Source organism: Hypomesus nipponensis, chromosome 18 (genome assembly GCF_054491055.1).
Source record: "Hypomesus nipponensis isolate SF chromosome 18, ASM5449105v1, whole genome shotgun sequence".
Taxonomy (NCBI): Eukaryota; Metazoa; Chordata; class Actinopteri; order Osmeriformes; family Osmeridae; genus Hypomesus; species Hypomesus nipponensis.
The window spans coordinates 8,710,422-8,967,798 of NC_140378.1; the positions used below are offsets into that span (position 1 = coordinate 8,710,422).

At 42.7% G+C, this 257,377-nt stretch overlaps 27 protein-coding genes and 2 long non-coding RNA genes across 54 annotated transcripts; 14 read left to right on the forward strand and 15 right to left on the reverse strand.

The window, feature by feature from the left end:
* Window positions 1-709: 709 nt before the first annotated feature.
* On the forward strand, window positions 710-4,575 carry tmdd1 (transmembrane and death domain 1). Of its 4 annotated transcripts, XR_014732121.1 has the most exons (6): window positions 710-842; window positions 1,273-1,496; window positions 1,747-1,866; window positions 2,897-3,043; window positions 3,470-3,819; window positions 4,259-4,575. XR_014732121.1 is itself a non-coding variant. In XM_084680826.1 (5 exons), the coding sequence occupies exons 1-5, from the start codon at window positions 757-759 to the stop codon at window positions 3,760-3,762; spliced, it is 870 nt and encodes a 289-aa protein (XP_084536952.1). In that variant the 5' UTR covers window positions 710-756; the 3' UTR covers window positions 3,763-3,934. The 4 variants fall into 4 exon arrangements, 3 of the variants coding, with proteins under 3 accessions (XP_084536952.1, XP_084536955.1, XP_084536953.1); XM_084680826.1 differs by lacking the exon at window positions 4,259-4,575 and having other exon boundaries at window positions 3,470-3,934; XM_084680827.1 differs by lacking the exon at window positions 4,259-4,575 and having other exon boundaries at window positions 723-842; window positions 1,317-1,496; window positions 3,470-3,916.
* Window positions 4,576-7,405: 2,830 nt separating this feature from the next.
* LOC146251886 (chitotriosidase-1) lies at window positions 7,406-11,702 on the reverse strand. Its single transcript, XM_084680242.1, has 9 exons — window positions 11,190-11,702; window positions 10,830-10,886; window positions 10,458-10,608; window positions 10,208-10,332; window positions 10,013-10,079; window positions 9,763-9,900; window positions 9,527-9,613; window positions 7,954-9,443; window positions 7,406-7,545 (listed from the first exon to the last, which is right to left on the reverse strand). The coding sequence occupies exons 1-8, from the start codon at window positions 11,441-11,443 to the stop codon at window positions 9,144-9,146; spliced, it is 1,179 nt and encodes a 392-aa protein (XP_084536368.1). The 5' UTR covers window positions 11,444-11,702; the 3' UTR covers window positions 7,406-7,545; window positions 7,954-9,143.
* Window positions 11,703-12,806: 1,104 nt separating this feature from the next.
* On the reverse strand, window positions 12,807-18,008 carry LOC146251887 (solute carrier family 26 member 9-like). The gene is made up of 20 exons (XM_084680240.1): window positions 17,884-18,008; window positions 17,559-17,698; window positions 17,294-17,404; window positions 17,026-17,201; window positions 16,743-16,907; window positions 16,444-16,596; window positions 16,239-16,321; window positions 16,011-16,158; window positions 15,806-15,919; window positions 15,600-15,677; window positions 15,421-15,516; window positions 15,233-15,339; window positions 15,026-15,095; window positions 14,831-14,923; window positions 14,585-14,731; window positions 14,152-14,406; window positions 13,891-13,945; window positions 13,281-13,417; window positions 13,061-13,123; window positions 12,807-12,909 (listed from the first exon to the last, which is right to left on the reverse strand). Exons 1-20 carry the CDS (start codon window positions 18,006-18,008, stop codon window positions 12,898-12,900), a joined length of 2,328 nt encoding a protein of 775 aa, XP_084536366.1. The 3' UTR covers window positions 12,807-12,897.
* A 1,138-nt stretch (window positions 18,009-19,146) lies between these two features.
* On the reverse strand, window positions 19,147-21,372 carry slc48a1a (solute carrier family 48 member 1a). Its single transcript, XM_084680371.1, has 3 exons — window positions 20,965-21,372; window positions 20,401-20,568; window positions 19,147-20,278 (listed from the first exon to the last, which is right to left on the reverse strand). Exons 1-3 carry the CDS (start codon window positions 21,092-21,094, stop codon window positions 20,142-20,144), a joined length of 435 nt encoding a protein of 144 aa, XP_084536497.1. The 5' UTR covers window positions 21,095-21,372; the 3' UTR covers window positions 19,147-20,141.
* An 822-nt stretch (window positions 21,373-22,194) lies between these two features.
* Window positions 22,195-41,957, forward strand: rapgef3 (Rap guanine nucleotide exchange factor (GEF) 3). 2 transcript variants are annotated; one of them, XM_084679394.1, is made up of 28 exons: window positions 22,195-22,228; window positions 24,724-24,809; window positions 29,347-29,391; window positions 33,925-34,031; window positions 34,143-34,264; window positions 34,419-34,596; window positions 34,720-34,804; window positions 34,956-35,016; window positions 35,285-35,361; window positions 35,489-35,635; window positions 35,856-35,962; window positions 36,466-36,554; window positions 36,941-37,019; window positions 37,327-37,477; window positions 37,598-37,680; window positions 37,781-37,811; window positions 37,905-37,983; window positions 38,074-38,211; window positions 38,361-38,458; window positions 38,770-38,895; window positions 39,530-39,711; window positions 40,047-40,137; window positions 40,235-40,285; window positions 40,481-40,568; window positions 40,686-40,750; window positions 40,908-40,962; window positions 41,203-41,274; window positions 41,375-41,957. In XM_084679394.1, exons 1-28 carry the CDS (start codon window positions 22,210-22,212, stop codon window positions 41,491-41,493), a joined length of 2,631 nt encoding a protein of 876 aa, XP_084535520.1. In that variant the 5' UTR covers window positions 22,195-22,209; the 3' UTR covers window positions 41,494-41,957. The 2 variants fall into 2 exon arrangements, with proteins under 2 accessions (XP_084535520.1, XP_084535519.1); XM_084679393.1 differs by lacking the exons at window positions 22,195-22,228; window positions 24,724-24,809 and adding an exon at window positions 25,307-26,006.
* A 36-nt stretch (window positions 41,958-41,993) lies between these two features.
* itga5 (integrin, alpha 5 (fibronectin receptor, alpha polypeptide)) lies at window positions 41,994-76,130 on the reverse strand. 2 transcript variants are annotated; one of them, XM_084679390.1, is made up of 30 exons: window positions 75,726-76,130; window positions 66,334-66,464; window positions 62,618-62,718; window positions 61,958-62,081; window positions 61,396-61,457; window positions 61,242-61,287; window positions 61,009-61,134; window positions 60,800-60,844; window positions 60,507-60,550; window positions 60,213-60,269; window positions 59,425-59,477; window positions 59,061-59,269; window positions 58,685-58,876; window positions 58,535-58,580; window positions 58,287-58,400; window positions 56,946-57,001; window positions 56,352-56,509; window positions 56,108-56,245; window positions 53,762-53,829; window positions 52,132-52,282; window positions 51,833-51,925; window positions 50,412-50,491; window positions 50,187-50,267; window positions 49,898-50,003; window positions 49,324-49,482; window positions 48,417-48,524; window positions 46,275-46,388; window positions 45,247-45,348; window positions 44,968-45,090; window positions 41,994-44,845 (listed from the first exon to the last, which is right to left on the reverse strand). In XM_084679390.1, the coding sequence occupies exons 1-30, from the start codon at window positions 75,932-75,934 to the stop codon at window positions 44,762-44,764; spliced, it is 3,180 nt and encodes a 1,059-aa protein (XP_084535516.1). In that variant the 5' UTR covers window positions 75,935-76,130; the 3' UTR covers window positions 41,994-44,761. The 2 variants fall into 2 exon arrangements, with proteins under 2 accessions (XP_084535516.1, XP_084535517.1); XM_084679391.1 differs by lacking the exon at window positions 75,726-76,130 and adding an exon at window positions 67,274-67,347.
* An 11,256-nt stretch (window positions 76,131-87,386) lies between these two features.
* Window positions 87,387-89,544, forward strand: LOC146251891 (uncharacterized). 2 transcript variants are annotated; one of them, XR_014732151.1, is made up of 5 exons: window positions 87,387-87,421; window positions 87,649-87,722; window positions 88,158-88,298; window positions 88,635-88,763; window positions 88,872-89,544. It is a non-coding gene; the product is annotated as an uncharacterized LOC146251891 (long non-coding RNA). The 2 variants fall into 2 exon arrangements; XR_014732150.1 differs by having other exon boundaries at window positions 87,399-87,722.
* A 4,755-nt stretch (window positions 89,545-94,299) lies between these two features.
* On the reverse strand, window positions 94,300-101,104 carry csrnp2 (cysteine-serine-rich nuclear protein 2). The gene is made up of 5 exons (XM_084679959.1): window positions 100,070-101,104; window positions 98,524-98,696; window positions 98,127-98,389; window positions 97,707-98,003; window positions 94,300-97,612 (listed from the first exon to the last, which is right to left on the reverse strand). Exons 2-5 carry the CDS (start codon window positions 98,681-98,683, stop codon window positions 96,632-96,634), a joined length of 1,701 nt encoding a protein of 566 aa, XP_084536085.1. The 5' UTR covers window positions 98,684-98,696; window positions 100,070-101,104; the 3' UTR covers window positions 94,300-96,631.
* Window positions 101,105-101,248: 144 nt separating this feature from the next.
* Window positions 101,249-109,113, reverse strand: tfcp2 (transcription factor CP2). Of its 2 annotated transcripts, XM_084679960.1 has the most exons (18): window positions 108,781-109,113; window positions 107,930-108,114; window positions 106,718-106,869; window positions 106,514-106,590; window positions 106,298-106,403; window positions 105,999-106,105; window positions 105,665-105,817; window positions 105,432-105,542; window positions 105,189-105,277; window positions 104,971-105,019; window positions 104,447-104,509; window positions 104,098-104,139; window positions 103,708-103,804; window positions 103,466-103,556; window positions 103,255-103,361; window positions 102,899-103,041; window positions 102,748-102,799; window positions 101,249-102,521 (listed from the first exon to the last, which is right to left on the reverse strand). In XM_084679960.1, the coding sequence occupies exons 2-18, from the start codon at window positions 108,049-108,051 to the stop codon at window positions 102,484-102,486; spliced, it is 1,599 nt and encodes a 532-aa protein (XP_084536086.1). In that variant the 5' UTR covers window positions 108,052-108,114; window positions 108,781-109,113; the 3' UTR covers window positions 101,249-102,483. The 2 variants fall into 2 exon arrangements, with proteins under 2 accessions (XP_084536086.1, XP_084536087.1); XM_084679961.1 differs by lacking the exon at window positions 104,447-104,509.
* A 759-nt stretch (window positions 109,114-109,872) lies between these two features.
* On the reverse strand, window positions 109,873-116,212 carry pou6f1 (POU class 6 homeobox 1). Of its 9 annotated transcripts, XM_084681153.1 has the most exons (14): window positions 115,852-116,210; window positions 115,444-115,525; window positions 115,066-115,189; window positions 114,511-114,590; window positions 114,187-114,301; window positions 113,826-114,012; window positions 113,527-113,660; window positions 113,160-113,385; window positions 112,676-112,920; window positions 112,110-112,229; window positions 111,684-111,914; window positions 111,325-111,451; window positions 111,064-111,232; window positions 109,873-110,931 (listed from the first exon to the last, which is right to left on the reverse strand). In XM_084681153.1, exons 6-14 carry the CDS (start codon window positions 114,001-114,003, stop codon window positions 110,583-110,585), a joined length of 1,779 nt encoding a protein of 592 aa, XP_084537279.1. In that variant the 5' UTR covers window positions 114,004-114,012; window positions 114,187-114,301; window positions 114,511-114,590; window positions 115,066-115,189; window positions 115,444-115,525; window positions 115,852-116,210; the 3' UTR covers window positions 109,873-110,582. The 9 variants fall into 9 exon arrangements, with proteins under 9 accessions (XP_084537279.1, XP_084537274.1, XP_084537277.1 ...); XM_084681148.1 differs by lacking the exon at window positions 114,187-114,301 and having other exon boundaries at window positions 114,511-114,555; window positions 115,852-116,211; XM_084681151.1 differs by lacking the exon at window positions 114,187-114,301 and having other exon boundaries at window positions 115,852-116,209.
* A 767-nt stretch (window positions 116,213-116,979) lies between these two features.
* Window positions 116,980-120,521, forward strand: dazap2 (DAZ associated protein 2). The gene is made up of 4 exons (XM_084679690.1): window positions 116,980-117,138; window positions 117,808-117,926; window positions 117,999-118,247; window positions 118,376-120,521. Exons 1-4 carry the CDS (start codon window positions 117,126-117,128, stop codon window positions 118,502-118,504), a joined length of 510 nt encoding a protein of 169 aa, XP_084535816.1. The 5' UTR covers window positions 116,980-117,125; the 3' UTR covers window positions 118,505-120,521.
* Window positions 120,522-120,857: 336 nt separating this feature from the next.
* On the reverse strand, window positions 120,858-123,003 carry LOC146251896 (uncharacterized). Its single transcript, XR_014732037.1, has 4 exons — window positions 122,913-123,003; window positions 122,402-122,450; window positions 121,839-121,898; window positions 120,858-121,627 (listed from the first exon to the last, which is right to left on the reverse strand). It is a non-coding gene; the product is annotated as an uncharacterized LOC146251896 (long non-coding RNA).
* A 224-nt stretch (window positions 123,004-123,227) lies between these two features.
* On the reverse strand, window positions 123,228-128,040 carry bin2a (bridging integrator 2a). The gene is made up of 12 exons (XM_084679685.1): window positions 127,951-128,040; window positions 126,584-126,699; window positions 126,346-126,426; window positions 126,031-126,085; window positions 125,796-125,890; window positions 125,619-125,714; window positions 125,386-125,493; window positions 125,224-125,309; window positions 124,989-125,064; window positions 124,759-124,841; window positions 123,997-124,651; window positions 123,228-123,876 (listed from the first exon to the last, which is right to left on the reverse strand). The coding sequence occupies exons 2-12, from the start codon at window positions 126,665-126,667 to the stop codon at window positions 123,853-123,855; spliced, it is 1,443 nt and encodes a 480-aa protein (XP_084535811.1). The 5' UTR covers window positions 126,668-126,699; window positions 127,951-128,040; the 3' UTR covers window positions 123,228-123,852.
* Window positions 126,944-129,796, forward strand: LOC146251898 (uncharacterized). Of its 3 annotated transcripts, none has more exons than XM_084679687.1 (6): window positions 126,944-127,051; window positions 127,238-127,361; window positions 128,256-128,361; window positions 128,620-128,726; window positions 128,953-129,125; window positions 129,228-129,796. In XM_084679687.1, the coding sequence occupies exons 2-6, from the start codon at window positions 127,250-127,252 to the stop codon at window positions 129,504-129,506; spliced, it is 777 nt and encodes a 258-aa protein (XP_084535813.1). In that variant the 5' UTR covers window positions 126,944-127,051; window positions 127,238-127,249; the 3' UTR covers window positions 129,507-129,796. The 3 variants fall into 3 exon arrangements, with proteins under 3 accessions (XP_084535813.1, XP_084535812.1, XP_084535814.1); XM_084679688.1 differs by lacking the exon at window positions 126,944-127,051 and adding an exon at window positions 127,089-127,107; XM_084679686.1 differs by lacking the exon at window positions 126,944-127,051 and having other exon boundaries at window positions 127,067-127,361.
* Window positions 129,797-130,447: 651 nt separating this feature from the next.
* racgap1 (Rac GTPase activating protein 1) lies at window positions 130,448-136,548 on the reverse strand. The gene is made up of 17 exons (XM_084679684.1): window positions 136,359-136,548; window positions 135,921-136,011; window positions 135,568-135,770; window positions 135,289-135,431; window positions 135,027-135,096; window positions 134,841-134,894; window positions 134,678-134,755; window positions 134,468-134,585; window positions 134,203-134,342; window positions 133,825-133,989; window positions 133,626-133,721; window positions 133,347-133,545; window positions 132,989-133,094; window positions 132,776-132,908; window positions 132,415-132,544; window positions 132,173-132,278; window positions 130,448-131,550 (listed from the first exon to the last, which is right to left on the reverse strand). Exons 2-17 carry the CDS (start codon window positions 136,003-136,005, stop codon window positions 131,475-131,477), a joined length of 1,902 nt encoding a protein of 633 aa, XP_084535810.1. The 5' UTR covers window positions 136,006-136,011; window positions 136,359-136,548; the 3' UTR covers window positions 130,448-131,474.
* Window positions 136,549-137,242: 694 nt separating this feature from the next.
* LOC146251900 (inactive dipeptidyl peptidase 10) lies at window positions 137,243-155,863 on the forward strand. The gene is made up of 25 exons (XM_084680752.1): window positions 137,243-137,382; window positions 142,171-142,285; window positions 142,676-142,771; window positions 142,908-143,002; window positions 143,630-143,701; window positions 147,232-147,284; window positions 147,853-147,928; window positions 148,456-148,576; window positions 148,749-148,903; window positions 148,991-149,088; window positions 149,209-149,332; window positions 149,642-149,683; window positions 149,795-149,899; window positions 150,244-150,335; window positions 151,115-151,162; window positions 151,796-151,914; window positions 152,009-152,056; window positions 152,935-153,033; window positions 153,463-153,529; window positions 153,731-153,925; window positions 154,013-154,067; window positions 154,170-154,269; window positions 154,375-154,433; window positions 154,601-154,673; window positions 154,771-155,863. Exons 1-25 carry the CDS (start codon window positions 137,344-137,346, stop codon window positions 154,986-154,988), a joined length of 2,364 nt encoding a protein of 787 aa, XP_084536878.1. The 5' UTR covers window positions 137,243-137,343; the 3' UTR covers window positions 154,989-155,863.
* A 1,262-nt stretch (window positions 155,864-157,125) lies between these two features.
* Window positions 157,126-164,650, forward strand: cs (citrate synthase). The gene is made up of 11 exons (XM_084680323.1): window positions 157,126-157,285; window positions 159,565-159,612; window positions 159,761-159,868; window positions 160,364-160,429; window positions 160,767-160,898; window positions 160,984-161,172; window positions 161,357-161,556; window positions 161,885-162,014; window positions 162,134-162,235; window positions 162,434-162,643; window positions 162,778-164,650. Exons 1-11 carry the CDS (start codon window positions 157,235-157,237, stop codon window positions 162,946-162,948), a joined length of 1,407 nt encoding a protein of 468 aa, XP_084536449.1. The 5' UTR covers window positions 157,126-157,234; the 3' UTR covers window positions 162,949-164,650.
* A 905-nt stretch (window positions 164,651-165,555) lies between these two features.
* Window positions 165,556-170,236, reverse strand: coq10a (coenzyme Q10A). Its single transcript, XM_084680326.1, has 6 exons — window positions 169,966-170,236; window positions 168,986-169,161; window positions 168,306-168,455; window positions 168,037-168,229; window positions 167,828-167,929; window positions 165,556-167,652 (listed from the first exon to the last, which is right to left on the reverse strand). Exons 2-6 carry the CDS (start codon window positions 169,120-169,122, stop codon window positions 167,485-167,487), a joined length of 750 nt encoding a protein of 249 aa, XP_084536452.1. The 5' UTR covers window positions 169,123-169,161; window positions 169,966-170,236; the 3' UTR covers window positions 165,556-167,484.
* Window positions 169,372-186,770, forward strand: ankrd52a (ankyrin repeat domain 52a). The gene is given in 29 exon segments (XM_084680320.1): window positions 169,372-170,050; window positions 170,845-170,928; window positions 171,158-171,236; window positions 171,431-171,501; window positions 171,672-171,872; window positions 172,058-172,145; window positions 172,253-172,395; window positions 172,740-172,952; window positions 173,194-173,272; window positions 173,355-173,469; window positions 173,580-173,662; window positions 173,776-173,893; window positions 174,037-174,105; window positions 174,215-174,355; window positions 174,449-174,511; window positions 174,605-174,716; window positions 174,819-174,890; window positions 174,983-175,184; window positions 175,323-175,410; window positions 175,515-175,632; window positions 175,807-176,026; window positions 176,965-177,052; window positions 177,140-177,223; window positions 177,422-177,567; window positions 177,661-177,743; window positions 177,858-177,940; window positions 178,122-178,213; window positions 178,327-178,406; window positions 178,409-186,770. Coding segments are annotated over 29 exon segments (3,231 nt in total). The 5' UTR covers window positions 169,372-170,023; the 3' UTR covers window positions 178,598-186,770.
* slc39a5 (solute carrier family 39 member 5) lies at window positions 186,762-191,047 on the reverse strand. 2 transcript variants are annotated; one of them, XM_084680322.1, is made up of 12 exons: window positions 190,654-191,047; window positions 190,325-190,505; window positions 189,944-190,179; window positions 189,655-189,820; window positions 189,224-189,401; window positions 188,943-189,112; window positions 188,660-188,779; window positions 188,515-188,581; window positions 188,234-188,389; window positions 188,038-188,118; window positions 187,748-187,926; window positions 186,762-187,468 (listed from the first exon to the last, which is right to left on the reverse strand). In XM_084680322.1, coding segments are annotated over exons 1-12 (1,686 nt in total). In that variant the 5' UTR covers window positions 190,656-191,047; the 3' UTR covers window positions 186,762-187,318. The 2 variants fall into 2 exon arrangements, with proteins under 2 accessions (XP_084536448.1, XP_084536447.1); XM_084680321.1 differs by having other exon boundaries at window positions 189,655-189,823.
* A 201-nt stretch (window positions 191,048-191,248) lies between these two features.
* Window positions 191,249-196,209, forward strand: rnf41 (ring finger protein 41). Of its 2 annotated transcripts, none has more exons than XM_084680325.1 (7): window positions 191,249-191,438; window positions 192,609-192,692; window positions 192,825-192,956; window positions 193,069-193,340; window positions 193,494-193,629; window positions 194,392-194,495; window positions 194,628-196,209. In XM_084680325.1, the coding sequence occupies exons 3-7, from the start codon at window positions 192,867-192,869 to the stop codon at window positions 194,980-194,982; spliced, it is 957 nt and encodes a 318-aa protein (XP_084536451.1). In that variant the 5' UTR covers window positions 191,249-191,438; window positions 192,609-192,692; window positions 192,825-192,866; the 3' UTR covers window positions 194,983-196,209. The 2 variants fall into 2 exon arrangements, with proteins under 2 accessions (XP_084536451.1, XP_084536450.1); XM_084680324.1 differs by having other exon boundaries at window positions 191,251-191,438; window positions 192,842-192,956.
* An 832-nt stretch (window positions 196,210-197,041) lies between these two features.
* Window positions 197,042-210,571, forward strand: dgkaa (diacylglycerol kinase, alpha a). Of its 2 annotated transcripts, XM_084680232.1 has the most exons (24): window positions 197,042-197,258; window positions 201,636-201,735; window positions 202,099-202,175; window positions 203,432-203,561; window positions 203,699-203,773; window positions 203,880-203,929; window positions 204,031-204,105; window positions 204,317-204,433; window positions 205,610-205,727; window positions 205,915-206,003; window positions 206,087-206,206; window positions 206,380-206,478; window positions 206,745-206,831; window positions 206,934-207,007; window positions 207,104-207,178; window positions 207,278-207,363; window positions 207,456-207,545; window positions 207,666-207,826; window positions 207,928-207,992; window positions 208,083-208,173; window positions 208,334-208,520; window positions 208,657-208,774; window positions 209,099-209,159; window positions 209,288-210,571. In XM_084680232.1, the coding sequence occupies exons 2-24, from the start codon at window positions 201,660-201,662 to the stop codon at window positions 209,366-209,368; spliced, it is 2,202 nt and encodes a 733-aa protein (XP_084536358.1). In that variant the 5' UTR covers window positions 197,042-197,258; window positions 201,636-201,659; the 3' UTR covers window positions 209,369-210,571. The 2 variants fall into 2 exon arrangements, with proteins under 2 accessions (XP_084536358.1, XP_084536359.1); XM_084680233.1 differs by lacking the exons at window positions 208,657-208,774; window positions 209,099-209,159; window positions 209,288-210,571 and having other exon boundaries at window positions 208,339-208,489.
* A 583-nt stretch (window positions 210,572-211,154) lies between these two features.
* tamalin (trafficking regulator and scaffold protein tamalin) lies at window positions 211,155-219,946 on the forward strand. The gene is made up of 8 exons (XM_084680234.1): window positions 211,155-211,479; window positions 212,969-213,024; window positions 213,606-213,660; window positions 216,312-216,414; window positions 217,341-217,434; window positions 218,262-218,328; window positions 218,804-218,870; window positions 218,990-219,946. Exons 1-8 carry the CDS (start codon window positions 211,279-211,281, stop codon window positions 219,499-219,501), a joined length of 1,155 nt encoding a protein of 384 aa, XP_084536360.1. The 5' UTR covers window positions 211,155-211,278; the 3' UTR covers window positions 219,502-219,946.
* An 8,847-nt stretch (window positions 219,947-228,793) lies between these two features.
* nr4a1 (nuclear receptor subfamily 4, group A, member 1) lies at window positions 228,794-233,990 on the forward strand. 4 transcript variants are annotated; one of them, XM_084681024.1, is made up of 7 exons: window positions 228,794-228,908; window positions 229,680-230,449; window positions 230,576-230,705; window positions 230,798-230,961; window positions 231,091-231,293; window positions 231,489-231,667; window positions 231,941-233,990. In XM_084681024.1, the coding sequence occupies exons 2-7, from the start codon at window positions 229,682-229,684 to the stop codon at window positions 232,180-232,182; spliced, it is 1,686 nt and encodes a 561-aa protein (XP_084537150.1). In that variant the 5' UTR covers window positions 228,794-228,908; window positions 229,680-229,681; the 3' UTR covers window positions 232,183-233,990. The 4 variants fall into 4 exon arrangements, with proteins under 4 accessions (XP_084537150.1, XP_084537147.1, XP_084537151.1 ...); XM_084681021.1 differs by having other exon boundaries at window positions 229,680-230,705; XM_084681025.1 differs by having other exon boundaries at window positions 229,680-230,705; window positions 231,229-231,293.
* Window positions 233,991-236,151: 2,161 nt separating this feature from the next.
* On the reverse strand, window positions 236,152-238,025 carry gtsf1 (gametocyte specific factor 1). Of its 2 annotated transcripts, none has more exons than XM_084681030.1 (7): window positions 237,886-238,025; window positions 237,340-237,457; window positions 237,138-237,244; window positions 236,911-237,037; window positions 236,729-236,809; window positions 236,498-236,555; window positions 236,152-236,405 (listed from the first exon to the last, which is right to left on the reverse strand). In XM_084681030.1, exons 2-7 carry the CDS (start codon window positions 237,422-237,424, stop codon window positions 236,336-236,338), a joined length of 528 nt encoding a protein of 175 aa, XP_084537156.1. In that variant the 5' UTR covers window positions 237,425-237,457; window positions 237,886-238,025; the 3' UTR covers window positions 236,152-236,335. The 2 variants fall into 2 exon arrangements, with proteins under 2 accessions (XP_084537156.1, XP_084537157.1); XM_084681031.1 differs by having other exon boundaries at window positions 237,872-237,896.
* Window positions 238,026-238,101: 76 nt separating this feature from the next.
* On the forward strand, window positions 238,102-242,581 carry letmd1 (LETM1 domain containing 1). Of its 2 annotated transcripts, XM_084681027.1 has the most exons (9): window positions 238,102-238,462; window positions 239,379-239,533; window positions 239,718-239,833; window positions 239,933-240,015; window positions 240,265-240,451; window positions 240,599-240,700; window positions 240,844-240,996; window positions 241,266-241,362; window positions 241,543-242,581. In XM_084681027.1, the coding sequence occupies exons 1-9, from the start codon at window positions 238,344-238,346 to the stop codon at window positions 241,614-241,616; spliced, it is 1,086 nt and encodes a 361-aa protein (XP_084537153.1). In that variant the 5' UTR covers window positions 238,102-238,343; the 3' UTR covers window positions 241,617-242,581. The 2 variants fall into 2 exon arrangements, with proteins under 2 accessions (XP_084537153.1, XP_084537154.1); XM_084681028.1 differs by lacking the exons at window positions 239,718-239,833; window positions 239,933-240,015 and adding an exon at window positions 240,078-240,108 and having other exon boundaries at window positions 238,106-238,462.
* A 398-nt stretch (window positions 242,582-242,979) lies between these two features.
* Window positions 242,980-247,964, reverse strand: cd63 (CD63 molecule). Its single transcript, XM_084681029.1, has 8 exons — window positions 247,844-247,964; window positions 247,144-247,229; window positions 244,711-244,899; window positions 244,498-244,572; window positions 244,312-244,410; window positions 243,628-243,771; window positions 243,451-243,534; window positions 242,980-243,302 (listed from the first exon to the last, which is right to left on the reverse strand). The coding sequence occupies exons 2-8, from the start codon at window positions 247,207-247,209 to the stop codon at window positions 243,237-243,239; spliced, it is 723 nt and encodes a 240-aa protein (XP_084537155.1). The 5' UTR covers window positions 247,210-247,229; window positions 247,844-247,964; the 3' UTR covers window positions 242,980-243,236.
* A 245-nt stretch (window positions 247,965-248,209) lies between these two features.
* nemp1 (nuclear envelope integral membrane protein 1) lies at window positions 248,210-251,532 on the forward strand. Its single transcript, XM_084681026.1, has 9 exons — window positions 248,210-248,369; window positions 248,660-248,781; window positions 248,945-249,164; window positions 249,279-249,351; window positions 249,448-249,541; window positions 249,631-249,745; window positions 249,910-250,135; window positions 250,217-250,393; window positions 250,588-251,532. Exons 1-9 carry the CDS (start codon window positions 248,264-248,266, stop codon window positions 250,778-250,780), a joined length of 1,326 nt encoding a protein of 441 aa, XP_084537152.1. The 5' UTR covers window positions 248,210-248,263; the 3' UTR covers window positions 250,781-251,532.
* A 1,346-nt stretch (window positions 251,533-252,878) lies between these two features.
* ormdl2 (ORMDL sphingolipid biosynthesis regulator 2) lies at window positions 252,879-255,214 on the reverse strand. The gene is made up of 4 exons (XM_084681032.1): window positions 255,114-255,214; window positions 254,030-254,204; window positions 253,783-253,934; window positions 252,879-253,525 (listed from the first exon to the last, which is right to left on the reverse strand). The coding sequence occupies exons 2-4, from the start codon at window positions 254,201-254,203 to the stop codon at window positions 253,390-253,392; spliced, it is 462 nt and encodes a 153-aa protein (XP_084537158.1). The 5' UTR covers window position 254,204; window positions 255,114-255,214; the 3' UTR covers window positions 252,879-253,389.
* Between the last annotated feature and the right edge of the window lie 2,163 nt (window positions 255,215-257,377).

Here is a 257,377-nt window from a genome sequence, read left to right on the forward strand (position 1 = left end):
AGCTTTTTTGAGTTCAATAGCTTTAAAGCCGAGCAGAGCACAGCACAGCAGAGCATTGAATCAAGGGTTTTGAACGTGCCCCTTACCATTTGGGCTGTTTTTTTTGGTCTTCTTCAATCAATTGTCCTCTCTGAGGACCTTATTTAAAAACCAGAACTGAAATGAACACCAAAGTGAAAATCAGGTTTTTGGCCCACAGTTATACCTGTGGGTCCTCACAGACAAGCATAAATGCATCTTCTTGCTCTCATTAGCATCTAATCATATTTGTCCACAGGCTCAAACAGTGTTTGAGCAGTGAATGAATGACAGGCTTTTAGGTGCACTGTTATCCTACACAGAGGCAGCATTTCTAGCTTGTCAAGAAACACACAAACAGTGACAGTGAACAGAAATTGTTATAGCAGGGATATGATTAGGGAAGAGCCCTGGCTTCTGTTTCCTGTCAGAAGGAAAAGTACTTCATCCATTAACAATATGAGATGGACATAAAAGCACAACATTGTTGTCAGAATAGATTGGGATGAATCATAGCAGCCAATATGTTTTTTTTGGAAGGGAATTCCAAACGTGTTCCAAATCTAATGATAAATGATAGAGAAATTATGGTATGGACATGAGAAAAAATGTATTGAGTTTGAAGACTATGGAACATTACCTCCACTGTTCTACTACTCTGTGACACCATGAGTTCCGGATCATTGTCTAAGTTTGAATGTAAAGCGTCCAGGGAGGGTTGGGCCTGCTGCTTTGTGAATGGACACAAACAACAATCATGAGAGTCAGGGAAGTCCTCTCCATTCTCCTGCTCCTCCTCAGGACCAGCTTGGAGGAAGACACAGGTGAGATCCTGCTTTCTACAGCTGTCAGCTGTGCTAAATGGATCTGATCTGGAAAACCAAGATTTAGCTGTAATTAGTCTGAATTCTGGGGATACCCCACCTGTTGTGAGATGTTTTGTTATTCAGGGTTTAATTGTCACAGTTGGGGAGAGTGATATGACAGCTTTGTATCACACAGTGGTGTCAGTACTTGGTAATTGATTGGGTCTACTCTACCTCGGCTGCTCATTGCATCACAGAGCAATTGCATGACCTTGCATGATAGTCCAACCTTTACCTGTGACTGTGTGTCACAGTCATAACCTGCATCAACGCCAATCCCACATTTTTGATTCTGACAGTGAAGGTTTCTCACAAATGTACTGTTTGCTCTGGCAAGTCTGGCAAGAGTAGATTACTCCTACTAGATTCCATCCACTGTGAAACCCAGGTGTGATGTTAACCTGACCTATTCTTCGCTGCGGTGGCCCACAGTGGCAAAGGACCTAGGGGCTCACCAGCTGGAGCGTCTGGTGGAGCTGCTGACCAGCCAGGAGTGTGAAGACCTCCTGTCAGCCCTCTCTCACCCTGAGGAGGACATCTTCCAGAAGCTGGATCACCTTTCTCCGGAGAACAATCAGTTTGATTTGCAGGCCCGAGTCAGACGAGACACAGGTACGGATGCACTAACGTCACAGTTATAACGCCCCGTTCAGATTGGTTTGAATGAATTTGAATGCCTGTCCTGTCTGTCTGTCCTATCTCTATGTCCTGTCTGTCTGTCCTATCTCTATGTCCTGTCTGTCTGTCCTATCTCTATGTCCTGTCTGTCTGTCCTATCTCTATGTCCTGTCTGTCTGTCCTATCTCTATGTCCTGTCTGTCTGTCCTTGACCACGTGTGTGTGACTATGTGCTGACAACCAGACAAGGAGGCTCAGTGTAGGACATCTCTGACAGAATGGCTGCAGAAGCACGGAAAACAGACTTACTATGACAGGCTGGCCCGAGCCCTGCAGCAAATTGGCAGGACAGACATTGCCATAGGTCAGACATAAACACACACACACACACACACACACACACACTACATGACATCCACGAACTGTGTGAACACATGACTACTGTTCTTGAAATGCACATCTCAAAAATAAGAAAGATTATAAATTATTGTTAGGGTAGAAAGTTCTTCCTAAGCTGGTTCTGGCTTTGTTTCAGTCCATAACATAATTGCTTCATTAGTAAAAAATAAATAAGATCCAATTTAATTGGACTTTCAAAGCTGGCATATTTTGCACAATGCCAGTGTCTGGCATGTGTTGGGGTCCAGTGTGCAGGCAGTTCCACAGTCGAGTGGCGTCGGATATGAGGAGGTGTAAATGATCTGACAGAAGACTCTGTGGAGCTGACACCAGTCACAGTACAAACCATCTGCTGCCTCCATCATCTGACTTGGAGCGAGAGAAAGAGAGATGGAGAACGGGCTGAAAGAGGGAGGAGGAGGGGTGAATTGAAGGGGGAAAGAGAGAAAAGGACAGAGTGACAAGAGATGGAGAAGAGAGGCTAAGGGAGAGATTAAGAGAGAGAGAGAGAGAGAGCGAGAGAGAGAGAGAGAGAGAGAGAGAGAGAGAGAGAGAGAGAGAGAGAGAGAGAGAGAGAGAGAGAGAGAGAGAGAGAGAGAGAAAGAGAGAGGAAAGAGAGAGGAAAGAGAGAGGAGAGAGGAAATAGCAGAGTGGACTTCAAAACATTCCTTAGTCAATATTGCACACAAAAGCAATTCATGCTTGGATCAAAAAAAATGTACAAATAAAAAAAGCCCAATAACCAAAAACATGATTGCAATTATGAAAGAATCAACTTGCGCATGAAATATTGGCAGGTAATTGTTTAGTTAGAAAAGAGAGAGCAGTTGCTGAACAAATAAAAAAGAACACTGATTGACCAAAGCCTTTTGTAATCTTAGTCAAGAGGTACTCAGCTCTCAGTGAATAGCAATGACATCAAAAATGACTTTAGACCCACAGTAAAGTCAACAGTGTGACTAGCCATTCACAACACCAGTGATCTGTATTTACAGAGGTAGGGAAGAATATCAACCAGGACAAAAGCCTGAACATGAAGCGATATGTGGAGGACTACCACAAGCATGTCAACAACTTGGAGTTACCCATGGTCCAGACTGAGGATCACCCCCAAGCTGACCAGCAGCCCCAGGCCAGACAAGGTGAGCTTAACACCCCCAGAGGATGTCCTGTCATCCATGTAACCACATATTCACCATGAGAAGGGCTTGCATGTAGCTGTTTGGGTTGAACAGTCTCATCATATACTGTAGGTTAAGTAATCAAACACAACACTGTCGGCTACACTTGTGTTTTCCAATGTGTTTAGATTAAATGAGATTGGAAACGGTTGCCGTGGGCAGCCATCCAATTCATAACTAATCAACATCAACCTCATTTTATCAGCCAACATTTTCTCTAAGGATAACTGCAAATTCCCAAATTTAATTATCACCTGTCAATTCTTCTTTATATTATTCTCATGAGTGTTTTGATGACTCGGAAGTTTCTGTGTGGTTGACTGTTTGAACCTGCTGCTGGATTGTCACAGTGTGTTGTTGACTGCTTGTTGACTGGTTGCTTGGCAGTGAGGGACCTGAGATGGAGTGACCTGGAGCTGTTGGTGGAGAGGGCTCCAGTCCCTCCGTACCAGTGGCGCCCTCTGCAGGGGGCCTGGCCTCTCGTGTACGGCCTCCTGGCGGGCTTCGGTGGAGCCTTCCTCATCAGCGTGCCCCTTGTCCTCTTCCTGCTCCGTATCTCCCGTGGAGACCTGCTCAGCCTGTCCTGTAGCAGAGGAAGGTCCTCGTCCCAGAGACGCCATCGCCAGCCTAGCCAGAGACTGTGGACCAGAGAAGCTGGAAGCTGTGGAGATGGATCCTGAAACGTCCGGTGGAAAGGTCAGAGGTCGGCCCAGGTGACACCAGTTTCTGAACTGAGGGTAAGCTACAGCTGACGAGCAAATCAAATCAAATAAAACCATGCGTGCTCTAAATGCACATAGTCTTTATTGCTAATCTTTTTTTCAAATCCATCCAACATTTTCATCAACCAGTTTGAAACAGTTAAAAACCGAACATGCATTCTACACGACCTATCATGACCTTGGTCCCCCTCCCGTCAGAAGTGGCAAGAACCACAAGTGCCCAAGTAACTAAACAAGATGGCTACCGCACCACATTTGGGAAACGATGACGATAATTTGCTTTGTGATAATGCAGCAGTACTGCATGCCGTGTCTGCTGGAGTGATGCACAATTTTGTCCTGCCAGTGGCTGGAGGACGGGTGGTGTGGCAGATGCACTGGAACACGACTGTCGCGACCAAGGTTGTTCTGGTACTACTGTGACAGTGATGCCACTTTCCATTTCTCCTCCCAGTGATGGCGGCGTGCCCGTCTGGCGTTAAAGAACAACTAATTATCCAGGCTGGCGCCTGCTCTCCCGAGCCCAGCCGTACCTCCAGGGGCTATCCAACAGGCTAATAACAATGACAACGCTCCCAGACAATGGCATACTCTGGGCTGGGATGGTAGAGAGTTGGCAACACTGTGTCTTGTCCAAATTGAAAATAAGGAACTTTAATGGAGAATTGGAAATTGTGTGTTGGGATGTCTGTGTATTTTGTCTGAAACGACAGGGTTGAAGGAAGCTCTCTGAACGTCAGCGTGCCAACACAAGCATGCAGCAGCAGCCTACCGTAGGATTCTGTAACATGAAAAGTTACAAATACATGAACTGAAATGTCATTTTAAATGAAGACTTTGTGTACCATTGTGTTATTGTTACTTATTAATAAGACTTTCACAACACCAAAACTGAAAATATCCGAGCAGCTCTGGAGTGATTTCTATATTTTTGTATGCACATTTCCCTCATTCATAATTCCTGTTCCTTATAATTGAACTAATTACTTCATTATAAGCCTGGCCTAATGTGCTTCAGGAGCTATACAGTTTGGACTAACAAGTGGTACTAAGCAGCAATTAGAGGCAATTAGGTTATAAATCAACATCTAAATAAATTAGAATGCAAAGCGTTAAGGCTTCTACTCTGTGTGCAGAGGGCGTGTACCTGAGAATGTCAATACAAACATGGAGTCAGGCAACAGCCTCTCAGGTACATGAATACTAAACCTAGAATATCAAATGGATCGTTTGTGTCCTGCCAAAACAACGTTTTTTAACATTAAGCTTTTCTAAACTTTTGCTGTGTGTCAACTTGCCTGGTACACCAGTTAGTGCGTAACTTTCTGATTTGACTTTCAAAACATTCAAGTTGATTCAAAGGAAAAGGGGCACTGACTGGGACACTGACAGCTCCCTGTGACAACACAGAACTTCTTTCTCTTCATCTTTCCCCCAGGTGGCTGTTCATCCCCTGCTTCCACGGCTATGACAGGCTCACCTGCTGTGGGCTCACCTGGACGACAGTGAGCACGGGAGCCCAGAGCCAGCACTCTGTATGCCTGAGTGACTCCCACAGACAACATCCCACATGGGGCCTGTCTGTCTCAGGAGAGGCTCCCCCACCACAGTACAGGCTTGCCCCTTCAGGATCATGAAGAGCTGTGTGATACAAACACCACGTTCAGGCCCGACGAAGCACGGCACACACACTTTTGAAATGGAGATTTTCTTTTTTTAAAGCACTTCCACAAGATTGTTCAACGCTCTGCAGCATTGCTTATTCAGCAAGCTGGTGCCCGGTCAAACGTTTGACTGCTATTTTGTCCCCCTGGTCTATTTGGAGGCATTCCACTGTCCCTGTGAACGACGTACAGGCCTCTGAATGGGAGGCCCGCCTTCATTTCCATTCAAAGGGATGAAGAAATAGCAGAAGTCACGGCTGGAGAGAGAAATACTCCGACACCAAATTGACATTTGCAGCTCCAGCACAACGAATGAGCGGGGTGACGCTTTTCAGGCACATCCATTCTCATGTAGAACGGCTTTCTTTTATCCTGATGGTTTTCTATGGTTATTTAACAGCGTGCGGAGCCAGGACTTATCAAAAGAGGGCTGTCTCTAAAGATAGCACATCTGCCTCTTGTCATGGGGCTGCCTCAGCAGAAGGAGTCAGGAGTGCTGGCTGGATGGAGGTACAGACGGCCTGGGTGTGAGGGGTACCGAGGGGCTGCTCCGACAGGCTTCGTCCTTGATGTGCCCAGGCTGGGAGCGTCAAGCCCCGGAGCGGTGCTTACAGTCATTAAGAGCTCTAACTTCCCTGGGCCTACATTTGCATCTTCATTCATGGGTGGCAGGCCACAGAGGCTCAGCCATGAGTCTTCGCCCGTTCAATACATATGGAATCAGAGGAAACCAAATCGCCACATCTGCTCCTCATAGACACACAGGTTTTATTGTTTCACACCGTCTCAGCTTTTGGAACTTTCCCTCTAATGGTTTCCTTTGGGGGAATTTCAGTTTTTATCACTTATTAGAAGGACCTTCTGGCTGAGATCACAGATGTAGCCACAGTGCCATCCAGTGGAGATGGTTCCTCACTGCAGGCATTGGGTGAACGGGGAGATATTTCGCCACGCTGTGGGTGTTCTGTCTGTGTATTATGACACAGATGCTGTGCGATCTCACCTTGGCTAAGAGAATATATGAGACAGACAGTGTTAAGATCAATATTTCTTTCTTCCTTGTATGCCTACCAAGTAAGCCTAAGGCAGAAGAAACGCACCTGTTCATGGAACAGCAGCACCTTAATGGTGTTTCAAATACACGCATGCGTTCTCTTGTTTCTTTCTGGTGTACTGTATGAAAATAAATCCTTCCCTCCAATGACCCGTTTCCTCATTCTTTAATCACAACATGGTGTCTTCTTTTGATTTCCCTCATCCACTCTGAGTTTAATTAAACCTAAACAACAGTTAAACCCCCTTTATGACTGAGCTGTTGTGAGCGAGGAGAGAGGAGAGAGGAGCGAGGAGAGAGGAGCGAGGAGAGAGGTGTAAATAGAGAGAATGGAGGGTATTCGTGGACACCTGCGTGGGTTGTTAAATGAGATAGAAACTGGGCTCCCTCATGCCAAGTGTGACTGGCACAATCCTGCTCTGGCTGGACTGAAGTTTGATTGTGTTCCTCTGATATGGCACGAATGTGCACTCCACCAACCAAAGTTTGTGTAGCGCACTGAATGAACCCTGCAATTTCCAGCATGCCTTTTTGCATTACTATTCATCTAGGCCTTCAGCATTACCATGCATGATTTATAACATTAATGAAGTAATTGTGCACAAGTGATTGGATTAAGGCCATGTAATAACACACACAACACCCATGATGACATGTTGTCGCGCATTATCATGTGGCTTCCTGTTTGTACTCTGGTTTATAATGAGCTCCCCAGACATGCTCCACATTGCGCTGCTTTACATTGTCTACTCTAATTTCCCTGCCGAGGCTGAGAAGCCCTATAGGGAGGCTGCATCCGTATTAATCAGACCCATCCTTAGTCTTATGAGGTTCAAGCAACACACCTGTCACTCTGTAATGAGCTGATTGGACGATAAGAGCAGGGATCACCAGGGCATCAAGATGGCCCCTCTCCACAGTGGGGTCCAGGACTCATCTGCCGCAGATGCCCAGACACCTTCCTTCACTCACTCACTCACTCACTCACTCACTCATTTCATTTAGTCATTGTTGATGTTCTACCTAGAAATGTTGAAAAAAAAAAAAAAGATCAGTAGTCTATGTGATGTTGCGTGTGATGTTCTCATGAATCCACAGTTCAAAAAGATCACTTTGTGTCTGATGTCAGCAAATTATTTTCATCAATATCCATTTGAAAAGACCCAGACCAAAAAACACGCAAAAAGCATCTGAGATAACAGTGTTAACATCTATCTGAGAACCAACACATGGCCAGTTACTCTTATCTCCAAACTGCTTTGTGTCATCAATTTACAGGAAATTTTATCAAAGGAATTTTACAACAAACACTGTCATAACACTGAAAGTGTATGTTTTTTGTTACTCAGGCAAAAAGAGATTGAGTAGCAAATTATACCAAGCTTGGGCCAATGGCATAATTGGACATTAGATAATTAAGCGTCCTCTTACGAGAAGCAGTCTTTCTCATGTTATGTCTCAATTAATCACCCGGGAACGTTCAATTCTTGGGGCCTTTAATTGCCATTGGCCCTGTGGGGTGAGACAACAGACAACATTCATTTATATTAGATATGAGTGGTCAAATTTGCTCCCAGCGAGTCTGTTAATGAACCCTGTCCAAAGGCGACCCATTTTGCTGATACGGCACAATGAAGATTTATGATCTCTCTGCCAGTAAACGTGGCTTGTTAACAAAGCCTAATCGATCTTCCACACAGTCTTCCCAACGCATGTACATATGATAAATTGATGTGTGTTGATGAACGCCAAACAAACAGTAACTTGAAATTGAGAAGTGGATTATAGGAGGTGCTCTGAGAAACTCAAATGACTCCCACACATTTCTAAGATAGCTTTCATACTCTACCCAGACCTGCTCATATCCCATTGAGCAGATATTAATGATGCAATTTCTTTATTTATGTGCAGGACATGTCAACAAGTTCTAATGAAAGGTCAAAGTCTGATATTGTTGAAATGGTGCTCAATATATAGACAGATGAAGAACCTAATAAAGACTACTCATGCTGCACTGTATGTTTTGACCAAACATGCAACACAAAATTTGGATAGAACTAAAAACAACAGAGTAGAACTACAGTGACAATACATCACAAATGGTGCTTTTCAAGATATTACACCAGCTTTGACGTGTCCAAGTGTCAGATCCTGAGCGCTGGCTGGCTCATAGTATCTCAATATTACAGGGTTGTTTAGGGGCTTATGCACAGAGAAAAAGTCAGCAGTATAGAGAGGAAGCTATTAAAAGCAAAGGGGCTCTCCCACTGCTCCAAATGAAAGCTGATGGCCGCAGGAACCCTGTAATTACCTGTGGTGCCAATTTGCTGGAGAGTAGAGGGGGACCAGAGGACCAGGTGTGTGCCAGAATTCCTTAGGATGATTTCTTAATAGGCTCATAAATCTATTCATGCGCAGAGAACACAGTATCTATCTGCTATCACTACCTGCCGTTAGGCTGGTATAGGAAAGTGTGTGTGCGTATGTGTGTGTGTGTGTGCGTGTGTGCGCGTGCGTGCGCGCGTGTGCGAGTGTGTGCGAGTGTGCGCGTGATTGTTTTCCACATAAGCAAGAAGGAACGCTCATTAACAGACACTGAGTACACAAACAGATCTGAGCACTCAGACCGAGGTGGTGTGTTGCCTATGTGACACCATGTCATGGCGGACGCGATGACGGTGACAATGGTGGTGGCCAAGGTGACGGTCCCGGGTAGAGGAACCGTGGCGATGGTGGTGCCTCTGCTGATAGTGGTGTGGCGAGCGGTGATGAGGTGTGTGGTGATTCCTCCGCCTGAGAGAGGACCTCAGCAGCCTGGTGAAGGGGGAGGAGCCACGGCCACATAGGGTCCCAGTAGGGTCGTCGAGGCCCAGGGACCACACTGAGGCTGCCCGCACACCCACTCTCCTCAGCTGCCGGAGCTAGGAGGCAACGGGAGGGACTTGAGCATATGGACGGACACAACACAGTACAGGATTGAGGCACTGTGCTTGTAGGCATGTACCTTTCCCCACAGGCTGGTTCCATGTCTCTCAGAGCTGAGCATGTGGTCATCAGGATGAGCATGGGAGGTCCTCAGAAAGTGGCACATCTGAGGAGAAGAGCAGACAAGAGCCAGCAGGTCCAAACCCAGGACCGCCCAGTAGGCAGCGTCAACCCTACTGGAGCCAAACCCCTTAGTTCATCAACAAACAGATGCTATTTTGTCAACACTTTATCAACATTTTGATAAGTGTTTACCTGCGTGTGATTCTCTGAGTTCCACTGTAAGCTGGTCTCATGCTCCAGGGTCCACAGCCCCGGAGCTGAGACATGGAATCCCAGGGTCAGCTTCTGAGACTCCACTCCCTGTGACAGCCAGTATGTCACCAGATGGTTCTGAGAAAATGATGGCAAATACGAATCTGTAAATGAGGGGTGCAAACTAAGGCAAATATCCTACAAACAAGGAATGGATAGAGGTGGTGCAGTGCACTATGTAAGGTCTGACCACATCTGGTGCTGCCTGCAGTGGCCGCTGAAGGTCATAAGTCAGAAAGGAAATGAAGTCCACATATCTGAGGGATACAATGAAGTATAGTTAGGACATCCCGTTTACTTGAGGTGAGGTCACCTCCTAAGGGTGCCAGACTGTGTAGCACAAACAATATGATGTCAAAATGGGGTGGTGGTGTGTTGAGCTGACTGGGAGAAGGAGCGTGCATCAGAGCCCTGGAGGTCAGGGTCCTCCAGCCCTGGTACAGCTGTGGAGAGGAGCAGGGTCTCTCTACCAGACACACCGGCCTCCTCCTGGAACGCCCCCTGCAACTCCTACACCGACACACACACACACACACAAACGAGAACAGACCCAGATGTAAAAAATAAGGCTGTTACGAAACAGAAAACACACATGACAAGTGACATCAAGTGACAACGTGCATGGAATGTCTTGCCTTGAGAAACAGAGTGAGGAGAGTGTCATTATTCTGGGCTCCAGGCAGCCACACCAGGTCCAGACCATCAGCGCCCTCCTGCCTCAGGCACTGCACCGCTGACTGCACAAATGTCTTTCGCCTGGGGAAGTCTGAGGCTATCTCCAGAAGCCTGTGATGGGGAAGTTACAAGATGCCACTGTTGAAGAGAAAACTTTTCAAACTTATTTTTATATGGTCTTTTTCTAATAGTTTTACTTTGCTTCCATGCTTGGAAATCCTGAAGGCAATAAACTGTCTGTGTGACACTGGCTCACTAAAACACAGTGTTTACGAGGATTCTTAGATGAAAGATCTGTACTTTGTTGTCCTGATACTTTGTTGTCCACTGACCTTGTGGTAATGGAGGTCCATCTGCCTATGGCTAGCAGCATCTTTAGGTCAGGATTACTTTGGAGGCAGAGATTTTAAAACAGATTTGCATATAGCCATAGCACAAGTCAGTCAATTAGAAACACCAACACATGCATGTTCACAGTACTCTTAGCTATACTCATGAATAAACACACAGACCTTGGCCGGGTTTCCCAGGTTTGTTAAGAAGCCATTAACGCTAAGATCTTCTTAAGAACGTTCTAAGAGCGTTCTAGAGCGTTCTTAAGACGCTCTTAGCGTTAAGAGCTTCTTAATGAATCTGGGAAACCCGGCCCTTGACTGTAGACCCTAGAGTAAGGTCTACACCATGCTACACACCTGTCTTTGAGACTGCTGAGCGAATTCCAGGCTGCCTGATCTTGGTCGGAGAAGGGCAGGATGTGGTCATCAGGAGCCAGGTCCAGGGAGGCGTAGATGATGTGTGTGCAGAGTAAAGGGTCCACTTGGTCCAGGTGGAAAGAGGGGACATCAGGATGGGGTTGTGTCTGACTGGTCACATAGCACACCAGCCTGTGTTCTGTCTGTTGACAGAGGGCTTCACACAGAGAAGCAACAACCAACACTGTAACCATTCTGGAGAGGACTGCTATTAGAACACAGGAGGAAGCAGGGGTGGAACCACAGCTCTCTACACATCAGTGGGTACCCCATGGAGAGGGTGGACAACTTAGAACACCCTGGTGTTTTAGAATGCCATGGACCTGGTCCTGTAACACAGACCCTGTGGTGAGGTAGTCACAGAGAGAGAGTATCCCCAGATACTCTGGAGTCTGTACGCCAGCACCATGGAGAGCATCCTGACAGGGAACAACACTGCCTGGTATGGGAGCAGCACCAGACATCACTGCAAGGCCCTGCAGAGAGTGTTACGGTCAGCAGAACGTGTAAACTGATGTTAACCTTCAGAGTTGTACTTACCCATATAGACCAACAGACTGAAGGAAGCAAGTACTTCTGGGAAAAACAGAAACGTTTTATTGTTGAGGAGCTAGATGAATTATTTAGCAGGACAACATTTCACAGTGTGTCACTGGTGTGGTGTGTCATACCTGCTGTCACATTCATGTCAGTCCAACTCCAGAGTGCAAACAATCCCGTTGATACACGGCTGAGATTTAGACAATCGCTGTGTTTAGCAAGACAAATACCATAAATCCACAGTTTCCTACCAGGGTGAGGCTTGTTCTGGAGGCTCAACCTGTAGTTCACATTCTATTACACCAGAGGGAGCCAGAATCCATTAGCCTAGTTGTGTTGACATGGTGGTAGTTGTAATAATACACTGTTAAAGTACTTTACTTTAACAGAGACAGATTGAAAAGTCAACTGCAATACAGATGCCTAAGATGTCTAACTACTCTAATCAAATCAAAATAGTGCAGTTAGGCTTCTAATAAGTTGCCTGCATGGCTCAGACTGACCAGGTAAAGTGAGGTAAAGTGAGCTTTGTGGTGTTTTTATTTCCACACTGAAATTAAGAATTACAGTACAATATACTGTATTGTATATCAATAACACAATAAAACTTTATACAAATCAGCTTGTCGCCAGTAAGCTGTCTATGGTCAACATAAACCTTCAAAATCCCCAACACCCTACTCTTATTCTATCCATGATCCTACTGCATGAAAAAACAACATTGGTTCCCATCCAACAACAGAAAAGCTATATATAAGCTAATATTAAATCACAGAACAGACAAAGAACACTACCTGTCTGACCATCAGTGTGTAATAGCTTGACCTACTTCTCTTATTGACAGTTGGATTAGCGTTGTGACGTCAAGGCAACATCTTAGCCGGCCTAAACAACACAACTAGACAAACTGCTACTTCAAATTCTTGTAAAAGTGTTCAGTGGGAGATAAGTCTTTGTGATCCGTGATTTATTCAGTATTATCTGCTTTCGATATTAGGAATAGTAGTCAAGTCAATATTTATACAAAAAAATTTTTATTACAAATTATCAATGTGTAATCAATGTAATTAGTTAATTTGTTCATTTCTTCCACTAAAACTTCATGCAGTCAAAACATCTCCTGTTGATGATAAAATAATATTTTAGAAACATTTTAGGCTTTGTGGTAATAAAAACGTAGTGTAAGAGAAGTCACCTTTAATTTGCATTATCCAGTATATCCAGATTAAATATTGTACAGAACATCTAGTGTATTCCCAGGACCTCCATACCTGTTCCAGATCCATGTCCTCCTCATGAATGTCAAGGGCAAGTTCTTTCCTCTCCTGTTCTTCCTGGAAAGTGCATAGAGAAGAACACTTGATTCATGCCTGAGTTGTGTGAGTTTTCTGTTTACTTCCAGATAAGATGGTGAAGGCTGGAGAGAAAGGGGGTAAACAGAGAAGGAGGGTATCAACCAGCAACACAGATAAGAAAACTAGCAGGACATGCCTTGGTAGAGGCTCCTGAGCCTGTCGACCTTTCCTGAGCGAAGAGGACGGCGTCATGGACGGAGATGAAGAAGTGACTGTGAGCGATACTGCCCTCTTCAAATACCCCTCCCCCTACCAGTTCTTCATACACCTGGGCTGCAAACAACGCAAGTAACAGATACGGGGGGGGGGGGGGGGGGGGGGGGGGGGGATGGTTAAACCACAGAGCAGAAGTCCATGACCTTGAAAACCCTCTGTGATGCTGGGATTGACTCATGAGAACATGTAGACAAGAAGGAAGGAACCCCCTTAACTATTCTTTGGTTGTGTGTTTTATTTAAAAGGTACAACAGTGAATAGTTTTCTAATCACATTCAAATAAATGCCAACCTTCTCTTTTCATTTAATGAATCATTTGTTTATCAACCGTGTGTCCTCTCTTCCAGGAAAGGATTGATCATTAACTGACCAAGAAGTCAAAACTCTGTTGTCTTGTATTTGTCTTTTCCAGTAAAAAATATTACTCAATATTACTGCTATCCTGTTTCCCAGACAACTGCTTTATCAGTGCTGCATCAGGTCATCTGTTTGATGGAGTAGCTGCTACTGTGCGTCAGAGCAGAGCTTACCTTGAACATTAGCCAGGTAGAGACTGATCCCCAGCTTCTCATAGCTTGAACTCATCTGTGGAGAAAACATTACAAATCCTAAAGTTTGTCAATACAAGTTTACCTGTGTATTTCACAGTTTCACACAGACAAAGCCAACTTTGTTTCAACTTCAACTTTCAACTTCAACTGACACAATTCCTATGTACTGTGTAGACCTGATCAATGTGATATGTCACTTCTCTTAATCTTTCTGTGTCTTGAGACCAACCAGGACCTGACCTTGGTGAGGACTTTGATACCCATCAGATCAATAAAGCAGACCCCTGCCAGGTCCAAGATGAGGGTGTGGAAGGGTTGAGGCTGGGTCTCCAGGGTGGCAGGGGAGGGGTGGGCCTGGTCAGGGTCAGGTTTCTGCTCCTCCTGCTCAATGTCACTGCAGTGGAAGTTGACATAGCATGTGGGCGGGTCAGGCTTGTTGGCGCTGCTGTCACCGGCCATGTCAAAGTCATTCTGCAGCTCCAACTGTGAAATGGTCTGGAGCACCCCAGAAAAGTTAAACACTTCTAAAGCAAGAATAACATAGTCCTAAAATTGTGACCAAAATGAATCCTTAATTTGAAATGTATATTTTTACATTTACACTACATATCAAAATCCGATGACCATAATTTTTTCTCCTGACAATAAAACAGCCTTGACCCTGACCTCTCACCTGAGACTTCATGGTGACCAAAGAGCTGAGCTTCCTACTCCTGGTCTCCTCAGCCTGCTCCTGTTTGGCTTGTTGCTGTATCTTCTTCTGCTGCTCTTTCAAGAACTTCCTCCGAGCCAGGAGAAGCTTGCCTGGGTCCAGCCCGGTCTTTACACAAATAGCCATACATACTTTAATTATTTAAAACCCTGGATGTGGAAGCACCATTCTAAACATGACTGGCCTCACCCTGCGGACATACCATACCTTTTTAATGACCTTCCTTCGAAATATTTCCACATTGGCAAAGTAGAGAGGAGAGCAGTAGTTTACTATTTTCACTCCCTTTACAGACTGCAACTGTGGAATAGCAATACAAAACAGACATAAAACATATCTCAAACCACCAGAACAACACACAGTACTGTAAGCATAGAGTATCCAGTGTGGGGTGTGCAGTACCTTGCTGTAGACCTTGGGGTTTCTGTAGATGTCTGTCTCTGTGACCTGAGCCACCTCTGAACCGTTACGACTGGGAGGAACACAACCCAAGTGGAAAAGTCTCATTCACTGTTCTACTACTGGATGTTATGATCTTTCTTTCTATGATTGATTGGTCACATGTAACATTTCCAATCTGTGATACTGTTTCAAACCAAAAAGACTTACAACTGTGTCTGGAAAATTACCACAAGGATTGAGAAGCCTACTCCAATGGCAACTCCGTAAGGCAAGCTCAAGAAGAAAGTGGCAAGGAACGACACCACCCACACACACTGGATAAGAGAGAGGATGAGATGTACAGGACAAAAAATGACAGCAAAATCTTGCTTTTTATTGGGTTTGCTTTCACTTACACAGTCCAGCTTGCTCTTCTTCCACAGGAAATATGGGTCAGATAGTTGCAATAGAGTGTTCTTTAGGTTGACTGCTATCAGGGCTCCAAGAACCGACTGGGATTAGACATAGACACACTCACCATGATGAGCTCAGCAATGATGAATCAAATATGAAGTATAATGTTGTTTGTGAATACCTTTGGGAGAGGTTTCAGGAAGGCCCCCAAGGCTAGCATGGTGACCATGACCACCAGCATCACACATAAACTGGCAAACTGGAAAAGCCGGTTAAACAGCCAGTGGATTAGTGACATACAGAGACAAGAATTAAACCTACTGTATAGAAACATTGCTTTGTCCTATATACCAGCAAATCATCCAGCCCCCCTGAACGTGAACTGACCTGTGATGTCCCTCCAGCACTGTCCACTGCCAAGGTGACGGACAGGGCACAGCAGATGACGTGGATCTTGAAGAAGGACCCCAGGAAGTTACTGCAGCCCAGAGCCAGCATCTCCTGCATGGAGATACACACTTGTTCCAGAAAGCTTGTGGAAAGGGCCCTCCAGATGGGTTTCACGTCCTGACTTGTGCTTGCATGTGAGTACCTGGTTGGGATCCACATCATAGCCATGCTTGGCTCCCAGTGTCCTGCCCATGGCTAAGTTGATGACGTAGCCCACGATGGCCAGGGAGAAGGCTGTGCTCAGCATGTCCTCCCACTGACTCACTGTGGGAAGGATCGGGGCGGGGAACCTAGAAGATGCGGAGAGCATTTCTTTGATTAATGTTTAGATGGCATCGCTGAACTATTATTAGTGTTTGGTAGCACTTACCCAAGTGGTATTTCTCCAACTATATCCATGTGATATATCTCAGGAAGATGCAGGGGTCCAGAGATAGCTGTGGCACCCACCACCTTTGAACAAAGGAACATAATGTATGTGGATTTCTCATGTGTTTCCTTTCTAGTAGGTTGTTTAGCAAGAGTCCTATCAACTAATTTCTTAAGTTATCAAGTTTCTAGTGGGCGTCACTCACTATGATGATCTCCATAGGGATGGGGAAGGGAAGCTTGTGGCGGTAACGTGCCCCCAGCTCCTTCACCACTATGAGAACCACACAGCTGACCAAGGCAAAGACAAGCGAAGCAACATTGGTCTGGGGAAGTCCACAGATGATGTCCACCAAAGTCTTGGATGCAAACAGATCATTGTAGAAAAATATGGTTAATGCATTCAGTCATTGTCAAATACCAATCTATATTCAGTGTATCCCAGTCCCATACCAGTCTACACTGAGGTGTAGTATACATAATATACACCAATCCTCCCACTTACATAAATGGTTGCCAGCGGTCCACTGTAGGGTGGCACACTGATATCAAAGATGTACTTGAGGACAGAGATGAGAATCTGAAGTCCTGCAGCAGTCATGAAGCCTCTGACAAAGGACTCCGACAGGTAGATGGCCACAAAGCCAAACTGCATCAAGCCCAGGCCCATCTGCTCCCACAGGATTGGTGAACATGACATGAACATGAACAAGGATAAACTGTTCCTTATAAGCTGTGACAGCAAACTAGAAGTAGTAAAGACAGTGACAGGCTGAACCTCTGGGTACCTGTATTACAGCTGTGAGGCAGGCCAAGGTCCCAGAGATGCCGAGTCGAACCTGGTTCATCTGCTCCTCGTCCACCACGGTGGCATTGATAGTGGAGTTGAAATGGCTAAAGTCAGACTCCGGCGCCAGCCTCAAGCACACCATGCCTACCATGATGCTCAGCACAGCAAAGGTACCTGAGGAATGTGGACGCAGAGGGCAGAGAAGACACTTTACGCCTGTGTTGAAAGATGGAGACAATGTCTAACTTAAGTTGTCCAGGATTTACCTGGGACCATTTGATGAGCGGTTCCCATAAAGAAATAAGGAATGAGGGGGAAGAAGGAGGAGTAGAGGCCGTTGACAGGAGGCAGGCTGGCCAGGAGGGCAAACGCCATGCCTATATAGAGAAAAAAAATATGAGTCAGCATTTTAACAATGCCAAGACATCAGAGAAACCAACTCTATTGATTTCTGTGAGAATCATGTTCAACATACAACCAGTTATGCAGCTCAATGCAATTTTGGTGAGAGAAGAAGAAAGAGAGACAGACCCTGGGGGACCTGGATGGTGCCTGCGCTGACCCCACTGATGACATCACACAGCAGGTTCTGCTTCACTTTGTATTTGGGCAGCCAGCTCAGCACAGGCATGTGTCTGTATAGCAGAGCCTTGAGTCGATACCCAGAGCACCTAGCACACAGCAAGTTCCAGAGCTGGTTAAAACATTCTTTGATGTTCCATAACTGATCCCCCTTCCATTCAGTAGTACTGTGCACAGAGTTACAGAAGAAGGTATGGTTTCAAACAGAAAGTTTGATGTTCACTGCTTATGGAGGAGCGCAAGGTCCTTCATGGTCCGGATGGAGATCCAGTACCTGAAGAGTTTCCGAACTTTCTCCTTTATGGGGAAGGTTCGTGTCTTCTTCTCAAACTCTTCATCGAGGTCTGGGAGAGTGTAGGCAGGTCTGTTGATGACATAGCGGGGGCGGACCTTTTGCATGGCTGCAGCCTATCAGGGGAAAACTAGGTAACATTCATATCCATGAATGGTGAATGAGAGAACCACAGTGCACATATTATTCCACTGGGGAAGAAATGCTACTGACCCTGGGTGGAGAAGAGTAAATACAGTAGCTTCATAACACTTTTGTAATTTACCAATGATCTTTACACAAACATTCCATCCGCACACCCTTGGTGACCAATTGTGGCCTTACAGCAGAATAAAGATAGATAACTTTCTTGTGTTGCCTCTAGGTTTCTAATATGACCTTGGTGCAGCTGGCAGGCCCAGAACCATTGCTCATGAGCAGATAACCATTTACACCTTCCAGTCTTTCTAGCTATGACCTGGTAGCAGGGAGCTTGAGAATCATGCAAAAACATTAAAATCATATACTCTTGTCAGTTACTTAAATTAAAATACCCAGCAAAAAGCACATTTGGAGATCAAAGTAATATAAAAATACAACAGAGTCATTTAAAATATATTTGTCACAAGGACTGCTTAAAACACTCCATGAATATCTCCACAATCTTGCAAACTAGCAGGGCTATATTTATGTGTTTGCTGCGTACCTTAGAGTTGGAGCGAATTGCGTGATTGGCATTGATTGCTGATGTGATAGTTATCCTCAAGTAAACCTGTGGGGTGGATGCTTGATCTTATACTGGTGCTACTGTACGCCCTCACCTGACCACCCATCTCAAAGGGGAGGAGTCATGGCAGGCACACTCTATACTTATCTGAGAGGGAAACTGCTCAGATTTACTTTAAAAATATTGATTTTTTTAAAGGTCAAACAGGAACGAGACAATACTTCAGGCATATTTACTAAAGTTGTAAAGAAAGCTTGGATGAGGTTTCTTAAAATTAGAACTAAAAAGATTTTTTCGATTTAGAAAATTCGTTATTTTGTTGACTGAGAAATATCATGACATTTATGACATGTTTAGGTCATGTTTTTGCCTGATGCTAATTCCAAACATAATTTAAGAACATCTCTTTCTCACAGTAAATGCTAGATCTACTTCAATAAAAAAATTAAGGACGGCATTCAAAATTATGTAAGGTCAAATTTACATAGTTCACAGTTTGGCACTCCATGGCTCAAAAAAACACACACCTCTCAACGTAATACATGTTATATTACACTTTATTATTGGTCATTTCAATAGTGAAGTTCTGGTGTAAAATCATAAATACAAAGATTAAAATATGGCTACTGTTGACATACACCACACATCAATTTGATATTATAAGAGTGCAAATATATAAACAATGATTAACAATAGTAATCTAAAGATGGGAAACATCAAGTAATGGAAACAAGCCTTTAACATTCAAATCTCTTCCATTACATTCATAAAACTTTCACTTCCAACATCTTCTATTTTAATATGGTAATCAACATCAGAATACCAGCTTTGAGAGTGCAAATTAGTTTAGCAATAGCATTGTTTAAAGTGCAATAATTTACCACAACCAGACGGTAAAAGAGTTATCTTGGAAATAAAAACAATAACATGAAAAAGTAAGGGTGGCTGAGAAAGTGTACTTCCCTCTAGTGGCAAAATAAAGAACAACAGGGAGATCAGAAGAGCATCTCTTCACCTTGCTAACTGTAACATTTGCTCCTAAATTATCCTCTTAAAATGAAGCAATACATTAAAAACAACATTTAAGATAAAATAACACTTGTGTCATTTTGAACAGTTGAAGCTATCCAAAAGAGACAGAACCTCTTGTAGCCTCTGTAGCCCAATCTGTATCCAGCTAAGCCACTCCACAAATAGGCTTGTAAGTCTTAGAGACATAAGCCTCTAGTCATGTCATTGATGCAATTGTTAATGGCTCCTGACACTAATAAATCAAGTAATGTGTTAAGTAGGCTACATATGGGAATATTTGGTGATATAAAATAGGGCTTATCCGGAGCGTGCAACAAGGTGGGGATAAAAGGTACAATGATTTTGCATCCAGTCACATCAGCTTGTAATCTTCTATATTTCTTCCTTGTTTGTCTTTGACTAGATTCTTACAACCCTTCTTTGACCAGATCACAGAACTCACTGCTGTTAGCCAGCCAAACACCAAACAGTCTGTCCCAGTCGGATGGCTGTGTGGTTAAGATCAAAAGTCACTGAGAATGCTTATGTCAGCAAACTCCTGCCGGTACCGATGTGAGTACAGGGCCAGGAGAAAGGACCACTTGAGGGTCAGGAAGCTACAGGCACAAGTCAGATAGAGGCTCCGTGGGTCAGTCAGAGCTGCAGGACAGGAAGAAACATTTAGACTCTGTCAGACTAATCTGTATAGGGGGAATCCTCATTCCGTAGTGACAAAGTGTGTGTAGATGTTTTAGTAGTCTAAGCTAGAGAGAGAGACTTACATTGCTTCTGTGTGATGGCTAGGGTCAGGAAGGTGGCAAAGCCCACCAAAGCTAAAACAAAGAACAGAACACCAACAACGATGAAGAACTTGAGTCCCTTCAGCCAGGTGCGCCAGTAGTCTTGCAGGTACATGATGTGAGTGACCAGGGCCCAGAACGCCAGAACTCCTGTTAGAGGACATACATAAATAGATAGTATCCATCATATCCAGCTCCTAACCCCCAGAGAGACTAGGCTACTGGGGCGTATCCAGATAGCCCATGTTTAAGTCATGTCTAAACCAATTATTTGTGATGAAGATGGGAAGACAAGGATTCTTTGGAAGAATAGCATTGCTGTACAGTATTAATTCAGTTTCGACATGAGGTTTGCCGGAGTGTACTAATGATTATCTCCTCGTGTGATGCCTAAGCCTATTCATCCACACAATACCTATTTTACATTGTATAACCAATGAAGGTTGCACTTGAAACATCAAATGACAGAATATTACAATCGGCAAAACGTCAACTGTAATGTAATCAAGGTGTGGTGTGGACCAACTTGTTCCAGCTTGAACCTACCAGACAAGCCGCCCATAGCCGCCGTCCATGGTTGTTTGTATGCAATGTTCCAAACAAGGAACGCCGAAAAGCCAACCAGCATACCTAAGGTAGCATATCCTATACTGATGTACGTTCTTATGTTCGCCATTAAATCACCGATTCAAAATAGCCTTCGAGAATCAAATAGAAAATGGTTTTGACCCACCAACAGATTACCACATAGCTAGCGGGTGATTGTCATTTTTGGTTCAGTACTGTAGACTACTTTCAAAAGACGCTCATCTAGAACAATTCAGTGGGTCCAATAATAATCGGTCATTTCTCGGTTATTTGTGTAACAATATGTCTAGCTACACTAATCCCTTTTTACACTAATGATTGCATGGCAATAAACCGACCGCGACGTACAGTAGCAACAAAATATCTATGTCGTCAACACAGGATGACCCAAGATATTTTTCAATAGATATCAAACTTTCGTTATTTTATCGTCTGTTTCCAGTCAACACAGGTTATATTTAGGTGGTTTTGGAAGATTAAATGTTGTTAAATATAAACTACGTTGATATAAACTCGTTTTTACTGCTAATAGGGATGTCTATTAGGACTTTTTCAAAGCAAGCAACTGCAGTTAACGATCGCTGTTCACAAAACATCTTTGCTCTGAAGAAAGCCCCAAGTGACGGGAGCAACGCCACCAATGGAAACAATTACAACTGCGGGCTACAAGAGGAACCACATGGTTCCATGCTACATGATCACGTTTAGATTACAGTTCTGTTGGCTGTTGTCTTGTCATTTAGGTGATTTGGATGTGTTTCCATACATTATCCCATTATGTTTTCGTTTTGCACTGCTTTCCTGTGTGGTTATATGTCAGTACAAACCACATCCTTTTCTTCAGTACTGAAAGTTTGACTCAACAAAGCCGTTATTATTTAAATAGCTTCCTTTCTCTCTTCAACCCTTGAGTATTATTTGTACAAAGACCATGTGTTAGGTAGACCTGTGACAGTATGCAGCAGACCTTCTCTCACTTCTAGGTCAGCTGCCACATTCTCTGCCCCCTCTCACTGCTCTCAACACACCCCCTAAGGCACAATTTCCATAGCCAATCAGAGAAATACAGGAAGCCCTTGTGAAAAAAATACTTGCACAGAGCTCAGACAGAGACCAATTTGATAAACTGGCATTGGTGATACCCAGAGAATATAGAGGTATATAGAGGCAGCTCAGAGGATCTATAAACATCAACGCTGAATCATGGCAGAGGACCCACCAGGTAGGAGAATAATTATAACAAATATGAGTCATAAGAAAAAGGGACAATTATATGATCTTACGACCTATCCTGTTATATGAATGATTACCTGGGAAGATGACACATTTGATATAAAGAATGCAACTTTAGATTTTCAGGATATTGTTGTTAGCAATATGTGAGTTCCATATGTATACATAAGTATGTTTGTGCATTTCAGAGAGAGAAAGAGAGTGGGATAGAGAAAGAGAAATCGAGAAAGATAGAAATCAAAAAGAGAGCTCGGTAAATTCTGAGAAATGTTATTGTCTAGCTCTCCATGGACAATTCTGTACATATGTATCTGTCACTCAACATGAGCAGTCCTCCCATCCTCTAAGACCCCAAGGTCAGGTGAATTAATACATTGCCAGTCTCATGCACTCTCTTGCTGGCCATGACAGTAGGAAGGAAAGGGTGAGAGGGAGGCTGGTGAAAGAGGTAGCACACTGTACTGCATGTGCACACCTTCAGGAAGAGGGACTATATCAGAACATTTTTTGCAAGACCAGCATAAGTTTATAACAGCATTATGGAGAGAAAAAAAGCCCTAACAGAATAGGAACAGTGATGTGACTGTAGATGTTATGGTCCATAGACAGGGGAAAGGTCCCAAGTATCTATTGAGCAGCTTGTCTATGTTTCATGATGTGTTTATGTGTGATCTGTTGGCAGAGGCAACTGGCAAAGGGCACATTCCAAATGGGCGTCGATGTGTTGTAGGAAATCCCACTCCCTTTCCCAAAGGAGCCAAACACAAACACACACACACACACACACCTGCACACCCCCACACACGCACACACACACTGCCCAATGATGAGGACAAACACCTAAAATATCAATAATCTAAATGATTTACTAATCTACACACAATAGACTATCAAACTGAAAACTTCCCACATACAGTGTCCATCATTAATCTAATCACGTTATGGTACCCAATGTGTCAGTGTACTGTTCAGCATGACCACTAGATGGAAGCCTTTCTACTCTCAAAATAATCAGAGGTTAAGAATAGAGAGATCACCCACCATGATAATATATGTTTATACTGGGGGAAAGGGACATCCATTTAACTAGGAGTGAGTAGTTAATTGACAACTATGCTTATTTGAAGTATGATTATGGTTATTTTGAAAATATCTCCAACACCTACCCTGCTGTTGTGGAACAGTTTGAGGAAAACTGTTCGAACTATGGAGCTGATGTAGCTTATCAAGACACTGAGCATCTTCAAGTCTTGTCAGTGAGGTTTAACCTGTTTGTGTCTTTCAGCAACAGAATTAACATACACGATAGCAATCATACTATAGATAGCCCAGCTATGTGCTTTTCGTTATCAAACAAAATGTTGTGTTTACATTCCTTCAGGAGGTCAGAAAAAGGGAAACTGGATTCCTTCATAGTGAGCATTCTTTTACTGGTATCATGGAGCCCCTGGAAGGAGGAGAGAGAGAGAGAGAGAGAGAGAGAGAGAGAGAGAGAGAACGAGAATCTAGAGTGCAGACACAACAAGCATTGTCTGTCCGACTGCTTTCTAAGGGACTTTCTACATTTTGTTTATTCCTATTTTTATTATTATTAGTAGTTGTAGTATGTGTATGTTAGTACCATGAGTTGGCATAGAAAGACAAAACATCATTTGAAAACGGAAGGGTGTCGATATGGTAAGAAGTTGTTTTGTGCTTGCTTTCAGCTGTTGGGTGGCTAATTTCATCATTATTGAGAGGTTTTAGGATGCTGATGACAAGGTTGACTGGAAGGATGCTATTTTAAGTTCAGCTGTTTACTTTACTGGGTGGCCGGCACAGTTTAGTGTGACCTCTATTCCCCACTTTGTGGAGACAAAAGAGCTGGGTAGTTAGAGGAGAGATGATTTAAAAACAACAAGGTAGGGATAGGTGTGAGTTTAGATCAGGAAGACTCGAGGGACAACTTCAGATTCTCTCTGTGTCCTTACTAGGGGGCAAGTGGAGTTTGTTGTCAGTGTCCTTGGCCTTTGTCTTAATGTAAGTAAGGAAGAGTGTGCTGGACCCAGAGAAGTGAGGGGTGGAAGGGCCGAGGCTGGGAGATAGGATCAGTGGGGGTCAGTTCAGGAAGGGCACTTCTGGGCTGGAACAATGGCTCAGGCGAAAACAAACGTGCCGTAACATGTCCATCCCCCTGGTCACAGATGACCACATCACTGCTGGAGGTGGGAGACCAAGTCAATGGTCCTGTCTGACAGCCCACTGATTTACATTTATTTGCCCCACAGCTGAACTTTAACGGCAGTTGCTAATCTACCCTCTGGGTTAGAGTATGACATCTAAACATGACTGGTGTCTCTACTAAACATGCCTGGAGGACATTAACTTAGCCCCCACCATCTCACTCTTTCTCTCTTTCTCTTTTTCTCTCTCTTTCTCTCTTTCCCTCTTTCTCTCTCTGTCTCTCTCTGTCCATCATTTCCTTTGTCACTATGGTTTCTACAGGTACATCTGCATCCGTGTTCTCCATGGATAGCCTCATCAAATCCATCCTGTCACCCACTAGACGGATCACACCAGCTGAGGGGGAAGTGAGTTATCGGATTATAAATCAAGTCCCTCTTTCTTTGCTACACGCATACATGAGAACAGTATCATACAAACTCTGGACAAAATACCCTATCAGCGATGTAACATGCTGCATCAGGACGCCTCTCACCTCTTCACAGTCACTTTATGACAGTATGCTTGTTTGAAAAGAGACAGAACGGATGTTCTGAACATTGTAGTGATGTTTGTCTGAGGGATTGACAGTAGTTCTTGGTAAAGGGTTTTTTGTCTGCCCACCTAATGCCTTGACTGCCTGTCCTCGAAGCCGTTCAGTTTATCACCTTGTCCATCTGTCTGCACTGCAGGGCAAGCCAGACAGCTGGAAAACCTGATAAGTGTTGATGCAGATGATGGCACACAAGCAAACAGACAGTCTCTCATACTTTTTAAAAGACTTCTCTCTCTCTCTCCCTCAGTTCAGCCAACACGCTGTTAGACAGGACCACGATGTACTTAATGAGTTGGCCTGGAACATGATGCATCTTTATGAATTTAACCTTGAATATTCTCAATCTTATCTAGTTCAGGTGAAACTCCAAGGGCTGGAAGGGAACAATAATTTATAGTTTGAACAAGATGAGAAGAGCCTATAACCATTGCCAAGTGTGGGACACACTGCTCACTGAGAAGAGCAGAAGAAGCTTGATTAATATGGCGTACAGTAATTAATTCATAACAGCATCCAAAGTTCAGAAGAATCTGCCGCGTTTTAATGACTCCGAAACGACTTGTCCAACCACAGTTGGAGCGAAAGCAAGTTAACAATGTGCGCCTGTGCTGAGGGATGAGCGCAGCTTGTGTGAGTTGGCGTGTTCTCAGAACCAGTAGTTACGTCGTGCCGGGTGGATAGAATAGTGGTTCACATAAAGCAAAAAGAGACTCTCAATTATGAACGACACAGATAATGTGATGTAATGCAAACGGAGAAAGAATTTGTTATAACATTGTTTTGCGTCGCGCACTTTTGGTATGCAATGTGGATTCAGCGGTGGGTATTTTTGAACTGTTAGGTATGTTTGGAGGAACCGTTTTTGTCATGCGTTACGATCGCCAAACTACTAACCGGGAAAGTTGTTCTGTTTGATCTGGAGAAGATGCATTTATTCCGGAGTCACAATTACCGAGTGTTCCCGAATCGTTTCTCTTTGGAAACACCGACCATACGAGGCATCAGTTGGGTATGTTAATGCCCAATCACGATCAACTGTAATGGATTATGTATTAATATTATGATCATAAGCCTTCTACCTCTCATCATCATCATCGACATCATCATTTTATGCTGTCGGAAACACATCACGTTCTCATCATTATTATCATCATCATCCTTTTGATGCATCCAAAGCTTACATTCACTTAAGGTCCTTACTGGTAGCACCTCTCGTAGTTTTTATGAACTGAGGTGAAAATGTTGGTTACATTGAGTGTCCTGTGCATAATCTGGTGGATTTTATGGCAAGCATTCTGAATATACAGAAGGTCTGCTGACAAAGGTGTAACCCCCACCACCATCATCCACAACTTCACTAGTATCCGAATGTAAAGTCCGAGAGTATTCATGAGAAATTGTCGAAGGCATGATGGAAAATAGCTACAACTATTACGTATAGTATGCCTATTCTTTCAGTACAGTCAGGTTTTTTTTCCAGACTACACTTTAATCTTTGCATGGATCTCATTTGCTCAACACTTCAGTCATTGTGACAGGTATTCAGCATGTGATGCTTATACTGTAACTGTGTGGGTGAAGTGTTGCTCCTGGTGGAGAGAGCGGGGGCTTTTACAGTCAAAAACTGGGTTGGGGGGCGTGGGATGAAGAGTAAGCTAACCACATCCACTAAGACACAGTACGCACATCCTCAAAACAAATTGTCAAGTTTAGTTGTGGGAACATCTTGAGAATGCTTCGAGTTTGAGTGGAAGATTTGTCTATTGTCTCACTGAAGTGCGGGAACAGAGGAAGGTAGTTGAGCCAGGCCAATGTTTTTATTGAACTCTGGTTATTAATAGTGTATTGTTTATTGTTCACTTTATCCCCCTACTTAGTCCTGCACAGAGGAATGTGCAAAAAAGGGAGTTTCAAAGCTGCAGGAAGAGTATAGAAAAGGCTTCTTCAAGGAGTATCCAAATTTACCTGACTCTCAAGGACAATGTTGCACAACAAGTCTGACCTAGAGTAACAAATATTCACTCTGCTTGCTGTGAAAAGGTTTTATGGAATGATATATGTATGATTGATTATGAGACATATTTCTCATTCTCATGACATATGAGAAAGGGTGCAATTGCAATCCCTTTTATGGGATGTTTGGTAAAACCCATTGAACAGCCTTGCCCAACAAAGTGAGACACAGTAGAATGACAGTTATGTGATAAAGATTTACTGTATCAATATTGTCTGTCAGTTATGACTAATGGCTATTTAATTTGCTGTGATGCAATAATCATATTAGCATGAAATGGGAAATAACACAACAATACATCAAGGATTGTTTATAAATTGACCATATAATCCTTCACCAGAATTTATCACTATAATCATTCATATTTACATCTTTGCTTTAGGAACTTCAAACTCACTCAATAGGTAACAGGCTATTATGAAATACAGTTTAAGCCACAATATACTAGCTTAGAAGACAGCAGCTAGTCCTTCCCTTGCTTTCTGTATGCCAGTGGTGTAGCACTGACTCCAGGAGAGGAAGCAAAACAGAATGCCACACAATTGTAGAAGTCCCATAAGGACTGATACAAGCCCGGTGAAGACTGGATAAGGGACATGGCATCTGGAGTTTCTCCACTACTTGACCAAAGTTGGCCCTGAACCATATGATCCTCATGGACCATAACTCAGGAATCAAGGGGACTCCAATGGAGTGCAAATCATCCTGTGTGTGATGCAACTTTTGCCTAAAACTTAGACTAACTATTCTAGCATGAGAAACTGTATGTGGGACAATTTAAAAGCTTATTTTGAAAGGATCTGGTCAACGCATGGAGGGCGCTATGTGGCAGGCTATGGTCATGTCTGGTCAACGCATGGAGGGCACTATGTCGCAGGCTATGGTCATGTATGGTCAACGCATGGAGGGCACTATGTGGCAGGCTATGGTCATGTCTGGTCAACGCATGGAGGGCACTATGTGGCAGGCTATGGTCATGACTGGCAGGTCATGACTGACCCGACTGGCTATACGACAGCCTCAGAATAGTACATTTACTCTGTCAACAAAGGACTGGGGTGGAGAGATGCCATATGAACTGTTGTATTGTACACAAATGAACAAAACAATCCGTAAGATGAATGAGGAATATAGATGAACCAGTGAGCTGTATGTGGCGCCCAAAGGATACTGTCACATCAATACAGCTCCAATACAATGAGCAGATATGCAAGTATCCCCTGCCCATTGTCCTCATCACCTGAGCTTGAAACCCCACACTGTGACACAGTACAAAACGTGAGATCTGCAGATCAGCTGGATTTTATTGTGATCTGCCCTCAGGCAAAACATAAAACACACCGGTCAGCAATACCTGCTAAGATACTGGTGCAACTGGTCTCAGTATAGACCTTGTTCACGACTGTGTTCTCGTCTGATACCTCAGCTGGGACTCACCTGCTAAGGAGTGGCAGCTGGCTTGGGAAGGCAGCAAGTATGTATGGGTTGTCAGTGGATCATAAAACAGGGGTAAATAAAGACCTTGCAACAAAGAGGAAGTGCAAGTTACTTTACAAGACAGCCATAACATCAGCTCAAAGGAGGTTTACAGCACGTTGGAGATGAAACTGAGTTTGTTAGAGGTGGTTGTGAGTGAGTTTTGAATGAAAGAGTTCACCTGAAGCCTTTGGAGTAAGGTGAAAGTTACTCTATAGTTGTACCTATTGATTATCGCTGATCACTGAATATGCACTCCTGAGTCTCACAAACAAGCCCTTTTATCGTGGAAAGATCTGCCCACCATTCATGGCTGGTTGTCCAATTGGACAGTTGGTGACAGATATTGAAATAATCTGTAGTAGAATGTGATTGTGTAAAGGGGACCTTACAGCAGCACTTAAACTTGGCAGCAAGTTCAAATACTTTGCTGAGATGGTTCAACCTCCTCACTCATCAAACGCATGGCAACATGCTCTTTGTTCCCACACACAAACATTAGACAAGCTGACACCACGCAATGGCAATACACATACAGTATGTTCACACACTCACACACATACACATAATAGATAAAACACTTACATCTAACTATATATCTGAAAACAAACTATTAATTAATTACATTACTGCTCGCATATAAGAAGCATCCAATAATTCTCTGTTAGTTCTCTGTTAATAGTTCTGTTGAAATACTGCTCAGTAAGAGATGGTGTATAGAAAGAGATATGTAAAGAGATATTGAACAAGGGCCTGAAAGTACTGACCTTACTCTTTTGTGATGTAATGTTGGTCTCTCTTTCTGTCCCCGTCTCTCTCTCCTTCTTTCTCTCCTTCTCTCTATCTCTCTCACTTCCAGACCCCACTGCCAGAGGCCCTTGATACCCAGGACACCATGAAGCAGGTATGTATGCCAGCCAGTCAACCAGCCAGCCATTCAGTCAGCCATTTAGCCAGCCATTCACCCAACCAGCCAGCCTGTCAGCAGAGGACAGTGATCTGCACTGACCCCTGCTGTACTACATCACCCCAATCAGCCAGCTAGTTGTAATCATCATGACCCAATCTCCCAAGGCAGATCAACAGCATTTTTCAGAGAACAGAGTTCTCAAGGTCATCTAAAGAACTGAGTTACCAAGGTCATAGAGGTGAAACAATGAAGTATTTTTCATGTCAGCCATTTTCCCACCCGAGACACTACAGTACAAGAATTCTAGAGTTTTGGGGTTAACGATGAACGTTACGAGGAACGTTACGATGAATGATGAACATCACATCAAACATCATATGATGCAGCCCATTCCTGGCTCTCTCTTATACCTTACAGGGTCATGTGACAATTATCTATGCACACTGTAAGGCACCTGCACCAGTAACTGTAGGGCTCCTATAATTAAATAACACATTGTTAGCTATGATTTGAACAGGCTGAAAGGGAAACAAATCCCGGACTGGTTAGCCCTGATAAGTCACGATTGTGAATTGACCACCACTGTTGACATATGCAGACACAGCACTGCCTGGAGGCTGCTGGGGCTGCCTTTGTTTACATCCAGAGCTGCAGTGTTTGCATCCTCAGGAACTGCTGAATGTGGTTGATTTTTTGTTTTTATGTCCTCCATCACTGCTTCAGCGAGCCTTCAAAAACACAGTCAGTGCCAGAAAGGCAGGCAGGCCTGCATGAGGAGTGTAAAGGGTACTCTAAGATTCACAGCTAACCCCCCTCCCCTCTCACCCAACCCTACCTAACCCAGCCCTCTCACAGTCCTTTATCTAGACTGCCTTAACAGCTCCTTAGGGTTCAAACTCTGATAAGAGGGGTTTGACATGGAAAACCTGACAGCGTTAATGAAACCTAGACTTCCTCCATCATGCACACGCGCAAGCTCACGCGCAGTCACACACACACAAACACATGCACCGAACTGAGAGCTCAGGCCCATACTGCCTTTGAGCCTATGAACGTCTAGGGAGTATCTGTCCAGTTGTGAGGAATGTTCTAGACCTCTTCAGAATTGTTTGTGTTGTGAGTGTTCTGGAGAGGGGAGAGCAAAGATGAAGACCTGTAGCTAATAAGAGAATAGTAGGGAGGCTGAGATCACTTGTTAGTACACTTTTTGATGGACATTTTGTAATACTTTGTTTTGTTGCCTAGCAAGTTCTTCTGACGTGTCCAATTCACCCAGTTACAGTTTCGCATAACCAACTTACATCCTGATAAGTTTCTGTTAGACAGATTGCTTTAGTAACAGCTGTATTCTTCTTCAGTAATTTCTGTTTGCTTTGTTAACAATATTAGATGTCAGTGGTAAACCATCGTATTCCTTTTGGATAGATTGGCAAACATGAAAGATCACAAAGGTAAACAGTAGGCTAGTTCTGCATTCATGGTTTCATTTTAACTGCATTGGTTTAGCACGCCATTTGACCATACCCACACACATAGAGGCTTATGATGTCATAGATGATCACTATAGCTATTATACAGGATAAGTTCATTTCAGTAGCTGGAAGAATTTGGGGTCGTACATTATTTGGATAGTCCTCTCTATATGGCAAACAGACACAATTACCTATCAGCACTCACCTCACTCAACATACTGGGGTGTTATCTTGTAGACAACGATTGCTTGTCTGCTTTGCATGAGCAAAATGATGTCTTGTTATTTCTAACACTTTCAAAACTTTCAAACTCATCTCTTTCAAAACGAGTTTGGTACTGTCCAGAATGTGAAGTGATGATGTGAACTTTGGGCTGGAAAAGGCCCCCCTTGACTGTCTGATGTGTGGTAGTCCTGCTTGGAGACAGAGAGGTGTGTGTTACCCACTGTTCCACTGTCCTCCTCCGTAGCTCTCCATTCCTCCATCCGCAGTGAGTCGTGTTCCACTGTTCTACAGCCCACCAAGGTTACACTACCTCAGAGTGAGAGACACAGAGAGAGAGTGAGAGAGGCTCACATACAGCAGGAAACTCCTCCATACAGGGAGTGCTGTATTTATCACCCACGTAAAAGCGCAGTACAGTAGACCAAACCACACACTGCACACCTCACTGGCTGACACCTTTTAGAAAGTCAAGATTGCAGATGGAAGACATTGACTTTGTGCAGTGTCAGGGAAAAGTAAAAACACAAGAAGGATGTAGCTGTCGGAGACAACCCAAAAGGCAAACACTTTTTATGTGGAAGAGCAAAATGGCAGTCAGAGATGACATTTAGAGATGGATTCCCTTCGTGAAAATGTAGGTCAACATTGCATGTCAGCCAGTGAGGGTGGGTATAACTAGCGTCACTGCCCTTTGAGGGCTGGTAATGGTGTGTGTTCTTCAGTACAGTACAGTATGTCATTGACTGGCACACCTGTGGGAAAACTGTTTACTCTGTAACCTGAGGCAGGCAGAACAATCCATTCTCTAACACATGAGCCATAGTCTCAGATAGAACGATTGGATGGCCTACATGCTATTCTCAACAGGCAGACAATGACAGACAGTCTGTCCCTCCAGTGTAATTCTCCATGGTGTTCTCAAATGAACAAACTCTCTGTGTTGTGTCACACACACTAGCATGGTTCAGCTTAGGCTTTACGCACCGTACCCTGAGTGAACTGAGGGGAGTGCAGCATTTTTAGCTGGACAGGAAGCTGGTCATGTAAACCCCTGGTCGCAGTGATAACGGGTGAATTACTGTAGCTGGAGATCTATATCTAAAGTTCAGACGGGAGTGGCCTGAGAATGGGCCGCAGGTTTCCCACAGGGCACCGGAGCCCATGGGAACAGTGACGACTTCCAGCCGAGCCAGCCTGATCCGTCCCCAGAGAAAGGGGCACAGCAGGTCAGGGGACCTGTCCACACACACACACACATGCACACACAGACACACACATGCACACACACAGACACACAAACATACATATGCGCACACAAATAAATACAGACCTTACAGACATGAGGCCTGGGAACCGCCATAAGGAAAACAGGGTGCGTGTGTAGTTATTGGGGTGGGAAGTTTTACTGGGTCACTCACATATTGGATATACAGGACATCTGTCCTTTTCCTCAATATGTCTGTCTGAACTCTGACCAAACGTGCAGGTGTCCTGTTTTGTTTGATCCACCATTAGAAAAGACTCATTGGTTTGAAGCCCTACTGAGCTCTTTAATAATCGAGCCGGGCTCTATGGGAACCCTGGGTTCTGTCAGGTTCTGTTGTCATCGGCCAGTCAGGGGTCACCAGATCAGTCACGGTTCAGGGGCCAATCACTTCATCATGACAGGCTGGCAGAGCAGGGGGCTGGAGCCTGGAAGATGGGGGCAAGGGAACAGACTAGTGCTGGAGGATGGGGAGGAGCGGAGGAAGGGGTAAAGGTTAGGGTTAGGGTGTGTGGGGGTTCCCTTCAGAAACACCACGTCGAGAAAACATAAATAGGAAATAGTCTTTGTTGAGTTCCATAACTCAAGACCACTACCTTGGACAAACTCCACCCTGAAGGAAACCCAAGAACAAAGACGCTCCTGTGTGAGTCACTCGTGGGATCACAAGACAGAAAGCGAGAGACATCATGGAGGGAGAGGAAAAACAAAGAGAGCCGCTTTCAATTCATTAATCAAATCTGTAATTATCTCATTGTGTCGTGGTTTGCAATGTTGGCCTCCGTTACAGGCGACGCTTCTGAACAGAAAGTAGAACAGACAGGGACTGTGTAGCAACACAACCCCAGCATGTTCTCTCTTTGTTACGTGAGCATCAAAGACAGCTCTTGACTCTCTCGTGTCTTCTGTTTGGCCGATAGACCAGGACAGACCCAGCCATGTGGGGTAAGAAACAAGGGAAATACGGAGGGATGGGGAGAGTAAATAAAGGCTGAAGAAAGTAAAAAAAAAAAAAAAAAGAGGCATAGTATGGTGGTGGTGCTGAGAGGAAGCAGAAAGAGGGATATCTGAAGGTGAACGTTGTCGTTGGCCGAGTTCGTTAGTGTGGAGCTGTGTTTGGGGAGGTGTGGGAGAGGCACAGCCTCTCACAGTCTTGCCGTTTACTCTGACGGGCCCACGCCAAACACTGCCCTCCCACTGCTGACGTATGTGTCATCACATGATGCCTGTGTGTTCCTCCCAGAAAAACACACAGACCTGGCCTTTACACAGTCAGCTACTTCAGTCCAACACAGGCGGTTGGTGTTTGTCTCCATTAACAAGACGCTCTACTTGTGTTCTCATTGCACTCTGGAGTACTCATACATCATTTTACTCGGTCATGAAACATGAAAGACAGGGCTGGGGCATGTTCCCTGCATGTGTTTGATAGATAGATAGATAGATAGATAGATAGATAGATAGATAGATAGATAGATAGATAGATAGATAGATAGTCTGTTGCTCCTGTATTTGATGATCTCACTCAAAAATATGAACAGTACAAATGTCTCTGTCTCTCTCCAGTTTCTGACAGATCGTATTCTAAAGGCAGCGAGGGTGGTGTACAGTGCCTTGGTGGAACGGAACCCTGGTCTGATCAGAGACAGGAAATATCACCTCAAAACCCACAGGTGCAACTAACTGTACCATAGATGAGGTCTTTGTTATCATTAGTTTGAACCATATATGGGATGTCAGTCTGACAATCAAGGGCCCTCTCTTTTTTTCTGTTGAACTCACAGACAGTGTTGCTCAGGAAAGGAGCTGGTTGATTGGTTGATGAAACTCAGTGAATGTTTCCAGTCACGGAGCCAAGCAGTTGGGATGTGGCAAGTTCTGGTGGATGAAGGGATTGTAGTTCACGGTATGGCATCATTAAATCCATCTTATCATCAATGATCCAATTCCGATCTAAATAAATAAATATATAAATAAGTGTTTAGAGAATATGCTGTATTGTTATGTAGAAATCAATTACTTTTGACCTAACCTTACATGTTATCTTACTTGACCAATAGTGAAGCAAGAATTAAACTTCCATGACAAGGACACTCAATTTTACCGCTTCCTGGAGGCGGACCATGCCCTGAACCACACGAGCGATGAGAAGGACTGGGAGGACGAGCTGCAGGAGGGCCTGTCGCTGCTCCTTCAGATGGGCCCTGACGCTCTCCTCACCATGATCCTGCGCAAATGGTGAGCTGCACAACAATGGGTGTTTAGGGCATGTAGGATTTTTCTCTAGACACAGCTTTGATTTTTTGGGGAAGTTGTCCCAACGTGTCCCTTGTGTGTTTGTGTGCGTGTGCATGTGTGTAGCCCCAGTCAAAGGAGTTCCGAGGACCTGGAAGTCATCTATGAGGAGTTGCTCCACGTCAAAGCTGTGACCCACCTATCCACCTCGGTGAGTGAACACCTTTTCTCACTGACCACCCCACCCTGTGAACGAGTTTCAGAGGTCCATTGAATATCATATGTGACCAGGCATGGTTGAACAGACCAAAGCCATCTGGTCTCTGTGGTCTCATCTCCTCTCCTCTGTTCGGTCCCTGTAGGTGCGCAAGGAGCTGGCAGCCGTGCTGGTGTTTGAGTCTCATGCCAAGGCAGGAACAGTGTGTGAGTGTGACAGCCGTGCTTACGTTTGAACAGGGCTGGGCGAGAGCCTGTGGTCTCGACTCACATGATCAGAATGCTACAGATGCTCTGTTATCTCAATAGACATACATATATGCTATACACACACAGGAGCACACACAAACACGTCAACTGTGAATGAAGATGAGCAGGTTGGATGAGGCACATGCTGATTAGAGTTAGAGATAACAATTAATTGGAAATCTCGATGATTTGTGTGTTTGTACGTGTATGTGTCTGTGTGTTGCAGTGTTCAGTCAGGGAGACAAAGGCACATCCTGGTACATCATTTGGAAGGGCTCGGTCAATGTCATCACACACGGCAAGGTAGAATTCACAGCAAAACTGTCACAGCATAGCTGTCCTCATAGACAGCTAGAGACAAACCTATAGTGGTGTACACATTTACACTGCTCCAGTGGCAGTGGTGTGAACACTGTGTGACTGACTGCAGGGTCTGGTGACAACGCTCCATGAGGGGGAGGACTTTGGCCAGTTGGCTCTGGTGAACGATGCCCCCCGTGCTGCCACCATCATCCTGAGAGAAGACAACTGCCACTTCCTCAGAGTGGACAAACAGGACTTCATACGCATCCTGAAGGTAGACCTCCACACTGCCTGGCTCTGGTACATATGACACACTTAGAAGGGACTCTACTAGGGCCAGTAGGTTTACCTGGTCAGGTCATGTGGTCAGATGTTATGTGTTTATTCTATTCATAACAAGGTTAGATTCCTGTACAATTAAACAGCACAAATGTCAGGCACACCTGAGTGTGTCTCTTCATCGTTGTGTGTGTGTGTGTGTGTGTGTGTTCCAGGATGTTGAGGCTAACACAGTCCGTCTTGAGGAACATGGAAAATCTGTGCTAGTGCTGGAGAAGAGCTGTGACTCTGGTAGCCAGGGAGGGTCAGGGAACAACAGCAAGTAGGAATCCACACCACCCACACCTTACACACCACCCACACTTTCCACACCACCCTCCACACCACGCACACTCTGCAGTTACTAACTTAATTCATTATATTCTCTATATAAGTCCATGCTGAGGGGATGTTAGACATATTTTTTTTCTATTACTGGCTGTAGTTATCTGACAGTGTTGGTTAATTCAATAGAGGAATGGACTTCAGACTTTGTTTGATGTTCTGCACTGTGTAATCTTTCCTCAAGTGTTTTAGCAAACTATGAGTTTAATTAACATGTTTCTGACTGCCTCTTTACTCTGGTAACCTCTACACTCCTGTGGTTTTCTCATTCATCAATCATAAATACACTAACAAACTTCTCTCTCTCTCTCTCTTTCTCTCTTTCTTTCTTTCTTTCTTTCTTTCTTTCTTTCTCTCTCTCTCTCTCTCTCTCTCTCTCTCTCTCTCTCTCTCTCTCTCTCTCTCTCTCTCTTTCTCTCTCTCTCCCTTGCACACACACAGGTATACAGTGATGTCTGGAACACCAGAGAAGATTCTGGAACACCTGTTGGAGACAATCAAGCTGGACACGAATGGCAATGAAGCTATAGGTGAGAACCCAAACCTGCTTTGCTTCCCTTGTTTACTCCACAGGGTTTCCTGTCTGCCTCTTCTTTGATATGGCCACAGAAATCTACTGATGCTGTTGAACAAATACGGTAATTGGTGTGCTGTACCCATTGTATTCACTAAGGAACTGACCATACCTTGAATACATGTGCGTTGTCTTTTTTCATGAGAACTTGGGTCAGTCACATTACATAGCCTGCGAGGACACCAAAACAACAAGACACAATCAAGCCAAACACATTCCTGCATTTTCCAAAGCAGTCAGATGACTCAAATAGTTCTGGTATGTTTCGGGAAGCAGAGGGTTATGGCTTGCCATTACTACTAGTTAGTGAGCTGTGTGTCTCTCTCTCTGTTGTCCCCACAGATCCCAGTGTGAGTGACTTCCTACTGACTCACAGAGTCTTCATGTCCTCCAGCCAGCTCTGCACAGCCCTGCAACAACAATATCCTGCCTGTCACCATCGCCATGCAGATGATGATCGCAAACCTATGCAAATGAGGATCACAATGACAGTGTTTCTGAACTGCCACATTTCTAGATTCCCTCTGTCTCTCTGTGTCTCATACCTAAAATACTTGGAGATATTTTCAATCCCTCTAATGAGCCCACCACTCATTAGGCATGCAGCTAGCTGAAAACACCCAGCAGTGTCTGTGGTGTCGAACAGCCTGGGTGGTCAGCCAGTCTGTTAGCTGCAGATCAGTAGTAGTTCAGTGCTTGTACTGTGTTGGCCTTAACCCTGAGCGTACCTACCATGCCGAGCTCTCGGAGGGCTCTGAACTGGAGAAGGCAGCCTATACACTCAACACCAAGCAGAAGATAGTGAAGCTGGTCGGCCAATGGGTCGCTCTCTTTGGCGTGCTGCTTAAAGACGACCCCATCGCCATGGACTTCCTGGAGGTAAGACGCTCAGAAGCTGAGTGAGGTTGAATTTCAACGATAATTATCGACTAAATCTATAGATGGTATTGTTTTTGACTGGCTGTGTGTTTCTGTGTTGCTGTGTTGCTGTGTGGTCAGGGGCTGAAGGAGGAGGTGGCAGAAGACTCCCGTTTGTCCTGTATGCTGAAGGACCAACTGAGGGACCGCAGGAGAACCAGGCTGTGAGTAGCTGGTTCTAACCAGGAGGAAGGGATCGTTGTGGTAGATGGATTTTGGTTGAATGTACTGTATGTCTCTCATAATGTCATGAAAACTTTACAGGCTTGAGAACGGTTACCAGTCGCTAATTAAGGTAAATACAAATAAAAACATGATATATGACACACTACCAGAACATTTGAGGATACATTTAAACAGAAAACTTAAAATGGTTTGATTCTATTAGGCCAACCATCAATTTGATTGGTTCTCCAGTTGTGAGGAGCCAATAGGAAAGTGCCAGCCAATCAGAGCACAGGACAAAGGTTAGTTAGATTTGACCACAAATAACAGCAGGCATACAGAACCCCATGTGTGCAGTGAATACATCTTTAAGTACATATCTCCCCTTCTAGTGTTGTATGAGATTTTCCGGTTGGACCATAAACCAGTCACACTGATGCTGCCAGTCAACACATCTGTACAGGATGTGATGTCATCAGTGGTTAACCCCGGAGGTGACCACGTCCTGGTGAAAATGAACTCTGTGGGAGGTAAAGCTCTTCTGTCACTCACTTGAGTTATATATGAATGTTATATACATTCAAAGACATTTATTGAAATGTCTTAATTATGAAATAATGGGATTTGAGAGTTAGTCCTACTGAGCGAGTGGCTGATGTGTGAATCCTGCATGTTTCAGACCGTGCTCAGCTGAAGCAGGATGCCACTGCAGTCTACACCTCTCTAGGCTTCAATGAGAGGCTCTTCCTCTGCACCGCCAGCCAGGTGGAACTACTGGTGAGATTACCTCAGCCACCCTTGTCCCTTGAACTGGCCTCCTGCCTGCAAGCTATAAAACAACCCCACCATGTCGTCTAGTGAAAATAAACATTACATAATGCTTGTTTTGAATGGTTACAATTGATTAATGTACCTACAAAAACACCATAAAACACACCCACAGTATATTGACCGGACTACACCTCACCAGACCACATGTCAGACCAATATATCCCCAGATAGTCATCTGTCAGCCAGAGTTCCTCTCTGGGGAGCTGCAGTGTGCTGTGATACTAAGTGTCTGGCTATATTCTGGGCCTGGTTGACAGACGCCCCTGAAGGAGCAGCTGGGTCCAGAGAAGGGCACCATGGACAAGTTGGAGCAGATGTGCTCCAAGGACATCGCCAGCCAGCTCACCAACTACGACTGGGAGCTGTTCACGGCCATGCATGAGGTACGAACGTGTCTGAGCAGAAGGACAAGAGGAGGAGCAGAGTGGCTGCATGTTGACAGGAAGGGTACTGGTTGTGACGTACTGTGTTGTTCTGGTATTCCCATGTATAAAGGGAGGTAGAGGCTCATTACGGGAATCAGGAATAATTAGTATCCCTTATGCAGCTCTGAACAATGCCTTGATCATAGTAAACCTGTTGTTTTGGCATCACACAATACATGTGTCTCACACTGAGGTAGCCTTTAGATGAAAGACTATTGTAGGTAGCGCTAGGAGCCAAGTTCAAAGCGAGCCAGGCACAAGCAGTTTCCAGGTGTCTTATATCAAAGGAGACAGATGTCTGTCAGGAAGGCATGTCTATGACTCATCTGCCTGTCTGTCACAAGACCGATCTCTATCGGATCACCTGCCTACCCAACCCAGTATCACATACTTTTGTGGCTTACCTGACATTCTACTGCATATTCCAATGAGGATGAATAAGGCAAACTAAGTGCATCAATTAAGGCAAATACTATTCTAGAGTTCTTAAACAGATGAGTGTATTGAATTTAAGCCTACATAAGAATGCTATATAAGAATGGGATGAGCGTTGGATGTAGAGAACCTAGTTGATCAGACTGTCTCTCCACAGGTAGAGCTGGTCTACTACATATTTGGTCGTCATAAATTCCCTGGCAGCACCACGGCTAACCTGGAGCGTTTTGTGCGACGCTTCAACGAGGTGCAGTACTGGGTGGTTACTGAACTGTGTCTCTGTGAGGACCTGATGAAGCGTGCAATGCTGCTCAAGAAATTCATCAAGATAGCTGTTGTGTAAGTGGCCCTCAGAGAGCTATGCACACTGTGCTCAGCACAGACTGGACATTAGGTCAAGCATACCAAGACAGCACTCTATACAAATAGCGAGTGCTGACAAATCCAATACAAGCCAAACAATGCACTATACTTTACATTTTACATTACAGTTACATTTGTATTCATTTGCCATATTTTTAAAACATCCAAAGCAACAAACAAATAGTGCATGTAGGAAATACAGCTGATGTAGTAATAACAGAGTCCCTTCACACTGCTCATACTGTTCCGTGGCTCAGTTCAGTTCGCAAACTGGTTCAGTTTGGACATGATTGACAGGGTTTCTGTTTCAGTTTGAAGGAGCAGAAGAATCTCAACTCATTCTTTGCTGTGATGTTTGGTCTGAGCAACAGTGCAGTGCAAAGACTTTACAAGACCTGGGAGGTGAGAGACAGCCTCTTCAAACAATAAATGGCAAAAAATAAAATACAATAGAAATACAAATGTTAATCATTGTTATTAATGGTATTGTGTATTGCAGAGAGTGCCGAGTAAAACCAAAAGGGTTTACTGTGCCTATGAGAGATTATTGGTAAGTGTATGATGCTGACTGTACAACAACAATATTGTGACGATTATATTGATATTTGTCAAGTAGTCATAATACCACTTCACTTCATTATCTGTCCACCTCAATTCCCACAGGCCCACTGCAACAACATGTGTGTGCTCTACTTAGACCTGATGAGTATTGAGTGTCTGATGGGTTTTATTGTTTGTCCCTCAGGATCCCTCTCGCAACCACAGAGCCTACAGACTAGCTGTGGCCAAACTCGGCCCTCCCTACATTCCCTTCATGCCTCTCCTGCTCAAAGGTAAACGTTGTGTATCATACCTATTCGGTACTGTGGTATACTGTGTACTGGTAAGGTGAAAAACATGACCTTATATTTAAATAACTCAGTCTTGTTTTGGTTTTCATCCATAACCAGACATGACATTCATCCACGAGGGAAACAAAAACTACACAGAAAAACTTGTCAATTTCGAAAAAATGGTAGGTTGGGTAACCTTGTTGTCTAATGTCTGAATGTCCCATTTAGACATTCTCTCACTCCATGTTTGGGTACTGTAGCCATAGATCAGGTCTTGTATCCTGTGTGTTACAACGTTGGCTCCAAGAGCTTCCCTTTCCTCTCATTGTTTCCTCTCAGCGCATGATTGCCAAGACAGTGAAGATTGTGCGAAGCTGCAGAAGCCAGCCTTACGGTAAGAATACTCTAGAACTGGTCCTCTCAAACTACTGTAGATATAAGTTTTCTTAAACGTTGAATCCTTGAACTTTTGAATGCCGTTTGAAAATAACCAGTGTGAAGGATTTTGACTGGTGCAGGGGTTGAGGACTCCAGATAGATAATGACCGGTTTTGTCAAACTTCTAAGAACTGGATTGGTTCAGTTAAACTGTTCTGGTTTGATGTCGACCTCACCCCTGTGCTCTTTTCTCCAGTGCCATCATCCCCACAGAAAGGTCTGGCAGACCGCATGTTTCTGGAGGCACCTTCCATTCGCATATCCACATGTATGTATCAACTCTCACACTTACCACCTACAGAACATATCGGTGCTGAGCTGATAGGCTAATAAGTTGCTGTAATGTGTCATTTCTCTATTTCCTCCAGATTCAGACCATTCCCTCTCTCTGCGGACAAACAGCAGTATCTGCCACTATGTTCAAAACTTCAGTGTAATCGACAACCAGAAGAAGCTGACACAGCTGTCCAGATCAGTGGAACGCTAAGGCCTGAGCAAGCCTGTAACCCCCGTTTAATTAGCTTAGCCCATCTCTGAATCAGAGGGTGGCTGGGCTACTAAGGAACATTCTCTGTGCAGTGATATTGATTGGACATCAATAGAGACCAAAGAGGAAGCAGTTAGCGAGAACAGCAGTGACCTCTAGTGCCTTAGCAGAGAAGACAGTCCTCCTCCCTCACTGTTACTGATGGCACTGCTGGGATAATATTCCACTCACTACACTCCTATGGAATATGAATATCCTTGGCATTAGCTGTTGTGCTTTATTGTGTAGTCCTTTTTTTGTAATATTATTTAACTTCAATAGAATAACATACAAGCATCTATGTAAGCTATAGAACATATTGAGTTCAAATAATGGACATCATACAAATTAGTTTTGTTTCCAGAAAAGAAGTGTTAAGTACAAGTTGTCACCATTATTTTTATAAATAAATTATTTGGAAGTCATGTACAGTATCTAATAAAATCACAAGCGACAAACAATTGTAAAAGGGAAAACTTTATTGGAAATGCAAACCATAAAATCAGGTAAAATATCAATAAAATACTAAAATATCCCCCTGCAATTCTCCCCAATATGGGGAGAAGACAATTCACAAAAACAAAATTTCCGAAACATATGTACAACCTCTTTATAAAGCTCAGGAGAAAGAATAGGGGGCTTGAAAAGACAGACCATCGAGTCTGAGTGTCTTCACCTGCGGCAACCATGGAGGAACATGTAGAACTATCCCCTTGTTTTTATAAATAATGGGTTGACATGTTCAGGCAGTACATTACTGGTAAAACGATACAATACAGATTCAAAACAAAAACATTGACCGTTTCAAATCAATTCACTAATGTCTTTAGCAGTCTTTTGCACCATTTTTGTTGTTAAAGTTCTCCCATGAGATTAGCCAAATAGAAAAAATTCCGGTGATTAAGGGGGGCATGAAATTCTAATGAAAGCCACAACAAACACAAGATATGGATTGTAATACTAGCATTGTGTGGACAGGTGACAGAAACTGCACATAAATTATCACTCTAGTTTATCATTCCCGAGTTCAATGCAGAGGTGTTCAGGAGGCCATACATGCCTTTTATATAAAGGTATCAACCAGTGGTGGTGAAGTACTAGTCCAGTACCAGTCACAGAACTAGAGTGGTCACTATTAAAAGTGGTCCTTCCTCCCATCCATCCCTAGATGTGAACTCCTTAACACAGTACTGCCCATGCGGGCATGTGGATAAGGGATGCTACAAGGAAGGAAGCGAGGTTCCTCTACTTGAGACACCTTCTCTTTGGGTATTCAGTGAAGAGATCTGCATTACTGTCTAACGCACATCATTACCACGTAGTTGAACATCAACACACAACTAAATAAAAATAACATTAAATGAAAAGAAAATGTACTGATATTAACCCGAGCGAATACTGATATTGCACTTCCAACCACATTTGTAGGACTCCCCAATGCCCAGTCGCTATCCCTTTACAAGAGGCACAAACGGATGTGCTGCACTGCACGCACTGGACATGCATTTGCATTGCAGTCTCTCTCTGCACTACATGTGATTAATAGCCCCTGGCTGGCCTCAGTACAGTCAGGCGGTCTGCCTATACTGAGCACTGACTGGATTGGTCCTGTGGTGAGCCTGAACAACCTTTCCTCCTGTCAGCCCAGGAGTATGGACAACTCAGCATCTCGAAAGATCCCTCTTCTTCATACAAGACAGACACGGGTACATACACACACACACACACACACACACACACACACACACAACATCCTCTCAAGACAAAGATTATGTACATACATCAAACCTTTTTACATTACAAATAGATAACCCCACATTATGCATTGTTATGTTTAGTCCCTGGGTGTAACCATAGCCCATTATGCATAGCAGTAGTGGGGTGTGATGGCTTCTAAAACTCCTTGTTAGTACTCTGTCAACCAGACAGGCTCCAACCCAGACATTAAAAACAAAGCCTCCTATGAAGCGTACTACACTAGGTGGTGCTAGCACCCCCGATGACATCACTACTTCCCTCTCCTAAGGCTACGGCAAATGATGGATGCGTACAAATTCACTTCCACACACCATGACTCAGCGGCCTACTGGCTCCATATAGAATACAGGTTCAGTTGCATGGTGCATGCCGCAGCCTCATCTCCACATGGCTCCACACCAGCCTAAAAACACGCTAACCTGACCCATTCTACCCTGCCTGGGCTATCAGGTGAGAAGCAGTATCCGGTTAAGGATCCTTGCCTGGAGAGTCCAGTCATGTCCCAGATGACTATGAGGTGATACTGTGATGGTAACACTGAACATGAACGTAAAGGATCAGAACGTAGGGATCAGTAGGACTCAAAGGATGATCAGCTCGTCTCCTGTCTTTGGCATCTTGATAGTCATCAGTAGATTTCCTTTGAGTGCAAATAAACAGGCCCCAAGTGCGTGTCCACCAACCTGAGGCTTCATTACGCTCCAAAGGACAGGGATAATACCTGCTGGACACTACCAGAGTCTTTGGCTGCATTTACAACAACTTCAAACAATACAATATGATAGGCTTTTGCTGAATGGGAAAGAACCCACCTCGAAGACATATTCTGGGGCTTTTGTCAGTCTGACCTTTGGGGCCTTGGTACTTTACCACACAGCCTGTTTGAAGGCTTTTGACTGAGAATGTATCAAATAGTTCCTTTAATGCTACACAAAGCAGGGCAGTGGCACCCTCTCCCCCTCCACATGTAACATGTGTCCAGCACCCGTCTGAAGATGTGTACACACACTGTTAGCACCAAAAACAAGGCAATAAAAACAGGGTATAACTGACTTCTCGTTCAGGAGAGTCCACAAAATAAATCAGTATCGAAAGACTGCAGGGAGACGACAAGCATCGTCATTAAGCTAAGATAAATCAATGGCTTCAATATGGTTTCTTCTCTTCTTGCTATGGGGTCATTAGCCTAGAAATCAGACTCATGTATGTCTGCAGACAGTCTGACTGGGTTGTGTTTGGTGACCAACCATCTCCAGCAACAAACAAGACACATTCAATTAAAACACATTCATTTGGTTTGGAGTTCCAAGGTTTTTTTTTTCTCCCTCTAGTGCAGTCCAGTGGAGTTCCAGTGGTTGCTCCTCCTAACCCTTCAACTGCAGTCTGATCCTCCCTGGACGTCTAGCCAGCGTGTCTCTGTTGCAATCATATGGGTAGCTAGATTCTTTGGTTTCGGATCCCTTTGTGGCTTTTAGGCCTCAGATGCGGCCTGGGGCTTGAGTTGGGCCTTCTCCATAGCCGTTCCGTAGGGTAGAGATCTTTTGAAGAAACCGAGCTGTTGGGGGGGACAAAAGACACAAGAGGAGTCAGAACAGGTCTCAGCAAAGTTCTATGGGGGGGTTTTCAAATAGAAATTGGAGCGTTGTATGAGAGGGAAGTGGCTGGGCTGACCCTGACCTTGTAGAGGACGTAGATGAGCAGAGCCAGCAGGAGCAGGCCTGCCAGGATGGCCAGGATGATGATCCACAGAGGGACAAAGTACTGGCTGTCCGGCTTGTTCCAAACCACCGTGGTCACCACCTTACCAGGGGAATCAACATCAGTCATGACCTCCTCCTGATACGACAATCGAACAGCAGCTTTGTAACACGTGGTCACAAAACTGAATACTCTAGCATGCAGTGGGGAAAAATAAAACAATATTTGGCGATAAACTTGATGAAAAACTGTACATACCTTTTTGGATCCACTGGGAACTTGTTTGGGTAGGATGGCATAAGGCATCTTCATGACGCTGAAACGAGCTAGGCACTCCAGAACATACTGTTTATATGCCCTCTGAAAACAAACACAACAAGAGGCTGGGTCAGATGGGGAACCTCTGATTCAGAGGAGCGGTTCTTCTGTCAGCACTTCACAACAATGCCAATCCGTATTATCACAAACTCTAGATAGGAGTTCAGCTCCTAACCAGGAGGTGGCAATACTATCCTACACAGAGAAGCCTGCCGTTTGTTCAGAATTGCTGGCTCTACCCCCATTGACATTCCAATCCTATGAGAAGCCGCAACCGCCACTTAATGAATTTTCAATGCAGTCACACAATATGCCTTGTCCTACAGCAGATGAGAGCATGTAAGATCCTTTTTAAGAATGGCCCATGTGCAGACATACCTGTAAACTCAATGCAATACTCAATACACTGCATGATACACAAACTCCTTCAAAGGGCTGTTTAAATTGCACACCCAGTTTGCTACCGTTTACCCCAAATATTTGAGCACTGTGCACACTGGCAGACTCCAGCCCTCTCCTAATATCACTCCTGACATCCAGTCAATACAACGAACTGGGAAAGACACTCATTATTTGTATCTTACAGTCTCAAATTTGAGGTTTTAATTCTTGGTGTTTTCTTTGTAGCTGTTTAAAATCAGGGCTCAGCAGCATTCTCTCTTGCCAAAACCCTGACATGAAAAAATAGACAGCACTGTGAATGAGCAGAAAGGAAACATACAGTATAGTCTACTCCCGTGCCATGCCACATGTCATCTGGGGCGCAAATGTGTCTAACTCCCTGCACATGTAGAGCCTAAACCACATACAACCCCCAGCCCCATGTCCCGAGACACCCAGAGGACTGGCAGCTTCTCTTTTCTGCTTTGTCTCATTTTTATGTTCTTGTTAGATGGTATTTGCCCCTTGCGATTTAGGCAGGTGTTTTGATGCGTGGGGGTTGTCGAGTCTGGTTGTCATCTTCATACCTCCATAAAGGTCTCAGCCCAGATCCGGGAGCGGACCTTGAGGATGGCACTGGTCCCCTTCTCAAGAAGACCCACGTTACACTGAAGCATCCAGCACTCAGAGTTGGAACAGGACTTATAAAATAAAAGGAGAAAGAGAAAGCATTACATTGAGAGCACTGTAGTGCCAACTCATTTTCCTCAACATGGATTTCCAGGACAGACCAAATAAACAATATATCCTAACATTCTGTGAGGCGTAACTCTAAAAATGTTGAAAACATAAATTACAGGCTAACTGTAGAAGGTCAAACAAGACAGGAAGGACAGGGATGGGATAGGAGGAAGGGCAATATTGTGTAATAATGTCAAATGTTTTTGCCAAATAAATAAAACAAAGAGCCCAATGTTATGATCTTCATCCAGGCCTGCTTCGAATTAGTAAAAGATTGAGGGAATGTCATGAGACTGTAAAAATGCAGCATGCAGTCACCGCTCTTCACATTATTGCCCAACCGCTGAAACCAGACTAGTTTTCACAAGGCTTTAGAGTATGCAATCTTAATTAGACCCTCATAATGGGCACTCTGCATTCTCCACCTCCACTAAGTGAGTTGTAGAGTCTGAGTTGCAGACGGACCACCCTGGACTGAGAGGTGTCAGTGGGCAGACTTGGACTACGGACAGCAGACGCTGGGTCATAGAGGGACCGCCCCCGGTCTTCTACCCCAGCACCAGGCTTCGACAAGCTTAATAAGGTCACCTAGACAGGGAGGGAGGGAGAGTTTCACTGCACTCCCTCCTCCCAGACATCCCTGGTGCCCTCGAGCACCAAGGCCGGGAGAGGCTTGTTGGATGCTGGGAGGATTGATGGAGGCTAGGGGAGACTAGGGGAAGACAATGCGCCTGGGGAAACAGGTTGGACATGGTCCAGTGGCATAAACACCAAGGCCCCCCTCCCTTCACTGACCTTCCCTGGTGGGGAGGGGGACATCAAGGTCAGTGTCATTGGGCGCTGCAGGCGAGTTCCCACAGACAGAATGAACATAACGCCTGGCTACAGCTTGCGTTTGGTGAATGAAGGCCATGTGTACATATGAACAATGACATTTTAATGCTTTATCACTTTTGAAATAACTCGACATGATCAGTTCTTGTTTCTCATTTGCAGCTCTGCAGCGACAGAGACGAACAGTCATCCCCTTCATTTCAGTCCAGACCTCTAGAAACAGAGCCAGTCCACAGACTACCAACACACTTCTTTCAACAAGAGACACTTTGAACACAGACGCCTGTCTTCCCATGCACTAAAAACAAAAGTGCAGAGAGAGAAAAAAATGAAAAGAATGGGCGCCTTCATAGAAACGTGTCATCAGGCAGGCTTGATAAACGAGTGCACTTAGAAGCGACAGTCAGCAGGACAATGAGGCCTTTCACGTTGCCAGGTAGTGTCAGACAGAGGGAGAACTACCTGCAGCTGGCTGCTTCAATAGGGCCAGTGTATGCCAGGGGGCAGGGGAGCCTGGTCTAACAACACCCTGAGTGGAAAATTAGAGGCCAGCCAGCGAACTACGCAGGGCATCACAACCCCCCACCTCACTCTGTCCCCCAGACCAAACTCCATCCCCACTAACTACCCAGCCTTTAAAGTTAATCACCACAGCAGGACCACCCCATCACCCTCTGACCCCTCCCTCTTAATTACATCATAACCTGGTAAGCCAATCCCAGGGGGCCGGTTACAGCGCAGGGACACCAGCTCAGAGACCCATGGCCTGAGGACATTTAGAGGAGCACAGCTCCAGCTCTCCATCTACAGTCTGATGTACAGGCCTGGGCCTCGACTCTCCTCTCGTATGTTTGTCTCATTTCTCTTCACTGTTTGACAATATGGGATGACCCTTCACCTTAACAGTAAACACATGCCTGTCAGCCTGTCACTCACTGTTTGAGCAACCTCGCTTTTATGTCCCCCACTGCAAAGTCATCACCTTACAGCCTGGACCTTTTCTTCAACACATAAACAAAAGCCAACTCCATCTACATCTCAGTCAGTGTATAGTGTACTGTAGTGGTAACCCACAACTCCACCCTCCCTGGGAGACTCCATAGACTGAGTGCTTGTGCGTGTGTGTGTGTGTGTGTGTGTGTGAGAGGTCTCACCAGGTTAGCAAGCTCAGCCAGCTGGTCTCTGTGGACCTCCCTCCTCTCGATGACATGCTCATGGCCTTGCGTCAGTATGGGCGGCTGCTCTGTTGACGCCTGCTGGAGCTGAGGAGGGAACACACACACACACACACACACACACAATGAGGTCAACACGGACACTGACCTCACCAGCGAGAAAGGCAAACCACCCCATTCTGTCAATATGAGGCCTAATGGTAGTGGGTCAGGCTTTTGTATCCTATCTCATTAATCTAAAGCATGTGAGCTTTCCTCTGCTAGGAATCCCATGAAAACACTTTGCTGTACACTTTGCTGAGAGAGGGGGGATAGAACATTGCTAAATAGACAACCCTTCTGAGTGCTGTTCAGCATCTGGACAGCTTCATATTCAAACTGAAACAACAAGCTAGATGAAGACCTGAGGCTAGAGCCCAGTATAAGGGGGCACATCCTCAGATCTGGGAGATCAGGGAGAGGATGGGTTCAGAAGTGGTTCTTTAGACTAAGGGAGGAGATGGAACATCAAAGGGCTGCTGTGGAGTGTCCTGGGTGGGGCAGAGAGGAAGGAGGGAGGGAGGGACCAGGGTGAGAGAGAGAAGGAGGGAGGAGGAGGATGGGTGTGGGCCTGAGAGAGAGAGACCAGTCTTAATCACACGCTGAATTAGAACCTGTGGGACATCTTCACAGTGCTTGCTCTCTCTGAAGTGTGCTCCTTCACACACAAATCTGACGTCTTCTCATCCTCATTTGACCCTCACAAATAGGAGTGGGCACACTCACACACCCAAAACCGAGCTCCTAACCAAACCCACTTTGGAATTACAGCGAACATTACAAATTACAGTTGCATCTCTACACCTTCTGAGACCAAATAATTCCACCGCAGTGGCTGGGAGCTGACCTTGAGCTGAAGGTGGTTCATAGTGTGGTTGGTGGTGCAGTTGAGAGGCCCCTCTGTGGAGAACTCCAGGGGGTAGACAAGACTGTGGCCCTGCACACTGAGAGGACAGCGCAGCTGGAGCAGGGTGTGGCTGATGTGGCTGGGGCCGTTGTTCACCAGCTACAGAACACCAACCAGAGAGAGGCATTATGAAGACAACCCCTCCACCCCATCCTTTAGACACAGTACATTCACCTCTGTGGGAAGCTCAAAATATAATGACAATTTAACATGCTGAGTCATTTCGTCTTCAGAGCTGTCGACTGCTCTGTGAGAGGTAGCCCTCGCAAAGGAAGAAAAAGTGAAGTGAGGAAATCCAGGTCCCCAGTGCGTGTTTGGTTATCACTCTTCTCTCATTCTACCTTGTTCACTGCCCTGGGGAATCATGTTTTACACACAAAGGCCAGTGTCTGCTTTCTACACCGCTCCTCTACTGCTTCCTGTTGATTCTGCCAGGCTAGCAGAGCTGGCTAGCATGCTAAGCCTCTGTCTCCTGTCTAGCCAGCAGGCTCCTGGAAGGATTTGGTCTGTTTACCTCATAGACATGCTGCACTGCAGGACCGATGTCCGCCTCCACCTGGCGGCTTTTGGTAACCTTCCAGTTACTTGGAGGGAAGAAGACCTTGTCTGGCCGTGACACTCTGCAAACACAGAGAAAGAGACACAGAGTATGTGTGTTTAGAGAGCGGGTGGCTGTGTTGAGGGGGACAGTGAGTAAGTGTAAGGAGAGAATGAGACTGTTTGAGTTCCAGAGGTTCTCTCTCTGCTCCGGGAGGAAAGGGGGAAACCTAAGCCTGGCAGAGCTTCCTCGCCCCTGAACTCACCCCTGTAGAATAACATCAGCCTGGACCACCACCTCCAGCTTGTAGGGAACCATCTCACTGTGGGAATTGTTCTCATTTTTACTGTTCAGAGAGAGAAAGAGAGACAAGGGTTGAATGAAGACATATCATTTTTACTTTCAAGCAACATGATTTGCATGATCTGAAGAAAGGCTGATTCATGGGTTCATCGGGTCTGAAAACACGTGAACCGAGATGAGGCCCCACCTGCGAATCTGCAGCTCAAACTGAACAGTCTTGCGAGTGTCCTTCAGCCGGGGCACTGTGAACCTCAGACCTGCCCACAGCTGCAGGGGAGAGGAATCATGATCATCATCAGTCATCATCATCAGTCATCATCAGTCATCATCACCATTCCAAAAAAAAGTCTATAAACCTTAACCCAGCATGGACAGTCAACACATAGACATGGCTTGGACATGAGGCCTGTCAGACTGGCAGGGATGAATGTCAGGCTGCTGCAGCTGACAGACGTGGAGCTGAGACTGGGTGAAACCCCTGTGCATCAACGCTACAGGATGACCCACATCCAGACATCAGAGAGAGCTGCAGTGAGGAGGCTCCCCTTCTTTAATACATTAATGCTCCAGCATACCAGGGGATCCAGAGTTCCCAGGCTGCCAACACTCTCCTCCTCCCCTCCCCGGTCTGCTCTGCTCTGGGGTCAGTCCCTCTCTGATCTCCCTGCCTGGCTGCCTGGCTGGCTGGCTGGCACACAGCTGCTCTACACCTGGACAGGTCCAGACGACTCAGGAGCTGTGCTCCCATTCCACTGCCCGCATTATTTAATCTGAACCTCTTAGATTTTCCACCCCAACTGCACGCATGTACAGCACAGTAATTGCAATCAGGAGGCTTGTGAGTGTGTGTGTGTGTGTGTGTGTGTGGCAATAACATCAGTCTGATATGAGAAAATCCGTTTGACAGACAGCATCTGCTGCTGCTGACTAGGATAGTCAGACATCCTGATATATAGCTGATCTACTCCAGGGATAACATTCAAACTAGCTCTCTGGAACACACACACACACACTTGTGCAGTAGGGGCTTTGGCTGAAAGTTTGAATATAATTTACATATTTTAATTCCCACTGCTCCAGCTAGTATTTCGAACTGTGAGAACCTGTCTATCAGACAGGTCTGCCTAACCCTCGCCTATTATGTTTGCCTCAGTCCTACAATGTTCCTCTGCAGACACAGAGCAGTGTCTGTGGTCTGTCACCAGTCACCAGGCAATTAGACAGGGAAACTAACCAAATCCCCAGCATGGGAGCAGAGCATGGATGGAGATAAACATCCTTCTTGAACGGGAACTTCCTGTTACACTGCTGCCTGATGCATGAAAAGACTGGCCCTTCCTGTGCAGCCCTCATCCACCCCCCCAGATGACACACTATCCTGCTGTGAGCAGGAAGCCAGGAAGCCATGTAACTTGTGTGGATGACTGCTTCCTGTCACATTAAACTGCCTTGAATACCACCTTCCATCAACACTTCAGTGGCAGTTTTTTCCTAATAAATTGACCGGAACAGGAAAAACCGTTTAGTCCTAGTTTTATGGTCCTTGTCAACATGGCCAGGATATATCCCTGACCCCCATCATAACCATGACAGCATCCATGTTCTTACACTGGTGCCAGCCTTCATGGGGTTGCCCAGGTCACAGCTCAGGTAACGGGTCTGGTTCTCAGTCTCATAGCTGCAGGTCAGCTGGGTCAGGCTCTGGGAGGGAAAACACCAAGAGATGGGCTGTGACACATGAGAATCATCTACTACTAAATACCTCTTAATACTAGCTCCACATAAGATTTCTCTGATGAGCCATTTTGTGAGGAAAGCCTAGACATGCAACTAATATAGGACAGGACCTCTTCTGTAGGTAATGGTTCCGGCGAGTATTGGGTTGTATGTTTAGTACATCTACTCACCTCATTATTGCGGGCTATACCACTGTAGTCTGCTTCAGGGGGCAGCACCACATACAACTCAGCTTCATAGGCCCCGCCCTCCCCCTCGTTCCTGGCGTTGAACGTCAAGGTCAACGAGTTGTCGTCACCTAGGTAGACTTCCTTCCTGTCCCTGAGGACCCAACAAAACAGAAATTGATTAGAAATAGGGTCAGGGGTTAGGTCACAAGGTGTCAGGTCTCCTTGGGTAAATAAGCATTCAAATGGGTGTAAGAGGGTGCCATTATACTAACAAAAACACAAATGTTGTAAGCACAAAAACATTTAGATCTGTGAAAAGTCTAGACCTTCACATTAGCACATTGCTGTTGCCTTATTGCTTTTTTCTGCTTAGTCCCTTCCTGTTCCACCTTAGGCTTTGTGCTCTACATATCAGTTAGATTTAGAGCCGGGAGAAAACCCAAAACACATCAGTTAGATTCATCTCCGGAAACCCACTCTCCCCCCCCCCCACCCGAATGAAAAACATTTCCAATGTAGCTATAAAGTCATACATGCAATAGAGCATAGTCTGGGACTGTTAAACACCTCCCCCTTCCCCTGGTCTTTCTCTCCTTCTCCCTCTAGATCCATCTCTCCATCTCCCTCCCCCTGCCCCTCCACAGCTCTGAACAATGAGGAACCCCATATGAGGGCCACACAGACGATTCTAATTACACCCTGGCCTCAGAACGCAGTCAGAGGAAGCAACACGGAGCACATTTCTGAAGTTGATCCACTGCTGGTCGGGGAGCCAGCTAGTCAGACTCCAACAGGCATCACACTTTTTAAACCAAACAATGGCTAAAACGAGAAAACACCACAAAACCTTAAACCCTCCCTCTGGGACATAGATTTCACAGGTTATGTGACTTGGCAGAGAAAATATGACTTGTACGTAAACTCCTAAGGCAAGCTAATGCAGGAATGTCATTATCCTCAAATGAACTCTGTCAAAATATATGTATTTATTTTGAATTAAACTTTAGGAACCAATAGATTAATTACCGTACATGTGCTGTATGGGTTACGCAATGCATTGAAAATAGTGCTGGGGAGTAAATAAATATAGAAATCAAAACTCTAAATGAGAGGGCAAGAGAGAGGGAGGGAGGAATTAGGGGGCATGTTATTTTTGAGGAAAACGCTCCCAGATCAAATCAAAGTGGAACGTCGAACATTGCTGCAGCTTCTGAGACCAGAGAGGCAGGGAGGCTGGGGCTCTCTGGCACACCACTCCCCAGACTTTCCAAACACAGCCCTTTCATCTCTCCTGTCTTTTTCCCCTTACAGTCTGTCAGCCAATCACAGCACCTGTAGAGCAGTGCTCCTTCCTGTTTTCACAGGAGAGTATCCCCCTGCTCTGCTGCAGCATTGTGACTGTTAACAGCATTCTCTGGCAATGCTAAACCAAACAAAGCAGGCGAGTACGACAACAGCTGTATTTATCCTTCAGTAAAGTAACAAGTTCCATTTCTCATTAGCAAAGCAGGGGTGAAGAGTTCATGTGGTTCTGTACACAGTTTAGCATCCATAATCCACGTCTGGTGCGTTTCCTATGGTGCATATGCCTCTGGATGCCAAAGGACTAAGAGGAAATCAAGGTACTCACCCGTGTACAGCCAGCTTCAGGTCAGGGACACAGATGTTGTCTTCTCCACAGTCAAGCAGAATCTGGGCCTAGAAAAAAAACAATAGGGGAGGTTAAGGGTCTAAGAAGACCTCGACAGATGCATGATTATCTTAACTACAGAGACAAGAGTTTGGAATGACGACAACAGGAAGGGACATGTAACAAAATGACTAATGCATTCCACTCCACCTCCCACCTAAACATCTACCCTGTCAGCAGCTGGCTCAGTCTGATGACTCATGCCGCTATATGTATCCAGGTGTATAAGGGCCTGTTCCCCTAACCCAGACAGGAAGTGGAGAGACATAGCCTGAGGGAGATGTACCCAAAGACGCAGCCCTGCCAGAAGACCATCCCAGCTCTCCTACGTCCACATGACTCCGCTCAGCGGCAGACCGCACGTGCACCACAGGCTACGCCACCCCAGTGCACCACACGACACACACGACCAGCGGAGGGAGGGGCCGGGAGTTGGGGGGGCCTAGGTTGGCATAGACACCAGATATTCCACAAGACCATGGGGTGAAGGTCTGATCCAGAGATTACTGATAAAGGGAGAAGAAAGACAGGATGGGGCCAGACATGGTGCAGTGTGGCGGGGTGCTCTCTCTGAACATGGAGAGAGGAGCAGTGAAAGCCCTACGGAGGGTAATTGCTTCCCTGTGTGATTGGGACGCAGCATGATGATGTTGTGGATGAGGATGAGGATAATAAATAGAAGTGGATGGAGATTAGAGAGCGCCCAGCGCCTCCCCTGTCATTAGCCAGTCAGGGGTTCTAATCAGGGACACTGGGGGAACCACCAGGCCTCCACAGCCCATAGGCTGGCTGGCCCACTGTCAGCCTGTCAGTCAGGAACCAATCCATGCAGTTAAAAACAACAACAACAACAGAGAGCAGAGAGCTAAAGGGCATGTCGTTCACTACAGGCACCATGTCAAGTGCATAAGAAACAACATTTGAACGTCAGTGGAAATGACACTGCAGGTCCTTGAGACAAGGACATGTTCAGGGCCTCAAAAACCAACGTCAACAACTACTTCAAAATTCTATCAACACCAAAAGGGTCTCTACTCTCTCGTGGACTTGTGGAATCCTGTGAAGCTCCGTATTCAGAGACGCACTGTGTAGCATCCACTCTCGTGCCCCGCCTTACGGCAACATATGGACTGCATTACCGCATGAAGCTGCGCTGGGACTGAGCGGCAGCAGTGATCTCTCACTCAGCACCAGAGGGTGTGAGGACAACGCTGGCCCGACACACACACTGCAACACACACATCCTGCCCAACACACAAATCCATATGGACAAATCAATAAGGCCCAGACTGTGGTGGAGAGTCACTCAACCCTACTCTGTTTACATGCTGTTACATTCACACAGGGTAGCTATGATTAATGAAGTATGTTAGCAGTTTTTCACTGCTCCCCTCCCCCAACATGCCCGGGCATTCCCTCCTGTGAGGACGAAAATAAGAAAGGATTTTTCAAGCCTTAGTCTGAGCACAGGGCCTTGGTGTCTTTGTTCTGGTGTAGTAATAACAACAAACCACTTTGGTTGGAGGCCCTGCAGCTTCAAAACAGAGGAGACACCAATGGCAGAGCTTACAGCACAGGAAATAGAAACAGAAATACAGAGGGGAGAGAGGAGAGAAAGAGAGCAAGAGATCGAACAGCAACCTTTTTCCCCAAAATTCCCCAGTCCAGCGGTTATTGCTGAGCTCACATATGGTGCGCGCCGCCCCACAGCACAAGGCAGTAAGCCCACACGTTGAGCCAAGCGCGCTCTCTGCCAGGGGAAAACTGGCAAAACTCAGACAAATCTCAACCAGATGGGCACATGGCCTGCAAGCACTCCACCCAGAAATATCTATTAACCCTGTGTGTCTGTGCAGCACTGGAACACACCGGCTCTGAACCGTTACACAGCCAACAGGGCCCGCTGCTATTCCTGGTGGGGTCATCAAGCACCACCGTCGGTCTACACATGCCTCACATTTTCTGGTCAAAAACGGCTTTCCAGACCCTCTGGACACCTTCCCAGCAGAGCAGTTTAGGAATAACAGGGGAAGCAGACCGAGGCATTTTAGAGAGGGGGTTGGAGGGCTGTTGGGGGTGTGAGGTTGTGTGTGTGTGTGTGTGGGGCTGGCTGCTGCAGGTGATGTCATCACCATCAACTCTGAGAGGAAGAGGCTTTCCATTGGGTCTCATTCATTACCACAGAGCAGTGGTCCACATTCAGAGCTTACAGGCTTTCCCCCTCACTATCCCCGGGCTTAGTGGAGCTGTGCTCCGTGTCAGGAGGGAGCTGGGAGTTAAAGGTACCTTCTGCTCGATGAGCTCAGTGGTCTGGTAGTTGAGGATGGGCCTGAGGCCGTGGGAGTCAGCAGCTGCTTGGGGGTCCAGGCTGAAGTTCAGGGCGATGTAGATGGAGGATAGCTTGTCCCTGAACTCTTTCTCATCCTGCAAAAACACACCTCATCAGAATGGGGTTCCGTTTCCCTGGCACGAGGCAAGGAGAACGTCGCAGCTGTTTATGGGAAGGGGTGTTTTTACTGGAGGAGCTCACCCGTAGGTAGATCTTGGTGTCCTGACACACCCGCTCTCCGCTCCGCAGCCTGACGCGCTTCTGAAGCACGGCCTGCTGGGAGTCCAGGAACAGAGCCCTCTTCACGGCTCCCTTCTGCTTGTGCTTCAGTCGGTCCAGCTGCACCTCCACCTGGAAGTCTGGATTCATTACACACACACACAGAGATGAGCATTCACGGCATCATGAATGTTCCATTGCTTTGCACCAACATAAAAAAGACTGCAGGTATGCACACCCCGCAGCTCAGTCCAGCCAGACAATGCAGGCAATGTAGCTGGAGACATATGGCTAACAGAGCAGAGTAAACTGTGTATATATGTGAGGGAGTCATTAAAGGAATAATTGCGAAGGGTTGATAGGGTTGTGAATGAACACAGAAAGAGGCGTTTGGAATGTGGTTCATGTGGATTGGAGCACAAATCTGGAGTTAGACACTGCTCTTCATCATTTGTCATAATACAAGTTGAATGCAAGAATGACTGCCAAGGTAATTCAGCTGACACAATGCTGTGGATTCAGATAGATGGATCTGAGGATTGTGTGTGATACAAAGCAGATGCACAGTTGACTCACCGAGGCTGTCTGGTAGGTACTTCCCATTAGCGGACAGGCAAAAACTGAGGTTGACACTAGAAGACAGAAGATAGAAACAAGGCATCAATATACAAACACTTATGCACAAAGACAGATGGGAACCCCCCCCCCACTTTCATTCACCATCCTCCTAAAGCTACCTCCTGCTCTCTCTCTCTACCTCTCTCTGGCTGAACACTGGCTCATATTGCTAGGTTGCAACACAATGGAACAATACTTAACTAGGGATATACTGTTGAATAATGATGTTTGGGAAAGTGGTGGCACCTGACTTCTCTCACCAACCAAGTGTACAACATGGTGTGTCCACTGTATATCTACCCCCTCCCTCCAAACACTGTGGAATGGCTGAGCTCAGGAGGGTGAAATTGAGTTGTGTCTCATGCGTCCGTCTCTGCCAGTGAACAGGGAGCTTCTGTGGGAGCCTGCAACTCTCTCCCATGACATCAGCCCCAGCTGACGCCATCCAGGAGTCAGCAACACTAACCCTGATCCATGCACTAGCACAGCCACACTGGAAACAGTCAGCGGAGGAAGGTAACAAAGAATGAAGGAAGACATTTGAGGAAGAAACAGAGTTGGAGTGGAGAGGTAGGAAAACAGGGCAGCGAGAGCTGTGGCTGTGTGTGTGTGTGTGTGTGCTCCAGCGCCTGCTTACGTACGAGCGTGTGCGTGCACACCAGCGACCCTGCCCCTTGATGTTTCCCAGCTGTGTTCCACCACCAAACAATCTCTCATTCAGAGCAACAGCCAAACCTGCTGACCCCTCCCGCAATGTGCCCCCCTCCCCCACTCTCTCTCTCCACCCCTTTTCCTTTCCCTCTCCCACCCTCCATCCGTCAATCCACTCCTCTCTCCCATATCACTAGGCAACACAACATAATCACGACGCATGTGTAAACAAGCGTTTCCTTTATGGATGTGAAGTAGGAGAGCCACAGACAGGAACATGGGCGCTGGCCACGTGGAGTTGCGTGCAGCCCTCTCCTGCCTCCTATTTCGACACGAGCAGCATCTCACAACGCTGCTATACAACAAGCTGTTATTCTACTGCTCCTCTGCACAATGCGGCCTGCTAGGAAGTTACTATGAACAGAGGTCACCCGTTAAGACTTGACCGTCCCCAAATGAATAACATGATTGTTGCTGAGAGCGATATTGTTCTCTGAGACTTCCTGTCTGAGCAGTGTGTGAGCTGGGTAACTCCCCCTGGAGAGTGGAGGGCTGTGTGTGTATGTGTGTGTGTGTGTGTGTGTGTATAGCCAGCGGTTAGACACAACAAGCTGGGTTAATGGAGGCTGGGAACCAGACCGCACTTACCAAGAGACAGATATGCTGGTGTTGTCGCTCTGCACAATGCAGTTCTTCTCCTCAGGGTTGATCATGGTGGGGTACACAATCAGGGAGGCACTGGTGTTGACTATGGGACGCGACCTGAAGAAGGAACATGGAACTGGTAACTGCTGATCAGGGTCATGACTGGACAAATCTCACATCGATAGAATAATTACATTCAACACTATGAATGAATGGACAGACTAACAGTAGTTCAAAGTGGTGTGCATTACCTGTAGAGAATGGCCTTGTCCACACCAAAAGCACCAACGATAAGATCTGTGGGATATCACAAGACCTTATTAGTTAAAAGGCAATACGTGAATAACCATATCCAAGTTCTCATCGATGTTCACAATCACCAGCATTGGTCCTTCGCTTACCCGGGTAGCCATTCGTGTCCAGGTCTATGGCTCCCCTCAGAGCAAATCCAAAGCTGGCAGGAACCGTCCCTGAAGCCCATTGGCCAGTTATCACCTGAGAGGGCATGTCCCTGAGTCCACCGGCAAATCCGTTGTAGATGAGCACCAACCCCTGCTTCTCCTCCCCACCAAACGGACAGCTGATGGCCACATCTAGACACACAGGAGACAGCTGGGAGTGAGGGGAGGTTACAGTCCTGACCAGGTTAAGAGCTCATCTGACCAAAACCCTAAAAACAACAGATACCACTGATCTGCTTTGAGGAACAATACCAATGTGGCTCAAAGACAGTCAGACAGCCTGACACAACCTCCAGTGCTGCCCCAGTCCTCTCACCGTTGTATCCGTCTTGGTTGAGATCTCCCAGAGGGGCAATGGTGCTGCCAAATCTCCCAAACACCTGGTTGCCTGTCAGGTGTGGAAGGGCTGGCTGCAGGTTCAGGACTCCTTGCTGCAGGTAGACATAGACACGGCCCACCTCCTCCAGTCGCCCATCTGAATCTCGCACCATGAACATGGGTGCTCCCACCAGCAGGTCAATCAGCCTGGGGGAGGAGGGAGGGGGGGGGGGGGGAGGGTGTCACTCAGACCACCCTGACATCTGAAGTTTCTCATTTCATAAATTGTTGGATCAAGTCCGATCCAGCACCGTACAGCTCCTCAACATGGGCTGTGAGTGAGATCGCTGACTCCTACTTACCCATCATTGTTGACGTCCATTGTCGCCACGGCATAGCCAAAATAAGAACCCATCTGTGAAAACAAGCATGCGTCACCTTTCCATCACATCCATGCACTAGATTTCTCCCACTGCTGCCTTCAGGCACACTAATAGTAATTCAATGTAATTTGATCCAGTTAAATGACAAAATAGACAAACTACTAGATGTAAGCTAATTTAGGTTTGACTGTTGACTGTATTCATTCATTCAAAGAATCGTGGTTTTGGTTAACTCCATGTGAATTGAAACCAGACATCAGACTTTCCATAGCAGGCATTAAGGGGAGTATCTGGTAAATGATTCACAAAGTGTGGCTTCTGGCTAAATCTAATTGGATGCTGCTACTGTAGCAGTGCTCCTCACCTCATCCACACAAAGGATCTGTATTAACGTGAGTCTAGAGTTTAGAGAACACAGCCTGCTTTCCCAGACTCTGAAGGTAAGCAAATACAGGCCGGGGATTTTATTTATTCAGCTGAGCCAATCAGCATCATTTAAAATAGGATCACGCTCTCTTTCCATTGCCACAACCATGCTACTCGTTTGCGAAAATTACTTCTGCACTTTACTGCAACAAATGGGCTTTGCAGGAAACCACAAAAAGGGTTCAAACCCTTGAGCAGAAACTTGTAAAGGAAAATATTTGCTAATATCATCATAGTCTCAATTATACTCTGATTCTAGAGATTAGTCACTGCCATAAGAAACAACAGATGCAACCATACAGAAAATGAGATGTAGACATTGCATAAAGGGTATAACTCACCTGTTCACCAGTGTAATTCATCATGGACTGCAGATCACTGCCGTTAAAAATAGACACCTGCACGAACACACATGGTGAAAATCACAGTCAAATGAAAGTTTCAGGTTTTTATCATGGAATTCAATTAAACAACAGTTCTTTTTCTGCCAAGCAGCACTATGCCTGCTTTCCTTCCCTCATGCACCCCCACCACCACCACTCTCTGAACTCCCCAAACTCTGGGTCCTGAGCCAACAGCCCAGTCCTCCCTAACAATCTCTTTTTAAAATGAGAGTAGTGATGAGGACTTCTTACCAAACCATAAAGCATGATTCCTTTTGGGACGCCAGCCACAAAATCTGAGAGGTGCACAGACAGAAATGGAGCAACGATTTAGGAGGGGAAATATCATGCAGGTCAGACCATTCCGGAACTGAAAGAATTCCAGAAATCATAACCAGCTCAATAACAAGATAAATATTTTAGATTAGTTCAGTTCAAGTTCACTTCAGGTGTAGAAAACTGTGTGTGTCTGTTTCTATGTCTGCAAGTGTATTAACCATGTGGGCCTAAAGTCTGCAGAAGTACACTTCATGGCCAAGTCTTACCTTCCTCCTGGTCTCCACTGAATTCTCCAACAGCAACAGAGTATCCTGCAGGCAGCAGGGGAGGACAGGAATTAGCCTTACTCAGCAGCCCACTGAAAGCTCATATACCTCTGATAGAGTATCTGGGTTTCATCCAATCACACTTGCATCTCAGTGCTCTTCCACCAATCCCAGCCAGCCAAGTGCATAGAGCAGGAAGACGGTCTTACCTCTGTAGCTGTCGTCATATTTGATCTGAGCCTGTCTGGTCTGGATCTGGCCATCCACAGACTGCATGAAGTAGCCTGGGTAGTAGGCCTTGATGATCTCCTCTTTGGCAGCACTGATCACCTGGCCTAGGGAGGGGGTAACATGCACAGTGGTAACATGACCTTGAGTTTTCTGTGGAGAAGGTTCATGGCTGAAGGGTCAGAGGGTGTGGAAGGGTTGTCAGGCCACATACCTTGCCAGAAGAAGCTGCCGGGCCCTCCCAGCACTACCTTTCCATCCTGGGGAACACATCAATGCAGTTTTACACTCAATATGGTCATAAATAGTATAGGGTACTGAATATACCTGAATCACCTTTTGGGTCAAGTGATTAAGATTCATCCTACCTTAGTGAAGTCAGCACTGAATCCACCCTGGCAGTAGCCCTGGCCTCCCTCTCCAATGAACTCTGAACCAACCAGAAAGTGGTCATAGATCAGAATAACTTAGCCACATTACAACATGTTGCTCCTCCCCCATAAGAGCAATTCTACCCAATACCAAAGGGATGGTCATTGTCCCAATAGGCACACACGGTGTATGCCCTTAACAGGCGTGCGTGTGTCTCTGAGCACTTTTACTTGAGCCCAACCCCATCCTCTCTCTCTGCTGACCCCACAGAGCTCAGCACTTAACCTCCTGTCTAGCCCCCAGCTGTGTGGACAGCTGCATTATCAGAGTCAGGGCTCATCAGTCACCTGTGGGGGTGCTTTCAGTACCAAGAGCAGTGGCCACCAGCTCTGACTGTGACCTTCACTGTTCCTCCAATACATCTATCACTTTGGTGTCATTTCACATACAGTAAAGTTAGTAGTAGCTGTTTAAGTGTGGGCAATGTTTGATTGGTGAAGTGTCGTCTATCTAGATGCACCGATGCTGGAGAGGAAGCCGAGCCAGGGATAAGCCTACCTGTGCGACAGGGAGAGTACTCGACAAACTTGGTGAAGTTGTGGACGGAGAGGTAGCAGGTTCCTGTGGTGTCAGAATGAGGGATGTCTTCTTTGGTGCGAAAGGAGTAGAGAGGGGCACAAGCCTGTGGGAGGGGAGGAGAGAGGGGAGGAAGGACGGGGAGGTAGGGAGGGGCGAGGTAAGAAGGGAAAAGGGATGAGATGCCTTCCAGTTGCAACAACACCCTCCTGAACTTGGAGAAGACTAGGAGAGAGGTCAGTGGTACATCTGGAGCAGAGTAGCCATGTAACTCAACCCAGGTCAACCCATACAATCAGCACTCCACAACAGATGGATCTGCTTTGATGTCACGGAGGGCACAAATAACACTTTCTCCTCGGAGCAGCAGACTGGAAGTGAAAGTTGAAGCAGAATCACAACAAATCACTTGACGACGCCCTTAGAGACGAACCTTGAACAAAGAGGATCCCCAACCCTCCATGACATTAAAGCACCTCATCAGAACGTCGGCCAGACGTTTCTCATGGCCGTGTGACCCAGCCCAGACATACTCCCTTGCTGAACTACTGAGAACCTCAGAGCCACAGAGAGAAGTTGAAAGACAAACTGCTGCTCTGCCTCACCTCCCATCTCCATGCCTGGCTGGAGGGGTCATCTTACCAGAATGGTGTCGCCGTGGGAACGCACGGTGGCGCCGAACCACTGGTGGGACTTGACTTCAGCCTGGTAGTCTGTGTTGTTGAGAGAGACTGTGCGATCCCCTGGAGAATAAAAAAAAAACACGAGTGAGTGATGGCTCTTTAACATAACATAACATGCATGTCTCCTCCTGGATCCTAATGCATCACTGACACTCAGTCTCCTGGTCTCTTCAACGCATCTGGACTGTCGGCTTCGTAAAAGACTAATTTAAATGAAATGCTGCATGACAAAAATATGGGGGAAAAAAAAAAGTGTGGAATAATACAATATGTCAACAAGGGTCAGCCCTCCATAGCCTGGCATGCCTGGCTAGGCCTGGCCTGGAATGGCCAGGCGTGGCCTGGTATGGTTTGGCCTCGTTGACCCTGGATCTGTTTAGCCACCTGGTCAGTAAAGCGGATCTCCCTCCTCAACACTGTGACAGCAACAGGTGACAAGACAGATGGCTAGTAGAGTCAGGTTCAAAAGGAGCTTTATTGGCAAGACGTACGTAACATCTGTGTTGCCATGGTTGGGGGTAAATGTTTCAAATCGATTCGATAGCGATGTAGACAATAGAGATCGGCAATCGATGCCCGTAATACAAGTCATATTCAAAGGAAACGAGAGAGCACATTGCAAATGTACTGTGAGGAAGAATTATGAAATCCGTTATATTACTGCACTAATATCCATCTCCCTACTTTCCCTGGCCACCCCACCCAGCACAGCTGAATCACAAGTGTGTTGCAATCTCTCCGGGCTCTGGTGGAGACACAGAGATCCTGACCTGTGTGGATGTGAGGAAATCAGGCTATGCGTCAGCCCCCTCCACTCCAGCCCCTTGTTTCCCATCTCTCCTTTCCCCTACTCAACCCAGCCAGCCAGGCAGCATAGCAGCCTTGGGCCCTGGATGAGGGCCTGTTCCATGTCTTGGTTGGGAAGAAACAGAGGGGGAGGCCTGTGTCCAAGGAAAACAAACGTTCTGGCCCTGCTTCCTCCTAGCAACCTCTTAGTCATCCCTGTTTAAGCACTATTTTTCACTCCCCTCTCTCTTCAAGTTCCCTTCTGCCTCACAGTCTTTTTATTTCTTGCTATTCTTTTCCCTTTTTACAATCTCTTCACTCTTCAGCCCACCTAACTTTCCTCCCTCTCTTCCAGTGACCTCTCTCCCTCACTCAGGGAGCCAAGACTCCCACAGACCTGGTGTGAATCTAAGGGGGGGATTAGACCTTCAATAGCCTTTCAATGACATCACGGAAGTTCTGCACCATCTCCATCAGCAGACTTTCCCTCCAACATTACTCTTCATGGCCCGCAGTCTGGTCACCCTGGACCTGGTACATGCGAGTGGCAGACCATGTGAAGACAGACATGCTTTAACCATCAAAACGAACTAGCAGGAATGTTGCTTTAACTAATCTAGAATAGCTACACAGTGCCTCTTCCTGAAGCATAGCTTCTTTATATTTTCACAACTTAGAGGCCTGTGTTATTATAACATGAGCAGCGGTGGCGAGAGGAAGTTGATTGGGCCAGAGAGCAGTGTGAAGGTTAGCGTGTCTTTCGGAACACACTAGCCCAGCAACCAGGAGCTATGGCAGGTAAAGCCATCTCTATTGAACAAAACTATTCTCTACAGGTCCTGTTTATGGTCAGACAAAAGAAGCTTCTCTGTCAGTGTTAGAGAGATGAGATGTGGGCTCTTCCATGACCAGACACACAACATTGACATTCATACAGCGTGACAGAGAGATGCTGGTGAGGGGCTCCATATGGCCACACAAGCGTCATGTGAAATGGCCAAAGCCCAACACAGGGTTTGATTCAAGCATGAGATATGGAGAGATCTAGAGGCATGTTGCCTTAGCATGTCGTCTGAAGCCCTTCCAGGGAATGTGGGAGGAGTAACTGTTAACGTAATGGACTGGTGCCCAGCCAGTCTGGCCCGGGTCAGACTCTCCTGGGACAGCAGGAACGGGTGGGGGTCTGGAGTGTGTCCATACACACTCTAGTCTTTGAAATGTGTGAGAGCAGATCCATTAGTTGGGTGGAACTGTGTGTGTGTGTGTGTGTGTGTGTGTGTGTGTGTGTGTGTGTGTGTGTTTGTGTGTGTGTGTGCGCGTGTCGATAGGGTCGGAGACAAATGGCCAAATTCACTCACCACATCAGCTACCCCCAGGGGAGTTTGGGAGAGAAGAGAAGAGGGAGACAAGCGACCAGGGCTCTGGTTTCTTCCTCTTTCCTGCTCCCCTTCATCTACCCTTTTACCCCCTCCCTCTCCCTCTCCACCCTGCCCCCTCTCCCATGCTGCCTCTTCCTCAGATCCCTGGGCAGTCTCTTATCTCAATAGAGGAGGAAGCGGGATGGGAGGAGGGGCCCGGGAGTGTCTGCTCCAACCACTTTGACCCAATTAGAACAGTTCATTAAATGGGTCACTAGCCTGGGTCTCTGACCCTGGGTCAGACCTCACCCACACTCAGGGAGGGCCAAATACACACTCTTGTTAAATGTTGCTCATACACATTACATAAATGAATGACCAGTTTAAGTCATGGAGGACTTGACAACAAACACTCACAGATAAATGTAGACGGGACTGCACAGTGTGGTCATATCTTGTCCAAAGCTTCCATTTCCTGATTCCAGATGGTTGCATCTGCTTCATGCACTCAAATATGCGTCTTCAAAGTCCATCAGTGAAATGAAGGACATATACTGACAGCCCCCCCCAGCACAATCCTTCACCCCCAGCCCTTCTGCCCGCTGTTACATCACTGCCAGTGGCCTCCAGCCAAAACCCAAGGATCTGCAACACATTTTCTGTTGCAAGAATAAAGGCTAGAAGAAAAATAACAGAAATGAGCAAAGGCTAGAAGCATCGGAGGCCTCCTACAGAGAGCTGTTAAAGGGAGCTTGTGTGAGACTCAGTGGAATATTCCTGTCCTAATGTGCATTAGAGATAGTAAATCACAGCTGGCTCAGAGCTCAGCACGCCGCCTTTGATTTCCCAGGAAAGAAGCCAACCGTCCCCTGCTGACTAGGGCGCGCGCACACACACACACACACACCACTGTCCTGTTCCATGTGTGATACACACCATGCTGCTGTGTGTGTGTGTGTGTGTGTTTGGTCCTGATCATTAGCTCATCTACGGTACCTCCCTACAGCCACTGGAACAACAGCCGGGCAGGACATACCAAAACACACGGAGAGGTACCTGAGTACCTCAAACAAAAACAATCTCTCTTTTCATCCATGAGAAAGCACACAAACAGGAAGCTGGAAAGGGATCATGAAGCTTCCCAGCATCATCCAAAGAGCGGTGAGGTGGAACACTGTGACGCCTGATCCAGACCTGTTACATCAGGGTCATGGACCAGTGGGCCAGGAGAAAGGACAACCTGACCAGCTTTACAGTCCTCAAATATCTTCTTAACTTGCCTCAACCTCTCCAGTCTCCAGTCAGGACAATAAACAGGAGGGATGGGGGAGTGGTGTGTGTTACTGGAAAACAGGGAGGCTCTGAGAACAGCTGTCACGCTGCTGTGTAATTATGACATCAAGTGTTATGTCAGACACAACCTGGCTGTGTCTACCATACAACATGGTATCCATCTATGTAGCTCATACACGTCTGTGACTTCATGAGCAAACACTGGGGGAGGGGGCCTTCTTCCAATAGGAAGGCTTACCTTGAGGGTCAAACTCAATGCTGTGGCATTCTGATTGGCTGAGACTCCATGGGCAGTAGTAGACAGACCCGCCCTCTGTGATGTTCAGCTGGCTGGTATTGGCCTTCGGAGCGCCGATCACCACACTCACACTGTAGCAAGAGAGGAAGAACACAGTTATGCTCACTGTAAACATCTAGAGTGTAACCAACCCTCCACTCCAATAATATATAAGTCGAAAATAAAGGAGAACACAAATTGCAAAGCAGAGCTGGTTATCCGATGCAATATTTTTCAGACGAGTTGGTGAAATGCGGCTCTTTGTCAGGCATCAATTAAACACATGCATTCCAGACCTCCCATTCAACAGTTTGAACATGAGGTAGTACACAAGTGCTGCTGCTTACTAAGCCATCCCCTCCACATTAAACACTTTAACAGGTTTTAGAGCAGAACATAGGTTATGTAACAAGTGTAGTTGTTGGTGTACAGTATGTGCATGTCTCTTCTTTGGCACGCAAACTCAAAACTCTCTCTCACACACACAGATCCCAGTGGGGCAAATTCAATGGGAAAACAAGAGAGCAGACGGCCTAAGTGGAGTCACACTGTTGTTTCCACAGCTGTGTGTCCCTCTCCCAGCGGAGGTGAGGCCTGAACATCTATCTGACTGCAGCTCTACTGTAAACGTCAGGCCAGGCCTGGGAACCTCGTCTCCAGCTCTCCCTGCTCTGCACAAGCGGGCCTGCAGGTGAGGTTGGAGGGCAGGGAGGAGGACAGGCACTTCTGAGGCACAGCAGACCAAGGACAGGGAGGAAGGGAAGGAAGGAAGGGGGGAAAGTAGACAGTGGAAGCACCTTGAAAGAAACCATGGTTTGAGACATGGGTACTGTAAAAAAAAAACTCATTTTTTCTAGAACTGTCTGGTCTTGCTGACCGGCTGCTCCATTGTAGCCATTACCTCACTGCGGAACCCATTATACGATCATCATCACTGGCATGGTTGTGGGTAGTGAGGATGGCGGAAGAGCGATGGGGGCATGGAGGGCAGAGGGAGAGCCTGGGGGGTCCAAACACAGGAAGAGAACACCCTTCCTGCTCCAGGTCTCCCCATGGTCCATGGACGTTTACGTTGTTTGGTCTATTTTTAGCCTCCTGCCCTGGGGGAGACCCAGCTGGCACAACCCCAGCTGAGGAGAGCCAGCCTGGGCCTCTGACTCACAATGGAAAAGCATCATGTAGGAAACATTTTTATTTTCTTTTGTGCATCACAATCAACAGATCAGCTAGTGCACCATTATCTGTTCATGTATTATGTTCTAATAATCAAAGGTGTTTTGGATTCCTACTGAGATCAATACCATGTAAATTGTGTATCGATGACAGCCCTGTATATGTCCAATATGTATGAGTGTGTGTGGGTAGTGGTGTTTGAGGTTCTGAAAACACACAGCTTTGTGGCAGACCCAGTAAGGCAGGTTAGAAGGGGATTTAATGTCTCACCACAACCTGGGACCATAGTCTCCACCTCACCAGAAACTTGGTACAAACTAAACTACACTAAACTAAACAGGGGAGGGGGATCAAAGTTTGTTTTGGAAGAACCAAATGAAAACACGGCCCCCCGGCTAACAGAAAGAGAGAGAAAGAGAGAAAGAGAGAAAGAGAGAAAGAGAGAAAGAGAGAAAGAGAGAGAGAGAGAGAGAGAGAGAGAGAGAGAGAGAGAGAGAGAGAGAGAGAGAGAGAGAGAGAGAGAGAGAGAGAGAGAGAGAGAGAGAGAGAGAGAGAGAGAGAGAGAGAGAGAGAGAGAGAGAGAGAGAGAGAGAGAGAGAGAGAGAGAGAGAGAGAGAGAGAGAGAGAGAGAGAGAGAGAGAGAGAGAGAGAGAGAGAGAGAGAGAGAGAGAGAGAGAGAGAGAGAGAGAGAGAGAGAGAGAGAGAGAGAGAGAGAGAGAGAGAGAATCCCTTCTAGTGCCAAGTGTGTGTGGACGGAGGGATCCTCCCAGAGGAGTAGTGTAGAGCTCCTGGTGTAGAATAATGTAAATCCCAGAGAAGCCTCCTGGTCACGGATTCCCACGATGAGACAGCTGAAACAGAGGCTCCCTCTCTCTGTCTCTACATCTCTCTTCACACTCTCGTGCATGGAACAGACAATGAACAGGCCCAGGGAAAAGTAGACACATGACCCCGGTGTGCCCTGTGGTCACACTCATAACAGACCACACTGCTGAGGGCAGTATGTTATGGTTCTCCTCAGTGAAGACAGGATGGACAGTTGGAAGGCTACAAAACAGTCAGCGCCTTTGAGAAAAATGATTCTGTTTCTCGAGAGATAAGCAGAAATGCCACTAAGTTGTGTTCTTGAAGATGTTGAAAAGCTTTCTGTTTTCAAACGAGTAATCAAAATTACAAAAAGGTGGGGCATTATTCATTATTCAAGCTAATGGTTGCTAAGCACTACTACAGATATCTGATTTGAACACTGGCCAGCTGTATTAAAAACTGGGGGAAAAAACAGGAAACAACAAAACAGGAACATGCTTTCATCAGCAAACTGGAAACAGACTGAGGTGTAATTTTACAACCTTTCACACACACATACAAACACACACACACCTTGATAGCAATCTAATCGTTCTGTAAATAAGGAATGATTAACATTTAATAGGGCCTTTGTTTGGCAGAATATCAGTACTTCAGACTGGAATATCACCCCTTCCTCCTTGCTACATACTTAAATGAGGGCCCATTGTTAGCATTAATAAAGACTTGTTTTACCTACCTATAATTTGGTGTTTGTATCAATAGGACCCTTCGAATTAAATGCTATGTCAAATGATGGTTCTTAGCTGTAGTAGGATGACTTAGTTTAGTTAAGTTAGATTTAGTAGCAATCTCAAATGTGTGTGTGTGATGGTAGGTCTTTATGCAAGCATTTTCACATGAAGGGGCTCACTGAAAGTCCACGGAAGAAGTAATTGTAGCTCTCAAGAAGAAAACTAGAAGACGTTTTTTAACCTTTTTCAGAACCAGCCACTGGTCAATGTCTGGTTCAGAGCCAGCTTGAGCAGTCTGAAGTGTGGGCGGATAAAATATATGCATGGATTCTCAATTTCTCCAAAAGGCAAGAAGACCCACCTACCAAATAAGCTGCCAGACATCGGCCATTAAAAGAGTCCACCACCCTTCAGAGTTACAGTGTTAATTAAACTAAATGATTTAGGCTTCAAATGTGGGGCACAAAAACAGCAGCTCCCCTCTCAGATTGACTGAGGGTTCCACCCTATTTGAGGCTTCTGAAAACAGCAAAAGCTCTAAACAATATCTAACCACGTCATAATGGCTCAGCAACCCCTATTTATATGGGGTGGAGACTTTAAGAGTAATGAAAAAAGCTGGGAATTGCTGATTTGACACCTTCTTTCACCAGGCCTAGGTTACGGTGAGGTTGGGGGGAGTCCCAGGCCAAATTCCTCTCTTCCTCCCCTGCAAACGTTTCCCCCCACTCTACATTTAATTGTCTTCTTCCCAGCTGCAACGCTTATGTCACTTGAACACTATTATAATTGGTTTAAGCCAGCAGGGGGAAAAAAAGGGCTTTGACTAAATAGCAAGAAATTACAATCACGTTGGTTGGCCTACCAGCAACGGCTGCTGTCACCATCTGTAGCTATAAAAGAGCTAGCGGTGGGAATGGTAACAGTATGCCAAAGTCACCAACACTGATGTCATCTCATGCTGGTGGGACTGGTGAAGGGCAGGAGGGCTCCATACTGATGTACTGACCCCAGCTGAACCAGAATATGTTCTTGACCTCCCTTGCTCTGGAGGGACAGCCTCAGATATGCCATGTGCCCAACACAACCAGTAAACACAAGCATCCCCATCCCTTTCTCTCCCTCTCTACACCAGCTCGCTGACAACAACAGAAGAAGGCATTCATTTAATCCATGCAAAATCACTGGACAAAAAGACAGTTACTTAATTTCTCAATTAGAAGTCCAGTACTGGCACCATATTAGATATATTGTATGACTTCAGCTTCGTATGTGTTGCTGGCCACTCAGCATGCACACACAGTGCTGCTGTCTAGGAGGCCTCTGCTCCTGGGGGACCGACAGAGATGATGAGAGTAGCAGTGTCAGCCTCTGGGGTGACTGGTGCTGATTGAGAGTGCAGTGTACTAAACACCAACAGCCCTGTACACAGGGACAGTATCAAGCAACACTTGAGGACATCTACAGTATACTCAGGATGGGATATATGGTAAGAATCTAAAACAATCCGTTTTGCAAATCGACCCATTACACATGATCACAGAATCTCCAGATGAACTTCAAAAGCAGCAGTTAGAATGCAGCCCCACCCATTACTGTTGATTTGATCAACAGTTCAGACACTCTTGGAGCGGATCTGACCATCACCACACAAACATTTCCTCTCAGGAGATGAGGGCTCTACAGCAGGAGGTCAGTGAATCACTGGGTCAGGAACACACACACACACACACACACACACACACAGCTGTACATCTCAGAGTGCCAGGACATGCTGAGTGAATCCCTCGCCAGCTGAGGGGATGAGCTTATAATTGGCACCCTGCTGCTGCATAACTATAATACCTATATAGACCACTGGCTGGATCCTGTATGAGCAGCTTGCCTCCGTTTTCTCTATGGTCATTAAGGGGAAAGTGAGACACAGGGGAACTGTGGAAAGCAAAACCACCAACCATGTCATTTCACCGTAACAAGGGTTTCACAAGTGGCGAGTTGGTAATTTAAAACAAACTACTCCTGAATCAACATGGACTGTGGTTTCAGCCCCCATGTTTTCTGTTGCCATATTGTGGCCCATCCCCCATCCCCCAACTGCCCAGACCGCTGTAATCTCCCCCACAGAGCCCGGGACCCCTGTGAGAAGAGTGGAACAGCAGGGTGTTCACACCTCTCCACAGAGCTCCAGAGCTCCAGCCCTTCACACCTCCAGACAGGACTGGGGGGATAACAGGAGGGGCGGCCCCCACAGACACTTCTCTGATCCCAGCTGACATACCACTCCTGTCACCCCAAATTCCTGCTACACATTGGCGGCCATAGTCCAAAACAGAGTCCAATCCATTTCAATGGCTTGAATCTGAATTGAAAACCAAAGTAACCACTCAACCGTTGTACACGGCTTTTTCCTTAAGTTACAGAAGCTGCCTTCTAATGCACGTACAGGCCTGAGTCGTCTGTTTGATAAAACTGGGGCGTCAGGACTGCATGATGGACCTAGGGCCTTTGTCCATCTCTACATAAGGCCACCAAACCCATTCAAGCCATCATCACCTTACACAGATGTCGTTTTCCATTGACATACACACAGAGGCTTATTATACCCATTACCACGCAAGCAGTAAAAGCAAGGACGTCAGGCAAACTGCTCCATGGCCCCTGCCACCAGGCTAAGCATGTATCTATTAACCTTTCAAACAAACGTTTCTAATGTTACCACTCCCTGCCTGAATCTCACAGGCCTGCAGCTCGATCAGTGGAGGACCAAAAAGCCCTTTAAAAAGTGAAGAAAGAAAGAAAGAAATGAGTCACATGGAAAGTGTCTCCAACAAAAAACAGCAAACCTTTTCTGCAGCACAACAATGGGCCCCATTGTCCACAGGGTATGAAATATACTGATTGCAGAGCTGAGAAGCCTGGAGAAGAATAGCCTGACAGCACACATACACATGTCCAACAACACACACACACACACCCACACAAACATAGATGGTAATGTGATTCATAAACAGGCCGATACCCCAAAAAAACTGCAATGAAAGCAATAATAGAAATGTGTGCAATCATATATGGAGATGGAGCCTCAGTGTAGACACAGAGAAAACAGAGCTGTTTTAGTACTAAGAGACCTCGGCCCAGTATCAATATTGGTTTAGCAGCAACCGCATTTAAGAGGGCAAGCTCCAGGAGGGTGACCAACATGGACAGGATGACCTCAGTCTGTTGGTCACAGCTAAACTATCCATGATCTAAGAAGGAACGCCACACCTCACAATCAACACATGTTGCAGGGATGGGCTGAATGGAACAGCTCAATATCAGACCGCTGGAGTGTGCTTCCAATCCAACTCAGACCAGTAAGGGTGGAGAGAACAGGCAGTTCCACCTCTTGAACAGTGCCTGTTCAGCTTTAGAACAGTTCTAGAACCGAGGCCAGGACTAGTATTGACATGCTGGAGATATGGAGAGGACTGCCAGCAACCACAGCTCAGACTCTCCAGAGCAAGTCCGGTATCTGCAGACAGACCGTTAACCTATCCCATCCCTCTGGTCTAGTATATCCTGTCCCCTGGTACCAGGCACAGGGAAGCAGCAGGGCTTCTGCTCCTCTCAGCCTCCAACATGATGGATGAACACCCCCTTTGTTGCCTCAGAGATTCATTGACCAATGTCAACTTGAGCTCATCTCCTTCTCTCTCTTTTCTCCTTCTCTCTCTTTTTCTCCTTGTGTCCAACGCACACACATTCACAGGACCATAAATAACCTCTTGCTTTGCCTGTGTATATCTGACAAGAGCCCTCACATATAGTTCATGAACCCTGTCCTCAGGCAGTCTCACACGGTGGTCTGTGTTAAGGCCTGGATCCCTAATTTCATTAGAGCAGGCCACGGGGCATGACAGGAATCAGACACACATTCACTCCTGGACATGGAACCGTCAGCATTAGTGACAAAGAACGTGTTTGGTGTGCGTCTGTGTGTGTGTGTGGTCAATGTAGAAGGTGCAGCATTCTTGTTTCTCCTGTTCTCTCTCACTCCACCCATGCTGCTCCAACATGGTCTGCAGACAGACCACCAGCTGGCCCAAGTCAGCCATCATGCGTGTTTTCCAGATCAAAGCATGATGGCTCCAGACAGACAGGTCGGAGCTGTGCGTCTTGCAACATCTGTACTGATGTTGAGCAGCAGGAAACCCCCCAGGCCGACATCACCTCAGGGTCCCAGCTACTCCCCAACCCCCAGACAGACCTCACCTCAGGGTCCCAGCTACTCCCCAACCCCCAGACCGACCTCACCTCAGGGTCCCAGCTACTCCCCAGCCCCCAGACAGACCTCAACTCAGGGTCCCAGCTACTCCCCAGCTCCCAGGCTGACCTCACCTCAGGGTCCCAGCTACTCTCCAGCCCCCAGACAGACCTCACCTCAGGGTCCCAGCTACTCCCCAGCTCCCACGCGTCTCCACGACCTGGAAGATAAGCTGACCGCGGACCCCACAAGAGATAAGGGGTAGCTGGTTACGTATTCAATTTTCTGTTGATGTGCAGTGACAGGTTGTGAAATGCACAGACGAGGCAAAGTGGCCATAAATAAAAGCCTGATATACATGGCTTACATGTCTTTCAAACACAGCCGTATCATCACACACGGGCCAGAGCCAGGAGACCCACATGGGAGGATGCTTCGGGCATAAACTCTCCCATGATGCTTACACATGTTGTGCTAACTGATCCACTCCCATCTCCTCCTCCAGAACAATGACGTCCAAGTCTTTTAAAGTTCAGATGAAGTCATCACAGAGATGACTAGCAGTGACTTCATACTCCATGAAACCTGAAGGGGAGGGAGTGTGGGGGGGCGGGGGGGTGGGGGGGGGGGCACTAGACAGTGGGGGAGGGGGGACTAATAGGGGATTACAGAGCCCAGAAGAATGACATCAGCAGAGGAGGAGGTGAGGCAGAGGTAGAGTAGAGAGGGGCATTTCCACTCTACTCTGACTCAGTGTCTGCTAGCATCACACTCTAAATCATCCAGCTTTCTGCTGGAGCCCCGGTAGGCCTGCCAGAATAATATAGACCAATAGAAACAGCCCTGTAAGAACGGGAAAGAAATAGAGAGAGGGAGGGACAGAGAGAGAGAAAGAGGGAGAGAGGGAGAGAAGGAAAAGGAGGGGGAATCCCCCTTGTCTGGAGACTAGGGGTGTGGGGAGGAGAACACGGGGAAACTAGAGCTGCTGGCGGCCCACTCGGCACAAAGCCTTCAGTAAAACCCTGGCTGGCTGGCTGGGACCCTGCTGGGCAGACAGACACTGACGCAGCCAGGACGTCTGATTCTGTCTGGGCCCCGGCCTGGCTGGACTGGGCCCGGCCGCCTTGGTTAATGATCATTACAATTATAGAGCAGGCAGGTCCAGACTGCCAATCTGTATTACTGAGTTAGAAGCAGTGGCATCAGACTCCACTGACTTGACAGCACCGGGCCTGGAGACACAGCTCCAGCTCAGACACCATGCCTCTACCTCTCTCTGCTGCCTTCATTTCTGATGCTGCCAATATTTCTGATACAAGGACCAGATGTTGTTATCTGCTGGATATGTCATTGGGGCAGTCAGGGCGCCTTGCATCATCTTACTGCCAGGTCTCCGGCCAGACTGTCAGCCCATGTGAGTCTGCTTCAGGATCCTGTGATAGGTATGACAGGGGTCTGGAGCCACTCTTAATGACGGCCCTCGGCTCTTTAGGGGTCTGACCAAGAGTCACTGCGTGCCATGCTACTGAGATAGTCACAGCATGTTAGGGACACTCACACAGCTGGCTCACATGCCCACAAGGCCAGGCATGTAGAAAAGTGCACAGGAGTGGTTCACACCAAAATATGTATGGATGATGTGACTGAAACAAGGCAGCAAAAGTGAAGTGAAGAAAGGGAGGCTTTTAAGAGGCTCTGTTTTGGCTTTTAGAGATGGTAAATGAAATTTCAGCACATTAGAGGTCAGAGTGGAATCCAATTTTTGGGTCAATGGGATTTCCATTTACGGATGATTATATGAAAAGGTTTCCTGTAATTGGATTGCACCACAAATTGAACCTTTCATAAATGTTTGTTTATGTATGATACTACCTATGGTCCATATTCAGTAATAGGGTAGCCAGATCAAGAGATGACTGTATATTGAGATGGCATTTCTGCTAGAGCCCAATCAGTCTACACAGACGAATATTTGTGACATTTGGTAGCTTGCATGATTCGAATACAATTAATGTTTGATGCATGGTTGCCTGTAGAATTTATTTTAAGTTAATTTAAGTTTTTTTTTAAAATGTGTGTTTGGATTTAGATGTCTTTGTCACGATACCAGTCCTAATACACTTCCATTGTCTGGCGGTGTGCTTGTGTTGCATGTTTCAGGTAGACAGTAGAAATCAGGCTTGCTCAGACAGTTTCTGAAAGACCTTACCGATACGCACTTCAAGTGAAGTTCAATTGTTCCATTGTTCACTAAACGGTCCACCACAAAATGCATTAGCCATGTCAAGGTTTTATTCAGATGCTAAACTGCACTAGGACCAGGATGCTCAAATGTAACCACAACCATCCTATTTAGAAACAATCCACCACATTGCTTTAGGGGGTGAACTCACCTAGCAGAATTTGTCAAGTAAAATTCCACGGAATATCCGAAGTAGCTCCCGTTAGGTCCGCTGTAGACAGTAGGATTCTCCACGTCCAGGTTGAAAGCAGAGCCGAATGGGTCTAAAAGTGTGAATAAAACCCAAACTGTACAAAGGAGCGTATGGTTGAGAGAGAGTGTTTTCCCAAACGTCTTCGACCGATATCTTTTAGAACCCATTTTTTAAATAAATTAGTCCACTAAGCGTTGGTTCGAGTCAAGACTTCACCAAATTATTTTTTTGATTTAAAGTCCGTAGTGTCTGGAACAAGGGAATCAGTCTCGTTGTCTTGTCTGCATGCCTGTAACTCAAACTCCTCAGTATCTTATTAACGCTCTGTCAGCTTCCTTCGACGTCCTCACCCCTCGCTCTCTCTCACTCACTATGGTTTCCCTGCTCACCTAATTGAGAGTAGGCTATATTGGAAGGAGGGAGTTCTGTTCATGACAAACTTTTGGAGAGGTGGAGCTTTTGATTCACAAAAAAGCAATCGGAGCAAGCAGTGCAGAGAAAAGTCCCCAGTACCCTCAACGGCGAAAAAGCGATTGTCTGTGCGCTTTACTGTGCGCAAATATTTATAATCAACATCACTTAGGTAGAGGTAGCTCACCGTACCTTCAAGCTTGAACGCAGATAGGCTTTTATCATTCTTGATAGCAGACAAATGATTAACTCCAGACAGAGGGGTTTCTGTCGTTGATATCCTTCAACAATTAACTTAATACAACTGACCTTTTCAACCTGGACTCGGGTAGGTGGGCTTTAGTGCCTGATAAGTATTGAGATGTGTTGAAATGACCAATCGAAGGACACTGCATATGTGAAATTAGCTATTCAAAAAATCTATCTTGCCCAGAAAGATTGATATTTAGAATTCCCCTTTCATATGAACGTAGTTATTTGATCTTATCTTTAGACATGTGTAAACCTGTCTTCGAAAAGCACATTTTGATGGAGATACCCCTCTGCATGCTCTTGAAAATAACCAACCCTGTCTTTACCTGAGCCTCTTGAGAATGAGGAGCCATGACAAAAGAATTTGCTAACAGAAATGTCAAAAGGATAAACACTTAATTGGAGGTTTGATAGTGCTCTAACAGAGGTGAGGTAGCCTACTCTCAGAGTGTGGGAACACTTCTTATTTGTGTTCTAGAGTCACACCAGACCCAAACAGTTGGAAAGTGGAATCGCTGAAATGAAATCTGTAATATAGTCACCAGGCTGACCAGAATTAGTGACTGTTGGTCTTGCTGATGCACTTTAAACCAGCCACCCCTAGGGATTGAACAGGGGGGGACACATTTTGCTGTGTGTCAGTAAGGACCATTCTCCTCAGGCTAATATTTAGAACCACTGATAGGGGCAGGGGGGCAGAGGCCCAGTCCCATAGGCTAAGGGGAGAAATGTGTGCTGTCTGAAGCCCAGTTCACAGCTGTTGGCGCTACGTGACGGTTCAAAGCCCTAATCCTGGAGTGCTCTCATTCTCTCACTCTGTTTTTAGGTCCGCCACATGATGAGCTTGCAGATGGATGGAACCCAGAGTATATGTGAAGTGGTTACTACCCCAACTAGATCATGTCACGTTCACATGATTTAGTTTTCTGTGCAGACACACCCCATACGAATTGGGGAACCACATGGCCACTACTCTACAAACCCATCACTGCACTAAAAACAAACACTGAAAAACATGATACTATGCCACGCCCTTTGGAATACATCATGTTTTGTAGTAACATTATTGTAAATGTGTCCATTATGCATAGATGGAGGAACCATGTTGTTGGTTTGGCCTTTCTAAGGCTTAACGATGACCCCCTAGCATCTACAGACTCACAAGGCATGACAGAGCAAGGTCAAAAGTTTGAGGTCAAACAGAATTGCTGGGTAAAGGAATACTTTAGAGGCAGATAAGATTGGCTCAATTTCGTCTTGTGTCCAAATGTTCTGCACAGTCACTTAGAAATGTGGGGTCATATGGTCATCAAAGAGGATTCCTAATGATGAAGTGCATTGTTATTCAGTAGGTTGTACACTATTTTGTCACTAACTAAAATAGAATAGTATGTTCTTTTATAATACACATTTGAGATTAAACGAGCAAATGCATGTATTTCCAATATTGTGTCTGCTTTTTGGAGTTGTTTTTCTTTCTGAAAGATATCCAGTCCAGAATAGGGGGTGGAACTTAAAATGCCTCTTATGTGACCTCATCACTGGGCTGTCATGGCAACACATTAAGGGTACAACAAAACACTTATAGCACAATTTACAGTACTCCAAACAGCTGGGAAACAAGTTTAAATATAGACACACACAGTCAGTTACACACTTACTGGACACGTGTCTTTTCCTACTCTTGGGGAAATTATTTATAGAATTTCCAGAAGGCCAGTGAACCATTTGATCCTGGCAATTTTTTTCTAATTCTATACTCTTAAATATTATGAGTGGTTTGTAACACATAACTCTTAGTTTCCAAATCAACAAAGAATCTTCATTGGATGCCGATGTAGCAACCAGTGGCACATTCACCAAGTCGCATATTTCAAAGTCTCAGGTCCCCTCCCTCCCTGCCCCACTCATCTCTCTTCGCTACATAAACATGGTCTGACAGAGACTGACGCTGTGGGGGGTGGGGAGGAGAGTCATTCGAACGGCTGTTAAGGCCACTGTTACCCTTTTAACTTCCAGAGTAAACGCTATTTTACCACTCTGCAACAGACAGCAAACAGGCTGTATGGGATGTGCACACACTTAAGCATGCTACCACAAGTAGAACAGGATCTGTAGCTTGTTTGTTCCTCTGCTTTTCTGCAAATCCGTTTATTTAAGGCCTTGTTTTGTGATTTGTTTAACTACGGTAAAATAAAGGAAATGATATGCCATAATGATTGATTGATAAAGGACTTGTGTTGCAATTGAAAACTGAATCCACAAGTGGAAAAGAAGAAAAGAGCTACTGTAGCTTAGTTTCCGAATGGCAAAGGCCTTTCTTGATCCAAACCTTAAGCCTTAAACCTTTCTCAAAATACCTTTAAAACATTCACTGCTGGTCCCCTTCCTCTGCCACCCTTTCTCTCCCTTCACTCCCCTGTACTGTCGTGATATTCATCTAACAGGCAGGAAATTCCTCCAATGTAAAGTCCTGCCTGCACTTCCTGCTCCTACTACGTCCTCCTAGATCCCCTCAGTCTTACACACACACATACACATACCGGAATGCCTTCAACGGTTTTCTCTCTAACCTTTCCATTCTGAGCGAGGAAGGGTGGGGAGGTGTGGCTGATTATTCAGGCCAGCCTGAGACTTTGTGGACTGGTCGACAGATTGGTCATAAGGACCTGAGATGAGAGTTCGACATGGTTGCCAAAGAAGGTTGTCCACTGTTTTTGTGAGTCTTAGCAACAGACTGAATCATTTCCTCATTTTAGATCAACTGCTCATCAGCCATTCCTTCCCCCTTCACCATCTAGCAGCATCCGTGCAGGACCTGGTTCTCTCCCCTCTCCATAGGAGCCAGCTTTACTGTGAACCCAGACCCACTGAGACGATGTGTGTGGGAGAAAGACGAGCCAGAAAGTGTCCATTGTACAATTATCTTGTTAAAACAGCCACAAAATGTCTGAAAATGAGCACTTGGGTTTAATGCACGTCCGTTAATCAGTCTCAGTGAGCAGTAAAGCAGTGTGAGCGTCTGATGAAGCCCTGCTCACCCTCCCCTCGGTTCTGAGGGCCACTCTGGCCACTCCATGAGGCACAGAAGTGTCCCCCAGCAGCAGCTGTGACCTGTCTGCCAGTTACAGACCGTGACCCAGTACCCAGCACCACATGGCCTGCCTGGACCCTGCTACCTCACTTCACGCTTGTTTGCCTAAAAAATATACTCGTAAAGATGGCATAAAACGGGTCACGTCACCTGATGGGAGGTTACTGAGGCTGGGTGAACGTGTTGAAACAGACCAGGAAAACCCCAGGAGAATGCCAGAAAAAGGCTGTCTGACCCTGACAGAACAGCAAGAATGCATATTCTTGCACAAGATGATGTTCATTCCCTTCATGATGTTTCAACAGTGATACCTTTAGCATGGACCTTTCATGGACCACAGACACAACTTCAACTGTGCCTGTTGAGAGGATGAAACATGGGTTGTAAATATGAGTTCGACCCAGTTTACAAAAGAGGTCAAAAGACTTCCATGGTGAAAACCTGAGCAATAATGTTTAGTAAGAATGTTTGCATCGATAGTAAAGACCATGTTGAACTCAAAGAGTTGTCCTGATGACCCACTGTGGTTGTCCTGCATTCAAACCCTGTGTTCAGGGTGTCATGTTTTATTTGTATGGCCTATTTGTCTTTCAGAAAAAGTGTGGCTCCCTGACCCCCTCCTGTGTTTTCTTATTGGGACGAGCGTGCTGTGGGGCTGGCGTGAGGCCCTGGAGGGAAGGAATGTGGCTATAAAGTGTGTGTGGATGTGGGGGTACGGGGGGAGAGGGCAGTGAATCAGTGTGACCACTGGGGTGCCTGAGGGGACTCCTGCTCCCCCCATCTCTCTCTCTCTCTCTCTCTCTCTCTCTCTCTCTCTCTCTCTCTCTCTCACACACACACACACACACACATGTACACATGGTATGCGAACACACACATGTAAACATACTTCACTGTGGCTTTCTCATGCTTGCTCCCTCAGCCATACATGTCTGACACAAAGCATATGGAAGCATATTCTAACCTCATGCACCAAAACAAGGTCAACCTATTGTCCAGAACAACTCAATAATGTTTAGACTAAAAGATACCAATATGATTCTATTTAGTTTTTTTTTTTTTTTTGGAGGCTTGAACGGATTTAGTCTAATTGGGGTTAAACACAGGAAAACAAATCATTTATCCACCAGATTCTGAGATAACTCAAGATGGAAGTAGTTTCTTCAATCAACCAACAACCACTAGTCTGTTTCCTGGAGTGATTGCCCTGTGTTCCTGCAACAAATGGTTAATGGCCCCAGAAGAGACAACACTGATGTGAGGACTCATCACTTCATTTAAAAAACGTGAGGTATTTTTTCTCCTGTGACAGGAAAAGCTTGAGAAGAGATGGATGATGAGACTGGAACAATGAGCCACCTCAGATCCACTGGTCAAATGGAAAACTAAATCCCTGAGTGGAACACTGTCAACTCTTACCCTCAGGCTCAAACTGGAGCAGACTGAATAAATTGTTGAACGGCACAGCCCCAGAAACTCTGTAATTGGAAAGGTTTTTTAAATCAGGAAGTGGTTACAACTGCCTATATACATCTGATTAAGTCCCACCATCTTTAGAGATAGGGTGGGTCTGACATGTCAGACCACAGTAACCGTCCTTCCTGTTCATGTCGCCTGCTGCTAGTGTGTTTGTTGACCAAACTGTTGTTCCACCCTGAGGCTGACACTGCAGTTGAGAGATGTTTGAGACCTCATCTAGTTTGTAAAGATGCAATTGGTCAATGAGACCATTACTGGAACCATTTTAACATTCTTAGTGTATAAAAGCAAATTTCTGCTCTTCCTTAGGCATCTGTTGGTTCATGCTGAAGCAATGGGTTACTCATTGTTTTCAAATATCTCCCCTATCAAGCATCTGACCATATCCTGCAGCATTGTTTTCTGCGTCCTGTCCAGACTGTGCTGAAGCATGGCTGACCACCAGTGTGGTGCTGAGAATGTGTTCTAGACATTTCATAAGAATTTACCTCACCATCTGAGTGAACGTCACAATGTCCTCCTCTAATGAATAACAGTGTTTGGGATTGTGAGTCACGCTTAGTCCCATTGAAACGCTGTGTACCCCCCTCTAATCTGACATGGTCCTCCTTATAAGCCTATGTTGATGTTAATGCTGTCCAGCACACCAAGGTGTCCCACAGCCCTGCAAGTCCTTATATAGAAGCCGTTTACTCTGAGATGTATGTATTAAACTATCACCCAAATTGAAAAGAACTGCGTGAACTTAAGTTGAGTGAATATTCAGATATCCTGTCCCACTAATGTTTGAATTACAGGGCGGTCATATCCTTTGACAGATTGAAGATGTTTGGAAATCTTGAATACCCCTGTGTAATTCATTCCCAAAGGAGTTACAAGAGTGGGGCAAGAGAGTGATTGGCGTGGGGATGTCTGTTTGTTTGGTGCAGGCTGGGAGAGGCTCAGGAGAGAGCTGGCACGTTGCATGTCCTGTGCAGGGCTAGAGTTACATATCAAACAAACCAGAGGAGAGGCTCACAAGCAGACAGCCCAAAGGATGAAGAGTTCTAATGAAGAGGTCCAGGGTCAGAAGAACTATTATGGTTCAACTCTGGGCTTTTTCCTCCACTTGAAATCTGACACATCCTGGCCCCTAATAACGTTTATCCTGCCTCCCATATCCCGGGCCCACACAAACTCCCCACCTGCTGCCTGGGGTGGGCCTGGCCAGCCTGCTCACCCCGGACATCCAGAGTAAGAACGTCAGAGCTCTGCTGGATCAGGTTCTAGTTCTATCATCTATGGCGACAGGTGATTCTGGGATTCTGAAGTTCTAACGCTGAGGCAGTTCAAACTGGCTCTGTGTGAGACAAGCAGTTATTCATGTTTTTAACTAGAGCAGTGATTGGCTCTGGTACATGGAAAATGTTTCAGCAGGCTTTTTTGGGGCTATTCTTAATACTGAGGCTGCTACAGCCTGTAAGGATATTCTGCTGGCTATAAGAACACCATAATTCAAAAGGTCTGTTCCAAACGTAAAACATCGTTTTCAGTCTTTCAGTTTTTCAGGAAAAGCAGGTTTATATATCAAACACACCAGACACCATTATATTAGACTGAAGGCATGTGGACATAAACAGAAACGGATACAAGCTATAAACAAATGTCTGTGTGACGCGATAAACACATAATACTACTGTCACTATTGCCAAATCAACATTTTGTGGTTTTTGTCTGGAAATTAATGTTTGTAGGATATATCTATCACTCCCCAAAATGGTACAGATTTTTGTTCTATTGATGACTCTCACACTCTAACAGCAGCATGTGCCATGTCCACAGCCAGTGTTGTATTCTGTAGGCCTGTGTTAACACTCAGAACAGGCAACAACAATCCCTGTCTTCCTGCCTTTGTGTCCTGGAATGTTGTGTGTGGTTACTGATGCATCGATAGTCCTCAGAGAATCAAGGATCCCGAATTCACTGTCAACTTACCACGCAACACAAGTCCATGCTATTGTTTGACAGTTATGCCTGGAATCACAGGCAGTACACAGTACAGTATCCATGCTATCAAAACATGCTTTAGAATCTCTCAGTGAAGAAACAGTCAGTCATAACAATAGTTTGACACTGTACAGGGACAGCTACTGTAAGAAGGTAACCTTGTTTATCCAATAGAAGGAAGCTGTTTCTCTCGCAAGTGTTCCAAAAAAACTTTTTGGACCAATGGAGTTGCAGTTCCATTGGTTCACTGGAATTAGGTTATAGTGGAACACCCAGGTTGAAAAAAAATAAAGCATATTTGTTGTTTTCCAGTATCTAACCATAAAACCACTCTGGGATGTGCATGGGCTGTGGACCACACATCTAGCAGACAGGCAGTCCTTCACTGACACCTGAGCACTACTGTTTCTGTTTGTTCACCTGACCTCTAAGTCTTTCTGTGCATAGAGTAAGATAGAGAGAGAGAGAGAGAGAGAGAGAGAGAGAGAGAGAGAGTGAGTGAGTGAGTGAAAGGAGTGAAGTAGAGAGACAGAGGGAGGGAAAGGGGGAGAGAGAGATATCTTGTATTGTTGGTCAGCGATATTTTAATTCCCTGTCAACCACAAGATGTAGCACTAACAAAAACATTGCTGTGTGAATCAGATGTGCAAACATACTTTTAACTGTACACATATGGTAAATTAAGACTTTGTTTAATATTCCTAAGACTCATAATGAATGTTCGGGAAGTGATGCACCTTTGTGCCACGACTGATTTGTCACTCCCCGATATACTAACATCTTTGGCACAACATGTCCTCATAGTTCCTCACTCTAAGCTAGAGGCAGACTGACCATGCAAGGCTGTACCTGTCATGACTACCTCCCCAAAGCATAAACAGTTATATTGGTCTGTTGGTACCAAGATCCTGATTCATTCCCCTAATAACATTCTCCCGCAGAGAAGGAGAGGGTGAGTGTGTGTGTCTGTGTGTGCGTGTGCATGTTGGTTCTGAATCATGACTCAGTCCCTCCCTGACAGCAACTCTAAAAAAGGCTGTGTGTTTCACTGCATGGTTTATCAGTGCCCTTCCCAGTCAGTCACTAGCACTCACTGTTCCTGCTGTCTCGTGCTCCATTCTGGCACACACATACACACAGCCCGGATACTAACGGCTGAAGAGGGCCCTCTGTTCCCTAGCCGGATGCCTCACACATGACCACCATGGAAGTTTCTCTGAGAAAGAACGGGAGAGCAACGGGTGGAGGGGAGGAGGGGAGAGAAGGTCTCTAGGAAACATCTGAGTCACAGAATTATGATTATGAATCATCTGATCCAAAATCCCAAGGTCCCAAATTACACTGAGACACTCCCTCCCTCCACTTCACACACACACAGACAGACACACACACACTGGCTCACACACACGCACACACACTGGCTCTCACTTCTCTTCTCCGTGTTCATGTTTCTCTGCTATTTTCCAACAGTTTCTGTGTAGTCAGGGAGTGGCTTTGAATGTAGTAGAGACACTCAAGTGTGTGTATATAGCATGTGTGTGTATGTGTGTGTGCGTTTGTCTGCATATGTGTGTGTCTGGGCATATGTGTGTGTCTGTGAGTGAGTGTGAGTGTGCGTGTGTGTGCATATGTGTGTGCATATGTGTCTGGGTAAATGGGTCCATAAGAGGGATGCAGTGTATCTACCAGTCCAGAGCGATAAGGTCTGAAGTGTGCTCCATCATACACACACAGGCAGTGGGAGCAGATCCAAACTGATACCTCACTGAAGTGTAATGTTGGCTGGAATTCTATCAGTCTGCTTACACTCATCCAGGAAGGACTATCTCCTCCAACACCTTCCTGGACCCACTCAGGCAACTCCAGGTCAGAGGCACACATGGACACTAGAGATACAGGGAACCGCTCTAGTCCAGTCATACCAGCCGACCTGGATTAGTAAACAACAGCCACCAAGAAGTTGTGTTTCCTTTGACCCTGTGACCTTGGATATAGTCAGTTATTGGGATCCTGCACATTTTGTTAAGCAGACATTTTTCTCCCCTCTACAGTATCCATCCTTTACTGTTTCTCCCCCATAGATCCCATTGGAGCAGAGCTGTTCCCTATGAAAACCTCACTCCTCATGCATTTGCTGTCTGCTTTTGATTTAGAAATTTGGCACGGGCCTCTGCATGCGTGCTGCCTCCCCGCAGGGGCTGTCAATGGAGACCCCATCTTTACAGCACAGCCCCATGGGCCTGCACCTCTTTCCCCAGTCCTCCCCGCCCCCCTCCTGGTCCTCTCAACCCCCTCTACCATTCTCCAACCCTTCCACCAGGGGACTGCAACAGCCTGGAACATACGCGTCCACCAAGAAGCTGCTGTGAGTGAGCAATCTGGTAACCAGGGGTAACAGGGCAGGAGAGACTCTCCGAGGAGCTGTCGTCATGGGCGTGTCTGGCTGTGCTGCTGACCCAGCTCGTCATGCTCTGGCTCTGTGGACTGTATCAGACCAGTACCTCGGGAGTTGGGAAACTCAAGGAAGAACTAGTGATCTCAGCCTGAAAGCAAGGCCACATGAAGAGCATGTCTGAAATGGGAGGATCAGAACATGGAGAACGGGCAGGAGTCAGGACTCACCCTCTGGTGAGCTGTCACAATCAGCATGACATGACCCACGCACAAAACCGTCACATAGAGGACCTGTACTGCACTCTGGAAGCTAAGATTCTTATCCTTACTGACATAGTACCAAAGAGCTTTGGTTTTCAGTGATTTGACATTAGCCTCCTTAAATGCTCTGTTGCCTATACTTGGCTGTAATTGCTTCCATGTCTCTTGGCTGTGGTGCAGGCCACACTGACGATACTGAGATGAGAGTGGATGAAGCTCTGGATGACGGCAGGGTGGAGAGAAAGGTGGGTGGGGTCATCTCTTCTCTCTTTGGATACTGCATTTTCCCAGAGTGCGGCTCATTGATGACCCCACTCTGGAGATTTCTTAGCGAGAACTATACACACCCACACATCATCTGAGCAAGGCTTTCCCTTGGGTTCTTTTCACTTCTCTGTTTCCATAGCAATAATCATGGGATGTCCCAGAACTGTTTACCAGAACCCTCATCTAGGCTGTCAAATTCTCCACCAAGTTTTGAGGTCAACAAAAGAAAGGAAGACAAAGTAAACTTGACGCACATGTGAAGGGAAAACAGGTTCCTCTGTTTACTGAGAGGGCCCCAAGTTGTGAAAGGGAGGCTGTGATTGGAAACATATGAGTAATGTTTCATATGCATGATACACTCAGTTCAACAAAGTATGTGGGGTGCTTCCTTTTTTGATTCTGACAACATTCTTTGAAATGTTGTGTAAGGCTGAAAAATTAGCTTTCACTTTCAAGTCATTAACACTTGCGGATGTGAACCCCAGCTGAGATCAAGTTATCACTTGCTTGAACTGCTAAAAAATAAAAATAAAAAGGTTGGGACAGACTGGGACCGAGAGAAAAGAACGAGAGAGAAGGAGAGGTGTCGGCTGTCTCCAGGTGCTGCTGGGCTCTGCCAGCAGGTGGGCTGGCTGGACTGCACAGGTGCACTGACCTCTGGGAGCCAGGTGCTCCCAGCATCCCTGGGATCCCTTTGATATAGGAAAGAGTAGGTGATACCAGGACAGATGGGAGTAGGAATCCATGTGGAGTAAAGTGATTTACTCATGTCCTCTCCTCTCATCAGTTAGACAACCCCCAGCCTGACTGGGCGGATAATCCAGACGTTGACTGAGTTTCATCTGTTGACTAATGAATTTCACCAAGATAAAGAACAGACGCATTGTTGGTTACTACCAGCTCATTTGCTGCGGTTCAGAGGGCCTTTGTAAGGTTCTCTGGAAGAAATCAGAGGGAATGTGAGTCATTAAAGTGATGTGTCTTGATCTGTCATCTTGAAAGTTTGTATTGTATGTTTAAAAAGACAATAATAAATATTTGAAATTGAGAGAGATCTGAGTTCAATAAGGTGGTTGACTATAGTGTCAGAGGGTTTTTATCTCAGAATCAGACAGACGTTCATCCAGCTCCCCCATTGTCTGTGAGTCCTCTCCCACTCATCCCTCCTTCAGTATGGGGTCAGAGACTGTCTGGCTGTCTGGTTGGGGAAACAGACACCAACTGATGAGGTGGTCCAATGAGGGATAATACACACGTGAGTAAGTTCAGACAGACAGTGAGACTGTGTCCTTTCAGAGCTAATTGTGTGTGTGTTTGAATGTGTGTAAGTGCGTGTGAATTCAAGACAGATAGGACTTCATGTATTCTAGCTACTTGGAACACATAGTAACAATGACCAAACAAAACAAAACCGTTTCCATGTGTGTGTCCTTTTCATAATCTGCAGCCAGATGTTCTAGAATGCTGTCTAAAGCATTTCAGCCAGCTCTTAGGGACTCCTGAATGTTTGGTGAGATACATAAAACATTATTTAATGTCACTGTATTGCTTATCCCTCAGAGTGTAAAGCCAAATAATGTAAACAGAAAAGCAATTCCAACGGAATTGAGTTAGGTTCACACTTTTGTAGAGGATGGAGGATGGATGGTTGGATGGTTAACTCTGGATCATAAATACACCTAACCTTCTGGGACATTAACTTCTTTACATCTTTAATGGAGAACTGTTTGCTACCAGATCAAGCCAACTCCCATTCTAAGTCATCAACTGTTCCCTCCACCTCGTCCCCAGGAGAGCGTCACCATGTTAGGGTGAGGTTGCTTCCAAGCCCCTCTGTTTAACTCAGCATGGTTATTACCCTAATAAGGCACACCCTGCCTTTACAATGCCTCAGGTTCTACCACTCCTCCCTCCCCTTTTCTTTCTAATGCTGCCTCTTCTGTTTATTTACCTCACCTTTTAATGATGTACTCAATCAACCATGGACCAACATTAGGCTAGAAATGTTTACTATTAACAGTAGGTTGCACAACGGTCCAAGAAAATACATTTTTATTGTATAAGTATAAAAGGTTATACTCCACAAGTAAAAACATACTTGAACAGATATCAGACCTCCCTCTGTAGAGGTCTTTTGTATGATCACAAAGCAAGTAGCAAGGTAATAACGGAAAGGCAGCTGCTTCTGCAATCTCCAACAAAGACCCTCTGACTCATTGCCTTCTTTCCTGAAACCCACTAATCAGCAAACAAAGATTCCTGCAGGGAAAAGACCTTGAGGTGGCCAAACAAAGACAGCGTTGATTCACCTGTCTGCCGCTGGGTATAGAGTGTGTTAGAGCGAGGCAGCGATTAGAGAGGTCCGGGAGATGACCTCTTGTCCCTGGGTGAGTGGACACACTTTACAGGGGCCTAATAATGGGGTGGACACACAAGAGAATGCCCTGAGGGTTAGAGACTTATGTTAAAGAGGGACTGAGTCCTCTAATCTTTGTGTTGGACACGTGTGCAAAAGTGTGTGCATGTGTGAGTCAGTGTATGTATGGATGTGTGCCTTAGTGATGTAGGGGGTAGATTTTAAAGAAAAAAATTGGAAAACACAGGCATATTTCTATGACATCATTATTTTACTCGAAGGCCAACTGATGGGCTGAGGAATGGAGAATGTACACATGGAAAATTTGAAAAAGTATATTTGTGTTGAAGAAAGTCCGCGGTTACAGGGATTACCCATGAGCTCATTGGGCCCTGTGCCACTGAGACTACTGAGAGAGAAGGGTGGAAGTGAGGCGAATGAACTTCAGCCCTCCCAGCCAGAACATCCCAGATTGGTCCGTGCCCACCTTCTAAAGGTAGCTGGAGACTCCAAAATAGACTGACTGGACCCAGATCCAGAAGATAAAGCTGTGTCAGACTGGGAGGAGGTTCTTAATTAGATCCATTTGACTTGCTGTGCCTAGAACAAGAACAATGGTTTTCAACGCAAGCCTCTTTAGGAATCAAGCTGGGATTTCCTGACAGAAAGAAGGTTGAAGAAAGAGAGGGATACAGGCAACAGGAGAAAGCAGGACGAGCCAGTTCAGGTCAAGTCTTAATCATTAACCAACTGTTGGACCTCCAGTTCACATCATTGAACAAGAATTTATGGCAGCTTGAATCACCAGTCTATCCCCCTCTGGAGCTCAATCCCAGGGAGTGGGTGTAGAGTTACTCCTAAAATTATTTTATCCTCACCCTGGATCCAGTCCAACAAGGGAGTCATGTAAACCTGTGGGGAGATTCGAGCTGTGTTCTCTGATGTTTCCCAGGAATTCCCTGTCAGACGCACATCTTCAAATCAAGATGAATGAAGACCCCGGGTTGCCCTCTGCTACGTGATCCTTGTGAGGCTCGTTGGGGAAGAAACGTCCCACCTCACGGGGAAGCTCTGAGCCGGAACGTTCTCTTCAAAACAGCTGGGAGTGTTCGGCCGTTAAATGAAGTCAAGGGAGATCAAGATGGACCTTCAGCAGCGTAACACCCTAAACATCTCCTGGAGAGGGGCTGTTAACCCCCCTCCACCTGCCAATGCTCTCAGGTGACTCCCGGCACCAGCACAGGACTTTAAAAACAAACGCTGCAAAGCCATGGGGTGGAGGGTATCAGAATAGAATAAAATGCTAAGTCTACATTCCAGAAGGTTTTTGAAATGTACCTCTCTTCTGTAGCTGAGCTGATGATTTATTGATAAAGGACACATCTCACAAACTCACACACCCACACACAGACGCATAGATGCTGAAGATTCTGTTTTATTTTTAGAGCAAAGCCTTGGTTATTTCTCTTCTTTCTGAGGGGTTTCCCCCTTCACCCCCACTGCCCCCCCCCTCTCCAAATCCACCCCCTGAGCACACCCCTGAACCTTCCACCCCCCCTGCCCCCCATCCCTAAGTCTGAAGAGAACCTATAAATAACCCTATGAGGTCATGACAAAACGGTAATTAATTTCAGCTTGTAATTTCCCAGTGTAAAGAGGGCTGGGATGTTATGATAATTCCCCTCCATGAGCTCCTACAGCAGTCCACACACCATCGCCTGTTGGTCTCATGGTAGGCCTGTTGTCCCAGCGGTGATGTGAGATGTTCTTACTATCCCAGTGTGGTTGAAAGCAAGCAGTGCATCAGAGGGCAAAATATCCAGTATGTAGACCCACACTGTTACACTTCTCTACTCCTCCTCTATTCCTCCAAACGATCTAGATCATTCCAAAACAGGAACCATCGTAATTGTGAACTAGTCCTTTCTGTGGAGATTTCACCTGCACATCCATCAGTTGAGCTGACCACAATGGTCTACCTACCCTAACATAATGAAATGATTCATATGCTACAGACAGAATACAGAGAATGAAATTATTCAAATGCTGCAAGCTCCCAGAAAGATTGAGTTCTAATGAAATACCCAGTTAGTTTCCATATCTATGTACATTATCCCATGTTGTAGTCTAGCAGAAGCAGAATCTTTCCAAAGAGTAATCAATTCACGGACAACAGGACACCATCTCTCTCTTATCAGCTTCAACCTTCTTCTGTGTTTTTCCTGACCAGGCCCTACTATAACAGTTTATTCCACTCATGGAAACAACCCCCCTCTCCTACCCCCCAAAGGTCTGTATCTGGCTATGCACTCCAGGACAGGAACAGAAATAATTCCTTGCCCAGCACAGTAGGTGGAAACTTAGCGGTGGAGAGGACATGGCCAGGCATTGTTTTCACAGGTAGAGTCCTGTACACCAGTGTAAGAGGAAATGAGGTCATTTGGAAACATGAATCAATAAATGTGACTCGTGCTACCGAAATCTTAGCCTGCATAAACATGAGATCTGTTCTCTGGTGGAGGCTTCACTGTTCTAGTTTTACTAGCCGGGGGGTACCAAATAAGAGTTGGGAACAACAGTGCATGGCTTTAATTAACTTGTGTCAGCTGAGCCACAAGGTTTGATATTTGCCATGAACAGGGGTTTTTACATGATTCACTTACTTCTACAGGGAATGATATGACACATTTCAGACAGGAAGTGACCCAACTTCCTTTCCCAGTTTCACAAACACATTTGCCCCTCTTGTTCCCACCACTTGTAAAATTCCAAACAACCCTGTCTACACTCATCCTCTCAAGATCCCCACTTGACCATATGACCAGGATGAGGTCAGGCCAAACATAAAATGATGGAAGATGCAGATAGACAGACAAAGCTTTGTTTTGGGGCAGGGAAGATGCAGTGTAAGAGAGAAAGAGAACGTGAAGGACAGCAGCACCACATGGCAGCAGCAAGCGTAGGACGAAGGGAACCTTTCTGTCTGGAGATGTGTATTTCGAGTCAGTATCCACGTGAATGAATGTGTTGTTGGCAACAGGCCCAACAAGAATGTATGGGATGATCTGGCAGCTCCCTCCATCTGTCACAACACTCACCTTTAAATAACGTACGGTGATGGCTTCCAAAAGTAAAGTACTTTTTCAAAATGAGAATTGGCATGTCCAGATTGTTGAATGTTGAAGTGTAACAAACGTGACGGCCAACAAAAGTGTACGATTGCAAAATAATTGCCTCAATTTACACAGCAATGCAATAATGTACCACCAGTAAAATGATGACATAATGCTGCAACATTATAGAGGTGATTTCACTTGCTATCCTTCAGCATTACAGCTGAACCCCTCCATCACAAGCCCTCAAAGTGCTTCACTGCTCTCAGAACAGGCCCCTGACCCTGAGCAGAATGAGGGAATCATGGGATCTTTCCAAAACAAGTAAAGCGTGAAAGTAAAGTAAACCACAATTGCAGATAGCTTGGGCCAAAGCAAATACACAGCCATTCCAAATACACATCCATTTTGTTTGCGTTGATCAAAAGCATCATCAGAAACGGTTTAAGTCATGAACATGTACCGCATCTGTCCCCTCTCCCTAGATGTCAGAGTGATGAAGTCATTCATTTTCTTGAATAAGATTGAGAGTATTCAGATGAGGTTATCCCCTGCTTGTTGTGAAGAGACTATGTAAGCTCATCGGCATCCCAACTTCCGCCTCTAGAGGAGAGCTGGGCCTGAAGCCAACGTTTTGAGCAAACTAACCAGCTCTGTTACAAACACCGCAGCTGGATGGGAAACAGGACAGAGGAGTAACAATGTGTGCAAGAAAGATTGGAAATCACATAAAAACTGTTTTTGTGCATATTCCTGATTGTGTTGTATTTGAGACATGTTGTTAAGGAACCTGCAAGTAAGCCTTGACAAAGGTTTCCTTGGGGATAGACCAGAACAGGGAAGTAGAGGGGAACTATATTTCAGAGGACACATGGTTGTTTTCCTCGTCTCCAGGGCATAGCTTGGCAATGCCATATTTTACTTTTCTTTTGTTCTTTTTTATGCTTGTTTTGGCAGAGTTGTGTCCTTAAATAAATGACAAAATCAGTCGTCTGGTTTTCGCCCCAGTGTGCCCCTGTTGAAGCCTGCAACTGTCACTGAAGAATGATGGACAAAATAGAAACAGATACACAGTCAAGTCCTCATACTGGAAGACTACATTTGGAGGAAGTTTGAATGAAATACAAATAACTTATAACAGAACATCTTCATGAATAATGTAATGATAGATTACATTTTAAGGAGAGGGGTTCCTTGAAGTGCATGAGTGCTCTGTTTTTGTATTTGGGATTTTTCTGTAAAGAAGGCATTCTCATCTCTTGTATTATATACTAAGTTCTTCAGAAACTACCAAGTAAGCTGTCTGGCAGTGGACCCCGACTGTGAGTACTATGGAAAAGACACCTCACCAGATTTCTTAGCTCATGTCACATACTCTCTTATCTATTTGTGTGTGCTGTGCTGCTCAATGTTTTTCCCTCCCATGTCCTCTTGGGATTGATTTGGTTGTGCTCTTCAGTGATCTTCCAGACTTAAAGTAATGGTGTAGGCTGCGGGTCTGACTCTCAGTCAAACCAACACTCGAAGAACAGAATAGAGGAACAGTGAGAGTTGTTGGCCAATTTCATGAATGGTACCATTTAATGGGGATTGGGGGTCTATGAAACCGTAATGATGGCATAGCACTGGCGTCACAGGGAGCACATTCTTTCCAGACCGGGAGCAGAGCTCACAGACTGGTGGACTGGTGGACTTGAGCAGTTTGGCTCCATGTGGTGTGGTGAGGCCCAACTCCACTCAACCATCTTGCCTGTTCTCTCTCAGACTCAACACCAGCAAGGGGAGAGAAGAAGAGTGAGCCAGTGTGTTCCCTGATGAAGTTATGATAGCCAATTTACTTTACAAAAGGTCCCTAAACATTTCCCCTAAAGCTCTTAAACAAATTTGCTCCACGCTCCATCATCAACCCTGATGCTATCAGTTCTGACTAAGAGTTCCGCCCATTGGAATGGCTACACAATACAGAGAGAACTGCAGGAAAAGCCAAAGAGGTAGTACATGATTCTCAGTGTCATGGACTTCCACCACAATTGTTCCAGAGCTCCAGTGTTTGTGCACACGATTGTTCATGGTACATACTCAAAGAAATGTTTCTTTTGTGAGAATAGATGGCACTTCTCGTTCTTTTTGTGGCAGGTCTAAAAGAAGCACATTTCACGTCACCATGTGTGCATCCTGTTACTTTCTAGACTTCAAAATCTCAGAGACAGCCTGTGTGGGTAATTTGGCAACACTGGCAAAGAGCACCTCATAAGAATCTGCTCCCAGCTAGCTCATATGGAATAGAGAGTAGACATTGTGTCACTTTACTCAGAAAGCAGCTTCCTGCTATTGAAGTGAAAAGGGAAAATATTGAGTTCACCAAGAAATGAGTATGGTCTGAGCCTTTAGGATGTGTCAGAGATTTTGCCGATATGTGAAGAAACGGTACAGGACTTAGCTGGCTAGATATGAAGAGATGGTGAATTGCATTCTGAAAACTTTAGTCTTTAAAGATACAGAAGATCGTGGAGTGGAGATATCGTTTTCATGCACTCAACTGGTTAAAAATAAATATTATTCTATCAGGAGTATTGAGCAAGTAGACTGGCAAACAATTCCATCCTATAAAACCTGAGTGAATACTGCTCTCTAGTGGATGATGTGTAGGTAGAGTACCTCAATGATAACTCATTCTATAAAACCTGTCGTATCGGCTCTATAGAAACCAATCTCCCTTTCAAACACGCACTCACAATTTTTCTTGATTTGATCGCCCCCCTTTTCTCATTTACCCTTTTTGGAGGATGACCTATAAGTCAAACATTAACCAGTAACAACAGAAAATGTTCTACATATTTTCTGATTCTAACATGAGGAATTGTTTACAGCAGCATAAAATAAAACAGCAATTTCATTTTTTAAATGACTTTATTTTATTTTATCATACATTTTTGTATAAAACCTTTTGTCCTCTTTAGGCAACAGTTATCATCATATTAGTTCTCACAGCTTTGAGATGAAGTCCAAACCAAGCATAAATCAGTCTTCTCATTCACACGTACACACATACACACACACAAACAATCCTACACACACAATTACATGGGTTGGATTTCGTTTAGTACAGTGGTCCCAAACCTAAACTCAGAGGAAGCCAAAGCAAACAACAGCCAACTATTCAATGACCAGTTACTTCACAGGTACAAAGGTCTTTTAAACATCTTCTAAATCTGTGTCTCCTGGCAACAGTAAACGTAGTGCGCAGAATTCACAGTAAGATGAGATCTTCCAATAAGGTTTGGAACCACTGCTTTGGTGCAACTCATAAGCGTGTTCATATTAAGACAATGAAAAGGCAGAACAACATATCAGACATCTCATGCACAGCGCCTCATCCGGTGGTGAGCCTGTTACACTGGGCATGATGGAGACAGGCGGAGGCATATCGAACCTACTGTCACATAGTGGGCTGCAGCAGAGAGGATAGAGAGTTTATACATGAAGAGTCGGCACACTCACATTGGTCAGTACAAATAGACAGGCCATAAAAATACATTTAAAAGACAAAAAAAGGATTATAGGATTGCATTTACACAGTATATACCTAACATATGTCATTCTTTATATCATTATCACAATTACTGAATTGCAGTGCAATAGCCATCGCTTTCCTGCAATAGGCTCCCCCTATACATCAGCAACGTGCTTAAACACAGAAATGAATGATTACAGTTCTATTATTGAAGAATTCTGGTTAAACTTTGAGGATCCACCATACATCCACACACATTATTTCTTGAAAAGATCTGTTTTTTGACAATAGAAAAAATTATTTGTAAACCTATGATGACAGCACCTTTCTGGGGATAACACAACTAGCTAATCTTATGCAACCCCATAACCCCAAACACACGTGAAAACACATAGCCATACACACTGAACTAAACACAACATGCACACACAATTTGCAAATAAGCACATGAACAATCCCATACACACCAAACATAAATACAATTCATGTTTTGTCATATCCTCTTTCTATAATTTATTATATATGTTTTAACTACTTCAAACAACATAGGCATGTCATTTTCTTATGACTCTTAAAATGCTATTGTCTGTATAGTAAGGGCATATTGACCTCTGATTTGAACAGATGACACTTCATTATTAAGACATACATAAAGTGAAAACATAGATATGGGGAGTTGTGTTCTGTGCCTGTGTGTATTATGATCTCACATGCTAACAAAACCAGTGAAAAGACGCACACATTTCCTTTCATTCATGAAACAAAGACCCCTAGGTGCTCTGTTGCTGAGTATCAAGATTTATCTCATTTACAAAAAGACATATTGTTAAAAGAAGTCTAATAACATAAGTATTGAAATGGTCAATAAGACAGGTAAGACTGTCCTTTGATAAATAAAGTGAGTCTGCATGACAGGTCCCAGGTAGACCAGGAGCACAACTATGTAGTAACAGAAGCCTGTGTCCAACCCCTGCATAGCAGGCTTACCTTCATGCCCCAATAACGCAGGGCCACGACACCCTGTGCCCTCTGGTTCACAACGGGCATACAGATTAGAGAAGCAGCTACTTCAGCTGTGCCTTGCCTGTTGCAAACACTTATACAGTACACATAAAAACAAGTATTTCCAGGATTGTTAGGTCTATTGTCACAGGGGAATTCTATTAGTGGCCAATATTTGGCTTAAATGTTTACAGCACAATCCAGCTGTAAGGATGTGAGTACAAGCATGACGTTTACAATGCTAGCTTGAGGACTTTTCATAACAATTTGTGTTCAGTGTACATAGTTCAATACAACACACAATAATCTAAGGGCACATTCTCCTCATCCCTGGTTGGATCACTAGAATCCAATGGAGGAAGAAGCTGCTCCCTGAACAGGCCCACAAACCTCCAGGAGCAAATGTTTACGCTCACACCACTACGTTTTATTCTGAGGTGGTATGGAACTAAACAAGACAATTTATACTTTGCTATCAATTACAAACAGACCGAAAAGTTCTTTCATTAAGGCCAAGATCCTCATTACTGCACTGCTGGGGAAAGATGTGTGTGCATTTCCCCTCCTTCACTTATCAAATGCTCATGCTCATTTCTACATGTATTTATGTTCAATGACAGTTGCTACGATGTATTCTAACATCATTACGGAAAACAACAAAACTATACCATGTAGAGTACGCTTTATTTAGCTTGGGTGAAGCTATTGTGCAAAACATCGTCAGAGGTGCTAGTACTAAACCTCTGGAGGCAGTGTATAGATCTCTCCCTCTGTGGCCAAGCAGGCTTCTCCCTGGCATTGCCCATTAGGAGGGCTCTGCCACTGCCCATTAGGTGGGCTCTCCTCCTCCACCTCACTCTTCTCTGAGCACAGAGCCACCTTTGGCAAAATCTCGTCCTCGTCCTGCCTGCAGGTAATGCCTCTATGCTCAACCTCTCCTCGCTCCTCTCCTCCTCCTTGTTCTCTCTCTATCTTACCCACCTCCTTCTCCTCCTTCTCCTCCTTCTCCTCCTTCTCCTCCTTCTCCTCCTCCTTCTCTTCTTCCTCCTCCTCCTCCTCCTCCTCTCGGGGCAGAGAGTTAAATTCCCTTGCCTCAATGGGGCTTAGCTGGTAGTAGAGCAGAGAGGTTGGGTCTTTCAGGAGGCCAGGAGGGTTCTCCTCCTGGTTGTCACTGATGCAGACCACAGCAGTCCCAGACGGGAACGGGCCCTGTAGGAGCATCCTCCCTACCCCCTCTACCCCAGCCTCTGCTGACAGCTCCCCCTGCAGGCCTCCAGGCATAAGGCACAGAGCCTGCTCCCCCAGGCCTCTCTGAGCCTCCTCCGCCTCCTCTCTCTCCCTCCTCTCTTGCTCCTCGGCACTCTGCAGGTGGAGGACAGCTGTCTCGTTCTCCCGCTCCAGACTGTCCTGCACTGTGAGCAGGTCCTGCATCTCCAGGACCGCCTGGACCTCCCTCTCCTCCAGCTCAGAGTCCAGCCCAGCACCCGAGTACAGGTCTGGGGATGGAGGACTGGTGGAGGATAGGGAGGACACGCAGTCAGATTCAGCATGCTGCTCCCCGGCCCTCTGGCCCAGCAGCTTCCTCTTCTCCAGGTCAAGCTTCATGATGGTGTGCAGGTAGTGCGTTCGCACGCGGAGGGGATTGAACTCAATGCGGCCTACTGAGTTTCCACAGCCATCACGAGAGCAGCCACATGGGAAGGACATCCTATCCACCTGGGCGGAGAATAAATATGGAGAGAGATAAAGAGAGACACTCGCTATTTCCCTCATACTCCCAAACACACACACATTCAAAAATAGTCCTCACCTGACACTTGATGCCCGCCTGGCTACAGCCACAGTGGCGGGGATCACAGTAGAAGCGGCAGTCGCAGCCACACTCCTCCCGGGACAGTCGGATGGTCCGCAGCTCAGCCTTCTCCCTGGCATCTATACGGGCGATGCCAGAAGCCCGCAGCAGCGCCCGTCGCCGCTTGGTGGGCAGTGGCTGCAAGAAGAAACAGTCATCCACCTCCACACTGTCCATATCCAGGTCATCGTCTGATACATCGTCCAGGGTCAGCAGCTCTGCCTGGGCGCACTCCACAGTACCATTCCTCGTCAGCTGAAGAGATGGAACGGAAGCACTTTTAGCTTTTATAAATGATTCAACGGTCCTCACTTAAAACTGAAACTGGAGTGTGTTAAACCCTAATACCTAATAAAAACAATTGAGACTTGGGCTTACTTTCATCTTGCGGGCATTGAGCTTCTCCTGGCGTAGGTGCTGGCGTAGGGTGTGACGGTGGCTGGTCTCCTGCTCGCGGGCAAACTCCCCCAGGGTGTAGCGGCGGATGGAGCAGTGGTGGCGGGCCATGCCCAGGGAGCTGCCTCCCTGGCTGGGCACACTGGTGAAACCCTGCCTCCGGGGGAAGTAATATACCGTCACCACATCAAACCGAACCCGTTTCCTCCCAGGGGAGGGCTTGTGTCTTCTGAGAATGGAGGTTGCTGGTGAGGAAGGTGGAAGAGAAAGAGTGTAAGTACAACAATATTTATGAAAAGGGTCAATTTTGTGTGTGTGTGTGTGTGTGTGTGAGGGGTGTGGGGGGGTAGCTCTGCTCTATAGTCACTATTGGTCTCACGTTTGAGGGAGGTGCTCGAAGGAGGGTTGAGGCTGTCACAGCTGTCAGCACTGTCGCTGCTGGAGATGTCATCGTCAGAGTCCTTTGGCGTGGAGTACGGAGAACCACTGTCCACCTCCTCAAATCTTCGCTTGAGGCTGAGAGATGAAACGGCCTCCATGGAAACTTGGCGTCTGAAGGGATGAATGGCAGACAGTATGTCAAGTGAGAGACAGATTGTGGTTGCACACAAACACAGAAAACCAGTCTGTTATTTACACAAGGACTTTTTGTATCCTTGACTTTCAAACTAAGATATTTTGTTGACAATTAATCACTATAATGACGCATAATAAAAGGGGGTCAGTATTGGATCAAATGATTACTTTGGCATTTCTATAACCACTATTTCTTTTATATAGCACTGCATCCATAAACCACAATTGAAATGATTTAGCAAGATTGAGCCTTCGTTAGCATAGCAGAGTGCCTTGAGTACATCTCGTTTTCTGTGGGTTGTTCCATGATAACACAGTGGGTGACATCAGTTTTTGGTCCAAGTCTCCTTTCATCTGTATTCCTGCCCCTCTCCCTTCGTCTTGCATGAAATCCTGCTCCAAAAATCATCAAGTCTGAAAAACATCACCATGGCAACTACAAAAGCAGGGTTTTCTAAAACCGCCTTAGAGCAGCTAATCTCGATTGACTTTACGTCTTTTTAGTCCTAGTGGTTGTCACTAGCAGGGGATTTCAAACACATCAGATGCATTTCACTACTGGGGTCAAACAAGGTCTGGCTAATAGATCAGAATGGACACAAGGCAAATTGGTGCAACTGAGATATGCCATCCTTGTGCTTTTCAATGTCATTGTTTATATGGCTCAGACTCACTAATGCCTCATGCACTAAATACCATCCATAGATGTGAAATCTGATCCAGTACAACCATGTTAAATGTCTGTAAGAGTTACAGGGCACTGGGCAGGGGGCTCCAGTATTCTTTGCTTATGATCATGTATTGTACAGTGGAACTGCTGGAACACATTTACACCACTACATATTAATGCAGGACACTCAAAATTATTGCAATGGATGTACATTGTATTCAATGAATTACAAATGATAATAATGTCATCTTACAGTTAAGCACAAATATGCATCACAGATTCACGCATGAAATTCACAAACCATTTCAAAAGAATACAAATAGATAACCATCATGGCCAATAGTATTCGACCATACATCTTGAGAACAATGTAGAAATATATTTCACAGATAAATATTTTCGAACGATTTTCTGGCTGCAAAGTGTAAATGAATTGGAAGAACATCTGCCACATGCACAGGGCGTGCAGGCAATAAACCTTTCAACAACTGCAGCAGCAAATGACAACAAACATTTTACCGGTAAAGGGAAGACAATGAACAGGGTCGCGATAGCACAGCTTAATGTAAACCTAATAGACACAGGCCTGGTTCGGGCCAGTCAATTCACTATATCACCCCCTCACCAAGTAACACAATGACAGTCTTCCCAGTTAGTGTGAAACGCTAGACCCTCTTACCTGAGGCAGAAACAAGGACAGTCTTTCCGATGAACCCGTTCACCGTTCTTTTTACCCTGGACCGACAACTCATTAATCTTACGCCCGATTGGCCTTTTTTCTGATGTTTAATCGAATGAAAGGGAGCTATATTTCTTTATAATTAACAAATGCACAAAGAGAAGCTGCTTAAGGCCTAGCTTTTAATAAGATAGGCAATGATTGTCAGTTTGTAGGCTAAAGCTATTTCTGCATTAGGTTACAGTAGCTCCAATCTCGTTGTTCTACATATCTTAGAAGGTCGCTCCCATGAGTGTAAATTCCATTTAACTTAGACGTTGAAAACCTATAGCCATTTTTACAGCAGGGCAGACGGTGGGAAAGAAGGACGTCATACAGTTTAGTTGAAATTTATTGTAGGTATAATCGCTTTCAAAGAGAATGAAAAAAATTGCCCAATTTAATCGAAGAATGCTTTATCTTCCTGGTAAAAGCCTTTAAATGTTTGTACTGGAGAAGCAATCCGCTGACATCTGGGTTCGTTTATCCTTTTTCTACAAGGACGGTTTCAGTGGGCTCGATGTAGCTTGCTGTCTTCAAGTATGATATGGCAATGCGGTTAGGTCCTTGTTTATTGGTAGTGCCAGATTGTTACAAATTTTGTGCCGTATTGACGTCCTCCTTCCTTTCCTCTGCCCCGGTTTGTTACAATGTAACAATAGAGTTAAGAATGCTACACAGTAGCCATATATACTCATTGTGACATCACAAACATCCCATGCGCCACGTAGGCTGGGAAATGTAGTCATAAGGAGCTCTTTGTCCATGATTTGCAACTTTTCATTGCGATGAAACGTTAAATTTAGTTAAGTTAAAATTCTACTCACGTCCAAAATATATATTTAAGCAACAGAATTATTCGAAAAAAGTATCCCCTTTTTAATATTTGTCCATTAGCTTTGTAGCATCTCCCAGATCCCAATCCACCATTCCAAGGTGTTCCTTGTCCATCACAAAGACAAATTTACCATAGAAACCAAGGAAATTACCTTAAATATTCTGCTGTTATCTTAAAGTGTATCATCATATAACTTAATGTGTGACAGACATATTTGCCCTGATCTGAAAATACCTTAAAACCAATTAAAATTAGATGGGACATGAACATGAGATGGGTAAACACAAACACCAGGCAATAAATTGGTAGGCCTTATTAGTTTAATTATTCTTAAAACATGGGCAAGGATCAAAGATGGGTAGCATCTAATGTCAGTCCATCCATACTGTGTAAGCATTTAGTAAAATAGATAGATTCAACAGAACTAAATCTGTCAACATGCGGTTTGGGCATAACAACCCACTACATGTATTAGTATTCCCAAGTGGTAATATCCAAAATGATATTGCAAAAAAAATGCATATTTAACTTTTTAAAAAGCAGGAAAACATAAAAATAAAAAAGGGCTATAAAACATAAAAACATGATTCACAATTAATATTCTTTAGACAATCTATCAAATTGAGGGATTTCATTTATAATCCCTAATTCATAAATTGTTGAACATAAACCCCATTCTAAGGGTACCGTTGGGTGATATCACGTAGGAAGAGAGGGCAGGGGGAGGCTGGTTGCTGGTGTTGCCACTATGGTAACTAACAGACAGGATCTGATCATCACTCAGCTTAGCGAGTACAAGTCCTTGGGATGATGAGTACACAACACTAGGTCTCAAAAGTTTTCAGAGGTCTTGGAAAGCTTCACAGAGGTTCTCTCACAAGGAAAAGGCTCACAGGAACAAACTTGACAGACTCTTGGTTTTCCCAAGAGTGTCATGGAAAGACATTACTGTTGTTGGGGTTGTTATGGCTGCCAATGTCTGCTCACTGCCTGACCAGGGACATCTCTTGAACCTACCGCCCTGTGCAAGTGCTGTCATAGCAGATGTCAAACCATGGCCACTCTCTTATCAGACTAACTACTCGCTGTAGACTAGAGGAAGGGACAACCTTCCAGTACCTTGTTGTTAGGATGTCCGGTGTCAGATAATACTAAATTGATACATGGGAACAAAAAACTCTTGATTCAGAAGCAGGGGCGCTTTGGCACACCAGATACCATCCATTCTCTTCTTTTGACGAGATAAGGGCCAGGGCAGTACAACAACACCATGTCACGTCAGTGGCCGAGGCAAAGAAAGTGTTTCCTTCAACATGGCAAACGAAACAGTCACTCCTTTCAAAGTAAGACAATAAGGTGTTGGGCAGGGTCAGACGCTTCAGTCATACGTTCCCATAGCTGCCTCGTCGAGAGTGCTCCAGGAGAAGCCACGGAAAGTCTCCAGCACAGTCCAGGAACATCAGGTCAGGGGGCTGAGGCTGTGGAGGGGCTGGGTGAGAAGCAGAGAGAGAGGGCTACACCATTCCCCTGTCATTCTTCATTTTAAAATGATGTGGTAGCCATCGTTTGTCTCAGCTGTCAACAAAGAAACACATTGTTTGATGGTGAGATAAAAATCAATGCAAAGTTTGAATAAATACATCATCTTTTGATACAACACTCTCTTTCTCTCTCTGTGTATATACATACAGCACATACAGTATTAAAATGAGCATCATCTTAATAGGACAAAAAAAAAAAGTTTAAATAGGAAAAAACGCTATTACGTCAGAGCAGGTAATCTTTTCTATTTTAGTCATACCTTTCATGGTATCCAGAACAAAACAGACCTCATCCTGGAAGTTCTGAATCATCTGTGAGGAGAGAGTGGCACGTCAAACACACATACATCACAAAAAAAATGACATAGCCAAATAAAAGGTGAGATGTAAGAATGCACCACTGGGTCTAACCTCATCGCTAACGAGAACGTGGATGCCTGTGGGGCCCTGTTTAAAGATCTGGCTGATCTGTCTGGGTGAGATGTTGAACAGCTGAGCGATCTTCTCCGTCAGCTCTGTGGCCGTCAGCTCCTCCAAATAGATGGCATGATACACTGCACACACACAGACAACTAGAATTAGTGTAATCCGCCATGTTCACTCTGTGTAGCAGTCACGTATGCGCTATGCTAGAGATGTTTACACTGTGGCAGTTGTGCAAGTATGACAATATTCCAGGTCTCCATGAGCACAGCTACACAGCTTCCGGTCCTGTTTGGTATTTTGACATCAAGTTCTAATAGATAAGCACGCAGACCCATACGGACCAAAGAAGGTGTTGCTGGCAGCATCTCCATTCTCATGTTTCTGCTGCTGTTCCCTTGCTTGCTGAGATTCCTGGCACACGTAGACAGTCAGCCTGGGGCGCACCACCCTGCACACAGACACACATCAACAAACAGAGCTCATTGGAAGAAGCCACACTCAGCAGGATTTTCCATACTGCAGTAGGCATAGACAGGAAGGAGGCGTTCCTACCTTCCTTTCAGTGCGTTGAAGAGCCTAATGCCATCTGCTGGCCCGCAGATCTGAATGACGTCCTCCCTGGTCAGCTTCAACAGGTCCGCCCCTGGACCACAACAGCTGTTCATTATTTCAGTGCTGACAGGGCATTTTCAACAAAACAACAGATACCTGTGTAATGAAGGCTGCTTACAAACACAACAGGTTCAAACAGCATGTTTACCAACAAATGTGAAATGTGTCAGCAAGCATCTTACCTGAGAAATTGGTAAACAGCCGACAGAAAGGTGAGAAACGGTTTCTATGTAGCCACTGTTGTGCTTCTTGGGGTGTTGCCGTGGGTAACAGATTCTGCTGCATAAGAGAGAGACACAGAAGCAGAGGAAAAAAAAGAGAGAAGGTGGCAGAAGAAAAGAATAAAGAGAAATATGATCACCAAGACCTTTACCTCCAATGGTAGTTAGCGCAAGCACAGAGAGAAACACAGAATGAACACCAAAGATTGTTGTTCAGTTTAATTGCTATTTACAGAGGAAGACTGAAATGATGGGAGCCAGGCTTGAGATCGTCTGACCTCATCTTTGCTCCTGAAAAGGTAAAAACATTCAACATTCACACAAGAAGTCAGCAAATAAATTCATATATACCTGATGGCTTTCACTTTCTCCTCTAAGAAGATGGGACGACAACTGAAAGGCAGAATGTCTCTCAATTTTACAATTTTATAACATACTTTTAAAACGTATGGGGATGCAATTTATAAGGGGACATGTGACAACAGGAAAAGCAGTGCCTTTGTTACCAGGCCATATTTTATCACAACAAACAAAATCCAGGCAGTATTTCTCCTGACATCAAGACTGCATAGTGCACATTCTGGCATTCACAAAGGGTTGACAGGAGATTCTATGAAGCATTTATTGAACCTTTACATAAAAATGCAGGCATACCAATGGAGCGTTATGCAGTTTTAAAAAGTACTAAATATTAGCCTACATTTTCTCCACCATCACTGTGTCCTGGAAGTTCATATATTGTGGTATCTTGAATCTGTAGTATCTTGAAACACAAAACTAAAGTATATATCTCCTCTCTTTTGTTGCCAGTTTAATTTAACACAGACAGAAAACATACAGTAGGGCAAATTACAAAAAACAGTAAAGTCATCATTATCATTTAGAGGGCACTTTCACCCTATTGCTACATGCCAATAATTGTTTTATACAAAAATGATAAAACATAATGCATGCCTTTAAAGAAGAATTATTATGCAAACTGTATTAGTCTCATGTGCTTTGAGTACCTATATTAAGGTGTCGTTCAAATCTTACATCCACATACTTTCCTACAGTATTTCAGTAAAAGTGAAACCCAAACTACACCAACCACAGTGTTTTAGAAAAAACTCTATAAATGCAGCATTACATATATGAAAATAAGAGAGATTGATGAGGAATGATGTATTAGGTAGAAAACAGCAAGGATCTAAAACACACAAGAGCAAGGAAGTAGATACTTACATCTGCCACCTGAACAACTGGCTCTGGCTGGTGATTGGGTGATCCATTTCTGAGGAGGAGGGAGGGGAGGTTCTGAGAGAGGCACATACTATACAGAGGTTTCTTCTCGTCATATAGTTAAATCTACAAACAGCATAATGTTACAGGCCAATGAACAACTAAATGAACCCAGATAGCTCCAGCCAATAGTAAGTAGCTGTGGGCTCCATGTTCCCTACCCCTCAGCCACCGGGAAACTGTTGTGTGTGCTGTTGAAGCCAGGCGATGGAGAGTTGTTGACATAGGTGATTTCAGGCCATGGAGAGCACTGCAACAGAAAAAGTCAATTAATCCCAGGCCACTGGACTTTGAAGTCTCACGCATAACCTTGTCAGGAAATGGAATGCAGTGAAAACTGAATTATTATAGGTAGAAGTGTCTAGTCCACCTAGTATCACTTCATCGTCAGAAATGATTCTAACCTCTGTCAGGATGGTGGTTTCATAGGAAGGCTGGTACTTTTCCTTCTCTTGCGGAGCCCTTTTCTCCATCTTCTCTCTGTCTGTCTTCTGCTTCCTGTCTGCACCTTTAGGCTGTTAACATGTGAAGAACGGGGAGAGTATTCACTGGAGATAACAGAACACTGTCACATGAAGCTGAGCATCTTCTTCCCAACGACAAGAGCCTTGTCTGTGGTTCCAGTCATTCATCTCACCTTGAAGACTTTGACCTGGCAGCTGGCAGAGTGCAGGTGTTCTGTGTATTCTCCACCTTCGTTCTCTTTAAATGTGTCAATCTGAATGCGGAAAGGCACGCCCTTCTCCCCCCCGTGCTTTCTCATGGTGAACTCTGTGCTGATGCAGTGGACCTAAAACCAAGGTATTGCATATCTAATTGAAACATACACAGAATTACAAAATTATAACTACTACAATTCAGCACTGAAACTAAGCACTGAAACATTCCGTCACCTTTTCAACAAGGTTTCTGATGGAAAATGAAGCTATAGTACAAAAATGTGGCCATTTGTGTGTTCCTTATCATGCTACCTGGATAAAAACTGAGGTTCTTTTCGACGGGTCCCAGAGGAACTCCACAGTGTTTAGCTGAGTAGGGTTAGCCCTGGGGTCGACCATGCCAACTGACATAGGTATATCTGCAATGTGAAATAAGCGGTGATCAAAAGTGTTATGTGGTTAGCTGTAAATGTTCACTTATGAATGGTGCCCTTCATTTACTGATAATCTACTTACTACATATCAAGTCTTAAATATCCATCAATTCCATCCATCCAATTTCCCAGTTCATACTGCAATGCAATCAATCCCATTGAGAGCTCTGTGCTTACCCAGGTCAAGGATGCGGTCCCCAGGCCGGTTCCAGCGCCAGCCCTCCAGCTGCTGGTGCTCTGTGTACTGGAGGCGTCGGTCATGGAACACCACACGGATGATACTCTAAAGATACACACACAAATGCACTCTGAACCACAATACACTACTTGTCAAAGGTCCTGATTCAACAGCTCATAAGGTTTCATGAGTGGACTTGGTCATGTCTGCCTTACCTTCACCATTTTGCCAGTGATCTCCGGAAGTTCTCCCATTTTTCGATTATCAAGCATTCGAATTTCATAGGACTGCCCTGAAATTTTAAATATCAAGCTTTTTCTATTGACTGAATACCATTCCGGAACATCATTTTACAGTATTGCCATGATCTGGTATGCTTATTTTCTTGCCTGTAGATTGAGATAAATCAAAGGGCTGACCTTGGTTGAGGTAGGTGAGTGTTTCATCATGCAGTTTGACGGCAGGCGAGGTAGCTGCACACAGAACATACTGGAAAGGAAGTATCTTGTTGTCACTGTCAGGGGGTAGGTTGGACTCTTCCTGCTTAAAGATGGGAAGGGCCAGCACATCACTGTTGGGAGAAAAGGTTCAGACAAAATGGTTCATAAATTTGACAGGTTTCTTCTCGTAAGTCATGTATCGTTATTGTAAATCACATAAATGCAATTGGCATATTGAAACAATTACTTTCATAATGCCAGATCTTTCAATGTAAAACTCTTACAACAGCACACTTTTCTAAGACTTCAGCATCTTGCTACTGAATGGCCCTGCTTATCAGCAAAACAATTAAGATATTTTAAAGATGAGAGGTGATTTATGATGTTCACTCACTTTTATTAGTAGCAGTGGAAAATAACAGGGCAATATCATAAACTGTCAGTCTAGCCTGTGTAGCTTATAATACCCCTCAACAGAGGAATTCTGTTAACAAAAAGGCACTCTGCTTTGGTATCATGCAACTGAGCACTACATTAACTATCAAAAGAAGTCTGAGAGAGCTACTCCTAACCCCAGCCAGGAACAAACAATGTATGAGTCAGCAAACTCCAAACTAAGACTGCGCTAAGAATTTCCTTCAACACACTAGTGTAAATGATGAGTAAAAGTTATTCATGCTTCAGTGTAGTTTACATCAAAGGAATCGGGTGACTACAACATGTAGGCTATAAACAAATGAAAAGCTTAAATTCCAAGTTCAAAGCCCCTCCAAAATATTGATGCTATGTGGTTGTCATAGTGAAAGCACTAAGCACAATGAGACTACTACGAGAAAATTACTACTCCCCAAAAAGATGTGTTTATGCTTGATATGGCTTGGTTTTGATTAAGACACATGGACATGTCCTGACCTGGTTGCATAACACCACCAGGTCTACATAGCAGGCTGACTAGGCCAACATAAAACACACACAACTGCTGCCAATATATCAAAGCAAAATAACACATTTATTGGAGAGACACAAATGTAAAACGTATACGTATACATAGGTCCATTAAATACGTTGCCATCAGGCAAAATGAAATGAAATGCAAGATAACGATATAGGAAGCCAGTATTATACCTGCAATTTAGACCTGAAATCAATCTAAATTATATAAGTAGTGTGAATAGCAAAGTATTCACTTACCTCATGCTGTATGCCCCTGCTCCGAGCTCTTGTCCGATGCCAGAGAGACTGGCATCGAAATCCTGGACCAGACCCGATTCAATAACTTCATCAGTAAGCGGCAACTTCAGCGCCCAAGCCATGACGACAACGACGATTTGAGCTTTGTGGGTCCAATTCCAATCAAACGTGGATTTAACACGGGCCTGGAAAGTCCATATGGAAAAAAAGAAAAGGAAAAAAAGACAATTTAGTGACTGGAGGGAAAACGTGACACATGCAGTTCGTGTATATAACGTCTACTAAGAAATTAGATGGAGCTGTCAAATTGAATTTGCCATCTAAGGAGTTTGTACTATGAGTTTGTCTATGTTGATCAAAGTATCAGTCCCGCTAGACATGACTCCCAGTGCGTCTATCTGCCTAAAGAAAGTAGCTAGGCTACTAAAGAAAGTCTAAACCCAGCAAAAAGAAGCCTGAGCCGGGATTTCACTTCGCCTGTTATGTTGTTAGAACGGAACCAACACCGCCTGTCCGTGTCTACTACTACAGTACGTAGTAACCTAGGGTTGGTTAACGCTACACTACAAAAACAAAATAACGTCAGTCTAAAATTCGCTCTTGATAGAGACCTGGGCGCCAACACGTTTAGTCCACATGTCACTCGCTAGCCTGTCATTATGGAGCATGTAGCTACGTAACTCAGACACACTTGATGCTATTTAAACTAGCTCTACCTATATTTCGGCTACCCATAGCCTTTACAGGCTACCGAGCAAGTGTACTGCTGTAGCTTTCTAATAAGTAGGTTAACTTGTTGGCTACCGTTAGCCACAATATAAACTACTATTGAATATTATTGATAAACGTACCGTTACAAGCGGGGACGTTAGTTAGCTAGCTAACAATGTAGCTAACCGTTTCATGCCATGTCCACTCTTAGTTGCTTCCTTGTTCCAGCAGCACTAAAATAAACATGTCGAGCTTTGCTATATAAAAAAGCAGCTGGCTGATTGAGAACTCAAGTTGATGGTGAATAGTGAGGCTTTGCCTGATTATGTGAATAGTAAGAACACTAATAAGTCCTTGAGGGGAATTTGTGAATTCGAATGAATATAATTGCTCTAGATTGTAATAAACCGAAATATACAAAAATTACAAGGTTTGTTTATTTCTTCGTCAAGAAAGAAGCAGTGCTTCCGTAATATCCGTAATTTTCTTCTATGGTGTTTTGTGCGCACACGTATTGTATTGGACCAAAGCCACCTGCTGTATTGGAATGGAATTACAATTTTCACACAACGGTAAAGGAGGCAAATGGATAAGTACACACTTTATTGTGTTATACAGTTGTTAATATACAAAATTATTGGATTATATGCAGTTATTCACTAATTTATGTACCTGTATACCATATTATTGCACTAAAAACAAGTAAACCTAATTGCAGATACATATTTTCTTTAGAGGCAGTTTAAAAAAATGATTAGAAGTGTATGCATGATATTCTTGTGTACATGATTTCTACAGTCAGCATATGCATTTGCTACATTTTTCAAAGCTGTAGGTTACAAAACATAAGAATAAAAACTGAGAGGGACTCAAACAATCTCAATCAATGTCATATTTTCACCATGTGATCATTGTGTAAAATCATCACCCAGAAAAACAGGCCCTGGTAGCTCCAGAGGGCTGGCTGTGTTCTTGTATGACAGAACTCTAGCAATACACTTAACTCCATAAGGAACCAGGCCTCAAACGTCCCTTTAGAGTGGACAATTCAAATGTAACATAGACAGCTGAAATGTTTTTAAGTGCTCAGATTTTGTTTGTCAATCTGTCAGTTTGAGATGATCAATTGTGCAAAAACATATCTTAAACGTAAACTTGTCTTGCAAATTAACTTCCAAAATACTAGTAATTATAACCTCATATTGACCCATCAATTAATTCAAACACACACATTTATAATCAATTAATCAATTTGATTAAGTTTGATTAGTTTTTATTTTAAGAACCTTCAATACAGAGGTGAAGCTGCAGTCTTTTGAAGCAGCCAATTTGTTAAATGGACAAAGGGGCTGTACTCAATCTTTACCATGGTAAACAAAGGGGCAATGTTCTTTTCTGACACAGAATACTCCCTTTAAGTAGAACACTCACACATTACATAAGCACAAAATATAGAAACATAACTGAATAAGCATATACAAATTTTAAACCTACTGTAAGGTGGCACCAGCATAATTGTAACAATGTTACAATGCAATGAGTAACAATGGGACCTAATATTAAAGAATATTTGGACCCAAATTCTATATACAGTCACTTACAAACCTGTATTGCAAGTGTATAAAAACACTTATATCAAATTCAATTCACTGTCATACAGAATGGTATGATACTGTATATTTACTGATTAAACAAAAAGTTAGAAATTATGCTAAAGGATAGTTAATCTCTCGTTTACATGCAATTTCTTTTTTTTTCTCTTTATCCTCTCTCACTCACACAGACAAGCACATCCCAAATATGGTGATGAATTCTGAGCACTTAATGTTCACACGGCAAGATTAAATTTAAGTGCTACTTCCTTCATCCTGTCTGCTAACTTTAACAGTTTCCAACTTAGCATTTCTCCAACTCTACTAAACCATGGCGGCCTCAGATAGTCTTAATGCTGAACCTGAAATACGTTGATCTTGCTTGTGTTTTTCAGTGTTTGCCGACGATTGCAGAACCACACACGGACCACCTCACGGTCATAGTTGAGCTCCTTGGCAATCTCTGTGATCTCCTGGCCGGTGGGTAGGGCATTCTTCTCAAAATAGGTGTTCAGTACCTCGATAGCCTGTGGGGTAAAGCTAGTGCGACGTTTGCGTTTCTTGGAAGGCTCACCACCCACAAACTCCATCAGATTCTGCTGGCCCTTTTGGTTCCAAAGCTCTGCTTCAGCCAACCACCTCTCCAACACAGGCTTCAACTTCTGAGCACTCTTAGGTGTGATGTCTAACTTCTCAAACCTGCAGTAGAGAACAGACGGGAAGACAAAAAAATAAGCATGCACAAACCAGCATGGATATCATTTTAGAATGGATCAATCCATCTACTGTATTACTCGGCCAACTGTCACCACTCAATGACAGAGATTTTACCTGCAGATAGCAGACTGGCTGTAAGCTGGCCCTTCAGTTGCAGTGAGAGCCTGTCCCACTTGTGTCTGTGTCAGCCCTAGGGAGAGCCTGCGGATCTTAAAGTTCTTGGCAAACTCTCGAATCTCTTCCAGATTAATACCCTCTTCATCACCGACTGCTTGTTGTGGCTCTAAAGACATGAGGGGGCCAGTTATTAATATCCACCTACTTTAAAAACTCTCTATTTGGAGAAGGGGTGCATGTGCAAGGTGATGTACTTACTGCTGACGAGCTGACCAACTGTGGCGGTGTCTCCACAGGCGATGGGAACAGAGGAGAGGGAGGTAACAGTTTTCATCACGGACGGTTGTGGGGCGATGACCACAGGTGACTGAGAGACAACTGCTGCCTGGTGGGGAACACGATGATGTGGGTCAATGAAGGTGGTAGTGATAGATTAGGCCTGATTCACATTTTCAAAAACATTATTCTGTGGAAACATTCCAGGAGCAGGACCTACTGGAACATCTAGGCAGTTTAATATCATGTACAGTGAAGCTATACTTGACTGTTGGTAACACAAGTTTACAAAAAACTATTCTGAAAATCTCATCTGTGAAAATATGACCCAAGAACTGTACCTGAGTGCTGGGCTTGGAGAGTGTCAGCGTGGCAGCTGGCTTGGGCAGAACAGCTGCAGAGGTGGGGACTGCAGGTCCATTCCCTATGGTGGCTATGATCTGGCCCTGAGTGTTGAGGATCAGCTGTGGGGCGACAGTCTGGACCTGCAGGCCCTGGAGAGGCAGAGCTTGAGTGGCAGCACCTCCCGTCAGAGAGGCTGGATTCACCAGCAGAGGGAGAGTTCCAATCACCTGCAGAACAAAAGGAATCACTGAACTTTTAACGGATATGAACAGACATACTTCTGAAATACACATGTTATGAACAGGTTATGGATGATTGCTTTTACCACTGTTAATGTTTATCTATACAGTATGTGGATGCTTTGTAAAAAGGTAAACTGTGATTTGTTTTCACCAAACCTGATGATTTTGTAAATAACCTACCTGTCCTTGTGCATTGGTGATGATCTGACTGGTGAGACCTGACATGGCGTTGGCAAAGATGGGGGTGGAAGCAAGGGAGCTTATAAACTGGGTCTGGGCTCCCAAAGACGCAGCACTGATCTGAGAATGAAGAAACAGTACTCTCAATATTTGCTGTACAATGATAATGACAAGATCTACAGTATATTCATAAGGGGATGGAGAAATCAATTCACATTTGATTTGCGATTCAGTCTGCGAGCGATTCACAAATGTATGTGAATCGATTTTTTGGGGGTGATATATATACAATTATTTCATTTTGCATATATATGTTTAATTGTTATTATTTGTTATTTATTTTTATCTCTGAAAAATCGTGAATCGATTTTTAATCAAATTGTGACCCCAAGAATCGATTTGAATCAAATTGTGAGGTACCAAAAGATTCCCACCCCTAATATTCATGACCATATACACAGCCAACTAATTAAACAGCTTCTCAGCCGGCTGTCATCGATTACATGTATAGGACAAAATACAAGCAGTACAGTACAAACACACTGAATTTAAAAAGGTGTTCTTACAATGGCAGGGTTGATGGAGAGTCCTGCAGTCTGAAGTGTTGCCACTGACACATTGGGCTGAGAGATCGTTGTCATGGCTGAAGCCATCTGGGCTGCAGTAACCTGGGCATTGGTTACCTGCGTAGGCTGAGATGTCACCTGCTGTACAGCTGCCTGCATTGACTGCAGAGAGGCTGTCTGAGGCTGAAAGACTGTCTGGGCAGGATTCTGCAGCTGAGGCTGGACGGAGTTTAGCACTGTGGCAGCTGAGGTGAAAAAGTAAACAAAGAGGCTTTAGTGTCGACGTTAACATATGGAGTCATTCACTCTCATACATAAACATCCCCAACCACAGACACATACAAGGCAAGGGCAAGACACTTCACCCTACTTGCCTCGGGGGGAATGTCCCTGTCTTTACTGTAAGTCGCTCTGGATAAGAGCAACTGCTAAATGACTAAATGTAAATGTAACATACAGACTGAGTTCATCTAAAATGTCCTACCTTGCAGGCCAGCAAAGGGCAGTTTGAGGAGGCCTCCTGCAGGGTTGGGGGCTGCGAGCCCAGGGAGGGTGGCTACGTTGGTGGTGGGAAAGGTTAGCACAGCCAGGCCTCCCTGGCCCCCCATTGACCCTGCCATGCTGAAGGGGATGAGCAGGGGCTGGCCCAGGGACCCGGTCTGGGCCATCATTCCTGTCATCAGAGTGGCCAAGCCATCCTGGGTCAAGACCTGCAGTGCAAAAGGGATTGGTGAAGAGGGCAAGTTCAATTAGATCTAGGAGACAGAAAGGAAGGAAATATCCAGTGTGATGCATATTAGGTGAGGGAATCGGAAAACAAAAACACAAATAAATACGGGTCATGCTCTCACCTGTGGACAGCCCTGCACAGTTATGGGCATGGTGGCCTGGGTCTGTGCCAGCGCCACACTGATGGGAGCTGCTGAAGCCAGGTTCTGAACAGCGGAGACTGCTGCCTCGACAGACACCACCTGGTCACCTAGCACTGACAGTGAGAAACACTGCTTCTGTTGTTTGGAAGACAAATGTCATGTTCCTAACAAGTAAAATACATTGACAACATACCACATGCGTTACTCTTGTAATCTATGCATTATTACTTTTAAAATTAAACATAACTAGAGTCAAACCAACTCTGCTAAGGGCTCACCAACTCCCCCAGTGGTGTGGGGGGCAATCGGGCTGTCTTGAGTGCTGGCCTCAGACTGCTCTGGGGCCAGACCACCTCCATCCTCAGGCCCAGAGTCAGTCCTCCCATCAGAGACAGAGGATGGAAGAGCAGCATCCACCTCCACCTCTAGCACACGGATTGTCTCATGGCCAGACATCACAATCACCTGAACAGCAGTAAGTGGGGACAGGATAATACCAAGTCATGTAAAAATGTTACTTTACTGATACTTTTACATTGTGTGGTCTGTGGTAGATATGCTGTCATTTAGTTATTTTAAGGAAAAAAAATATGAGTCTAGATATACAAAACAGTTGGTAACTGACACAATGTATCATACCTAGGGTCAGTACAAGTCCCCAAGATTATGGAATTTATGATCCGTCATATAGAGACTCATCTGTAAGCATTGGTGCCCCCCCTGGGAGTGTGGAATCAGCTCTGCAGTGGTTTACCTTTCAGAGGAACCACACAATGTCTGTGCCTACACAGTAGCAGACCATGCAGCAGACCTCTACATGTACTTCTTTACATTTGCATCTTCAAAGCAGTGAGAGATTTAGGAGTAAATGCAGCAGTCAGAGACTGGAGGAAAGGCAGACAGATGACTGGAGCTGGAGGCTGAGATGGAGAAGGACAACGCAGGAGAGGAGAAGATGCATACCTGGTTGTCTTTGGCAGGGAATTTCAAAGTGCAGGAACCTAATTGCTGAAAAAAGACCTCTGCAGTCAGACAGTGAATGGCTAAAGAAAACAGAGAAGCCGAGCACATGTTAGGACAGAATGAACCAAAACAAAAGGACACAAATGACATGACCACATCAACACAACAGACAGCATCAGCCAACAAGCGGTTACAGCAATGCTTTATGAAAGTTCCCTTGTCATCCATGAAATACATTGCTTTGTTTGCTGACTATGAGTATGTGGGACATAGTCAGCTGAGTAGTTAAAACTATATTGATCAATAAGGATAAGAGACTGTGCTTAAATCTATTGGACACAAAGAAAGAGATATCAGCTAAAGACATATCATGTGATTGTCAGCCTTGTATTTCTTTGTTTGTAGTGAGGCATTCCAAATATGATATGGTGACATATGGAGGTTGTGACAACTTATGACATGATGTCAGGCTAGGAAGCAGAGGCAACACAGGAGTTTCTGGAATGTTAGATGGGGTATATCAGGTAGGGTTGACAAAGAGAGGGAAAGTGATACCTGTTCATTGACAGTAAGGGGTGCATCATTTGCAGGCAGTCCCTGGGAGTCCATGGTTCACTGCTCACACCACCAAGTGGTTCACTGCTCACACCACCAAGTGGTTCACTTTCCTCCTTGCATTCTATGAAAACAGAAATATCTTTATAAACAGGTTTTCTACATCAGTAAATGCTTCGTTACACGTGTGAGCTGATGCTATTCTACTAAATAGGAAACTGTAAAGGCCGTTGGATGTCATCATTTGACTGACTTCATCATGAAAGATGATCAAAACGAGTTAAATATACGTGACTTCCGCACAAAATAAGGAATATAATAGCCAACATTTAATTGAACTGTAAGGCCCTTTGGAACTGTATGACTAAATGCACACACACGAATAACTGTTTGTGTAGACCCAGGTCTCTTGTGTTTCACACGTCTTGAGTATGAGATCTGCCAATCGTCATCGTTGTCCCTAAATTCCCAATAGAACGTCACAAAACATCAGTAACGTGGCACACCATATAGAAATAAACAGCTATATGCCAAAACTTCAGAATCGGCACCCCACCCCCATCCTATTTCAATAAAGTATTGCCGTGAGACTGCGGCGACAAAACCCATACCCTGGTCCATTTCCTAAGTCCAAATGTTATGTATTTCCCTCTCTTTATCATAAATATATAAATTATGCTAATTAAGAGCATTGCATATTAACCAAAATCTCATTTCCTCTCGCCATTTCGTCGTGGTAGGCGAATGGCAATTTTGAAATAGAACCAGAATGTCTTGACAACTTACCGTTAATAGGTGTTCTATTTTCAGTGATTCTCCCCTTTAGAGAAGGTTTGCCACAGTTTGTTTTAGTCACCCATCATTAAAAATTCATCTCACAGCTTCCAGACAGGCGCTATGGCAGCACACAAAAGAAGTATTTGCATTGTTAAGCAGGCTTGACAACGTTAGGATCTGTCTTTCTCAATATTTTATGATGGTCTCTTTTCTACTGCTGTCCAGATCACCAAACAATGGCAGAAGTGTCGCGTAAAACCATACTTCTGATGCAAAGTCCACCTAAATTACCACAAAATTGGCCTTTTGCACTACGTCATGAACATAATTTATGCAAGAAAAATCTTGCATTGAAAAATGTCTGCCTCGACTTGAGAGGAGCCATGGCTGCCTTAAAGGGAACGTACTCGTTATACGCACTTGGAGCCTGACCATGTTAGGTGCGGGGACACAATGTGCTATTAGCTTGCACATAAGTGAAACCGAAGATAAACAAATGAGTCTCAACCTTTTCATTGTTTTGGATGTAAACTGAATAAATAAAACTACATACAATTTAAAGATTTCTTTGTTTCAAATGTGGCATTTTTTATTTTATAGCCTACACTTTTATAAACAGACTGTTCGAAGAATATTAGCCTATGTATCCATATAACGTAGCTCTTATCAAACCAGTTAATTGTCTTATATGGTCTTCGTTGCTTTCCATCTTTTTACAGCCAGCTGGCAGCGAGTGGCATTTGCATGCATTTGTACTCTATTGCCATGGAGCTCGAAGGAAGAGCTAAGATTTTTTTTTACCTTTAGAGCTCTATAATACTGGTGTATATGTACATCCAATAATTGTATGATTTAATCAATATGCAATTACTGAATATGGTTGTAGAAGTTTTTTTTTGTATCTCACTCGGGTGTGTATGGGTGAGGGTTGGAGGGGTAGCACATATGCTGCATAAAAAACTCCTAGATGACTAGCTTGATTCAGTAGCTAGCTCTCTCTAATCTCTTTAATAATGTCTATTTTGTATTAAGTAACCACTGTATTGTATTAAAATGCAGGCACAGGCTTGTAAGTTCATGTAAAAACCATGCACTTTCACCCTTAGAAATGGGAGTGGCGAACATGAAATGACGTAACTACAGCCACCCACCATAACAACATTCGCTAGCTGAAAACCCGTGGAAAACAAGGAAGTGAACTGTCATCTAGTCTGAAGGCCCAGCTGTTGTATAACTATATTCCGTTTTCTTCGACTAAAAGGCCTACAAATCTTTTCAGAACAATGAACAACAAAGGTAGCTAAAATATTCAGATATTGTAAACGGTCTAGCTGCAAGGTCCAGACATTTCAGATAGCTTGTATCTGCAGCTTTGTCCAAGATCAATTTGTTTATGTTACGAGTGCGGCCGCCAGTGTGCTAAATGATTAATTTATTGTATATGAATCTAATGGTTCGGCGTGAAAAGTATCGTCCACGACTGCCTTAAAATGTATATTGTACGATTTATTGTCCACGAAATATAATTGTTATCTATCAACACAATTAGACCTTGGCACACGATTTCAGCAAGACGCTCTGCCTTTATGATTTTTCGTGCGTCCACGTGACCTGACACTACCTAGGTTGTACAAAACGAATTGACACCACCATGGTAGCTTGTTAGCTTAGCTGCAGCTGTGGGTTATTATAAAACCGATAGCTATTGTTTGTGGTCGCCAACGCACCGTTTGTTTCCGAAACTGTTATTATAACTCTACCAAGCTTCGGCATATTACCATAACGGTTACTTGTACAGCTCACAGTAGATAAGCTATCCGCTCCAATCAAGCTGATTGACCTCAATAGATGCTAATTGTAGATACTAGCAATATGGCTGCTACCCATTTCCCCACACCAATTTAACATACAATCATGTATTCAATAAAACGGTATTTTCTCATTTACAAAACGAATATATTACAGGTTCATATCCCCAGCAAGCTGTGTACCCTCAGCAGAACAGTGCACCTATGTACCCACCTGCAATGCAAGTGAACCCTCAGGCACCTCCTTACACAGATGCACCACCTGCATACTCTGAGGTATGTTTTTAAAAATGTGTTTCCCCCTCATTGATGTACAGCCCCCTGCTAACCCTTTTGTAATTTTTGCAGATATACCAGCCCAGATATATGCATCCGTCTCAGGCAGCTGGCCAGTTGCCTCAGATGTCTGCTGCCTACCCCGGTACTCAGATGTACATGCCCCTACAGCAGACCATGCCTGTTGGAGCAATGGGTCACAATGTTCCCATGGCATACTACCCCATGGGAGCCATGTATCCCCCTGGCTCTACAGTTCTGGTGGAAGGTGGCTATGATGCTGGAGCTCGCTTTGGGGCTGGCAACAATGTTTCCATTCCTGTAAGTAGAAAATAACACTTTCATATTGATTGGCTAGTGTAGTTCACAAGCTGTTAATTATTAGATTTAATCTATTAACTTCTTAAGTATTAATATACATGCTTACCTGTTTCCCTTCCACATTGAAGCCCCCACCCCCAGGACACCCCCCTAATGCAGCACAACTAGCAGCAATGCAAGGGGCCAACGTCATGATGACCCAGCGCAAGAATAACTTCTTCATGGGTGGCTCCAATGGAGGGTATACCATCTGGTAACAGCAAGAATTTTCCTTGTCAACTTCACCTTTACCGTTGTCCTCCATTCCTACCCTCTCCTGTTCCATCTGCCTTCCACTACAGGCTGCTTGGACGTGCCACGATACTGATATCACCTAATGGAATGTAATACTTGTCTTTAGAGCCCTGATCAAGGTACAGCACTCCACCTCTAATCTAGAGTCAGACCAGTGAACAGTACTAACAACACTGCCTCTAGAGGGGAGACGGTAATTAGTGATGAAACCCGTTTTTAGAATGCAGAACTGACTCCCTGACCCTTACAAACATGGGTGAATATGAGAACAATTGCAGGATTTTGACATGCAAATATGGTGGTTTTCTGTACCTTATTGGGTAACTGTAGATAAACATAATCAGGTGCCAAAGAGCACTGGACTTAGCCTAAATAAAAATAAATTAACTTAAGTAAACTTAAATAAAATTCAAGGGATGAAATTCAGTGCAATTCCAAATTTAGATTTGGATAGAAAGGGTTGGTTGGCTTAACATTTTAGCAAGTTGTTTATTCCTCATTCCAAGTCGGATACCCAGCGTTGTACATCTGTGTTTGATTATGTAGAGAACAATGACTCATTTTTTTGTCTTCAAATGTAATGTAAGCTTGAACATATACAATTAGGAGTTTTGAGTTTGTATGCCACTAGAATAATTTAGCTTGTATCACACTTAAGGTTAAAATAAAACATTAAGCTTTTATATTTCATTTCAAGGTTTTCAGTACTCTTTTTGCACATCTTTAGGTGGTATGTTTTACTTAATTGCTAGTTATTTACTTAGTATAACCAATGAGCTGGTTGTACCAAAGATCGGGTCTAGAATGCACTTAATGTTTGGTTGTGACTTTTATGTAACTTTGATCCTTCAAATGGCACAATTTAAAAGCAAACATATCAAATTAATTAAGCAGTGAAGAAGTTGTTGGTACCTAGGCCATCAATCTGGAATGTCTGTGGTTGCTGTCTTATGTACTGAAGTACTTCGATGTCATTTCTTGTAATTGTATTCTCATTGTTCTGCATGCACTTTTACATAATTTACTTTTAAAAATGTTGCTGTAGATTCAGATACTTTCCATACAAACACTACAAACATGGATTTCATATGCACTGCAAAATATCCACTTGGAGGGGCTTCAGTTCTTGGACTCTACTATATTACTAATGCTTTACTATCCCTCATCTCATTTGTTCAAAGACAACACAAAAAATAATGATATTGCATTATTGGATAACAAGGATGCATTGCTGTTTACACAACTATTTCTGATCATTTTTGTGCTGCTAATTAAACTACCTTACATGCAGAAAGTAATAAGATATTGTAGAACACCATTTCACCAATCATCCAGATTCAGTTATTAGGAATTTCTGTAGACGTTCCCATTTAATTTCCTGCCATTGGTATTGCCTAATGTAGAGTCATACGTGTCCAGTTAGGATAACACTGGGTATCCGACAATGTTTTTTGATTGTTGTGGCCCTCGTGAAACGAGTACTCAGTGAAAAATGAATTTTAAGTTATTTTGGTCAGGTTACAGTTGACCAGCTGTCTGGAAACCTGTTAGCATGCAGCCAATAGCACATACTCTAATATCAGAAAAATTGTATCCACAGTAAAACTAGTCACACCAGTACCTTTCTTGACATGCTTGGCATGTCCTTCATTATGCATGAGTCTCCACACCTCCAAAACACAAACTGATGCTTCAAAAGGGTCACAGCTTTCAAAATGTACAAATGAACAAACCTATGTATTGTCTTTCTTTCTATTCCATACATTGACATTGTTGTGCTTGTAATGTAACATAATGGAGGCTTGGTCCCAGCAATATAATGTACTGTAAAGCTTGCCAGTAGATGCCATGCCAACCACAGCCAGTGTGGAGTAGAAGTCTCTCTGTCGAAGGATTTATGGACATTTATAGTTCAGGGATTCTCTTTGAAATTTTTATAATATGGATAAATGTATTAAAGTGATTTGATGGACTTTGGAACATATTCTATCTTTTAAGGTTACTAAGAAGGAGATGAGTGTCACTTGTTTTCTGAGACATGTGGCAAAGACACAGCTCTTTGCAGAAGAACTTTAGGTGCACTTAACTTTTTTTACACTAAACTTAAAATTTAAGGTGAAAATTTAGAATAAAGGCTATTTTGGAAATGTGAAATGCTACCTGTTCTTTAGTTGTAAGTTTAGTGGTTTTGTTTCTTTTCAGATAATTATTTAATTTTTCAACCCATGACACGAGGGATTTCATGACTTATATCAAACCTCTAAATACTGTCAATACACATTTACCTGTTAATACATTAAAAGACAGTTCTAAAAAAAAAAGAAAAAATAGCTTTATTGCCATCTAGATGTCTCTGATAGCAGCATGTCATATCAGTGACCAAATCTTGAAAATTTAACCATACAAACAAGTTTAGCCAGTAAAAGTAATATATGTAACAGGGAGCATACATTCATCATTTAGCTGCCCATACCTAACAAAAAGAAATAACCAATAGTAAAGTATGCCAAGTTATAAATAACAGACAAATACATTGTGATTTTCACTCAATATTAACATAGAAAATAATAAAAATTCAAATGGCAGATATAACAACAATAGTAATGAACATGGGAGTGGGGAGACTTAATAAAGTGAAACTGTCCTGCTTCTTCTCCAGATGTTTAAGATATCTTCTACCTGCATACACCTGCTGTGTCAAACTGTATAACCAGTGTTTTTCCTTCACTGTAAATCTCATTTTAGCCCAGCTCATTTACCCAAATGGATGATTGTGTTTCGCAGAGAAGAATCTTTAAAAGTTAATTTTCCTATATTGGACTATCATATACAGTGGCATCCCTTTTTACAGGCAATCGATTTTTAAGTTCCTCTGGGTGGAGGACTTCCCTTTATGTTTGCCTTGAATCTAGTTTAAATGAAGTACTCTTTCTTTTCACCAGCCACGGGTTCCCTGTGGTCCAGATCAGGGTCATCACCAGGAGCAAGTTCCCCTGTGGTTCTGTAGTCTCCTTTGTTATGACACAGGTAGCGGTAGAGGAAGAAACCTAGACCAGCAAGAGTCAGCAGTACAAGGACGATAACCACTATGGAGAGAACAAGAGCCTGTGAGACACTGAAACAAGGTGAACTTTATGATTTGACATAATCACCATTGCTTTAGTACACTGGCTAAATGTTCAGAATATCTCACACACAAGGTCTTGTAATATTATATTATTATATCTGTAGCCTTTGTTGTGGAGCAATGTAAGAAGGCGTTTCCATCCTGATTGACATGACATTGATGGAAATTACCTCCGATCACAGTGGAGTCTGTATGACTGGAAAGTGCTGTTGTGGGGCTCATTTCTGTTGCTGAAACATGCAAGTTAAAAAAAAGGTGAATACAGCTTCTGGTCCTTGTGTGAAACTGCATAGGTTTTTTTCACCATGAATCAGAACTTTTAGGACAGTAATCTGATTATCAAGGGCTGAAACAGAAACAAGCCAGAACCTCAGATCAAATCCTGCTTTAATTTGGCATCTACCTGACATTACACAATATTTTAATCAGAGGCAAACCAACTCAGCAGGTCTGGAAAAGGTGTTACCAAGAGGATAAACGTGGCATATTTGTCAGTGAATAATATATCCTACCTGGAAAATTAGCCTTAGATATACTGTATATATGTAATTTAGTCTTAGAAATATGAAACAATGGTATAAGGTAAATTACCTCAGTGCCACTTTAACAAGTTTCATGACAGTTGTTTTTCTGTTTTCATGACTAAACTGTGAGATCCATGAGATCCAACAGCACAAACATGTAAGCTAAAATAATTGTGTTTTGTTTAACAGGAAACGAAGTCCCACCTTACCAGTTATGGTTGGAATGGAAGTCATGTTGGCTGGTGTCAGCAGTTGGATCTAGCAATTATATCAATAAAATACTGTAAACAAGTAGGTTAGGCCTACTTAGCGGTTACAAAATCACACTAGCTGTTACTGACTCATTACTAATTCAATTGAGAGACACATGCAGTAATCAACCGAAAACGTTCACACTTAGGCTACTTGTTGTCAATGTCACATCACAGAAACAAAGTGAATGGCAGCAGGTCTTATAAACCAATTTCCAGCATAATCTTTACTGCCCAAAAAGGCTTTCATTAAAGTGCACTTCACGTTGAATTCTGTCTATTTAATGTACGTAGGTTAGCTAGACTAGCTCACTAAGTGAGCACAAAACACTTGCTCAATCAATGCGTTAAATAGTAATTACTCATTAGCTAGTTAGCCTTCAAACTTCCTAGTTAGCTTCATGCATGAGTATCGTATCAATGAATCAGGCATGATTCATCACACGGTGATTTTGGTGAGAAAACTTACCTAGCCGTTGTCAGCTATGGCGTGTTTTTCTAGTCAATGAACGCAATTCGACGTAGGCTCCAACAAAACAAAAATCTAAAAGTTACCAGCTACCTGGCTAACTATAGCAAGCACACCCAACGCATCCAGAGCACAGGGGAAATTCTTTACTCAAGGCGTGCTGTCGGCTCAAACTTTCCTGACGCTTTTTTTTTGTTGCGCGTTCACAAAAATGCACGCACGAGTTTTTCCTAAATCCTGGGGTGTGACCTATTGTGTGGTACAGATGTTATGAAAATGTATCTTAAACAAACCACGGCCGCGTTTTGTGCCTTTAATCATGAATTCTGTGGAAAAAATGACACTTCAAATGTTCACTATACTCAAACTATATTCTAAATCAATATTCAAACATCATCATTATTGTTGACACATTTTAAAGGAACAGGGGAAATGAATGTATTAAAAGTAAAATGTCATAGAGGATTAGATAACTGGATATGATTACTTTTCCAACTTTTGGTGGCCTAAGAACCATTTTCAATTGTAGAGATAGATTGGCACAAGCTTGTGCACAGCAATAGTACACATTATTTCTGAAATACATAATTATCCAATTAAGAACATTACATGAATTATTGTCCCACAGCAAGACATTTGGCACAGATTTCCTGATCTTGCTCCAATAGCCTTTTGCCATCTCATCATGACCTCAGTCTCGATAATTTAACTTAAAGCTAGCGCTGTGAACAGGATAAATACAGCAATACATGTGGCATTGTGAACGATGTTACCTCAAATTTTATGATAGCTAAACACTATACAGATTTAGGCAAAGTAAAATCATAATAATCTAAGTTTTTAAAATTAAAATTAGATCAAACTTTGCATGAACCTCTTCTTCAGATGGCACGGCACTGTGCATGCCACTCAGATCATATGCAAAAGCGAACCATATCTCTTAGACTTCTGTTGTTCTGTCACCCTGTAATTCAAACAAAGCCAGGGTTACAGTTACTCTACAGTGGATTAAGATCTGTGTCAAAGGATTACTAGAAATTATTAGAACTGTTTGTATTTGTTGTGGATCTTGTTAGCAGCTTACCTTTTGGATGCATGCAGAACCATTGAGGTCATGGTCAAGGCTGTCAAAGACCTCGCCATTCTTCAAACCATTGGCTTCTGGCAGCCCAAGGGCAACAGGGTTCTCAGAAGTCTCTTCAATGTGCAGTTTGGGAAGGTTTGCCCCAGAATGCTGGCGCTCCAAGCTCTCAGACTCGTGGTTGGTAACTTGGAGATCAATCTCTGTCAGAGGTGGGCATTGACCTTCTGTTTTCTTATCTGAGACAATATAATGTTGATCTGAGGATGGTTCAGGCTCATCCTCCTTCACTCCCTTTTCTTCCTTCCCCAGGTCCTTCTCCTCTATCTCTAAATCATGGCCACCCCCAGTGGCCTCTGAAGGGGGATCATTCCCACCAAGCTCCGACTTCTCTCCCGGGGAACCATCACTACGGGTGGAGGCTGCGTCCAGTTCCCTGACCTCTATGGCAGGTTCCTCCACGGGCTGGGACTGAGGGGAGACTGAAAGGGTGCTGCTTTGTGTCTCGTCATAGTTTAGACTATCAGGGGACCTTAAGCTAGACCTTAGCTCTCGACTAGAATGGCTTGGTTTAGGACTATAGCTTGAATGGAAGTCAGAAAAGCTGGACTTCCATGCCTTGGGAGACATAAGTGAGCGTCTTTTCAAAGAGCCAGTTCTGAAAGGTAATTGGAATAAAAAAACATTTTAGCCAAAAATTTGACTTAAACTCGACTTTGATTAAACTCTGAGTGCATCTAAGGAATAAATGTGAATCCCACCTACCGCTGCAATCCTTTAACAACAAACACCTTGTCTGGATGTTGAGCCTGTAGATCTTTTATCACACTCTGTAAATCTTTGTTGAGCTGGAACAAAGTATGGTGTCACTTTATAAATGAAACTAACGTACAAACTCAAGACTTACCAATACAAACATTACCAATTACAACATTTTGACAAACCGAATCAAGTATTTTCAATCTGTAATACAAAGTTGATGACAACCAACATACCGTGCTCATTTCTTTGAAGAAAATATCCCTTATATTTGAAACTGCCGTAAAGACTGACACATAGCATCCAATGCGGCTTCAGAAACAGACAGAATAAACATTTGTTCAAAAACACTTAGGTGAGCTCAATGTTTGGGGCTTCAATCATTATTTACACAGCTAATCAGATTAATAATCTTGGGGAAAAAATTGTATTTAGCTCTAAATAACTTCTAACCCAGGGTCCTTAATGTACCTGTCAAAGAGGACAGGGAGCTCATCTCTCAGTTCTCTGTTGATTCCTTCAAAGACATTCTGAGCAATGTTCACTTCATCATCTGCCTGTACAGAATGAAGCACACCATTATGTGTATTGGTCAAATGCTCAATCCAACCCAAATTGTGTGTTCTCTCTGACCTTGGAAATTTTGGTATCATCTCTCTTTTTAGCAGTCTGTAGCGCCTCCAGGTGGTGACGGGAAGAATCATAGTCCACCAATTTCCTGCCTCGTTTAGCCACCCTCTCCTGCAAAATTCACGCAAAATCAAATAAAGTCTTAGATAGGTGTGTGTGAGGGTGTGAGTGCGTGCGGAGGGTGTCACGGATGTGTCTGCACATATTATGTAGGTGTGTATTTGCTCTTGACTTACCCTGACATCTGGAAACTGGCTCATATAAGACTCCATAGTACGAAGGGCCTGGTCTACCAGCTTTGTCTCATAGTCATTCCATAGGAGGTCCTCACCCTAATAAGGACATTAAAAAGGAGAAGTTATACTTCCCTTTTTAGGTCTTCACACACGGGTACACCACTTTCCAAGACTAACCTCTACTATTGCTCCTAAATCTTCTTCTCCTTCCCAGTCACTTTCATAAATGTCAAACAGAGACTGGGAAAGCCGTTTTGAAGCTTCCCGCATTTCTGTAGAAAGTGGAGAGATATACTGTATTATTGGGCCTTGAGCACAGATGGTAAGGTTATAAAGATAGAGAACTATTCACAATAGGGAAATCACCATATCTTAGCCAATTTAAACACCATAGACAAAACAATATGCTCACCATTGACAGTGTTAATGTAGACCTTCAGGTCCTTGAACAACCTGTGCCCATCACTCTGAAAATAGAGAGGCACACACTAATGCATGCATTTGCTACTAAACTCAATTCATTATTCGGCGTGGAAACTTTCCCTCATTGTCGGGTTTATCCGAACTAACACAAAATGCAGTAGAAATAGCCGTTACACTGGTAATGTCATATAGTGTACATTTTATGCTTTCATCAATTTCAAGTAAAATAGTTTAACGCCACATTCACATACACTGATATACATTGTTGGTATTGTCCTTTTAGAGTAGCCTACATAAATAATACCTGTTGGTCATTAAAATTTTGGAGGCATTTGTCAAATTCTTCATCTTTGGTTTCCACTGTCTTTCCTAGTTTTTGCAGGACCTGGTGAATACAAAAAGACAAGCTAATCAGAACTCATCAAACAGGTAGACCTCCAATAAATTGAGTGAGATCAAACCAATTGCAGCAACACCAACAAAGGTCCTTGTGTATATTTTATACATGGAAATATGGAAGGAGCTTGTAGAGAGGATCGTACCTTCTCCTTGCCCCTGCTCAGCTGCCTTTGGACTCGTTTGGCAAAGACCACTGCACCTCCCTTTGGACTATTGCCCTCTGCCATGGTGTGTCTTTATCTTTTCTTAGTTCTTATTTCTACATAAAAAAGTATATAATATTTTTTGTAGAACACAGAACAGTTCAAACTTTTCCATTTAAAACATTATTTAGCCAGATACAGTAAACATTTTCACTGATGCATCATGAACAGCGTTGGTCATTATCAACGTAAATGTCGGCATTTTGTTCATCAACTGGCTTTTCCTTTTCTTTCGTTGCATTGGATGATTACCCAAGACTACAATTCCCATCATTCAAGGAGGACGCGTTCAAATGTTCTAAATCCTCTTCTGCACTTGTTATCTCCACTACGGTTGACTCTCCTAGAAGTTAGAAGCAGCGCTCTTCCGCTCAATACACATCACATGTGAAGGAATATCCTGTTCCTGTAAGTATTATGCGTTTAAGTCTGTTAGTGTGGACAAGTGCGTGATGTAAGGAAAGGTCAGAAAATTGGCAACCAGTAATAGTCACTTCCTACAAATGCCATATTAGCATGGAAGGAGTGAACTTTACACAGTTTATGTGACACCACTGTGTTGGACTGATGTTGGAATACCATTTAATTCTTCAGAAATTGTCGGACATGATAATGGGGAGCACGTTAGCGAAGTGTGCAGCCACCGACCTCGGTATCCAGTGGGTTGGTTGGGCTATAGCGGCTGCTCTCAAAACCGAAAAGTTCTATGATTTAGCAGGTAGGCCCTAATGTTATTATGTTATCTTTTAAGGGAATGCATGACGAGTTTTGCTGCTGTGCCAGCCTCGCTATTACAGTGCCAATACCAATTTTGAATAAATGTGCAGTTGTCTAATTAATTTGTAGATAGCTTTTAATGATTCGCACGTTTAGAAAACGTATCCCCCAAAAAATCATTAGATAACTTGTAACAGGTCATTGTTACAAAACCCTGTTATCTAAACAGCTTTGTTGTGAAACAGTTAGAGGACTCCTCCTTGACTTTATTCCTTATAAGTAGGCCCGTGTGAGTGACTTAATATCGAGAATGGAGTGCAGGCTAAGTTGTGATGTTGCACGCCACGACCAGCAATTTAAATTTTTAGCTAATTTTAACGATTGACATCGGCGTTTCGGACATGACACTTAAACGCAACAGTGGGCTTTAAACACAATCCCACTCTGATTGGGTTAAAGGAATAGTCCTATAATCAATTCCCATATTTTTAAAAATCCTGTTATATTTAGATATAGGCGATAAAATAATGAATAAACAAATCAAGTTTCATAAATTACATTCTCATAGGTTATATAAAACTGCAACATACCTGTAGAATGTCATTAATTGTTGTTTTTTTTGTCAGTTCAACAAATGAATGACACTCCTTTCACTCGTCTTCTCACGCTTCACTTCTGTGTTCTGCGCTCATGGAAATGTTTTAGCCTACCCTTGAACTTTGGAGCCAATTGCCTTTAGGTTCTGGGTAAAATATTCATTGAACACGCCTTACTGTGCAACAAGTAGGCTATGATAGTTAGTGGGCTGAGCCATGGTGCACCATGCCTAAGAGACAAAAGATGCTTAAGAACTTTATATCACATGCTAAACCATACTGTTATTTTGTTTTTTCAGGGTCAGGCACATTTATACTGCTTGCCCACTTGAGTCGTTTCTGGGGAGGGACCGGTCATGTGCGACAGAATGTGCAGACTGGACTGGTGACAGCATGGGGACTAAGGTAAGACCCAGGGACCTCCATCCAGTGACACACCCCCCAAACTGTGATACCCACAATAAACAGCAGCAAATATATGAATATAGGCTGAATAAATGAATCTAGAGCTGAAGCACCAATTCACATGTATACCCTGTATCTAGTCCTAAGATCAGCTGGAACACCAAGCCTTGGTTGCTTCAGAGGATGTAAGTCAGTAAACCTGAGTTAATAAATAATGTTTGGGTTAATGTGAGAGCGGCTGCCTTGTTCTTTCTGCAGGCTTGGTATATTCCTCTTCATGCGAATCCTGAAGGACGGCCAGGATCGGCGGTTTAACAATGTCAGAGACAGCCCAGGGACTTTCTTTGTGTACTGGAGTGTTCAAGGTACTTGGAGTCATCATGGCTGCCTCCTCACCCATACATAGCGGTGATCTCCATAATCCTTGTGTAACCTTGTGTGCTGGGTTGGTGGAATCCACTCACTACTTCTCAGCACACTGATTTTTATTAATGCATACAGCCAGATATGGCAGTGACACTGATACCAGGCTGTAGTTTGTTAACTAGTCTTCAGAATAGTCTTTGATTAATAATTCCCCCTTCCTTTCAGCTATCTGGGTGTATATGACCCTGCTGCCCACGCTCATGCTCAACAGTGAGAGGAAAGATGAGCCCTTGGGAGTGAGGGACTATGTTGGCTGGGGGATATGGGGCCTAGGCTTTGCCACTGAGGCCATTGCTGACCAGCAGAAGTGGCTATTCAAGCAGAATCCGGATAATGCCGTAAGTTAGTAATGACATTTGTAACTAATAAGAGAACTAGGAAACATCTTGGAAATTCAGAGATGCTTTAATCTCTCCTCAATTAACTCACTGTCTTTTCAGGGGAAGTTTATTCAGAGTGGATTGTGGGCCTACAGTCGGCACCCAAACTACCTGGGAGAGGTCCTGCAGTGGTCAGGCCTCTGGCTCTCTGCTTCATCTGTGATGCAGGGTTCCCAGCACTTGAGTGTTGTGTCCCCTCTCTTTGTCTGGTTCCTGCTGCGTCATGTCAGTGGCATTCCTATACTGGAGAAGCAGGCAATGAAGAAGTGGGGCTCTGACCCTGGCTTTCAGGAATACATTAAGAACACTCCTCTTCTTTGGCCGCATCCCAAGTTTTGATGTTCTTTGTCTTCTTCTTGGCTCATGCAAAAAACAGGACATTTATTGCAGAATCCTTTTGTGCCCCATCCTCCCAACATGGTTGTTCTTGTACTGAAGTTCATTCACACACTTAATGGTTGTACTATTATTTGTCAACATTGCTTAGTTTGGCTTATTACATGATATACATCATGCCTATAAAACATTTTTATCAACTTGATTCAGGTGCTGCACACATTGTTATACTTCACTGATAGTAATGATCAATTATTGACAATAAATGGTTCCAAATCTGATATAAAAGTTTTTTTTACCATTATCAATTGATAAATGTATCTATCATTTGGTCTTACAACCAGATCTCTGCAGCCTTTCCATCAAACACAAGCTAGGTGTGGAGAATCATCACCACCTCCATCAGAGATAGTCTCTCCACCTTCAAGAAAAGGCTAAAGACACACTTGTTCCAGGAGTACACCAGCACTTAAATATTTGTTGGATCAGATGTTAGCTTACTTCCTCCAGGAACACAATTACAATTATTGAGGGACTTGTTGCTCTTGTTGGTTAGTTGTATCAGATGTATCCCTTTGTACTCGCTGTGAATTATATTGTTGCTTGCTTTCCTCCAGGTACATTAGCATTTTCGAAAATCATGTTTCACTTTAACTACATGCTCTTCTGGTTCTACCCATTGGCACTTACCGGTATTTGCTTTTCACAATGTATGCTTCAAGTTTTTGCCTACCCACAATGTTTAGGGCTTTCTTGTTGTTCATGATCATTGACCAATGCACTTTTTGTAAAGCTCTCTTGGAAGTCACTTTGGATAAAAGAGTCTGCTAAATGAATACATGTACACCCAGAAGTCTGCAAGATCAACAACCACAGGCAGTGTTGAGGAACATTGCCAGAATAACAGTTAAGTATCAGTAATGAAGGACACCATTAAAACATTCTTTTTTAAATGTACTGTATTAAGCATTTTACAAATCAGACTCCACAAATCAGTTCAAATGTCACAATTTATATTGCATTGTCTGCCTATTATAATTGTTAAAAATTCACTGGTGATAAACACCAGTGATATAATCAACCTCTTATGCAAATCAGAAGGCAGTAAATGATCATAAAGATCCAATACAATGCCAACAGAACATCAGTAATATTCTGTTCATATTATGACAAGGTCCAAGGACCATTTGGAGTGTAGCCTATAGAACACTCAATATGAAAAAAGATGAAATGCTGTCCTTTAAAACATGCAATTGGCACATTAACACTCCTTATAGCTGCTTGCTCACGACTATACATATATCTGATGAATAAATCACTCAAACTTGACCAAGTTGTATGCTGGTGAACATCTTAAAATCAGTTTAAAATCACATGCTGTGGCTTCACTGATACAAACAGAAAATGAAACATGTCCGGTCAAAATAAAGGAGTTGTTAATTTGCCTGTCATTAGAATGCATACATTACAAATACAATAGAATTGTCACATGCAATCTTACTTCAACAGCTCAACTCAATTTCAATGGTTGGCAGTTAAATTGATTTTCAACTACTGAGTGACACATGAGTTGAATAGTATTTTGAATTAAACATTTTTTACGTAAATCAGGCAAAAATGCCGACGCATACAAATTCCTCTTACTGGATAATCACAGCAGGCCACAAACTGTACAAACATCATTCATTGGTTATGATAGTAAAAGAAGAACATCTAAAATGAGCCCAAAAACAAAGCTCTAAAAACACTGGCAGTTGTATTGACTATGGCTGCTTTAAGGTCAGACACACAAAACATAACATCTCTTACCATTTTGAAATATAAAACACACAAAAGGGAGTTTATAGTTACTGTAGAAGCACTGTTAGATTATGTGGAATGTAGAAAAAGTAAAAAAAATATATCGCTGAATATTGCAGGGTTTCCCGGCAGATGAGCAAAGCTGCTCTCCAGATGGATTCCTGCTTTGGATTACTTGAGGAGTGGAGAGGCAAAGAAGTTTCCTTGGCGAGAAAATCCAACTGCAGATTTGCTTTTACTCCCAAATCTGTCAGTCGCAGACATTTGTTGTTGTTAATCGAATGTTTTCATTAAATATATTCAATAAAATAATAAGTTAAAATGCTCCAAATGAATATATTCACTTTTGCCAGGGTCAGCCAAATATAACCTGATATTTAGAGAAACATTAATTACACTTACAGTCTAAACACAATTTTGGATAGTGTTTATAGTCTGTAATCATCTAAGTTCTACTGGGTATTTTTATGTTCTCCAACAACAATTGAAATACTGGGTGACAAGGGACAGACAGGCCCCAAATATAAATCTATGCTGTTATACAGACTACTTTTTCACATGTTGTACTTAGTTATTCTTTGTTGATATTATCGGTGTCCAGTTGTTTCAGGTGACTGCTTAGATCAACTGCAGTCAGGTTGTAAATGCACCGTAATTGCCTCGTAACCTCATTATGGTTTTATGGATAGAGTGTGCTGGGAGCTGTTTGCAACTTAAATGTGTGCCCCTGATGTATAGGCCCTTAAATGGATTTTGGCACATTTGACTTTTCACAACTTCACTAAGGCGATTTGATAAGTGAAAGCAGCCCAGTGGAGTACTACATCCAACATGTACACTATCTGGTATCAGCTGTGGAGAGTGCTTACTTGGGTGTCTTGGTCAGAGTGGATTTCATGCGCTGAGACAGGGAACTGGTAGACGGGGTTTTGTTCATCTGGTGCTCTGGAGTGGTGAGGGGCCCCAGCATGCTTACTGTCAACAATCAAGGAGAAGAAGAAGAAAGTAAACTTTATAATAACGCAAAAATCCCTTTTTGTAATGCAATCTTGTATAGTTTAAGCGGTATGGCCTACATACATGAGAGTTTTACGGTTGAACAGTCTCTCACCTTTGTGGTCAGGAGTGGCATAGCAGTTGGCATTCTCAATGATCATGTGGTCTGGGTGGGGGTGCTCCTGGTCCACCATCATGAACTGGCTCCAGTACTCCACTGGCAGGGCCAGCAAACGCTCCACAACCTGGAGGAACAGGGTTAATACAAGAAATATGAACTGTAATCGCCTTCTAGAAATTACAGCATATTGCACCATCGTTATTCCCGGGGAAGCTTAAGAATGCTACAGGCTAGAATAAAAGACGATCAGAAACTTCTGTTAATCAAATATAAGGAAGATGGAATCCTGTGATCTTTAGTGGAGCAGTACCATCAGTCAAAACAAGCCATAATGCAGTTTCTTTGTGTCTAGTACCTTAGGCTGCCTTTTAGTATCCTGCAGGATTGTCATGGGGTCTGGGTCAGGCACTGCATGAGCAACAAGGGTTGGCCCAAACACCCGAGCCAAATTGGTGATGTCCATTTTTGTGTCCACACTTTGGGCGACTCTGAAAGACAGTCATCGTTTTATAGCATTTTATCAAATGATTCTTCCTATTCAAGTACCAATAACACAATGGAAGCTAACCTCTGTAGATGAATGATCAAGAAGGCTAGAGTGTCCCTGTTGGCCTGGGGCAGGTCACTGATGGTCTGGTACATCAGGGCAATGCTGTTGTCCTCATCAGCCAACTCTGAGGGACAGGACAGCAAGTGAAGACAGCAAGGAAACTTATTAAGAATACATCAAGGGGATCTTGTGACAGAAGTACATAGGAGTATGATAAAGGAACATAATAAAGTGACTGGCAAAGCAATTATCATTCAACATGGCAATAGCAAAGATCATTTTTTAGTCATTTAAGCAAGACGCTAAGCAACCAAGATATAATTCAAACCAATTCATCTTTTTTCTGCCCCAGTCTGAAGTCTGGACCTACACCCACCTGCTGCGTCCATGAAGGCACGGTTCAGACGGAAAGTGAGGAGAGGTTCCTTGAGGTTCCTCAGGAAGTCCTTAAGGAGGCCTGTGATGGCGTGGATGTCATCCACCTTGCATAGCAGAGGAACAGTCTTGCCACGCAGGAACTTCTCTTTCAGGTCCTTTACTGTGCGGTCTGAACCAGATAGGCGATACAGCCCCACCTGGATGAAAGTTACATAGTTAGGTTGTGACATGTTATGAGCAGAGAGCAACAGAAATTCAGACAGGAAACACTACTCACCTCATGCAGCCCCCTCTGCTCAATCTCATTGACACAGTGCACCACCAGAGAGGGAATCATAGGAGATGTGGCCGAGACATAGTCAGCCAGCGTGCCCTGGACCAACACATATCAAGCCAGTTTAGTTCATCAGTCACCAACTTTAGATTTCATAAAATGTTAAGAAGACATTGGTTGATTAGGAAATTGTTCCCTGTACCTCTCCTATTTTGACAGGAGTGCCACCGAGGTTGGGGATGCAGGGCAAGGGACACCTTTCACGACACTCAGGGTGAGTAACAACTCTGCAGTCACGGCACTTCAGGGATATCTTCCCAAATTTGATCCTCTTACCACAGGGCACACATGATTCAGGCTTAATAACCTGTTCAAGAGAAGAAAAGCAGTGCTTGTTAAAAGCCAATAAAAAAGACTGATAAACAGGTCTATTTATGCTTTTGCCTCCAACACAGACAATGTACCAACCAGTAACCAAAACCAGAATGAAACCGACAAGCGTTTTAATGAGAAAGCATTTAATTCAGAAATGGTTTCTCCCTTAAGCTAGAAATGAGTAATATTCAAATCAGACTCCCACCGTTTTAGAACAGAACTCATGAAGACGAACGCCCCCATTGCTCTGTGGTGTGCTAGGCGCCCTTGTCTCTTTTTCAGGCCTGCTGGGCTGTTTGAAGACTTTCTCAGACTGGACAGACTCAGAGTCCCACTCCATGACGCCTTACATGCAAGAGGGATTCATCCAAATAGGCGCACAATACAAGCAAGGGTTATGAAGACATTTAATTTCAGTGTAATACAATGTGGAGGGGGCAGACATCCGGTCCAGTTTTATCCGGTCTTACCAGTCATTCTCTTACTGCGGGTCCAATAGGGAACAGCCTCGATAGTGGAGATGGCCTCCACAGGTCCTCCATCAGCAGGCACAGTCACTGTAGTCTTGGCAACAATAGACTCATTTCCCTGTCACAACAAAGAGAACATTGATCAGTGAATTTCTGAATACTTACAAGCACCTAATTCCTTTTCTGCCATTTACTGTCATACATATTTACCCTTTCCAAAGTTCTGCCAGTTGAACGAGATCTTTTGGAAGCACATGGTGGACCATCAATGTGGTTGCGGGATGAGCGCTGAAATAAAGTTGAACCACATTAGCTGCTAATAAACAATCTATACTTTTAACAAGTGTTGTGTTAAATAAATACATTAATTCACCCTCTTCTCTCTTTTCTTGAGTCGCACAGTCCTCACGACAGAGGAGTCCCAGTCCTGCAATTGATTCACACATACCCAGTTCAAACAGAGCTATGGCAACTGACCCTATTATTGCTGTGGTCTGTGCATAAGCAGAATGGACAGTAGAGAAGAATAAACCTCACTTCTTTGCTTTTTCAAACTTACCAAGGAGTCATCGGTTTTATCATAGCTGATGTCTGACAGAATGGAAGCTGATTCATCAATGGTGGTCAGTCTACAGAGCAGAGAAAACCAATTTAAGAACTAACTTATCCCACATTATCTAAAGAGAAGCTAGTCTATCAACACCAGACTGAAACAAATTCAAGTATTCAAATGATTGTTGTGGTACTAGAAAGATCTCAGTTAAAATCTACATCTCCGTCATGGGTCCTTGTAGACTCCAACTATGATTGTGGATCCTTACCTCCGGCTTGTGTTGAGGTTCGGTGGTGCCTGAGAGCGAGCGTTGAGGAAGGCCAAAGCTGAGCGCTGCTCCTCATTAAGCTGGATGCTGTGGCTGGAACCCTCAGTTATCAGCAGTTCTCTGATGAGCTGGATTTGACGATCCTGTAGCAAAGCAGACCCAGAGAGTTTAACGGGTGAGGAGTTTGTATGTCTCCTGAGGAGTGACCGGTCTTAGGAGGTATAAGCAACAACAAAAAAGGAGCAGAAACTAACAGTTAATGAAAGAAGCTCTCCTCACCAACTTTTCACAGTCTGCTTCAGCCTTCTGGCGTCTGCGAATTTCCACATCAATTTGATTACGGGCATGCTTAAGTTGGACCTCCAAGGCCCCCCTCTCTGTCTCTGCTTTGGATAGTACTTCCTTACACGACCCCAAATCTTGCTCAACCCTGAGCCATCTACGACGACAGTCCTCAAAGTTGACTGCCATCTGAATGAACTCTGAAAAATAATAGACAATGTGTTGTTTAATAATGTCGAGGTTGATGAATTGCTGGATAAATTGATGATAGCTAGCACTAGCTATTTACTTTCCAAACACGGTGTAATGGGTGGCCAATGTTTGCCACATCAGTAGTCAACGTTACTTACGGGGCTCAATGCTCTCATTTAGGATGTCAACCTGGGACCTCAAATTATCGAACACGCTGTGCAGATTTAACACAGCAGTTTCCATGATGGTCTAAGGAAAAATCACACAAACCACCAATAAATATTTATTATGAATAGCCTAGCTATTTTAGCAAGATTTAAGCATTTATTTACAAAATCCGGGCAAATTGTGCTCGACTAGCTAGCTGCTAGCTTTGAAACTCTTAAATACCACCATACTCATAGATACTCATAGATATGGATAAGAGTGTCTGCTAAATGAGTAAATGTAAATAGCATGGCAAAATCTAGGTACAGTAAAGCTAGTTAACTGCTGTAGCACAAACTGTTTACAATTAAACTCTTACTAACTGTAGCTAGCACTAGCTGTTCGCATGCTAGCTATACAATAAAGCAAGTGCGATTTAAGTCACTTACCAATGTGTCCTCCTCTCTTGGTGATGGCAAAAACGTCCCACACAATTATAAAATCGTGTATAACATATACACCTCTGAGTTTAATTTCTAATGTTCTATATTGTCTGCCTAAATCTTTGGGCGAATGCTGCTCAACCCTGGAGACTGTAGAATCAGTTCAGCCGCCTGAACGCGTTCTATTTCAAATTCAGTCCGGTGGCCGAAACAGCCAATCATATCACCGTTCTATGTGCGTCGGCCCAAAATGGGTTGGGATTCCCAAACTCCTTTATGCCAAGCGCCCCCTTACTGCAGGTCTGGGAATTGTTACCGCTCTGTCCCTTGATGAGGGCTAAAATGCAGTGTGGGCAAAAATCGGTTTTAGAACGCTTAAAGAAATTATGAGTATATGAATGAGTTTCATTGGACTCACCTAAAAAATATTTGAAGACAAAAGAGGTTAAGTTAACTGTAAATAGCCTACTGCTGGGACGACCAACACTCATGATAATAGTAATAATAATGATAACGCACACAAGGATAATGACGGCTCTAAATAATAGTGGTTGGAGTCATGTGTTATTATTTACATGTGTACAGTTATTGTATCAATGATGTTACCATGTGATAATGTAATTGGACATACAGAATTGCTGAGGCAGATGTTTTGGTTTTCTACACCCTTTATTGATTTAATCGGCGGTAATCGGTTATTGATCAGAAGCAGCGATTGATCGCATAAACCACATAAAAAGACAGACAGACAGACAAAGAAGGGGGTGTTGAGAGACACACACACAGAGAGACAGAGAGACAGAGAGAGAGAGAGAGAGAGAGAGAGAGAGAGAGAGAGAGAGAGAGAGAGAGAGAGAGAGGGGGAAGGGGGGGTGGAGATTTCTTGATCAACTTGAGAACAGCGCGGTAGCATGCAGAACAAGTAAGCGGCAAAGCACGATCTACGTTTTTTTTCTCCCATTCCAACAGACTATTATTGAAGCCCGCAAAGATGATTGCCACCACTCAACAGAACATGACCACTGACCTGGTATGGTTTGTTTCAGTTATCATGCCTTTATTTTGTTGCAATTCATTTAACGAGTATGGCACGTCTAGCAGGTGTGTGTGTATTAGCTACTTAATTCTGTGCGAAGTCAGCGATTCTTCGTCAAATCGGCGTAATGTGACAATCGATTCGTAGACTACTTCATGGATTTCACATATAATGCTTTCATTCATACTTTTTCAACCAAATCACCTCTTCTCTTGAGCCAGACTTACTCTTTCACTGCAGTGCTGGTCCAGCATCCATAGGCTACTACACTATCTATCCCTTTTGATGGTGTCTACCTTATCTTAATGAGTTTTGTTCAGTTTCACTTTTCTGTAGCTTCGGTTGCCTTCTTAAAGCTAATTTTATTTCATAACACAGTTTCACCAAGATGTAATTTCAGACTTGAGTCGTTAAATGATGTTGTTAAAACTTTATAATGAAATAATAAACAATACAGCACAGTTTGTCACTATATGAAAATATGTTAGGCTATATTTATGATCCCAGTAAATGATCCTGTAGTCTGATTTGAAACAGTTCACTGAAGCATTCTGAAGAATGCTGGGGTCTTAGCCTTCTTTAATCTTAGATAAGATGTTTGGGAATCTTTTTGACTGACAACCTTTTTCAATAGCTTTTGATCAAAAATAATACAATTCTTAGGGTTAATCCTTTTTTAAATTCCTGTATTTTCTTTTTTCTACACACGTTTTAGAAAATAGTCTGACACTGATGGCTTAAGCACTGCTTAGTTGTCAGGTGTACATGGGATGTAAAATCCCCAAAATATACATTTCTGTCAGGATAACAGCAATAATCTTTGAATCAATGCAGGGTGCTTATGATACATATTTAACATTATTGAAATAGTCTACATTAGCTACATATATTTTATTAAACAAACATATATTTACGGTCAACCTGTATGGAATGTAACCTGTGAAATGTATGGAATTAAAAAATGGCAAAGTATGTGGGGACAATTTGGAGTTAGCATTTTTTAGTTTAGCAAGGCCAGTATGCCACAAAACACTATGCAGTGTAGCCATAATCTTTTCTTAGGAAATTGTTGCAGTGTGTTACTGCCCAATCCTAATCAATGTACAGCTAAGCAAAACATATTTTTTAGCAACTTGGGTATAGTGTTTTAGACATCTTGAAGGAATTATTGTGGCTGTTAGCTTGTTCACTATGCTTGATGAAGACCCATAGAGCTGGTTGTGTGAATGCACAGTATACTGTCTGTCTGAGAAGAGCTTGTATCCGTATGTAACAGAACTGTACTCTCTTGCCATATCCATCAACCTCTGCCACACACATCTCACAATGGCATTAACAAGCCTTTTTCCCAGGCATGGGCTCTGAAGGATATAGGTTGGGCTGAGGCTGTGTGGCAAAGGCTAAAGCCCTTTTATGCAGTAACTTGCTAATGCTTGGTGGGATGCATGAAAGGAAGAAGACAGTGGGGCTGCCTTGCAGCAGGGTAGGCTACAGCTGTAGTTTTTTATGGGACTGAGACCAGTGCTGCATTCTATGTCGTTTGTCTGGAGGGCAAACTGTCATCCCACTTCATTTTACACATTATCTAATCTCTCCTACCTTGTTCAGATGGGAATGACAAGGGAAGGCATGAGCGATTATTATTCTGGTTAGAGCAATATAGTAAATAAGGGAATGAGAAAAAAGAAAAGGCATGTGAAAAATGTCATGCATATGCCTATTTTGTGTATGGTATAATCTAAACATTAATCTAAGCACGGTGATACATTCAATAACTTTGGATCCATGCCAGAATCCCGATGATGCAAAACCAAGTGAAAATTGCACACGTTTGAGGAAGGAAATACATTATATTGCCAAGTATGTATATTTCATCCAGAGATATCACTGATTATTTATCGCCTGAGATTTACAATGAATTGAAATTATATCCAACAAGATACATTGAAAATGTTTATATGTTATGTCTTCTTTGACAACATTGTGTTTACAGGGAAATTCTTAAATAGTAGATCCTTTGTTGATTTGTATTTGCTGGGATTGAGGAGAACCTGTGCAGATCAGTGACAGTATCCTTCAACAGTTGCTTAACTGCCTGCAGAATGATTTATGGCAGTATTCCCCCACCTCAACTATAGAGGATAGAGTTAAGGACATCCCTTGAGTCTTGTTCATGAATGGTGATGCTCTTTGGAATCTCCACCTACTGCTGTACTGCAGCTGTGGTGCACAGGCTACCTAGTGAGTAACTGCATCTGGTGTAGCTCCCTTATGAGTCCATCCTCAGTCAGTGCAACAAGGTTCCTTTGATTTTGTGTTTAATTTAAATTTAAATTTACAGTTAGCCAAATACCTCCTGGTTGAAATGATCATATTCAGGACTTGCTGTCCATAGGTATGCTGTTTTTCCTTACGATGTGTCACAATGTACTTTGCAGGGAGAGACTCTAGTGGCCTTTTTAACCAAAAGCCCCCATTACAGTCTGCAATCCTTGTATTAATTGTTTCCCACTGGACCTTGTTCTACTGCACCTTGCATCGATCCTCCCATTTGGAGTGAAATTCCCCTTGCTGTTTTGGCAATGGTAGTAGCTCTGTTTCCTCTAATGCAACTCTGCTAATGTTTGTAGAGGTCTCTCACAAAGGGCTTTTCCCAAGAGACAGTTATCCATATGTCAAAAGCTCAATTTCGTGGTGCAAAGCTGCCTTTTTATTTGACTGACAGATTCATCAATGCCTCACCGTGAGCTCTTCTGGACCTGAGTAGCATGGATGGATGGCTCACACAGGAATATGTATGACTCGGTTTTGATCTGGCTCAGCAGAAAGTCTGCACTGAGATATTGTGATGTCCATCAAATGAGATAGATGTGGTCTGTCGACAATCTTTTAACTGACTGCCGATGCCTGCAGTTCATACCATAAGGACCATGCACTACTAGCTACTCAGCACTCAGCTATCTGTGTCTCATTTGCAAATTTGACAAAACTCTCTCTTTCCCTAACACAGGATTCACCCTGTCTGTCTTACAAGAGTGTGACCTTAATTAGAAGTGTTGTCTCATATCTGTTCTCAGGGGTATTGATGGAGTCATGGTGCATCCCATTAGGCTGTGATAGTGGGGGATGTTTTTAGCACTGATGCACACAGTAATAGTGGAGCACGGAAAGCACCGTTATTAGCTGTGTGTATACTATCCACAATCCCAATATCTTACATAAACCTATCAAACTGAATGGTGTAAGCCCATTGTATACTGAGAGCAAAGAAGGAATCTGATAAAGTAGAAAAGGGATTAAAGAGACAGAAGATGAGAAGAGCCTTGTTTACTGGGATACCAGCTCTGGCCTTCGCAGGAGGGTAGAAACATCACTTTGTGTGTCTTCCTGCTGGCCCAGCAGTAGGGCTTTAATTTGAACGTGTTATAAAGCAGGAGCCAGGGCAATCTATTAAAGATGAGACCTTGGCGGGTGCCCATGCTGGCAACCCATCAAGATATGGGATCTATCTCTCGTTTTCCATGATGAGCAGAGGGACACGCTGCCTTGGAATGCAGGTGATAGCTCTCAGATAGAGAGGAAAGGTGTACTGAGTGTTATCAAAATAAAATCACTCACTGAAACACATCTGAAAGATCTATATCGGTATCTTTTTTTAATTTGTATTTTTTATAGGTCTATTTCCATGGTATTTATATTAATAATGAAAGCTGTATCTTGTGAAGTCTTGTGGATAAATACATTAGAAGTATGTGTGCGTCTGCAACAGTGGCTTATTGCACTTACTCAGAGACAGCTGGTGACACACAGGGAGAGCGGAGGAATGGTAATCTGTCAACCGGATGGATGCATTGCCATACAACCCCCCTTCCCCTACCCTCCCGCCCTGTACAAGGCCTGGAGGAAGGTGTTTGGGAAGCTCGGAGGACACGACCGGCACGGAGGTGGCCATGATGGAGGCTGAGCCCTATGTCTGCTCTGTGATTGAGCTCTCACACTCCACCCCTAGCAACGAGCCACAACCTCTCATTAGAACGGAGCGGGGGGTAGCCTTGGAATGGTCTGAAATTGTGTCTAATTGTGACTGATAGCTGTGGCCCTGTGCCTGCCTAAGGAGAGAAAGTAGGCTGCAAAGATATAGCTACTCCTCTTACTCTCTCTGTCTGGTAACAGTGGTCATGTATGGGATTGTTTAATCTTAAACTTAGTGTATGCTTAATTCTTATCAGTCATAAATGCCAATTTTGTATTGTCTCAATGTCAGTTGAATGCAATATATGCAAATCGTACTGCAGGGAGTATAGCACCTTTTTGCTATGGATTTCAACATAGTTATCCTTTCAGTAAGATGAATGTCTATGTTTCAAGTCTCATTGTTTCCATGTTTCATGATCCCATCCCATACCTCCCCCACCCACATGCCCCATTAGAGTTCTAACAGGTGAAATGAGACGACAAAATGGGGAAATTATGGCATCACAAAATTATTTCAGCCTTCAATTAACTTCAAATGTTTTACTGGCACAGTCTTTTGGCACAGAGTTTTAAGGAGGCTGACTTTAAATGACTAGGATTTCTGTCATTGTGGGGGCTGCTCTTTCCCCCAGAAGCTCATTGTACTTATACGCATGTCAAGGAGAAGTCCCCAACTGTGAGATGGTGGAAATGAAGCAGCACTAATGTTTGCTCCCTAAGCTGTGCCAACACTCATTGCATAGTGTTTTTGTGTGTTTTTTGTGTGTGTGTATGTGTGTGTTTGTGTGTATGTATCTTTTCCTGCAGGATTTGGGTAGTTCAAGTGGTCCTCCACGGAATTGGAAAGGCATTGGAATTGCAATGGTGGTGATTCTGTCTGTTATGTCACTGGTCATTCTATCAGTCATCATCCTTTCCCCCGGTAAGAGAATGGATAGAATGGGAGAGGGGACAAATGAAAATAGGTAGATGAGAAAAAGAAAATGAGGAAGAGAAAGAAGGACGAAAGATAGGGGAGTTTGTGTGGGAGGAGGAGTGTAACCGAACACACATGGATTTTTATCAGACAAACATATTAACAGGGACGTTTGAAAAATGACTAAAAAAACTAAGAATGACAAATGTGCCTACTTTCACAGGCAAACTCTGTGCTCTATGTTAAGGACTATGCTAAGTAGCTGTGTTATGCCTGTCTTTTATTGGAAAATGTTTCATGTTACAATTATAGTGTTTTCGCTGGAAATGGTATGGCACAAGTAGACTGGTTATGCCTATTTTAAACCTCTCCCTCTCTCCTTCTCTCATTTTAAAGATGAGTCACAACTGTTACTCCAATCTCGCCTTACCATGGATGATCTTGAGAGTGAGAAGTTCAAAGTTCATGACCCCAGTGTGGCCTGGTTAAATGGTAAGACGGACCCCTTTTCCTGCAGCTACCTAGATAACCTCAGCTGACCATGCTGTCACAGAAGCATTTTGCAAGTTAACAACCTTAAGCCACTGGTGAGAAGAAAAAAAAATGTTCCTTCTCTTGTTCTTTTCAGATAATGAGGTCGCTGTGCTCACCAGAGAGGGTCATGTCATGTCATACAGCCTCTACAGCAACCTTACATCCACCCTGCTGGACAACAGCTCCCTGGTGAGAAACAGACATCTGCCTCCAAGGGGAAGAGACCAATCTCAATATTGATTGGCTCTTGAACCTGTACAGCTGGACAAATGGATGGGTCAATAGAGATGTGCCTGCGTACTGAGAGAGAATGTAGAACGTTTGTTAAACATCCTTCCATCAAGACGAATCGAGACCTGTATGTTGAGGCTGTGTGACAATTTAAACCCATTTTTGTCCTATTTGGTTTCCCGGTTTGAGCCCTCAACTTCTGCTTCAAAGAGATTTTTCAAGCAAGGGTATCACTTTGAACACCGCCTCGGCACGACAGTGACAGACTTATATGGGTCATTGCCTAGGAACCAAACTGGGTACTGTTGTAAGGAGAGGGAGATGTTTCTGTTCTGTAGTTCCACTGAATTGTCATTCGATGTGTCATCTTCTCAGCTTAGTTAATCCTGTACACAGACAAAAGCCAAGAACAGTTTTCGACATTTTGTGCTTGATGCAGTAAACCAGCTACAGTTGTTCCTAGAGAGATCTATCTCAGTTTCAAAGCTTCACTGAGCTTGTTCATTAGAGGATGGCTGTAAGGTTATGGTTGAATGGAGATCAGAGAGACTTGCTGATAAGTATTGATTTTGATGTTTCCAACAGGACCTGACGTCTACTAAGTTCCAGGTGTCTGCAGACAAGAGATTTGTCATGCTGTCCTACAACATCAGACCAGTGAGTTTAGCCTCGGAAGCAGCTTTTTACTGATTACGTTTGAAAGAAATCAAGTGTAAAACATAAAACATTCCCCAAGGAGAATTTAGCTCGTCATTCAATCCCCTCATTTAATATAAGACATACTGTCATGCAGTACATAATGGAATTCTAGTCATTATCATAAGACAATCCATTAAAATATCAGGTTCTTTCAGCAACCAAATACAGTTCTTTGTCACACTTGTAGCTGTAATACAGTAGCTACATGGATGTGAATCCAGTGCTGAACAATCAGTCGAAGAAGGGAAAGTGGAGATATACCCTTTATGAAACAGCAGAGAAAGAGGGGGAGAAGGGGGAGGAAGGATTCTGCTGCTGCAGCAGTCTGTAGCTCAGCACGCTGTAATACAGACACAAGCAAATCACTGGGAAAATGTATAGGGAATTAAACTGGCTGATGGGGGAAGGGGTTTAAGAGGAGGATGGTAGAGGGAGACTGATCAGTTTGATGTAGATCAGTTGGTGGTGGTGGTGGGGGGGGGGGTGTTGAGAGAGATGGGGTGGTAAAGTTGGCACTGCTGTAAAGAAATCTGCCTGATGGTTTGTGGAGAATTTTAATGAGAGGCTTACGAGAGTAAAATGCTGAATCGCAGGTGGTTAGAGGCAATCGCACATAGAGTGTTGGAAGACAAAAACCAAACAACATTTACCTGTTTATGCTAGCTCTTTGTTATCCCGTCGTCAGCCCTGTCTCTGTAAACACCCATCCATTTCATAAATAGCGGAATATTTTCCCAAAGGACAAGCAAGAGGTATGATCAACAAGTAATGGGGCAGGGAGGAATTAAGAAAACATTAGCCGTCAGTAAATTTTTGTTTTATAAATAATCCCATCACATACAGTTATTTATCTCTTTCTCTTTACTATCATTTCCAGCTCTTTCTCTCAGTTCTCTCTTTCTACTTCTGTCTTTTTTTGACTGATCACTGTCATCTTTACGGCAAATCTTTGTCATTGTCTATGTAAACGTACATGCCATTTATTACCATGTTGACCAGTATAGTTGATGCAGAGACTGGTGTGTTTTTTTGACGTAGAGAAGGCTTTCAATGTATAATTTAGTGATTGATCATACATGTGCAGTATCATATCGGAATGCAACTCAATAAGGATTTCAGCTTTTGGTCAGATTTGAATTATATTGTCTAATTTAGCATAAACGATTTCCCTATTGTATCATTCGATCTGCCCATCTGTATTCTCCCAGTATGAACAAGTGTGTATGGTATGTTCTCTTGCCCAGTCATACATTTCACATGTGCAATTGTATTTGAATGTGTGTCTGTGTGTGTGATGGGTTTACAGGAGGGATATATTATCCTTCTTTTCTGTTCTGCTTTCTTCGGTCATACACTTTCCATGCCTCTCTTTTCTTTACTTTATACCTATTCTGTCTCTGGAGGTTTTCTGCTGACTGAAGCAGTTTGAAGCAGGCACCCATCCTTATTGGGTAAAGAAGCAGTGTGCATCTAAGAATGGCAGAAATATATGTGATATGCACCATTCACCTTTAGGTCCCCCTGTCCAATCAAAATCATTCAAAAGGGTGTAAAAGAATGGGGATCTGCTAACAGGAGAGGGCTGCTAGGGAAAGAAAGGTAGAGTGGACTATGGGTGTTGATGAAAGGCTTCTCCTCTGTATTTGGCATTAGCTGTTTGGGCTTTGGGGAGATTTGTGCCCCTTGGGCAAAAAATAAATGGATTTTAAAAAGGGTTGGAGGGGTATAGTTAAAAGTGAGGGGGTGAGGGTGCATATAGACCTCACAGCTCCTGCGGCAAAGGGCTGATATATTCTGCAGAACGCCAAAGAATCACACGTGTATGTGTACATGTGTATGCCTGTGAAAGAAAGCAGGGTGGTGTGAAGGGGTACAAACAATATTAATGATGGGGAGGAAATAAGAAAAAGCAGCCAGACAGGCAACCAAGACTGTGCAATGTTAGAGGGCAAGGAAAACGCAAACAGAGTTGGGTCTTCTCCTGCAGCAACAGCCAATTGGTGACTGGTATCAAGGGTAGCACATTGAGGCACCAGAGAGAAATGCATGTGAAGCAACAACAATGGGATGTGGGAGGACTCTATGATCTCCATAGTGTGTGGACTACAGCACACGCACACAAGACCTTCCAATATCTGTCCTCACACAAGAGGTGGTGTAATCTCATTACAGTCCCATTGTCGCCTTCTCCCCTGTGAGCACACACTCCAGTTGGTTTACAGTGTGGCTCTTCATTTGGTGTGGAGGGTGGCTGTGTGTGTGTGGGGGCGGGGGGGGGGGGGTGGCGGTAGTAATGTGGAGACGAGCAAAACATTTTGGCGGAACAGGGGGGAAAGATTTATGGCTTACGTACTTGGTGCCACATTAGAATGTATTCTCCATTCCTTCCCTTCACTCTCTCTTTAAAACACACACACATCCACACACACATCATGCTTTCTCTTTCCCTCAACCTCTGCTGGCCCAGCAGTAAGTAAACACATCCACTATTTTTTTCTGTGGCCTGTTACACAGCCACTTACCTTTGAATCCTTGTGACTCTGCTCCCCATCCCTTATCTCCCTGGGCCAATGTTCTCTTCACATTTGAATGTTTCCTGTTGCTATTGTAGCAACTTGAGCAGTAACTTGTATGGCTGTCCCTGTGGCCAGCTTTATATTTCAGAACCAATATCTGGCTGTGATGAGACTTAGAACAAATCCCAAATCAGTTCTTTCTTTTATGTCCTTGCCTTAATTCCTTTTGTTTGCCAATCATAACCCTCTCCCTTTCAAGCATTCTCCTATATGTCCATAACAACACTGGATAGTACTATCACACTGTTAAGTATGCTGCATGAAAGATGTGACATTTTATGTTTTGGGGACTTGCTTGTGGAGGGTAGTGTGTCAAAGGTACCTGCTGGATTTAGATACGAACAGAATGATTTAGTATGCTTGATTTTGTCAAATCCCATAGGTATTTTTTGACTCCATCTCCGAGTAACAAACATGCACATTTGCACTGGATCATTTAATGGTCTTATATCTAATAACTGTGTCAGAGAAGCATTGCCACTTCATATCTCTCTAATGAGATTAACTTATCATAGCTCTTATTTTAATGAGATGTCTTACTTAGTTCCCATCCTCTTCCATATATTACATCATTTACGTGATGCAAAGTTGCCACTTTTCCCATAGAGGGACAAGGACATCAGGTTTAGTTTCATAATCCCATCTGAAATCCTGCATGTGGTGATGCAGTCTCACAGATGAACACGCTGGCCTGGTTTCTTGCCCTATTAAGACCACTCCATTACTTTCCCTTTCCAAACAATAGCCTATTGGTTTATTTAGCCATCAAAACAATGGGGTTACTCTGTTTTTTTAATCCTGTGTATGTTCAATAGATGTGTGTGTGTGTGTGTGTGTGTGTGCCTGGCAATAAATGTGTTTTCTATGTAACTGTGGCATCCCGGTGCCCATCATGTCCTCTACCTCCTGCAGGTGTTCTCTCAGTCCTTCACAGCCTCCTATGCTATCTACACTGTTTCTACTGGGTAGGTAGAGCCAGGAATGCCGATGCATGGGCTGCTACTGGGCATGTGCACTGCCAATGCAAGGAGACCCTGGACTGCTCAAGTTCCTTCAAGTGTGTCCCATCACATGTGAACTTAATTTCTCCGTCCAACACATCCATCATCTCCGACGACCTTTCTCTCCCCGTGGTAAACCTGTGTCAGGGTTAGAGTACATGGATCACAGCCAGGAATTCCTGCCTGCCTGCCAATCAGTCAGAGGCCCTTTAGTGTCTCTGGATAAAAGCTTGGACCTGGAGTATTTGAGGAGGACAGATGCCTCTGAAGGGACTTGAGAAGGATCTGCCCTTTTGACCTGCCTGGATATGCACTGAAGAAATGTTTGCCTGTTTGAAGGAATATCCGTTTTTAACACTTTTACAGTGTTATGTCATTGCATGATCCGACCTGAGTCTCTGTTTGGTTTTGCAATTCGCATCTTACCTTTTTTTAAAGAAACAAGCTTGACAAAAGGCATTGACGGATCTCAGAACTCTATCCAATAATCTTTTTAAAGAGGCTAACAGAGGATGTGTGTGTGTGTGTCCAGAGATCTCATTGAGCAAAACCTTGGTGGGAGGACTGTGCTACAGTATGCAGCCTGGGGTCCCCAGGGGAACCAGCTGGTAAGACTCCTCATTCTCCCTCTCTCTCTCCTTCTTTCTCTGTCTATCTTTCTGTCTGTCTGTCTTTTCGTCTCTCTTTCTCTGCCTCTCTTTCTCTCTCTCTCACACACACACATTCCTTTTTAACTATCTGTTATTACAATAGTAAACTGTGTCCTAAAATAATTATTTTAACCGATTCAATCCATAATAATTTGCCTTTTTAGAGAGACTTATATAATAAATATAAATACATAATAATAATATTTCTAATCAAATATATATTGACAAAATATAATAGCAGTGATGGGTACTCATTCCTTTGCTCATCATTTATTGTAGTTTTGTTCAGATTGAGTCATTTGTTTTTGGTGCAATGTCTGTGTTCATCTACAACAGTGTATCTGCCAAGTAAAGATATATTGGCTCTCGCCTGGCTGGCTGATGATGCATTTAATCTTGGACCGAGCCTGACTTTTGATTCAGCCAGCCAGCGCTGAGCCCTGTATCTGTCTTTGATAACGGATTAACACTGTCACTGGTGCCAGGCCTATGTGTTTGAGGGAGATATCTACTACCAGCCAGACATGACCAGCAGGGCTCTGCGGCTAACAGCCACAGGCCAGGAGGAGCAGGTGGTCAATGGGATCTCTGACTGGACCTACGAGGGTAAATGATGCAGCGCCTCCTCCTATCTACCTGTCACACCACTCTATGTTGTTTGAATTAGTTGAGAACTGCTTTGAAACTTGAGAATGGTTCTTAGCTATGCATGATATGTCAGATTTGGTTAACAATCGGCAAATTTCTTCTTGACTGTCCTGCTCCTCTCGTTAAACAGAGGAGATTCTTCTGTCCTATCCTGCCCACTGGTGGTCTGCTGATGGGGCCCGACTGGCATACCTCACCATCAATAACTCTGCTACTCCCTTAATGGATATACCACACTTCTTAGGCGGTCTCTACCCCTCCAATGTTCTTTATCCTTACCCTAAGGTAGAAATTACTATTTCAGATTTTGACTTATTGAATATTTCATGTTATCTCTTCCTCCTTTTATGATACATTTCTTTCTCTGGGCAGGCTGGTTCCAGTATTCCTGCAGTCAGTCTGTTTGTAGTGAATCTATATGGTCCAGCTCACACACTAGAGATGATCCCTCCAGACAACCTCAATGCCAGGTACTAGGACCCCAAACCAACCTTTCAAGCTGGAAAAACAACTCATGAAGTTCATATTAAAATGTGGTATCTCTTTCTGTTTCGCTGTCTCTGTCCTCTCTCCAACAACATCCCTCATAGAGACAGCTACATCTCCATGGTGACTTGGACCAGCAGCACCCGGCTAGCTGTTCGTTGGTTGAATCGCTCCCAGAACCAATCAGTGCTCTGTGTGTGCGAGGCTACCACAGGGGCTTGCTTAGAGGTAAGGTATCAAAGGTCATTCACATTAATGTGGTGGATTTACAATGCTGTGCAACACTCTTTAAGTAATCTTTTTTTATTTTATTTTTTACATCTAATAAAAAGTCTGGTCGAGTTGGCATTGATTCTCTTAAGCTCCCAATCCCCCCCGCCTCCCATTTTTATGGTCAGATTTCTGTGTGTGTGGAATTTTCAATGATGCACTGCAGTATGTTTTTTCTGTTTTGCTACCTTCACACATCCCTCGTGGAGTGAGGAGCATTTACTTTCTGGCAACATATTTCCTATCTATATGATCTTAAATTCCCAGAAATACAAGATGGTTATGGACTTGATGCAAAACCAACGACAGGTAATAATAGTAATCAATTTAAAATGTGCTGATATTCATTAGAAAACCAATCACTGACACTGTGATTTTTGCTGGATTCTGTTCACCCTAACCTTCAAACTGATTCAACAGGAGGTGCCATTGTTCTCAGCCGACGGCTCCTTGTTTTTCCTGACACTGCCAGCCAAACAGGGGGCTCGTGGAGAGTTCCGACACATTGCCAGCTTCCCTGTCCAGGTCAGTTGGAACCCCCGTATTGTCCTGCTGAACAGTTTACTGATAACATGCCTGTTTACTTTTCCACAGGGTGGCACAAAACTGAGATTACAGAACTGAACAGCAGATAACTTAAAGGCTTTTTTCTCCCAAAGGGATTCCTTTTCCGTAGGGAAACCGTAAAAATGTTAGTGAGCATAATTTGTCAATACCAAGCTTCTGAGCTATTAAGAAATGCTTAGATCAATCGCATTGCGTGAGGGTATTCTAATGAATTAGTCATGGGGGTATAGCTTTCTCAGTGTCAAAATATCAGCCTGTTTCTGCCATTTTTCTCCTCTTCTCTTTTCCTACCTGTGACACAGCCTACGGGGCCATCAGGCCCTCCACGGTTTCTGACATCTGGGAACTGGGATGTCACTTTGCTGTGTGCCCTGGATGAGGAGGCAGGGAAGATGTAAGTGAGAAGCACAGCTAAGTGTGATGCCTCATAGAACCCGCCTCCGGCATACCACTGGATGTCACAGCATCTCACACAGACATGCGAGATCTAGGAGAGACACTAGAGAGATATCATTAAAAAAAAACGCAGCTTGATATGGGCTCATCATGAATTAAGGTGACAACTGATTACTGGCGGATTAGCAGAGAAATGTCCTCCTGATGCCCAGTGAAGGATCAAAACTATGATCAGATCATTCATCAGAGTTAGGCAGGCAGAGCACTCTTACCTCAAAAAAAAATATCTTAAGGTCTGAGTTTAGACTTCAGAGGATGGAATTAGACCTGAGCTTTGTGCTGGATTAGACTCATCCTGAACTGAGCAGTCTTCATGCCATCACTATCAGACTCGGGAGGATACACTCAAATACACTCAAACAGACTGAGGAATCCAGACGCAGCACAGAGGATTCTGGGAGGAAGAGCTGCAGGTGAAACCAGATGGTTGCAGTCCCAAAGCCCATGTGGTGGCTGTTCTGTTTGCCTCCAAGCAAATCACTCACACTGTGGTCACACATTTGACTGGATAGATGATGCATTTCAGTGTAAAATCATACTCTTTATTTAATACCATAACTCACCTGCAACAGCTGCACATCACATGTTTTACTGTGCTACTGTGATTTAATAGCTGGGTGAAGTATTAAAAGGTATTGTATTAAAAATCTCAGTGATGTTTTGTTGTATGTCCTTGATGGGTAAATTAATGACATTATTAATCATCTCTCAATGCAGGTATTTTCTAAGCACAGAAGAATCCAGACAGAGCAGACATCTGTACAGGTAAGGTTGGACCCTCTAAAACATCCTCAAACATAATGTACTAATTCTGTGACTGCCTGCTTATACTCATCTGCTTTGTATTCTCCATATATTTACATCTTTTGTGGAGGACGAACTGCATCTCAGTTTACCTACATTACTATTTCCAGAGATGTTTAGTAAATATAAGGATATTAATTAGGTTGGTAGCTGCCCACTGCCATATAGTACTGCTGGGAATTCAAGGGAATAAGGGCTGTATAATTTGCTACCATTATAAAGAAGGTAGGTGTTTAGACAAGTGAGCTCGGGGGCTATTGTGTAGCAGATGAAGAGCTTCCTCTCCAGTGCACTGCAGGCAGACTGCCCAGCTAACACATTTATCAGAGAAGCAGCAAGCTGACTGGATGGGAAGGTGCTGGGCTACGGCTGATGTGTTGATGATGTTGAGACGTTCTCAGACCCTCACACATTTATCTTATATATTTCATTTAGTTTTGTTATTACACTGCTTTGGGCTTGGTCAAAATAATCTGGAAAGAGGGTAAACTGGAGTGTGAACATACTGTGTTTTTGGTTCTTTTCTTTAAAATGACAGCGTAGAGAAGAATAGTTTGTCATTTAGTTTTTTTATAATCTACCATTTCTTTGTAGTGCGGATCTGGAGGGGGTTTTCCAACGCCAGTGTCTCACCTGCAATTTATTAGATGGATGCAGCTTTTTTAAAGCTCAGTTCAGCCCCAATCAGACATATTTCACACTCTATTGCCTTGGTAAGTGCTTGGAACACAATTACTGGATCATCAGTGATCAGTATTATCAAACTAATTTGAAAACCAATGTCTTTATTTAACCATATTCGCTTAGGACCTGGGATCCCTAAAGTTACCGTTCACAGTACAAAGGACCCTTCCAGTGAGTTTTTTCACCATATTGTACATTTTTACTTCAATTCATTAAAGGTCCCATGGCATGAAAAATTCACTTTAGGAGGTTATTTAACATTAATATGAGTTCCCCTAGCCTACCTTTGGTCCCCCAGTGGCGAGAAATTTTGATAGGTGTAAAACAAGCCCTGGGTATTCTTCTCCGCCTTTGAGAAAAATGAGAGCTCAAACGCTCGGAAAATCCCCCATGTTGTGACTTCACAATAGGGAAGGTTACCTCCCCTTTCTCTGCTTTGCCCGCACAGAGAATTTGGCCCACCAATGAAAAAATTAGCTGCGACCGTGCAAGCTTAACATTGGTTTTTCCTCGAGACATCATGGTTTGCAAACAACCGAAGTATGGCAGTCAGCCCCGCCTCTTTCTACCTCATAGCATTTAAAGCTACAGACACAGAAACAGCACGTCCTGAGGAAAGCTCATTGTGGGACTGCTCGTAGTGACTGTAATTCTGCACCAAGGCTGAATTTCGGGAAAGAGACTTAAGATACAGTATTAGGGGACCACTAAGGCCTATATAAAAGCATCCAAAAACAGCATGTCATGGGACCTTTAAGCCAAACCTGCTCTCCCAGCTCCATTATATAGCACTGCACAGAAGGCTGTAGAGGGCAGTATACACACATTTTTAAAACCTCCTATGGCTCAAATACCCTTTAAGATTCTCCACACATTTTTCAAATTTCAGACTTGAAATAAAGTTAAGGGGAAATAATCCATGTGAATATTAATATTGAAATGTGTCCAAATTTGATTTTTGGGGTGGAATTGTCTGTTTGCAGAGAATTTGCTTCTGCATTCTCGATTACATAGGCATATTTGAAAACAATAGTTCTTTCTTTCGATAGGTTACATTGTTATGGAGGATAATGCACCTCTCTCTGAAGCACTACAGGGGAAAAGACTCCCCAAGACCCTGTTCAAGACCCTCTCAGCAGATAACCATGGTATACTTGTGGAACACAACCAAACACACACTGCAGACTGAGTTTTAAAGATCAACATCAAGCAAGTAATTTACATTACCTGATAGAGGCTGGTAAAGATCAAGCTAAACATAGCAGAGTACCAATTACAATTACCGAGTAAATGGTTTTAATTTGTTGATTATGTTTCAATGGGAGGGTAAACCTGAATGACACCTTCTCTTGGGGAGTGGGGGAAATCAGTCAATGTGATTGTGTAAGTGTTTTAGGGTATGTGTGTTAGGAGTGTGTGTGTGTGTGCGTGTGCATGCCTGGCTGTGTTTTCAATGTTTGTGTCATTAGAATGAAACACGAGGCCCAGGAGAGCTCATCTACTGGTGGTGTAAGGGGGAATACTGATGAAGTCTGCAACAGTGGACTTGGTGTACCATCTATGTTTGTTTTCATCAGACCTCCACCTGAAATTGTCCTTGCCTCAGGGGTTTGAAGCCAACCTCCACCCGCTCCTCATCATTGTGTAAGTCTGTAATGCATCGACAACAGTTATTTGTGATAGTTAAAAAAATACTTAGCATTGTTCAAGTTATTGTTACCTGTTGTTACATGCTGTTACATTATTTTACGTATGACAAACATACCAAAACATTTTTTCACAGTTTCTGACCTCTACCATTTTTCAAGCTCCAAATGAGTTGTTCATGTTTATCTTGCTCTGCAGGAATGGAGTTCCAGGCAGTCAGTCAGTGACAGAGGAGTTTGCCCTGGGCTGGCCTGAGGTCCTGCTCAGCTCTCATGATGTGGCCTTGGCTTGGGTGGATGGCAGGAGTGGTGATGGACGGGGACAGAAGGCCCCTGCAAATGACCCACGCAAGCTTGGCTCACTGAGAGTCAAAGATCAGCTTGGAGTTGTAGAGTTAGTGTCTTGTAATGTAATACAGTCAATAAGTTATATGAGCAATATCTGTTTCATTGATTTACTCATTTTCTACTTCAATTGTAGGTGGTTGATGCAACTCCCCTACATTGATGATCGACGTATGGCCCTTTATGGCAAGGTTACTATCTGGAATTGACAGTTCTGTTCTATCTCAATCTATACAAAGTGGATACAAAGTACAAAATACAAAGTTCTCAGTTTAGTGTCTCTCTGTCTCTAGGCTTTTGGTGGTTATGTAACCCTCAAGATGCTAGCTGCAACTGAGAAGTTATTTCGATGTGCAGCGGCTGCAGCTCCTATAACAGACTTCAAACTGTACAGTGAGTCTGGACTTTGCCTTGTTCCTACCATGTTTTACAAGTGAATATAAAACTCATTAAATATTGTACACTACTTAAAGATTCAAGCTATTTCACATGTTTTAGGTGCTGCCTTCTCAGAGAGGTATCTGGGACTTCCTGTAAAGGATGAGCACACTTACTTAGTGAGTATCTTTCATATCAACAGTGCTCTTCTCTTAATGAATAAACTATTATTTTGAATACAAGCTATAATAGATACAATATTATTAAAAAAATGTATCTATTCCTGTATGAAGATACTGACAAGTTAGGAGTAATAGAAGTTTCTTTGTCTGTTTCATGTATTTAGATGGCTTCTGTGCTGGAGGAGGTCACCAAGCTGAAGGAGGAGAACTTTCTCATACTGCATGGAACTGCAGATGGTAAATATCACAGATGGTTTGAAAAAAATATATGAAATTGTTCCTGCAAACATATCAGTAAAAATCTATTTGCATGTTTGTGTTTGTGATTGCAAAGCCAGGGTACACTTCCAGCACAGTGCTGAGCTCCTGAGCCGTCTGGTGAAGGTAGAGGCCAATTACTCCTTGCAGCTGTACCCAGATGGGGGCCACACCCTGTGGGAGCAACGCAGCATCCAGCACTTTCAGCGAACCCTGGTGCACTACCTCCAAACATGTCTTAGGCATAGCCTCCTGCAGGCACCTGTGGAGGAACCAGAGGATGAGGAGGACTGAGTAGAATGTTTCTGTTCCTCTGGAGACATGGACCTGGGAGGATTACTGTCTTATGCATTGCCTTGGGCCTGACCTACGACACACAAGAGCACAGGAGTGTGGACCAATCACAATGGATAACCGCTTACGGATGTCTCAACGACTTCGGGAATATACTGTCTCTCTGTACTCTCCAACTTGTTTGAATAGATTTATGTTGTCCCTTGACTCTACTGATCACTTAGTCAGTATCTTGGATAGGTAACTTGCTCCTGACTTGACCTAAAGTTCACAAGTTATGAAACATGCATGTCATTACAATGGCTGCATGATGTGGAGTGGTTTACAATGCATTCCTCCTGTTTTGTTTCCTTGCAGATTACCCAACAACTCACTGATAACATGGTGGTTCATTGCATTAAATTAAACGAATAATACCATGTCCTTTCTGAAATGCTTCCAAACTGACAGTTTGGTTTCATGCATCTTGAATGATTCTATGGTAACAATTACTGTATCTTTTGCAAGTGTCTATGGATGCAATTCAATACAATTGCCAAACTCCTCATTAAAACAAAAGCACATTTTCTTCAAATCCTTTGGATGGTTTGTTTTGTTTTGGTAATTTGTTTACTTGAAATATTTTGGATACAGTTTTGTTGTTGTATTTCCTGTGCTTTGCAAATGCAAACATTTTATTGAAATGTTTTATAACAGTGTGTTACAAACATATTCCAGAATGCCCTACAGAATGTAGCTTGTAACTCCTGTAGCTAAGTGTCAATCAAAACCATGGATCTTACTTGGAGAATGCATGTACTCTGTTTGAAACTGAATGCCATTGAAATGAAAATGTCCTATTTTTTGTTTCACCAGTCCTTCACAATAAAGAAGCAAGTCCATGTTTTCCAACAATTCTTTTTCACAGCTTCGTGTCAAAGCAATGCAATCATGTTACATTTTACCAAAATAAATAACTATGTATATCCCAACTTTCCTCGCTGTCAAGCCAAAGAGTGTATTGTATGGAACGTTCCATTGCAACATCTGCGCGCAGCAGCACTCCTACACATCCGCCATTTTGGACTGTGAATCCAGTAAAACGTCACTCCAACAAAGAGCAAATTACATATTAAACTATTATATGTAGCCAGCATAAATATGAATATTCATTATTTACTTGATTATTAGGTCACTTTTTTTTTTTACAGAATCAAAGCCGAAATATGAAAACCATTCAGAATGTCATTAATTAGGCGACAGAAATGACGAATAAGGCTGCAGGATTCCTTCGTTCATTCATTCATTTAACATTCATAAATTCATAAATCATAAACATAAAGCAGCAAGTGCTTCACAGCGCAAAATGGCGGCAGCGCTACCTTTGCGCCATCTAGTGGCGGTTGTCAAAAACACCAGAGCTTCGCTTCTTGAGCTTTGATCAGTCGACCAGAGTCCGTGCAAACTCTGAGCAGTAGCTCCAGAAAGTTGTGAAACAACAAATAATCTTCAAAACAACGATTCAGACACAGTCTGATGATTTCACTTAATTGAAAATTTGTCTCACTTATCTTGAAAAACGTCAATAGGCTACAATGGAGCACAAACTGAATGCAAAAACACAATGACGTTTTTGTACTGTGAGATGTCTAATTGTAACTGTATAATGGAACACACAAAAGTACTGAGAACTATGCAAGTGTCAAAAATAGGAATGCCAGGTGTCCAAGTAAAAGGCACTTTTTTAGCTAAATGTGGCTGCACATAGTGCTGGTAGTGCAGCAGCTATAGGCCTAATAGTAAGTTGCTCTCGACAGTTTGAAATCTTGAATGCAAACAAGAAGAGCTCAGAACATGGCAGTGTGCATTGTGAAAACACTGTCCGTGTTTACTTGTCTACCGCCATCATTTTTCAGTTGGCACACCTTGCCGGGACTCGGAATCACCAGACAAGGTCGCTGTACTCTATTTCACTCTTGTCTGAGTCTTGTCCCAGAACTGCCTAATCTTTTTAAGTGCACTCTATCTGCATTAGCCAATCATTTCTTCAAATGGTAGAACTGAAGTCTCAGCTACCAAATGACATTGCATGCTATCTCCACGTCACTATTCCTAGTCCAATCAAGAACATGCGTATTTGTGGGCCTTACTCCCTTTTCAACCTTCAGCTTCTCTACTGTCTGGAGGGGCACCTTCAACCAGCTCCGCGGTGCACCGGTAGCGGCTTAGTTAAAGAATAGTAGAAAGACCACTTTCTTACAGGCAAAATGTCCTTCCTTACGATAAGCAAGTTAGCACCTAGACTCCTTAATTCAAAGGTAAGAGTAAACAAGTCCCCCATGACCTGTCAGTGTTAACATTTGCTTGCTAACCTGTCTTTTGCTAGTATGTTACTCTTTGCTAACATTGCAATAGTGCTGGCTACGTAAATTAGTTGCTAGTAGTAGCTAGCTCTAGTTAGCTAGCAAAGTCTGGTGTTACTAGTATTGCCGCTTATTCTGGCATATACACACATACCCTGGCTTGATAATTAAGTTGACTATTTCTTCTACCCCCAATGTATTTTTGAAAGCCTTTTAACAACTTTCATGACCCTTATGTTTACTGTACGACGAGTGCTACAGACAGTAGCTAGCTAGCAAGCTAACATTTGACAGTTCTCATCATGGTTAGCCAGGTGTACGCTCAACGCCAGTTAGCAGCTAGCAAGTGGTGGATCCTTACCACCTGTCTGACTGAAATACCTGACAAATGTACCCCGATTTGAAATTGTATGAGGGGTTTGGAAGAAACCTTACTTGGGAATTAAGTGAATATTGGTATTGCCATATCCCAGGTATCTATTTGGTCCTAACAATTGTCAAGCACTTATTGGACTGCAGTCACAAGCAATGTACAACGACTTTGTGACAGTGTGATCATGTCTTACTTGAGTTAGTTGAACTGAAGATGTTTCATTGACATGTAGCTTGCTCCGTCTTTGGAGAAGAATCTAAAAGAATGAGTGAACTTTATCCCGCTCACCCTACATTGGCTTCTTAACAGTCAGTCACCAGTCAGACACCTTGTCTGGGTCGTTGGAATGTTCTACCTGTCAAACAGAGCCTTTGCCTAGCCTATTGCTTGTCTTATAATTTTTACACAGTGGTGGTTGTCCATTATTTGTCTCAATTTTGTCATTTGTACCTACACCAGTATATAATGTAAAAATATATTTGGGACACAGGCCTACTATGCAAGTAGTATCCTAGTTGTGGGAAAGACTCGTATCTTAAATTATATAGGATTCATTCTTACCGATATAGCTATGGCTACAATCATTTGCACAAAGGAGTTAATTTATTTTTATTGTGTTCAGTCATCCATTATTTAACCATCCAGTAGTGAGCTATCTTTTAAAGGTCAGTTGAAGGTAGGCTCATGTCAAAGGTTTACTTATTTTGTCCAATCCCTAAACATTGACTCAACATTGATTTGCTTTCATGATCATGTAAGCTTTCTAAGGTCTTTGTAAAGACACAGGTCAATACTGTTGAGCCACCTATGTGGCTGCAGAACAAACTTAGGCTAATTGAGGCCTTTAGTTTAACCGTAAGGGAAGTGGAGGCTAAGAATGATATTTGCACTTGAGCAACAGGTTGTTACATTATATGCTCTATCTATCAGATCAATGTTGTACTGCAGCAAGATTATGGTTTAACCACACACCATCAGTGGAGTCACCACCCAGTGTGAGCACATCCAGATATCCATTTGACCCTGTGACTCCTCCCATTCCTATTGACCTGTGGGACAATCTGGAGTTTAAATCCTCCTGCCACAAGATCATTGGCCTCTTGTCAAGCACTTTTATTACCCCATATCCAATGACCTAGTTGATTCCATTCAATCTGGCTCGCTTTTTTATTCATTTGCCTGTAGTGTAGGTGTTGTAATTAATTAGTGTGTTTAAGGGCTAAATTTCAATTGTCTTCTTTCCTTGGAAAGCACTAATCAGAACTCATTAGTTGGGCAAAATCATGTAAATAATGGCCAAAATATTTTAAAAGGAAAAGGCCACATTGTAAAATATTGCTATCTTTCGACTCCATCTTCCCATTAATTTGCATAATTATTTTGTGTCACTACAAGCAAACTCCTAATTATCCCAGTGGGTGGTCTAGTCTGGCCGCTTTTACATCACAGATATTCCTAATACTTTACTTTTAAAGAAAGCTTGGCATGATGTATACAGATTGCTTTCTTGTAACGGAAAGGTAGCCTAATTTGTCACTGTGCTCAGTCAGGATGGTGTCTCACTGCCTCCTATATTTAGATCTTTTAATGTTCTTACTCATAAGCCTTTTGGATTGAATGCATATATAATTGAGGAGCTGAGTGCTTAACTAAACAATTACATTTATTGTATAATGGGTTCAATGTTTAATTCACCAAATCTAATAGGGCTATCGGACCAGCCTATATTCATATCATATGATTAAGGAACAGCATTTCTTTGCAGTAACATAATAGTACAGAAAGGTTAAAAGAAAAAAAAACTGGTACCTCTTTCTACTGTAAGTATAATCCATACTAACTTGTGTTTGTTTTTCTTTAGAATGCCACTTGTGTCCTAGTGGCTGCCAGGCATGCCAGTGCATCAACAGTAAGTAGCTGCAGGACTCAAGGTCATGGTACATGAAGGATAATATAAACAGTCTTGTATATCCAAATAAGTGTCTGTGCATGTTCCACATGCTACGTTTATATAAAACAGGAGTGAATTGATGGTTATAATTTCTGTTTTATTCCAGAATCTGAAGGATGTGCTTTCAGACCTTATTCCCAAAGAACAAAGCAGGATTAAGAGCTTCAAACAACAGTATGGGAAAACCAATATTGGACAAATCACTGTGGACATGGTAAGTAGCCTTAATATAAAATTATGTTTGAATGTGTGGATTAAACAGAATAAGGACATTCAGTGGGAATATGGACTTTTTGTCCAAAAAAGCTTTTAGAGCTCTAAAGATAGACATGATCATTTCCCAGGGTTTCACGCCTTAACAAAACACGCCTGCCACCTTGACAACGTTGTCAAAAAATAAAAACGTCGATATTCGCCTTGTTTCTGACAGTTTTCTCCCTTTCATTCAAATGGCAGTCTCTCTTTTCTAGACAACTTTTTGGAGGAGGTCCATCAGCAAATCTCACCCTACCACCTTGACTAACACATTTTCTGTGGGAAACCCTGTTTCCTTAATTCTATCCTCATAGTATCAATTAATCAGTCATGCAAGAGGTCATAAAATACTGCTTGGTGCCAGAAAATCATATTTTCCGGAGTTACTGAACCCTTTTCTCACACAGACACAAGCTTTCAGCTCACCTTGTATTTGTGCCTTTTTCATTTGCAGGTCTATGGTGGAATGAGGGGCATGAAGGGTCTGGTGTACGAGACGTCAGTGCTAGATCCTGATGAGGTGGGTATAGTCTCATGCCACACATGACTAAAGTCACAGCCCACATGCCCACAGAATCATTTGATTTGTTGATGAATTGTTGCTATGCCGTTGCGATGGACCATAGGCTTTTTTTATTGCATGAATGAATGACAAAAGTTGACTAGTAGTACAATCCACAGTCTCCAGTGATCTCAGTGAAAAACATAGATATTCATCATGCTTTAGCTCAGCTGCACTCTTGGTGGCAAACCTTACTTTGTTAGAAGAACATGACTCCACACAAAGTACTGAGAACTATGCATTTACCTTGGCCTCCCCACCTTTGGCCCATTCCACCTTTTGTATTGGTTATCAGGGCATCCGTTTCCGGGGCTATAGCATTCCGGAGTGTCAGCAGCTGTTGCCAAAGGCTCCAGGAGGTCAAGAGCCTCTGCCTGAAGGCTTGTTCTGGCTGCTGATCACGGGGCAGGTTCCCACAGAGGAACAGGTGAGATGACTTTGGTGCTATTGTTGTCAGGATTGTGGTTATTTTCAGTATTGCTAACTCACTCTTATCTGCCTTTCCATACCAGGTGAACTGGCTGTCGTCAGAGTGGGCCAAGCGGGCAGCTCTGCCCTCCCATGTGGTCACCATGCTGGACAACTTCCCAACCAACCTGCACCCCATGTCTCAGTTCAGCGCTGCCGTCACAGCTCTGAACAGCGAGAGTACCTTCGCCCGTGCTTACTCTGAAGGTGTCAATAAGGCCAAGTATTGGGAGGTGAGACCTGGAAAGAATGTCAGAGGACCTGTTTTTATCTAAGACTTTTAGATTTTAAGGAACTGTGAGAATGGTCATTTGTAGATGTGGGGAATCTCCTCACAAGTTACACCTTAGTTGGTGCCATTGAGTCTAATTGGACAAAACACAACCAGTATATTCAACCATCTTGTCTGTGTTTCAGTTTGCCTATGAAGACTCCATGAACTTGATTGCCAAGTTGCCATGCGTTGCCGCTAAGATCTACCGTAACCTGTACCGTGAGGGAAGTAGCATTGGAGCCATCGACTCTAGCCTGGATTGGTCCCACAACTTTTCCAATATGCTGGGATACAGTGATGCCCAGTTCACTGAGCTGATGAGACTATACCTCACCATCCACAGGTAAAACTACAACCTTCCCTCAGCCATTAGAGGGAGATGCAGTCATTTTGAAAGCTGTTTGAGGGGGTTTATATCAATGCACTATGGTGGCCTAACTTACTGAAACAGACTTAAGTCAGTGTTGGTGGAGTAATTGAGCGATAAGTATATGGTGTAATCCACTGGACTCTCCTCTGCCCTCTTGTGTCCATATGCTGCCTGTGGCAGAACATTACTGCAAAATGGTGTCCTTGAATAGTCTGGTCTTGGGTTCCTACTAGCTGTCAGAAGTTTCAAAATGAATGTTTATTTAATGTAGTTTAATGTCTTCTGCCTATACCTGTAATAGTGACCATGAGGGCGGTAACGTCAGTGCCCACACCAGTCACCTTGTTGGCAGTGCCCTGTCCGACCCCTACCTGTCCTTCAGTGCAGCTATGAATGGATTGGCTGGACCTCTGCATGGTTTGGCCAACCAGGTGGGAACCAGACTTGAACCCTACAACAGCAGTGGAATATCAACACTGACAGAAAGTATTTAATTTCAAAGGAAAAATACATGATATCTCACTGATCTATTTTCCTCTGCGACCCACAGGAGGTGTTGGTGTGGCTGACAGCCCTTCAGAAGGAGCTTGGTGGGGAGGTGTCGGATGAGAAGATGAGGGATTACATCTGGAACACACTGAAGTCTGGCAGGGTAGGAGGAAAACGCAAAGTCCCTCCTCGTATCCTCAAGACATTGTTTGACTTAGTCATCAGGGATCTACTAGCCTGACAGTCACATGACACTGGCTTTTAAGCTCTCATACTGATAGTTATAGCAGACTGTAGCCTACTGCTAGAGTCTTGGCAGTGGCTGTGGCGTCATGTGAGTTTTGTTATCTTTACTTCGTAGGTGGTGCCAGGTTACGGGCATGCCGTCCTTAGGAAGACTGACCCAAGGTACACTTGTCAGCGGGAGTTTGCACTCAAGCACTTACCTACTGACCCCATGTTCAAGATGGTGGCCCAGCTGTACAAGATTGTACCCAATGTGCTGCTGGAGCAGGGTAAAGCCAAGAACCCCTGGCCTAATGTAGATGCACACAGCGGAGTTCTTCTGCAGGTAAGAGACACATTGTGAATTTCCCATGACCTTTTGTTACATTTTGACATCTTTAGTCTCAACCGAACATTTTTAATTGGTTCTCTGTATCTTCTCTCTCCATCCCGGCCTTCTGCAATGTCCTGCTTGTGTAGTACTATGGCATGTCAGAGATGAACTACTACACTGTGCTGTTTGGAGTGTCCAGAGCCCTGGGTGTGCTGGCCCAGCTGGTATGGAGCCGGGCGCTGGGCTTCCCCCTGGAGCGCCCCAAGTCCATGAGCACAGACGGACTCATGACCCTGGTGGGAGCCAAGTCAGGCTGAACAAAAAAAATAGGAGAGGGAAGAAGAAACCGGAGGAGGAAATGTATATGTATCTTGCCCTCCCCATACCAATGGAAAAGGATTCAAAGAGACAGTACACTTTAAAAATCAATCTCAAAAGGGACTTTAATTTGAGCTATTTCTTTTGTTACATGTACATTATACATTAGCAATACAGGTTTCCCCATCATGGCTGGACATTTTGAAGATGTCAAAATGTACGAACAGGCACATGCACGACACCCTTGTTATAGCACAGATCTCTGATTGGTAAACTATCACCCTCAAAACAAAAATAAATGAGCAGGTATTGTCAGCAAGGAACTAGTTATTAAGCAAACTCGACCTTTGTTGCTTTTGCAAACTCATCATCTGGAGAGTAAAAAGCATTTTTTGTTTGACATTTACCATATTTTTCTACACAATTTCCCTTGACTCTAGTCTGCCAGTAGACTCCACTCCCATTATGAACACTCCAGTTTAGGAAACAATTTAAAATGTAGAATTAACCTGTTTAAATTAACATGAAAATCAGTTAAAATGAAACTGCCCCTTTAAATCTTTTACGTTTCACATTTCTCTCTGACTTTGAATTCTCTTGTTTAGCTGATGGCACTCTATGATCAAAATAACTTTTCTATCACAATAATCTTGGTTGTCTATCACTTACAATGCTATAGTATGTTATTTTATGTGGGATTTGTGTTGGGAAATATTTGAGTGATTGTTTGAGATCTGTGGTCTTTTGCTTACAGTTAGTTCCTGAGAGCAAGCTAGAATATAATTGGGCTTTTTATTTTTTGGGGGGTGCTCTTATTGTGTTGGATTGCATTTGTTTCCTATTCCCCAGATTTCAGTGCTGTTGTGATCTACTACTACCCAAAATAAGCACTTGCTAGTCTGGATTCCTTAATAATTAGCAGTAGCAAGATCCCTGTTCTATTTAGTGTCCCTTTAACTGAGGGGTGTTTATTAACATTGTCCTATATTCTTGTTTGTGGGTCAATCATTTGTGGTTTTATTTATACTTGTACATACTTGTGTACATAGGATATCATTATATGTATAACCTGAATGTATGAGCTCTACTCAACCATATTGCTTAAAAAAAAGTTAAATTTTAAATCTGTTGCATAAAGCCTCACTCAACTCAAGAGTATCTTTTTTTAGGGGGGGGGATTTAAGTCTTAGAACTTATTTTAATGAACATGTAATCTGCATGTATTGTAAATAATGTAATTGACCATTTGCATTAACATCTTGGCAGGTGTTAACAGTGAATGTCTCAAGCTTGCTCTCAGGCCATAGAAGCAGTGTTTGTCTGAGGAGCATTAACCGTTAAAGGTTTCTGAACACTCCATTTTGTGTAGCAGTCATTTTTCTTTTTTCTGCTTGAACTGTGGAACTGTAGACCTTAATGTTTGCCAGACTTTTGTTTCTTAAATCCCTTGTAAGTCTCCATGCCTTGTTCTGGTTTTTCCTCGTCTGGCTTTCACAGTTGTTTTAATTGTCCCCCACTACATGTTCTACTTGTTCTTTGTTTTGTGTTTCTAGTTATTTTGATCATAAAGGTAATACTGTTTTGTGGATTGGGTAGAATTCAGAGTATCAGAGAAGCTAGGGGCTCAATGGGTCAGATAGGGGAAAGTGCTTACAAGAGCAAAAATGGGAAAACTTAAACTATTAAAGTTTTTAAAAACAATTGGTGTGCTGTATGCAAGTTCTATTGGCTTATAGAGTAAATGACTCTGGACTGATAGTGTATTGTTGATATCTCTTTACTGTTCTGTGTGGTAGTTGTCATTTTATGACAATGTTTGCATGCAAAACACACATAATCTCTACTCAGTTTTGTCACACCTTTTTTGGAGAACTGCAATCGTGAAATTTCTGGGGATAATGTTACTGACTGGAACTCTCAACCACTGATATATGGATCCTGTGTTGCTGTTCTGAGGATGCAATATACTATCTTGACAGTTGCAGTATAAAGGGTCAGATGGCATAATGACAGGAAGGTAACAGCAATTGTCAAATAGGTTGAATCAATGTATAATCATCTTATAAGTTATCCATTTTATAACCCATATTTTACTCAAATGTACTGTCAAAAAAAGGCTTTAATGAATCCTCCGTTTTATGACTGAAAGTACGTGGTCAAATCTTGAGCACCCTTATGTTATAACCACGATTTGCAATGGAAAATAAAACAGTCCAAGAACCCACCTCTGTGCTGGTATTAATAACTGCCCCAGATACCATAACCCTGCTCTAGTTTCTTGTGCTTTGACTGCCCTTTGAAAGTACTGCTTCACATGCTGCAGGTCACTGGCACATAATGAGCCCTGCCACCCAGCCCTGCCACCCAGCAGGCACAATGACAAAGGACCCCAATCTTTATTTTAGCAAACTCCTGCTGTCAAGATATCCCAAAAGGAACAAAGTACAATATCTTGTGGGTACTGTGGATTCTGACCTTAAGCTTCAGTTTCCCTTGTAAGTGTGCAACTTGCCACATGATATGAAAACATACATCTAGCTTTACAGCATTAGTTACAATGTATTGAGTTGGTGTACATAGCTAGTGATTGAGACTTGAAACTAGAATTTCAGAGACATATGCATTTAATACAATAGGATCGGTTGAACAGTGTGAACTCAAATGGATACAGAAAAAGCAATATGACCAGCAATGATTATATGAAGTGATGACATATTTTATAATGGTAAATCATATCTAAAAAAATCTTTCCCATGCACATTTCAAACAACTCTCATTTGTGCTGAAAACCTTACTGAAGAAAATACTCAGCATGCCAAACTCATACATTAAATGGATAAACTATATAGCACCCACCTGTTAACTATATAGCACTACATAGCACCCTCACTTTCAGGTATATAAGCTTTTGAAATTTTACATTGAGCCAAGAGTCTTGACTTTCAATTTCAGGAATTATTTATAGCAAATTTGGAAATGGGCATCTACATCATTTTGTAAAATATTACATTACAAGCTTAAGCACAAAGGTAGCCCAAGGGGACTTTGCATTTCCTTTGCTCATTTGGCCAAAACATCCTTAAATAATAGCCTTATGAGAATCTTTCTAGTTGTAGTTTTAATTTTTTTTGTAAAGTAGTATCACAGAATAAAGCAAAGATGCTTCTCTAAATATTGGGGCAGCATATCAATATTTCAGTAATAAAGGGACAATAACAAAATGTTTGAACCTGATTGCTTACAGTTTCCTACATTGGCCCCTGAGCCTGTAAGCCATCACCACTGTAAAGGGAAAACATAATCACTGAAAAAAATAATGTGCCTTTTTCAGCCCTTTGTGTAATAATAACCTATTTTAAATTATGCCAATGAACATTCCAATAACATATAGGCACACCCAGTACTATGCAAAAAAGAGTTACTAAATTCCTGGTTATCTTTATACTTACCTATAATCAAGTATCTTGATAATAAATACAGTAAAATGTACCAGATTCATTTGACCTTGTAAGGCAATGCCTAAGTCTTGGGATTAACTTCCAAAACTACAACTTTCACAGCATGACATTATATCAAAGCTCTATCATTATGTCTATATTTACACTTCAAGTCAAATGTGAATCAAAACTTTTAAGTAAAAATAATGTACTTAAATAACATTATGCTGCACAGAGCAAAGGGGAAGAAACCATCTACTTTATTATGCCATAATTTAACTTAATAACCTATAATAAAAGCACTTTGTTAAAGCCATGCTGTGAAACAAAAATATATATGTTTTAAAATATTTCAACTTTGAAATCAAAAATCTATCTACCTGTGGGCAAATAAAATCCAAATGACATGAAATGCTCTTTCCTGACACGATTAGCTATGGCCAATATTGATGTGAACTGTAGACATTTTGGACAACGATAATTCAACTACTTTTCAGTCCAGTAAAGCTCTGCCAGTTGTTTTCTCTCCCACACACACACACACACACACACACACACACACACACACACACACACACACACACACACACACACACACACACACACACACACACACACACACACACACACACACACACACACACACACACACACACACACACACACACACACACACACCAACAGTATGCCACATAACAGAAAAGGTCTGTCAAAAAGTATGTGATTGTTCCCTCCTTTGTCACAACATCGCCCAGCAAACATGTAATCAAAAAGTAAATTCAGTCCATTTTGTGTTGTGGCAATTTATGGATTTTTCTGTTTTGTTTACATGAACAAAGCTTTTGACTATTGTGCAAGTAACAATGCAAAGGGACTGAGCCCATGTGAGGAGGTAGATGGCAGGTGTACATAAGATTGATTAACTACTTTTTGCGTGAAATAGACTGATGCCCACCAAGGTTGGTCCTAAGTGTTAATGTTTGGAAGCTCTTGAAGAAGCTGAGTGGGGATGGAGACTTGTGGTAGCGGTGTCAAGGGGACGACTTCCCAGTGAAGAGGGGAGTAAGGCAGGCAGAGGCACAGAGCAGGTGTTGGACCTCACGTCTGGTGGACCTCATGGAACATCAGCTCCCTCGGGATGCGAGTCTCTGGGCCATACATCTTGCAGGCTCGCCGCTCGAAGGCAGCAACGTTCTGTTTCACCACCTCATCGAAAAACACTGTTGCTAACTGGGAGTGTAGCAAGGAGCGGAACTCAAATGAGATCTGTGGAAGAAGAAAAAAGGTCAAATATACTGCTGAACAAGAGCATGAGAACATAGTCTCTATACATATGGCAAAGGACAAATAAAGAGAGAGTTCTGGAAACAGATAGGGGCGGAAATTAAGATAAGCCCCATGAGTTTCTTTAACAACATGCAAAGATTTGTTGAATACTCACTGAAAAGTCTACAGTGCAGGTGCGAGGGTAACCAGGAATGCCAGGACTGAAGCGCCAAATTGTCTCCAAATGGTTGAAAAGCTTTCCATCTGTACAGACCGCCTGACAACACAGCAAAACAAGAAGAACAAACTGTTATTTTTGTATTACTAAACAAACAAAAAGAAGACAGCATATTCCAAGACAGGGAACTATGTGTGAGGACTTACTTTGACCAGGTGAGGACGAACATTAGTGATCATGGATGTGTAACGCTCCACAACTGGTGGGAAGCCCACCTCCAAGTGAGCTTTGGCGTGACCTGCCCTTTTCATGATGGTCTGGGACTTCTTACACCAGGGGACAAAGTGCTTGTAGTCATCCACATTGGCCACCACCTCATACATCTCCAGCATGGAGAACCTATAAAGCAGCAAAACTTGATAAGGAAAGAAAAAATCCAATAACTTCATCTCGACCGTCTTGTGAATATAATCACCCAATTATCCTGCGCTCTGAGTACTCTTTCCGCTTATTGGTGAAGCTGATGAAGCTTCTTTTGGGGGGAACTGATGCCATCGTGTCCCAGTCTTGGAAGCAGAGTGCTCGGGGAGTCCTGGACATTAGAATGCCACATGACGACAGGTGCCTGACAGTGAGTGGAAGAGTAAAATATGTTCTGGATCAATATTTCACATGAAGCCCCCACAGTATTCCAGTGTCTCTGTCAATTCTGTCAGGATAGAAAGAAATTACTGGCATGTGGGCAAATGTCCATGTTAACGGCATGCTGGTCTTTTCTGAGTTAGGGATACCACATGAATGGAACAAGGTAATGTGACACCCACTCAAACTTTTGTTTGCATCACTCAGATGTGTGTTTTAAAAGTAGGCCTATGGAGCCTGCAATGACATACTGCCATCCAAAAAGGGTCGTCAAAATAACTTCGATACCGGTTTTAAGTATGTCTAGCTCAACGTTCAAATTGTCCACAGCATTACAAACTGCCATATACCTTATTTTTTTATATAAGGTTATTATAATATTGGTGGAATGAGCCTCGTGTAAGTTTATGCCAATGTTTTCAACTGTCATAACCAGCCCAGACCTGGCACCTTAACCATGGGACTGGCATATGCGCTGCACCTTTGTGGAAGGTTTTGCAGGGTTGGTCTTACCTGATGTTTTGTTTCATTCGTTCTCTTGATCCCGCGGTATGACATGTCCTGCCCGAGCCCACAGTGGCAATCTCTAGAAATTCGCTGAATGTTCGGACACCCATGGGCATTCGTCGGGCACTTGCTGAGGCTGCCATGGAGCCCGTTCGGTACTCTCAGTCAAAACCACTTTGTTCCTGGTGGACAAACGCAAACTAGTCTATGCTTTCAGGTGCCAATTCTAACGTACAAGACTATAACCCTGTTTAGTAGGTTTCTGGATTTGTTTACGTTGGAGTCGATTTTGCCAAGTGGCGTCGTATCTAGACCAAGAAGGTTATATGGATCTAGACACGACCCCAAAGGCCGCATTTTTCTTCCATAGAAACGTTCATGAAGTCATGTGGTTTTATTCCAGTTGCATGATCAGTGTCATAAGGTTACTAAGAATACCCAGAATTTAGTTTTGAGTTTCTGAAACGCAAGAACTCTCCTTTTAAATTACGACCTTCTCGGCTGTTGCTAAAATAATACCGGTGTCGGGGGACATAGTGTTCTTCATTTCTTCCTTGCTTGTGTTATATATTAGGATATCCCTGATTAGAGGGTTGCTGCCACCATCTGTACTGGAGGACTAGTATAGCTACCGGTGTTCTTTAGCTAAAATGTAAAAAACAAAACTAGCTGCATTTTTCCGAGATTTTATCAGTATTTGTCACAGAAATTATATATATGCCACCTGTACTTCGTCCGTTAACGAATGAAACATATAGTTTATATTCTAAAAACACTGCGACTTCCTGCTATTTCTGAAGGTACCATAGCGTGGCGCAATTTGAAAGAAGAGAAGAGGCCGCCACGCCTGTAGGCGGATACCAGCCAAGTCGCAGGAACAAACATCTGTCATTGATTGGATACGGACAAAAACAACAACACACTGACTTTCAATCCGCATCCTAAAATAGCTATGGGGTTGGTTTAAAAAGAACAGCCTAGCGTACCGCAATAACTCGCAGTTTTATCCTAATGAGGGAGCTCCGTCCTGGCTGAGTTTGGGAGATGGGAGTACTTAACATTGCAGACCAGGTGGGTAACGTTAGCACAAGCTAGCTAGCTAGGTAGCCTATCATATAGTTGGATAGATAGATAGCTAGCATGCGAAGGGTTCAGACTACGTATGCAACGGATAACGATCGATCTATTTATATGTATTTCAACATGGATAGATCCGTGCAGAATGTGTCAATGCGGCCTTTTTTGCGATCTTCCTCTGGCGTTGCCAAGCGACTCGTGACGCTTTGGGAACGCCTTGCGGACAGAGGGCCCACCTAACCTGGCTAACCAAGTACCTACCTCCAACCAGGCATAACTGTCGTGTGCTTAAGCTAATGCCTGACTAGTCATGTCTCCGACTGAATATTTATTCAATACCTTACAAGGAATTCCACATCCCTTTGTAATACTAAACTCCCCACTGTAATGTGTTATAATGCTTTACAATTCAAACAAGTCTGGGCCTTCGTGTACAACGCTAGTCGTAACGCTAACTTGTGTTAGCTATAGCTAGCTAGTTGCCTGAATAGCTAGCCAAGAAAGCGAGTGGATAAGCTATCAACTAATCCAGAAACAAATATATTACTATACATTATTGGATTAAACAATGCAAATTCCAGAATGCGTTGTGTGTCTCGAAAGCTACGCGTGCCGCCCATTTTAACTAGTTTGTGCTGGCGAACTATAAACCAGATAGTGGCTAGGCTAGCTAGCTTTAATGTAAGGTAGAGGCCTACCTAATTAGATACCTAGCTAGCTACGCTAATGGCTCGTCTGCTTTCAGTATGTACAAGGCAAGGCACCTACATTATTATTATTTTTTTTAGCCTCCTCTGGTACAGGCTATCTTCAATAGGAATGCTGATGAAGTTCAATCCCTATTGCACAAAAAAGAGGATGTCAATGCACTGGTAGGTACAATTTACTATTTTTGAATAAGCATTGGCGTTGGGAAGGATTAGAAAATCGAAATCGTGCATCATCCTATGCAATCTGTGTGTGCTATCTTCTGGTTTTAGCCAACAATATATTATTTGAATAGAAAATAATGTATTTTGAGACAATAACATATTGGAATACAATGAAATTTAACTTGAGTGTTTTGTGCACATTGCACTTGTTAAATTTGTTGTGCCACAGGACCAAGAGCGGCGTACGCCGCTTCATGCTGCTGCCTGTATGGGTGATGTTCATATAATGGACGTCCTCATCGAATCAGGTAATGTGAGCTACATACACATCCTTAAATAGATTTTCTTTGTTGGTAGGAAGTGTTATGGGCATAGCCTACACACAGTCGAAGTAGTCATGTTCCCATTATCATCATATTTGGGCAGTGAACACTGCAGATATGACATTCCCCCATATTGTCTTCCAGTATCCAGTATAATTTAACTGTTCTCTTTCTCAAAGGTGCCAGTGTTAACGCAAAGGACCATATCTGGTTAACTCCATTGCACAGGGCAGCTGCCTCCCGGAATGAAGTAAGAAAATATTTGTTATTCATTTTGATTTTGATAATTTATAGGTCTCTCAAGCATTTGTAAATGACTGCACAGTATTGATGGAAATCAATCTGTCCGTAAAAAATGAAAGTGTATGGTAATAGTCTAGGGTTCGGGTGATTCAAGTTGATTTGATTTTGTGATCCCAGAGGGCAGTGGGGCTACTGCTGCGACGGGGAGCCGATGCAAATGCTCGAGACAAGTTCTGGCAGACACCTCTGCACGTGGCAGCTGCCAACCGTGCCACGCGCTGCGCAGAAACTCTCTTACCCCAGTTGAGCAACCTGAACATGGCAGATCGCACTGGCAGAACTGCCCTGCATCATGCTGCCCAGAGCGGGTTCCAGGAGGTGAGCGAGGGGATGAGTGAAGGGATGAAGACGGTTATGATAATGTGTGCTTGGTTTCAACAATGAAGACATTTGTTAACCTATATAGAGTTTGGTTGATAATGGCAAAAACGTTGGGATTATACAAATATGGCTGTTGTGCATTATTAGTCAATTCCTTAAATTACAAATGTGTATATTCCTAGATGGTGAAGTTGCTGCTGAATAAAGGGGCCAATCTTAGTGCCATTGATAAGAAAGAGAGGCAGCCTATCCACTGGGCGGCCTACTTAGGTAGGTGGCTGCACAATTAATACTATACTGAACAACCTGACCTCTCTAGACTAAACTTCATCAACATAGTTTTTTCTTGGTTAATTTACCCTTGTCTCTTTTTATAGGGCATCTGGAGGTGTTGAAACTGCTGGTGTCACGTAGTGCAGACAAGAGTTGTAAGGACAAGCAAGGCTACAGTCCCCTCCACGCGGCTGCTGCCAGTGGTCACATTGACATCGTTAAGTACCTGCTGAGGCTTGGAGTAGAGGTGAGTGGCATTAGTAAGATTTGTTTATTGAATTGACACCTCAAAGAATGTGTGCCACTTCCGGCTGTTTTCTTTCTCAAATGGGCTGTGTTGTTTCTTGACTACATCAGTCAGAATTGACATTTTATTAGTACATTCATGTATTAATGTATACATCAGACAGAAACATTATAATACATTAGTTGTACATATACTCATGAAATAAGGTTTTTGTCTTACGTTTACATTTATTTAGTTAGCAGATGCTTTTATCCAAAGCGACTTCCAAGAGAGAGTTTTACAAAGTGCATAGGTCTTCATCCCTAACCATTCTTTTTCGTTTACTTCTGTGATTTCTTTTTTAGATCGATGAGCCAAATGCCTTTGGGAACACAGCGCTCCATGTGGCGTGTTACACTGGTCAGGAGGCAGTGGCCAATGAGCTGGTGAACCATGGTGCCAATGTCAACCAGCCCAACAGAAGCGGATACACCCCTCTGCACCTGGCGGCCGTGTCCACCAACGGGGCGCTCTGCCTGGAACTGCTGGTCAACAACGGGGCTGATGTCAACATGCAGGTCTGGACTGAACTCATTTCATGGTCTCATTGTAGGGTAGTATTGTTAGCTTAGTTCTTGTCCCAGCTCTTTGACCGTGTTTTCCAAGGCCTCCATCATTATTTCAAGTTAAGAAGCATTTTCTTGTAGAATAATTAAATGTTTGCGGGGGGAATGTCCCTGTACTTACTGTAAGTTGCTCTGGATAAGAGCATTTGCTAAATAACTAAATCTAAATGTTTGCATATATCCTCCCTTGCAGAGCAGAGAGGGAAAGAGCCCTCTGCACATGGCTGCCATTCACGGACGCTTCACCCGCTCGCAGATTCTCATCCAAAACGGTAGCCAAGGCATCATTTGACTGAGATGTGCACTGCATATCTTGGTTCCTAGGTGGACTGACTCTCTCTGATGTTCTCTCAGGTGGGGAGATTGACTGTGTGGATAAGTATGGCAATACCCCCCTCCATGTTGCTGCTAAGTATGGCCATGAGCTGCTGATTAGCACTCTGATGACCAATGGGGCAGACACGGCCAGGTGAGGAGAATTACATAACCTGCTGACAAAGTTTGTGTTTTTGAAGGTTTTGCTGCATAAATAAATAAAGGGACAGTTCAAGTGTAAGTAATGTATTGTGATGTTTCCAGACGAGGGATCCATGGGATGTTCCCCTTGCACTTAGCTGTGCTCTACGGGTTTTCAGACTGTTGTCGCAAGTTACTCTCCTCAGGTATGCAGCTTACTGCAGTGCCACTGCAGTGCCACTCCTGCAAAGTTTTCCAAAGAAGTTATTTATCTAAGATAGAACCTGATCAATCTTTTTGTTGTCTGGTTTCTGTTTAGGTCAGCTATATAGTATTGTTTCATCCATGAGTAAGGAGCATGTCCTATCAGCTGGGTTTGACATAAACACACCTGACAACTTAGGACGAACCTGTCTCCACGCTGCTGCCTCTGGAGGGTGAGGTGTACACAGACTCACATCCCTCAACTAGACTGGCCCTGTCACAGCTTCTGATGACCAACATACCCTTGAGGTTTATAGCCTGCTCGTTCCAGTGCCCTTTTCATAATAGTGACCCTCTGCTCTCCTCCCTCCCACAGAAATGTTGAATGTTTGAACTTGCTCTTAAGTAGTGGTACCGACTTGAATAAGAGGGACAAAATGGGAAGGTGAGTTCTTACTACCCTAAATATCAAAGACTCGAAACTCAGATGTGTAATATAATTAGATAATAAGGGACGGTATTTGATGGTGAAATGTGCTGACGATGTCTCGCAGAACCCCGTTGCACTATGCGGCTGCCAATGGGAGGTACCAGTGCACTGTGACCCTGGTGAGCGCTGGCGCTGAGGTCAACGAGCCTGACCGGACAGGCTGCACCCCCCTGCACTACTCTGCTGCCTCCCAGGCTTTCAGCAGGTAGGAACTCCCTCCCTCACTCTTTCACTCACTCGATAACTTAGACTCCCAATTCATGTATGAATGATGGATGCATATCGTCCAATTGGACAGAGTGGACAGACATTTTTCTGGAAGCCATCAGAATGAAGAGGATGGGACAAAGGAGTCTTACTTGTGAGTTTGTCCCCCCGACAATGACCTTCGTGCACCCTTTACGACCCATCTATGTACATTGTCTTTGATCATCTATCTCAACCTTTCTTACAGTTGTTTGGAGCATTTGCTGGACAATGGCGCAGACCCTTCCATGGTCAACTCTAAAGGCTACAGCGCTGTTCACTATGCAGCTTTCCATGGCAACAAGCAGAACTTGGAACTGGTGAGTTAGAATGCCATATGTCGTACACACCTGAACACACCGTTGATTAAACAACACTTAAACAAGCTGTTGATATTTGACTGATGTAGTCTTGTCTTGCAGCTCCTGGAGATGTCCTTTAATGCACTGGGAGACATAGAGAGCAGTATCCCAGTGAGTCCGCTGCATCTAGCTGTAAGTGCACTGTCCTCTAATCTCTTCCTCTATCTTCTAGGATGTAATCCATTTTTTTTCTCTCCATCCACTGAGTGTTCCTCCGCTTGCAGGCTGACCGGGGCCACTGGCAGGCGCTGCGTGTTCTGACGGAGACTGCGGCATACGTGGATGTGCAGGATGGGGCGGGCCGCTCTGTGCTCTACCTGGCTGCCCAGAGAGGCTACGTCCGCTGTGTAGAGGTCCTGCTCGTCCAGGGGGCTTCATGCCTCCTCAACGACAACAAACGCATGTGGACCCCTCTGCATGTTGCAGGTACTGTATTGCTACAGGTTTTACCCTGAGGGGTTCCAGACTCATCCACATGTAAAGCACCCGGTTCCATGTGTAACAATGTAGTAAAAATGCCAAGAAAATGTGATGCTTATTTTTGTATTTGTTGTTCCCTACCAGCCGCCAATGGTCACGCAGACTGCCTGCTGATGATGATTGAAAATGGGGAGGAGGCTGATCTGACCAATGTCATGGACACACAGGGGCAGTGAGTGGCCCACCAGTGTGCTTTGTTGTCTCATCAGTTCAAAGTAGAATCTTAACACAACCAAGTGAACAAATGGACAATTGTTATGTTCTCCTGCCTCTCAGGACCCCTCTGATGCTGGCTGTGCTGGGAGGCCATGCTGACTGCGTCCAACTGCTGCTGGAGAAGGGGGCCTGGCCTGACGCCAGGGACAAGCGGGGAAGCACAGCCCTGCACAGAGGAGTGAGTCGTCCTCCACAGCAGCCTGTTTGACAGGCTCAGCTGGAGCCAGCAGACTTGATAATGATCCCAGATGGGGGGGACAGACATACATTTAGAGGCTATGATTCTAATTTGAAAGCGTTACTTTCATAGCCCTACTTCAGAAGGCCTATTAACATCTCCTGTGCTCTACAGGCCGTGTTGGGTCGTGAAGACTGTGTGACAGCCCTACTGGACCATAAGGCGTCTGTGCTGTGTCGGGACGCCCAGGGCCGCACGCCTCTGCATTACGCAGCATCCCATGGCTACACAGACATACTCAGTGGTCTGCTGCAGGCTGCCATGACCTCTGACCCCCTGGACTCTCTGATGGACCACCATGAGTACACACCATTACACTGGGCTGCGTTCAGAGGTCAGAATGCTTTACCTTCGTGAATGTGATCGAATGTGTCATTATTATTTTATGTTTTCAAATTAGGGCTGCAACTAACGATTATTTTAATAATCGATTAATCTGTCTTCTTTTTTTTCGATTAATTGATGAATCGGATAAAAAAACAAAAAAGCATGAATTTTCAACCCTTTACTCAGAAACAGAACTGACAGTGCAAAAAATCTTCAGAATGTGCACAAGCAGGCACACAATTTTGAAAAAGTTATTAATATTAGCGTGGATTTAATGCTATTTTCCAACATCAGCAATTTATTTGAGTTTTGTTTGAAACTTTATTGAAAATTGAAAGGTTGTGGAAGTAGGCCATATTTTATTAGAATATGGTGTATATTTAAGACACAATTTTGAAAAAAGTTCAGATTTGCGAGGATTGAGATTTTTTTTTAAGATAAGTGATTTTGTATCATTTTATTTGAAAATTTGGTTGTGGAAGTATACCAGACATTAAGATACTCTGGTGTCTGTTCGAGGTTTTATATTCCCAAAAATATTATAAAAGTCTATTCTTTTTTCAAAATGGTATGGGTTGTTTTCACCCGGTCCCTAACGCGATGCTGCAAAGTAACGTCTTCCTCAGTCAAATAACACACAGTTTCGATGTATTTAGTGTCAAATCCTCCCACACCTTGGATGACTTGGGTCGTACTGATTCGTACTGATTGACTCAACAACGTCTCTCCAATGGCCTTTCCTCTACCTCTGCTCCGCGCTCAGCTAAACTTTTATTTTTCATCCTAAAACATCTTTGCGACATATTGAGTGGTGTAATAATCACGCCACACAACGAATCTATATTGAAATTTGTTGCCAATTCTTTTAATGATCAATTTTAATCTATTTAATCGATTCGTTGTCGCAGCCCTTATTAAAATATGTATATTCTGTGTCCCTGTCAGGGCATGAAGACTGTTTGGAAGTTTTACTTGAGCATAAATCCAGCACTCACAATGAGGGAAATTCTTTCACCCCACTGCACTGTTCTCTGTAAGTAGAATCTTTCCATCAGCTCTACTTAAATGGTGCATGACCCAGCATTATGTACATTATTCTAACAATAACCTTCCATTGCAGTATGAATGGCCACAGTGGTGCTGCAGAGATGCTGTTAGAATCTGCTGGCGTTCACATGATCAACACCAGAGATTCGAAAGGAAGGTGGGTGTCGACGACAAGGGCTCATAGTCATTGGCACCTCCCCAAGACCTGCTTTTATAACATTATCAACGTTTCATAACGCCAGATTAAATGTTTATGAGAATCAGATCTTAAGTCTTGAAATAGTGCAGTTCCCCCAATAACATCCAGATCCATCCAGATTTGCATTAATGAGGGCATCTTTCCTTGTACCTGCAGGACTCCGCTCCATGCTGCGGCGTTTGCTGAGGATGTGGCGGGGCTACAGCTGGTTCTTCGCCACGGAGCAGAGATCAACGCCGTGGACCAAAGTGGTCGCTCCGCTCTGATGGTTGCCTCTGACAAGGGACAGAGTGGCACTGTGGGTAAGAGCAGGAACCGTATGGTACGCTGTGGTGACAGTCCTGGTGGTGTTAACATGAGTCAGGCAGTGATGTATGTATGTGTGTGTTGTGTAGCGATCCTCTTGCACAGAGCCAAGGCTGACCTGACACTGCTGGATGACAACAGGAACACTGCCCTGCACCTGGCCTGCAGCAAGGTGAGCACAGACATCTATAGGAACTAGAAGAAAACATTTCCGGTAGCTACAGTTACAGGTGTCTGTTCATTGTTTCGTTGGCGGATTTGTAATTGTGGAGTATTGCTCTCTCAGGCTCATGAGATGTGTGCCTTGCTCATCCTGGGGGAGATCCACAACCCCACTCTCATAAACGCCACCAACAGTGCACTGCAAATGTGAGTTTATAAAATGATCTCTTCTATTCACATACCATAACAGGCTTGAGGCTGGACTTCCCTTGGTGTGTTAGGATGATGATGATGATGATGATGATGATGACGACGATGATAGTAGTTGCAGGCCCCTGCTGGCAGTTGTGATGCTCATTCCTGTGTGTCTCTCTGTGTACCGCTGCAGGCCCCTCCACCTGGCAGCTCGTAACGGCCTGGCCACAGTGGTGCAGGCTCTGCTGAGCCGAGGAGCCACAGTGCTGGCTGTGGATGAGGAGGGTGAGGCAGAATTCCACCCCCACACATGGCCAATGTCGTTTTGTAGTCTATCGTGCGATAAAGTCTGTCACAGACATGATGTCTTATGGTGTGTGTGTGTGTTTGTCGCCCAGGACACACCCCAGCCCTGGCTTGTGCCCCCAACAAAGACGTGGCTGACTGCCTGGCTCTCATCCTCTCCACCATGAAGCCTTTCCCCCACGGGACTCTTCTTCCTGCCCCTGCTCCTCTTCCTCCGTCTCCTCATCCCCTGGTCTCAACTTGCTGAAGCACTGCGGCATCACCGCTGCCTGCGCACCCCTGCCGAACGGCGGCCTTCACCACGGTTACGTCAAAGACCTCCACAGCACCACGGTGGGCCTGGATGGGTGTCTGTCTGAATGAGGCTGATCCTCAGTCAGTTGTCGTACCAACACCACCACCAAGGGGAGAAACTGGAGTGTGTCCCTGCACCCATCCACGTGCGTGCGTGTGTGTGTGTGTGTATGCGTGTGATAGAGAGACTGTGTAGACTTGGTTTGAGGTGCAGTCAAACTTATATGCAATTAGAACCCAAACCTCCACCTCCCTGTAGTGCTGGGCACTGACTTAGACTGAGCTCTCTAGAAGGTCACCATTCGTCCAAAATGGACACTAGCAATCTGGACATCCTAAATCATTAATCCCTTTAATTAAAGTCAGCACAAATTTATATCTGACACCTGAAATGAAAGAGAACTGTGTGTGCACATAGATCTCTCTTCTTTCTCCATATCATTCAGTATTTGGCATCATATCATGGACTAGTACAACTTGTGGTGGCCTTGTAGAGTAATGCACAGCCTTCCCAAATGAAAGATTAAACAGGTGGTGGTAGCAAAGCATCATTTATGAAGGAACCATACAAGGGAAACATCCGAGTCTTGTTTAAGAGTGCACTGCTAGTGTACTAATACAATCTTTTTTTTTTTTTTTTATGGTTACAAGATGTACTTCTGTAGTATACTTTAAAATTAAGACCTAAAATTATTTGGCATAAATTCTCCTGCTGAGAATTTTGTAACACTGCGTTGACAAATATATCAGCACGCCTCTTTACAAAAGAGAGCCCTGTTTGGATTTGCATCAGTTTGTTCCAAATGCTGACATTATTGTTTAAAAAGCAAATTTGTTTTGTTTAAGCTAGGATGTTGCTAGGCATATAAGTTATTACCAAAGTTAATCAACACTACTATGGCTGAAAATTATTTATTAGAGATGTACTGAGTCAGACAATAGATCTTGATATAGGCTACCTCTTAAACTCATTTAGCAGCTGCTTTTACCTTCATCCGGGACCTCGAACCCTCTCTCTCTCTCTCTCGTAGAATGGGGGGGGGGGGGATTGTAGGCTACTGACTGACTGAACGAGGCCTTGCTCATTACTAGATGAAGGCTTAATGAGTGATATTGGCCCACCACACCTTATATCATTTCATTTCGAATCTGAGCACATGACTGCACAGCCAATGATCCAACATTGACAGCAATGATCGAAGTCATCAGAAAAATATGCTCGGCAGTGCTCGGATTAGTGACCTTTGTATCTTAAGAAACTGATTCACTTGATTTGATGCCTAAATCTGGTTCTTTGTGCTACTGAATGGCACTAGCATTTGACCTGAGGCTCTTGATAAGTATTGTAAAGACATGGCATTCACATTTCCCCCTCCATCATACTGATTTTACTTTGACAAGTTTGGTATGCAGCTCTTGTAGATTCTGGTAGTCAGAGAATGCTCTTCCATTTTGTTCATGTACTTTTTAAGCAATAGGTTATTTGCTTTCTGGCCTTTTTGATCGTTATTGAATAGACAATCACTGTCACAAGGGCTTTTGTTTCCCTGGAATTGTTTTTGATGTTCACTTTATTTAAAAAAAAAATATGAAAAAAAGAGAAAAAGATCTCAGACTATAGACAAATGGTTAAACTTGTATGCAGGTCCTTTTTTTGTTGGCATTTTTCTGTCAGTACTAGCAAACATGCACTGGTCCGCCTTGATGGCATCTCATGAAATGCCTTTGGAACCATGCCTTCCGTGAATAGGCCTACATCATTACAGTACAAATGCTTGATATGAGAGTATGTCAAGTCCAAGGATTGTTCTCTTTTTGTTTGAGCAGAGTAGCAAGGAACCACTTGATTCTGTAAAGTAGCCCTCCCTCCAGTAGAGGTCAGTAACGTGGCGTTCAGACCACCATCTGGTGAGAGAAGAACTCCCTTTTTAACATATTCCTCAATCATCCTCCTCCTTCTGAATCCCGTAGGTGCATCATAGGAGTCTGTTGGAAAGAACCAATGATCTTCTCTTCCTATTAGTTTAGAGAAGATCTTGTGAGTAAAGTATAAGGAATCTGAGAGACCTTTTAAGGTTGCAACGTCATGTGTCAGGCAACATGAATTAATTGGGGAAACTTGGAATTTAGACAGGGAACCATGGTGACATTGTCATGACCAGGACATACCATTTAGATGATCAGGAATAGCAGAAGCCCAAATATGTTACAATTGGTATTCCTTTTGTTGAGCATTTCTGTGTGGTACTAAGTGAATATGATCGTGTTGGACCACTAGATACTTTCACTTGACTTAATCAACTGTATTCCATCGGACTATGGCAATGTTATACCAATTCAGGACGATACATTTCGTAATTATATAGAATGGCACAATTGTGTTGATGTTTTAGGTTTATTTGGCTTTAGAATGACTGATAAGATGACCTCGGTTGTCCAATACCACAGTCATAATTCTATTGATCTCCATATTTCACTGAAATGGACAAAAAGTATTTTACCCCTAGCCCATGTTCAGTCACAGGAACAAAGTGGTTTGTGTTGTCACTATATTGTGTAAAGGGATAAATATGTAATGATATGGTCTCAGGAGCTGTTGATCCAGTAAACTTACAGGTATCTCATTAATTTAAACAAATACCATAAACACTCTTCACTGGTATTCATCTTAAACAGTTCCATAAGGCACTTACAAAGTCCAACACACCATGCAGCACAATTTCCCTGTGCATGTATGTGTATGTATACAGCCTGTGTTTACATGTTTTTTGCTGCCTAATTTTAAGACAAATATACAAAAAATTGTTTAACGGAGGATCCAGGTGCCGTTTCCATAACCCAGATTCATTCTGAAGGTGTCCCTCAATTAGACAGGAGATGGAGCCATTTCCTCTGGACCTGCCATGTTATCTTGAGCCACAGGGTTTTTGTGTGCATAGGGTTTGTCATTTCTAGATGGAAAGCTCATTTGAATGGACCTGGGATGGAGATTTTTGGTGTAAACGAAAATAGGAAATGTATCATATGTATGATGTCTGGAAAAGGAAGCAATGAAAATTCACTTGTAGCAATAGAGGTGTGTGTGTGTGTGTGTGTGTGTGTGTGTGTGTGTGTGTGTGTGTGTGTGTGTGTGTGTGTGTGTGTGTGTGTGTGTGTGTGTGTGTGTGTGTGTGTGTGTGTGTGTGTGTGTGTGTGTGTGTGTGTGTGTGTGTGTGTGTGTGTGTGTGTGCAGCACAAATATTGCACTGCCATTGATTTCGGCTAATTCACTAAATCATAGCATAGTTGCCAATAGAAAACATATGCAGGTTAAATATATGAATCTTAGGTTACAGTAATGGCCTATTGCCAAAACATGGACAAATCCTTAGTAAAGCAGCAATGGAATATGCATTTGTTCAAGCAGTTTACAGACTGATATTAAAACTGAGCCATGAATTTACTGACTAAAGTGAATGTAGGTTAGTATTAGAGCAGAGCTATATGCTTTCTCCTGGCATTGAACTATTGCTCTTCAACTGTCTTGCTTTGAAATTTCACAAGTAGCATGAAATGGCTTTTATTTTTATTTTTTTCAAATCATAATAGAATTAGTCTTCCTGCAGTGGGGATTTGGGTAGTTAACAATGTACAAATGTATAGGATAATTCTCATTCACCCCCCCCCCCCCCCCAATAGCTTAACAGTCAATTAAGCATTATATATTTGTAGCTAGTTGTTTAGTCTTTGGTGTCATAACTAAATTAATAACTGTTTGTGTAAAAGGTAACAAGTCAGGAGGTTATTGGATTTAACGCTCATTTCATCAATACTATTGAGATTGCCTTATAGTGCTTTGTAATGAAAATAGGATCACAGTAGATTACATCACATGGACAGCCTATTTGACTAAATGCACCTACAGTACATCCATTAGTGCCATAGAAACCTTTGTTTGCCTTTACAACATGAATCATAGTAACATAATGGTCAGAAACACATTTGGAACCTGCCAGGACTAGTTTAATTTTTTATTTTGTCTTGAGCCTATTAGATGTTTGGAGCTGCATGTCTGGTTTTCACTAGTTAGGCTATGGTAGTGCAAGGTGGGACTGTAAAGCAATCAAGGAGGGTCGCATGAATTAGTAAATGGATGCAATTGTTTTGTGAAAGTATATGTTAGGGACGTGTATTTGTAGTCGGACAGTGCTGGAGGGAGGGGGGAAAAAAGTCTTGCTTCATGGTGTGAGCAAAACAATTCTATTGATTGTATGTTTGTACAGAGGTTTGTAATTGGTGTAGTTGGTTTTGTAGGCGAAATCATGGTGAATGACATAGATTTGCCTCATTTGAAGACTCTTCTTACTTGAAATAACGTTCCTATAAGGCAAATTGAATTTAAATTGATTTCATCCACTGTTAAGCCTTTTGCCTTAAAATGCTTAAAAGTAAACGATGTCTCGCTGTACGTAATAAGTTGCATCACCTCAAGAGTTAGGCCTTCATGTTGGGTTGCTCAAATCTTGGCTAATTTGGCTCTTAAAGACATCATCTAGTGTCCTAAAGCACACAAATCAATGTAGGTAGCACAAAGCGCAAGGTTGCCATGGTGCAGAGATTGTTTTGGGAGGTTAGGATTTTGCCATATTTGCCACTGTGAATGAGTGATTGAGATTTCAGTGATTATCAATCAAGGCTGGCTTGTCTATATAATATACCAAACCAAATAACATTGTTGATAGCACTGTACCTCATAATGACCGCAGAGAAAGAAAAGGGTCTTTTATCAAACTGTCAGTGGAGTAATAGCTCTGCCTAAACGAGACTAAACCTACCTAGCTAGAAGTGTTCAAAGTGTCAGATGTCTAACTTATTATGTAGCCTAATATTTACCATGGGCAACAGAAATGCACCTTGTACTTTCATTGGACCTGCAATTTTACCTCATTTACAGTGATATTGACAATGTTAGCATACAATATATGAGAATGTTACTGTAGCAGTGGTCCTGTGTGATTTTGCTGAAGCCAGTAGTTTAGATCTCTGTTGTAGTGTGTGTCTATGATTGGACCCTACATGAGCATGATAGTGCAGTGCTATACAGGTACTAGTCAATTATCCTATTTCAATACCCAAAAGCATAATGACATGGTCTGAATAATACAGTTTAGTGTTTTTCCTGACCACACATCAGTCATTAAAACATTACAATCCCCTTGTGGGAGTGTAGGGGAAGTGCTAAGAAGTAGCATAATTGGGCCTCCAGAAGTCAGTGAAAGTGGTGGTATTTTGACTTCCTCACTAATGTGAGTTTGTCCCTCCCACCCCCCACCCCATCTCACAGAGCTGTGTGGAAACCAGCTCAACGGTGGCATGGTGCCTTCTATTTGTTACTACCGTAAGGTATGGTCTTCCATTTGTACTTTCCGGAAGCCTTATAAACTATAGCGCGCAAGAATATATAAGATCATCCCTCTGAACAAAATCCTCTGTACCCTACATGATGTGATTGAGTAACACCTTGTCTAGTTTTAGGTGACGCGTGAGTGTTATTTCCTGAGTCAGAGTTGTGATGTGACTTGACTGGACCTTACTGAGCATTAGCCAATCTGCTGTTGGAGACACCTACATTGGAGGGGTGGGCTGATATCTGAAAGCACAAATCCAAAGATGGCACCTCCTGGCCAAAATGGCTTCCCCAGATCCATGGAATCCAAAGCCAAGGAAGTTTAGATATGTGAGCAAAGCATCAAAGCATGAGGAGTTGAATTGTCAGTAACACAGTACTGTAGGGTCACACATATTTCAGCATATCAATTCAGATTGTTCTTCTCAACTCTTTTCTATTCATAAATGACTAGTAATTGTACAGTGCAGTCCAAGTAGTGAAATCATAGGTACGATCAGCATAGTGATAATGATTATCTGTTGGTTGTGACTGTGTTGCAGATTGATTGTGGAGAATGTTTTGTGTTTTTAGGCTAGATATACTGATTAAAAAAGATTCTGTATTAGGTGTGTGCAGTGTTAACAGTGTTATCATACTATCTATAGAAGCAATGTAACATGTTGTCTTATAATGGCATTAAGGCATGAATCATCCCCATGGGCTGACCTTTTGAAATGGACATAATATATAAGTGCAATAACCTCTCTTATCTATGTTTCATTAGGTAAACTATATGCCCTCTTCTTCACCTGAAGATGTAATCTCATACTAAACATCTCCCTATTCCCAAGATCAAAACGGCAATAGCTAAGGGATGAGATTACAGGGGATGAGGTCCCAATACACATTTAGTAGATAAAATTGCATTGAAAGGCTAGTATCTGTGGATTGGGGTCAAATATCACTGAGTGGCAGCAGCCATTAGAGGCATGGTTTGTGTGTTTGATGATGGATCCAAACGGACGGATGCTTTGACATTTTTGTCCCATTGTTAACTTAGTGGCACTATAAATGTTTATCCTTAATTGAAACTTGCTGTTAACAATCCCCTTTGAACTGGACTGATACACACATTGGTCTGCTATTGGTCATCCTATTTCCAGCAGACTAAACTGATAAGGATTACAGATGAATACCGCCTATGTCATGATGGTTGTCTTATCTGTGTAAATACTATAGAGCCCTCCTCAAGGGGGACTTTGAGTCAGGGCATGTGATCAGTTACAATCTATTTTTTCACAATGCACCTTGAATAGAAAAGGAACAGAAAAAAGAATTATTTGGCGTGTCCAAACATTCCAAAACATATTTCATCTAGATCTTTGGGATAATAACTATTGCTAGTGAGTGTACTGTCCTTTTAATGCTTGGCATATATGAATGTGTGCCAAAGACAGGGTTCCCTATTTCACTTGATTACCTCATTTACACATCTGCAAATTATATTCTACTGTGTGTGGAGGAGACAATGCGATCACCAGCATGGTCTCAACCTGAGATGACAACCGGACCAATGATATAACTCCTTTTAGAAATCAGAAAATGGAAATATAGATTCTTCAAATTCATATAGTGCTAATGAAAATATTAGTTTTTAATGATAATGTTTGGATTTCATGCTGTTTTCATCAGTAGCATTTCTCCTACCTCCTTGTTTTGCAGCTTTGTGTGTTGAATTAGTTAGTTTGTGTGTTTCCACTTGTTTGACAGAAAACAAATATAGCCTATACATTATGGGATTAGAGTTTATCATGAACAATGATAATTATACATAATGAAGTGTGCTTGACTGTACTGTACGTAAATGTGTCTAATTGACGTGAAATTATTTATGAAAAGCATTTATACAACAAAATACCACTGGAATGTGAAGCCAGACTCTGTTCTATGATGAGCGTCTCTCCCCTTTAACATTTGATGCATGGCCAAAACCATATTTGTCCTCCTTATTTAACATTGCCCATCCCTTTTAGACTTCTTTCGCATAACCAATATTCCTTGTTGTGCCCTAAAGAATATCTCAAAAGTTTACAGCTTCATAGAATATGGGTGTTTGTTGGGTTAGTTCTTGCATACAGCTAGTGTACATCAACACCTGTGTTAAGGTCTAGCCTAGGATTTGAGCTGGTTTTGAGGTGTGTTATGGACATGATATTAGGGTGAATAGTATCCCCTAAAACCATATGCCTTCAAAATCATCACTCCAAAACACATTTTTATAACAATGTTTCCCAACTGCCCGTATAATTCCTGCTTTAATTCTTACATTTCTATGGATTTGGGCATGGTGAAAGGTTTGCGGTGTCCGACCAGACAACCCCCAACCCATCCTCAGCCTGGTTCCAAATGCATATATTCTCTTCATCTTATTACCGATGACCCTATATCAATGTCAACCATAGTTTTATAGTTAGTTCACTAAGGCACACTTCTGTAGGCAGGCTATCCCATTCCCAGACAAGGACAGGAACAGTCTACCCTATGGCTTCCACCCACTCTTCGCCTAAACCTCAAGCCATTCATTACTTTGTTTGACAATGCAATCCTGAAAGCACTTTGCCTTGTTATTCCTTTGTGTGAACATGTGAATGATAATTTGTTACAAAATGCTACAGATATGTGTATGATCATTCACAGTTTTGGAAAAACCTGCATCTGTCTTTCTGACATTAAAAGAAGAAAAAAAGAATTTAATGACTTAATGACATTAAACCTAATTCTATTTTATACAATGTTTGCTGCAGCCAATTGGTCTTGTCTTTCAGTATTGTGGCTTAGGGTTGTTTGTGTTCAATAAAGTGCTATTGCTAAGTATTCATGAGTGACTTATTACCATCATATTGAACCACACTTTTTTTTTTACTACATTTACATTGCAAAGAGTCTGAGATACTGAGACTGAGATAATAAAATGGGAGTCACAAGGGAACCTTTACTAGAATATTGTACATGATACTGAAATAAAGTTATTTCCATTGACATACATTTTAAATTATAAAAATTGTTCATCTAATTTGATGGTTGTAAAAATGTGTGTATAAACACTAAAAAGGAGGTGTCTGAGTTGGAGTGCATTTACGAAAAGACTAAATACATCAGATGTCCAAAGGATGTGATCTTGTCAGGTAGGTTCATCCATGTTCACACAGCCTTGCAGAGCTCTAAAAAGCTGTTTGCAGACTGACGCCATCACAATTCTTTTGTTTGTAGCCTTAAGTTCGAAGGACTGTCACAACCATTATCTCACGTTGCAGTCTATCAGATCAAACATCATGAATACTGGCTGTTTACACCTGTTAAGTTAAATATGTTGATCTTGTCTTCTGATTTTTAAGCTGATTCACTCAAATATCTCCATTGATTCAGCCCTCTCCCAGGTTGACTGCAATATTATCTTCAAATAAAGCTATGCAGAGCATGACGGAGCCCCCAGTCAGCAGACCAAGGTTCTGCAGTAGAAAGCGAGTCAGGGGACCCATCTGACCCGGATCACCATGGAGCATCTCTGGCATCTATTGAGCACAGGGGACAGAATGTCACAGATCTTGTCAAATTTCCCATTATAAACCTACACTAGCAATAAGTGAGTTTGTGACTTTACCATTTACATGTAGACATTTAGCAGACGCTCTTATCCAACTTCCAGGGACATTCCCCCAATGCAAGTATGGGTGCCTTGCCCAAGGACACAACGTCAATTTGCACAAACGCTCGAACCGGCAACCTTTTGATTAATAGCCCGATTCCCTAACCGCTCAGCCATCTGACCCCCCCCATTTGTCTGTAGTTACCATGTCAACGAGGGCCACATAGAGGAAGACTCCAGCAGTGAAGGTTAGGACCCAGGGAGAGCTGTGGCCCAGAAGAGTGCCTGTCAGCAGGCCAACAAAGCCCAGCAGTGCCGATAAGAAACTGAAGAGAGCAAGCCTGCGTACAGGCCATCCCGCTCCTAGCAAAACAGCCAGGTCACCTGCGAGGCAGTCCAGACATGTTTTACTTTTGTTTTAAAACACAATACATTAGTTCATTTTTGGTCAGTCAAAGGACACTACAACAATTTAGTTGTAGTGTCATTGTATACCTAGCTCGTGAGGAAGCTCATGGCAGAACACAGCAATGGTGGTGCTCAGACCTCCAGTTAGACTATGAGAGAAAGCTGCACCTGAGAAACAGTGGACAGAGGTCATTTTTGCTCTTTTATAAATCCGTAGCAATGAAGGTACATTTTCCAGCAAAGGTTTATTGTATTAATGTCCTAATGTTGACCGTCTGAATACCAATTGCCAATCCATCAGTAAGGTTGTGAATCCCATCTCCCATCACCACCATCCACACCAAGCTTCCTATCCCAGCATGCTCCTGGTCAGGCAGGCTGTGTGAGTGGCCATGATGACTGTACTCAGAAGGTTGAGTTTGCTCTGGGACACTGAGACCTGAAGAGCACAATAGAGTATGGGAAGTGAATATGCTGAGGGATGAGAGGTCAGAGAGAAAAGGTCAATTGATTTTAAAATATGACAAAGTTATTCAAATCCATTTAACTAGTACATTGACTCACTATTCAGGGGACTAAGCTCCCTCTCTGGATCAATATCGATGTTCCCCTTCCTTTTTTTACTGGATATCTGATGAGACATCACACATGAGAGACAGGTACATCTTGAAAGCTATGTATGGATTATCATGTCACTCATTCCACTGACCTTGTAGTGGTTCAGTAGTCCCAGAATGCTTTCAATAATGAAGAGGAGGTAGAGTCCTCCCAACACGCTCAGGCCCTTCAGTATGGGGTCCCGCTCATCAGAATGGGGTGTTGTATTGGCCTAACGAGCAAACAACCTACAGTCATGCAAAATGCTCACTCTGTATTCATAGCAGAGGTATTTACATATTGTGGCTCTGTCTATAATCAACACCAAATATTTGATCAATTGCAGTTCCTTCTGACTGGACAGACATCTGACAGCACAGTTTGCTGGTACTCACATGAGGCAGGAGATGCAGCAGGGCATCCCCACACAGTGTCCCCACAGCCATAGCAGCCATTGGGCAAAGAAGGGTGCGTAGATGGGAGGGAGGCAGAAGGGGCACCAGGCTTAATGCCAGGAAAGATGGGATACTGATCAGAACCAGAGCCAAGGAGCTCCAACCCAGAGCTGCAGTGTAGAGACAGAGAAGAGACAAATATATTTTATTATAGAAAACATTTGCAGACATTGGTTGCCTTCTTTTCTGTTTAAATTGAGGTTGTGATTCTATGAATTTACCTTTGAGAAATGTCACATTACTGTCTGTCTGGGTTCCATTGGTGTCCAAGTGGTGTATACAAACTCTGCTGTCTATCTGGTACAGAAGGGCTGGGCATAGGAAGCTGAAGTGTGCAGGGGTGATGTGGGATGCCCTCCCCAGACCAAAATTCCACAAAAGCTGAGTGACATTCAGACACTATCATAGGAAAAGGGTGAGGGTAAGATTTAGAGGAGATGCATTTTATAAAACTTGTACTGTATATTGCATGGTGATTAGTTGTGAGTCTTAAGATTTGGGTTTGTTATTCATTAACAGAGATAAAAAAAACATATGCGTGACTCATTGAACTAAGTGTGAACTTTAAACAGTTTTATTGAGTAATGAGACAATGGTAATGTGATAACTTTTGGAAAATGTTGACACTGAGCTGTTGGTAGTTACTACTCACATTTCCATGGAAGTGTGTCTGGGTAGAGTGATTAGACACCAGTGATTCAAGCTGTTCATTTCTTGTGGTAGATGCAGGGTTTGAGTGTGACCATGGATCTTCCATCACTCTGCCAGAGGTGGTACTCTCTTTAGATCCATCAAGATCCAGTCTCCCAGACAGTGGACTACTTTACAGGGAGATGAGGTGGTTGGTAAGATCAAATAAGATGAGATTACACTTTTTATAGGAGCATTTTGTATGTACATGCTCCTTATGAAATGTATTGGTACAAATATAACTTTCTTACCTGGGTATGTTTGCGAATGGAAATGACAAATTCGAGATTGGGATGTTGCGACCCTGGTTGAGGCTGTGTGAGTGAGGCTGAGAGGAGTCTAATGTATTTTGCTTCAGTCCATGGTGGCTGATCTCCAAAACACTGACCTCCCCTAGCCCAAGGCTGCCAAGTAACTTCTGCAGCCCTCCATATGATAGAGTTCCATTCTCTCCATACTGCTTGAACAATCGATGCAAGTAGTAGCCCTAGATAACAGAGAAAAACATTTATAATAAAAACATGTATAATCATTGTTGTTGTGCATTATTTAAGGTTTAACTTAGTTCATTTGAAATATTGTTAAGCATTAAATTGACGGGAAATATGTTATATTCCACACAATGTTCATACCTGTTCCTCAAAAGCTGCTTGAAAATGTTCAGAACTTGTCACCTCGTGTTGGCTTCCATTTAAATTATTTTCCACGATATTATTCTGTGGTTGTATATCCATGACATGACTGATTTCCTCTGCTTCAACCTCAAGCAATGCCACACAGGTGTACATTGCAATAGTCAGCATAAAGCAGATCCTTGAGAGGGAAAACAATAAAATCAATAAAATGCACATTTGGTGAACAACAGTGCAGGTCGAAAAAGCAATTGAAATAGCATGTCAAATATCTGATTTTACACAAGACATTCTGTTAAATAAATATGGCCTATTTTTAAATTGCTCACATAATCCAAAGCTTGGAAAACAATTCAGTATTGTCCAGGGAAGAGCTGTCGGTGTGTGTAGCCTACTTGCTTTGAGATTGTAAGACTGAAGGTTGAAGAGCTTTAAAGAAACCCGATAAGAACGTTGATCAATCGATTTTTGTTGTTGTTGCTGATTTTGCACTGATGTTGCATGTTAGTATGCTTACTACAAAAGTTTTCAAGTTATTTCAAGGGGAAACGCGTAAAAATTTATGTTAACTTAACGTTAATTGTCAGTAGGCAATTTATAGTCACGGTCTCCCACGAGTGTGTGTGTTTGTGTTTGCTCTACTTGCTTGCTTGTTCACGCACGTGTGTATTTTCGGAGCGCTTGTGTGCGCGCGCCTGAGCGAATGACTGAATTCTCACATTTAAATTAAGATGCCCTGTCATATTTCATTTATTTGCTGTCTGCCATAAATTTACCAGAATAATAATAATTTCCTTTTTTAGCGATACATTATTTTAGTATTGGAGTTAATCGGTACTCTTTGCCAAGCCACAATGTACCGGCCTGCCAGTCATAGTCAGTCATACGAGAGCTGACATGCTTACGTCGACATTACCTTGTTTGCGTGGGGTAGCAACCAGCACATAGATGTCATGTTGCTTGCTTCCAGGCAAGGGACGTGGCTAGCTATCTGGCTAGCTAGCCTAGCTTGGTTTAAATGAATGTTAGCCATAAGGTCAGGAATGTTTAACTATAGCTAGCCAGAGTGCCACAGTCCAATTCAGTAATCGGAACAATAGGGCAACACAATTAAGTAAGTGTTCATATTGGTTTGTACAGTACTGCATTTAGAAGATGTGACAAGCGTTAGCTAGCTAGCTATTAGCTGCTAATGTTAGCTAGTCAGCTAGCTATACCCGGTAGTTGTTAATGTAGTTAGCCAGCACAGCGTAGCTTCTTAGCCAGAGACGCGTTCGCTTAATCGTTTTCTTTGATGCCAGCTACATTTAAAATAATTACGTTACGTTTTGAATATCCAGTATCTCAGACGAGGGGTAATAGGCGTGTGTAAATTACACATCCATATAGGCTAGCTAAGTCTAATGTGTTACTCCTCGACAGGCTGGCTCAGTTCATGGTTGTAGCTAATTACAGTAGACTTTCAGTTCCATATATGTTCACTAGTACGTAAATCTGAAATATTTGTGCTTTTCAATTCGACACCGTATATTGTTTATGTAGCAAGCTATGTTAAATAACAATCAAACCTTACATCTTTTACACATTTAACTAGCTAAATTAGCTCACCATTCCAAAGGGACAACAATCAATCTTCCTTGTGGAATCTAGACAGCTTGCCATACTTTAAATTAGACAATGCCCAAGACGAATATAATATCTTAAGACTGTATGTATATACTATAGTATATACTATATTGCACTAATGACTGTTCAATACGTGTTCAAGCAGTGTTACAGGTAAGTGTGCTGCCAAAAGAAGGCATAGGTCTGTGAGAACCTTATTCTGTGATTGGAAATGTGACATGAGTAATTTATATACCTCATTTTGGAGTAATCTGATCTAGCCAGTTTCTGTGTCTACAGATTTCCACTTTTAGATTTTGGATTTGCTTTAGGATTAAAATGATAACGGATCAATCAGCATTGCTTCCTGCCTCCCACTCATGCAGAAGATGGTTAACTGTTACAGTAAATGGAGGCCTTTTCTCTTTGGATGATTGTAATTAGGCCTTAGGGTACTCCCCCACATAATGCAATCACAATCATTATTTGGTTTTTAGGTTTATTATTTCGGCCACTCACAATGCTAATGGATTCAGATTAGTGAAAGTGATAGTGGGCTAATGCATTTTTGGCTATCCTACCATAAGTGTATTTGACAAAACCCCTCCCTGGATTCATTTCTTATTGATGGACAGATGCTGTTGTGTTGATGCTGATGTTTTTCTATTTCCCTAACCAGTTTCTCATCTATATCAAGAAACAATGCATGTTATGTTCCAAGGAGACAGCTCAAGAGCAAAGATGAAAGCAACATTTTTGTGAGGTAACTGGCCTGCAACCTTTGTATTTACTTTGATGATTTAACTATAGATGAAAACTTTCTGTCTCTGGATTTAGTACTTCAATAATATCCCACAATGTAGGGATTCAGAAAAGGTATTTTGTCACTCAACAGGCCATATTGTTCTACAGGGATAGGAGGTTTCAGTAATGTGCCATGGGGTACGACATCACCAGGTTTCAAGGGGAGGTGGATGAAGACCTGCTGTGTCCCATCTGTAGTGGAGTTCTTGAGGAGCCAGTGCAGGTTAGTGCCCTCATTACACCAATCTACTTTCTAGTTAATGTATTGTAGTTACATTTTCCTTGTACAGTATGTATAACCTTTTCTGTTTCTCTCATTTTAATTGGATCTATAGGCCCCTCACTGTGAGCATGCCTTCTGCAATGCCTGTATCACTCAGTGGTTTGCCCAGCAGCAGATCTGCCCTGTGGATCGCACTGTGGTGACACTCGCTCACCTCCGACCAGTTCCTCGCATCATGCGCAACATGCTGTCCAAGCTCCAGATGGGGTGTGACAACGCAGGGTTCGGCTGTACAGCCACACTGCGGCTCGATCAGCTGCAGTCCCACCTGAAGGACTGTGAGCACAATCCCAAAAGGCCTGTCAACTGTGAGGAAGGCTGTGGGTGAGTTGCTTAAACACATGTCTGGCATGGATGCCATGAGACAGTCATAGCAGAGGATCACCACACACCTCAAAAATACCTAAAAAGAGTTGTCTTGTCGTGGAGTACTGTTACATAAATCATTCATTCCAAAAAGCATCATTTCCCACGCAGACTTGAGATGCCGAAAGACGAGATGCCAAACCACAATTGCATCAAGCACTTGCGTAGCGTGGTGCAGCAGCAGCATACCAAGATCTCTGAACTGGAGAAGACTGCTGCTGAGCACAAGCACCAGCTAGGGGAACAAGTAAGAACATGAGAACAACTGATTCAACTGACACTGATAATATATAGCTTGAATAATGTTATTAATTTCAATAGCATGTCAAATTCCCTGAAACCCTTAATATTGTCTTTCTGTAGAGGAATTGAGATCCCATCTTCTTATGGCTTCTTATGTGCTACTAGATGTCTCTCACCTTCAGTTGTAATGCCACCTTGAATGTCTGTCCTAAATGATGCTGTCTACAGTTACATTTAGTCATTTAGCAGACGCTCTTATCCAGAGCGACTTACAATAAGTACAGGGACATTCCCCCCGAGGCAAGTAGGGTGAAGTGCCTTTCCCAAGGGCCTTCTGGAATCGAAACCGACAACCTTCTGATTAATAGCCCGATTTCCTAACCGCTCAACCATCTGACTCCTAAATTCATTGAATATGAAAGGGGCAGTGGGCACATAAAAGACAAGGGAAGCCTAATACATGTTTGTATGTACATGTCTCAAATCTGAAAATACTAACTGGTCTTTTAGATCACTTTTAGAGTTAAAAAGGAAAGAGACATAAGCAAGCAAACATACAGATATATAATGTATAATATATACATTATATATAATATCTTATGGAGCAGATGAGTAGTCATACACTTGTATCTTTCTAGCAACACTCCTCCAGCTTAATCAATGATTACTTATGCAAAATAAATCCCTCACTGAGATGACTTACATGCACAGTAGCTTCTGTTCTTCCAAGGGTCAGGGATCTGATGTTTGTGTTTTATTCTTTCAGAAGCGTGACATCCAGCTGCTGAAAGCTTACATGCGAGCGATCCGCAGTGCAAACCCCAATCTGCAAAACTTGGAGGAGAGCATAGAGTACAATGAGATTCTTGAGTGAGTCTCCATCCCTCCCTCTTCTCCCTTTGTCTCAGACTTGAGCAGATTTAAAGTTTTGGGGTTATTGTAAAGAATGATTTAGGAAGTTATTAGTATACTAAGTAATATTGTTGTCCATCTTGCCGACAGGTGGGTGAACTCAATGCAGCCTGCGAGAGTGACACGCTGGGGTGGGATGATCTCCACCCCGGATGCTGTTCTACAGGCAGTCATCAAACGATCCCTCATCGACAGTGGCTGTCCTTTGTCCATTGTCAACGACCTAATTGAGAATGCCCACGAGCGCAACTGGCCGCAGGGCCTGGCCACACTGGAGACGCGACAGATGAACCGACGCTACTACGAGAACTACGTGGCCAAGCGTATACCAGGGAAGCAGGCGGTGGTGGTGATGGCCTGTGAGAACCAACACATGGGAGAGGACATGATTCTGGAGCCTGGTCTGGTCATGATCTTTGCCCATGGAGTAGAGGAAATCTTGTAACTGTTATTAGGAGGGTCCACCTTGACAAAGGACTATGAATGCTTTTTTTCAGGGACAATGAAGTGACACCTTAAAAAAAAAATAGAATGTTTCTCTAACTATTTTACAGTGACAGCTAACATGCAAATTCTTGTCTCTCTACAAATGAAGGCGCATAAAAGAACCCTAAAAAGAGATCAGAAGAGCTTGACATTTTTGCCTTAATGGGACATTTACAAGAAAGAACCTGAACTGTCATGATAACATAAGTAAAAATGTAATCTTATTTACATTCCATTTGCTGTTGTAGGCTGATTCTTGGTCTCCATGTTTGGTGTCCTCTATTGTGTAAACTCTTGTAAAAACAAATACTATATTGAATATAAATATTATGTTGCTATTCAGACTGTAAATATATTGACTTGGTTATGGCCAAGAGTCTGGAGAGTGGTATTTTTTGCTGCAGTAAATTGTTTCTTGTAAAAAAAGGTTACATGTTGAGACAGTGATTATCATTTATATTGCCTTTGTGTGCCATTTTATTTATTTTTAATGTGACACCTTGCTTGAAGATGCTTCTAGATTTAAATAGATGGCAATTGAATTAATTGAGAAAGATTGTTACTGGTTTTGCTTACAAGTTTTCTTTATCTTCAGTTGTATATAGTAAACATGAAGTTGGGTCCAATTAAACTGTTCAAATTGAAGTTGAATATTTTCAATTAAAATGTGTCATTTAACAAATAATGGTTGACGTGATTAGATGCACAAAGATTCTTGCCATGTTATTTGATGACAAATGAAATTCTGACATGTTTCATTACCAAATATTTGTGTCTGAGAGCTTTGAATGCCTTTAAAGGAACAATGTATGAGAGACTGGCTCTAACTAATAAACATGCAGGGCGATACCAATGAGTTAATTAGAGCCTGACTGATATGCTGAGATGCATGTGAAAAATGTTGTCTTCCACAAAGATCTCTACACATTGGCTTATTGAGAGAAGGATGGAAGATGTGCTCCACCATTAGGCCTATGCATAACTCGATTGTTGACATACAGAAACATTGTTGCTAAAATTGAACATTGGAAATAGAGATATATTTGGATTGTAAATCTTTGTATGCATTGTATACGTTTTCAGTCTCAAATGGTTTTGTTTTCAGTCAAATTTATTTTGTTTGTCTCTTTCTTTTGTGCAGTGGGGTACAAAAAAAGTAATAAATAACAAACTTCTTGAAATGAAATGTCACTCTATTTTTTTTTTTTTTTGGCATTGGGCATGAAGGTACATTTTATGTTAATGTTTGTGAATTTCCCATCAGGCTTAATATGGCCCATTCCATATGATATGGTATTCTTGCTTATACATTGTTTATGAACTTTAAAGGACTTAGGGTTGGGAAGTGTAACCGCTCTGTACCAGTCCAGAAATCCCCCATAACTGTAACTCCACCACATCCTGTCACCAGGGTGGTTATAATGATTTATGGCGGTAAGTGCATAATAAGGAAAACAGCTGATGTGCTCACTCTTTCTCTCTCACATCTCTTATGAGAGAGAAACTCCCATGTGCTGTTGTCTGGTGCTTGCTCTTGCCAGCTCATGCCCTCTGTTGAGGACTCACTTTTTAAATCCTTCCTATTGTGAATGGAATGTGAAACGCTCCCTGCCAAATAGTCTGTTATTGTTATGTGCTACATTCTGCATGCTAAATTAGTTGCCAGACATGAGGATCCATCCTTTACCGGGCATGAAAAGCAAACATTAACAAAAAACATATATTTAAAAAGTTAGAAATAGGGTGTTGAATCTTCTTCCTCAATGATATAGCCTGGCACAATTAATGCAGACAAGCGAGCGATAAACTCAGAATATCGAATATCACTACAAATGCATACATATGTTCATGACGATACAATTAAATAAAATTGGATATAACTGTAGTTGATAATATTCATTGGTGAAATATATGTTAATTAGTTTAACGGGCAAGTCCTACGCTCATCTAAACGTCGGTCAAAGTGCGTGCAGAGATGACAGTTCGAGGCGGTGCTTTATTGCACTATAGACTAGAGGGATAGTGCAGAGTCGGGCGTGGGAGCCAGTCAATCTTTCCTTCCCTCTAAACAGTTGAAACATTTTTTGCGGCCACATAGCTTGCTTCGCCGCCTTCAACAAGCAACATTTTAAAAACGTGTATTTAACCACCCTGCCATCAAGGGAATATAAGGCTTTTCAGCAACAGCTCAACAGTTTTAAAGGACTGCGGACAACTGTCGTCGCTAAATAGAAGGTATGGTATTGCCTACTAAATAAAGCCCTGTCAGAAAGTCAATATGCTGAACGATGAAGTTCAATGGAATCGTGGGATTGTCCGTTCACAACTTTGTAAAAGCCGACATATTATGCGGCTTTTGAATTAGCCAAATACAATTTCGATTTTTTATTAAATGGAACCTCGGTTCGTCCAGTTTTGCCTCTAGATAAAATTGCCTTTATTTGAATTTAAATTATTTTTAATGTACTGCATGAACTAGCCTATTTAGGTATCATTGAGTCAGTCGGACATTTCGAGAATGAATTATTTAGTCGTGCAATTATGAGTTGACACATTGATGTACAGTACTTTACTTATTTAACTACGCTCAATGCAACTATGATGTGATTCTCAATACAGTCGTTCTTTAGGGAAATGTAGGCTATTGCATCTCGTAAATGCTGTGGACGTTTTTAAATTGCAAGGAAAACAGCTTTCCAACACAAAGCTCAGTTCATGTCCTTAAGTTGTTCCTATGAGCTGCTTAGTTACCCTTGCATTTCACGGGGTGCCTTGTGACTATATCTCACTTGGAATGTGTCGACTCAGAACCTCCAATATGGCTTGAACACATCAAGGACCGCTGGGTCTGTGCAGTTCAGTGCAGTGGCTAACCCTAACCCATGGTACTAATATAACCATGTGGTTGCGTGTTTCTCATTTTAGAGAGCAGTGATATTTTGTTACTTCTAAACCTCAGATGGATATTGTTTACTTTATTTTGATTGTCTACTTTCGTTTATGCATGGAGCCCCAAGAGTAACGTGCAGCCTTTTTGTTTGTAGTGTAAAGACACAGGAAAGACTGTCCCATTCTCGGGTCAATGTGAAACTGACTACTGAACCTGAGATACAAAGCCACATGTGTAATCCCATAAACAGGTGGCAATGCATTCCTGGACAATCTGTAGGTTAATAAACAAACTGTCTATCTTTATTCCACTGGAATCAGGTCAAGCTGGGTGGTGGTCTTCCCTCTGTCAGTATAGCTGCAGAAGTCAAACAAGGGAATCAATAGTGTGTGGTAGTGAGGCCAACTGATCTATTGTTACTCTGTACTCTGTGTATAGCAGGACAGGCCCTGTAAACAAGGTTGAATTTATAGCACTTATTCCATGTTCAAATATTTTGAGCTTCTATGACTTTGCTCGATCGGGGATCTTTCTCTGTGATAAAGTTGCTTGTGAATGAACAGTAATGAGGACCTTTGGTAAGTTGTGTGGATGATCTTCCTAATTATGCTATATTACTTTTAAATGGGTCATCTAATAGTGCAGAATGTATAACTTGTTCTGTTCCCTGGTTTTGTTCTGCAGAAGACGTGCTGTGCCTTATATTAGTCCCCTTAACATGTGTCATTGCCAGGGCTCACACTGTGAAAGTAATGAGGCTGCTTGGTGAAAGGGTGCACCCTCACAAGTCCAGACGAGTCTGTTTTTGCAGTCAATCTACTAGTGTTGCGCAGAAAACCTTAGCTGACTGTTGCATAAGTTCTACATTCGTATCAGGAGGATTTCATAGGCTGTTGCCATTTTTTTTGCCAAGCAAACGAGAAAGCGAGCCTCCCTTACCGTTTCCAGAAGTAAGTGCTTCATGTAGAGGTGGGATGTTTTACACATTTGAATTATGTCTGACATTATACATTTTGACTCACTTCAGGAGGTTTTAGTGTAATACCTTGGACAATTGTATTCTGTGATAAAGGCTAGCCTTCATTACCCCTTATAAAAGATACAGGAAAGAGATACACAGCAAGGAGAGCCAGATTAGTTAAAAGCAAGCGATTTAGATGTTTTTAGAAAGTTGTACTCTTGCAGGTTACTCCTTTGAGCAAGCAGTCCATTTATAGAGACGGGTATTCTCGTTCATGAGATGAGTCACAGTAGCATCTGAATTTGGAATTCAACTTAGACTGTGGTCTCTATTTTGAAGGCCAACCAAGCAAAGCAGTGTGGGAGGTGGGTGGTGCAAGAAGGGAAACCTCACAGCAGCTAGCTGGGCTCCCCTCATACATCTCTGCCTTCTGCCTCCACTCTTGTCAACGCCCATGGCAATCCTCTGACGAAAAAAGGAAACACTTTCCATAGCAACAAAACATACCCCCACCCTTACTAACTTGATGTGCAGTAATCTCAGCACATGTCAGTGAAAATAAAAAAACGCTATTGTCTGTTAGTGAAAGAGGTAATCTATCCAAGCTGCTTTAGGCGGACTGTTAGAAAAACGCATCTTGTTTTCCGACCACAACTTGAGAAAGTCTAGGGGTTTGCTTTTAAAAGTGTTAAGAAAACAGCACATTTCTGTAGCACGAGGCAAGGGTGAATGACAGCTTGCACAAATATCAACAGCCTTGGAAAAAGGTAATCCCCAATCATGCTAGTGTCTTATAAAGATCAGTTAGACTTTCCTTGTACATATGTTGAATTTTACATAACTTGGGAGACGGTGCAATAATATACATGTACTGTATATAAAACTGTAACTCAGAGGTTGTAGTATTCTACCCATACAAAGGAGGTTAAATTCTGTATATGGAATACATTTTCAGAGCAGGGTAAGCTTGAAATCTGACAGCTGGCCACTTGTACTGGAGAGAGAGGCTGCAGAGACCCAAATCCTTCATTATTTTTTTGAACCTGCCAAGGCAAAGACTGTTGTATTGTTTTACATCCCTTCTTTTACCAGGATCACTTTATGCCAGTCATATATCAGAACCGTGTCTCTATGGTTGTGTGTATTATAGGGCCAGGGAAAGCATACGGGTACTACCAGACTATTTCTGTTTGACCTCCATTGCTTTTTAGCAGTCCTTGTTCTGTCTGGTAGTGATTTCCACTCTGCATGTGAACATTGTGTATGCAAATAATTATCTGATCAGGAAGTGGAGAATCAGATTACTCAGATGGCTTGAAATCATTGTGACAAGGATGATGATGGTGGTGATGGTGTTCCCTCTGTTATGAGGGAGCACATACATGCTCATGTCAGCATGTTGTTGTAAAGGACAGGGAAGGTTAACTTTTAAAGAACATGTTTAAGTCATTGAATAATCCCTTATGTAGTTTATACCATTTGTAGGGTATTGAAATTGTGGACCTGGTATGTTCAAAAGGAGGATGACAAGGGACCCAGTTTATGCATCTTACGTTATGAGGATAGATCGCTGATTCTATTTTGAAGTATGCCATCGCTTCATTCCCCTCTCTATACCCTCCACAATTGCCACTTTGCTGTCAATTCTGCTGGCTGCCACCTGATTGGCTGCATAAACAAAACTGCTAGGCAACGCTGCTAACCTTTTGAGGGAATTAAGTGGGGACAGCGTGACCCTTTGTTAGCACAAGGAGAAGAGAGTTGGTTGCTTCACATGGAAAGAGTGGTCTATTTTTTCGTTTATGACATTTAGGTATTCTGTACCAGTCTTCTATATCTTGTTCCTCTGACACTCACCACTGTAAAATACACTGGGGTCCATATTTCAGATCTATAGACATTTAATTTAAATGGGAAAGGAAATGTATATATATAGAGAGCCTAAACACTGCTATGTAAAAAGGTATTGCTTAATGGACTTAAATTTAAATTAAATAAATAGATTTCCAGGCTGGAATTTTATGAAGATTGCAGTGAATAGGATAGTCTGTATTATTTTAGAAATAAGGGGTTAATGTTAATGACTTTGTCCTACAGGCAAAAAAAAAATCAGAAATCTGGGCTAGCCTACAATCATTTAATTCACTAAATATTTGAAAAAGGGCTTTGGGTACAAGAACCTCTAGAGACATAAAATCTAGGGTGCTTGTGGCCTGATATCAATAAAGTTTATATGTGGGCCAAATTTACATAGCATGGGACAGTTCACATTATGATGGTCAGAGGTGTGAGTTGCTTAAAGTTGTTACTTGCTGCAGTACATAATGTACAGTTCCAGAGAGTAAGATTATGTTGCAGGAAGTGTGTTTGGTTTGTGTTGCTTATCCTTACAAAAATGTTTTTGTTAAATACTGAGATGGTAAGAGAGCCAAGCTCATAGCATGTGCCCCAAACCCCGAGACTTGTTTGTCTTGAGGGAACGGTTTTAAGGTTTAGGCTATTTGCAAATTAGAATGTGACCAGTGTTAACCATGTTGTTTCTAGATGTAAATGTTCAGAGCTGTTCCTAACTAGATTTACCGCTGTTGTGATTTTTACTGTCCCATTTTGTATCGTTGTAGACTTCTGATTAATCTTGCTATCTTCTGCTCACAAGTATGACGCTTTATCCCTCAATTTCACACTACAGACTGATGTATGCTCTCTCTCTGTTTCTCTCTCTTCCTCCGCCCCCCTCTCTCTCTTTCTCACCCATGCACAGGCAGTTAGTGCAGACACAGGCACCATGTCCGCCCCCACAGACCCAGAGGTGAAGGAGCTGAACCCAGTCGACTTCATCCAGCTTCAGCAGTACATCGACTGTGAGTACAGACAGCCAGCTTCCTCAGCGCTTCACCTCTTCCATTTCCACCCACACACACATGCTCTTATGTACTTGGAAGAGGTGACTATCTCTCTCAAGTATTTGCAAATGTAGCAACACCCACACTGTGTACCTTGATAGACCTTGATTCAGACAAACTGTGAATACATGCATACACATTATCTTGATGAAATGGTGCATGCTTTAACTCCTAAGAGACGCTAAAACATCACATTTCATGTGTGTGAATGTTAAATATACCAGCAGTTTTCAATCTATAGAGTCTGGCTGTGTTTTGGTTGGAGTGGGCACGTGAGTGAGGTGTGTCGGGAGTGTGTGACCTTTGTGACTCTTCTCCTAGACTGCAGACTGAAGGTTAAAGATGTGCTAAGGGAATTTGATGCAGATGGCAGATTGGCACAGCACAGACACGGAGAGGTGAGCGGAAATCATAGCCAGGTCTATCGACCACGTAAGTCATCTGCTCTCACCCTCTCTTAGAGTGAGTTTGGAGACTGAAGGCTACGTCACTAGATTGGATTACTAAACACTATGAAATAAACACTTCACTTGAGTGGGGTCTTTATAAGCATTGATTACACATTTTATGAGTAATACCTCAATGGGATTTACTACAGAATTCAAAACCATCTTAATCACACATTTTCAATTATCTATTTTGTATTTTTAAAGCCAAACATTAAATTATACTGTAAACGTACGTATTAATTATATTTCCTCACACTAAAAGGCACACTAATGATTTGCAAAGTTTTATGAATGCTTATGGGGACCCCATTTAAGTAAAGCGATTCCTAAAATGAATGAATTTGGATTTTCTATGTATTAAGTAGATGAATCAGACTCTTAAGACTAATGTCTTTTGAAGTAGATAAGTCTGCCAGCTAAAGTTGCAAATGGAAATTGCCTCTTGATTTTGCACATGCAGCAAGGTGCTTTTGAAGGATATGCTGGCTACCCCCATGCAATGTAGGCCAATAATAAGTGGCTTTAAAAATGGCCCCTTAAATAATGTGGACATCAGCAGTTGGGGTTGCCAACTAATTACATAATGAAACCATGGAGAACGAACTCTTGGAAACCTATAGCAAAGGTAATGAAATAATGACACAAAGCAGTTTACTCTAGGACATCAGTATAATACTGAAACTGTTGACAAAGCTATCATTCTGCCTTTCAGAAACAGGAAATGAACAGGGTGACCACACGCATAGTAATGCACCAGCTTAGAGAGACATAATGAATGCCTGGCTTTCAGAGCATCCTTTTTCTCACAGGCAGGCATTTGGGCCCTGAGGTCTGACTGTGCCTTGCATTATCGTTATTTATTTATAGGGCAGCTTTGCAGTGTTTCAACCAAGGAAATTTTGTTACTGCCAGAAATGGGTTTGTGGTTCAGTATTCTCAAGGGAATGTTGATTGTAGACCCTAAAGCAAATAATTACCAGTGGTACTAATATACAAATGGACTCATTCACAATAGAGCTCCTTATCTGTCGGACTGCATATGTTTAATAACCTATTTAATATTCTTATGGTAACTTATATAAGTATTTCAACCCCCCATCTATTTACATTTTAGAAATTATTTAAGTACTACTCTCACTGGCTCTCATGTGTCTGACCTTCCAGGACTGATAGTGACAATATGATCTCTCTCATATCTGTTCCAGTGCATCAACGAGGAGGGTTTCAGACTATTTCTGAAAACCTACCTGGAGGTCGACGACTTCCCTGCAGACCTCTGCCAGCGCCTCTTCCGCTCTTTCCAGAACTCTGAACCAGCACAGGAGGGCAGCACTAGTCAGTTGGTGGTCCCTAGACCAACCTTACTATTCTTAGACAGCCATGTTCCTACTTAAATATCTACAGTATCAAAGCTCACAACATCACATGTGTGTATGCTGGATGTATATTGATCCCAGCATCCTCTCTCGTAGAAGAGGTCTTTCTCAAGGACGTTTCGTGTTACTTCTCTCTTTTGGAGGATGGCCAGCCTCGAGACAAACTGGAGTGTAAGTCCTGACTGGGTTCCCCTCTGCTGCAGTAACACACTGCAGTATTCTGTCACACCTCTGTATGATGGATTGTTCATTCACAATTTTTTCTCTTTCTTTTCAGTTGCTTTCAAACTGTATGACAGAGATGGCAATGGAGTCCTTGACAGCTCCGTAAGTAACCGCACTAAAAGAGTTATTGTCAACACAAGATAAATGGGAGTGGCACCTCAGTGCTTACTCTGTCTGTCTGTTCTTGTTGTCTGTTGATGCAGGAGGTGGATCGCATCATTGCTCAGATGATGCATGCTGCGGATTACCTTGGCTGGGATGTGTCCGAGCTGCGGCCGGTAAGAGACACACATTGCCTTCTGTGTTTTGCCAAAGGGGAATCACCATATCTTTCCTCCATGCTACAAGGAGTTGCTGCGTACACATCTCCACAGGCAGGGGGGTGTGTGTGGGTTTTACCGACAACTGGTATTTTATGTTCAGCCCCAGTGTTGAAGTCTGGGAAATGTAAATGAATTGAGTGCTAAATATACACTGTTGTTTGTGCAGGTGCTGAAGGACATGATGACGGCCATTGATGCCGACAGCAGTGGAACAGTGTCTCTGGAGGAATGGGTAGAAGGGGGGATGAACAATGTGCCTTTGCTGGTACTGCTAGGGTTGAAGGTTGGTCCATCCATCTTTGCATCCCCTTATTGTGTCACTGGGTTTCCCCAACTTTCCTGTCACATCACTGGGAGAAAAAGATTTATAGCATTCTGTTGTATAAAGTGTAGCTGTGGTTTTTAAAACACTTGATATGTGTAATGTGTTAAAACTTCTGCACATCTCTCGTATTCTTTAGATGAAGATCTCTCTTACTCACTCTCTTGTTCACTCTCTCTGCTGCTCTAGATGTTTCTGCTGACACAGGGTAGCAGGCATTGGACACCACCTCATGGCATAAACCCTCACATAAACACAATCTCTGTGCATCTGACCGATTCACTACGATGTTTACTTTACCATAATGGTTACCTCAGCTACAGTATTCAAACCCCACCTAGAAAAGAATCTGTAACCTTTAGACTGCAACAAGCCCACGGCTTTGTGAAATAAGTCATCTGGGGGGCCACTACTATCACCTCATTGCTATCGGTGTTTGGTTCATAGTCATGAGCAAGTACCATTTAAATATTGCAGATAATGTAATCTTAATGGGGTCATGATCCGCTAAGTATGTTTGGCTGGCAGGCTGACTGACTGTGTGGCTGACCACTAACGGCATCTCTCGCAACCTTCTAGCCTTTACAAAAAAATGTGGGGACTTCCCCCCCATGCTATTTTCGGCCACCAAAGAGAAGTGCAGGCTCTCACACAGTAATTTTGAATCTCTGTGCTACATGTTTAGAACACTCACTAAAAGCATGGGTCACTCAGTCAGTATTTGTGAAAGTATTTTTTCTGTAATCTGGATAAGAGCATCTGCCACATTAGATTCAGAGTAACCTTATAATCCTGTGTAGCACACATAGGATTAGTGTGACATGGTATTTATGGTGTCATTCATTTTGTGTGGTGAGTTATTAATAGGGTAGCAATATTATTATTCAAGACTCAGATCTGTTCTGAGCTGTCTGTCCGAGTCACAGCGGTGATGAGATGAAAGGACTATGAAGTCCATTGGACACGCCAATCTATCACTGTCATGTATGAGGGTTGCACAGGCAGGGCCTAATGGTATTGTAAGAAAACGCTTCCGAAAAAAATCCATGACATCCTGCTTTTCAAATGAGACACTATGAACCTATCACAAAGATTCGAGAGCACGCACTCATCTTCTACCCCACACTTCTTTCTCAGATGACCCAGGAGGATGGGCAGCATCTATGGAGGATGAAGCATTTCAACAAGCCTGTCTACTGCAATGTGTGTCAGAGCATGTTGCTAGGACTGATGAAACAGGGTCTCTGCTGCACCTGTGAGTGCTGGATCTCTCCACCAGAGGGAGATACTGTCTTCATTTTTCCTTTTCCCTCTGTCATGCTGATGCACTGACAACTTCGATTTAGCAGTATTCTAGTTGAATTAACCTGTACATTATAGAATAGATAATATAAAAATGGCTATTCAATAGACAATGTTTTCTTGTGTTTTATTTGGTGCAGGCTGCAAATACACTGTGCATGGACGCTGTGCCAACAGAAACCCTGCTCCTTGCACCAGGACCTACGTCAAATCGAAGAAAGAGACAGGGGTAAGCCTGAGTCTTTAAAGTACTTTTATTGACAAAGTCATACAGTCCTGTACACTGTCCTATATAATGACATGGTGTCACAGGTTCCAGCCCATGACTGGGTCAGTGGGAATTGTGACTCTGGGAAGTGTGACAAGTGCCAGAAGAAGATCAAGAGCTATCAGAGCTTGACGGGGAAGCACTGTGTCTGGTGCCATGCCATGGTAAGTAAGGAGGGGGTAAAGAAATATGTATTTAGTCTTTGTGTTTTTATAGACATTGTGACCTGATCATTTATGGTTCTCTAGTTATTAGTCTATTCTCCTTCTTCTACATTATTAGGGGAAACTCCCAACCCTGACCCAAACCCTTATGTTGCATTATCTTTGCCTTCCAGCGCCATGACGAATGTGCATCTCAGGAGCCGTCAGAATGTAACTGTGGCCCACTGAGAGACCACATCCTCCCACCCTGGGCCATATACCCCATTATAAAGGTAGGCCAGAAGGATGATGTTGCCCTAAAGATCTGAACATACTCATTCCTGCCAAGGCTGTTCTCACCAAACAGGCCTATGCCAGATTGAATAAGAAGAAACTTTAGTATTTTTATTTTCTTGCATAAAATGTTCATGGGTTGTAATATTTCCACTGATGTGATACATCCAGTTTTGTTTGGAAAAAGTAACATAGTGGAGAATATAATCTCATGTCTGTATCTTCCTGCCAACTAACTCTGCCACCTCTTTGCTCACCACCTTAGGAGAGGCAAAACAGCCTGAAAAATGACTGCTCAGGGTCACCTGAGGACAGTGACCACAACACCACTCCTGATGGGCAGGTGCTCCAGGTACTGGCCTTCACCGATAGGCCCGTTCCCTGTCACTTATCAAGTAGCCTGCTTTTAATTGTGGCAAAAAAGCTCTGGGTAACATTTTATATTTGTGAACAGATCAACCCTGTTCCAGACACCCACCCTCTTCTAGTGTTTGTGAATCCCAAAAGTGGAGGCAAGCAAGGAGAAAGGTGAGGCTTGGTGTGACTAAGAAGAAGAATTATTTGATTTCATTACAAAGAAATGGTAAGTGCTGGATTTATTAAATCAGATTTTTGTTATTTCAGGGTCCTGCGTAAATTTCAGTATTTGTTGAATCCACGGCAGGTATACAACCTGTCAAATGGTGGACCTGGACCAGGGTATGTTATCAGATCAAGGAGGAGTAGTGCTGTCTGTTCACAGGACTGAGTTACCTTTATGTCCTGCATAGCTATAGCTGTGTTCATCTGTATTTTCAGGCTATCCTTCTTCAGAAATCTCACAGATTATAGGATATTGGTTTGTGGAGGGGATGGCACTGTCGGCTGGATCCTTGATGCCATAGGTGGGGCCACACATGTCCAAATCTATGTGCAAACAGCAACTACCTCCTGTTGTTAGATGGTACTGAAATCTATCCCTCTTTGGTCGAATTAGACAAAGCCAATCTTCATGTGCGTCCACCTGTGGCTGTGTTACCCCTGGGTACAGGAAATGATCTGGCACGTTGCCTTCGATGGGGAGGAGGTAAGAGTCATGATGCCCTCTCTATCAGATGTAGAGATTATCTGATGTCCCCAGCATCTGAATGCACCCGCTTTGGATGTTGGTTTGAGCTCATGTGTATGTATGTGACCATCTCTGAAGGGTATGATGGTTCAGTTCTGAGTCGGATCTTGAAGGATATCGAAGGAAGTTCCCTGGTGCTCATGGATCGCTGGAGCATACAGGTGATCACTGAGGACGATCAGGAGAAAGGAGACCCTGTGCCTTATGAGATCATCAACAATTATTTCTCCATTGGAGTGGTAAGTATTCAACAAAGATGTCACATATTTAGATCATCATCTTTTAACGCTAAGCCGGTTGCTTTAATATCAACTTCACAGATAGTGCTCTCTATTCACAGGATGCCTCCATTGCCCACCGATTCCACACCCTGAGGGAGAAACACCCCCAGAAGTTCAACAGCAGGTGCAGTTATCTTGGGTGACTTTATCCTGTTTCAAGATGGCCTTGCATAATCCAATTTTTTAAGATTGTTTAAATTGTTTATGGTTCCAGAATGAAGAACAAACTGTGGTATTTTGAGTTTGCCACCTCAGAGACGATCTCTGCCTCTTGCAAGAAACTGAACGAGTGTGTCACAATTGAGGTCAGTGCTTCTATCAGCACACAGAGGTACAGCCTCTAAACCTCTACTCTGATCATCAGAATAACTTGCATTGTAACAGTATCACTTAACCTTATAGTTTTGTGTTTTCCTCATCATGTCTCCTAATATTCTGCCTGTCATGATGTTGCTCGCTTCCCAGTGCAGTGGCACTCAATTGAACCTTAGTGGACTGTCTATGGAAGGGGTTGCTGTCCTTAACATTCCCAGCATGCACGGTGGCTCCAATCTGTGGGGCGAGGCAAAAAAGAGTGAGAGCAAGGAGTTTATGAGCCAGGAGCTGCCTGAGGTGATTGTTGATCCCGATGCCCTGAAAGTGAGCTCACAAGGTATGGTGAAGATAACTTGCTGTAACATGCTATGGTTTCTGATCATAAATAGTGATTGCTTTTGTTGAAAACATGGAAACCATAGAAAAAAAACAGAAACATTTTGTCTAATGCTCAGTGCTCCCCTCTATGCCAGATCTCAGTGACAAGCGGATGGAGGTTGTGGGGCTAGAGGGAGCCATTGAGATGGGCCGAATATACACTGGACTCAAGAGTGCTGTGAGACTAGCAAAAACATCCCAGATAACCATTAGGTGAGCATTTGAGACTTGTATAGACAACTAACCTCCTCAGATAATCGTGAATAAATTGACATGCTCGCCCTTTTGAGCTGGTAACAAGCTCCCTGAGCTGAAGAGAGGTGTGTAGTGCCCCAGTCACACATCCTAACGTGTCCAGCACTAAAGGTGACAGTTTCATTGTTATGTTAAAGTCTTATAGTATGTCTCATGAGCTGAGGCATTTAAATGTAAATCAACTCTTTTGACCATGCACCACTTTTCTGCTTTTCCATCAGTCCCAGTTCCCCTGGTATTGCACTTGTAACTATATAATGAGGCTTCTTTACACTCTCTCAGGACTAATAAAGCACTACCAATGCAGATTGATGGGGAGCCTTGGATGCAGCCCCCTTGCACGGTGAGTGCGCTAAGAAAGAAAATGAGCCCTTACCTTTTCCAAATTGCACTCGACTCATTTGATAGTTCATATATCACATGCCTTTCTGAAGTGATCAATTGTAACACTTTTTTAAAAAATTTCTGTAGATTCACATCACTCACAAGAATCAAGCCAGTATGCTGATGGCTCCCCAGGCCAAATCATCCAGCTTCTTCACTTACAAGTAGAATGTTGCCTGCCTGCTCCAACAGTGACTTATATACTTGTAGACTTTATAGTATGCACTTGTTTTACATTTAAATAAGGATTTAAACAACCTCATTTGTGAATTACGAATGTATATAATAGTTATGTGAGGCGTTAAGTAATCAAGGTATTGAGGTGATGAAGGACTCACAAGTTGAATTTACCAAGTTATGTGGTATACCTCTCATAAGAAGCCTTTATAATATGTATTTTGTTTAAAGTGTGACCAAAACAGGTTGACCAAACTTTCTTAAAACTTGACACATTGCTTGTTCTGCCTTATTGCAAGGTAATATTATCGAAATATTGCTTGAAAACTAGTACTGTTGTAGTGTAGACTATTATAATTACAATATGTTAAGATAAAATCAATTGTATGTGCCTTTGTCTTTTTGCTCTGCAATATTAATCTTATGTGTTCTAGAGGAACTAATAGGATAGATGTAGAAGAGATAATAGAAAATGTTATTGTTTTATTTTCTTAAAAACAGCTGTGTTACTCCAGATCAGTCATGCTCTTGCTGATTTCCAACATAGTTTATGTTTAAACTACATCCTGATTACGAAGCTACTTTTATTTGGATAATTGTCCATAATTTTACTATATTGTGGACAACTGTATTGAAAGATTGTGCAATTGAGAGCTAATAGTTATAAATTGTTATTTGACACAGTAGCCTGTGATGTACTTGATGTGCTTGCTTCTAAAATGACTTGTGCATTTGAGATGATGTAACTATTACGTGTGTACAGAGAGCAACTTGCATCTTTGTTCTCAAATTACCACACTGCTGTTTTAATTAAAAGACTGGGGGGGAATGTAACGGTATTTAGTGACAACATGGATTTGAAATTACCTCAAACAAATCGAATTTATCTGATTGGATGCTTGCTAGTCATATCATTTCAAATGTAATCACACATTTACATTTTGTCATTTAGCAGACACCAGTTACTTACAGTAACAGGGTTTTACAGTAAGTAGGCCTACAGGGACATTCCCCCGAGGCAAGTATGGTGAAGTGCCTTGCCCAAGGACACAACGTCATTTGGCACAGCCGGGAATGAACCAACAACCTTCTGATTAATAGCCTGACTCCCTAACCGCTTAGCCATCTGACCCCCATACAAATGTTAATTTATTTCAAGACTATGTCTGAGATTTTAATAAAAAATGGATTCAACACACTGTGTATTTAATTTATGAATAACCAACTAACAAAAAACATATTTTTCAGTCTTACCCAAAAGCAGCCCATGTACCTAACACCTTTGATCACAAGAGGGCACAATTTGTTAAGCAGTACAGACCATATGGCAATAAAACGCTGTTTCTGTTTTCATTGTATTGTGAATCCCACTTTTCCAATAATGATGAATATGTGCTACTCATTGTTACATTTTTGGTTCGTCTATAGGACCACATCCTTTTGAAATTCCTGAAAAATATCTGAATATCAATCTATAGGCTACATAAAATGTATATTATAGTTTCAGTTAGTGATCTGTCTAAGCAACGCACGTGTCCACCTAGTGATGATAATAGTACTTTCGTTGTCTCTCTGCCTTTGGAAAATACTTTTGTACTTCGAGCACCTTTGGGAATTAAAACTCATCAACTGACATTTACGTGCACCATTTCACATGATGTCCTTAACTTTAAACAAATGACACAAGGCAAGTATGTTGGTCCACCAATTGTGTTTGTTGCATTACAAACTCCGCCTCCAGCCTATTCAGAAGAAGTCCCTTTTGAAATTGAGGTTTCACGATTGCTGTTCAGAACAGTATCTCTGCAGAAGGGTTGCGGTCGTGCTTGTGAAAGGAACATAATTTTTCAAGTTTAGACTCAAATTTCTCTCTTCATCGGAACGCACATGAAACGAAGAATATGACGTTCCGCAGACTGAAAAAAGTCAATTCCAGCGAACCCGAGAATGGACCATCATATCAAGACAGTGCTGAAATCTACTTTGCTTCTTCTAAATCCGACAGTTGTAAACCTAAGGATTTACCATCTAATGCCTCGGACGTGTATAATTACAAAACGTTGGCGTATTCTGGTGGGACGTTACCCAGGAATTTCAGAAGGGTATGTCTGTCCACGTGTTAAAAACTTGCGCCAGTTGTAAATTAATCAGTTATTTTGGAGTTTCAAACGTTTGGTGTAGGCTAGTTCATCCTACTAGGCTACGAATCTATAATCTCACATCACTACAGTAAACAATCCTAAAATTGTTATTCTCTACTAGTCCTGCGTACAGATGCAATTAATTCCAGCAACAATAATGTCTGGAGTCCATTAATAGGGTTGGCCAATACAAGGATCTTTCTGTAGAAGCCGTTTAATCAAAAACACAGTGGAAATTGAGTTTGAGAAGCCTAGTTTTACGCATCATATTATAGCTCTTGAGCGCTGTTTTGATCGGTAAATGTTAATCAAACAACCTATGCTAACTGTTTGATAACCTAAGTATCAATACTTAAAATATGACCCTGGTACAGATCTACAGTACCAGGGTCATATTTTATATAATCAAACTAAACTACTGCAAAGCTGTTTTTTCTCGGTAAGAAGAATAGTCACAAATGTCACAATTCTCTATTTGGCGAAAACACAAACGTTGTCCAAGGTGCCTTCATCGGTGAACAAAAGTTCAATTGATGAGAAGTCGTTTTAAAGGTTTTGTTGAAAGATTTTGCTAACTACTTTATGCAATGTCTAAAACCTAACCAACACCTTTTATTTGGGATGGTGTGTTGCACCGCAGCACTTGTCCCATCTATCGGGTAACTGTACAAGTTAAGCTTGTCCACCCCTGCTTGTGTCCCACGTCAGCTGGAGTGTTGAGGGCAACAACAGGGCATTGTGAGGGGGCTCCAGTGAGACCTGCTCCAGCCACCCCGTTTGGTCTCTCAGGATTTTGGGAATAAATGAAGTCATTGAGAGGGACTCAGGACAATTCTTTAAGTGTTGGGAAAATAAAGAAAGTAACATTTTACAACCCTGGGAGGACGTGGCACAGAGTACCCTTTCACAGCAGCCACACTTGGAATCATTGAGATAGAACAGAGGTGAATTGATTACCGTCAGAAACGTTTCGTGAGGTAGTATGATATTCTTTTAACTTACATCGTCACTGGGTGGGTCCCCCATTTGGCTATGGGGTTTTCCTCAAAGCAGGCATTGTAGCAAGAGGCCCAGTTGGTGCCCATAAGTGATATTTGTACAAAGAGCAAAACCTTTTTTTTTTGTAATTACTATCAAAAATTGAAATCACTAGCTGACTTGAAACAAACTTTGGAATGCAAAACTATCATGTGACAGGGAAGGCAGCCAGACACGCATTTCTAGTTTTAGACTAAATGTTTTCTAGCACAAGGTTTCACTCGGTATCTCAAAAATACAAACATGAACCTTAAACACACGTGCCAAGTTCAAGATCTGAGGGTGTGGACTTCCTTACTACAGGCATAGTCTACGTAGTAGGGAAACCCATGGCATGCTCTGTGGTTGTTGAATGAATCATGGAGACGTGTTCTGGTTAAGTGATTTGTGTGTTGTTTCGTTTCCCTCACAGGGTGGTGGTCTTCAGAAATGGAAGCCCCTCACACAGTCAGAGCCAGAACCACAGAGGTATGTCTTTCACACCTTTTGAACCCTGTCGTCTTATTCTGTCACAGTTCTTCTCTCAACAAAAGTTTGATGTACATCATGCCCAAATTATGAATGTCATCAAAAGTCAGACAGTTATATGTTATTCTGCAGCCAATTGGTTTTGCTATCACATGGATTTCATTAAGGTAGTTATAAAGGCATTCACCATGGACAATGAACATTTGTACTTGTGGCCATTTACTATTTATGATATACTGGAGTTTAATGAATTTACCATTTGTTGTGATATTATGGATGCTATCATGACGTCCTTCCTTACTCCCTGACCCTTGTACATTTGACCTTTGTCATGACGTAAAGAGACTACTGGTCACAAACAAGGGCTTGTCAGGACTTGCATGACAAACAGTCATGTAATTTAGATCAAGACCATGGAGGCAAGACAAGAGTTGTCATATGTATTCAGTCAACATCCTGTTGGGCAGCCATCTGCTTTTCATGCTTGTGTACATTGTGCCGGTCAGATATTTTGTCTTAAGATATTGATTTAATTGTGGACCCCCCGCTATTTTTTTTCTTCTTTTCAATCTTCACTTTAGGAAGGTAGTGGTCCTGGAGAAAAATGAAGAGGAGACATTTGGATTTGAGATACAGGTAAGAGCATTAGAATGTATGGGTGATAAGGTTATACTGGTCCACCATGATCCTGATCCAAATCTGAAAAATATACAGAAGTACCTCAATTGATGTGCTTAGAAGATCGTCTATGTTTCAAATGCTTCTTTTGCATATGTGTCTTATGATTTTAAGAGGAGGCAGTCATACTCTCTGAGTCTATTTAAAAAGCAGTATGGTTGTGAAGAATCTTCTCACGCCTGCCGAGTTAGACCTGCTCTGCTCTTCCCCTTCGGGACATGCTGGGCCCTCAGACATCAGACTGTTCACCACTGTATCTCTCCCATCTCCCTTCTGTGTCTCCCTGGAGCATTCCTTACAATATACTATTGTGTGTCTTAGATCATTCTACAAAAGCCATAAAGATGTGTAAGATATAGATATATTCTTAGGATGTTAAAATACCCTGACTAGATCTTTTCCATGGCTCATTGGTACATTAAACCAAACTATTGTGCTTGAACAGCTATTGCAGTTGAATTCATTTTAAGACAGCCTCTCCTAGGCAAAATTTCAGGGCTTTGCGAATAAATATAATTGTGCTAATAGTTAAAAAAAAAGACCTTATTCTGGGAAGCACCGACTCTAAATCCTAATCCAATGCTCTGGATACAAATCCTTGACCGTCCATTTCCTGCATGTCTTCCCTTTCTCTTCCTGCTTTCCTTTCTCTCTCCAACTGTTCTATGCATAAATAAAACTGAAAAGAAGCCAAAACATATCTTTAAAATACAATTTATTGTGCCTGTTATGTCACATAGATTCTTCTATTTTTGGTTGGATAGAGGTCCCCTCCTTTCCTGTCTGGCCTAGTCCTACAGGAAGTGAAATTATCAGGGCATGGTGTGACAGTTGTGAGGGGTGGCTATTGAATCCTCTGCTTTTTTCCCTCTCTTTCTCCCTCTTTGACATTACCAGTACTGTGGCCCTCTTAATAGTCCTTAGTGGATTATGTCAGTAGCCAGCATGTAAATGGAAGAAGGATTTGCATACCCTGCATGGCTGACACCTAATAATCTTTGGCAACACTTTCAATTAAAGTTACACAAACTACCCTGTAACAACATAACAATACTTATAGTAACAATGTTGTAGTTGTTACATTTACATGTAGTCATTTAGCAGACGCTGTTATCCAGAGTGACTTACAGTAAGTACAGGGACATTCTCCCCGAGGCAAGTAGGGTGAAGTGCCTTGCCTAAGGACACAATGTCATTTGGCACGGCCCGGAATCAAACTAACAACCTTCTGATTAATAGCCCGACTCCCTAACCGTTCAGCCATCTGACCCACAAAGTAACAGCTATGCAGTTACTTCTTAATCATGGTTTATCGGTCATTATACAAGTACAACTTGGTATGGGGAAGGGTGGGGTTTCCAATGGATGTTAATACTGATCTTGTTTTGGTAATACAATGTTCAACTGTCCTTTTTATTACCCCTCACACCCCTACCCCATGCTCTGACTTCTCACACTTCTGTAAAAGCCTATAACACTACAACTGAATAGTATTTAATTACATATACATTCCTATATTCCTGCAATGGTTTTGCTATAGGTGCAATGTAGTTACCAGGTAGATAATGGAACCTTAATGTCTAGTGTTGTCCAATATTTATTGGGCAGAGGTCAGATATTTTTGATGTTTGTAATTGAGGAAGTCAGTAGAATGCTCAAATGCTTTGTACAACTTTGTGAAGTGGTATGGGCATGAAAGTTGATCAATTTCAGATTAAGTAGACTAAGTTGGAGACGTGAAAGTGTTTTCAGCTGATCAACATTGAACATTTCAGCTGTTCAACATTGAAATTCTTGTTGAGAAAACCTTAGGCCAAATATTACATTTAGGAATTCCCAAACAAAATTGGGATGTTGTTTGAACTGATCTACTTGACATAGGGAAGTGTGTTGATGATGGTGTGCGAGATTTGCCTCCGAGAACCTGCCACGCATGTGAAATGAGGAAGTAACATTCAAATGTTTCAAATTTGACACACAACGTTTCAGCTGTTAAAGCTGTTGGAAAACAGAATAGAAACACTTTTTTTATGACGGTGGTAAATCAAGCAGGACGTTGTCCTATTGTGCTAACCAAATGAGTTGATAAAGCTCCTGGAAGAGCCTTTTACAACAGTATTTTTATGTGGTAGATATTGAATGCAACATGCAGTCGTTTGTGATTAACTAGATAGGTTTTGCATGTGAACACAAGGTTAGTAGAATGATGTTATCCTGCTTCCTTCTCAGTCGTCTCTGGAGGTTGTTGGCTGTGTGGCATGGCCGTCTCTGCTTCAGTTATCTAGGGGCTGTCTCACAGTCCTTGTGCACAATTCAGTGCATGGTTATCACATTTGTTCAGTATCACAAACATTCAAGTGGAGTTTTGAATGAAAGACCCTGACATTGCTGTCTCTTGCAAATGATGAAACTCCCACTAGCTGTGTTACAAGGCCAGGACCCACTAGTCTACACCCCCTGTAAGACATGTTACCACTGATATCTAACATTACTTCCTACTGGACTGGTTATAGTTATACATTACAGAAGCAACTTCAGCAGCCGCAACTTAGTGAAAAGGAACCAAAAACAGCAGTACTTAAATACTTGTCCTCTATGTTTTCTTCCAGACATATGGACTGCACCACCAGGACCAGAACTCAGTGGAGATGTGCACATTTGTGTGCAAGGTCCATGATGATAGTCCCGCCCAGCAAGCTGGACTTAAAGTTGGTAAGTAAAAAATCTGTTTGTTTTGCACTGATGTTTATTTTCCTGCATTAAACAGCAGACTCTGAAATAACTGGAACCCACTGAAAATAGACACTCAGGGAAACCAGGATGACAGGTGGTTTTGTTTGGCCCCACCCCTTTTTGTTTGCCAGCCTTGCAGGCAGGCTATGTCAACAACTATACATATGAGTTTCGGCCTGTTGTTTTGGGAAGTACACATATGACAGTGTGCCTATTCATTTTCAAGTCAACAAAACACAACCATCAACTCCCCTCCCCCAACCCCTGGAAAATTAGTCAACAGTAACTTGACCATTTCCACCAGTTCAGTTTCACTTCCTACATTCCCTACATGCTCAGCTTATTGTTCTATGTGTCTTTTTTCTAAAACGGATGACTTCAGCCCTCTGAGGATGTAAGGCGGTGGTTCTTAAAGAGCACCAGTCCATTGTTTCACAGCCTGACAGAAAGGCAACCAAAGAAACAGGCCTCACAAACCATCTGAAACAAATGAACATGCACCCCATACATTAATTTAGAGAGAGACTGACCACAACCTGCCAATTAAAGATAGTAGCTCTGTTTACTAAACACAGATGTGAGTGGGTCTAGTCACTAAAGATAGATGAACACATATGTTCAGGCTGTTTAGAAGGGGTCTAGCAGCATGTTATGGCCGTCCCATGACCACACAGGGTTCGAAGCGTGTGCTTCACACATGGGCTGATTAAGCTTCCTTTATGAGGAGGACTGGCACACCAAGTGCTCGAGATTCCTTTATGAATCACAGTGGCTGGTGGAATCAAACCAACCTCAACATGTACCTCAGTACCAGTAGCATGGTGAAGTCCTGGGGCTGCAGGGCACATCAATGCATGCTGTTTTGGCTGCTAGCTCAATGTTAACATGCTTGTTTGTGTGCTCAGGGGACACAATTGCAAGTGTGAACAAGGCTACTGTGGAAGGATTCCGACACAAGGAGATAGTCCAACTTATAAGGGCATGTGGCAACACAATAAGGTAAGCTGTCACCACCAATAGTCCCCCCCAATAGTTACAGATAAATAGATACTATTTATCTGTAAATTCAGTGGTCTTCAACCGTGTCCTAGGGGCCCACTGACATAAGTGTTTTTAGATGTTTACTTGCTCTAACACACCTGATTCAAATAAATGGCTCGTTATCAAGCTCTGCAGAAGTTGGATGATCATGATTCATTTAATCTGCTGTGGGAGCAGGGAAAATCTTAAACATCAGTGGGACCAGGGTTGAGGAATACTGGTTTCATGGAAAGAGTTAGAAGTTTGTATGCATTGAATGTTGAATTGGCAGCTCACATCCACTCGTTTCCTAGTCTCTCCTTTCCCTCTCAATCTCACAGTTTACTGCTAGGGTAATATTAGAACAAGGTCCCATTTATAAACTTTGAAGATGACTGCTCAGGCAGTGAACTTACCCACATTAAGGAACTAGAACATGCTTCCTGTCTCACCACTGACTCCATCATGTTATTGCTACCACTAGTGAGGATAAACCGGCTTGTTAACTAAGAACATTCAGCAGAATATCAGCCCTATATAACCACCAGATCCTCTCATGCGTATGTCACTCAAGACACGGTAGAGCCGCTAACTGTAAATATATGTTCTTAAGTCTTTCTGCTGCTAGTAAATGGTTTAGACTTGATTCAATTATGTTGGGACCCTCGTAACAAGAGCCTTATGTTGGTTAGTTGAAAAGTCCTCCACTCCATTTATTGGTACTATGCCATGTAACATTACTCTTATCAGCCCTTGTGCCTTCCTGTGTTATTCTCCCTGACGGCATGGCTGTTTGTCTCTTCTAGGCTGGAGACTGTGTACAGTGACTCTATCCGCAAAGCCGAACTGGAAGCCCGCTTGCAGTATCTGAAGGTGATTGTTTCTCCCTGTTATGACCTGCTCTTGTCCAGACAGCAGAGACTACGTAAATGCTGTCTGGGTAAAGTGATTCTGTGTGGCGGTATAACCAAAACAAGGAAAGAAACAGAGCCCTCCCACCATGCTGAATGCTAGATTTAGACCAATCACCACCTGTTTCCCTAAACCCCCACCTGTCTCAGCTGTAGCGGCTGCTGTTTCCAGCATGCTTTCTGATGGGTTCAGCAATGAGACATCCAGCACAAGTGGCTCCAGTCTCACTCTTGACTGTTGAAAGTTAGCTTTTTGGTGACGTATCTCAAGTGAGAAGACTTTCCTCAAGATGACAGCAGCTGTCCCCAACCTAGTCCATCATTGCACCATAAGCGATCATTGTGACAAGAACATTACTGCCCTGTCAATCATTCTATTTAATGGTTTTATCCAGCAAATGTCTAACATTGGTTTGACTTTGATTTGTTTTTATTAGCAAACCCTTCATGAGAAATGGGATGAATACAGATCACTGATGATGCAGGAGCAGAGGCTGGTTCACGGTAAGTCAGACCCTCAGGTGTGAATAGATATGTGCTGTCGAGGGCATAATAAAGATATGGCATGTTTTATTTTTTTTTAACAAAACCAGGTGATTCTAACAGTTCCTTCTGTCCTGCAGGGATAGTGATGAGCGATGCGTCTGTCTATGAGTCCCTGGAGTCAGCCGGAGTGTATGGGAGTCTGGGAGCCCCCAGCCCGGCAGCCATGCGAGCGCTCCGCTGCACCGGCAGCACCAGCAGCAGTGCCAGCCACCTGAGTACCGCCACAGACGCCACGGATGACCCCCTCTACCAGACTTGCCTGTACCAGGGCGGTGAAGGCCACACTGATGACGCCACCAACAACAACACGGAGGAGCAGAAGCAGAAGGAGCTCCCCCCTCAGAGGCGCCTGATCCGGCCCGCCAGCGAACTCTTCACCTCGGCCAAGACCCACCTGACTCGCAGCGCCAGCACACGCAGCTACCTGCGAGGCCCCTCGTCCTCCTCGACATCAACAGGGCCGGGGGAGAAGCAGGGAGGCTTCGGTGCTCTGCAAAGGAAACCCAAGCAGAAGAGCTTCCGCCGGCGTCTTCTCAAATTTATCCCTGGCCTCAACCGAGCGCTGGAGGAAGAGGAGAGCAAATTCTGAGGGAACAGCGGAACTGCAAATCCAAAGACCTGCTTGAACAGACCCAAAGACTTGACGTTGACTATCAGATCGAACCCCAAAACCAAAAGATTCCAAAAAAGTGCCAAAGAGTATGAGAACAAATGTTACACAGTGATATTGCTTTATAATTGATCGGTTTGGAACTAATAGTTCTAAAGTACAACAATTGTCTTATGGGGTTTCACCCTGATTGTACATACCTTTGTTATTGTTTCTATATTGTTATGTAAGTTATTTATTTATTTTGAGTCATGTACAGAATTGAAGGATTTTTTGTTTATTTTGTTTTATCGAGGTGTTGAAATGCCTTTTGAGAGTAATTTTGTAAGAAACAAACCTGATACTAGTTTTTTGTACTTATACAGATTGTTCCTTTGTTGTCTAGCCAAAACATTTAAAATAAATGTGTGCCATTTGATGCCTTTCTTAAATAGCTTCTTTAAATCTAAAACTGATGCTGGCTTTGTCCTCCAAAGTAACTGTGTAAACTACAGCCGTTTTAGAGTCTGCTGCTGCCTTTTCATGCATTGGTTAGTTAACTAATTGCGAAAACCAAGATATCACTCAAATCAATGAAGCCGGTATGTGTCTTTGTCCCACAAGGCTCTTAATTATGTCCTTCATTTACAGCTCTTTAGGGTTAAAAAATGTTACTGCCTCCAGGATGGAGATGAATGTAGTAGGGGGATTGGTCATGATGTGGTGTTTCTACATTCCCCTGATTCTTAGACTGTGGTTGGCAGGGGCATCCAAAAGAAGCCTTGTATTTGGCCTGACACAGTTAGTTGTTTGGTTAGAATGCACAGGAATGTGAGGAAAAGGCCCGGCATTCCAAACCCGACCGCCTTCTTTCAGTTCTTGCAGGCAACTGCTGAACCCTCCTGCTCCATGTTCCCACATTCCCATGGAGGGGTTTCAGATGACTGGGGGGGTGCAGGAGGGGTGAATGGGTGCCATGGAGCTTTTCATTCCAGGGTCACAGCTGACCAATGAGGTCATGGTGGTCACTCTCACTCTGCACTCTAATCCTTTTGTCCTCTGCCACTCATTCACAGTTGCATCACGACTGCTGATGTTGGTGTGCAATGGTATCTTAGCCATGTGTTAGGCCAGGCCCACTCAAAGCCCCCCACCTCACCCCCCATTGTCGTGAGGGAGGTGGGGTGCCATGTAATCTGACGTAAGGGATTGTTACGCAAGTTTGGTGATGCTCAAATATATTTAAGGGAGAATGGGCCTTTCACATAGTCTGAATGCATAATGAAAGGGGTAATTAGACAAGATGGTGACGACTCAACCATGATTATGAATGGGCCGTCTCACCAAAACAAAAAACATGCAGTTGGTGCAGGTCAATTAACACAGCGGGAGGTTGGACTGAGGAGCTGGTCTGAGGATGGGCAGGAGTTTGTATATCACCCCACTCTTCGCACACCACTGCTTATTTTAAACTCTAGTGTTTGTTTGTGCTCTGAAGTGGCAGTTTTAAAACAGTTTTGAGTCAGACTGTGTTCCTCATTTAGTTGTCTGTCCAACAATGACTCACTGTTGTCCTGGAAACCTCAGTTCTCAGTTCTGTTTGAACATTGGCCACATGTCTACTGTTGAACAAGCGGATGTTATATAGGCAAATAGAAAATATTGCTTCAGAAACCCGGAGACAGCAGCACCAGAGAAATGGAAGAAACAGTTTCAAACCACACGCAGACATAAAGAATTGTGTTGATAAGATGTAAACTTTAAAAAAGAAGTGGGTTAACATCCTTGGCAACAGTTTAGCCACTGTACTGCTGCAACTGAGACAAAAGTTATTTGACAGGCCGGACGAGGGTAGCAGGTGTCATGTTCAGGCTTGGTGCCTACAGCCAAATAGACATTCGTTCAAAATGGGCAGATGCTCCTCTGGCTGGTCGGTGAGTGAAGTCCAGTGGTCTTCTCATGTGATCCTATGCATAAGAAATCTTCATGTTGAGACTTTCATAGGTGGAGACAGATATTTAACAATGGAACCTTTTTGCTAACTTGAAAATAAACTTTGAAAGTTTAGTGTTGGTGGCTGGTACAAAGTGTTTAAACTTTGTGGTTGTGTCTGTCACCATGTAGGCAGACAGGATGTGGGTCACGATTGGGCCAGATATCCACCCTCTGGATTACACAATAACAACATTTTGGTTGTGTCTATGGGATGAAGAAAGAAACTAAAAGTGAATGAGATTGAGATTAAGAAGGAAGACAGGAATACAAAAAGGATGGATAAAGGAGTACCATGCTTGAATAACCTTCTGTGATTGGCTGCTTGGTTGGTGGGATGTGCAAACATAGATCAAATCTGTGGGGTAGCCTTGTAATGGCTAGGAAAAATTATCATACATTTTTTTCCATTTTAGAAATGTGTATGCTGAAGTCAGATACATGGTACATTCAGCAACTACTGCATGACTTGATTCCAGATGAAATGGTACTAGACAGTATAGTGACCTTTCAGAGGTCAGACCTTGAAAACTAAAAGCTGAAGGCTTTTGTAAGGTCTTGGACGTTGGACCTTTCTGTTAGGAGCTGTTTCCGTTAATCACCTTTTGTGGCTCTCATTCAAATAGACGGAGAGCGACGGAGTAAATGATTATCTAAACACATTGACATACACACACACGGACAGACACGCACACTCACAGTTTCCCACCCAGTGGTGTGACAGGTGTGAATGTTACTCTATGTGATTATGGCTTTATTTCCCTGTGCCGTTCAACAGCTACCCCGGCTTGACTGTTGAGCTGATCTCTGAGATTAAGTCCTAGAAGACATGCAACAGCTGCAATTCGTCCAGTTTAAACCCAATCACCAGAGAGTAAACCATATGTTATTCAACTAAGTAAACTGTATTTATGATAACATTGTAGAGTAAACTTGATGAACTAGATGTTTGACCTTTGAATGAGTTGGCTACTTCCAGAATTCAATCACTTTCAGTAGGAAGTACAATCAATTGTTACTTTGTAGATGTATGAACAGCTGGTGTTCGATACATTTCACATTTCATTCAGGTTCCTCTTTTACTAGTTTAATAATGCTTGCTTAAAGGAGTAGTGGGTGTGGGACCAAACTGCCACTGTCTCAGCTCAAGAAATGTGCCACATCTTTTGAGATTGTATGATATTAATGACATTGATAAACTAAACCTAATTGTTTTGCTTGGAACTTGACTGTGCACCTGGCGTCTTTTTAAATATTTAGATGAATGCTACACCCGATGCCCTTTGCATGATGTGCAACTGCTGTGGTCATTAGTGACAAGGTAGAGATAGTAAAATACTATCCCAGCAATGACCTCAAGACACTGCATTGTCCACTAAATTTCAAAGAGAAAAAACGTTTTAACTTACAATAACAGGAAATAATGGAAAGGAGAAATATCTTACAAAACTGGACATACTTTGCAAGTCTTAAGGAACACTACATGTAAATGTATTCACATTTGTGTCAAGGAAATGTAAAATTGAAGATTACATTTACTCATTTAGCAGACGCTCTTGTCCACAGTGACTTACAGTAAGTACAGGGACATTCCCCCTGAGAAAAGTAGGGTGAAGTGTCTTGCCCAAGGACGCAACGTCATTTGTCACGGCCGGGAATCAATCCAGCAAACTTCTGATTAATAGCCCGATTCCCTAACCCCTCAGCCATCTGACTCCCTAACACAGTAGACACTAGATAACTTGTGTTGTGTTTCACTTAAATTTATACAATGACACATCATTTTCATAGAAATTCTCTCATTGAAAGGTAATGGGCTATTGTTGTGTAAAGTTTCACTTGCACTCAGCATACTTTGTCTCAATGAAACAAAAAGAAATGTTGAGATCTGAGGAGGTTTGACTGTTTCTTAAAGACTACAGCTAGAGACAGAAGAAAGGAAACAACAACAGTAACCATTTCCTGTCTGCAGTGGGAGGAAGTGATAGGGCTCAAGCCGTTCTGGACTACAGTTCATTACAGGGTATGTTGAACAAATAATATGAATTCAATACAGTACAGTACTGTACAGTACAGCACAGCCAGCTCCACACTTCTCAATCTCAGAGACTGGAAACAAGAACATCTGTGTGTCAAGAACACTGTGTTATAGGCTGCTGCTCTGTTTGTCCATGAGGAGAAAGGATGTTGACTCACCAGGGTTTTCCAAGAGCCAGCTTCCGGAGAGCAGAAAAGAGTATGGAGCCCCAAGATACTGAACTGTGCGCTTTCAATTAGAGGTCTTTTATCCAGGCTTGCAACTGTAGTCATCTGTATGCATATTGCTTGAATGGGAAATAGGTAACAGTCTTCCACAATACAATAATATTCTGCTCATTGTAGTAATAAATATTGCAGGAAATAAATCTTAAATTATTATTACAGTATAGTCTGTTCATCCGTACTGTGGGTAAATAGGTACTATCTACATGGGTAGATCTGGAGGGGTCAGGGGGGGCCAGTGGAGCAGTGACAACAAGCTTGGACCCCCTGGTAGCTCCCCTAAATGTAGAGTCTGATTGTGCATTAACAAGAGGCCTTTCCAAAATTAAATGTGCATTTTGTATAGCTCACAACAAAAATTGCATTTCTGATATTAACTGATATTAGGACAGCCCATGCCATCATATTAGCTAGAGGAATTAGTCATCTGTCATAGTAAATAACTTCAACTTCAACGTCTCTGATCCCAGAATGGTGTGACAAGATAATGACGACAGTGAAAGTCAGATTCAGAACTAAAGAAGTGATGCAATTACTAACATTGTTCTTGCATTCAGATTAGGAATAACTGTCACAAGAGAAAAGGAGATGTGACTGATGTCTGGGTGACGTGGGAGGACTGCTGCTGTCACTGTTATATTCATTAGGTTTCAGATCCTGTAATCGTTCTTTTTGACCTCTGAGCGTGTAAAGGTCACATTGCACTGTTCTAATTATTCTCATTGTGCCTGCCCAATTAATTCCTTGTATTCACACATCTGATGCTGTACACCACATTCCCAAAAAAGGATAGGAGGTGGGTGATTCCAGATGATTATTTCCATAGAGTGTCTGGTATGGTATCATGGATCCTAGCCTTCATCTGGTCCCCATACTATTCCCTGGATGCAGTGAAAGCAGTTTTCACTTTGGATTTAACACAAGAACAGATGGTGACAGTACTGTGCCCTCAGATGAGACTAGAAATGCAATGCATGTTGGAACAGAGACTGATTTCCATTGGAATCACTTTTCTGTTCTTAAAGTAAACATAACCAAAATACTGTAGATGAGTTGAGGTGACATACATTTTTATTAAAAGCCCCCAACTTATTTCCAATCATTCTCTCAAGTATATACATGGGGATGGTGACCTTGAGCGGGTCCAGGAAACTTTGAGACAATAACACCACTATTTCATCCTTGAGTTGTAACTGGAACCGCAACAAGGAAAAATTCAAAGAAGGAAAAAAGTTGCTGATGAAAAGTCGCCAAAAGACTGACAGCAGCCAGCCAACATTGTGCTGGTGTGTCTGTCTGTGTGTGCTTGAATGTGTGTGACAGTCAGCAATGGCTATTGTCCCAGACCTGGAGAGGAATCAAAACAAAAACATGTCACTCTGGCTCTGTCAGAGTCTAGGGCAAGGGGGCGTTGTGGGTGCCTCCCCTTTCCTGGCAATGCACAGTGTTCAGACCTCTTATAACACTTCCTGACTCTTTTCCTGTGGGACCTTGGGAAAATGGTTTCAAAGATCTCGCCCTGGTCCTCACCTCGTTGGAAGCCACCACAGGGACCATTGTGTAACTGAATACCTATTAAAAAAATATATATCTGAAACTGAACTAAATGTATTCTCACCCCAGTGTCCCTCCAACACGTAATTTGAATGCTTGCAACAGTTAAACCCAGAACTAACCAGTACAGCAATGACATCAGAAAATCTGGACCTCAAAATGAAACCATTTTTGGATCCCTCACATTGCTACATAAGCCCGGTTGTGTGCCTCTGGTTGTGTGGGCAGTGGAAGGGGGAGGAATGTGACAGTGGGAGAGGATTCAATAGAGGCTGTCTTGCAACCTACAGAACAATAGCAGAAAAGATGTTTTGTTGAAGCCAGAAGAGAGAACACATTATTTCAGATGTGGCGTGGTGAAATGTCCATGAGGAATACAGTGTTCTGTTGTATGTGGATGTGAGTGATTATTACTATGTTTGTCAGAACATCATCAGATAGAGGTGGATCCATTGTTCTTACTCTAAAGGCTGTCTTAGATTTGTTTAACATATACTCTGGAGGAACATGGTTCATGCAGTACAATTTTTTTATGCATCCCTCCATAAGAATAAATATGTCCATTCAAACAAAAGTACTGATAGTATAGCTAACTTTGTTCTGAGTAGGTTTTAACTAGTATTTACAGTATCTGGTGTTATTCACAAAAGGTTTCCCCATTAGACAATTGATTTCAAATCTGTAAACTTCAATCTCCCCCTTACATGTACTCATACTGCCCTCCAGTGGACAACCTGGTTACATGGTCTGGTGCTTTTCAGGAAAATGGCTCAATCCAGAACTGGTTGCTGATGTGTTAGATTAGGAGGTGAATCAGCCAACATGTTATTTTCATGTAATGAGAATTGGCGCTAAATGGGTCTATAAAAATGTCATGACACCAGAAATATATCAATATGTCAAGTGTATTCAGATGTTTCAGCTCGATAATCAGTACACCTTATTGAGTTAGACATAACTAAAGTTCGGGGAAAGAAGACCAGACCACAACTCCTCCTTCCCTCTAAATGTATTTTGTGTTATCCACAGCCAAAGGTCAGGAGCAAGCCGACCACACCTCAACTCATCCCTTTACCCTCATTTACTACTATACATATACTCCTCAATCTCTCCATCTTGGTGTTCTCACGTTTGTTACCCTACCACCACCCCCTTTCTACGCTTCTCCCTGGTCTCAGGCTCTTCTATCCAGGCACTTCTGGGGGATCTGCTCGTGCTTCAGCTCAACCGTGACGCTAAGGACTCCACCACACCCGAGTTCCCACTTGGATGCCAACCTTTGCTCTGCTACCAGCCTCTTCATTCACAGGGCTCGGTGTGCTACCGGCCCTATCATCATTCTTCCAATAAAAATCGTAAAAGTTTATTTGTTGGTGTGTTGTTGCACTCATAAAGTGCCAAATAAAAATGACTGGGTGTGATTTGTACCCATGAACATGTATAGCCATGCACATGAGTAATCATTTGATCTCTAAAATACCATGTTTGCCCTGAAAACTCCCTTGCTCCCTCCTTTGCAGTATGTATATGACCAATCAGTCATTCATGACTGGATAGGATTTCTCTCCTTGAATAAGAATGAATGTGTTAGCAGTCATGAACAAATGTAATTGGGAATTTAGTCATGGGGTAAACTCTTGACAAATTCACACAATATACTGAGTTATACATCCGGCTCCATGTCTGGTATCTGACACATCAGTCACCCTCTTGTGTTTATGAACATTGCCCTAAGTTTTAAACAATGTACCTTGAGATCCATACAGCTGAAATACTGTACATGGATGTCTGATTGATTGCACCCGTAACCCCCCCCCCCCCCCAGAAATTCCTTTATATGGCAGCCGCTATAAAAAATAACCTATAACTATATTGAAGATCCCCAGAATATCACTTAATTGAATTGTGTAATAATATCCCAAAATCCTGTTGGGCACCACAAGATGGAGCGTGTTCACTTTGTAGCACATCTGATGTTGTGCAAACCTCAGCAAAGACAGAGACCCTTGAAGTGGTGTCTACTACTACATGTTGTATAACCTGACTCGGGTTTAAATCCAGTTCAAACACTATGCTGTAACTAACACTTTGGACAAGTGTTTGCTAAATAACATCAATTTTCTATACATTTCAACAAACTAATCACTTGTTAGCCTATTTGCAGCACTTTATATTACTAGGCGACACTGCCAAATAAAACCTACTGCCCAATATCAGTTTCATGGGACACATCTGCACATGCACATGTGATAAGTTTATACAAAGTTGAGGGTATTATGTTTAAGGTCAATAGGGGCAGGGAAGTGGGCTATGCCAGCCCACTTCTAGGATCATATAATTTATGTTTTCTAAATTTAAAACAGCTCTGTTGGTATTTACTTGCAAATTATATTTTTCATTTTTTTGAGCAGAGTGGAACCTGATAAGGACAGTGGTGACTTAAACCAGCAGGCGGAATGCATAAGAGCATGGAAGCACTCTAACAACCGCTCATGTGTCCTGTCATGAAGAGCAAAAATGATCAAATTTTCTTTTCTTTTTGAAATTGTGACGACTTGATTATGGAGGACTTGATCGGTCACTTAATATTTTTAATCTTTTTCCTATCTATGATCTTTGCCTTGTTATGTAAGACAGGCCAAAGACCAATAGAACAAGTGAGCTCATGTCTGTCTTGCTATGAATCACACCAGCAAAGTCTGGTAGTTTTACAAAATGAACCATGGATATTCCATCCACTCTATAACCATATCCCCCTATCTTCAGGGGGAAAGTACAGTTATTAAATTCATATCAAGTCTGTGTTGACTGCTGTGATACGGAGAGGTTGTGCTCAACAATATTTTTGCTCCAGATCATCCTTTTCCATTTCTCTCTTCTTTCAATGTACTCAATAAACTGCATTGAGAAGATGTGGGCGTGTCAGAGGGAAAGGTTCTACATGTGCAGAACATTCAGCATACTTTACAGAACTAAACAGCTGTTTAACTCATCTCACTGGTCAACAGATGGTGGTCCTGTGCATGTGTGTTATGTTTGTGTGTGTGTGTGTGCGTGTCTGTGACTGTCTGTGTCCAAGGTGGTATATGCATCAGCATGCTACTTGTAAATCTAATGTGGCTCTAGATCTTTAGAAAAAAATGGCATTCCCCAAGAATCTTGTACTATGCCCATATTCAATGTAGCTACATATCACGAAACTTGACTGGCTATCCTACAAAGTTCAGTTTTTCATTAATTTCAACCACCCCTTGTGTTGTTTCTGTGACAATGAGAGCATGGTAGGTTGGAGATTTTCAGCACTTTTTTAGTTTATTTTGCATCAGTGGAATCCCTCTAGTGCATCACCATGAGAGAAATCTTTTTGAGCTGTGTCTACACGACCGGATTGGCCATGGTCTGGAAATATCTCCGGCTCTGCCACAGTGTGGATGACAGAACTGGGCGGGCCTATGACGTGACACACAATAAATGTACTCGTATAAATTTAATTCGCAAGACTTCAACACAGGGGATGTACAATCTCTGATAAAAAAACAAGAGATTGGGGATAAAGACAGACTCTGGAATACAGACACTAATTAATTTGAATAAAACAGGTAAGCTTTACAGATATTTTCAACTATCAATTAACTGTTCATGACTATTAAATATCAAACGGCCATACCTGTGTATATGCAAAACAACGTAACTTTTTGAAAGCATATGATAATCGCAATCCAGGGAGGAAAGCACTCATGCATAGTGTACAAGTTTGTATAAGTTTTAATTGAATTATTAACAGGCAACGGTTGTTATTCGTGGATGGGTAGAGTGAGGGTGGTCAATACAATTTCCTAAAGGCTCAAGGCTTGGAACTCCCTAATGCTTTTCAGAAAGCATAAGTCAGACCTAATTTTTTTGGGGGGGTATTTAATCAAATAAAACACTTTAAGTAAATACCAATTAAATGTGTCAAGTCAGACAAGGAGGAGGAATGAACCAGCATTGTGTTGTCTTTTCCCCTTTACCATACATCGCTCAGAATTGTCTATTTATTTATTTTTATCGACCATTATCAGTAGGGGTCTAGCCTTTTATTTGAACCAACTAACGTTTGAGTAATATCAGATGGCATGTAGCCATCCTTTGAAAGTCAAGCCTTCATACTTTCTAGACATGTAGCTAGGGGTTGGGTAACCGGGTTCCAGGTAGTTCTGAAACATGAATGCTGCATCCAAGGCATTCCAAGAAACAGATTTCTAGGCTTTCTTTGAGTAAAGATGGGGCTAACCTTACCAGACAAGCAAGTAGTGATGAACTGTATGTCTTAGCATGCATTTATATTTCTCTCCAACATTCTTAACTCTTAACTTACCCTAACTCAACAGAAATGACTTGTGTCCATCCTCTGCTGCATGAGAATCAAAACTCAGAGTTCCAGAGTCTGGACTTTACTTCAAGGTTGGATATGGAGGTGAGCTGCAAGCAAGACGCGCTCTCTGCCACATCTCTCCCAAGCATTGGTTCCCTGGTTGGCACCTACACAGGCGAGTTAGATGTTTATGCATGTCAGGTCCCCTCTGCCCCTACTTCAGCTGGCACAACTACTGGTGAGGACTCAAACTTTAAGATGGACGACTTCCAAGTTTTTGGCTGCTACCCAAGCACATTCCAGCTAAGCTATCTTGATGAGACCCTGTCCTCTGTAGGCTCAGACTATTCGGGCAGCTCTGTATCGGTTCAGTCTTCTACCACACCAGCCTTCCAGACTCAGCCTGTGTCATCTTGGTATTCCGCCTTTGGGCTTTCCACTACCAGCTCTGGGTACAGGGTGGCCGATAAGACTGAATTGCCTCAACCACCCTCATTCTTCAACTTCAGCTCAGCATCCGCAGAGGAATTATCTCTTCTGGGCCTGTCCCAGTTAGCTGACCAAGAATCCTTCACTCTGGCCCAGCAGCACTCCTCAATCCTGCCCTTCTCCCCTCTAGCTCTGGAGTCAGACATTTTTGATGGCCCTGCCACTATAGAAGTCAGCATTTCCCCCAAAGCTAGAAGCCCCAATGGGAATGAAGGCTACTGTGCTGTGTGTGGGGACAATGCCTCCTGTCAGCACTATGGGGTTCGCACTTGTGAGGGATGCAAAGGGTTTTTCAAGGTTAACAGCTTCATCTCTCACATCATTTCTCACATCCAGTTATCTCTATATGACATTGGTGTGTTTATGACAATGGACACAATAAATCCCACCTATATTATATTATGTTTATTTCGTGTTTTGCAGCGCACTGTACAGAAAAATTCTAAATACATTTGCCTTGCCAACAAAGACTGTCTGGTAGACAAGCGTCGCCGAAACCGATGTCAGTTTTGTCGTTTCCAAAAGTGCCTTGGTGTAGGGATGGTGAAAGAAGGTTAGTCCCTGTATCCTTCAGTTTCTCTAGGTCAGAAGGAAAATAAAAGCAACTCCCTTAATTTAATTCCTTCATCTTTCTCTTTCCATTAGTTGTGAGAACAGATAGCTTAAAAGGCAGAAGAGGTCGCCTCCCTTCAAAGATGAAAATAGTCCAGGGTCTGACACCCTCTGCTTCTCCAGTTAGCATGATTGCTTCCCTTGTGAGGGCACATATAGACTCAAACCCAGGTGTTGGAAAACTGGATTACTCTAAGGTGAGAGTACTCCTATGTACCACAACATATTTTAGTACACTGTAGGTACTAAAGATGTACAAGAAATTCAGGACATTTGCTTGTACTAACAGAGCTCACTTCCTTTGTTTCTCTGTCTGTCATATTCAGTACCAGGAGACTGTGGTTAGCCCGTTAGATAAAGAAGATGCTAGTGACATCAAACAGTTCTATGACTTGCTTACAGAGTCCATGGAAGAAATTAGGAATTGGGCATTGAGTGTTCTTGGATTATCTGCCTTTGGTCAGGAGGACCAGGAACTGTTGTTGGAATCTGCCTTTATTGAACTGTTCATCCTGCGCATTGCATACAGGTGAGAAGAACTGTTTTACATGGTTTAGGGTGGACTATGAGTGTGACTGATTTATATACAAGAGCCCATACCATATAAGTGTGATGGACACTGTTGCATCTCTGTGCATATTAGCATACACAAAGATGACATTGAATCAGAGTTGATTGCTAATAACCTAAATAGTGCTAACCAATTCACCTCTACTTCTCGCAGGTCCAACTCTGAAACTGACAAGTTGATCTTCTGCAATGGTGTGGTGCTTCACAGGATGCAGTGTGTGAGAAGTTTTGGTGACTGGCTCGATTCCATCATGGACTTCTCACAAAGCCTACATCGTATGAGATTGGACATACCATCCTTCTCATGTCTCACAACTTTGGTCCTAATCACTGGTGAGAGAGAACTCAACCACACATCACTGGGACTGTATGACATTTAGCCATAGACAGATTACTATTTACCTACACTCACCTGTTTAACTCTCTTAATGGGCACATCAAACCAATGGGGCCTCACTGCATGGTGTGAATATCTGCAGTCAATCTTCATGCTAGACCCCAGCTACCCATATAATGCTGCAACTCACACAATAGCTCAGAGCACGTGTCTTTCTTCTCCAAACTTGCACACTTATATGCATATCCTATTCTTATTTACGTTCACAGATCGCCATGGTCTAAAGGAACCAAAGCGTGTAGAAGACTTCCAGAACCAGCTCATCACCTGCTTGAAAGATCACATCTCCAGTTGTGCCTCAGACTACCTGTCCAAGCTCCTAGGGAAGCTTCCAGAGCTGCGGACACTGTGCACACAAGGCCTGCAGCGCATATTCTACTTAAAACTGCAGGACCTGGTCCCTCCTCCCTCCATAATAGACAAAATATTTCTGGACACTTTGTCTTTCTGAGAGAAAGAGATCAGTATCATAAGTAATTTAGAAAAAAGGTAGGATGGAAAACTACAAATAATATCTCCCAAAATATAAATAATTCTTCCTACCCCAGTTCTAACTCACGCTGTCAACAGAAACTATCAAGACATCCATGCACCTGACGTAAAAATCTGTTTTTAATCGATGTTGTATTACAAGAGCACTCCAATCGTATGTCCTTGTTGCTGTCAATGTTAAACAAACTAAACAATAGATTATTGTTCAAGGTATCAGCAAATACTTCTTAATATCTTCTCAATTGTACAGTATATCTTTTACCGTAAGAACTGAACCAGGCCGTTAGACTCTATAGCCGTTAGACTCTGCACACAAGTCGGAATTGAGGTAAGCTAAGAAAACATTACAAAACTAAAGATAGTTTCTAAATGATAGGCTTACCGATCATCTTATTTTGACTAAAACATAAAACCAATATTACATGAAGCTCAAAAAACAGTATTTGCGCTCAAATGAATGCAAATTATTTTTGCATAAAATGTGCATAAGCCATTACATAAAACTGTGAAATTTGATAGATATGTATGTTATGAAACACACAGACCACTATGATAGCCTGATGAAGACGGCGACCTTATAGCCAAATAAAACCTACCAGTCTTGTCCAGCCAAAGAAACTGGATAAAGTCACTCAGAGTCATCTCAGATTACAGCAGATCAGTAGCGGAGCCAGAGGGGTGTCCGGGGTGGCACTGGACACCCCTGACATCTGATTGGCCACCCTGGGTGCCATCCCCAAATTTAAGTTGCTCTTGGAAATTTGATTCTGATTGACATCTCATTTGACCTCATTAGAGAGAGGCATTCATTTTGCTGTGTTGCGGTGCATTATTCAAATCGAAGAGAGACGTTTGTCGCCAGATACAGAAGGATAAGATAAAAGCGTCTGCTAAATGCATAAATAAATAACAACAGCCAGCAGAATAGAGAATATTTCCACAGCTCCACAAGCTCTTTTCGCAATTGACAAAGGCATAATATTTGATGTAAGTTTTAAGGTTTGCATTGGGTTTAGGTTTCCAGAATTTTTTTCAACGAATGTTGATTAGCCTAACCGTGTAAGTTAATGTTAGAACTTTGACTCCAATAACAGACAAACTGAGACAGTCAGTAGGCTACCGTAATTTTCAGAAAATAAGCCGCGGCTTGTACTCAGATTTTACAGTTTTCTTGTGCTTATGCGGCTTATATTTCGAAGCAGTTTATAATCCGGTTTTACAACAAAAACGTGGCTTTGTCTCAAGATTTCTACAGACCTTGCAGCTAATTTAATGCTCAACAGTTGAATGGGGGCTTATTTCTTGAAAGAGGAATTATTTAGGCTACCGTGTCGTCTCAGTTACACTATCAGGGCTTGGAAATACAGTGACTTGCTAAAGTAGGCTAGGCGAATGGCTAGTAGCTACTACTAGACCCAGTGAAATGTTATAGGCTAGCTAGCTCTAGCAAAATAACGCTAGCATCGCTTACAACATTACTAATTCAACTTTGGTAGTAGTACCAAGCTCTTTGTAAGTTTGTTGCAGATTTAATTGTATATGATCTTGTGGACAATAAGACACGGACGCGGTCGCTTTTCAACTTGTATTTCACCACTGCTCTTCTTGACATTGCTCTTAGAACAACCCTATGCTTTCAGCATCAAGCCTACGGCAACTCCGGAGGGACAAAACACCCTTGTCCTTTATCACATAGAAAGGTCTGCTACTGTAGACTATCCTCAGGATTTGCAAGCTAGCTAAACTAGACATTCTAAAATTATACATCCAAAGGGTTTCTTATCACACAAATTTGATTTTGTCTTGTTAAGGCCTATTCCAAAACTTTTCTTTGCTATTAGTTAACATAATATATATGAACATAAATATTATACTGTAGATTTGTAATGTTGTTGGGCAGTCCATTTCTGTTTTATTTCTGCTACCTGTCAAGTCAAATTGCAATGTTTCTTAGGGTGTGTAAATTCACTTTGTTTTGTAAATAAACGATATTTGTGTAACAGAAATGCTATTATAAATCCCTGCTTGAGCTTTTTTCCCTAAAAATACTAGACCCAGATTATACTGTATATATTAATGAAAACAGTGACCCGAGACTCTGGACCCCCTGAAGTAGCCATGACCACCTCTTGACCACCCTATGTATAAAACTGTAGTTCCGCCACTGCAGCAGATATGTGAAGAATGCCAAGCTTTTCCAAGTCCCTCAATCATCCTTCTGAAAACATTTGAGCATTGTTTTTTAAACAAATCAGGTACCGTTTTTATCCTGTGAAAAATAATCAATGTGCAGTCTACAAAAGGAAGTGTGAACAGGCTAATCCATATATTTAGTATTTAGTAGTTACTGTGCCTTGGCTTGGATCCATGTCTGGAACTTTCTGGCAACCTCCCAGTCAGACTAGGCATGTAGATGGTCTCAGGGATCAAAACGTGGACACATGAAAACATAAACCAGTGCCTAAGAATTGTAACACACTTTGTAATGAGACACAACTGACAAACAAACCCTTATTCTTGCAATGCAACATACTTCCCCACTGGTAACATCAACCAATGATGTGGGTGCTCATCCCATCTCCAGTAGAACCACCACTTTTATACTTGAGGTCAGTTCACTTGACAGATTAAGGCTAGTTTTGGATCAAATACCACTGTCAGTTGACTTCACATGTACATTATGATAAGTGCATGTAAAGACTGTACCTTCTGTGATTTGTACTACTTAGACAAATTAGATCATGGGCTTCAACCGATAATGAAATATCCACTGTGAAATATCTCTCCATTCACATACTTGATTTACACTGCCATCAGGTGGACATAAGGAGAGATGCAAAGCTTGCTTCATTTATAACACAGGTGATTGCAGAATCTCTTCAGCACAGGCAGAGAACCTTACCACTAACTCATTTATAATGCACCTTGTTCAGATGGCTGTTATGTGTTTGTTGTGGGATATTTTTCCTTGGATGCAATCTCTTTATGAAGTCAGAAGCATGGTTAATCTTCTTGTTGAAGACCGGAGACCCTCCAAGGATGCATTCAAAATAACATTTTAGGATATGAAAAATCGGTACATTCAACGTTTTTTTGTCATTATTTCTGTCATTCCATTTGTCCAAGTCAAAGGGACATGCACCTCTTCTTTTAAATAAATATAAATGTAGAATATTGAGTACAATTTTGGTTTTACAGTTCCTGTAAATCCATGTTACACTTGTATGCATGCAGCTATTTAAAATAAATATAAACTTAATATAATTGTTCACCAATTTCAGCCCACAAAATATGAACCACCAGCCACACACAAGCTGAGGACTATCCCACTAATTAGAAGGTTGACAAAGCAGATGGTCAAAAGGGTATGGTTAAATGTAATGGCAGGTAGTGTCCCTAATCTGAATGAATCTTCCAACCCTACTGCTCTCAACGGTGATTTTGCAACTAGAGCTCCTAGCTCTCAGCCATCATGAGTCATTAGTGTCCTGGTTTGGTTTAAAGGGATATGACTGTCTTTACGGTGTATAACAAAAGACAGACATAATAAAAACAAACCTATTGGTTAAACTAGTCTACACTTGTATACACTCCACTTTTAACAGTCCATGACCATGAATCCACTAAACACACTCCATCAACCACAACCATCTGTGTTGAAGAAAGGCAAGTCATAATCTACACAAGGCTGTTCTTTTTGGATATGTAAACACCCTGATCAATGTGTGGTGTGTGAAGCATTCATGAGAATTCCCCTCTTCACCCATGTACTCATCAGACAATACAGCTGCAATTCAGTACTGTTCTACCACAAGGATATAGATACAACACCCATGTCTTGTGTGAGGAATAGAAAATATTTTTCATATTCACTTTTCTGATTTGTTTTGCCAACTTTGACTTCAGAGATTTGTAGAGCAGACAATAATGAAAGTAATGCCAAAGTGTATTAGAAATAGGTTGCGTTGATTCAATCAACAGTGAGTGCACACAAATTGCAATAAGAACACATTGCAAAAACAACAATTATGCAGGTAGGTAAAAACAACAACCTGAGAAGAAACAACTTCAAGCAAACCAAAAAGCATGCAAAATATGTAAATGACAGTAAATTAGACCTTCCATGGGAGAACTTTTGGGGAGCGTAGTCCAGGTTTTAAACAACTTATGCCTGGCTCAGGCCTGCAAAAGATTACAAGATTATAAGCCTCAAGAAGGAGAAATCATCAATCATTTTAATTTCAGATTGATATTCTTAAAACCCATTGTCTGACCTGATAAATGTTGTGGACACACCCCATACAAAAGGGGTTTGTGTGACGTCATCGGTTTCTGAAAAACAAGCAACAAACAGCGACTCTGTCTATGTAATTGTGTGAAAATCCCAGTAAGGTGGGAGTATGTAGCTACCCTGGCTTCAGTACTTACAGAAACATAGCCTTCTTAATGACAACACAAAATTAACTGTATGATATCAAGATACAAACCCTTTCAATAATACTGACCTTCATCCCAATCCTCATCAGTGTTAGGGTTTGTCCAGGTGCTGACAGGGACCTGCCATTTACTTTGCACCTCATTGCCCACTGAAAACCATGCCACAAGGTCAATCGCATGGATAACAACATCCTCCACATTAGTGAATATAAGAATATTTAAATTAACAAACACAACAGATAATCCTTACAGTCTTCTGTGTTAACAGATCTTCTGTCCATACAGTTGACAATATGATGTGACAGCTCATGCTTGGGCATAAGGTGACGGGCATTAAAAGGACAAGTTTTCAATTCACTGGCCAGTTTTGGGTGGTTCTATGGCAAAGAAAACATATTTTTGTTATTTTTGTTAATTACTTGTATGCAACTTGTACACCTTGTAATAAATGCAGGGAATACCCATTTAACCACTAACCTTGCTGCACTTAATCAGATGGTAAGGAAAGCGACAAGCACGGATCTGATGATTCTTGTCGTAGGGACACTGAAGAAGCTTGTTTGGGTCACATGGATCTGTTGCATCTATGGACAATGGTGAGAAAAAGGGGGTCACCAAAACATCTGCCAACGTTGCATCAAAAAAATACTACAGGTGTATTTTTGTTATAGCAATTTACCAGCCTGTTCTTCCCAACGTGGAACAGTTTCTGCAGCTGAGGTCTTAGTAGGGCTGCAAGTTGAGCCAAACCTGATGGTTGTCATTTTACTTGAGGGTTTTGTTTCCAGGGAAATCACCTAATTACATGAAGGCATACATGATTCAATTTAAGTGGAATATTATTAGGAGAGAAAAACGGAACTCAGTATCAAACACAAACTATCGTAGTGATGATCATGCATTTCTGACGCACTATTCAAACTTTGGAATAGAATGGATTTGAATGGAACTCTGAAAAAGCCATCATCGGAGCAGAGAATGCTTTGGACTGTAGCTCTACATTTTTAAGTATGACTAATGAGTTTATAAATTGCGTTTTTAAAATACAGTAGCCTATTAGATTTAGCACGTGGCACCCTTTTCGTAGATTAGCTAGCTGACTGGACTCATAAACGGATGCTAATATTCAATACTTGACGTGCTAGATAAATTATATTTCAGGCGTGACACTGTGCTAATAGTGCAATGAGGAAAACCCCAATCTTATTTACATGTGTTAAATTACCGATGCTCGAAATATGCTGAAAGTTCAACAACTTCAGCAATTCTTATAAAGCGTAGCTTCCTCCTCTTCCGGTTTTGATTGGCAGATCGCATTCAACTGTTAGCTGCGCATATACACCGCCACCTACTGTGCTGGAGTGTGAAGCCAGTCATTGGCATGGCCAAACCCTGTGCCCCAACCTAAATGATGACACATTGAACTTGTCTGAATTGATGTCTACGCTCAAAGGAGTATACCAAAATACCATCTCCACATGTACTATGGCAGCAATTTCATTGGAGTTTGTTGAATTCCAACATTGTAATATTCTACTGGATGAGGTACTGATTAGGTGATCACCTAAACGTGCGAGGACAGTTCAAAACAAGGGGGCAGGGCTGAAGTTGTGCAAAACTAGAAAATAGCCCTTCATCACTCTGACAAGCAAAGAAGAGCCAGGCTGAGCTGCTTTTCAAAACATGGTGCTGCCCTGTACAGGATACGGTGGTCTGTCTAGGGCACTAATACTGCATGGTTTCAGAACAAATGTGGTCAATGCCTGGACACATTCTTCTCTCAGAGCCACTTCTAAACCACGGTAGTTATTACGTATTTTATTCCTTGTCAATCTTGTTTAGGTTGTCATTGTGGGAAAGTATATTATAGTTAGCTATTGCTCAACTCTGCTGTTGACAAGTTAGCAATGCAGCTGTAGCAGGCCAGCATCAGATATCTCGCTAGCTTCTCGTTGGAAAACTTGGAATATGTCACTCATGTAGCTAGCTATATTCTGACGTTATACATGACCGTGGAAGTGGCCCACCTCTTGTAACTTAGCTATAGCTATATTATATGTCCATTGGTGCCTTTTATGGTGTGGTTGTCACATAAGTTCGTTCTTGGTCTAGCTAGCCCGGTGAAGGTGTTGCAGTATTACCTTAAGACTACTGTAGCACTAATAGCGCAAAAATCATTCTAGCGAGGGTTGTGTTACTAGCCTCATACTAGCATTATGAAAACATTAAACCCAACTTTAAGTCAACTTTAGTAGACAGGTTATCACGTGCACACTAATATTCCCCAATTATTCCAAATGTGACTATTCTATTGAAGGTAGAATATTCCGATGTAGACTGGGATATGCCGATATTATTCTGGTTTTAGGAGCATTATTTTGACATGCACTCGGAAGTCGGATAAGCGTTTCATTGGGCACTGGGTTTATCCCCACAGTTTGCGACACAAAGCGGCAGTAAAAGCAGCCAGCTCGCGTTGTTATCAAACAAGTACTAGTTGAACTACATTTACATTACGCTCTTATCCAGAACCAGCACGGCTGCATTTAAATGTTATGGTACATTCATTTTCATCAGCCAAACCTATGAGTAGGACCTTACGGAATAATGGCAAAACCCGGAAGTTTGTGTGCAAGTAAAGATTGTATAGGTTTACCGTATTTATTTCTTCTGTATATTTGACATTTTCAGCCCTCTGTTCTCGATTCTGTTTTACAGGCTGTCTCTCTACAGAGAATACTCATTCTCTAAAGCTAGGCAAGGAATTGGACGAGAAGTAACGACCAGGCTTCAGTCGGTTAATGAAAAGTATGAAGGCTTCCTTAAAAGGCGGTTTCCTCGATTCTACGTGCTCTATCACACCTTTGTGAAAGGTAAGATTAATCACTGTTTAGCCCCCCTTGGACAAGGCTGATCTAACTTCATATAGACCTAGGCTAGTTTCTGTCTTTTATTCTCTCACTGGTATTTTTACATGGTATCAACAGGGTGACAAGAACTGACATCTGCTAATGTGCTTTTACAGTTTAAGTAAACGCTTGTTTTGCTACTGTTTAGGTTTTCAGCTGCTTTTCCAAGATGCTAATGAGGTGAAAATGATCAAAATTAGGATGATTACTCAAAATATCCAAGTGCAGGACCTGCCCTATCGGGATATGGAGAAACTTAGGAAGGTTGGTTGAAGAATGAAGTTACACTGAAAGAGAATACGTTTTGCAAGACTCAAGTTCTCCCTAGGTGTTTGCTAACTTGCATATTTGCGTTTCGGTCAGTTTCGCAGAGACTTGATCAAAGGGATTCCGCTGGTGATGATTTCTATTCCTCCCTTTGCCAACTACCTGGTTTTTGTACTTATGTGAGTTGTATTTAAAGCCTCCTTTGTCATCTTATCAGTATTCCTTTTTGATCTATATTCAGCTTACAGATCTGTCTCAAGTCAGTGGGAGTTGTGAGTAGAAACATCAACATAAAAAATGCTTATGGCCCTAATGACAACAATGTGAATACCCTTGCACCTCCTATATACCCTTCCTGCCTTGCACATTTCTCCCATTGCTCCATTTGTCTCCCTTTTCTGCTTTCCTCCCATCTTGTTCACTACCAGGTACATTTTCCCTCGTCAGCTCCTGATCCCCCAGTTCTGGACACCCCAGCAGCAGGCTGACTTCCAGGTACTGTACCACTCACACAGGGCCCAGCACTATGGGGCTGTGCTACAGAGACTAAAAATGGCAGGTTCCAATACCAAAGATGGACACCTCCAAAGAAGCCTTCAAGACCTCTGTTCCAAGGTGGGTGAGTGAGTGCAGGTATATCCAAACATTCTAAATGTATTGTAAAATCTCTAAAGTGATCCTTGTGTTCTAGTTTCTTATGATATTCCGATTTGTAGTTTACAACATGTCATCTAGATTTAATTGTTTTAAATATTTATTTAGGTGCAAAGGGGAGTACACCCCAATGGGTCTGAAATCCTTTCATTACGAGGCTTGTTTTCTGGACCCCCACTGGATATTAATAGACTGAGTGCAGATCATATGGTCAGTAAGCAGACTTGTTCCTGGTTCTATTTAAACACAAAGTTCCTAAAACACAAGTACATTTAATCTTATACTAGTTTTGGGTATACAAACTAAAACCCTCACTGTCTTTGACAACGCCCTCTGTCTTCATGTCCAATCAGGGACATCTCAGCCCCGTGCTTTTCCTGACTCATCGTCTCCCATCTTTTCTGATTGGTCATCGTCTGAGAAGCCACACCTTGGAGCTGCTGCAGCTTGACCGTGCTCTCAGTAAACTAGGCCTCCACCAGCTGAGTGACTCTGAACTGAGACAGGTTAGCATTACTAACCAAATTTTTTGACCACAGATTACCTAATGACATCTGTTTCTCAAAACTACACACCCCAAGGTCCACACACCACAGGTCCACACACCACAGGTCCACACACCACAGGTCCACACACCACAGGTCCACACACCACAGGTCCACACACCCCAAGTCCACACACCCCATACACCTAAACGCTGTCTTTACATTTGTGTGTGTAATCATACATATGAAATATGACTAAGTCTTACATTAACCACTTCCTTCCCTCCTAGGCTTGCTACACCAGAGGACTCAATTCAGACATACTGAGCCTAAACCAGCGCCGTGAATGGTTGTCAAACTGGCTTCAGCTATCTACTTGTCTAAAAGGTACTTCATTTTTATAGCTGTTATTTTTTACTTTGTACTTCACTTTGTGTAGTGTTCAAGTATTTGTTACTAGTATCATTCTGAACACTTTGCTGGATATGTACGGTCAGTTCAATAATGGAGGATCAGGCTGTTATGTCATTCTATCCTAATGCTTCTTTCTTAACTCTGATTTTGCAGAATCTGAGATCTCGCTGCTTTTACACAGCATGGTTTTGCTCTCCGCTAACTACCCAAAGCACAACCGCCACTGATTGGAAGTAAACTGACAAGCAATTTCACACATGCTTGATGGGGCAACAAGGGGTGTCAATCTTGGCTGTATACAAAGGAAGCATCACTCCAGTTAAGCAATAGGCACGTCTCATATTCAGAAGGCTAAACTTGAATGCTTTATATAGAACAAATGGTGATTGGGAGAAATGTTATGGGCAACAGTTACAATACTCCAGACCAGGCATCATTTCAGTAAGGGATACAATTGGGATACAAAGATTGAGAACAGGTAGTGTTGTCAAAACAGTTAATGCCAACAATACATGTGTCATGTTAATGTTCAGTGTGTCACATGAATCAGAAAGATTTGTCAGGACACATTCCAGTGCATTTAGGTCACAGGTATCACTCAGAACACAGCTAGTCTTGCAGTTTTTTGTTGTTGTTGTGAAATTACTATCTTTTTGCATTCCTATGAATTTCCTTCAGCTTTTGACATTCTCATACTGATGTGGCCTTCCAATTCTCCAGATCACAATCCTAATTGTTAATTATACGTGGCTTTGTTAGCACTTGGACAGTCACATTGTACACTTTGAGGTTGCTCTGCTCTTGGGTTAGACAATGAGTGATATTTTGAGAAAAAATGTTTTGTTTTACCAACCTGTAACTACTGCATATCTGAAATAGTTTGTGTCTTTATCGCTGCCTTCCCCAAAATAACTGGTGTTTGAAAAATAATCCATTGTCAGTATACATTTGTTGGCATTTTGCTATCAGATATTTTGTTTTTTGCCCCAGATTGTTTACACAAAAAACTTAAGATGGATATGTGTTGGTGTGGTTGAGTAAACCTGAAAATCAGTGGCTTTCTGTTTTCAATTAAATCATATTTGGCAGGAGCTACTTTTTAATTAGAAAACAAATCTTGATGTAAAAAGACAAACTTGGAATGTAATTGAAAACCTTTTAATAAAAATAAAGTATCTAAGTAAATCCTAAATTCCAAAGATTTAACACACAAATAAGTGCATATATTATTTTATAGGTTATTAAATACAGTTGAAAAAACATCCAACATTTATTGGGATATTCGTGGTGTAACAGGACCACATTTGTTTATAGTAAGAGGAAGAAAGCAGTAAATGTAGATTACAAAACCAGCTTCATAAATTTACAGTTTTTCTCAATTGCTAAGTATTTTTTCGGGCGTCCATCTGATCTCAAGCACAAGTGTTCATTTTCACATTGCTTTCACTCACACTACAAAATCTAAGCACGTCAAACAAAAAATGGTTAATCTCAAATGATACAAAATACAACTGCGATCCTCTTCTGTGAGCAAAACGTTTAGCATAATTCAACCAGCAATCAGTTCTCATTCATGAATACAAGGTAGACTGCAAGGTCAACTGCTTTTTATTTGTATTAGTATATACAGAGGGCAGATAAGAAAGTGTAATGACTGATGGAAAAAAACCTTGTCATTAGATTTATTTTGATTAAGGTAGTTGATTTTGAGTCATGTATTTTTTTTGTTCTGAGTGTTGATTGTAAAAAAAGTTATGTTTGGAAAAATGTGCTTAAGCATTTGAGAAAAACTGTAAATGTATTCCATTTGACAAAAGGAACACCATCCCGTGAAGTTGTCTTGAGTATCACATGACTTCATAACCACTTCGAATGCCCCTCATCAACATGCAGGCAAATATGATGCCTGTTACCTGGAACACACACAATTACAACGGTTAGCAGCTGACAAGTCTCCTGGTGGTTGTGTACATGCTTGCGTGTCTCATGGTTTGCATTACAACCACCTACAGTATAGGCACATCATCTAATGACTAGTTTAAATGTGCATATTTGACTTGCCTGCAAAAAAGCAATCACCAGTGCTGCAACTACGACCCAGAGGATGTTCTTTTTCAGCACTGCTTCCACCGCAGTCTGACATCCCTATAGACAACAACATCACACAGTCATTCTTCCACTGCTTTGCAGTACTTTGTCTCTGTGAGGAAAATATTGATTCAACCAATAAAACCTCACCTTCTGGTTGACCGTGGCTGGATTATGCATGGTCCCTATCCCACAGGCTTTTGTGACGTTGATACAGCAGGAGTCCGGCACAGAGTTTTCATCAGGCCTGTATCTGACCCAATCAGCAGAGGAGTTCACGCCACAGCAATGCAACTGGATAAAACAACAGAATTAAGGTACAATACTAATAAGATCTGCATGACATGAGTGAGCTGTAGACATGCTGAAAAGTATGAAGAATAGAACTGGTAGGTGTGTTTAGACACAAAGCAGGATATTGCTAGACAATGTCAACATTGGGAGACGACTCACAGTAAATATAACAAGCACAACACACTAACAGGATATAATGATATGTGAAGGAGTTACCAAAACAGGCAAAGAAACGAGGAAGACTAACAGTGCATTCTACATAAGGACAACTTAAGGTAACAGTCTAAGTAAGTAACAGTCTAACATGTAGTAACTTGCTGTAAGTCATAATCAAAAATGTATTGTTTATTTTAGTATCACAATAGTTTTTATAGACTGAATATATATAAAGCAAATGGTATGACGATACTGGCGATTGTTTTAAGTGAAAGATCCCTTTGTAGTCTGTGATTAAGAACCTCTGACATCTCAAATATCCTGAAGTCACAAGACTATAAGTTTGGAATGGTGTCATATATCATAACCAGTATTTATACTCACACTCTCCTGCAGTTTGTCAACAGCCTCACGGAAATCTTTTGTGCCGTTGTTGTACTTTATGATTGATTCAGTCAAACCGTCCTTGACAATAACTGACAGCTAAAGAGAGTAAAGCATATGGTGACCAGGTGAAATTAATTAAATTAAATGTAATGGAACCATTAATTAATCAAAAAGAATACTTACTTTGGCTCTAAAGACATATCCAGCAATAGCTGCACCAATCTCAATAATAATAATCAGCCCGACTAGGACTGAGAACTTAAGGGAGAAGAATGAAAAGGATGTCAAATGTGTTGGTTTTTGGAAAGCCAAATTGTTTTGCAGTCTGTTTTGAATAGTTACAATTGTTGTACATGGTAAATCGTATCTATGAACAGAAAACATTGTATGAATTACCATGGTGAGCATGCAGTTGCTCTCCTTCCAGGCTCCACAGCAGCCAAAGAAGGCAATGAAGAAGATAACAACTCCAATTCCAATGACAACAAGTGGGACAGATGAGGCCGATGCGTTCTGTATCACTGGGCTATTATGCATAGCCACTTGAACCAGAATTCCCAGTGTTATCAGGGCTAAGCCGCACAACTACAGAGACAATTACAGACGTAAAGAAAGTTTTATAGAAGTCCTACAAATGTTTTACATTGTTAAAATCCATTGCATATGTTTAAAAGTCACAACTTTGGAACGGTAAATACTTTGAACATATTTGGCTTTGGTGTTCACTCATAACTCAAACATACAACCCATCTAAAACGTAGGACACCCAACATGCTAAATTAAGGTTTTAACAAACTTACTTCAAAGGAAGAATGGATTAAATGTGGTTTGTATATTAAGCACATGAGCGCAATGTCGATTGGCTATGTAACATTTTACAGTACATTGTCGTATCATCTACATGATTTACATGATTTGTGTAATTAATTTAATTTCACTAAAATATCTACCCTTTTAAAATATTTCACTAAAATATCTTCAGACTGCTTGAGGGGGGCAAACAGTTCAGCAGGGCAGTCACCATGGCAACTTGATGTGATCAAGTTTAAAGTATGACCAGAGCCTGTTTAAGGATATTAGACATTCTCTGGTATGACTGTGAACACTTGAAGTTTTATGTCAGTTGACCAAATATTTGGTGCGAGATACAACCTCATATCCTGTTCGGGTTGTTTGCTGTTATTCAGCTGTAATGGGTTTATGTATTTTTTAAGTAAAAAAATGCTGATAACTTTTGCGAAGCTTGATATGATGAATATCTGTGCCAATTTTGGTGAGGATCAAATTTGTGGTCTGTGGATAAAAACAGTTTTCATTAAATTCAATATGGTAGAAAATCCAACATGGAGGACATGACATCATGAAAATCCAATCTTTGTTCCCCCTTCACAAACAATTTCAAGCATTTGTTGCACATCCCAGAAGTGGTATCCTTTAGTTTAGAGTGAAAAACAGCCAAACTTTAGAACGTTTATGTTAATGTTTAAGGTAGCTACTAGCTAATGGTAGGCTACCTGCTGCCATCGGAGCAAGTGTCATGTTAACGAGCAATGGCACGTGCAGTGATTCTTCTGTTGCTGGTAATGTCAATTTCAGAGCACCAGAGTGCAAATACTTCAATCAACAACTCAGGCATTCAAGCGGCACTGAACAGAGTGGCCAAAGTCTGTGTTGCAATTTTGTCCAATAGATTCTGGTTCTTTGTTTTGGCAACCCCAGCTCTAGTGTGCTCAAGGCACAGACATGAAACTTGGGGAAAATAATCCGGGGAATGTCCCCAATTGGTGTGCCAAATTTCTAAACGTTTAACCCTACAGTTCGAGGGGCTGTCATACACTTCCTAGCTCCAAAGCTTTTCTGCTTGGCCCCCAACAAATAGAGCAGCAGGATGACTGTGTCTCGGCTTATCTGTACAAAAAATGATCGTATGATACTCCAGGAACATAAGATTTCAAATCAAACTGGTCCTGCCACTTTTAAACCGTTTGATTAGATAGAACTCACGTCAAGAGCACCCACTGAAGAAACATACACTAAAAACAAAACTGGTTCCTGCAATAGTTCCGCATGAAGGGTATTTGTCAGGTAGATCACATTGTTAGAGATAAACGTTGTCCTAGGTTTACCAAGGTAAAACACAGCAGTCATTGCCTTTCACTGTAGGCAACACCAATGTAAATATTTGACAGGGATTTCATGTAAGGGAAGGTGGAGCATCAGGAAAACACACAGTTACAAGGATACCACAAAGTGGCATGGTAGCATATCAAATACAAAGTGGGATACAGAAAAATATGTCAATAAATATACTGTAAAAAAAAAAAAAAACTTTTACATTATAAAACTTCTAAAGGTATATTCACCTGCTGTGTTCAATGGTGGAGAGCAATGATTAGTGGTAACAAATATAAATTTGTGTAAAGTCATTATCAGCAAATGGAGATCGTAAAAAAGTGAATCTTGGCAAGTCACATGATACTGTTATAACACCCTGGTCACAAGATTAAGATTGCACTATTAGTCTCTTTTCTACCCCTAATCTCACTCATACCATATACAGTATACTTCTTTTCACTTTAGCACTCCTTAGGTGTTAACATAGTTACAAAGAATTCAAAAGTCATAAATGTTAACATTAGGTTTTCAAGAAGTGAACAATAAAACCCGGTATGATGAGGAAGTTAAAGGCTGTGTGGGGCTGGGAACTGTACGTGTGAGTGTGTGACTGAAGGACCAAGTATGTGGAAGCAAGAGTGTGACATGCCAGATTATTGCACAATACAAATGTAAAAAACAAGTTTTCAGAATTCATATCAGTGTGATACTCACCCAAAAGATGAAATTGAATAGAAAAAGTAAAAATTTGACACACTTCATTGCCCCTTCTACAGCCATGGTTAGTGATAATCAGGTCCCTAGATCAACACAGACATCAAGACCATAATGTTCATGTCAATGTTCACTGTACATCTACAAGATACAGAAGGTGTCCCCTAATTCGTATTTCTATAACATGACGTACTTTTAAATAGTTGGATTTTATTATCTTTAGTGCCATTTATTTTCCTGCCTGTGCTGTAAATCCCTATTTCTTACTCTTAACACAGAATATTACAAGGAACAGCCTACTACTACTGCAGCGTAAATACCGTAAAGAAACAATGAGAAAATTGGATTATTGTGGGCGATTCACTTTGTGTTTGTCGGATAGGCTACAGTTGAGTTAAATGCGAGGTTTATGACGGCAGGAAGTTCAAGACCAGAACAGAATGTAACTGTTGTTGCAATTTAATTCAATTTGTTGTTAAATTTGCAATAATTAGCCTACATTTATTCTATTTTCCCAACTAAGGTATTGAAAACACAACAAAGTTGATAGTCTAGCTTCCCTATTCGAAAAACAAATGCTCTAAATGACTGTATAGGCTTTCTTAATATCTTATATACTATAAGTTTGACAATGAAAGACATTAGCTTAGCCTATATAAAGAATAACAATCAGACGTTATTGAGGTACGCCATCGCTTACCTTTATCGAAGACCTTGTATGAAAAGCAGTGTGATGTGTTGACTGGCAGTCTACTGAAACTTATATGCAATCGTCTAGTTCCTCCCTCTCAACATCACCCTCCCCCGGATTCTGAGGTAGAGATGAAGGGCGTCTCTGAGTGATATTTTAAGTACAGGTGCTGGGAGATGTTGTTTAATTTGCTTGGGAAACTGTGGTGAGAGGGAGGGTAGCCTAGGTGTTTTTTGTTTTTGTTTTTATTATTCGTTGTTTTACTTTGCAGTGTTAGTCGCGGACATTGCAGTCCTGAACAGTAGGTGGCAGCATTGCACCCTTCAATGATTGTTGCAATCTTGAAAGAAGCCGCGTCATGACCTCTCGTGTGATTGGTCACAAAACCGGTTGAGAAACTTGGAAAGGGGGTCGTTTCCGACTCCTATCATGGCGGGACACATGAAATGGCGAGGAGGATTTATTTTTCTGAGCATAGACATGTTTTTTTTAATCATGTTTGTATGTTTCTTTCAATGTTCAAAGCAAGCCTCAGGTAGGGTCAATGTTTAAAAAAAAGTCTAGGCGCACATATCTAAAATTGTGTACAATATAGCTAGAGCTAAAGCCAGAACTGAGCGACCATCTGAGCTAGCTAGCTAACTTACAGTAACAGTCAGTAGGCTAGCGGTGGCCTCGATGTTGCTTTAAGTTAAAGTTTAATTTTGAGCTAGCTGTGTCATCAGCTGGCAAGTTTCCTGTTTGTCTGCTTTCTGGAGGTAGCTGAGAATATTTTATGACTAAGTACATTTGTGACCCAAAGTGTTCACTGTTGTTGTTTGACAGATTCAAAGCTACAAATTATAAACATAGAAGATGGCCATCAATATGACAACAGTGGGTCAAATCACTTTTGTTACAAAAATTCACGAGTTCCTGGGTGGAAAGAGTCTTGGATTACAATTCAGGTAAAAGGTATAGCTGGTTAGTTTATAAATAAAAACGTTTTGATTTAAACGAATTATATATGCATACTTTCATACCACTGGTTATCATTTACAGATTAACTACTAATCAGGATGTGCAGCACAGTCCAAATTGTAAATGTTGTACTATTTTTGGTTATGACAGATCAGAGTATGGAGCTCAAAAGAGGTGAAGGTGACCATTGCAGAGGATGAGGAGAAGCTGCAGGAACTGGACAGATTCAGTTTTTGGGGCATAATTCAGCACGTATTGCGGGAGCAGTCCAATGAAACCACCATCAGCATTAATCTATTTAGCAAAAAAACTTGTTTTAAGATTGTCCCTGTTGACCCTAAAGCTTTATACACAGTAAAGCCAATCCGCAGTAAGTAAAGAGAAGGGTCAGACTGTGTCCTTGGGCAACAATTGATCCACAATAATGCAGTGTTGCTTATAGTTTTCATGTGGATACGTGTTGTGGTCTTTGTCTTTTCTCTAGAATTTGATATCTATTTGTTTCTGGTGTTTTTGGCTGGGGTGTTGCTGTTCATCTTTGCAGACTCTCTTAGCAGGTAATAGATACAATGTTGAAATTCAAATGCGTTAGACTGGATTGTCTTTTGAGGACTGGGTACATTCTCTTTTCTTCTTTCCTCTCTGTTGAACAGGAGCCAAGTGTTCTATTACTCCGCTGGCATGAGCACAGGCATGATTGCCTCCCTCATCATCCTAATCTTCATAACAGCACGTGTTCTGCCCAAGGTAGTGCAGCAGGTTATACTGTATTAGTTTACACATCTAACCGACACAGCAAAATGTATGATGTTTACACATCTATTGCCCTTTTTCAGAAAAGCCCATTTTATGTGATGATAGTTTGTGGCTGGTCCTTCTCCGTTTACATCATCCAGCTTGTGTTCCGAAATCTTCAGCTTATCCTCAAAGAACACTGGCACCTGGCTTTTGGTGTGTTTTGCTTATACATGCCACCACTGAACACACACCTCAAAAGAATACATATGTATTTTTCTCTGTTTATACCCCCCAATTTTTGGGGGGTAATAGTTTAAAATCTGTTGCTTCATACATCTAAAAATACTGTCTTGTCTATTTGTATTTATGTGCTGTAGGTTATTCAGCAGTAGTGGGATTTATCAGTTTTGCTGTGTGCTACCGCCACGGCCCCCTTGTGGAGCAGAGGAGTATCAATATCCTATCCTGGACACTGCAGTTATTTGGCATGCTGCTAATCTATGCTGGGATACAAGTTCAGCAAGTGGCTTTAGCCATCATCCTAGCAGCCTTTTGTGCCAAGAATCTGGAGTACCCAGTTTACCTAGCCCTTGCTACTTGGCGGTAGGTGATTACAGAATTGTCAGTTATAGTTTGAACCATTGAAAAGTGTTTTGTATATAATGTAGTTGTTGTATTTTGCAGTAAAGTCAAGCCATCTTTTCGCTGGAAACCAGAGCCACGTCGTCTGTTGACTGAAGAGGAGTACCAGAAACAGGGGGAGGTGGAGACCCACCAAGCCCTGGAAGAGCTTAGGAAGTATTGTACCAGCCCAGAGTTCAACACCTGGAAGACTGTGTCCAGGCTTCAGTCCCCAAAGAGGTTAGAGTGGATTAGAGAGGAGATACCCTTGGATGATTGTCATGCATCAGTGTCAACTTTTGATGTTTTTTTTTAAAGAATGCTAAGCCAAGTTCAATTACCATGCCCTTTCATACAAAATTCCAAATGAATAATGACCGTATGGATTTGTAGCACAAACTGCTAAATATGTTTATCTTTATTGTGATCCACAGATTTGCAGATTTTGTGGAGGGCTCACCACACCTGCAACAAAATGAAGTGTCTGTTCACACGCAGGAGTATGGTCTTGGAGGAAGCTACTTTGAGGATGAGCTTTTTGCCACGGATGAGGATGAGGATGAGGAAGAGATTGTAAAGGCTACAAAACCAGAGTGTGACTTTGTATGGAACAAAATTGACTTGTGAAAATATGACTTTGCTGCAGTAATCTGACTACAGATCTTAAACCCTTTCAGCTGTATTCAAAGTCTAGTAGTCACTGGATCACTAAGTTTGCCATGAAAAAATCAAATGTTTCAGAATGTGCTGTGAACGGTATTCTAGAACTCTGCTTTGAAGTATGGTACCTGCCAGTGTCCTGTTTTATGTATGATGGACTCAGTGTTACCATTGAAACAAACTACAGAAAATCAGAAGCATTCTCTTTTTTAGGATTTTTTTTTACAAAGAAGTCACCTTAATGTTCACATGAAGCTGACTGCCTAATCAGTAGAAAGGAACGGCTATGACTCAGATTGTTTTTATGTTGCTACCTTAAAACGAAGCTGTCACGTGCCTTAAATCCGTTGTATTCAACGTTTTTTTCAGTTCCCTGTCAAGGTATATGTAGATTGTCTCATTACAGCAATTAGGCATGCATTGTTCTTCATATAAAACAAGATGCATACAACAAAAATTGCCATTTATGTTTCAGACAGGGATTTACTGGTATTCAAAATGTTAATGATTGCGTGTCATTCAAGTAGATTTCTTTTCTTAAAAACAAAACTCAGTAATGGCTTTTATTTGTTGGCGTACTTCATTTTATTTTAACTTAAATTTTAGTCATTGCAATTGTGAAATAGACTTGACAATGTCACATGTTTGTGCTGTAAGATTTTATACCTGTCTTAAATGTAAATTATTAATGTTGAGATAATAAAGAATGTTTCAATGTGTGGCAATAGTTTGTTTTAAGACCTCACTTGGGGAAAAAAATTATAATGATAGTACAACATGTGTACCACTAATTGATGTCAGTAGTACAAATGAATGTTCTCTACAAACAGCAGGGGGCTCAATTGCACAAGTAAAGAGATTTTGAAGTGATAAAGTGCAGGTGTCAGGCATTTCAAATCAGAAGTTTTGTAGTGGTCAATGTGCATGCATTTTCAGAATATCCACTTAAAATTGGGGGGAAACCTAAAAGGTTTCTCTTGACTGCTTTTGAGATGTCCAAGTAGCTTGAACACCTGAAAGCAATAAATACTTTTGTTATATCAGCATTCCCTTTGGTCCTCATTTTTAGAAATACCATTCACTGAAATACCATATTAATTGGAATATATTTTTTTGAGATAATTGTGACAAGATGGGGTAATTTGCTTTGCATATAACCCAAAATAACTAACTGCAATGATGGTGCCTGAACGTCCTAAGCCTATTGATACATCTAATCCATTTAAAAGGTGGTCCCTAGAACTTCATAGTTGGGGTTAGCTGTCTAGGTGAGCAGCCCCATCCAACTGATTTACCAATAAAACAATTAATCACATATTTTAGCTCCGCTAGGCTTTGCAGGCAAGTACCACGGACCTTCTCTTTGTTTATTTTTCTCCCAGTGAATCGATGCAAATACTGTTTGCATTCCATACACAGTGGAGGCGATCCCAAATCGATTACGCAGCATTTTTCATCTTTCAGCTGATATGAGAAATTTGGTCATTTGAATGTGCTTCCCAGGTACACAGATTGTTATGTTTTAGAACATAATCAAATTTACCTAGTGGACTTAATTTCCTCTGCACTACTTCCCTGAAAGAATGCAAACATGCCTCTGTAGGAAGACACTTCTTCGCTGCAATGCAAACATGACCAAAGCACAGTTGGTGTGGGGGAATCCCTCACGTCTAACAGCACGTCACAAAGACTGGGATACCCCCCCACACTGCCTCATGTAAAGTGCTTGGAGTTCCCCAGAGTCCACAGCCCAACCCACACTAGCAATCTGAAAATGTTCATGCTTCCATGCAATGGGATAAATGAAAAATTGAGCAGTTGTTCATTACTCCGGGCCCCCTCCCCAGTTGGTTCCCCCCTTCTGTAAAATCAAGACACCCCCCTCCTGTTTCAAATATTTTACCTCAGCGACTTCTCAGAATGTTGCATGGAATACACCTTCCAAATGATGTCTAGATCTGCACCTTTGGTGTTTTTTGAGGAAGCTCAAATATCAGGTTTACCATTCATACAAGTAATTACCAGATACATTCAGTAATACCAGTGAACATTAAAAGAAACGAAATCAGATACAAAGGTACATTTACTGAGCACAATGATAATCTTTTAAATGCATGACTAGTTAGAATCCTTTTTTGGTCACCACACAACTGAAAATGTTAAAGGCAACACAAAAAAAAATGGTGGCAGCTAGGCTGCCATTATCTCCTGGGGTAATATAATTTCAAAACACATAAAACTGACTGTTTAAGAGATGCAATTCACATTTTACTTGTGTTAGAAAACAAAACTGAATACATGTAATATAACCAAAAGTAGACTGAACACATTTACAGAAGGAATGTCAAAGAAACAATGAAAACAATCAAAGAGGCACTTTTAGAACATCCTAATCACAAACATACCTCAGTAAGCAGTGCATTTTGTTGCATTTGCTTTAGGCCACATTGGCAGCAATTGTGCAACCAAAACTCACTTGTACTTCCTTCATACAGTTCAAACAGAAACTCTCCTCCCGCCACTGGACCGGTAATGAGTAGTTCATAGAACCAATCATCCAAACACAATCAGTCATATCAGTACTTGTTAATCCCAAATATCCGTACACCATGGAACTGGGGGAGTTTAGGAAGGAGGACACTGAGGAGGGACCCTGTGTTGATCAGGAAATGTGTGGGGTCGTACTTTGTGTAGAAACTGGCCAAAATATACCTGGAGAAAGAAAGGATCAAGATCAGAGAACCTGCCCCAGACTCAAACTTTCAGGACAATGATCATGACCTACACAAAACCAAAACCAGTAAACCCCTCAAACAGTATAACATGGATAGGAAGAACTAAGTGTCAATTTGAATTCAATACAATTTAATGATTCAATATGGCAAGGAAATCTATTGCAACTGCAATCCTACAGATGATTAGTATGGCACTGTACAGTAGGTCCTTTTGGGAGTAGAGAACGCACTTACAGCACAATAGGGGAGATGGTGAGGAATTTGCGAGAAGATGTGAATTGGATTCCATAGTCCATTTGTTCCCAGTGTGTGAGGAGACGAGCTTTGCCTTGGTCTGGCGTCTCAAAGGGAGTGCCCTTCACAGTATGCAAGAACAAGTACATCACCTGTGGAGGGCAGATCACTCATGACATCAACACAGAACAGTGGCAGTGAGTTTAAAAGATTAACACTTTAGTTTGGAAAAACTATTTAGGTTTACCAGATTATGGATAACATTTGTAAGGGTCCAGACAAGGGGTACGGTTAAGAAAGGGATGCTGAGAAGGACAATGTGAAGCACTGTGATCAGCAGCAGATAGGCCAGCCAGATCCCTCTACTGTTCATAACCCGTGTGTTGGGGTTCACCTCGCTGTGAGCCACGCCCACATTCATCCTGAAGTAACAAAAATAAAATCCACTATAAAATGCAGCATATGCACTTACATTTCCCCAAAGCACAGACACTGATAGCTTTACAGACACATCCACAAACGCACTATGACATGACAAACACAGGATAATTGTGGCATAAGCAATATTGTGAAACCACCTTCCAGCAAGTTTCAACATTGAATCAACATTTCTTACATACCACTTACATAAATCTACTTTGTTTGATTTAGACATTCATCAAAATCAGATTCTTTAGAAACAGGAACTACAATTTTTTTTTTATAAGCGTGCAGCTAATTGTGACATGACAACAGGCAGGAAGTACAACTGCTTCCTTCTACCACCGCTAGTGAGGTAATCTGCCTACATAATCACTTCACTAAAAGTGAGGTAATCTGTCAAATATTGCATTTGAATGTGAAGTACAAAGAACCACTGGTTTATGATGTCATGTCACAGAGACATAACCTCGTTCTGCATAGTAAGTTGAGCCGAGACAAAGAGGTGATTCAAAACTAACCACGGCCAATGACCTGGAATTTAATTATGAATCGTAGTTGTGTTTACTTCCTTTGATGTGTATTCCAGGTCTTTATTTGCAACAAGAGCGTCTACTCACATCACTTACACTACACTTTCTTAGGCCCAAGCCTACCCCGAGCAGTTTAAGTTGGCTATTTAGCTTTTATTAGCTACAGTACTTAACTAGCTATAGTTAGCTAACGTAGCCTTGCTCAACACGCTAACGTCCCGTTGCTGCCTGAGTTGAAATCTGTTTATTATTGAAAAACTAAGATTGCCATTTTAAACCTGTCTACGGTTATTGTTCTATATTGTTAATTATAAATATTTAGGTGGTGATTTGAAGAAACAGTGTGGGTAAAAAGTGTATCAATGGCAAAAGACTCACCTTCTATTAAGACCCGGAAATCGCTCATACTTTTAATCCCGCCCCTGTCGTTTTGGATTGGCTGTGAAACGTTTGACACATGATTTTATCAGCTTCCTTGCTCTATGACACGTTTTAAGATTCGGTTTGATAGGCTAGAGAAACTTTCAGTATTTTACTATTTGACTTTTTCTAAACAATTATTTTACTTGTAAGAGACAAACGATGGATGTAAAGATTTTCTTTACAAAAATCTATTTTGATTATTGTTCGTTATAAATTCGTTATTGAGGAACTTATGTATGTAATTTTCTCAAAAGATGTATGAGCAGAAGCCGTAATCTACTAAAACGATAAATTCTGCCTTGTCCAAAATCAACCAATGATTACATATTTCTTTGCCTTTTTAATTAAACTACCGTAAACATAACAGCATAATAGGCTAGGCTATTCACTTCGCTGTAATTGACATTTAACAAACATTCAGGAAGCTCTGTCAATCCATTACAGGAATGTTTTGTGGAAAGCACAGCTTCCCTTCCTGTGCCGCTAAAACTTGGAAAATCCGGTAACAATGAATTAACAATGAATAGCTTATGGTTTCTCAATGGTGACTGAAGTTCCTCGTTTATTAGGATATCAGCTGCACAAATATCTTGGGTGTCTGCATTCTGTCAGACTTCTCTCGATGGGGTGGTGATGGTGGGTCCCCTTTGAGTAGGCCTATTTTATATAGCCTAACCGAACCACTCAACCCTGCGGTTTTTAAAACATTGTCCCCATCAGTTCTAGCCTTCACCTTGATTCATTGAAATAAATCGATTGGAAACTACGTCTTTCTTAATGGCAAAAGTCTTGTTTAATTGTCAAGTGCCAGAAAATACACAAGACGTAAATGCATTGTTAATATCAAATAAACAAATAAATAGGTAATCATATATATAATTTAAATAAATAGATCAATAAATATGGAGTGATAAATAACAAACACGACATTAGCACACGACATTAAAGACATTAGCACGATTAAACAAGTGTCTGAAATACATTTTACTCATTGTAATAAATAACATAGCCTATCCTATGATAATCATTTCTCTGATTTGTTTTGTAAATAATTTGACCACAAATGTAGACGTTCATTGTTAGGCCAAACTAATACTGAAACAGCAGAACCAGTCTTTGATGGTTCGTATCTGTAGATAGGCTACATCTAGATACATCTTCCAGTTCCAGTGCCTTTGTGCTGTGCTGGATCACCAAGGGAAAAGACTCGTGCAACGAGGATAGAGAATGAATACAGCCTGTTTATGCTGAATTTGAACAACTCTGACCGTTTCCACCTGTCATTGGAGCATTCACCAACAGGGACACTGGCGACAGGATTCACATGATGGGGAACCTACACATTTATAGTTGAGTCAGTTATTTCATATGGGACATTGTATTTCGAAATTACATCATCTGTGATAAATGAATAGGCTGCAATTGAAGACAGGCTGAAAGCAAGCGCATTTCTTACCTCTAACTGGTATATTAGATCACTCACTGCGCTGCTAACGTTCTGTGCAGCCACTGAAAAGTCATCATCTTTGCACTGACAAAGTGCTCTAAATATGCGGGAGTAATTCTTTAGGACAGCAAGTATCTTCTTGCGGCAGGGCTGAAGAAAGGAATACAAAGTAGCCTATTAGACATTTAGGATGGTGTCAAATATTCCCGACTGAGTGATTTCCTAATGTTTAATTAGTTATGATCAAGAATGCATTTTAAGCAGGCAAAAGCTTACCTGGGAATTAGATCCTAGACTTTCAGGATCACACTGGTCTTTGGCATCCACCAGCGCAAGTTCACTTATCACATTTCTTTCCACATGAACCTGCAGAGCATGAACAGACATTATTATTCCAAACAAACAAGCGCACAATATTTCACAAAAGGCATGAAGCATATTTTCGACCATTATTAGCCTACTGACTTACCATAGACTTGCTTGAGAGAATTTTTGCAATTTCATTTAGACTGGTGGCATTTTTTTTTACGTTTTTCCAAACGATTTCTTTCCCACTACTCAATATTGGAGCGCTAAATGCACATATAAAAAAGCCAAAAAGAACAACTGTTGTTTTCAACTGCATGTACATGATTGCAAGTTATCTGTGCCTGATTTCGCGTTTGCTCTACCTTTATGCTCTACCTTTATGCTCTACCTTTATTGGCAGCTACCCCACAGCCACAGCTAGCCATATGCTAAGGGAGTCCCAAGAATGACTCATATGTGAGGA

Bases quoted from the DNA above. Each gene is read 5' to 3' on its own strand.
- coq10a (XM_084680326.1), bottom strand. From the start codon at position 169,122: ATGGCAGCCTCAGCAAGTGCCCGACGAATGCCCATGGGTGTCCGAACA. The intron at 168,456-168,985 runs GTAAGACCAACC...ACTCACTGTCAG, and splicing joins CGAATGAAACAAAACATCAG to GCACCTGTCGTCATGTGGCA. The intron at 167,653-167,827 runs GTGAGTATTCAA...CTTCTTCCACAG, and splicing joins CCTGCACTGTAGACTTTTCA to ATCTCATTTGAGTTCCGCTC.
- tamalin (XM_084680234.1), top strand. From the start codon at position 211,279: ATGACGTTCCGCAGACTGAAAAAAGTCAATTCCAGCGAACCCGAGAAT. The intron at 213,025-213,605 runs GTATGTCTTTCA...TCTTCACTTTAG, and splicing joins TCAGAGCCAGAACCACAGAG to GAAGGTAGTGGTCCTGGAGA. The intron at 216,415-217,340 runs GTAAGTAAAAAA...TTGTGTGCTCAG, and splicing joins GCAAGCTGGACTTAAAGTTG to GGGACACAATTGCAAGTGTG.
- racgap1 (XM_084679684.1), bottom strand. From the start codon at position 136,005: ATGGAAACTGCTGTGTTAAATCTGCACAGCGTGTTCGATAATTTGAGG. The intron at 135,432-135,567 runs GTGAGGAGAGCT...GCTTTGCTACAG, and splicing joins AAGCAGACTGTGAAAAGTTG to GATCGTCAAATCCAGCTCAT. The intron at 134,586-134,677 runs GTAAATATGTAT...TTGTTGTGACAG, and splicing joins CTGGCAGAACTTTGGAAAGG to GGAAATGAGTCTATTGTTGC.
- slc48a1a (XM_084680371.1), bottom strand. From the start codon at position 21,094: ATGGCGAACATAAGAACGTACATCAGTATAGGATATGCTACCTTAGGT. The intron at 20,569-20,964 runs GTAGGTTCAAGC...GTCCTCTAACAG, and splicing joins GGCTATGGGCGGCTTGTCTG to GAGTTCTGGCGTTCTGGGCC. The intron at 20,279-20,400 runs GTAAGTCTCTCT...CCTGTCCTGCAG, and splicing joins AGCCATCACACAGAAGCAAT to CTCTGACTGACCCACGGAGC.
- bin2a (XM_084679685.1), bottom strand. From the start codon at position 126,667: ATGGCAGAGGGCAATAGTCCAAAGGGAGGTGCAGTGGTCTTTGCCAAA. The intron at 126,427-126,583 runs GTACGATCCTCT...TGTATTCACCAG, and splicing joins TGAGCAGGGGCAAGGAGAAG to GTCCTGCAAAAACTAGGAAA. The intron at 124,842-124,988 runs GTATGTTGGTTG...ACTTTGTTCCAG, and splicing joins TCTTCAAAGAAATGAGCACG to CTCAACAAAGATTTACAGAG.
- LOC146251887 (XM_084680240.1), bottom strand. From the start codon at position 18,008: ATGCAAAAGGTCCGCCCCCGCTATGTCATCAACAGACCTGCCTACACT. The intron at 17,202-17,293 runs GTAAATCCTGGA...CACATTCCTCAG, and splicing joins CGCTCATCAAATGGTCCCAG to GTACCTTTGCTGTGCTGAGC. The intron at 16,597-16,742 runs GTAAGTGGGAGG...TTTGCATCCAAG, and splicing joins GACCGCTGGCAACCATTTAT to ACTTTGGTGGACATCATCTG.
- csrnp2 (XM_084679959.1), bottom strand. From the start codon at position 98,683: ATGGAGGCCGTTTCATCTCTCAGCCTCAAGCGAAGATTTGAGGAGGTG. The intron at 98,390-98,523 runs GTGAGACCAATA...CTTCCTCACCAG, and splicing joins TTCGAGCACCTCCCTCAAAC to CAACCTCCATTCTCAGAAGA. The intron at 97,613-97,706 runs GTGAGGACTATT...TTCTCCGCCCAG, and splicing joins AGGCGGGCATCAAGTGTCAG to GTGGATAGGATGTCCTTCCC.
- tfcp2 (XM_084679960.1), bottom strand. From the start codon at position 108,051: ATGGCTTGGGCGCTGAAGTTGCCGCTTACTGATGAAGTTATTGAATCG. The intron at 106,870-107,929 runs GTAAGTGAATAC...TTCTCCCAACAG, and splicing joins GCAGGGGCATACAGCATGAG to TGATGTGCTGGCCCTTCCCA. The intron at 105,278-105,431 runs GTTAGAATCATT...TTTCTGTTGCAG, and splicing joins AAACCACCATCCTGACAGAG to TGCTCTCCATGGCCTGAAAT.
- LOC146251898 (XM_084679686.1), top strand. From the start codon at position 127,211: ATGTTGGAATACCATTTAATTCTTCAGAAATTGTCGGACATGATAATG. The intron at 127,362-128,255 runs GTAGGCCCTAAT...TTGTTTTTTCAG, and splicing joins AAAGTTCTATGATTTAGCAG to GGTCAGGCACATTTATACTG. The intron at 128,362-128,619 runs GTAAGACCCAGG...TTCTTTCTGCAG, and splicing joins GTGACAGCATGGGGACTAAG to GCTTGGTATATTCCTCTTCA.
- gtsf1 (XM_084681030.1), bottom strand. From the start codon at position 237,424: ATGACAACCATCAGGTTTGGCTCAACTTGCAGCCCTACTAAGACCTCA. The intron at 237,038-237,137 runs GTTAGTGGTTAA...TCTTTGCCATAG, and splicing joins ATCTGATTAAGTGCAGCAAG to AACCACCCAAAACTGGCCAG. The intron at 236,556-236,728 runs GTCAGTATTATT...CTTGTTTTTCAG, and splicing joins TGATGAGGATTGGGATGAAG to AAACCGATGACGTCACACAA.
- itga5 (XM_084679390.1), bottom strand. From the start codon at position 75,934: ATGGGTTCTAAAAGATATCGGTCGAAGACGTTTGGGAAAACACTCTCT. The intron at 62,082-62,617 runs GTAAGATGACCC...CCCCTCCCACAG, and splicing joins CCCACGGCGACACCATTCTG to GCTTGTGCCCCTCTCTACTC. The intron at 50,492-51,832 runs GTAAGAACATGG...TCTCCCCTGCAG, and splicing joins CCATGAAGGCTGGCACCAGT to CTGTGGGCAGGTCTGAGGTT.
- rapgef3 (XM_084679394.1), top strand. The intron at 35,017-35,284 runs GTGAGTGTGACA...TGTGTGTTGCAG, and splicing joins TGCCAAGGCAGGAACAGTGT to TGTTCAGTCAGGGAGACAAA. The intron at 38,459-38,769 runs GTGAGATTACCT...CCTGGTTGACAG, and splicing joins CCAGCCAGGTGGAACTACTG to ACGCCCCTGAAGGAGCAGCT.
- nr4a1 (XM_084681021.1), top strand. From the start codon at position 229,682: ATGACTTGTGTCCATCCTCTGCTGCATGAGAATCAAAACTCAGAGTTC. The intron at 230,962-231,090 runs GTGAGAGTACTC...TGTCATATTCAG, and splicing joins GAAAACTGGATTACTCTAAG to TACCAGGAGACTGTGGTTAG. The intron at 231,668-231,940 runs GTGAGAGAGAAC...TTACGTTCACAG, and splicing joins AACTTTGGTCCTAATCACTG to ATCGCCATGGTCTAAAGGAA.
- slc39a5 (XM_084680321.1), bottom strand. The intron at 188,390-188,514 runs GTGAGTCAATGT...TGTGCTCTTCAG, and splicing joins GGAGCTTAGTCCCCTGAATA to GTCTCAGTGTCCCAGAGCAA. The intron at 187,469-187,747 runs GTAACTACAGAC...TGTGCTCAATAG, and splicing joins ATGTGGCCCTCGTTGACATG to ATGCCAGAGATGCTCCATGG.
- dgkaa (XM_084680232.1), top strand. From the start codon at position 201,660: ATGTCCGCCCCCACAGACCCAGAGGTGAAGGAGCTGAACCCAGTCGAC. The intron at 201,736-202,098 runs GTGAGTACAGAC...CTCTTCTCCTAG, and splicing joins GCTTCAGCAGTACATCGACT to ACTGCAGACTGAAGGTTAAA. The intron at 208,521-208,656 runs GTATGGTGAAGA...CCTCTATGCCAG, and splicing joins CCTGAAAGTGAGCTCACAAG to ATCTCAGTGACAAGCGGATG.
- letmd1 (XM_084681027.1), top strand. From the start codon at position 238,344: ATGGTGCTGCCCTGTACAGGATACGGTGGTCTGTCTAGGGCACTAATA. The intron at 239,834-239,932 runs GTTGGTTGAAGA...CGTTTCGGTCAG, and splicing joins ATATGGAGAAACTTAGGAAG to TTTCGCAGAGACTTGATCAA. The intron at 240,701-240,843 runs GTCAGTAAGCAG...ATGTCCAATCAG, and splicing joins GACTGAGTGCAGATCATATG to GGACATCTCAGCCCCGTGCT.
- pou6f1 (XM_084681145.1), bottom strand. From the start codon at position 114,747: ATGTATTTCATGGATGACAAGGGAACTTTCATAAAGCATTGCTGTAAC. The intron at 112,230-112,675 runs GTAAGAACACCT...CTTCATTCTCAG, and splicing joins TCTCCATCAACCCTGCCATT to ATCAGTGCTGCGTCTTTGGG. The intron at 111,915-112,109 runs GTAGGTTATTTA...TTTGTTCTGCAG, and splicing joins TCACCAATGCACAAGGACAG to GTGATTGGAACTCTCCCTCT.
- dazap2 (XM_084679690.1), top strand. The intron at 117,927-117,998 runs GTATGTTTTTAA...TAATTTTTGCAG, and splicing joins CACCACCTGCATACTCTGAG to ATATACCAGCCCAGATATAT. The intron at 118,248-118,375 runs GTAAGTAGAAAA...TCCACATTGAAG, and splicing joins GCAACAATGTTTCCATTCCT to CCCCCACCCCCAGGACACCC.
- cd63 (XM_084681029.1), bottom strand. From the start codon at position 247,209: ATGGCTGTAGAAGGGGCAATGAAGTGTGTCAAATTTTTACTTTTTCTA. The intron at 243,535-243,627 runs GTGAGGTTTTAT...TGTTGTCTATAG, and splicing joins CAGCCACGGTCAACCAGAAG to GGATGTCAGACTGCGGTGGA. The intron at 243,303-243,450 runs GCAAGTCAAATA...TGTGTGTTCCAG, and splicing joins TGGTGATTGCTTTTTTGCAG to GTAACAGGCATCATATTTGC.
- rnf41 (XM_084680325.1), top strand. From the start codon at position 192,867: ATGGGGTACGACATCACCAGGTTTCAAGGGGAGGTGGATGAAGACCTG. The intron at 192,957-193,068 runs GTTAGTGCCCTC...TTGGATCTATAG, and splicing joins TTCTTGAGGAGCCAGTGCAG to GCCCCTCACTGTGAGCATGC. The intron at 194,496-194,627 runs GTGAGTCTCCAT...TCTTGCCGACAG, and splicing joins GAGTACAATGAGATTCTTGA to GTGGGTGAACTCAATGCAGC.
- LOC146251886 (XM_084680242.1), bottom strand. From the start codon at position 11,443: ATGGTTACAGTGTTGGTTGTTGCTTCTCTGTGTGAAGCCCTCTGTCAA. The intron at 10,887-11,189 runs GTGTGTAGCATG...CTGCCTCCAAAG, and splicing joins CTCAGCAGTCTCAAAGACAG to TAATCCTGACCTAAAGATGC. The intron at 10,080-10,207 runs GTCAGCTCAACA...TGTATCCCTCAG, and splicing joins GATGCACGCTCCTTCTCCCA to ATATGTGGACTTCATTTCCT.
- nemp1 (XM_084681026.1), top strand. From the start codon at position 248,264: ATGGCGGGACACATGAAATGGCGAGGAGGATTTATTTTTCTGAGCATA. The intron at 249,352-249,447 runs GTAATAGATACA...TCTGTTGAACAG, and splicing joins TTTGCAGACTCTCTTAGCAG to GAGCCAAGTGTTCTATTACT. The intron at 249,746-249,909 runs GTGTGTTTTGCT...TATGTGCTGTAG, and splicing joins ACACTGGCACCTGGCTTTTG to GTTATTCAGCAGTAGTGGGA.
- LOC146251900 (XM_084680752.1), top strand. From the start codon at position 137,344: ATGATTGCCACCACTCAACAGAACATGACCACTGACCTG. The intron at 149,900-150,243 runs GTCAGTTGGAAC...CCTGTGACACAG, and splicing joins TTGCCAGCTTCCCTGTCCAG to CCTACGGGGCCATCAGGCCC. The intron at 153,034-153,462 runs GTATACTTGTGG...TGTTTTCATCAG, and splicing joins CCTCTCAGCAGATAACCATG to ACCTCCACCTGAAATTGTCC.
- cs (XM_084680323.1), top strand. From the start codon at position 157,235: ATGTCCTTCCTTACGATAAGCAAGTTAGCACCTAGACTCCTTAATTCA. The intron at 159,869-160,363 runs GTAAGTAGCCTT...TTTCATTTGCAG, and splicing joins GACAAATCACTGTGGACATG to GTCTATGGTGGAATGAGGGG. The intron at 160,899-160,983 runs GTGAGATGACTT...TTTCCATACCAG, and splicing joins AGGTTCCCACAGAGGAACAG to GTGAACTGGCTGTCGTCAGA.
- tmdd1 (XM_084680826.1), top strand. From the start codon at position 757: ATGGACACAAACAACAATCATGAGAGTCAGGGAAGTCCTCTCCATTCT. The intron at 1,867-2,896 runs GTCAGACATAAA...CTGTATTTACAG, and splicing joins CAGGACAGACATTGCCATAG to AGGTAGGGAAGAATATCAAC. The intron at 3,044-3,469 runs GTGAGCTTAACA...GTTGCTTGGCAG, and splicing joins GCAGCCCCAGGCCAGACAAG to TGAGGGACCTGAGATGGAGT.
- ormdl2 (XM_084681032.1), bottom strand. From the start codon at position 254,203: ATGAATGTGGGCGTGGCTCACAGCGAGGTGAACCCCAACACACGGGTT. The intron at 253,935-254,029 runs GTAAACCTAAAT...TGCCCTCCACAG, and splicing joins CAAATGTTATCCATAATCTG to GTGATGTACTTGTTCTTGCA. The intron at 253,526-253,782 runs GTAAGTGCGTTC...TTCTTTCTCCAG, and splicing joins ACCATCTCCCCTATTGTGCT to GTATATTTTGGCCAGTTTCT.